At 43.4% G+C, this 267,715-nt stretch overlaps 3 protein-coding genes and 1 long non-coding RNA gene across 10 annotated transcripts; 1 reads left to right on the plus strand and 3 right to left on the minus strand.

The window, feature by feature from the left end:
- Nucleotides 1–2,217: 2,217 nt before the first annotated feature.
- Nucleotides 2,218–6,053, minus strand: LOC140595901 (uncharacterized). Its single transcript, XR_011997835.1, has 2 exons — nucleotides 5,968–6,053; nucleotides 2,218–2,287 (listed from the first exon to the last, which is right to left on the minus strand). It is a non-coding gene; the product is annotated as an uncharacterized lncRNA (long non-coding RNA).
- A 522-nt stretch (nucleotides 6,054–6,575) lies between these two features.
- Nucleotides 6,576–114,320, minus strand: POLR3B (RNA polymerase III subunit B). Of its 4 annotated transcripts, none has more exons than XM_026010930.2 (28): nucleotides 114,021–114,320; nucleotides 109,993–110,025; nucleotides 106,708–106,764; nucleotides 106,453–106,517; nucleotides 103,875–103,950; nucleotides 100,484–100,584; nucleotides 98,017–98,108; nucleotides 96,069–96,186; nucleotides 94,311–94,419; nucleotides 85,863–85,985; nucleotides 80,297–80,416; nucleotides 78,483–78,617; nucleotides 69,436–69,597; nucleotides 66,569–66,769; nucleotides 64,395–64,557; nucleotides 63,077–63,230; nucleotides 60,101–60,175; nucleotides 59,221–59,319; nucleotides 55,039–55,166; nucleotides 45,916–46,125; nucleotides 43,172–43,330; nucleotides 40,939–41,056; nucleotides 38,937–39,079; nucleotides 19,976–20,079; nucleotides 19,204–19,370; nucleotides 15,213–15,326; nucleotides 12,048–12,221; nucleotides 6,576–7,006 (listed from the first exon to the last, which is right to left on the minus strand). In XM_026010930.2, the coding sequence occupies exons 1-28, from the start codon at nucleotides 114,090–114,092 to the stop codon at nucleotides 6,877–6,879; spliced, it is 3,402 nt and encodes a 1,133-aa protein (XP_025866715.1). In that variant the 5' UTR covers nucleotides 114,093–114,320; the 3' UTR covers nucleotides 6,576–6,876. The 4 variants fall into 4 exon arrangements, with proteins under 4 accessions (XP_025866715.1, XP_072597715.1, XP_025866716.1 ...); XM_072741614.1 differs by lacking the exon at nucleotides 114,021–114,320 and adding an exon at nucleotides 113,881–114,005; XM_026010931.2 differs by lacking the exon at nucleotides 114,021–114,320 and adding an exon at nucleotides 113,372–113,840.
- Nucleotides 114,321–121,042: 6,722 nt separating this feature from the next.
- On the minus strand, nucleotides 121,043–159,483 carry TCP11L2 (t-complex 11 like 2). 4 transcript variants are annotated; one of them, XM_026010929.2, is made up of 11 exons: nucleotides 159,286–159,483; nucleotides 157,663–157,802; nucleotides 150,483–150,674; nucleotides 147,497–147,632; nucleotides 143,579–143,699; nucleotides 142,312–142,532; nucleotides 141,156–141,292; nucleotides 131,333–131,520; nucleotides 130,943–131,124; nucleotides 128,343–128,515; nucleotides 122,674–123,523 (listed from the first exon to the last, which is right to left on the minus strand). In XM_026010929.2, the coding sequence occupies exons 3-11, from the start codon at nucleotides 150,637–150,639 to the stop codon at nucleotides 123,282–123,284; spliced, it is 1,557 nt and encodes a 518-aa protein (XP_025866714.1). In that variant the 5' UTR covers nucleotides 150,640–150,674; nucleotides 157,663–157,802; nucleotides 159,286–159,483; the 3' UTR covers nucleotides 122,674–123,281. The 4 variants fall into 4 exon arrangements, 3 of the variants coding, with proteins under 3 accessions (XP_025866713.1, XP_025866714.1, XP_072597841.1); XM_026010928.2 differs by lacking the exons at nucleotides 157,663–157,802; nucleotides 159,286–159,483 and adding an exon at nucleotides 158,982–159,227 and having other exon boundaries at nucleotides 121,043–123,523; XM_072741740.1 differs by lacking the exon at nucleotides 157,663–157,802 and having other exon boundaries at nucleotides 159,286–159,381.
- Nucleotides 159,484–194,682: 35,199 nt separating this feature from the next.
- CKAP4 (cytoskeleton associated protein 4) lies at nucleotides 194,683–204,187 on the plus strand. The gene is made up of 2 exons (XM_026011025.2): nucleotides 194,683–195,374; nucleotides 201,711–204,187. The coding sequence occupies exons 1-2, from the start codon at nucleotides 194,907–194,909 to the stop codon at nucleotides 203,031–203,033; spliced, it is 1,791 nt and encodes a 596-aa protein (XP_025866810.2). The 5' UTR covers nucleotides 194,683–194,906; the 3' UTR covers nucleotides 203,034–204,187.
- Nucleotides 204,188–267,715: the final 63,528 nt, after the last annotated feature.

Genomic DNA, 267,715 nt, shown 5'->3' on the forward strand with positions numbered 1-267,715 from the left:
AGGAGAGCAGGGCCGAAAGGCCTAGGACTCCACATCAGCTGATCGGCAGGCGATATTACTTTGAAGCCTGTCCTGTGGCTGGACCCACTCATCGATGAGCTCTGGCCGTGTTCTGACTGCTGGTCTGCTGGCCTCTCTCTTCTCTAATCCAGGTTTAACGAGATGAGCGTCATTAAGAAAGGCAGGGCGGCTCTCCTTAAAGTGAACAAAGTGACTCTTCACAGAAGGACTGATTTTAATAACCCAGCGCAAGACCCCCTTTAAGGTACAGAATGATTCCGGCACATCAGTTAAGTGTTACACAAAACAGACGTGAGTATTCAAAATCAAAGGCGTTTTTCATTCATGTGAAAAAGGGATCAGTAAGCTGCATGAAAACTGGGGTGCGTAAAAGTCCCCGGGGCCTCCGTCCACAGCAGGAAAAGCTCAGAGCATATTGGGCCCAGGGGGAGGCAGCCTTGGCCGCCCATAACTCAGAGATAGAAGGCGGCGATCTTTGGGCCCTGCCTGTGTTTCATGTGCGGGCTCCTGCCTCTGATCTTTCAGCGGCTGCCTAATTGCCAGTGACTGTTTCTGTGGACACAAGGGTCTGCGAAATGTGTAAGGCCTGCGTTTTTCCAGGGGAGACTTTTTCCTTTGCACATAAGCCAAAGATTCCTTCATACACAAATTCTTTCTTAGGCAGGTCATCGGATTCTTATTCAGGGGACGTTGACGTGGAGTTCAGGGTGCACCGCTGAATGTAAATGTAGACACCATCCGGTAACTTGAGCGAGAGGACGCGCCGGTGGGAAGGCCGGCGATGCCACCAAGGGCCTGCCCCACGCTGCCTTCACACGTGGCCACTGCACCTGACCTAAGGGCTAGTAAATCAGCTGTTGGTTTTCCCAGAGTGGCCGCGGCTTCACCCTCCATCATCCTCAGCCTTCGACCCCGGGTCCACTGCGACCGAAGGTACACACAGTGTATTTACTGAGCACCTATTACGCGGGTCACAGGCACTAGTTCCAGTAGCCCTAGGAGCAGGCACTTTTGGTACCTCATTTTCACAGCGAGGAAGCTAAATTTCATACAACACCCGAGATCACAGCGCTGGTAGATGGTGGGGCCAGGATTTGAAGGCAGGGAGCCTGGCTGTAGTCCTTGCTCTGGCCCAGCACCCTCGTGACTCCTGGCAGATGGGTTAGGGCTGGCTGAGCTTGGTGTTCAAGGGTCTGAGGGCAAATTCAGGTTTCGCAGAGTAGCCCGCCGTGAATGATTAGGGAACTGCCTAAGGGGATCCAGACACAGAATAGAAGCACATGTCTGGGTATTTGCATCCTTGACTTTATTTCAAAGCTCCTACAACATCTGTACTCTCAGAAACTGTGCCTGTCTCAATCTCTACAAATATTTACTCCTAGATTTTTGTAACATCTGACACTAAGGTAATTAGAGTAACTCTCCCTGTAGGCAGAGCAGGTAATGAATCACTAACAGCCTTCTGTTTCATTTTCTGGACCGGCCTTAGTATATTTCAGGTCCTGACAGATTGTAGATCTACTAGGGGAGTGGGGGGAAGGACCCAGAGTGATGGGAAGGAAGCTGTCTAGTTAACTCAGAAGGGCGGTTGCTGCTGCTGAGATCCCTGCTCTGGGGACCCTACGGCCCATCTTCTAGTGTAGGAGGTACGTCAGCTGGCTAGGAGGGGGCTTAGGACCCCACTGACTTCTGGGGCCTTGGTGACCCACTCAAAGGGCAGAACAGTCCCTGCCACACGGCAGGCAGGCAGGCACAATGATGAGGTTTGATTAGGTAAATGATGAAAATCAGGGTGCATCTCTGACCAAAAATGGGTTAGATCTTTTTTGAAAAAAGATTTTATTTATTTGACAGAGAGAGAGAGAGAGAGAGGAGAGAGAGAAGAGAGAGAGAGAGAGAGGAGAGAGAAAGAGAGAGAGAGAGAAGAGAGAGAGACAAGCTGAGGGGAGGGAGAAGGAGAAGCAGACTCCCCACTGAGCATGGAGCCCGATACCGTGGCTTGAACCTAGGACCCCGGGATGATGACCTGAACCGAGGGCAGATACTTAACTGATTGAGCCCGCTAGGTGCCCCCCGAAAATAGGTTAGATCTAAAATACCAGGCTATGAGCAAATGTGGACAAAAATGGAGATTATAACAACCTTACTTTTTAATAATTATAACATTATCATCAGATATGAAACAGATTTTACAACTGGAATGAAACTTACTTTATTGATGACCAATACGACTGATGTCACTTTTATCTTCTGTCACTACTGGGACCTTGAAGGCAAAACAAGGCTGTGTCATGCTAACATAGTAGAGTCACTCGGTTCCCCAGCAGCACAGTGGCCGTGTCTACAAGAACCAATCCACAGCACTAAACCTGAAACTGAGCTGGAATTGTTCTTGTTGGCTTTGCAGTTCAAACCACTTTCATTAGCATCGTCTGGTTCCGTGGTTCTCAACTGCGGGAGACGGTTGGCAGCGTCTGGAGACACTCTTGTCACAGCTGGGGGATGCTGCTGGCATCTCATGGGTGGAGGCCAGGGGAGCCACTCCGCATCTGGAAAGAGTCGGAAAAGCCCAGCACCAGACTACCCCTGTGGGCCCCAGGAAGCCTTGCTCGCCCGAGGGCATCTGCTGACTCTGCTTGGCTTTGGAAGAGGGACTGTGTTCTCCCTGCGAGGACCCGCGAGGACTGAGGTGAGCAGCCGGCGTCGAGACAGACATCCTGGCTTTCCCAGCAGTGACTTCAGAAGGGCCCACTTTTGATGCAGGCTCCGTTTGTGGGGCTGGCGGCAGCTCTGGTGGGCGGCGGGGGGCGGGGGGAGCTGCCGGGGGGAGCAGACACCTGAAGGCCAGAGCCCGCACCCAGCCCGCACAGAGCCTGCACAGGTGAGCAGCAGCAGCAGCAGCGCATCCTCCAGCGACTCTCGCCGTCCCCGCCCGCGTCCTCCGTGCAGGCTCTCCTCCGGCAGGTGCAGGGGCCGGGGGATGCTGGATCGGGGGCGGTGTGGGGGTGTTGGGGATGCCGAGGGGGCCAGAGGATGCCAAGGTGGTCTGGGGAATGCCAGGAGGGGCCAGGGGATGCCAGGGGGGTCAGAGAATGCCAGGGGGACTGGGGGATGCCGGGGTGGGGGGCTGGAGCCAGCAGGAGGGGCAGGCCAATACAAGCTATGCCTGAGGAGGAGTATAACACCAGCAAAAAAGAGAGGAAAGTGGGCGGCTAGTTCCCAAGAGGTAGGGTGCTTTGGCATTCCCGAAAAATCCAAAGTCTGGCTCTAAGGACAGGATCCAAAACTCTTCAGGTAGCTCACAAGGGTGGACCTCAACTTTTAGCTTGCATTGGGGTTAAGACAGGGATTGCGGGGTCGCAGCAAATATCTACCAAACTCCCGGGTGAGGCTGATGCTGCTGGTCTAGGGACCACACTTTGAGGAACACTCCAGTGGCCAGGCCACCCGACCCTCCGGGATCTGTCATTATTTAAATCCACTTTCTTCAAATACAGCGTTCATAGGAGTCACCAAAGTACAGCAGATGCAACAAGGCTTCACTCACGTTTCTTTATATTAAGAACGTGAGTATAAACTTCACCCCAACATCCAACACAAAAGAATTTGGATCCCTCATCTGTTTAAATATATTCAGACCATTCCTTGCCTCCATCAACATGAATGATTGGGACTTAACCAGACTTAAAATTTATTGTGCATAGAATTAGAGCTATTACCTGGATTGAAAAATACTTTAACTCCTCTGACCGTGGTCTGAGATCTTAGCCTCGTGAGTGAACATGTGAGTTTCCGGTTGTTCTGAGACCTTCTGCCCTGATATCCTGGTCACAATAGATCTGATTTGCTGAAGCAAATCTCTTAATTGCTCCTGGAGCCTGTGTCTGAGGTCCCAGTGAATAGCTTGATTTTGGCAACAAACAGCATATACTTCCGGATTGCCACTTGTTGTTTTTCTTTCTTCAATTAAAAACTGCCTAAACTTAAAGCTTGACTTTAATTTCCCACCAACTTGGCCCTGTGGGGGCTAATGCAGAAAAACCCAACTTTTGTTCAGCAAATGAAATAAAGTGTTTTCAAGACACATATGGAGTAAATATGGATGGTAAAGAGGTGCTACTTTTACAGTCACTTTTCTGACCATCCGTTTCACAAATTATTTACAGGTCTCTCAGAAACGGGCTTCTCTGTTACTCAGGAGGCCGAGGTGTATGGGCCCAGCCACCAGCCCTAATGCTCATTCTCATGTGACTCATTACGGCAAATAGACGTGTTGGACCCAAATGCTCTGAAGCAGCTGAAAACTATCCCATTATGTAGCACCCAATCAAGGCCTTTTTCTTCTCTCTTTTGAAATCCGTTTCTTGACTCTCCCCACATGGAAGCGTTTTGAGAACGGGTTCTGAGGGCTCCACGGAGCTATTCCGGGACTCCCGTGCCGCCAACAGGCCTCACTTTGATGTCTGTGGTAAATGGCTGTTCCGGGGAAGTGCGTTCTCTAACCCTCCCACCCTCCTGCCTTCCTATCACCACCAACCCAGGCAGTTTGTGCAAAACCCTACAGTTTCTGCACTTGGTCCCAGTTTCCAAACCCCCTCTTCCAAAGCAAACTCAGCATCTGCCTGTCCTCTTTCCCCACGAAGTGGTACTGGCTATGGACTGTCCCAGCAGCACTGTGGGGGAGAATGGTATCAAAGAAAACATGACAAGCATCTGTGAACATCTGTTAGGTGCCACTGTGCTGAGTCCTTTGGATGTATTATCTCATTTAATCTTAAAAAGGGCCCTAGGCTTCAGTATCATTCCCATTTTGAAGATGAGAGAAACCAAAAAATGAGGCAATTAAAAGAATGAAGACAGTTGTGTTCTATTTGGGGTAACAAAGCTATGAAGTTAAGAGACAAACACAGATTTAGAACCTGTGTCCTTTTTTAAAACTTAAAGTATACCATACTCAGAAAAATGGAAAATCCTGTGTATATAGCTCAATGGATTTTCATAAAATAAACACATCCATGTAACCAACACTCAATCCATTCCCCCCCCCCCCCCCCCCGCTCCCCAGCCAATACTACCAGCAAACTAGAGGCCTTCCTGCTCCACGCATTAGCCACCCACTCTACAGACGGGAACTATTATCATGACTTCTTAGATTTTGGATTAGTTTTGCCTATTTTTGACCTTAAATGGAACCACTACAGTATGTATTGTTTTTTTTTTACCCAATATTACAGCTGTGAGATGTATCTATAATAGTGTTAAGTTTTTTCTTTGCTGTCTAGTGTTCCATGGTGTGAACATACCAACATTTATCCTATTGTTAGTGGGCAGGGATTATTTATAAACTGGGACCACCATAAATAATGCTGTGGGAAACATTTTGGTACATGCCCATTGGTGACATGTATGGATACGCGTCTGCTGGGCATATATACACCTATGAGGGAGATTGCTGGGTATGTTCAGCTTGAGCAGACACTGCTAGTATTTCCACCTGTGCGTTCCGAGTTGGCAAATGCCTTGAGAACTATTGTGTCCCTCCAAAACTCCTATGTTGAAGCCCCAGCTTCCGATGGGACTGTGTGTGGAGGTAGAGCCTTTAAGGAGGTGATTAATGTTAAGTGAGGTCACAGGAGCCCTAATGTAACAGGAAAGGGAATTCTTTCAAGGAGTGGAAGAGACACTAGAGCTTGCTTGCTCTCCTCATGCACATCAAGGAAAGGCTGTGTGAGGACACGGTGGGAAGGTGACCATCTGTGGCCAGAAAGGAACAGAGTCCTCATCAGAAACCAAACCTATTGGCAAGTACCCTGATCTTGGATGTCAAGCCTCCAGAATGGCAACAACATACATTTCTGTTGTGTAAGCCACCTGGTCTGTGGTATTCTGTTGTGGCAGCCTGAGCAGACTCATAAAAGGGAAAGGTGGTAGAGAAGTTGGGCTCACCTCAATGAGCTTTCTTTCTACTTGGGATGTTGGCCTTTCTTGTTTGGGTGTCTGGGCAACTCTGAGCTCACGGTTTTGTCTTCCAGCTCTTGTGCTCTGCCAAAGCTCAGGTCAGGGCTGTGGCCTCTCAGGCGCTTTGGTGTGGCTTTTCAGTCTCTTGTCCTTGTGCCACTTCCAACATGGCAAATCCTTGAGGGGAAAAGGGCTTCGAGGGTGGCCTGAAAAAGTTTACTCTATCATTACCTAAAATAGGAATCTAATTGGTAGTTGTTAAAACAAGGAACTTACAAATAACTTGAAAAAAGAAAACCGTAGCAGGATGAACTCAACAATTTTGGCCACTTCCTATTATGGTATTTCTCAAACACCTATTCAAATGTCATATCTGCTAGTTTATAGAAATATCGACCCGACACAATTTTTCCTCAAGGATGTCTCAGTTTGGAACCTGCACCTTCTAATCTTTGTTAGAGAACTGAAAACTTCCTAGAAGGATAGGGAACTCTCCTCAAAATTATCAGAGTTGCCTGGAATGGTTTCTGGAAAAAAAAAAGATATTCAAAAAATATAACCATTCACTTGATCTTTCTCATGAGTAGATGTCAAGATACCAGAACATAAATAAAAGTTTATTTATCTTTTAGGTCACATCCATTTGTGAATCGCATTCAGTACAGGAACAAGACATTGCATCACGGTCCGTGTTGGCAGCATATATCTCCCAGTGCCCATGGCTCACGGATCAAGGCTGCGTGGTCCATCCCCAGTGTAAGAAAACCTCCTCATCTTTCTTCTTTGAGGGGGGACATTCAAAGGAATTACAGAAGGAGACGTGGTCCTCAATCCCCTCTGCTATCCACTGTGTTGGAACTACCGGTTGTTCTCTTTAAATAATCACCTTTTCTGTCCTTACTCATTGTATTTGGACAGTTTTAACCGGGGGATGATGTTCATAGACTGCAGTTCTTGGAACAGCAACTTGCAGGCATATGGGATGCGGAGGGAAGACACATGGCATGATGACTTGCAGTAATGGCACCTGAAACCCAAATCAGTACATGTCAGAGGGATGGTGACTCGGCAACGAAGCCCTGCGTATAGAAGTAAGAATTTTCTCTACAAAGTTTTACTGCCATCCTATCAGTTCTATTCTATTCATTGGGGTTCAGTCCTGCCTGCTACCAGATATGTACATTGTGCCCCCCCAAGTCTCCCTCAGTCCCCAAAAAGCAGCATCCAAGAAGCAAAAGGAAAAACAAAACACCTATCACTCCTGCAGTTTTAAAAGCGTGCAATTTCATTCAGTTACTACCATGTTTCTAGATCTTTCTCTTTACAATGCAAAACATTTTCCAATTTACTTGTTTTGAGTGAGGCCCAGAAATCTGAGCCGTCTTGAAGTCACTCAGACTTAGACTTTTTCATCGTTGAAAACTTTGAAAATCAATTCAATCTCCAAGTATTTGATAGAAATTTATTATATTATACTCTTCAAGGCATGATTTTCAACAATTACAATTTCATCTGTCACTGAGACACTTTCAGTGTGATGAGGAACACAAAGCTTTCACATAGAACGTGGTGGCCATCAAATGTTATTTATTTTTCCAGCACTCTTCAAGCTTGGTTATTTCAACTAGTAGAAGCTACGGTACTTACAACATGCTCTCCCTGTGTGCATATATTTCCATCAAATCCCTACAAAATCTCCTGATCAAGACATGTCTATTCCAATTAGAATTTTCTTTTCTCTTCCTTCAGGAAGAGCCAGGGAACTGAACTTAGTTCTTAATTAATGGCTACAACTAATGAAGAGTCTCCCCAGGGAGAAAGCAAACTATCCTTTCAGGTTTCAGACCAAAAGAGGACCTCACCCTACACCTCGAGTCTGGGGCAGCTAAGGCTTAGGTAGAAAACTAGGTCCTCCCAGTCAATAGGGAGTGGTTAGTGAGTGTAAGAACAACACCAACCGAGGCTTAGAAGATTCAGTGTTAGCTGGAAACTGGAAATTCCATCGTGAACAGTAAAGGCCTCTGTGGAGGGCAGTAAGGCAACATGTGTAAAAATGGAAATGTGCGTTATTTGATTAATAATAATAATAATCACAAAAGTGGCAAAGGTGAGTTCATGAGAATGTTCATGGTCACACTGCTTATAACAGCACAAAGCAGGAGACTGCTCAGGTGTCTGGGAGGGAATTGGTTCTGTGATTACAGAACATTTTTACAGAAGAATACCGTGCAGCCATTAAATATGATGATGCAGACCCATATTTATTGAAATATAGAGGTGTCCAGGACACACTGTGGAGTGAAAAAGGAAGTTTCTTTAAGAGCCTGGTCCTCAGGAGATGGGGTTTCAGTATATATATGAAGCCCCCAAAGTCACATGTAACAAGGTTTTTTTTGGTGAGTATATAATAGCATTTTTCTGCTATTATCAGAATTTCAAAAGGTTCATGATTAAAAAATAAAACAAAACCCTGGAGAGTGAGGGTTACATAACTGTTACTCACAAACAGAGATGTCCCAAAAAGAGTCACTAAAATGTTCATAGTGGTCATCTTTGGGTGATGAGAATTAATGTGACTACTTACATTTTTTCTTTATTTTTTTTATAACACTGAATACCTTATAAAGTACAGGGATCATTTATGAAATCACCAAAATCAAGCTTTTAATATTTTAGAAAAGAAAAGTACTAAGATTTTGAGTGTGGTAGTGAGTGACGCTACAGATGTGAGCTTCTTGAGAAGGGACGGGGGAAAGATGAGCCGGCACAGGCCTGTGCCACCAGTGTGGTCCCCGTGGAGAATTGAGGACACACAGAGAGTGCTGGGTCCCATCAACAGTACTAACACAAACATGGTGAAAGACTTCTTCCTAAAAGACTGCACCTAAAGACCTCTCAATGCATTATCATTTAAGAACTATGTTTTTAATGTGTCTGGTTGACTTAATTTATTCAGGAATCATGTTCATGCTTTAATTAGATTGGAGAAATGGTTTTAACTGAAGCAACTTCTTGCTGGTTCTGTCTATAGTACTCTGCAACTTCAATCCAAGCTTTCTAAAAATTTCCATACGTGCTGGTTTCATAATCCAGGAAGCCCTCAAACCTTCTCTATTATTAAATATTTCTCCATCATTTAAAGTGTTCCAATGCATATACCTACATACACACATACATAGAAATATATATACATATACACACACATACAAATTACAAGCCCTTAGGTTACCTTACCCTGTGTCTGGAACAATTTCAAAAGGAAGAAGCTTGACCCAAAACAATAAAATAAACTGACTTTTTAGGGCAAAGGCAGCAAAAGAAGGCAGCTGTGGTTCCACATGAGAAATGACTGTCCAGGGAAACGTTCTCTATGAGCTAATTATCTTAATAGGGATTTTCTTTTCTCTGCAGTTTTCTTCCGGACCTCTCTTTTGTGACTTATGCCCCTCACGTCTACTGCCGAACAACAGTCTTGCTGTAAACATCCCCATAGCAATGCCTTACTAATGTGCAAATCACTGACAAAAGGCCAGTTTCAAGGTTCTGAACTGCTCTAATTACTCAGCCTCCATTGTGCTGTTCATTAAAGAGCGACTTCCTCCTACACACGCCCGTGCTCCCCCGACACTGCCCAGCACACACGCCCAGGTAATGATGGAAAGGCACAGCATCATTATGCTCCTCTGCCAGACAGCCGCACACAAGGAGGCTGTTAGACTACCAGACTGGATTAGGATTTTTTTCTGTTGGCAACAAGGGTACAAGCGGGCCACTCAAAATCAGACACACTACATCCAGGTCTGTTTAATTACAGTGAATACCCTTAAACTGTGTAACCTGATTTAGCCCTCTTTCAAAGGATTTCAAATATAATACACATGACACACATGAGCTTCAAAATCAGGCACTGCCATCACATGATCTCTAAATGAGACAGAAATGAAGCAGGAAAGAAGGTAAGAATTTAATAGAATAATATTGAGATCAATTACTGTCTTCATTAGTTTCCCTGAAGATTCAGTGAAAGAGAGGGCAAGGTTGTCAAAGTACGTGAGAGAATCTGGTCTATTGCTTTCTCTTTCTCTCTCTTCTTTGGGTGGGGGGCACAGGGGAAAATGCAGGGAGGATGGAGAAGGAAAGAAAATCCATTCTGAAGTTTCTTGATCCCTATTTTTAATAAAATGGTTCTTCTGTACCAGCTTTTCAAAGCAAATGACTTAAAAATCCTTGTGCCAAATCTGGAGATACAAGCACAGTGGCATTGGTCCCGGGGACCTTCCTATTACACTGTGTGGCTGTTGTTACACAGCCAGGACAATATAACACAAATTCAATATGCATTTCAAAAGGCGAATAGAATCTCCGAATTGAAATCTCTACCCCAGTCACTGATACAAGAGCCAGTCTCATGCTTAGAATCATATCACTTGTCTCTGCAACCTAAGGAAAGGAATGAGCTGCAAATGGCCACCTCTTGTGTTCGTTTTTAAATGAAATGATTTCTTCATGGACAAGTCTCATCAACTCTTCTACGCAAAAACCCACTGAATAATTGGCTAAAAGGTTTTGCCATTTACCAAGCGAGACATATACTATATTTGAAGATGCTTGCTCACTCTGGCTCTTGATTTGCTTTATTCAACCAAGAAACTGGAGGCCTAGGGTGGCAGGGCTGAGAAGGAGGCTTCACTGAGGGGAGACTCAGCAGGGGAAGGTGGCCCAGGTAACCTTCAAGTCCTCGAACTCTGGCAAGGATTGCATAACTGGGCCTAATTTTCTCCTCCAGGGGATGATGTCTCTCTGGGGAGAAGAGGCTCTGGGAGGTCAGGAGAAGGCTGACTAGGGAGTCAAGGCAGCTTCCTGTCCCTGCAGACCCACTTCAGACCTCGTTAGACCTCATCTCTGGTAGGAAAGTAAGTGGAGATGGTAAGCTACAGGTCCTCCTGCCAACAGGCTCAGTCAGGGTCACAAGAGGTGACTAACCCAAGGCATGGGAGCTGTTCCTCAGTGCAAGGAACACCTTTTCTCCACTTATGAGGTGTAAAGATACTCTGTCTACACAAACAAAACCAACAAACATGTAGCTTCATCTTTTTTTAAAAAATAAATTTAAAGATTTGAGAGAGAAAAAGAGCAAGAGATCACAAGGAGAGGGAGGGGGAGGGAGAGGGAGAGAGAAGCAGGCTCCCACTGAGCAGGGAGCCCCTGCAGGAGGGCTTCCAATGTAGTTGGAATGAACTAGAAGGTAAATTCCCTGTGAGCAGCCATTCATGTGTCTTATTCACCACTGCACTCTGGGCCTGGAAGAGTGCCTGGCACTCAGCAAACTCTGTGTGTTGAGTGAGTGCCTGAGGCAGACCTAGGCTCTGCTATCATGGAATTCACGGTGTAAAACAGCTTGCTGTTCAGCTGGAGCACAGACAAGGGGCCAGGGTGTCAGGTCCTGGTCCTGGTCACCAATGTGCTATGTAACCTGGCACAACATACCGGGATCTCTGGGTTTGAGGTTAAATAAGTGCATTCAACAAAATGTTCTCTAAAAAGTTCTAGTTACAACATGCTGTACTTCTCATATCTGACAATGGATCTGCTAGCAATTTTTTTACAGGTAAACAGTGATAAAAGGTGTTTGAAAAAATATTAAAAAGACAAAATCAGGTGCGTAATTGGCTTAGTTGGTTGAGCGTCTGCCTTTGGCTCAGGTCATGATCCATGGGTCCTAGGATCAGGTCCCAAGTCCTGCTCAGCAGGGAGTCTGCTTCTCCCTCTGCCCCTCCCCACTACTGCTTGTGCTAGTTCTCTCTCTCTCACTCACTTGCAAAATAAATAAAATCTTAAAAAAAAGAAGAAGAGCAAGTCCATACTCCTTGGGTATTTAAACTCTGGTTAGTGTGTAGAAAGCAGAGCATTAGGCAGACAAACTAAACAGGTACATATAAAATCCCCAGTTCTAGGAGTGCGTGGATGGGGCAGGATGGGTAATATGTGGGTGGGATCTGGGGTCGATTCCTGAGCTATGATTTAAGAGGCAAGGTGTGCGGTACAAGAGGCACATGGCACCCACTTACCAGCCAGAATACCCCAGAAGTCCACACTGCCCACAGACATCAACCTCAAAGGCATCACTTGAAATCATCAGTCTCTCTAGTAGGAGCATGCTGGCTCCGTAGCCGATTAAACAGTCACGTTCCATTTCTCCAAGACGCAAACCGCCATCACGAGACCGACCTTCAGTGGGCTGCCTTGGAGACAAATCAGACAGATGTGTCATTATTCTGCTGAACCAACAAAGGGCAGCATCCCATCCCGGCCAAGCGCATGAGGCTCCAGAGCAGGCTCATCTTGGTTCAAATCATTCACGGGACGGTAACCTGAGGAGCTGCTCAGCCTGCCCCTCAGCCGCATCTGTACAACATAGGATGTAAGGCTCCCAAAGAGCCATGGGAAGACAATACTAGTGGTTGCTACTGTTATTAAGTGGTAGTAAGAAGTCATATTATGTGATGGAATAATAAATCAACATATCATCATACTACCACCATCATGATACTGTTACTGTTATTGTCCTCACATCAGGGAAGAATGTCTTTGGAGTATTTTCAGAGATGTTTCAGTTCTATTGTCTGAAAGTGGAGAAACTAAACAGAACAGAGCGTGGAGGAAGCCTGGGTCCCCCAGTAGTTGTTGGGGCTCCAGTTACTGAGAAACAAACATGGAAAGAATCAAATGGATTTTTATAAAATTTGGAATAGATCAGTAATCACATGGAATCAGACAGCACCTGAACTGTCCTTCATGTATGAACATGTTCCATTCCTCCTCAGACGGGGGTGAGCTGGGAGCTATGAGTCCCCTGAACAGCTTCCCTGTGGCTTATGTATCTGCCGTGCTTGGGAATCCTTCAAAAGGATTCCAGGGTGCAGGGACAATCAGGGGATTCTGAAACAGCACAGGCAGCCCTAGCCAGGTAGTGCTGACACAAACTATTAAAAAGGAAAAGAGGAAAAAAAAAAGAAAAGAAAAGAAAAGAAAAAAAAGAAAAGAAAAGGAAAAGAAAAGAAAAGAAAGAAAAGAAAAGAAAAGAAAAGAAAGAAAAGAAAAGAAAAGAAAAGAAAAAAAAGTGAGCTCCCTGGCTAGCTGATTTTTTTTTTAACATTTTATTTATTTATTCATGAGAGACAGAGAGAGAGAGAAAGAGAGAGAGAGAGAGAGAGAGAGAGAGACAGAGACACAGGCAGAGGGAGAAGCAGGCTCCTAGCAGGGAGCCTGACGTGGGACTGGATCCTGGGTCTCCAGGATCAGGCCCTGGGCTGAAGTTGGCACTAAACCGCTGAGCCACCAGGGCTGCCCTGGCTAGCTGATTTTGGAGTGACACTCTCTGGGTCCCGGGGGGACCACCAACATCAGGCTTGTTTTAGATTTAAAAAGGTAAACAGGGCGTATGCCAACCCATGCTGAAATTTTACCTTTTGTTGTTGCCAAAGTTATATTGGGAGCTCAATTTAAGTTGTAGATTATTCTTTCAAAGACAATCTATGTGTGAAAAACTTACAAATGATCAAAATGAACACACCGTAGTGGAAACTTCATCACTGAGCACAACGGCTGTCTTTATCTGCTGACAGAATACCTGGGATAGGAGGAGTCCCTCGATCTGTGGCCATTGGACAAGTGAAGGTGGCTAAATCACATGTGGGCAGAAACCAAAACTTGGATTAAACCAATCAAAATAGTGGGCGGACAAATGCACCCCTGGTAGTCTTCCCACAGAATGCACAGAAGTAATAACTCTTTACACAACAAAGTACAAAATAGAAAATAACTGTTTTGACACTCATTCCTCTGGAATAGTTTTTGGATGTTCTAACTGAAACGGAAGCTCCAGAGGGACAGCGCTCAAGGGACAGGAACACCTAAACTAAGTTGGGTCTCACTGCTGGGTCACTAGGGTCTTGAGAATCTTGACTTCACTTCCCTCTTCTGCAATTTGGACCACACACAGCATTTCAACAGGTATGTGCATTTACTCAGTTTTAAATGGTCATGGAACTGAGTCATCCATACCTCTCCCTTGGTTTAAAAAAGTAAACTCAGACACTGACTGCTTCGCCCTGAACCCTAGCCCTATATGGAACATCCAGCCATGATGAGTGCAAGCAGGCAGGGACCTGGGCAGTTATGGAGCACCCCCCATGGATTGGCACCATATACATTCCGTATCTGAACATCTGACTGTTCCCCACACGCTGTGAAGTGGGCATTACTGTCACCTCTTGACGTATGAGAAAAACTGAAGCTGTGAGAAGCTAAGTGATCTGTCCAAGGCTTGTGGTAAAGCTACGAGGCAGAGGTGAGTTCACATCCATGTCTATCTGGCCTCAAGGCCTATGCTCCCTCTCCTGGGAGCAGTTCCTCAGCCTTGGCACGAACCTCATACTGAGCTGGGTCATTCCCTGTGGTGCAGGCTGCCCTGGGCACTGTAGGATCTTCAGCAGCTTTCCTGGCCTCCACCTACCAGGTGCCAGTAGCTCCCTCCCCACACCCCCAGCTGTGACATCCCAAGATGTCAAATGTCCCCTGGGAGCCCAAAGTGCTTGTGGTGGAGAACCACTGCCCTGAAATATGCTTTTCTAGCCAGAAAATGTAGTACCCAGAACACACGAAACTTAGCATTTGTGATTCCCTTCCCAACATTTATACCCAACCATTCATTAACATAAAACAGTGTGCTTAAGAGTGGAGAATACACTGGTGAATGGGGCACACTGGACCCCAGTGCAGGATCTTCTGCTCCAGTAACAGAAGTTTTAATAAATGACAGCTGTGGCTTGGGCTCCCAAACACTGTATGTTTGTGTTTTCTGTGTATACGAGGGAGCATGCTGGTGTATCCATGTGTGTAATGCGGTGGGTCTGTAAGTGTGTCCACATTCTCATATATGAACCTCTTTGAATAAGATGGTCTATGCAGACAGGTACAGTCAAGGACTATATTCGGCGACTACTGACAGGACCAGTGAGGGCTTTGCTCTCAAGCCTCTGGAATGAATGATTCTGAATCAGCCGCTATTGTTTCATGCTAAGCAGACACACAGCATTCCTGTTGATGTCTAACACTCCAAATTTTGACATCTCTAGGAAACCAAAACTTTGCTGAGTCTGCTTATTGCTGCATCTAGGAAATGCAAGATAGACTTGGCTGCATTATAAATTCTGTAACTGCCCTTCTCTTACCTGGTGAGAACAGCTCGTGGCCCCCGGGCCCGGGCATGCATCTTATCCAACACCATGTGCTTCAGTTTCTGATAGTACACCGGGCCAAAATAGATGTATGCTTCTAAGGGCTCGCTGAAAGAAATGCCAGAGTTTTGGGCTAAGAAATCAGGTTTGGGTTAAGAAGAGGTAGCCTTTTCCAGGACCCCTTACTGGCAGGGCCTGGTTTGTTCCAGAACAGGTTCATGAGTGACTGGAAAGATGATTTTCAGTCTGCATGGAATGAGAAAGCTATATCTGAAAATAGAAACACACCATAGATATATCAGAAGACCTACTGTTTCATTAATAAATGAAAACTCAAAAAGGTTGTGAATAAGTACGTACAGGATGGTCCTTCCTTCACCCCTACCCCCCACCCAGGTCCGGCCACCAGGCTTTCTTGCCTGGACCCCCACAGACACCCCTCTGGCTGCTCTCCCTGCCTCCGTTCCTGTCCCTCAACAATCTGTTTTTCACAAAACAAACCAGAGTGACTCCTAAAATGTAAATCACAGCAAGTTATTCTTCTGCTCTAAATTCCATATGGTTTCCTACCACTCAGAATCCGTATCATTCAAATTTTCTATCACAGCCATAAGGTCTAATATAATCTGCTTCTTGCCCCTCTCAAACTCACATCCTATTCCCTTTCCCCATTGTTCATTCTGCTCCAGTAATACCAGCCTCTTCATTGCTCTTCAAACATAGCAAGCCTGTCTGCCTCAGGGCCTTTGCACTTACTGTTTGTAAAACATTCTTCTACCAGGTATTCACATGGCTGTCAAACATTTCACCTCCTCAGAGACTTCCTGTTCCCTTATCACCTTACATAAAGGAGTGGTCCTCCCACCCCACCATCAGTGTGCCCCCACATTGTCTCAACTCTTACCTTGGTTTTATCTTCAGAGCACTTGTCACCACTTGATATTATAACATACATTTATTATTTCCCCGATTATTATAGGTCTTCCCCATCACAGATGAGGAACGCCTCAGGATCAGCACTTTGTCTCCTTGGTCACTATGGCTCTAGCAGCAGTGACCCTGCCTGGCACAGAATTGGTGCTCAGTAAATGTCTGTTAGAACGCAGCTGACTCAATGAATCCTTAGAAAAACTGTAATAAGGGTTATAACAGACAATGACTATTTCAGTGCTCTGACAGAAGAAACCTTTCTCCTTTAGTCTGGAGCAACAGCAGGGGTGGGGGGGGTTGGTGCCTCTAAGAAAGTTTAACTGCCCCACAACCTCCTCAAAAGAAGGGGAGAAGCTACCATGTGCCATCTGCTCCATATAGCATCAGGGGAGGGAGCCACTGTCCTTCCTATCTTGAGGACGAAGGCACAGGCACAGAGAATCTGAGGGGTTAATGAGAGCTGGTGAGCAGGGCAGCATGTCCAGGGCTCTCCCAGCTGCGCTGGCCCAGCTCAAACACTGTACGTGCACGTGTGGGCCATGGCACCAAGAAGGAGTGGAAACAGCAAAGGCCACGAGCACCATGCGGAGGCCTCTGCGCCCCTGCCTTACCTCCTAGCACCCTCAGCACCACCAGCACCGGTATCTTGGCCTCCAAGCCGCTGTGCCAGTAAGGGATGGCCAAATTCATGGGGACACAGAAGGGACTGCAGGGCACAAAAGATGGCGTGTCGGGAGACATGACCCCTGTCCCAGCTCTGTCATGCAGTCCTTATGTGACCTCCTTATTCCAAGTTTCCTAGTTGTACAAGGGGGTCAGAGCAAGGTTCTTTCCATCTCTGATCATCAATAATTCCAGTCCTCCTCGGTGTGGCTGCTCATGGTAGACTCACCTAATGCCATCCATCACCCACTGAAGAGAGGCGTGTGCAATTTTCCCTTCTAGTTATGCTCAAGAATTTGGCAAGGGGTGAAGCTGGTGGGTGAATGTGTTTGCAAGCCCTTTGGGAAAACTTTCAACTCACAAGCTACACTACTATTTCTCAAACTTTGCCCCTGAGACAACTGGCAGACATGAAATACTAGCTAGGGCACTGAGGAAGGTGGTGTAGACAGAGCCTAAAGTTATCTATGGGAAGCAGAGCAAAACCCATCCAAATCTTTCAGTAAAATTACGTTCAGCAGGCCAAAGAAATTCATTCATTGTTCTGTACACTTTTTGGTCAACTTCTGCATTATTTCTGGATGAGGAACAAAACCGAGACCATGTTTTGCCACGGCAAATGCAAATTTTGTTTTTTTTAAACCAAACGTTTTTTTTCAAACATTTTTTTTTTAAATTTTTATTTATTTATGATAGTCACAGAGAGATAGAGAGAGAGGCAGAGACACAGGCAGAGGGAGAAGCAGGCTCCATGCACCGGGAGCCCGACGTGGGATTCGATCCCGGGTCTCCAGGATCGCGCCCTGGGCCAAAGGCAGGCGCCAAACCGCTGCGCCACCCAGGGATCCCCAAATGCAAATTTTGAAGTGGACCTCAATTACTTCAATGAATCACTTTTGAAATGGACCATTACTCTCTTCCTGTAATGTGATTTTCTAGAACACCTAGGTATGACACACCTAAGGAAATCTATGTTACCACAGTTCGGACAGAACATTTTAGAGACCACTCAGTATTTTTAACAGATACCAATTCTGACCATTTTAATCCCACCTGGATAATCTATGTGCAGCACCAAATCAAGACCTGGGTTCTTACACTTTCAGTCCCAGTTTCACTTGTATACAAGCAGTTTGAAGCCTCAGAAGAATGGTATAAACACTATGTCCCAGAGTTTTATCTGGCACAAAACACAATACGTGTCTTAACTTAAGCAACTGAGTTGATCCTTTAAAACCATGTGTGAGTCAAGTTTCAAAAGTCTGTCATTTACGAGAATTTCAGGGATCTCTGGTTCTCCCAAGTTAATGGGAGGAGCAAGTGCTCTGCCTGTGAGAACATTCTTCCCCTTGTGCAGCCTCACCTCCCCTTGGAAGGTGTCAAACTCCCCTCTACAGGAAACAGTCTTCAAATGGGCTACTCTTTTCACCTTTTGTACCTCTGCTGGAACACCCTCCACTTCACAGAGGTGTCCTAACCCATTCTCTGCCTCCATTTTGGTGAGAGCTGTTTGTACTGATTTGTTTTCATTTCTTTATTGAATAAATATTTATGGAGAGTCTGCTGTGTGCAGACACAGGAAATAAAACAACCAACAAAACAAATGAGCCCTGCTTTCACGGAGGAGACAGGTAATGGTATTAGTATTGTTACACAGGGTATCTGATAATGATGCTAGAGAGAAAAATAAAGTAGGAAATGGGCAATACAGAGTTGTAGTTTCAGATGAAGGAGTCAGGGTAGGCTCTGCTAAGAAGGGACTTTTTTTTGTCTTAATTTTTAATAAGTCTAGTAACAAATATCATTGGTTAGCTCCACAGCTTAAGGACCCTATTCTGTTTGCCATTATATACTTAATACCTAGCACATGTTAGATCTTTCACACACCGGTGAATGAATATGCAAATATCAGGTCTCAGGCTATCTGAGCACAATTTACCTGATATTTGTCCTATTAATGCAGAGAAAGTTCAATAGTTATGGGATTTTACATTATATATGATTAAAAGTTGTATAGAAAATCTATGTTGGTAAATTCTTTGCTCCTTTTAAAATGATTGCCTCACCAGTAAAGCACCACTCCTTAATTTATCAGTTTGGTGAATTTGGACCCCCAATCCCTTCCCCCCCACCCCCCGCCACAGTTTTATTGAGATATAATTGACATATAACTGTGAACAAGTTTAAAGTGTGCTATGTGTTGATTTGATATGCTGACATAGTGCAACATGATCACTGCAGCATCAGCTAACACCTCCACAGCAAATTTAGATTTTCTTGTGTCTGATTTCTTACAAGAGTGAAGCTCATCTTAAGGTATACCTTAAGGACTCTGACTTCTTATTCTAATAAAATCAAACTTTTTCTTAAAAATGTCTACAAATGTACTTACCCTGTAATGCCAGATGTCACAAAGTCTTTCCCCAAGTAGTTATAACCATGGCGAACGAGGTCTTCACACACATCTTTCACTTTGCTGCCTCCAAACGCAGTGCCATAGTGGAACCTCCCGTCTAGTACGCCAGCCTTGCCCGCCAACAGCTCAATCAGCTTTCCCACCTGGGATGGAACAACCTAAGTGAGCCCCTTCCTGTGGTGTAGAAGATCTATTTATTTAGCTGTGGCTGACTCCCCCCAAAGACTGTGATATTACTACTATTAATAAGAGTGATAAATTAATAGTGGCAAGTATATATCGCTCTCTTAACGTGTGGCCTTGGAAAAGCTTGACATGTGGGACCCAGGTTTGTGCCCCCAGAAACTGAGACAGGCAGTTACTTCCCTCCCTGTACACGAGGGAGCTCAAGTATACACAGGTTAAGCAGCTTTCCCAAGTCATATAGCTGCTAAGTGGTGGAGCTAGACTGCCAAACAACAACCATGGAAAGGGAGATCCACTAGGGTCAATTCAAGAGGCTCTCTTTGCCGTGGGCTAAGTTCATCCCTCAGAAGACAGCTCTCAAAGGGAAGGGCAGACCTGCTCCGCACGCGAGCCCTCCATAGGGAAGAGTAACCCAGCACAGTCGGGGGCTGGGAACCTAGTGATGTGGCAAGAGGGTCAAAGGCCCTTTCTAAAATAAGTTTCAGGGTCCCATGGCTAATACTTCCTACGAACCCACTGCTGCTTTCTTCCTTAAAGCAGTACCTTTGAGAAATGTACTGACCGTCATTCGTGATGGGAAGCCGTGTGGGTTCATTATGATGTCCGGACAGATGCCAGAATCACAGAATGGCATGTCTTCCTGCGGGACGATCAAGCCGCAAACACCTGGGGAAGAGAAGATCTCATGCCATGTACAGCACGTGTGGAGAAGAGATGACTATGGTACTTAATTGGAATCTCCCCCTGCTATCTTTATCTCCGTCTCTGTGGTCTCTACCAAGAGTAACAAAAGCAATTTCCAAAAATAAAGCATTTGAAAATGGTTTTCATTGCAGGGAGGCATTGCAGCCTGTGGACCCGACTGCTAGCATGACACAACGATGGTGCTGCTAAGCTGCTCACACAACCTCCTGTGCCACGGAATCCAAGATGGTGACTTTGGGCCCTGGACCCATCACCATCTCTGAAGTTTCCAGTCCACAGCAATTCTGCTCCTCGTAAGCTAGTCTGTGATCTGCTGCCTAGTGCACCCACCTCAGAGGGATCCGACTCCTTTATCAAACACAGAAATACTTGAAAGGTGTGTTGACATTGTAGTTTTAAAAAAACGGTGACAAAAAGTATTCGTGTGTGGCTGATGTGCTAATGGGGCAACCAGAGCACTGGCTGGTTGGCTAGCTTTTGCCAGGGCTTCCCTGGCTGAGCCTAAACCACCCTAAGGAATTTTAATTCCTATAGCTGACAACACATTAGAAAGTGATCTCTGATTGAAGTTGTAAAGTTGAACAAGAAAATTAAATGCCAGGTTATTATTGGAAGAAAAGGCTAGAATTAGAAGAATTCTAAGAAAAGAAACAGAATAAAACAAAAACCTACCAGCTCTATGCACACTATTGTCTCTAAAATTGACTGTATTTTATTACTCTCTTCATATTAATCTAACCTGTAGGAGATTTTATTGCTTAAATTGTTTTTAATTTCTCTTTCTTGGTAGGACGGATAAGGGCATAATTTGGATTGTTAACCCCAATCTACATAATTTAAAATTGGGAATGTACAGTGGCTTTGAACAAAGAAATAAGATCCTTTTATACTAAGATAAAATTTCTTTTCCTTTGTATATAAAGTTATCAACCATCTATACCTACTGAAAAAAAATGCTCTCCAAGAAACTCTTAATTCCTCAGTTTGATTTCTACATAATCACTCAAACTATTTTAAAATAATTTTTTGTGATATGTTATAGTCACCAAGAGCTAAAGTCTAAAGAAAAAGAAAGCCAATTGCTTATTTCAGTATTGGTTATTAATATTCTGATTTCTAGTGGCTGCCAACAATATGGTAATCAGGTTTGTGGTGTTTAATTCTAGAGCCTGTAGGTACTTTAATTGGCTTTTTGGTTGAAATTGTACTGTTTTATTATAAAAGAACATATGCTTTCCTACATGAAGCACAGAAACGATCATTCAGTTCAGTTTATTTCAAATTCAACTACAATATATTAGAATTTAAATCAAGCTGAGTGTGTGACCCCTTCTTTCTTCCCTCCAAAAATCCATCTTGTCCACACTGAAATTATCTGACAAACACTTGTATTTCCCAGTAGCCACTGGGAAATCTTCTCTGAAAGAGATCAAATTGTAAATCTAGGTACACCGACAACAACATTGTGTGGCAGTGACCAAAATGTTAAAAAACGGCAATTCCTGCAGAGGCTGGTCCTGGGATGTGCTCTGGACAGAATGTCACTTTGGCTGGTGAGGAGGTGGAGGCTTGGCTAGATTCCTTAAAAACAAAACCAAAGGAAGACCTCAGCACCCTTCAGCAACAGTTCACGGGGGAAGCTGGCGTCCACCCCCTAACTGGAGAAGGTGGGAGTGAGGGGTAGGAGGTACAGAAGCTCGAGGAGAAGTAGGGAATACTTACAAGGGGGGAGGTTAGGAGAGGGGATTTGCATCTGGTATTTTTAGTTTTCGTTGACACATTTAATCAGGCCCATTTAACTCCGCTATTAAAATGAAAGCAATGCTCCTTCCCCTGAAATCTGAAACTAATAACTTTGCTTGAAATCTGAGTAAATGTAGTACACTTTCTTTTTTGGGGGGGGAAATAACTCCATTGGCCCCTTTTTGATGCTGCGTTTAAAAACATATAAGTAACTCTGGAAATTTTTCATTCCATTAGAGGAACTGCTTTGGTCACATCCGAATCAAGGGCACCTGTAAGCCAAAAATTAAATCTTAGCTAACTTAAAATTACTTTAGGCTCTGAAAACCCTTTTATATGCCAAGATGGTTCCCATAGCAGACAGCCCTGTGTTGTTTGTTTTGTGTGAAAGTGAATGATAAAAGATCCATGAAATCGACACAGAAAGCCAGAACAGCAGAAAGAACTGAGGGCTCTCCATCACTGGGGCTTCTACCCTCTGCTGACTCGCCGAACAATGGAAGCTACACATCCAACTGCAGATCTAACACAGCTGTGCATTTCATTAGATGAAGAGCACTAGTGACACAAGTAAATAATTAACTTATTCTGGTCCGCTGACTGTGCTTATGAGACCAGTCATAGCTGACAGATTTTAATACAAGTTAACACAAAGAAACCATAATGAGCTTAGAAGTTAAAACAAAATATTTAGACAGAATTTGATGATCTTGAATCTCAAATGAGACAGATGATTTTTAAAAGTTTGTATTCTACAGATTTCATTAGAGGGGAGAAAAGAGCTCTCAGTCTTCGAACCAGACTTTTCTTTTTTAAAAAGGTATTTCTTGGTTTCAGAATCATTCAAATCCTTCCTCAAAGCAAAGGGAGGTTTCTTTTCTTATTTTCAAATGAAAAAATAAAACTGTTTTCTCTAAGGATGGAGGCATAAAATCTCTCCCAATATTTAGAACTCTCGAAAGTTATGGTCATTTTCCTTTAATGCTGGTTTAAAAATGTAAATGATATGCAGTCTGCTCCAGTGTGTTAACACTCCCCTGGATCCTTGAAAAGAGGATGGACTACAAATAAACCATATCTAATGGAAGCTGTTACTGAAACAATTACCGATTCATACCTTAAATGCTTACACAGCATTTCAGATTTTAAAATAAAATTTCATCCCCTGGCTCATGCTGGTGTCTCAACCCCATTGTTTATAGCACAACCTCCTGGCAGCAAAATGCAAATACACCAGTTGAACAGGCCCGGAACATGTCATGGACTCATAGGGGCCAACAGAGAATTAAACCACAGACTACATGACAGGCCTTTTAAGAAATGAAAATAGGTAATAAGGAGAAACCAGAACACAGAATGAGCAGAATGGTTCCACAAATACCCAAAAGATAATAATGTTATTCCATCAACATCAATATTAATTTCAAATTGTAAAGGCGAATAATTTTAGGGAATCTAAAGCCACAAGTGTGACTGCCAAGCCATGCTGGAAAGGCACATCTGGGGACCCACAGTAACAGTTCTGGGTTATGTCCTAGACACTGGAGGATCTTACGCCAATTTGTTATTTCTATTTCCGTGGCCTTGCAGAACAACATATAAATCATTTTAAGAATAGGTTTGCCCAGTGAAAGTTCAGTTAATCTAATGAATCATTCTTAGAAAGTATTTCTAATTATAAATAGCAAATGACTTGTTCACAAGTCATTTTTGGCTTTTTTTTAAAAAAACTAGTTTTAGTGTAATGGATCTCTCTCAATTCAAAAAGAAAAAAATAAAAAGTAAAAAAAAAAAAAAAAAAAAAGAAGGAAAACTGAAAGCATTCTAGTACCGTGTCAAGACAGGAAAGGGAGTAGCAACTGGCAGAAGAAAACTGTAATGCAGTCTTTAATTCAAGAGCTGTTTTTGATGTGACTGAAGTGTGCTGAGCATTGACTAGTGAATGGTTTTTTTTGTTGTTGTTGATAGCCAGGTCTCATTTGAATACCACACTCTGCTTCACTTTTTAATTGTTTCACTTTTTATTTAGCAAGTCTACCCTCCTTGTATAACCACTTTTGGATTCAGTGTAGCACTGTGTTAGGCCTCTCGCTTTTCTGAGTGGGGAGAGAGTCCTTTACCTCAGTTGCCAAGCCCACGCTGTGGGATAAGGGCTGCTTGGGGGGAAAGAGGAAGAGGTTCAGGACTCCACTCCACTTGAAAGGTGTCCGATGCAGATTAAAACAACTGAATACTGAAAGCAGATACATTTATACCATCCAACGGGACACATTCGAATGCTCTAACTGCTGCAGAGAACACTGGCAGTGGGTTCTGCTGAAATACTACTAATTGGAGGCTAAATGATCTACTTTTACCTTCTGCAGGTACTTACCTCTGAGACAACGCTATTTATTCTGCACAGTTGAACATTGCACCAACGAAGGGTGAAATGCTGCTGTGATTTTTCTCTATCAGTCACAGTGTAAGAAAAGTGTTGGTGTTTAGTGAAAGAGTGACTGCTCGGCCATGCCCAGTGCTAGTGAGGTTCCTAGATGGAGTGTGGGGGGGGCGGTTTCTATCTGCAGAGGGCTCATCACCTCCTGGACTCTCGGATCTAAGTAAGGCAGGCTATTGAGGAATCAGGCGACCTTAATTTGACTCTGCTGTTCAAGAGATATTGTGCTACTCTGGGCAGGGAAAGCACCACTTTCTCGGGTGAGCCTTAGTTGTTTGGTCTTTGTAATGGGAACAATTAGCACCTATCTCATGAGGCAATTGTGTGAGAAGAACAGATGAGCTAATGTCTGAGAGGTACTTTAAGGTCCTTAGAAAAAGGCAGCATTCTAAATACAAGGAATTATTATTATATAAGAAACCTAATTACTCTCAGCAGGAAGCAAACTAGCAAAGCAGAGGAGACTGGCCTAATGAATAGAAGGAGTAGCAGCAGTTGCACCAACTGGATGAAGAGGCCGAAAAGCAGCTCACTAGGGCCGGGCTATTCAGATCATCTCCCATTAGCAGGACGGTGTCCCCTACTAACTTTACAACTCACAGGGCCTGGGCTGTGGACTTCTAGGGCAAAAGAGTTGACCAAGTGAGGGAAGCAGGGCTGAGTGGCAGGGGTAAGCCATGGAGATGCTTTCCAGTTTATCTGCATCAAGGAAGAAATGGTTTTGCTTTGAATGAACTTATCTCGATTAGCCTTCCTATATTCAGAAATGTAAATCTCTAAATCAAAACGGGAAGGCTAACACAGGTGGCTCCTCCTTTCTTCCCTCCATCCTTTCCAGTTATTGAATTAACCTCCTTTTATTTTCCACACCAGCACCTTAAATAATCCCCAGGGGGAGGAGAGAAGACAAAAACTGTTGAATCATATGAGCTTTGTTTTGTCGTTGAATCACTTCCAGATCTATCACATCTCTTGCCATATCCCAGTTGACATAATTTTAATTCGGCTCTTCCTTACATGTTAACAGATAAATAATGCATAAGAAAACTTGATTAGCTTTCTTATTAAAACATCACTCTAAATGAGAGGAGGCGCTAGAAGACAATACAGTTTTTACACGGCTTTCCCATGAGCAGTTGAATGGTTTGATGTGATAAATTTGCATAGTCTGAAGCACACAAAGGGCTGATTAATTGAAACCCTTACAATGCTTCTGGAAGCAGCTATTGTAAAACAATAACCATAGGAACTTTACAAAATACACACGGCTGAATGTGTCAAGAGCTTAATAAAATGTGTTGAGGCTACACTATTTGGAAACAGAATTGGAGATTTTTATTCTGGGCCATAAAACACTAAACACCCTAATTTCAAAGCTTTAGTTGGGTATTTACTGAAAGGTCAGAGGGTTACTGGCTAGCTACCTAAGACCAAAATTTGTTCTTAAAAAAGTAAATCAAATAAAAACTTCTTACAATTAAGGGGTTCATGTGGACTAAATAATCCTGATTTCCAACATTAAAGAGTTCCCAGATTTTGTTTTTGGACCAAAATTCTGAAGGGTCACTTGGCATCCTACACCTCGTCCTGTCCCGGGGCTCCCCCACTGTTAGCTCCATCGGCCCCCTTCTCCCCTCCCACTTAGAATCTTTCATTCAAGCAGGATCAAGCAAAGTAGGGAGCCAAAGACATCCAGACTTTGAAGCTTCAGGCGAGCAGAGAGGATTTTAGGCAGCCTCAAGTGCCACATGTGTACAAGGTGCTATTAGTATGATTATTATTTTCAATCAGAGTCTTTTCACCCTCTCAATATTAGGAAACAGAATCCAGAAAAAGGAAATACAGGAATACCTGGAAAAAGCAAGGTTTTTAACCAAAGCTGGTTTAATGAATGAACTTTCAGTTTTTCTGCCACACAGAATTGGCGTTTTCTTACTTCCCGAAGCCTCTTTATACCAACCATGTAAGGATTCTGTAATGTGCTGTAAAGTCAGTGTACTTTTTCTTTTCTCCTAATAAACACTCAACCCAAACCGTAATACATTAATTCAGCAAGGTGTGGAATAACTTTTATTCACACGCCACAGAAGTAAGTAGCCTTCGAACGAACTGCCATTGACAGGAGAGGGTCAAAGAAGAATCTTCTAAACCATTTTATCCCTAAATACATGATCTTTATTAACCAAAGATATTCGGAGCCGGTCCATGAAAACACTGTATTTTGACAAGACTATACTTCTATTTTAAAACAAAAGTCAGCGTCACTCTGTTTAAACTGGCTGTCTGAGGATTTACGGGGAGACTCTGAGGAGCATAGGCCTTTATCTCAGATTTGCAGTTATTAAAAAGCTTCTGTTTGCCAGGACAAACATTCTTGCTCAAATACAGTTTTTCCTCTCCTTAGGAGTACTATTTGGTATTGCTGCCCGATTCTGTGATCTACAGGACCTTTGTTGGAGGTGCTAATCCTTTTTCACATGAGAGACTGAGAAATGTGCTTTCAGGGAAGTGATATATTGCTTTTTTTCCCCCCACATCAAAGGAGTCCACTTTTTCCTCCCTCCTTGTGAATGGCAGCAAAAGTAGGAGGAAATCTGGAAATATAGTAATTTGGTTTGTCTGCACACTGAAAGGAAACTTGGGAACTCCTCTGGCCAACAGATAATTTCTGTCAAAAATTCCTTTTTTTAAAAAGGAGCAGGAAATCTGCTCACCCTTCTCATAAATGAAATAGCCATCAGAAAAAGGCTCAAGATAATAAATGTTTAGGGGCTCCTGTTAGGGTGGCTCAGTCAGTTAAGTGTCTGCCTTTGGCTCAGGTCATGATTCAAGGTCCTGGGATGGAGCCCCAGTCTCCCTGCTCAGTGGGGAGTCTGCTTCTCCCTCTCTTCCCTGGCTGTGTTCTCTCTTGCTATCTCTGTTTCTCAAACAAATAAATAAAATCTTAAAAACAAAAAAAAGAAATAACATTTGCTTTTGATGAGTTCCCTTCAGGAAGAACTTACACCAAAGCTTGAGACGCTTAAACACATAATTTTTTTTAAAAAGATTTTATTTATTTATTCGTGAGAGACAGAGAGAGAGACAGAGACAGAGACATAGGGAGACAGAGGGAGAAGCAGGCTCCATTCAGGGATGTGGGACTCAATCCCGGGTCTCCAGGGTCACACCCTGGGCTGAAGGCAGAGCTAAATCGCTGAGCCACCCGGGCTGCCCATAAACACATAATTTTGATTTTAATAAAGTCACATTTCAAACACAACTCTAATCACATTATATGCACATGTCTTTTTCTATCTTCAGCTCGGTGTACAAACTAAGGAAGATTATGAAGAGAAAACATGAACATTCTAGGCTCACATACTGCTCTACTTCCCCCCATTCGCAGCCTAACTATGCCCATATCACAGATCCTTCTAAGGTACTCAGAGGTCTGGAACATAGGAAAAGAGAATAAGATCTCAGGGTTTTAACACTTCTCCCCAGTGGAGATTAAAACACACTAAACAAAGCTTTTCTTGCTTTGTAAACAAACATAACAAATTCATAACTTTGATGTACGGGAAGTATTCTGGGTTTTACCAAAGGATGAACAGCTCTAGAGATTTTTGATTAAAGGCCCAGCTCTTCTGGGGGGAGCTGATGCAGTGGCAGTTAGTGATGAGATACCTAATAGGCCTTGCAAAGACCCAAAGTAGGGCTGTATTTCATTAAAATTCTTTGAATTTCTCATTAGAAGACTATTGGAATTCCTTATCCAAAAAGTGTGCTGTGAGTCCATCCTGCCTCCCGCTCAAGCTGGAGTAGTCTCTGTGTTGTGATACCCACTTCTTCATGAAGCACTTCCTTCCTCCTCCACACTGGACTCTCTGCTTAGTGCTCCTCCACATGAGGCCACAGAGGGCAGCGCTGCTTACCACACTGTCACATTTGTAACAGCTCCTGCTCAAACATTTCCATTGTTCAGTCGGCCTTCTCCGATCACTTACCTCCCTGACTGCCTACCCACAGCACTGGTGCTGGCTCCCACTACTTGGTGTTGAGTTCACCCCTGCTCTGTCCCCTTCCATCTGCCTCCTAGGCTGTTACGACACATAAATAGAATGGCCGTGTAGCCTCCGCTTCACATTTGTTTCACTGAGCTACTAAAGACCTCACCACCTTTGAACTGATCAGGCCTAGAGCAGGATAGACACTCATGTTCTGTGAAACTAGATTTTGAAGCCTTCTCTAATTGCTGAAGAGGATATTTTAAGAAGCCTTAGGGGCAGAAAATGCAATCTACACACTACAGATGTACCAAAAGAATCCTTGCTCACAATAGCTTCGTCAAAGTAAACTACTAACAAAGGACAACAATCGGGCAATCTGTAGGGCCACACTGCTTTCTGAACACCAAAGATAACAAATATAATGCTCTAAATGCAGGATGAGGGGCACCTGGGTGGCTCAGTTGTTAAGCATCTGCCTTCGGCTCAGGGCCTGATCCCAAGGTCCAGGGACTGAGTCCCAAATCGGGCTCCTGCAGGGAGCCTGTGTCTGTGTCTCTGCCTCTCTCTGTGTGTCTCTCATGGATAAAGAAATATCTTTTTTTAAAAAATTTATTTATTCATGATAGACATAGAGAGAGAGAGAGAGAGGCAGAGACACAGGAGGAAGGAGAAGCAGGCTCTACACTGGGAGCCCGACATGGGATTCGATCCTGGGACTCCAAGACCGTGCCCTGGGCCAAAGGCAGGCGCTAAACCGCTGAGCCACCCAGGGATCCGAAGAAATATCTTATATCCCTGGGTTCCCAGGGAATACGGCAATCTTAGGGAAGAGTGATAGTGGGCTACCAGGAGAGACAAGAACCACCTTTAACAATACTGAACAGAATGGGAAATGTACTGAGATCAAAACTCTGGATTTGAATCTTGCCTCTGCCAGCACTGAGGTAGTATAGGCAAGTTATTCATCACCTTTCTGAGCCTCAATGTTCTGGTTCTACACGAGTAGGAGTAGCAATACCAATTAGTCTGCAGAGGTTAAGGATGGAATGAAAATGCTTGTAAATTATTAATAATGCAGAAGGTAAAAGCTATAAATTTACACGCGCATGACTCCCACAATGTATCTGCAGATTTAACCTCTCCCTAGAGCTCCAGACTCTACATCCAAATGCCCATGAAATATCTTCACTTGGGAGTCTCCTGGGCGTCTCAGACCTGAGGTCCCAACTCTCAACCCCTGCCCCTGCCTAACTCTGAATGCCCCCTCCCCAGTCCTCCCTTGCTTGGTAAACAGCATCCAGCAGCTGCTCAGGCCTCATCCTGGCCTTCAGTTCCTGCCCTTCCTCCCCCAAAACCTTGGCCAGCAGCAAGTCTTGCCGGTCAGACTTCCCGAGCACACCCCGAGTCCATCACTTCCCTCCATTTCTCCAGCACTCCTCCCAAGCACCCACTGCCATCCTCTCTGCCTGGACCACCTGACAGTCACCTGCTTCTTTCCTTGTTCCCCTCCAACCTGCTCTCCACAGGAATCCAGGGTGATCTCTGAAACTGGAATTCAGATCTCCTTTGCCTTTCTTAGACTCATCACCCAACAGCCCTCGGGGCTCCCAGCGTATTTCGAACAAGTCTCTGTGGGATGCCCCTCTTGCTTCTCTTACATTGTGTGCTTCTCCACAAGCCACACAGGCCAGAACGGCCTTCATTCAGTCCCTTAAATATGCCAAGATCGCTCATGCTTCAGGGCTTTTCGACTTACTTGTTCCAGGCTTCTGCTTGTCTGGCTCCTTCTCTTCCTTCAATCTTGGCTCAAATGTCACTTCTTCCAAGATGCATGCCATTCTTGATCACCAATCTAAAGTGCACCCCACTCACCCTCAAATCAGTCACTCTCCCATGTCATCTTCCATTCACAGTATCTTAAATGATCGTGTTCATATTTTTATTTCTTTTCTGTTTCCTTCTCCAGGAAAACATCAGCTCCAGAAGAGCTGAGACCCTGTCAGTCCTGTTTAACCACTGTGAGTCCAGAATCTAGAACAGTGCCTGTCTGGTACACAGTGAAAGCTTGAAAAACAGATGAGTTAATGACATAAGCACTCAGCACAATCTTCTATGCCTCAAGTTCAATGAGACAAAGCTGCTTTGTGACTGGTGCCATCATTTACCAAGCTTAAAACCAGGCATGGGGCCTCCTTCCTCTCCTTGTTGCTGTTGGTCAACAAGCCCCACTGACTTGCCTGCATCCACATCACCCAGCCTCCGACATTCCTTTCCTGCCTGGCGTGCATGAGACCAGGGAGGGACCTATCAGTGGCAGCTCACCTTTGCTGACTGCACCAAACACTGGGTTCACTGCTTTACACACACTAATTTCTTCAATTCCAGTGACAACTCCTAGGACACAGTCTCCATTTTAGAGACAAGGAGATCAAGGCACAAAGAGATAAAACGGCTCAAGGCACAAAGAGATAAAACAGCTCACTTGGTAGGGTTCAAGACCTTTACCTCTTTGCTCTACCTTTTCCCAACCTGAAGGCCTTCCTTTGATGCTGTATAGAGAGTGGCCATGAAGAAAAGGGGAAGGTGTCTGCCTACCCACACAGGACAGGGCAGGATGGGTATAGCCTAGAGAGAAGTACATGCAGGCTCAGGGAACCATCAGAATGGCGCCACCATGGAGCACGCTGCCTTGGAGAACAGTAGGGCCTTCCCCACACAGCCCACGCACAAAGTGGAAAACCACCTGCAAAAGATGAGCTAGAAGAATTCTTACTCCAGGAAGATGGATCTAGACAAGGCTATTAAAAGGTCTTTTCAAACTTGGAAGATTTTATTCCCATCCACAAATAACTCCAAACCTGTCACTACTGGTCTTTCTCACGTTATTTAGCCTGTGACCACACAGGATTTTCTTGCTTCAAGTGCAGAGTCAACTCTTCCTAGATATTAGCAGAGGGGGGAATTTCCCTTCTAGCTCCTGGGAGCCCAACAGAGTTTTGAGTCCACAGTAGTGAATTAAATATGACCACACAGATTTCTCTAGGGCAGTCAAGGCACATTCCCAGTGGTGGCCAGGGTGAGCATTTGTATTCAGGCACCTGGCTTGAAATGCATTTCAGTCTTGAGTGGTGATGCTCCTGGTACCAGCCAGACAAAGATAACACATCCCATTTCACATATTTACTAGAAAGAATAAATTACACTCATTGGTAAGATGATGATTTTAGTTTATTATGTCCATACATTTCAGATACTCTACTTAATAAATTATCCACATATTGACAGGATACCATATTATATACAAAGTGTTGTACTGGGTGCTCTGGAGGTTTTTTTTTTTTTTAAAGATTTATTTATTTATTTGTGATAGACATAGGGAGAGAGAGAGAGAGGCAGAGTCACAGGCAGAGGGAGAGGCAGGCTCCATGCCAGGAGCCCGACGTGGGACTCGATCCCGGGACTCCAGGATCGTGCCCTGGGCCAAAGGCAGGCGCTAAACCGCTGAGCCACCCAGGGATCCCCTGCTCTGGAGGTTAAATAAATTTGCAGGGTGTGTTTCCTATCCTCAGTGAACTTAAAACATACTTCCTGAAGTTACCCAACATGGTATTCTGGATATTTAACCACATATATGATTATTTTAACAGAATCACTGCTATTTTGAATCTTCACAATTTTATTTGTAATTGAACTTCAAAAAACAGGCATCTGCTAGTGTCATGCCTCTTGTTTCAGATGAGTAACATTCACGGGAAGGAACGAAATGGCAGACCTGAGCTACAATTATGACCCAGGAGAAAGATGAGCTATTCTCAGATAATTAAGAATTGACCGAATGTGAGTAATACTCTTATAATGATGGTTACATTTAGGTCAAAATCCTGAGTGTGTGAGCTTTAAACGTTTTTAAGTTAGTTTTCAATCTTAGAAATGATTAAAATATCCAATAAAAACATGAAGCCTTAGAGGCAAGGCTCTGGTCATTAGACAAAAGTTTGGTGTGCTATATACCCTCTTACCTTTGGTTAATTTAGAAATAATAAATTTAACTTCAGTTCTACAAATTGTAGTAAAAAACCACTGAGCACACAAACACTCTTGTGCTGAGCGCAGAGGGGTTCCCAGTAAATATGGCTGTTGAAACACGTATGTTTAGTTCTTCCTTCTGCAAACCTAACATTAGAGTTGAAAAAAAATTAAGGTATAAACCTACAAGAAAAAGAACTGGCAGAGGTAATGGTAGAGTTGGGAAGGCTGCAGAGTAAAGGTAAGTGGCTTAACAGAAGGAGAAAGGTAAAGCCCAGTACCCTCAGGACACTGCATGAAGCAGTGACCTGGCCCAGCCCTCTCCCCAGCTCGGTGGAAGGTCAGGAAGCAGAGGCGCAAAGTATGATGATAAACAGGATAAAGTGTGGGGCTGTTATCCCAGCCCTCAGCAAGTCCAATGGGTGCTAATTCTAGAGTATGTCCAGACTGATCCTTTCTCATGGTTTCCCCACTGTCATTCTTTTCCCGCTCCTGATTCCCTCAGGTTCCTGTAAGAGCATCTGGCTGGTACTGTGCCTCTCCCTTGGCCCCCAGTCTGTTTTCATCACTGTAGCCAGAGTAAGTCAGATCATTTCTCTCGTCTGCTCAGACTCTTCCAGCAGCTCTCCATCTGACACAGAGGAAAAGCCCAAGTTCACGAGTGGCTTTGACAACTCAGCACTCACCCCTCTGCTCCCGTCACCCTGGCCTCCAGCCCTCCTGGATGGTTCTCCAGCTCCATCGCTTGTGGCATGCCCTCAGGCCTTCCTTTTGTCTCTAGTGCCAGGGAGGGTTGACTACTCCATTATTTCTCTCAACGCCACCTTTTCAAGAAGGTATAGCTCCTGAGCCATTTTACCCAAAATTTCAACTACTGACCATATGCCTTCCCCTCACATGCTTCCTATTCTCCCCTTTTGTTTTATTTCAAAATGTGTCATTATCTCTTTTGCCCACAAGTAAACCCCATGAGGACTGGAATTTTGTCTGGTTTGTTCACTGCTTATTACAAGGGCTTAGAATACTATCAGACACTTAGAAGACACTTAACAAACATCTGTAAAGATAAATGTTTGAATAAGAAATCATCGACCCATGCAAAGCAGCTGGGCTTCAGAGATAGCTGGGTCTTCTTAGGAGCCAAAAACCTCAAGGATAAAAGCCCGTTTGAGCAGTTCTTAAAGAACAACCCAGGCACCAACAAATATGATGGCTGGCCGGAGCTGCTGGAGCTGGAGGGCTGTGTTCCCCGGAAGGTATTTTAGGGCGCCGTGGCTCTTCTGGGCCAGGACCCAAGAAGCTCCTGGCTGGCCTAGGATTGGAGCCCGCCGTGGCGAGGAGGGAGCCAAGGGCCTAGGGAAAGTGCCGGGGGTCCCCACTGTGCACCTCGCCTCTTCGGATCCTACCCCCTCCCACGGGCTGAGATGGCCCACCCCAGGGCCAGCCATCCGGGTCCTGGAGGCGCCCACTGCAGGAAGAACGGGGGTGCTTTCCCTCAAGACGGCTGGCGGGCCTTCCCAAGGAAGGACGGACTGCCCACACCTGCGGCGCACAATTAAATTTTATTTTTGCTGGAAAAAAAAAAAAGACTTTCCATCGACTTTCCATTCCCTGCCCTGTATAGCCAGGAAACTACACTTTTCCCCCAGCCCTTGCTTGAGAAACTGAACCACAATGACCTGACACCCCAGGGTAGCAAGCACAACAGATGGTGGCATGAGGAACCAGCCTGACACAGCGGAATTAAATCAAAGTCTGTGCAGTAAACAGTGGGCCCCAGCTCCCTGCCCCTACCTGGCTCCCTGAAGGCCAGCTGGTAGTCTTAAATACTGTCCCTTAAACATTCCAATGTTTCAGCAAAAGTTAGAAAGATCCTAATATGTAGACTAGCACCAGCAATAACTGTAGCTCACGGCCTGATCCCCCTATAGTGATGTCCACCAGTCAACAAATTCTATTCCTAGGCCATAAAGCTTCCAAAGGCTTTTTAGGGTTCACAGGTATACCAGGAAAGTTCGCAGCAATGACAAATCAGACCCTAAAACACATAGGAGGGGAAGAAACTGCTGAAGGAATACAGACGATTAGGAACAAAAGAAAGCTAAAAAGAAAAAAACACCTAAGAAACTAAAACTAAAGATGAAAATAATACTAAAAATATATACTCATAGTTATAAAAAAGACTACAAATATAAATTTTTAATTATAAATTGAAACATAATAGGTTAAAAAAATCTGGAAAATAAAAGTCAAATCTCCTACAAAAAAAGAAGAGAAGGAAATGGGCAATGAGGGTACAAAGAATATGACAGAGATTATCAATAAAGTAATATAAGAAAGTGTCTGAAAATGGAAGGAACTTGAACTTCCAGAAAAGAAGGTACCTGATTTCCTGGGACAAGGAATGAAAATTCAAAAATTCTAAGAATAGAAGAAGGATAGTAAAAGCTTCAGAGGGAGGAGGAGGGAAGTGAGGAAGGAGGGAAAGAGTGAAACAAGGTGTACATGCTCACACACATACACAGATTAGGAAGAATGATGCAACATGGAATCCAGATGGTGATGTAGCAATGTCATCAGAACCCTTAGAGAAAAGAACTTTTCAATCTAGAATTCTATAATCAATCAGAGTATAAATCACGTATGAGGATACAACATGTTCAGATGTACATGATCTTACAAAGTTACTTCTTGTGCATCCTTTCTCAGCAACTTAATGAATAGACTATTCCATTGTTGCATGGTGTGGGATGGACAGCATTGGATGAGCCATGAAATGGGGGTTCAAATGGGAATTTCATAAATGACTACTGCTGAGCAGATCTCAAGTGTTTTATGAACTGTGTCCCTCACCCCCAGATTCCTATGTTGAAGTCCTAACTCCCAGAGGACCTCAGAATGTGACTCTATTTGGGGACAGCTTCTTTAAAGAGGTAATTAAGGCTAACTGAGGTCACAGCATGGGCCCTAACCCAATGTGGCTGGCATCCTTGTAAAAAGAGGGAGAGACGTCAGGGTGCAGGTGCACAGGGAAAAGACCCTGTGAGGACACTGGGACCAACTGGCTGCCTGCAAGCCACAGAAAGAGGTCTGAGGAGAAGCCAAAGCTGCTACTACCCTGATCTCAGACTTCAGCCTCCAGAACCTTATAGAACAAATTTCTGTTGTTGAAGCCCTCAGCCTGTGGTATCTGGTTACAGCAGACTCACGCAGAGCATGTTCTCACCTTTCTTGAAAACGTTCTGCAGCACACAGTGGAGGCCACTCTGGGCCCTGGCTGAGGCAGGCTCTGCTCAGCACTCCTGTGGCCAGTGGGGATCAATCCTTAACACACTGGCTGGGAAGCTAGGGCTCAGTGTGGATAGGAAGAATGGGGGCGCTATAGAGGAGGTCTTTTGTTGAGGGGGAAATGGTCCTAATAGACTACTGATCATGTGGGAAATTGTGTTGAGAGGCTGTTGATGGTACCGAAGAATGGTAACAGGAATAAGAAAATGAAGCAAATTTTTAAAATGAGGTAATCATTAACTTCTGAAAAAAATACACTCAAATAAATAAAGAAAATGCACTTAACTACTTGGTTTGGGAGTGAACAATATTTATGTGGTCATAATAATGCAATCTAAATAATTAAGTAACCCAAAATTATGATGAACCTGTGCAGGGAATGGAGGTGGGGAGTGAGAAAGAGAGGTAGAAGTGCTGCTCCTCCTGTCTATTATAACAGAAAATCAATAGGTAATCTCTAAAATGGATGACTGAATATATAGTTGCTTAAAAACAGTACTTTGAAATATGAAGGTAAAAATGAGAAGAAATTGCTTCTGGGAAGGAGAACTGGAAAAAAGGCAGGGACTGATGTTTTTCAGTTCAAATCCCCCTTTTTGTACTATCTGACTTTTTAAACCATCTGCATTTATTATTTGATTTAAAAACTATACTTAAAAGAAACAAAAATTATGTTCAATTAATGGTCCTACATCACTGTCTTATAGCTTACAGTACCTATTTTTTGTTTGCCCACTTCCTCCCAGTCTTTTCAATAAATTTGATGAAGCTGTAAGAGAAGGGAGTATCAAGGGAATCTAGGCTAATCAGAAGGTTTTCATCCTTGGATTAAAAGCCATCTGGAAAAAAAAAAACTTGTGAGAGAAACTCCTCACTATGAGTGAAAGGTCACCTAACCCCAGAGGGCTTCTTTCCGTTTCATAGAGATGTACAAGTCAAGCCCCACTAAGGTTGAACCGATCTCCAAAATGTGCTGTTTCAGATCACACAGACTGAAAACCACTTCTGTCAATGAACATGATCCCTATCATATTAATAGTCTGAAAAAATGTTATAGTGCAAAGACTCACAGATATCTTCCCTGTACCTGTAGAGGTCTGTATTTACTTACTAACGGTGTGTTTCTCATTTTCAAAGCTACTGTTTTGTCTACACTATATACACACACTTACATATTATGTATAGATGAAAACCTCAGTAAAATCAATCCATCAGGAGTACAGAATCTGTCCCCTTTCATATTTCCTTCCCCACCTTCAATTATTCATCTATTCAACCATTATCAACTACCTATCAGGTATCCTCCATGAGGAAGACTCTATCAGGCTTTATGAAAATTTAAGGACATGATCTCTGTCTTCAAGTTTAGTGGAGTTAGAATACAGTGGATTATCACTGAAATGTTTGCCATCCTTCTATTCTACTCTTTGCACAATATTCTGGTGGAATAAAACATGAGGATATGGGATATTTGAAGTTTATAAATGGATTCAGAATGGAGATCCTCTCATATAGTGAGCATTCTTGTAAAGCGTCCAGTGCCAACATTTTATCTATCAGAAGAGTATCAAACTTTGCCCTTATCCAGGGAATAAGTCAAGTAAAATAGAGGCTGTAAATAAAATTAATGGGGTTGCCCCAGAATGACTTAGGAATACATCTCAGAAATTGTCTAGACCAAGAGAGAGGAGAAATAGTTTCAATACAGAGAACTTGATTTTCACTGGTAAGTAGTAGAAAATACTAGAATCTCAAGAAATGTTTACAAATACTGAAAAGGTATTAGAAGTTAGCATCTTAGGGAATTGTTTGAAGTAGTAGAAGTGTCAAATTAACATGAATAAAATAGATTTATTTATTTATTTATTTATTTATTTAAAATCAATTTTTAAAATAAGCTATGACAGGCTAAAATAATTTGTGTCTATCAAGTGAACTAAAAATGCTTTTGATGAAACCGTATCTTAGTCTGGAATAGTTTCACTGATGCAAGGAATGACAACTAAGGCTGGATTCATTGACTAAACAAATTATAATATTTTATATACTTGCTTAGCAAATAAAAGTTGAAATCAGGAAGAACATAATATGCAATGATCTTCAATCAATTAAAAACAAGAAGACATCACACTAGGAATTTATGAGTAAAGAAGAGACACAACGTTGGAGAGCAGAATGCATGATAACCAACACCAGTGAGCACTGCTCTCCCTTATTGAGTACCTACTGTGTGCCAGGCACAACGTTAAATGTTCACCACTGAGGACAGCACAGTTGTTAGGCAAGACTCTGGGGCCAGACGGTTAGGTTTCAAAAACCAGTTCTACCACCAACTGGGGACACCAAATAAGCTACTCACGCCACTGTGCCTCTGTTTCTTCATCTATAAAATGCAGATGAGAATAACACTGACCTCCCAGGCATATGTGAGAAGCCAATGAGTTAGTAAAAAGAAAATGCTGAAAAGACTGCCAGGCACATGGTCAGTGCCACAGAAGTGTTAGCTGCTCTGGTTGTTCTTAAGCCAGTTAAGTGGCAGGCATAGCCACAATTCAACCCCCAGGGCCAACAATCCACTCTGAAACGTGATGGATATATACGAAAAAAGACCCTGCTGAAAATGAGTTAATCAGTAGTGACACAGTGCTATGTTTCTTGAAGATAAAAAAACAAGACAAAGGAAAGCTCAAATGCATGAGTACTCATTGGCAACCACCAGTGATGAGTGGGGCTTGCCAGTGGCACCAGGTGGAGAAACCCATCAAAGTAAGGGACTACTGGGCAGTGGACAGGGTCCTGTGTAGGCATCAGGAGACCTGGGCTGTAATATGGCTCAAGAGCCAACCTGCCTGTGCCTTTGCCTGGCCACCTGACACCACAGTCTGCAATTCCTCACTGCTACATACATACAGGGCCAGGTAATCCAGAAGTGCCTGCTGATATCCCATGATCCTACGACCCAACAGACAGTACTGTACATAAGCACCACTACAGATTATATTATTTATTTTTTTCAAACAGCTACCTGTACTTTCGTAGGTACATCATCTAGAATGTATTCATAATTATAATTTCAAGTGGAGCAGTTGCAAAAGAATGAAATAAATGGCAAAGAAAAGCAATCCTGCAGTGCATTTTTTTTTCAATGCTATTAAAGTATAAACAGGTTAACCTAAGAAATAAAACAAGCATAATTTTGGTAACAATGTAATAATTTCTCCAAAAGACTAAATTTTCTTTACCTGTATAAACTTATGCAACATTTTTCACGTATATGGTCAATAAATACTATTTTCAGTTTTATAAAGAAGTTGAGGAACGATACAATTTACCTTTTTGCCCATGACGGCTGCTGAATTTGTCTCCAATCTCTGGACGCCTGGTCTGTCTCAGCAGCATTTTGATCAGAAAAGCATCTTCAGCATTTGAAGAGATCATCACTTTTTCAATGTAGGAATCTGTTGCTCCTTTGTAGCTAACAGTAAGAGGAAGTCACCAAAACAGAGTTTGCAAACTGCCCTTTGTGAACCTATTACCCATGAGCCATATTTTACTTAATATCAACCACAGGATGTTTTGACATTGCCATTTTAGACTCTGAAACGTGCCTTTCATTTCTCAACGTTGAACTCAAAGGTTACCACCTCCCTTTTACAGTCCTAGTCTGAATTGGCTAACATTTACTAAATACTTATCATGAGGCCGGCGTAAGGTAATGTAGCCCGCACCACACATATTATTCACACATGGCTACTCTCTTACTGCAGACAAGGAAATGGGATGCTTGGAGAGCAAGGGTGGTAGCTTGGAAGGATCACAGAGCCCCGAGGAAGGTTTTGTTTTCTTTTAAAGATAAGAATACACAAGTACATTTGCTAGCCTGTAGGGAAGGAATCAATAGAAAACCAGTTGAAGATGTGGAAGGACAGAAGAGAAAAATGATAGGTCCCTAAAAAACTAAATTAAATGAAGAACCCAGGAGGAGGAGGAGCAAGCTTTGAAGAGGAAAAAAGATCTCCTCCAGGACAGGAAGAAAACCAGCTAGCATAACCATCTTTGTCATTCTGAAACTTGCTTTTTGTTTTGCAGGATTGGGTGCAAGGGTCCTGATCCTTCTCCTAGGTAGAGGACCCACTTTCTCCCCTGTGCTTCCTACTCTACAGGTAGATCCATGGCATCCACAGCACTACAGCATTTTGCATAGTGGGCAGGAGTTGGGCTCTGAAGCCAGACTGTATGAGTTCGAATCCTAACTGCCACTTGTCACTCTATGACCTTGATAAATTACTTAACCTCTCTGTGCCTCAGTTTCTGTGTCTTTCAAACAAAGCCATTAATAGAGCTCAGGGGGTGGTGGTAGGAGCAAATGAGCTAACACATGTAAATTGCCTGGAATGGTAACTAGTATAGTAAAAGATCTCCATTAAGCCACTATGATCATATTCACCACACTTATTTTTTTATGTAGGCCTTCACTAACTAGATGTGGCTCCTTGCAGGCTTGTGGTTTCTTCCAGCTCTCATCCCTGGTATGAGTGGCACAGTGGCTGGCCCAGAGCAAATCTCAGCTATTGTTGAATGGATCTGCTGGACTGACTTCTATGCCCAGGAATCCAACTCTCCTATGTCACTCTCTGCCCCCACCTGACTTAACCCAATTCTGGGCTAGATTAAGTATCTTGTTACTTCTTCTAGTTTGGTTTTTACGCTATCGTTGGCCCATGGCTCATCTCATGAAGTATCATATTTTACTATATTTGAAATATTTCATTGTACAGATGAAAAATCTGAGCCCAAGAGTTTGAGTACTTCATCCAAGTAAGGTAACACATGACACAACTAGTACAAAATCCAACTGTGTAGTCCAGTAGAGTGGTGATGCCACACTGTGGCCAGAGCATTTATTTTACTTATTTAACACAAATCTGATCATAGCGATAACCTGCCCTCTACCAACTGAATTCCCAAGTACTGCACAACCTCGTCCTGGCAGGCTACACTGGTCCTCCAAATCCAGGCATGTGCTCTTCTGCCCATGGGGCCTTCATGTCACTGCTCCCTCTACCTGGAACCTTTATTAGGTCCCCAGTTCAAACCCAGGTTGGAAGGCCTACACAATTCCACCTTCTTCCTCCTTCTTCCTCCTACCTTCTAGGCCTACCTTCTTCCTCCACGCCATGCTATCGTCAACTATTATTACCCAAAACTGTAATTTCCACTCTCTAATCCTCTAAGAGGTAACTTCTGATTTCTCCCGTCCCTTCTCTCTCTCTCTCTCTCTTTTTTTTTTTTTTGAATCTTTTTATGTATTTCCGAGGCACATGCAATACATACGTGATGGGCACATCTTTGTACTGTGGCTGCTGTGGCACATTACTTCCTTCCAAAGGAATCTGGGTTACTGTGGGCATGGACTTATTTACCAGCACTTGTTTGTTTTCTACCTTCTCACCTAAGAATAAGAGAAGGGAATTACAGGCCAATCATTATCATCTCTGTGGAATGCAAACATTATTGGGACATAGAACTATGTGATTAGATTGGTCCATGAAAGGCAGACAAGAAAGGAAAAAGTTGATACAGTGTAGGCTAGTGTCCAATGGGGGCTCGTCTCTAATTGTGACAGCCCATCTGAAAAATCACAGATTAGCTTACAGTGTGTAAAAAAATCAAGAAACTGATTTAGGGTCCATACAAACAAGAGAAACTCATGTTATAAGTGGCAATTTTATTTTCTTTAAAAAAGATTTTATTCATTTATTCATTTATTTTAGAGACAGAGTGTGTATGTGTGTGTGTGTGCACACTTGAGTGGGGGAAGGGGGAGAGGGGAGAGAGAATCTCAAACAGACTCCACACTGAGCGAAGAAGAGCCCAATGCAGGGCTTCATCTCACAACCCTGAGATCATGACCTGATCTCAACCAACTGAACCACCCAGGCGCCCCAATAAGTTGGAAATTTTATATATCTCTCAGAGTGTTAGAATAAGCCCAAGCCATTTACTTTTATTAATAGTTATTATTTCAACCAATAGTAAGTCACTGCCAACTTGAACAATGAGGAAATCAAAGTATTTCTTGGATTTTCTTGCTATTCTCACCTTTCTTTGCAACTATTCCTGGTAAGCTCAAAGGCCAACTACTATAGTACTGTCACAGAACTGTCTTCACAGCCACATAACCCAGGTTAAAAGTGAAAGAAATTCTCCAAGAAACACACACAGCAAGGACAGGAAGCCGTGCACCACATGGCTGTGGGCCCCACAGATGCAGCACTTACCATCTGTGCACCATCACAAGTCATGTGGATTTCCCCTCCCAGTGACCTCCCTGACACAGCCTATCTCTTCACCTCACTGTGGCTCTCATCACCTGCTCTGACGGAGCTCTCGGTTGGTCTCCTCTCTTTTGGCCCTTTTCTACTCTTTTCTCCACTGTGATCAGAATGATCATTTCAAAATGCAAATTACAGCATTGCTTTTAGGATCATAATGAAGTAGTAGCATGGCTGCAAGGTCTTGTGTCTGTGCCCTGGTACTCTCTCTCCTTCTCTCTCTAGATTCTAGTTTACCAACCTCCCCTGGCCTCTCCCCATGATCCACTCTCACACTGGCTTCCTTTCAGAAGTTTTAAATATCAGGTTCTGCAGCTTGATAGTTACACAAGCCCTTTCCACTGCTCAGAACACACTTCCTCCCATATTCACTAGTTAACTCTATTCATCCTCCAGATCTTGGATCACTTCCTTAGGGAAGTCTACACGAGCTTCCTGCCTAGGTCAGATCCTCTTGCTATCTAATGCCTTCATAGCTCTTTATAGGATCCCTTAACCTGGTTGTGACTGGACAAATGTTTACATGTGATCCTTTGGCCAACATTAGTCTCCTATACTAGCCTCTAAGACTCGTAAGGGCAGTTGTTACAGGTTGCATCAACAAAATTCATTACAAGTTTGTCATTATAATGGAGTCACACTTTTTAGTGGAAGAGGATTCTAAAAAAGTTAGTCTGAGCTAAATGCACAAATGATGACACACCAGTGTAGATGCAGGGATACATCCTTATTCTAAACATTTCCTTAAAGTGGTTCTTTTGTGATTAAAAATTTTAAGTAGAAAAGTATAACTAGAATGATTACTACCATGTAAAAATATATGCACAGAAAAACAGACTGGAGGGAAATTCATGAAAAATGACCACATTGAGGTGCCAGGGTGGCTCAGTCAGCCAAACGTCTGACTCTGGATTCTGGTTCAGGTCACAATTCAGGATCATGAGATTGAGCCTGTGTCAGGCTCCAAGCTTAGCAGGCAGAGAGTCTGCCTGAGGTGCTTTCCCTGTCCCTCTAGTCTTCCCCCTGCTTGCATGCTCTCTCTCTAAAATCAAAGACAAAGCAAAAGAAAACAAAACAAAACCCCTTAGAAAAATGACCACGCTGAGTCAGGAAAGTGGTTTTGTAAGTTGTTATTTTTTCTTTTCTGTTTACCAAATATTCAGAAATATTGTTGAATAGCTTTCATATTTCAAAAAGTATATATATAAATAGTTTTTTAAAAAGGCTCTTACCTGGAGAACAAATACCATCCGCATCTAAAATTTCATGTCGCCAGATGGGTTTCCTTGTAGCAGCATCCAACATCGGCCCCATCACTTTATCAAAGGTCTGATTGGTATAGCGTTTCAGTGTACATTTAGCATTTTTATATACAAGACAACGCCCAAAGCCTAAAATGGGGATCAGATTTGTGTTAGTGAACACCCTACCCCCCTGAAACATGTTCTATATTTGGATAATCTGGGATGGGCCAAACAATGATCTGATAATCTAAAGAACTGGCTCAGGGCTTCTCCCCTACCACTGTCCATATCGACATTGGTATAACTATAACCATGTTTCACTATGGCATAGACCGTGCCATGCTGGAGGGAGGTGAGAGAAATTCGAGTGTCATTATGATTCTTTCAGAACACGAAGCCACAGAATATGGGAACCAGAAAGGGCCCCAGAGGCCACCTGGCTTAACCCCTCTAGCTACAGGTGCTATAATTGCTACAAAATGAGGTCCAGGGAGGTGACATGGCCAAGGTCACCCAGCAAGTTGGTGGCAGAGCTGAAACACCCCAAGTCTGCTGATCAGCCATGATTCTTCCTACACATCCTTCTGGTGCATAACTTCTGCTAACCTTCCCTGGAAAGTTTTCCTTTTTCTAATTTTGGCATTCAGAGGAAGTCTCAAACAAGGAAACAAAAGATTAATTTTCCTCCAGAGAGGAGAGAAAATGAAAAGCAGCTGCAATCAAATAATTTTAATGGGAGAAAATGTCTGCCTGTGTCCTGAAGATCAGAATTTATGCTGATTATATTTTTAGATCACATTTATTTAGTGCCTGAGGAAAAGTCATGAGACCAACTAACAAGCTAAATGAACATTATGAAAGATCAGCAAAATGAACAGAAGGAAACCTTTCGATGGAGCAAAAACTTCCAGGACTGAATCCCACAAGATTCATCAGCTGTAGAGTTGCCCAGAAGAGCTGTCAAGCCTTCAGCACTAAATATCATTTCCCAAGATCCTGTGATTGCATTTCTTTCTTTTTGTCTTTTCTCCCTTTGGCCAAGCAATTATTCTAAGCTGGATTCTCTCTAATCTCCCCAGGATATACTGAGCCATGTTAGAGCTTCACTGAAATAGGAAAATGACTTGGGATTAAGTTCCAGCTATCACTGATAAGATAAATGCATAGCTGTAAAATCCTTCACTTAAGATTCTCCACCAAAGGAGAACTCTTAAAAGAAATCTAAGAATGGAAGTTTAGAAAATCAGGAAAAAAGTAGATTTCTAAATAAAACCTTAATGCTCTAATGTAATTTTTAAAATATGAAGGCAACCGTGTAATGAAATAACAAATTTCTATATCTGGATGGTAGATGAAGATATTAGTCTGTCTTCAGGAAAGGTCTCAATCATTATGGCTCCTAGTAAATTGTGTATGGCCATAATAAACTCCGCTCAGACAGGCAGCTGCTTTGGAAACATTACATGATCTTGAAATTCCGTACAATGGTCATTAACTGCAACGTGCTGGAGTGCAATGAGAATCTGAACTTCCTGAAATCAAGAAGTGTTTTCCTCCAAGTATAAATGGACATTTTATTTACAGGTGATAGCTGAAAAGTGAGAGGACAGTAAACTCAGATCATTAAATTGTGTTGTGCAGTTTCTGACAGATATCACAAAGTCTTCAGATTTCCACATAAACGTTACCAGTTAATCAGAAAGGAAAACATCTAGTTTTAAAGCATGGCTGTTGTCATTTGGAGGAAAAAAAGAGGCATAAATTAAGTGCAGCCAACATTAATGCCAAAGACACATGTCTAGGAGTACTATTATGGCTGCCTAGCAACTACAGAGCGAAGGGGAAAGCAGAGTGGGTGTGCCAGGGCGGAAAAAGAGAAACAGATTATGAAGAGAGAGGAGTCAGACTTCAGGTCAGGTGACGAGTAACAAACCATGAAGTGGTGACTTGCAAAAGTAAACTGTCAAAAAATTGACAAAGGGTTGCATAAAAACTCTAACAAATCAGTGTTTGTGTATGTGTATTTCTAACTTCTAGTATTTTGCTAACAAAAAGGTATGAACATCAGGAGGTTGAGACATACAATTAAAAAAAATAACCTTTAATACAGAAATACTGCGACTGTTTTAGCAGTTTGTTGTTGAATACATAACTGGATAGATTCCAAGACCAATTTTAATTATTATAATTCCTGCCAAGAAATAAACAAATTCTTACCCATGATTTTCTGTTGAGAAATTGTCTCATCAATAAAGTAAAATAACAAAGAAAAAATACATTTAGTAACACATTTAACAAATTACCTCTATGTAAGAATATTCACTAAAAAAGTCAACACTGGGGCAGCCCAGATGGCTCAGCGGTTTAGGTGTGGCCTTAGGCCCCAGGTGGCTCAGCGGTTTAGGCGTGGCCTTCGACCCAGAGCATGATCCTGGGGACCCAGGATCGAGTCCCACATTGGGCTCCCTGCCGGGGCCTGCTTCTCCCTCTGCCTGTGTCTCTATCTCTGTCTCTGTCTCTCTCTCTCTCTGTCTCTCATAGATAAATAAAATCATAAAAAAACAAAAGTCAACACTGAAACCTAATTGCCTCCTGTTTGTATGTTATAAAATTCAAATCACTTAAAATCAATGTTAACATTTTGACACGGGGTAATTTTTAACTGACTGTCCTCATACCTAATTCTTCTGGGCAGAGCACCTCTGGTGTCAGAACTCTAAAACCCCACTTACCCCTGTCCAGGGACGCCTTGTTTAAAACCAGGGCATCTTCAATATCATAGCCGCTGTAACTCATCACGGCAACTGTTGCATTTTGTCCAGCTGGCAGTTTCTCAAATTCTATCAACTCAATGGTCTTTGTTTTAACCATGGGTTTTTGTGGGTATGCTAGTAGATACATGAGAGTATCGATTCTGTTCCGCTGGTTGTATCCAATGGTACCTTCATTGATATTGGAGAAAGCAAAATGCAACATTGTATTATGTCAAATAACTAGGTAGCCATGAGTACAGATATGAAAAAAAAAATACAACCCATATTCATTTCACTGATTAACATGAAGAAAACCTTCAGGTTAAACATTTAAAAAAAAAATTTCAAAAACAATACTCTCACAGTGCCTAACAACACATAAAAGCAATTTTTCTTGGTAATGTTAATAGTTCTACAACAAAGAAAAATCACACCCAATGTATTCTAAACTAAATAACTTCAACCTACTGGATTTATACAATTGACCCCATTTTAGGAATTACCAGTCTCCACTGGTTAATCTCACAGGGAAGTCAACAGTTCTGCACTCAGTTCTGCTAAGTTGCGGACACATTTTCAGCTGCTGTAGGAAGATAATTAGAAACCACACCCAATGTTGACAGGAAAGGAGCTTATACAGTAGGACAAACAGATACATTCCATAAAAAGAAATCAATCATTACAAAAGTTCTAAATAAAAAAGAAAGCAGGACAAAAGGAAAGAAGAGGAAGAAAGTGAAAGCAGAAGATTGGATTTACTCATCTCCTTAACTCTTCATTTCACAAAGCAGTGAATAAACACCTACTCTGTGCCCCACACACTGGAGATAAAATGGGGAAAGGAACTGTCCTTCCCCCTTAGGAATCCAGGGTCCTGTCCAATCAGGTACAGGCTTTTAGGTCCTTAGCAATCAGGTTTCCCATTTGATTGGACCTTGTAAGGTTGTTACTATCAACTACAAGTGAAATCAGAATGTTGTCCTTTCTTCGTTTACCCTATAGGGGTTCACTAAGGTTCAAAGATCTGCACCCAAAAAAAGGGTTTCACTCTCTTGGTCTTGTGAATACAATATACTCTCCTATTCACAGACCTTAAAATGGGGACTAATGTTTGCTTGACTAGTAAACTTATTCGTAAGCTACTGAGCCTCGTTAACTTCTCCCAGATATCTCTTCTTTTCCCTCGAGTGGCTAAGAAGGTAGCCTTAGGTCTCTTGTTCTCTTGCACATGCTTCCATAGAGACACATCCTCAACACCCACATACCTCAAGATGCCTAAGTGTTATTTAATGGAGTTAAGCTCCAAGATAAGCAGATACCAAAACTCAGTACTCATGTCAAGAAATCAACAGTGATTTCCATTCAGGGATGAAAAGAACCTATGCAGGCAGCAAAAATAATATGGTACTCCTTGAGTACTGAAAAAAATAATGAAATCTGTAGGGTATAAACACCTAGATGCTCAATAAATGTCAGTAAATGAAATGTAATTATACTCTTTTTGTGATAGTATATATTTGTACTTAAATCTCTAGGAAATTTATCAAGGTTGAGTTGAAAAACAACAGCTAAACTGAATCTCAAACTTTTTCTGGAGTTTACACGAGCAATACATTGCTAATTAATTTATGCTATTTTAGTGCCAACTAATAAACTGGCCAGGATACCTGGTAATAGATCACTTACTGTTTTAGAAATAAAATCACTGTTCCCTGGATCATGGTAAAGTTCACTGACAATAAGTTTGTCCTCTTACATGAAATTATTTAAAATTTATGTTGAGATTTCAGCTTCAATTGTATACTTCACCCAGCTTGAGACAAGGGTTCAAGCAATGTCCCACCAGGCTGCCAAACACAGCTTCTGAAACCTGAGACAAGCATTATTATGCAGCAGGGAAGCATTAATGGCTGCACCTCTAAACAATGGTGAAAGAGATTGGATCCTGCTATAAATTGTGCTACCAGGCCCAGAACGTAATTCTCAGGCATCACAAATGACCTGACCACTGAGTGGATGAACAGCAAAATGGTTTAGCAAATGTCTGGCACTTATGATTGCATTAGAAATTTTCCTTAAAGATTTTTTAAAGAACTCGTAGGAGTCCACATGTATATATGTTTTTAGCAGTCCTGACGGGTGTGTTGGTTACAACATGATTTATAAGCTGGGAGGACTTCTGTATTATAAAACTTCAAAATGCCATCATACCCCAGAGTTTTTATAAAAATCCTAAATGACTATTTTGCCAGTAAGCAAGCTCTTTTTGAGAAAATGTCATGCAGAAATTAAAAGACTAGTCTGGTTAAAGCACATGCTTAAAGTAGGATGCCTTTTACTATTTTCAACTTCCTTAAAAAGTGCATTGCACATACATAATAACTAACACAATGAGAATATCTGTAAGCAGGGCTCTCCCTCTACTGCTCCATTTTGCTGTAATTGCAGTCTTCAGTGTTATAACTAAGAACTCATTTCCTTACTACCCAGGACATGATCTTTTTTACAAAAATCATATTTTCTTGATCATAACTTTCTTAAGTCATAGGTTGGCACAGCAAGGTACATTAAATGTAGGTTAAAATAGTGAGGAAGTTTTTTATTTTAAGGTGGTATGAGAAAAGGTTAGTAAGCACACATGCAGCTTAGGAATACCTTAGGAAATGTATACTGAAAAAAATAAGATGAAGTTTTATCCATTTAACTATTTTTCTTGTCTTCCTTTGCCCAGTTTTTTTAAAAAAATAGTAACATTATTAAATACATAAACTTTACTCATTTACAGTATACATATTAATGGGTTCTGACAGATTTATGCCTTTGTAAAACCACCACCAAGATCTAGAACATTTCTGACACTCCCAAAATATCCCTCCCTCTGTTCCTGACCCCAGCCAATCACAGCTGTTTATCATTACGGTTTACATTTTCTAGAATTTTTTTAAAGATTTTTTTAAATTTACTTATTCATGATAGACATAGAGAGAGAGAGAGAGGCAGAGACACAGGCAGAGGGAGAAGTAGGCTTCATGCCGGGAGCCCGAAGTGGGACTCAATCCCAGGACTCCAGGATCACGCTCTGGACCAAAGGCAGGCGCTAAACTGCTGAGCCACCCAGGGATTCCCATTTTCTAGAATTTTATATGAATGGGATCCTGCAGTATGGACACTCTTGTGCTGCTTTTCTCATTTAGCATAATGATTCTGAGATCCATCCATGTGGCTCTATCATACTTGATTCTTTGCTATCACTGAGAACTATTCCACTACATGCTTATACAGTTTATTTACCCATTCACCTGCTGATGGATATCTGAATTGTTTCCAGTTTGGGGCTCTTGTGAATAAAGCTGCTATGAACATTCACACATAAGACTGTGTGTGTTCACTTCTCTTGGATAAATACACCAGAGTGGAATTTCTGGGTGGTTTCCTAGGGTACAGTTAACCTAAAACACTGCGTAAGAGTTTTCCACAGTATTATACCTTTTTATGTTTGTACCAGCAGCGTATGTACTCCTCAGCTGCTGTACATCCTCATTGACACTGAGTATGTCCACCTTTTCAATTTTAGTCATTCTAATGAGTGGGTCTTGGTTTAAATTTACATTTATCTAAAGACTAATAACATTGAACATAATTTCATGAGTTTACTGGTCATTCCTATTACTCTTACTGAAGTGTCTAGTTTTCATTTTTGCCATTTTTTAAAAATTTTTATTTGTTTATGATAGTCACACAGAGAGAGAGAGAGAGAGAGGCAGAGACATAGGCAGAGGGAGAAGCAGGCTCTATGCACCAGGAGCCCGACGTGGGATTCAATCCCGGGTCTCCAGGATTGCGCCTCGGGCCAAAGGCAGGCGCTAAACCGCTGTGCCACCCAGGGATCCCTCATTTTTGCCATCTTTTAACCAAGTAGCCTTATCATTGAAGAGTTCTATATATGTACCCGACACAAATCCTTTTTCAGATGTATATATTGCAAGTACTTGTTCCCATTCTGTGGATTAATGTCTCTCACATTCTTAACAGTGTCTTTCAAAGGGCAAAAGTTTAACTTTGAGAAAGTCTAAATTATTTTTTTTCCTTTGTCATAACCTGTGATTTCTGAGTTCTAAGAAATGACCTAGGTCATTCAAGGAAGGTCATGAAGACTTTTGCCTCGGTTTCTTGCTACACATTTTATGAGTTTAGCTCTTACATTCTGAGCTATGATCCACTTTGTGTTAGTTCCTTGTATGGTATGAGGTAGGAGTTGATGCTCATTTATTTCTATATAGATACACATATATACATTTTGTTGAAAACAGTTTCCTTTCCCCTAGAATTGTCCTGACACACTCACTAAAAATCAAATGCCCACAGAAATGTGGGTCTGTTTCTGGATTCTTGATTCTGTTCCACTGATCTATACGTCCACCCTTACGTCAACATCATACTGTCTTTGTTACACTGGCTTTATAGCAGAGCTTAAAATCAGGTTATATAAGCTTTCCAACTTAGTTCTTTTCAAAGATTCTTCTCAAAAATATGTACCTGATTTCTTAACAACCTTAATGTGCTCAGATATTAATTTGCTGTTGAAACATTTATTAAGTACTTATTAAGCCTACTGAGCTGGCACTATGCTAGGCACCAAGGATATAGTAATAAATAACAAAGATGTGGCCCTGTCCTCAAAGTGCTTTTATTCTACAGTCTCGCAGGGAAAGCATGCACTTTTTAGCTGCTCTACATCCTCACTGACACTTAGTATGTCATGATCCACAGTGAAGGGGAAAAAGTGAGGAAAGAAGTTAGTTTCAACCGAGAAGAATCTTTTAAGTTTTATGGACAGCTACTTTAAGTTTTATAGTTACATTATGTTGTGCACAGAAGACATAATGTAATATTTTTAAGTTACTCAACCAAAGTGGGATTCCTTTTCCTTGTCAGAAACAAAGTTGTATCTGACAGGGTTACTAAGATCATTTGAGTAGTCAATATGTGGTAATATTCACTAATGATACTATTGACAACAGTAGTAGTAATTAACACACACCCCTTGACCCTGTACTATCACTCATTCTGCCTCTAATCCTTTTTTCTTTTTGAAAAGATTTTATTCATTTATTCATGAGAGACACAGAGAAGCAGAGACACAGGCAGAAGGAGAAGCAGGTTCCCTACAGGGAAACTGATGGGGACTCGATCCCAGGACCCCGGGATCACGACCTGAGCTGAAGGCAGATGCTCAACCACTGAGCCACCCAGGGGTCCCTCTGCCTCTAATTTTAACCTTAAATACTGAATTACATTTTACTTTTATCTTCACAAGTATTTATTATTAACTTCCCAATCGCAGGAAATGTCATATCATCTTACATCTGAAATAGCTACAATGATTTTTTCTTTTTGAACCAATAGTGAGATTCTAAAATATAATTGTCAGGAATAATTTGGCCAAGACATCTTTCCATTTTCTATCCACCAAATGGATAAAGAATAAATATTCTAAAAAAAAATCAAACAGAAATTTGGATGACATACAGAGGAAGGAGATGTACAGTGAAAGAAAATTTTATGAGGATCTTTATATATTATGTGTTTTTAAGACCTCAAATCCTTCTGGGCTATTCCTGACATCCCATCCTACTGTAAAGTGGGGAATACAAGAGAAGGAACTATCTGCTTTGGAACAGAATCTAATGGCAACAAAACAAAACAAAACAAAACAAAACAGAAGCTGCATTAGCTCCTGAGCTTTAAAAAAAAGGGGGAAAAAAAAGTCCCAGCAATTTGGAGGTGAAGGGGGGTTGGGAAGAGGCCATGGCTAGGGGAGGTATGTGATGCATATTCATTAACTGAGCTGATAGTGACTGAAAGATCCTTTTAACCAGGAAAAAGTGTTCCACTAGAGGATTGCCAACTAATAAAATGGACAGGATATGAAAGTGTGACTCATGTGGACATGGCATCTGGTGCCAAAAGGTACACACAATGCAGCTCCAACAAACAACTTTTACTTGTAGTGTTGACTGACCTGGAGACCTGGCCATTTCCAGACATGTCTACCTGGCTTCTTGTTCTGAACCTTGTCACAACAGAGCCATATCCAAGGATATGGTGTTCCTCAGTAGCACAGTAAGATGTAATGTGGAAACTTGTACTTTATCAACAAGTGAAAGAGCCCTAGACTTAAGAAACACCTCTGCTTGAATGCCTGGGTGGCTCAGTGGTTGAGCAGTTAAGTGTTGGCCTTCGACTCAGGGCACATCAGGCTCCCCGGAGGGAGTCTGCTTCTCCCTCTGCCTGTGTCTCTGCCTCTCATGAATAAATAAAATCTTAAAAAAAAAAAAAAAAAAAAAAGAAAAGAAAAAGAAAAAGAAACATCTCAGCTGGTGTTTCATGTTTACTAAAGTGAACTCATTCTCTCACATACAAGGTAAGGCTTTTAGTCTGCACTTTGTGCTTGTCTTGGTCTCCTTCATAGTGATAGAAAAATGACTTTCTCTCATTTCATCACTCTGTTCACTGGGGGCAGGAGGCGGTTAGTAGTGAAAATTAGGTAGCAAATCTTCCAGGTTGGTTAGAATATGCAATGATTTAATTCTGGGCTACTGTCTTCCATTTTCCACATGGACTCATGGATGAACAGCAGTTAAAATATTACTTCAGAACATTCACACAGAATCTCTGAGATGTATATAGTCTTTAGCAATGGCTCATACTTAAAATGGGATAACGTGCCTTTTAGTTATCAGCTGCCAAGACTGCATGGAATTAAAATAACTCAGAGAAGTCCAACTCAAAGTGCCAGGTCTGCTTTACAGACCTGGGTTTCTGCTGTGGGTTTTCTCCCTCTGCCGGCCTTGTTCCTTTTGTGATTTTTCATACAGACCTCGCTCAGTACTTCTGCAGCTATTTGAGTGTCCAAAGAGAAATGTGGTCATGTAATATGCCAACTTTGAATGTACTTTTATCTTGATGCTTTTCTTTCCAGTCAGGTGTTTTATAATAACAAACAGTAACAAAGCCTTTTTTTTATTACTTAAGATATTCAGTGGCTTTTGTCTTCCTAGCGTCAGCAGTAACGTCAGAGGATTGTATCCAAGGAGCTAAATGTGCAGGACCCAGGGTCAGAGCAGCTGAATACACCAACCTCAGAAAACACAGACAATGAATTGCAAATGACACTCAAAACAAAACGAGAAAAAAAACCTTCACACAGAAAACTACAAAAGAACTCTACAGACACTGAATTGGCTTTCTGTACACACTGATCCTGCTTAACTGTGTGTGGTAACTAACCAAACGTTTCAGATACTCATGGCCACAAAATAAAGGCTTTTTTTTGTAGGGTGAGGAGTTACAAAAATAAAAATATTATTTCTTTCCTTCAAGTCACTTCTTTATTTAAAAAAAAAAAAGATTCACCAAGTGGAGATAAATTCGTAGCCCTTTCTGTTTTAATCTTCAAACACAACCAAGGAGTGGCATTAGTGATGAAGTGATTAGTCTTCCGTTAATTCTGAAGGTTCTACACAAAAGGTGTATTGTTTCAGCCAGGATTCACATCATGAAACAAAATGGTTTGGTAAACCCAATAGAAGTGATAGCCCTTTCATGACACACAGGGTTCAGTACTGTATATTTCAACTTGTTAGCAAGTCACAAGCACACGCGGGAAATCACTACACTGCTGCTGAAGATGAATGGAAAAGACGAAATTGATGAGCCGCTGTTTAGATTTTCCCACTGGGAATTATTCCAAACTGTCGAAGCATTACATCATTCAGGTAAATGGTTGCAGGACAACATGTTTTGACAACCAAAAGGACAGTATAAAAACTCAGAAAAGAAATACACACTGTTTACTCCAGGATAAGATGGAGGATTCCTTAACCGTCAAGCCATAGTCAATTGCAGCTGATTGCTGGTAACTGAGAAGCTAAATGCATTCTGGTTGTTAGCCAAAGGCAATGCAAAAACCTTTTAGTTTCTTCATGAAGCCCCCTGTAGCATACTTAAACCAGAAATGACAAATCATATTGACATCATAGACATATATGAAAATAAGTGTATTAAGCTTATTTTTAAAAACACTTCCAAAGAAGTTTATAAGCAAAACTTTTGTTTTTTTTGGCCTTGTAGCCTCTCTGTATCACCTTCAAGATAAAACCCAAGCTCCTTATTCTGTGGTACCTCTCCAGTACAGACTATATTCCTATTATGTTTACTAAAGCCATACCAAAGCACCAAGATCCCCATGCAATGCTTGCTTCTATTTCCATGCCTATAAAAAATACTCAAGGTCTTTCAAGGCTGTTTAGTTCTATTCTTCAGAAACAATCTACTCTCTAACTTCAAGTGATCTTTCTGTTCTCATTCCTCAAGAGTTTAGCTGCTGGTCTACTACAGCATTTATCATATATATTCAACTACAGTAATACTTGTTGGGCTCTCCTACTAGATTGTGAACTCCTTAGGGACAGGGCTCTCTCTCCCTTCCATTTTCAGGTTCTAGCCTCACCATCTGGTCTATCCATGTTGCTCAGTAAGTGTTAGCAATGGATAATCAATTAAAAGGGAAGGAAGGAAGGAAAATGAATTCAGAATTTGGTGTAACATGAACTGGATGTTTCAGAAGCTACAGGAGAACTGCAAGGATGTAACGTGTTCAATGACTATCACCGAGACCATCATGAATGCCTTCTAATACACACTGTGCATCTTTGGCTCTATTCCCTTTCCCTTTCTTCCCTCAAAACTTGTGTTTTCCTGCTCTTGCTTCCATTTCTCCTGGTTCACAACTTATACTTCATAGAGGCTTTATAGAGCTTTTCTCTTTATATTTACCCCATCATCATTCTGTGACATTTATTATACATCCCCTTGTTTGGTCAAAGGAATAAGTTCGAGAGGTTTTTTTCCTTTTTTTTTTTCCTTTTTTTTTTTGATGCTTTAGATATGGCAGGGGCATCTGCAAGCCCTCTGAGGTTACTGACACTTGGGTATTAGCAATGCCTGACTTAGCCAAACATTTAATACTAGTAAAGTAAAAATAAAGACTTAAATCTTTTATTCAAGTACTTAGAACCAAGTTCAAGAAGGAAATCTTACCCATGGCTTGCTTCCCCATGGCACACTGATATGTGTTTCTTGGGGACTGGTTGTGATGAGGGTATGGGATGAGGCCAGCACAAACACCAAGGAGAGTAAAGGGCTCAATTTCCAAGTGGGTGGTATCCCTGTCAAGTTAATTAAGAATCAGACATTTTAGAAACCAAGGACCAAAATAAATCTCTCTTAAAGGTCATAAAAATATTATCAGCAAGGTCCCCAAAGGGCCCCAACAAAATGTGTAAGTTTATATAAATGTTTATGAAAATTTATATATAAAAAATATATAAGTAATTTATATAAAACCTCAAGAACAATAAAATCTGATGCTAGTAAAACTGATATCCACATGGATTAGTGGGCTGCTTTTCTTCACTTCTCCAACTTGTGTCAATGGCAAAGTTGTATTACCATCTTAGAGAAGAATATATCCCATTTCAGAAAGTTACCATAGACCTAAGGGGACCAAGACCACAGCCACCAGCTAAGTGTGGCTGTTCAGCACTTTTCACTGAATTTTTTATTTTACTTAACTTTAATCACTTTACATTTAAAAACTCGAATTTAAATAACTCAGTTCAGTTACTCAAAAGCCTTTGAGTTATGTTTGTAACAACTTACACTTGTGAATCTATTTTTCAACTGTAAATGTTATGATAAGGTATTTCCAATAAACATTTAGCCTTCAAATTGAGATGTGCTATAAGTGCACAGCAGATTTTAAAGCCTTATAGGAAAAAAAAAAAAACCTCAATGTTTTTATACTAATTGCATGCTGACATAACAATATTTTAGATAGAGTGAGTTAAATAAAATTATTAAGATTAACTTCATTTGGTTCTTTTTGCTTTTTTCAGTGTGGCTATTGGAAAACTTCAGTGTATGGGCTTGCATGGTATTTTTTTGGACAATTCAGCTGTAGGAACTGGATATAAAGTAAGACTTTATCTAGTAGGTGTTAAAATTGTGGCTGCTTTTGTAACATATTATTGTAAAAATCCCAGTTTTGGCTAACTGATATAGCAACTCAGGTATTTCAAAGGGGAAGGGCAGCCAGATTTTTCTGGATCTTGCTGGAAGTAACAGACATCACATGTAGTGTCTGTGCAGTCTGCTGACCCCCTATATTCCTTCTTCAAGTACTCGTGAGGCATAACTTCAGTAATTTCAATGGTTTATAGTACCTGTGAGGACAAGGGATTTCCAAGATAATCCAACCCTTTGTGGAAAATTAGTTGCAGCGCACGTGGCAAATGACCTCCCACTTATCCATTGAGTTTTTTTTTTCTTCAATACCTGTATGAATTATGTCCCTAGTTTAGTTACAGAGGATTTCCACGCAGCTCTTTGTTTGAAGAAGATAGTTTTGACCCTATGATCTAGCAGAACTCCAACTCTCTCAGACATGTTAGGCCTTTGTCAGCAGAGAGGGAAAGGGCTAGGATTTGTTTTCTTTGTGTGTGTGTGTGTGTGTGTGTGTGTGTGTGTGTTTAAAGAGAAACAGCTTATAGTGACATTTTATGGCCTAGAGTAAAACAGAGTTTGCTTTAAATGTATCATTTTGTTTAAATATTGGCCAATTTGACAATATGGGCCAATTGCCCCATATAAATAAAAACTATTTTTTCAGATGTACAGATTCAAGCAAGCTGAAAATGAACAAGATACAGACCTAAGTTTCTTCTCTTTTTGTAACACAATATTTATAAAATGAGATCATACATTACCTAATAATTATTCAAAGTCTAAATGCTCTGGATTTTGACCTTTGTCAAACAAAAGAGGATATACTATTAAAAAAGATAACCACCATAATCTTCTGTCCTGAACAGGAAATAGAAGACTTTCTAGACAATGTGTATAAGGGCCTTAAACTTGGCTCAAATGAAGACTCAGTAACCTGTTGTTTGCAACAGCAGAAAAACTGGAAAGCGTCTCAATATTCATTAATAGGTTAAATAAACTATGTGTAGTCAGACAATGTAATATAAAGAAATTAAAGTAATATATTTATATAAACATACAAGTAGACATTAATATAGAAAAATATCTAGAATGATAAAGTTGATAATGATGCTAACTTTGAAAATGAAGATAATTGAAATACATTGCCTTGAGGTCATGTATATATGTTTGTATTCACTTAGGAAAAAACTGAAGAGTATACATTAAACCACTGGCACTGGTGATGTCTGGAGGCTGGAGTTCAGTAGGATGGGGAAGAAGGGGGCTCAATCTTTTTACTTCATGCATGTCCACATTGAAAAAAAAGGTCACAAGGATGAATTACAGAATACCACAGTTTTTCTATTTTTGAAACAAAATGTATTTGGATGATTGGTGCTGATACTAATGGCTGCATTCCTTTATAACAGTGAATAAGAAAAATCTGCTTTTGTGAAGCTTCTAGTGGAGAGACAAATAACCACAGATAAGTCAATAAAATACACATTTTATAGATCTTATTGTAAGGTAATAAGCATTAGAAAAATACAGCAGAGGGCAGCCTGGGTGGCCCAACGGTTTAGCGCCGCCTTCAGCCCAGGGCCTGATCCTGGAGATCCAGGATCGAGTCCCACGTCGGGCTCCCTGCATGGAGCCTGCTTCTGCCTCAGCCTGTGTCTCTGCCTCTCTCTCTGTGTCTCTAATAAATAAATAAAAATATTAAAAAAAAAAGAAAAAGAAAAAGAAAAATATAGCAGAGAAAAGGGTGCACAGAGGAGGGGTATCTATCTAACTGGGGTCATCAGGAAATAGCACTGAGAAGGTGACCTCTGAGGAAGACCAGGAGGTGAAGGAGTGAGTCATGAAGGATATGAGCATCCCAGGGAGGGGACAGCCAGTGCAAAGATGCTAAGGCAGAAACACGCTTGAGGTGTGAGGAAGCAGTTAAAGAGGAGAGGTAGGAGATAGTGCTGCAGGTACCAGGAGGGATAGGCAGATCTGTAAGGATTTCCAAAGGAGAGGGAAACCCACTGGGGGTTTGAGAAGAGAAGGGGAAAAAGCACTTTCACCGATGAAGAATAGACTATATGAGAACAAGTGCAATAGAGTCAAGAGCCTCTTGCAAGTCCCCACGCAAGCAATGGCAGAGGCCTAGATGAGGGTGGTAGGTGGAGGGGTGGAAAGAGATGAGAGCGCTGAAGGTCGACATGATAAGCTAAGGGCCTGGATGTGGGCATAGAGGAGTCAAGGCTGAAACTGAGGTTTCTGGCTGAGAAACAAGAAGGACGGATTCCTATTCACTGGGTTACTACACACTACACTACACAAGGTTACTATATACTACCAACATACTCCTTTGTATTTTACTCAATCTTCAAATGAGGAGTATAGTACTTTGTTAGAGTCATACCTTTAAGGAATAAAGATTTTGACTGAAAATCAATGTTTACTAAATTATAATAAGAAACTAATGAAGTAGTACATTTTTCATTTGGTAGCAGGAAAACAGAAAAGTACTTTCTTGACTGAAGACCTAAAATAGTTATTAAATGGTGTATCAAACTCCCTAATTATTTAACAATAAAAGTACAAAAACTCCAGTTTCAGGTAAGTAGTACCACCAGTCACACACAGCAAACAGAAAGCTATATAAATGTTTTATAATGTATTCCAAGTAGAACAGATGCTTCTAAAAATATTACTATTCTTGAAATATCATGAACATATTACTATTTCTTGTTTATACTGCATATAAGTTTAGAGACATCCTTATAACACAAAACATATGGAATTCCTGTATAAACAAGAAATCAGAGGTCTTCTCTAGAAGAGAGAAATCTCCTATATAAACAAGAAATCAGATGTCTTCTCTAGAAGAGAGAAATCCATCTTTCCATAGCGTGATCCATTATTTCAATTTTGACAGTTATCAAATTTCAGAATCAGAGAAGCACTTCCTTTCAAAACATATACCTCTCTCTCTGTGTCTCTAATAAATAAATAAAAATAATTATTATTATACTAAGTGTAAAATGAATAGAAAAGATAATTAAGTCTGAAGATTGTTAGCAGTTTTGTGATAATCCTACATTGAGATAAATGATAGGTTATACTTTATAAAAGGATAGTACACTTTTAACAGATCCTACTAATAGGGAACACAACAGAAGAGATGAAATGAAACGGTGATTTCTATAATCAGAACAGGTGTTAATTATGGTTGTTATTATTACTTACTTATTAATTGTATGTTCATAGAGTGCGATGTTACAGTCATTTTCTTCATTCACATCTAAATATTCAACCAGACTCTCATGTAAGAAGTCTTCAAAATTCCTGGGAAAATATTGGTGAAATGTACATAATTAATAAATTTTACTGCAATGCTTTATGTATGATAATGGAGGATACCAGCTTTCATTTATATCCAAAGCACCTTTCTCTCCCAGAAAGTACCATACATTGGGATGCTTGAAACATGTTATTCATGGATCACAGAATGAAGGCAAATCATTGAAACAAAAACATCCATGGTATTTGTCAATCTGGTCCCTCATTCCTCTCCCTGTTTTTGTTTGAGAGAGAGAGACAGAGACAGAGAGAAAGTGAGGTGTATTGCACGAGGGGAGCGGCAGAGGGAGAGAGAGAATCTTAACCAGGCTCCCACACACAGCACAGAGCCTGACACGGGCTGGATCTCATGACCTTGAGATCAAGAAATGAGCCAAAATCAAGAGTTGGATGCTTAACTGACTGAGCCACCAATGTGCCCTAATCTGGTTCCCACTTCTGAAAATATCTTCTATGACTTTTAAGAGCCCCTATGATGAGAGATCCAGCACTGACATTGATATATCCCTGTTACTTCATAGTGTGCTAATTTACACCAACACTCTGTGATCCTCATGATACAAACTGGTAAATATTTTACAAAGTCTACACAAGTTCAAACAGAGAGGAATGGGTTAACTGGCTGATACATTCGGTAGGGAGGAATTAAGAGACTAAAAATGAAAATACACTTTTCTTAAAAGCTCAGATCAAATAATGTTGTTGCTGATTAAATTATATAAATAAATATTACAGAGTTTGAGAAGTTTTGCTTTTGGTCATTTACCTGTATCCCTGAGCCAGCTCTTCCATATGCTTATTTGTGACTGCAGGCTTCTGTTTCTTAACGATAATGTAGGGTCTGAAATGAAAAAAAAAAAACAAAAACACACACACACAAAAACAAAAAAAACCAAAAAAACAAATTCATAGTAGTTCAAAAGAATTAAGTCAGCAAGTAAGTTCACTATAGTGAAATGAGGGAAGCTGGGATATAATCAAACTGATTCCTAGACTGCCTTGAGGACACCAGGTATTCTCTGCATGTGCAAATACATTGGGGCCTCTTTACTCTCTCTCCCATATACAGGCACAGGCACACACGCCAGCAATGTTTGTATGTGTGCACATGTATGCACAAACAGGACCTCCTCCAACTATCTTAGGAGATATCTTGTTTTAAAGGAAAGGCAACACAAAAATAATAAGACCTAGAAAGGAAACAAAATCCTTCATGCTTTATTTTTTTAAAAGAGTATAAACGCATCATACCAAAGGCATTTCATAGGATTTCACAGAGGAAATATGGGGCCTGCTCCCCAAGACGCACGCAGAGAATTGTCATTGAGAATAACAATGTGTCCTGTAGTGAAAGTCTGGTGAACGTCAGCTTCTTTGTGGACAGACATCACAGGGCTACACTGGCAGGTTACCTAAGGCTACATGTTCACAGAGAATAAAGCTTTTTTACATTGTGATTTTTAGCGAGATAACGGGTGTTAAGGTAGAGAGAGCTTTCAGTCTCCCCATTCTGGTAGATTAACCTGTAACTGTCAGTGGTGATCTGCTGCTGAGGGCCTCGCCACCGCAAGGAAATACGGACACAAAGGATGGCATGCGGCCCCAAGACATCAAGGGCTGTTGCTATTTGGATAAGCGGCTCTTACAGAGAGGAGAGAGCAACCAGCAGACACTTGTGCGCTCTACCCTAAAGTCCAAATAACTATTTGAGGACTAATGAGCACTTTTGAACGGTTAAGAAGGGCTGCACAATTACAAAAAGGGAACACAAGTTGCTGAAAAATGAACTGAGTGAACTTTTCATGGAAATCAACATTTTACCTCGAAATCTTGGCTTTTTCTTGAGAGGGAGGCAGAGAGCACTGCTACCTCATTCAAGGGCTACAGGGAGCAGAGGCTACGAGATTCAAAAGTGAGGACAGGGACGGACGTGGGAGCAGGAGATGGCACAGGTCACAGCTACCTCACTCATGTTCTACTTACTCCATAAACTACCTGTACGTCCAGATCTATGCCAGGCCGGTATAAACTGACTTCTAAAAAAGAATTTGTTTTTTAGACTATCCCATCATATACTGGATGTAATTAAAGAGAAAAACCCCAAGAAAGAGTAGTAACCTAAAAACTAAGAACACATTACTTTTTTCCCCACCGAACCGAACTGATTATGTTAATAGCTATAGGTAAGCACCTGCTACATGCCTGGCATCTACAAGGCCCTGACCACACTGTCTACCACTTAGTTCTCAGGACAGTCCTAGGGGGTATTATTATCATTTACATTTTTTTCAGCCAAGGAAAGTAATACAGTCAGAGCCACGCAAGTCAGTAAGTGAGAAGTCAGGACTCAAACAGGTATGTCATCACCTAGGGTTCTTTGGTTGCAAAGAACAGAAACCAATTCTGGCTAATGTAAGCAAAAATGGAATTTACTAATAAAAATTAAAAAAAAATTTAAAGGAATTTACTGAAAGTATAAGAATTTACAAGGATAAGAATCCAAAAACAAAAAATCAATCAATCAAAACAAAACAAAACAAAACAAAACATCAAAAAGGTAAAATGCCCAGCCTCACAAAGGAAAGGATCCCAAAGCTCCAGAACGGGAGGAATAACATGCAGTCTCTCAACACATGCTGCTGTCAGGATAAATCAGTTCCAACCACTTATTCCTTGAGTTATTCTATTTGGGATTCGAATTCTCTGAGGAGAGTGTGACTGGCCTAGCTTGGATAACATGTCTGACCTCTGGTTGAGCAGGAGAGGGCACCTGACTGTCCCGAGAAGACTGCCAGCGGGGAGGAGCAGGTCCTAAAGGAAAGTGAGGAGGGTAACTAGAAGGAGAAGCTGGCTACTCGACAGACAAGGGCGGTCTATTCTCCGCTCTAACAGACGTCGAAGCCCAAGCTCTTCCCACCACCCCAGCCATTGTCAGCTCACTAACTTGGGCCCTAGCCCTACCTGAGGTCCACAAGGAATGACCACAGTAAAACACACAGAAGCTTACGAGACAAGGTAAGATCCTCACGGATGTCCCTGAATGTTCCCCAAAGACCAGACACCCTGTCTTATTCATCTCTGCCCCCACCTCTTGGCCAGGACCTGAGCATTACAAGCCCTTCAGATGTGCTGAGTGACTAGAAGGCACCTGCTTTCCACAGGGTTTAATGCAACGTGCTCATGCCTCCATGGTTTTGTTCCTGACATTCCCCAGCCTTTCTCCTTTCCTCCTTCGTCCAGGGTAACACCATCTCACTCATCCTTTAAAGTGCAGCTCACAGGAGGAGAATACAGTGGGTAAAATCATGACTGTTGGAGTCAAATGAACTATAAGGACTATCAAGTAAAGAACAGACCTGTCACAATCTACCTTTGGGTAAGTTACTTATATCTTGTTCCTCGTTTGTTAAATGAAAGTAGTAATCCACCCGTACACAGATGAATGTAGTAAAAGCCTTACATGTGGCACATCTACTGAAATCATCAGTAATGGCAGGTAAGCATTATTCCTAGCATGGTGGTTATTAGTAATTACTGCTGCTTTGACCGTGGACTGAGCTCTCTGAGGGCAGAGACTGACCCCCATTAATCTTTGCGTCCTTAGCACCCACATGCATATTCATGAGGGATCTGCTAACTGAAGTCCTCTCAACAATGAAAAAGGTGAAAGTGGATTCAAAAACAAAAATAAGCACATTTCTTTCAGAAGTACACATAAAAACTCTTTTTTAGCAACTTATACCTGCACAGCCTTCCTCCATCAGAGGAAATATAGACACATCGATCTGTGAGATTTGTTGAGATGGAAACAAATTCATTGATATATCCTGCTCTTCGCATCAGTCGAAATGTATTCACTAGCTTCTTGTGGTCTCGAATCACACCCAGGATGTTACCTAAGCAGAAAGAATATTTGCTAGAGGAACAAAATACCAGATCTATTCAATTGGAAATATCCACCCAATAAAGATGAAAAGCAGCAGTGAGCAGTTCATTTGAAAATTCTATTCTTCACACAGGGCAGCCAGTCCACAGGCTGCAGGAAGGCAACACAGCGGAGCAGCTGAGGGTGGCCAAGGACGTGAGTTGAGGAGCAGCCCTACCACATGCAAGTCCAAGTCGCAAAAGTGAGCCTCATTTTCCTCACTGGTCAGCACCACGCTGGGGCTGTGAATGAGGGGTCCAGACCGCCTGGGTTCAAACACTGGTTCTAACACTTCCAAAGGGTTGATGTGAGGACAAAATGAATTGATCTTCCATCAAACACTTACAGCTGCTCTGCCCAGCACTGAGTACCGCTATTCTTCTTCAACTGCTCTTCCTGCCATTGTCATCTGCGGAATGAGGAAGGTGGACTGCGAAATGAGGAAGGTGGACTTTGTGCCCCAGGGTCCATGTGAGGACTCAGAGGTGCCCTGGATGACAATGCAAACTAAGAGCTCTTTCCGTGCTAGCCACTGGGATTTCCGGAATGAGGTGGCCAGGGAGCAGGCCTGTTTTGCTTCTCACCAGCCCACGCGGGGAGGGACTAATGCCCCTGAAATGAGGGGAAAGGGGAGAAGAGCATGGGAGCCAGGCGTTCAGGATGAGCACACACTTGCTGCCAAGGCTCTGGAGGACTCTGAAGGGGATGAAAGGAGCAACTGAATCATGAACTGAAGAGAGGGATCTCTTGCCACAGGCTGCTGACAGTCCATCATCAAGTGGCTGAATATAAGTCAACTTGCTGTCAGGACTGGTCAGTTTTTGCAGTACGTCTCACATATTTAGCTTGAACTTAAAGATACTGCGTTGATACACTGTAGATCAGCTGACAGCTGTCAAAGGGCAGAAGGCAGCCAGCTTCTGCAATGCTACCTTGGGCTCTGACAGCAGGACCTCTAAGACCCTAAGGACCCAGCCAGTGGGATAACAGTTTCTATCACCATTTTTCTACCTTTAAATTAAGGCCCCCTGGACCCAGAATTGAGGTTTATTTGTCCTTAAACACCTTGATGATATGGCTTCCTTCCACCTCCCCAAGACTGATCAGGCTCAACAGGTCTCCTTGATACACTCACCATTGAGGAAGACGAGAAACACATTTGGATAAGAGAGTTCTTCCCCACATAATAAATTCACATCTTCTACCCCCAGGTTACTGGCTAATTTAACAATGGGTCCATCTTCCATGTCAGTTGTGATGTGCGTCATAAGGGCCAAGTTTTTAACCAAACCACATGCCTAAAAAACAAAAGTCATTTCTAAGAATGGCCATTAGTAATACAAGGTACGGTGTCTGAAAATAGCTCACTGCTTTGCTGGTGGCAATGCAAAGCAGTACAGTCTTGTGGGGGACAGTCTGGAGATTCAAACAAAAGACTTAAACGTATACACAGAAGAATTTATCCTAAGGTAATAAGCAAGGATACAAACATAGATTTAGCCACAGAAATGCTCAGTAAAGTACTACGTGAAATGGCAAATAAGGACGGCATTATGAATGCTGCCTTAAAAAAAGAAACAGAGGGACACCTGGGTGGCTCAGCGATGAAGCGTCTGCCTTTGGCTCAGGACGTGATCCTGGAGTTCTGGGATCAAGTCCCGCATTGGGCTCCTGCATGGAGCCTGCTTCTCCCTCCCTCTGCCTATGTCTCTGCCTCTCTTCTGTATCTCTCATGAATAAATAAATAAAATCTTAAAAAAAAAAAAAAAGAAACCGATTATGTAAACTGTTATGCCCAGATAATGAAACACCACAGTCATTAAGATGACACTGTATAGAAACAGTAAAACAAAATAGTAATAGATGTGGGCACCTAAAAATCTACAACTGGCCGGAAATAAGAGAGTCAACAAAGTCAATGCTCAGTACTCTATAAAGCTTGTTGGTCATAGAAGGCAAAGGAAAGACTGAAGAATCGCTCCGGATTACGAGACTAAGGAGACGTGGCAACTGGAAGCAATGTGTAATCCCGGGTCAGAAAAAAGATATTGGTGGGATAACTGGCAACATTTGAATAAGGTAAGATTCTATAATCTACAGATTATAATCCTGTTATCAATGTGAATTTCACAAGGTTGATAACTGAGCAACGGTCATGTAAGATGTTCATATTTGGGGAATCTAGGTTAGGCACTATGGAAATTCTTTGTACTATTTTTGCAACTTTTGTGTACAACTGAAATTACTTCAAAATGAAAAAGAAATAAAATATCTTTATATTTTTATACAACCAAAAAAAAATTTAAGGCAAAATATGAACAAGGGCATAACACAGGAAGTAGAAAACAAAACACTTGAGATGTGTAAAGACTGTATCTTTGATGTGTAAAGACTGTATCTTTGATTCTTTGAAATTATCTGCTAGTGATGCACAACATAGGTACTTTACTGAGGTTAGCTGAAACAAACTCTGGAAAATTCAGTGTTCCAAAGCCCAAGGGTTAAAAATTATGCAACTGTGACAAGCTGCATAAATTCTAGTGTGAGTTTCCATATGGTTTAAGATAAATTAAGATAGGAATGATAATTTTCTAAAAATATTAACTCATATGGACTTCTATTTTCACCTCCCCCAGTCATAACAAATTCCTACACTTTGGAACTTACATGTTTTATACATCATAACTAACGTATTGATTCATTTAGCAGATATCTATGGGGTATCTACTATGAATGAGGCTCTGCGCCAGGAGCTTGCGATAGAATGTGAACCTAACAAAGTTCCTTCTTCCAGAAGTTTACAATGAACAGAATCCGGTGAAACCAATGGTCAGCATGAGGGAGAAAGGGCCATGATGCAGAAATGGTGGTATGTCAGAAGCAAACCTACTTAAGCTGCTTGGTTCTGTGCTCCCTGTTGGCTGCAAGTCTAATGCCCTCTAAGTACACCTAAGGAAAATAAGGAGTTGCTTTAAAAAAGATCCTTGCAAACAAAGATGAGGGTCTCTTCATTTTCCCTCACATTCTTATCCTGTCTTCACTGCATGGTTTGATTCTTGTGATAAGCCAAAGTAAGTAAGAAAACTGGGACTGTATTTCTATCAGGTGAGATACTAAATTGAATGCCTGTCAGTACTGGTTTTCAAATGGACACTGATGTTGTCCTAACAGGCTGCATCAATTATTTCTCTGCCAGATAGATAAGTGGCTGACCCAAAAAAGGATACGCCCCAGAGAAATGGAGGTAGAAGCAGAACATCACCAACAGGTACTACCTATGACATAGCAGAGACTCCTCGGGTATCTTACCTCTCCTTCAGGAGTGTCCGAAGGACAGAGCATTCCCCACTGAGATGGTTGGAGGGAACGAGGACCACTCACTTTTCTTGTTTTTTCAAACTGAGAGGAGATTCTTGTCATCATGCCCAGGGCAGATATATATGACAAGCGAGACAAGACTTGAGTCACACCCTGGCGGTCCATTTTAAATCTCTTGAGAGACCAATTTCCCTGTAGAGGAGAAAAAAAAGACATAAGACCACTTCTGATCTGTTCGTATGTTGCCTGGTACTTTGCAGTTACTCTGAGAAGCTCATCACAGGAACTATGTATTTGTGAAATTAGAGCCATAATGTATATTCAGAAATCAAAATACCACAATTAAAATGAAAATTGAGTCAGGTCATTCGCTGGTGCTTTCTAGGGGTTTAATGAATATCACCTGTGTTTAGCGACCAGGTCAGAACGCTCTGATATATCAACCTTATCACACTGCAACATTTACTTTCTGAAGTACTGGTAATATCCTGAACAAACCAGTTCAACCAGAGATTTCCACTGGAAGCAATAAGCTCATTAATAGAACACAAGGTAAAAGTAAAAGTAGCTTGTAGCTCAAAGAGTAATTTCATGTTGGAATATGTCATTATTTGGATGTCTTCCAAAATCTGTCTTAATTAGAGGAAAATACACGAATAGAAAATACCAGAAAAATGACTCCAATAGCAGTTATTAGGGATAATGAATAAACTGTTGGCTTCCTAATCAAGGCTAAAAATTGCATATATATATTCACGTGAAGAAATAGTATATATTTCTGTGACTATCATGTTGATCTTAAAATAGATTCATAGGAAATAAATCTTGAACATTAAATTTAGTTTCTCTTGTACGTACTGAATATATCATGTTATATTAAATATATTACTTTATAGTTGTATCCAATATACACATTAACTATTCTGAAAGGTAATTTAAAGATGAAGGTTAGGAATGGTTAAATTTTCAATTCATGGCAATGGGACAGGAAAAAACAGTATGGCTAGAAAAGTGAAGTTAAAAATGTCAAAGAAATTACTGATTCAATAATCTTTCCGATTCAAAAGAAAAAAATTACATCTACTAAATGGTGGCTCTTCATTTTTCTTTTGAGAATCTGATGAAAGAGATGTCTGTTCTCTTGGGGAAAATGCAGGTAGGCCCATGAACCAAAATTTCACATTCCACTTCCAGGGAAGACCCATGGATCCTAGGTTAAAAACCCTAACAGGAGAAAAACTGCTAGAGTTTCAGGAGGAGATAGGTAATCTGCTTGAATTAAAATTTGTAACCCTGGGGGCATTCCCAGGGTCACTAAAGTTTAATCATTATTATGGAAGAGCTATCATTGCAGAAACTTGAGTTTTTCGATAATGTGGAAAAGAGTTAAATTCTAGGAAGAAACTATCCATTACAAAGCGAAGAAACGGAGCAAACATATTTATTCCACCGGTTAAACACATGTTGCTTTTTCAGTTAACTCCTTTTCTGCTCTGAACGGGGGTAAGCTCAGTAAACCAACTGATGTCCCGCAAGTAGGCATAAGGACGGTAAATAAATATTCCACACAGAGCTAAAGGAAGGCCACAGCTGCCGGCAAATAGGAAGTAGATGGGGAGTAAAGCCAAGATGTCCAACAAGAGGATTTGTTCTAGTATTCCGTGCAAGTCTAATGAAAGGGAGAGGAGAAACAGACAAGGAGTCTAAAAATGCTCTTCTGAGAAAACTTATGTGTTGAAAATATGCTCCTAATGGTAACAGAGAATTTTAGAATTTGATCCTCTTCCAGCTGCCTACACACTGCGGTATACCTGCAACAAGGTCTGCTACAAACTTTTTCAACAAGTAGTTTTCTCCAGGCGGTAAAGCAGAGTACTAAGGGGCAAAAGAACTACTTTAAAAAGCTATCATAACCTGAAACTCATGGGTCAGAAAGCAAGAAAAAGTAATTCTAACAAATGTGTGTTCAAGTGCTCTTTGGAGGCTTTTCTTCAAACATCTAGGGATCTTGTTTCTGACACGTCTGGGCCACAAGAATATAACAAGCCTACACGGGCACAAAGGCCCGGTTCACCAGTTTGAGGTAGCTGTCCCTTGCAGGAGCTGTTCACACGGACTCACGGGCTAGTTTCTAAAGATGAGCACTGCAGCAAGTCTGCCACTAATTCTTTTCATTGTTAAAGGAATAAACGTGTTATACCAAACTATTCTTCTGTTGGGGTGAAATCCCATCTATAAAACCAGTTTTATGTCTGGCATACAAAGCACAACTAGATTTCATCAGATAGACCTATAGTCATGATGCTTTAAGAAAGGGAGCAAAAACCTATCTGATAAGCCTTTATGAACAGCCAGGAGCCCTGCGTACATAGCAGCTGCCCAGGCCTGAATTCATCACTCATGTGAGACACAGCTGATAGCCCTTTTAGGAATATAAACTTACAATGAAATGAAACATTTTGTATTGTTGTGAACAAAAGCTATCATTAATAAACCTACTCCCACTATGTCAGTTTTATTACAGAAAAAAAAAATGGGAAGAAGTATCCATTAAAAGAATGCCTATTACCAGTTAAACTCAAAGATTTTCCCTCTATGTAAGAGTTACCGGTTTTTTTTTTACTGCCTGTTAGAACAGGGACTATAATTGGCAATAAAGCTACACAGTATCAAAATTCCTAATGATTAACATTTAAACTGTAGACTGTATTTCAAAGTAGAAAATCTGTGATTTGTTAACATCCTTTAAATATAAATGTATTTTTTAACCTAGATTCCCAAAGTGCTTTGAAGTTCCATTTCATGGAATAGATGTATAACTAAGTCAGGAAACCCTAAACAAATGACTGAAGACTTACTGTAGAAATGGCATTCACCATGCCGTTGGTAATCTGGTCCTGACGCATGTGCTTCACAACATCAAACTGAGCTGCTCTTTGCTTAGGAATCACCTGGTCTGCAATCTTCTTCATTTCAGAATTAAATTTTTTGAATAAATCTTCAAAAAGAAGTGATAAAAGCTAAAAAAAAAAAAAAAGAGTATATGGTGATGCATTACTCATCTATTTAGTAAACTTTAGGTCTCTATTAAACTGTTTTTTAAAAAAAGATGGAGAAACTGCTTAACAACGAAGAAATATTCAAAAATTCAATTTGATAAATACACACTTTTCTATGTGCTTATCACTATACTAGGCACTGGCAATAAAAGCAAAAACAGTGACATAATTTCTGAACTAATTTAGACCAGTCACGTCCAGACTTTTAGATGTCACTGTCCAGAGACCGATGTTTTAATTTTATAGATAAAGATAATTAAAATCCCAAAAAGGGGGTGGTGGAGAAGAATTACCATTAAAAAGTCTGACAACTTGGATGATGCAGTGCTGTTTGGACCTCTCCTATATCTCTGGTAAAAATGTAAATTGGTACCACTACTAGGAGGACAGTTTGCCATTAATCTCATCTTCCCTATGCCCCCTCAGTTCCTCCCCTAGGTACATCTCCACAGCAGTGCTTCTCAAACATCAGCATGCCTGGTAAAAATGCTCAAGGATTGTTAAAATGCAAATTGCTGGCCCCACCCCTACAGTTTCTAATTCAACAGGTCCAATAATTTGCATTTCTAACAAGTTCCCAGGAGATGTCAGAGCTGCTGGGGGGGGGGAAGGCACCTTGAGAATCACTGTCCCTACAGAAATGTGCATCCCTAGACAGATACAAGATGTTCACAGCAGCATTATTTGTACGAACTAAAAACTGAAAGCCATACAAATAATATTTAGTTAGACAAATTGTGGCATACTCGAAATAATGGAACACTATAAAGCAATGAAAATTAACAAAAAACCAACAAAATCATGGCTGGATCTTAAAAGCATAATATTGAGTGAAAGAAGCCACATACAAAAGAATATGTATGGTATGATTCCACTGACACAAGGTTCAAAATAGCAAAACTGAACTATAATTCGATGGCAAAACTCTACAGAAAAATCAAGGATATGAATATCATAAAAATCAGGCTAGAGGGAGGATTTTGATCAGGTAGGAGCATGTTGTGGGCAAGGGATGACTTCCATTTTTTTTTTTTAAGTCTTCCATCCTTTTTTTTTTTTTTTAAGATTTTATTTATTTATTCATGATAGTCACACAGAGAGAGAGAGAGAGAGAGAGAGAGGCAGAGACACGGGCGGAGGGAGAAGCAGGCTCCATGCAGGGAGCCCGACGTGGGATTCGATCCCAGGTCTCCAGGATCGTGCCCCGGGCCAAAGGCAGGCGCCAAACCGCTGTGCCACCCAGGGATCCCCAAGGGATGACTTCTAAACTGTTCAAATGATTTTTTTTCTCAATCTGAGTGCTATGTACAAAGGTATCTGTTTTATTACAATTTGTTAAGCTAAAATGTTTCATGAACTTTTTTGTATGTAATATTTCTTAATAAAAATATTGTATTATATAATATCCACCAATTACTCTAACATCATCTCATTTCAAAATGACATTTTAAGGCAGAGCAAATAATCTCAGAAGAAAAACAAGAAGTAAATACAATTTGCTCCATAAAACCCTTATCATCCATACTTATTCATTCCTCTCCAGACCAGTGAAAACTGGCCCATGGACAATACCAATCCTCAGACTAGTGGTCTGGGCACAAGTCTACATAAGCAGAGAATGATATAAAGGCAACAGAGACCAAAGTAAAGTCTGAAACAAGACAGCTCAGCCTATGCTAGGAAAAAAAAAATTAAAGTGTTTAAGTCCTCATCCTAAGATTATTGGAAAACAACATTAATGAATGATTTCATGAAACAGATGAATACCAGAGATGGAAGGAAGGCTAGGATTTGGAGGGAGTGGAGAGCTTATGAAAGATTTGCAAATTCCACATCCAGTAGGAAGTAGAAAGCCAGAATACAACATCCCCTCCACTCTAATAAAAAAAAGATAAATCGGCTACAAAATCATATATTTCTGGAGTCCAGCAGAGAGGTAAGGTTGCAAGGCACCCAGGTGAACAGAATACAAATGGTGACAGTCTGTTCAGAGAGAGATGGGACATATGACAAAGATGATGATGTCTACCCCAGAAGAATCAGACAAAATTTTAAGGACTTCTTAAATGCCAAATGTGAGCTACTACGGAAGCTTAGAATCATTTGGAGCCTCAGACACAAGAGGATTTGCACTCACAAGTTCTTTTCCATGGAGTGCTCACAAAAGACTGGAGTAAATAAAACAAAAGACCTGAGAAAGATGCCTTCGTTGGAACAAGCAACAAAACCCTATTTCCTTGGACTTTTGCTCATATGAAACAAAATCTTTAAGTTGCCAGAGAAGCATCAGGAAACCCTCCTGACAATATAGTTCCAGGGAAAGGTGACCTGCACTGAGAAGGGATAGAAGCCTTCTGTCCTTGAGGGTGGAAAGGAAAGCCCCCTGCTCCCACCATAAGCCCTGCATCCAGTAATAAGAACAGCAAGTCTACTGCTGGAGGAAGGCCAGTTAACCCTCTGGCCACCAATTCCAGGAAAAGATACCAGGCCAGATGGAAGAGGACCAGAAGCCAAACTGCAACTTTCCCTGAGAGGAGCAGGAAACAGGCCTGGGTCAAGGATCCTGCACTGGTACATAGCAAAAGCCGTATACCACAGGAAAGGGCAGGAAACTGAAAGCTTCACTTTATATAATTGAGGAATAGGACAGATTGCCCATTTTTACCACTTCTATTCAACATGGGATTGGGGGTACCATTCAGGGCACTATGGGCAAGAAAAAGAAAATATATAAATGTTGGAAGGGAAGAAGTAAAACTGCCATTACTTGCAAATAACATGTATGTCCACGTAAGAAATCTCAGAGTCTTTAAAAAAACAAAACAGAACCTACTAGAACCAACTAAGTTCAGCAAGCCTGCAAGATACAAGGTTAGTATACAAAAAGAAACTGTATTTAAATTTTATTAAAAGATTTATTTGAGAGAGACAGAGAGAGGAAGAGGGAGAGCATGAGCAGGGAGTGGGACAGAGGGAGAGGGAAAGAGAGAATCTCAAGCAGACTCCAGCTAAGCACTGAGCCCAATGCAGGCTTCAATCTCACGAGTCTGAGATGATCTGAGCAGAAACCAAGAGTCAGATGCTTAACTGACTGAGCTGCCCAGTTGCCCCTAAAAGAAACTGTATTTAAAACATTACTGAGAGACATTAAAGAGAATCTCAGTAGTAGAGATATACTATGTTCACAGATTTGAAGACTCAGTATTACTTAGATGTCAATTCTCCCCAAATTATTCTATAAATTCAATCAAAATATCAATCAGAAACTAGCATCCCTTTTTTAAAAAAATGGAAATGGTAATACTAACATTTAAGTAAAAATGTTAAAAAAATAAAAATAATAAGTAAAAATGTTAAACTCCCAAGTTCATGATGATAGAAAGGAAAAAAAAAAAACCCTTCATCTGTGGAAGAAATGAGATAGCTAAATCAATAGTCTATAACCTGGTTTAAAAAAATCTAGCAAGCATTTACCCTGCCTTTCCCATATAAATTATGTCTCAGTAACCAAAGAGATGATAATGAAAAATATTCTTTATTGAAAAAATGCCAGCTTAAAAAAAAAAAAAAGCAGAAAGAGTAGAGTATCACTATTTTGCATGCCCTAATCAAGGTAATGGAATGATCATCATCAGATGTTAAATAAAACCATCAGGAGAAAAGCTGATGGGGAACTTTAAAACAGATCTATCAGGGCCCAAACACCTAAACCCAGTGACCAATTCCAATGGCACAAAGTGTAGATATAACCAGTCATATTCTTCCTGATAGGATACAACAGCAAACTGTATAGTGCAACCCACGAAGCATACTAGCCAAAAAGGAAAAGAGAGAGAGAGAGAGAATTTGAATATGATCTAGCCTCTGAATTTAACTCCTGGTTTACAAGAAATTTAGAGAAGAGAAAAACAGAGAGGAAAAAATATATATATAGAAAGACATCATGAGTATATCATTAGCAAAACCCAAACTTACAGAAAAAAAAAAAAAACCCTTTAAATCAATAAGGAAAATGCAAATTAATACCATAAGGAGACGCTACTTTACACCCACTAGACAAAAGTTTTTAAAGTTTGATACTAAGACATAGAATGGAGATCATGAGGAACTCATAAACAGTCAACATACAAATACTTGGAAAACTAGTCTGATAGTCTCCAGTTAAACTGAAGATTTAACTTGACTCCAGGACTAAGCATTCCTATTTGTAGAAATTCTTGCACTAGAAAATATAAATAAGAATGTTAATAATTTTTAAAAAGGGAAATCATAAAGAGAAATGATTGGTAGAATGGATAAAGTGTTATTTATCATATATATCTTATATATCACATCATATTCCATATATACAATAGAATATAATACAAAAGTGGAAGTATGGTGACATGCAACAAAATAAATATTAAATATAATGCTGAGTGACAAAAAATGTTGCAAAAAATGAATAAATTATAAACCTTTTTTTTAAGGATTTTTATTTATTTGAGAGAGTGAGAGTGTGAGAGAGTAAGCATGAGCGGGGTCAGGGGCAGAGGGAAAAGCAGACCCCTCGCTGAGCAGGGACCCTGATATGGGGCTTGATCCTGGGACTCCAAGACCATGACCTGAGCCAAAGGCAGATGTTTATTAACCAACTGAGCCAGGCACCCCAGTATGAATCTATTTTTACAAAACCCAAAAATAAGCAAAAAAACTTATATTGTAATAAAATATTTAAAAATTTTTAAATTTTAAAGAAATTTCTGGTTGACCCTTGAACTACACATTGAGAGGTGTGGCCCAAGTCCTCCCACTGGCCCAAATGTGGGTAGAAGTTATAACTGCTTCTTCCAATATAGTAGAAATAAATGAAACTGAAGCCTAGCTCATTAAGGTGACATGGGTTCTGTCTCATTGATGGGAAACATTCGTCTGGAGCCCTGAGCCACAGCCCTGGTCAGGTCAGGTCCTAGCCAAGACCAGCCTTCCAGCCCTCCCCACAGCCATTTGTAGAATACTACCAACTGACCTCCAACACCATGTAAAACAGAAGAATCAAACAGCCAAATCCTGCCTGAACTCCTGACCCATAAAGCTGTAAGTTATAAAGTAATGGTTGTTGTTTTAAGCCACCGTTTTGGGATACCATGCCACATACCAAGAGATAACCAGCCATTTATATAAAGTTCTTGAAACTAGGGCAGCCCGGATGTCTCAGCAGTTTAGCGCTGCCTTCAGCCTGGGGTGTGATCCTGGAGTCCTGGGATTGAGTCCCGCGTCAGGTTCCCTGCATGGAGCCTGCTTCTCCCTCTGCCTGTGTCTCTGCCTCTCTCTGCGTCTCTCATGAATAAATAAATAAAATCTTAAAAAAAAAAAAAAAAAGTTCTTAGGTGTCTTGAGACACCTAAGTAGGTGTCTCACTACTAATAAACAGCAAGTACCCTTCTTCAATATTAAAATATAATGGATATTACATGTACTTAAGTTCCTCTGTAAAATTAATTGCATTAGTTTTTTGTCCCTTTGTAGGCCTTTTTTTTTCCTTTAAAAGAAAAAGCCTTGACATATTTGTAATGTAAGTTACCTAACAAAACATTAAAGTACTATCACTGAGGTGTTACATACCACATCATTTACTTACAAGGAAATTCTGAACCTCAGTAAGCTAAAGATTTTCCAAGTTCCAAACGGACTATATTCTTGAATGTTTATAAACCCATAGGTAGTTTTTGGATTCATAATGAAAATATTCAAAACAAATGAGTCTTCTCAAGCTACTTACTACCAAAGTGAGATTTCCAAAGAGGAATGTGATTTTAAGTTAGACACGTCTTTCTACTAAAATCCACTCTGCAGATAGGAAAACCCGGATCTTAAATTTGACTATACCATGTCAGAAGTGTTCTAAAAAAGAAAACTTCCTCCTCTGAGAGCTTAATCCTTTCTTCCACGCAGGCCCTGCAGTTTCACTCATGGAAAGAAAAGGATGTGGGAATGGGAGCAGGTGCAGAGGGGTGAGTGGGATGAAGAAGCCCATTGCAGCAACTTCCTGTGGAAACTGGCAAAAGGAACTTGAATAAAGCGTCCTGAACAGAAGTAAATGCCCTTAACCTAAATCACAGAAGCTCAGCTCTATTTTAATTAGCCCTTTACACTTAGACTTCTGTGTCTCAAGTTATGACAAAGATTTTTTGGATTCCAGCTGAACTTGTCTCCCCTTTCACCCCCCCCCCCCATTCACACGCAAGGAAATGCCTCTCACACTAAAGAAGTAAAATGCAGGAGTACGCTCGACGGAACTACTGCCTCATTAAATTTCCGCACCTCTAGATGATCGGTTTAAGAGAAACTGCATTCTCCTGTTCACAGGGCAGTGAGAAACTATAGGGCCACATCATATAATAAGTCACATTATTTAGGTCAAGAGTAAAATGATTAAAAGTGATGAAGCACTGGTGATAATATTCAACACCTTTCCTTGCTAGTATGAGGCCTTCCAGCCTGCTTACAACAGGAACACTAAAGAGCAAATTATATTTAAGGGAAAAAATGCTGACAGCTCATCAATTGATTTGCAATGAAAATGCTAAAAAAATTAATAAAGAAGTTAAGCTGCTGAAATACAGTTTCACCAATTAGCTTAATGTCAGAGAATTCTAATTAGGCGTCTTGAGATTGCTATTTAGTGTTAAGCCTTCATTGTGCCAAATTCTCCTTTTCACACAAACTGGTTGCAAAATTAAAGACATTAGGCAGCCTTAATTACATTATCAGAACAGCTGGGATTAGGCAATCTCTGAAGTCAAGACGGCATTCTTTTGTCACAGGGTGGAAATCCCTGGCTTTCCAGGGTGCCGGATTTTTGGTGCCGTTCCATATCTCACCCATACAAAGCAAGCTGCATTAGAAACAAAAAATTTGCAGACAAAGAATAGAGTAATGCTCAGCAAATAATGAACACATTACCGAAAAAGAAAAGGTAGGTGAAAAGATTAAGCCTGAAATCGGTAGGTTTTGCTAACACCTCTACTGGCGGCTGGCCTGCCAGCCCTCTGGTGGCAGGAAGACTGAGGAAAAGCTCTGTGAACCCACTTGGCCAGTGGATGCAGCTCTGTTATCTAAAGCTGAAGCACATTTATACTCCCTCGTCCCATGGGGTGTGAAATTAGCAGCTATTGTTTTTACACATTTTTGCCAACACAATGCCTTTTATGTCTTTACATTGTTTATAAAGCAATGTTTTCTTGCACATGGGAACCCTCTTTTTAATTCTAATTTTTTAAGCAACAGGATAGCCTCTCCTCTCCTGACTCCATTCCTTATTCCTCTAAACAATCAACATTTTTTAATGAACTCATTTAATACCATGATTTCTTCCCATTAAGAAACTAAAAATTAGGATTGATAGTGGTGGGTATACCTGTAATACCCTGAACAGAGGTCAATCTGAAAGTGGCAGAAAACCCGCCTGCTAACATTACCTAGTAACCACACAAAACTTCTCCAGTAGTCTAGACACTAGCCCTTTTCTAAAACCCAAAATTGCTATCACTTTTTAATCCTAGTTTTAAAATTTTAGTTGTAGTATCTGTTATGCTAGCCACCATCATGTGTCATCTAGAATATTGCCACAGCCTCCTAACTGCTCATTTCCTGGCCTGTTTGTCTCCAAATCTGATCAACTGAAAATCAGATAGCGTTACTTCCCTGGTTGAAACTCTCCAATGGTTGTCCACTATGTGGAAAACTAAATCCAAACCCCTTCTTTGGCCCACAGGCTATTCTCCAAGTCCTCCCCATCCCCATACCTCATTCAGGTCGGCCCAGTGATCCTCCTCCAGCTCCCCATTGCTGGAACTGTGGGGGGATGGATGCGCTCACAAGAGTCTCTTGCTGGAACATGGTTCCTGAGGTTGCAAGAGACTAGCTTCTCTTCACTCAAGTCTCAGCAGGAATGTCTGAGGGCTCAGCTTAAAATACATCGCTTTTTTCAAAGAGATCTTTCTTGATCTTACCTCACTAAGGTAAGATCCTTCCCTCCACCAACACGCCAGCTCTCTAACATTAACCTTTTAGGGGAGTTTTCTTTAAACACCTAGGACTATTTAATACTATCTCATTTCTTTCCTGTTCACTTGTTCACTGTCTCTCTCCCTTCCACCAACTTGTGAGAGCAGGTGCCTCACAGAGCGTCACTCACCCAGACATCCTCTGGTGCCTAGTAACTTTGCATGTGGATCCAAGAGAGAAATATAAGCGATTCCTGTCCTTGATGAGCTTACTGGCTAAGGGGGAAAGAAACTTGCAGGTAAAGAATTATATACACTTCAGCATGTAAAAAAACCTAAACAAAGTGCCACTGGCACATCTGGAAGACAGATCAACTAACATCTCCTAGGATTCATGGAAGGTTTCAAAGAGGATAACTCAAAGAATGAAGGATGGGTGGGAGCACCTCACTAGGGAGGGGGCAGAGGGAAACAAGGGAGCAACTTAGGCAGAAGGCATGAGTCAAAGGCATGGTAGGATGAACAAGCATCAGGGTATGCTTGGGAAGATGTAAGTGGCCTGCCCTGGCAAGAGGCAGGTCTAGAAAGGTATATTGGTGCCAACATCATCAGGGATCCCGCAAGCCCTGCTAAGAGTCTACACTTTGTTCTATAGAGCGAACTTTTATGAATTCCACAGAGGAGCTGGAGGAAAAGGGAAAGTGGGCAGAGAAATAAGCCCTAGGACTGCATGTCAGGCAGCGAGGCTCGTCTTTTACTTGTTTTAATATGAGGATTGCAAGTAAGCATTCATGCTTTGAAAAACCTTGAAGCCCACATCTGAAGTTCAGGCCTGCTGACATAAAGTAATTAAATCACCTGTCCTGCCAACTCCAATCGCTTGTTACCATAATAGTCTCGGTCATCCACTTTATTATCTCCTTGGGCCAGAATTACTCTTCGCACCATCACTGCAGTGTAGATACACTTCGCTCGGAAATTGAATTCTTTAACCTGTAATTAATTCAGGAGTTAGAGAAAATTTCTGAGGCAATGCACATTAGGCACTATCAACTCCTTCCTTCCCTATACATTTCATGTATATATTTCTCCACTCTTCCAAAGAGGTGGCACCCACTAACCCTGCTTGGGCTGGTCTGGGAACTCAGAGTTGTCACTTCCTTTCTCTGGGTCACTAGGTACCATGGCAAAAGGGCCAGGACACTCTACCGGGGACAGAGAGGCTGCTTAGAAAAGCACTGGGGAGCCAGAGACGCTCACTGTTGCTATTTGACTTTTAAATGGTCTTTCCAGTCATTCAGAGGAGTTTAAAATTCCTTGAGTCCCAGCTTTAATATTAAGAATTTTCTAATTCTTTGAATTAGCTCAAAACATATACAAATGGCAGCCAAAGGGCAGAATCAGAGATCTGTATATTTTTTAGCCAGCAAGGTGTTTTAAAATGAGAAATTCCTGTTTAGGTGGTCAGTCTCCACTTCTATAGATCCTTTGACTGTCCTTTATGATCAGCTCCTGACGGTAGAGTCTGCAACCCCTGAATTAGATCGTTCATGAACAACAGACATGTAACTCATTATAAACCAGACTATTTGGTTAGCAAGATTGTTTAACAAATAAGTCTATTGCTTAGAAGAATAATATCATATTAGAGAGGAATGATAGCTCTTGCCCACATCCCACATGGCCAATCTCTGTTTAACGAAAATGAATAAAAAGTAAATACAACTGACCTCTGAACAAACATGGGTTAGGGGCACCGACCCCTCACTATGTCAAAAATCTGTGTATACTTTTAATTCCTCCAAAACTTAACCACTAATAGCCTACTGCTGACCAAAAATCTTATGATAACATAAACAGCCAAGAACACATATTTTGATTGTTATATATTCTTCTAATAAAGTAAGCTACAAAAAAGAGTTCTCAAGAAAATCATAAGAGAAAATACATTTACAGTACTGTACTTACTGAAAGAAAAAACAAACTTAAGTGGATCCACACAGTTCAAACCTGTGTTATTCGAGGGTCAACTGTTCTAGGGTCTGAAGACAGATTCTAGTTCTCTCTCTGACCAGTAACCAGCTGGGTGACAAGATAAACCATCCAGCTTGTCTGGACCTGAGCATCTTCACTCTAAGTAAAGGAGGCTGGACAATGTGAACTTGAACATTCAAGGTCTAAGAGATGAACCATCCAATGTTTTAAAAAGTCTGTGGTGGCAATGGTAGCACAACAGTGAGAATGCACTCAGGGCTGTACACTTAAGAATGGTAAATTTTATGTTATGTATTTTACAATAAAAGAGAGTATATGAGCAAGGCACTGTAAGCCTGTTTCATTTAAAAACATCTAACACCATCTCTGTCCTTCAAAACCATGAAATCTAGTAGCAGCACTAATATATGTGTGAATATAAGAAACTGTAATTTTAGATTGAAACCAGGACCCATGAGAGAATAAACATGATGCCAATGATAGTAGACAGCTAACATTCCTGAAGTACAAACAAACTACTGATAATAGAAGATTATTTCCATGGGGCAGTCCAGTCTGTTCAGAGTTCTTCTTTTCTTATGGAACTAGATGTTAAATAATGTAAACCTGTATTCAAAATTCTTTAACAGACGGGCCCCCCCTTGACCACAGTTCACAGCTGTGCAGCTGCCACTCACTGGCACGTGTGTGAGGATGGTAGAAGCCAGGAGCTCTCTTGCTTCTTCTATCTTCGTCTTCTTTGGTCCACCGCCCCACATCCTTTGCCTCCTTACTTTGTTCCCTATATATTTTAATGCCTATAAAAACAGAATATAATAATGCTTGAATGACACCCATTGCAGGGAATTTTTTTTTTTAAGATTTTATTTATTTATTCATGAAAGATACAGAGACAGAGAGAGGCAGAGGGAGAGACAGGCTCCATGCAGGGAGCCTGATGCGGGACTCGATCCCAGGACCCCAGGATCACGCCCTGGGCCAAAGGCAGGTGCTAAACCACTGAGCCACCCAGGGATCCCCCGTTGCAGGGAATTTTTTAAAGATTTTATTCATTTATTTATGAGAGACACAGAAAGAGAGGCAGAGACACAGGCAGAGGGAGAAGCAGGCTCCCTACGGGGAGCCTGATGTGGGACTTGATCCCAGGACCCCAGGATCACGACCTGAGCTGAAGGCAGATGTTCAACCACTGAGCCACCCAGGAGTCCCCATTGTAGGGAATTTATTAAACACCTACCCATACAAAACACTATAAACAAAAAGATGAGGATCTTGGCTATGGAGATTGCTGCATGAGGCTTAGTCAAAAATCAACACTTATCATAAATCAATAACAAAGTAGCATTATATGCTGTCCAATAAACTTGTTTCCTTTCTATAATTTGCTTTCTTACTACAAAATTGATACCTGATCACTTTACATATATGAAGCAGCCAGCAATCCTCTACCCAAAGAGAACCACAGTCCCCAGTTAACATTCTGGAGCTGTACTTTTCTTCCCTTAAAAAGGAATCATACCATGTAAAGATCCTGAGAGCTGCAAAGCACTGCTAAAAGAATATAAAACCTAAGTAAATCAAGGACTATGCTGGTTTCATGGACTGGAAGGTTTAATAGTGTTAAGATGGCTTACTGTTAAAATTCTCTCTGAAGTGACCATAGATACATCATAATTATTCCTGGCAGTTTTTAAAAAACAAAAATCAGTTGATTCTAAAATTGACATGCAAATGCAAAGGACCTGGAATAGCTGAAATACTTTTGAAAAGGAAAAGTTGGAATATTTTACATTACCTGCTTTCAATTAGAAAGCTATGGTAATCAAGACAGTGTGAGACTGGCATAAGGACAGACAAATAAAAAAAAAAAAAAAAAAAAGGACAGACAAATAATAGATGGAACAAAGTATGTCCAGAAATAAACTCATGCTTTTAAGATCAGATGATTTTTGGCAAAAGCCGCCAAAACAGTTCAACAGGCAAGGGAAAAATCTTTTCAACAAATGTTGAAATACCAACATATCTACACAGTAAAAAATTAACTTTGACCCCTACCTCACACCAAATAAAAAATCCGTCTAAATGGATTTGAGACATAAACATAAAAACTAAAACCTTTATAAAACTTCTAGGAAAGAACACAGAAGAATATATTCTTGCCCTTGTGGTAGGCAAAATTTCTTTATACAGGACACAGAAATCAAGAACCATAAGACAAACAAAAAAAAAAACCCTCCTGACAATCAGATTTTATCAAAATTAACACTGCTCATCAAAAGATACTGTTACGATAATGAATAAGGAAGCAATGGACAGAGAAAAAATAGTTACAATACATAAATCTGACAAGGGATTTATACCCAGCATACTTTTTTAAAAAAAGAACTCTGAAATTCAATACTAAAAAGACAACTCAGTGAGGAAAACGGCAAAAGATTTGGACACTTTACAAAGAAGGTCAGTAAGTCCAAGAAAAGTGTCCAACATCGTTAATTATCAGGGAAATGTATGTTAAAACCTTAATGGTATAGACACCATCCAACACCTAGTAGAATGTCTAAAATTAAAAAGACTGATAAGACCAAATGTTGGTGAGGACATGAAGCAATGAGAACTCTCATGCACTGGGATGGAACTGCAAAATGGTACAATTACTCTGGGGAAAGGTTTGGCAGTTCCAACTTTATAAAAGTTACATACACAACTGCTCTTTGACCCAACAATCCTAATTGGACGTATTTATCCAAGAGAAATGCTGACCTGTTCAGGCAAAGACTTATACAAGAATGTTTACAGAAACTTTATTCTTAATACCCAGAGTAAAAAAACCAAATGTTCATCAACAGGAAAAGATAAAGTGTGGAACACTTGTATAATGGGTACTACTCAGCAATAAGAAGGCACTGCATGGACAAATGACATAAAATTATCAGACAGTACATTCAGCAAAAGAAACTGGACAAAAAAGAGTATATTCTGTACAATTCCATATACATAAAGTTCTAGAACGGCAAAATTAATCTGTGGTGAAAAATCAGAACAGTGGGGAAAAAAAATCAGAGGATGGAGATAAAAAGTGACTAAGAAGAGGCACGTGGGAACTTCCCAGGGAAATGGAAAAACACTCTATATCTTATGCAAAATGATGCAATTAGGATTTGTACATTTCAGCATACATAAATTCTACCTAAAAAATGAAGTATAAAAAACTAATCAAATAGTGGGTATGAGGGGTAGGTGGAGATTCAGGTGAAACAAGAACATCAGAGTGTTGGTAATTATTGAAGCTGGGTGATGGGCAGAGGACGGCTCATAACACTCTTCTGTATATTTTATGTATGTTGATGTTTATTCATAACATCTTTTAAAGGAGAGGATAATTTTGTAACAACAATGAATGTACTTTTTAAAACTGGCTTTCAGTTAGTCAGAAGAAAGAGCGGAGATTCCTGATTCTTTATCTTAGAACCCCTGTCCCAATTATGTGTCCTGGAAGTATCTTTCCTGTGCTTCAAAACCTAGCTCCGGTGTCACTTCCTCACATCACTCCTTTTTCTCTTCTGTGTGAATTTCTTATGTATAAAGAATTAAGTGCTTTCATTCCACTTCAGTCCATGCCATATTTTACCTATTTACAGGTATGTTGCTCCTACTAGGTGTTGTGTCATTCTTTGATTCCTGAGGACTAGTTCAGGGCCAGGAACAGAATGGAACTCCTTCGTGGTTAGATCGGGATATCAGACCTAGGATCCTCTCCATTTAGTGTCCATTAGAGTGTAAGATAAACTAAGATGGTGCCAACCCTTGCTGTGGTGACCTAGCAAGAAGTAGGACCCAGAAGCAGATAAAAGCAAGCCCGTCAGTCAGCAGAAACCACCAGGAGATAGGCAGTTCGGTCTTCTCTCAACTGAGCTGTCTCATTAAATTTTGGTCTTCCCGTTCCTTTGGGAAAGGGGTCAAAGATTCTTCACTTTGAGGGGAAAAAATGGAGGAACACAGGGGAGCCTAGAACCCCTTCTGAGTTAGCAGGAAGCCAGCTTTTCCCTGGAGGTACTAATAATGTTGCCAGGGTTTCAACAGTGTGAGGGTTGGGGTGAGAGCCCAATCTGCTCACAAATAGGCCAAGATGACACCCCTTGTGTCATCTTGGAGGACATCCTATTCTCCAAAAAGTTAATAAATAATTCTTTCTATGCCACAGCCCTTACAAGGAGGACAGGAAATGTCCGTTAGCAAGAGCCAGCAAAAGGAATGGAGGAGAGATAACAAGGGAAGCATTAAACACAAACACGACACAGGCATTTAGCAATCCACTAAGTGCAGAAGCTCTATTACATAAGACACCGTGCACCTGCCACACGCTCAGAGTAACATGCAATATTCACGTGCCCTAACTCATAGGTTCCAGTTACCAATGATTTTGGATTATGCATGCCTCTATAGCCTCTTATTAGTTGCAAATTATTAATCCGTGCTCTAATCCAGCACACAGAGTATGAGTCACATCACTCAGCTCCTATTTGCATATTCCTCTCATCTTTGAACTGAACCTTGCTCATTGGGTTAGCTAACATTTTCTGTCAGCACCTATTTAGGAGAAATAAATGATTTTCCAACCCCTGGGCTCACACAGCTTTACGATGCTGGGGTTATCGGGTTATCTGAGCAACAATGGTGCTGTTTGTTATGAAATGAATAACAGATCTCTCTGAAGTATCATTGAGGTAAACTGCTCTTCCTGAGCATTACACAGCTTTAAAGGAAATCGTGTGTCTCCCCAAATTGAGCCAACCCCTGGGTATTTCTCTGTTTCCTCTTCATGTTCTTGGAACCCTTGAACAATATAATTCCAGTTTGTAACAAAGATTCATGCTTACTAAATATTTCATTTTCAATAAAGACCAAAAATAGAAACTCCTAAATCCAAATAGCTTCTCCTGATGCTGCCTGCCCAAGAACCTGAATTGGCTATTACTTAACTGCATAAAAAGAGGAAGGTAGTGGTAAGAATAATCCCTACTGATTTGTGTTTTGGAATTATATAAACTTACATATGATGATTAACCTTAAATGTCTGTCTGGCTCAGTCTATGAAAATATCAAGAGTGGTGTGATGTTCAGAACACACACTAACAGATGATATAAGTAGGAAAATGTTATCTCTGTAAGCATCCTGGGTAACAAGAAAAAAGCAGCCTGGAATTTATACCTTGTTGTAAGTAACCCACAGAATTGACAATGTACATATGGGTAAGTAAGAACTATTGTACTTGTACTGCAGGGAATCCCTACCTCCCAGGATGTCTATGAGGAGTGTTGCCACTGATTTATATTTAGTGAAGTACTTTATAAATGTAGGACTAAGCACCCTAAGCATGGCTCTTAGGGCTCCCTGTCACAAACAAAGGTTAAGTAAAATTATTCTTAATATGTTGAGCATATATATAGATGAAGGCAGGGAGCTATGGATATATATAGCTTGAGTCTTATCCTAAAATCCCCAAGTTCCAACTAGGAGTTCTTCAGCAGGCTGATGAAGGCTCTGTACTGGTAAAGGGTTTCTGATCCTGGCTTTTTTGCTGCTGACATGGGGAATTCAGAAAAAGAGTTTGAGACCACATTCAACTAGACACTGAGAATTGGAAATAGGGAATAAAAAGAGAAATTGAAGAGAAATGCAGGAAATAAACAATCTTCTACACTAGAGTTGCTATAGTTCAAAAACATCTATTAGAGCAGCTGGGTGGGCAGTAGGCTAAGTGTCCCACTTCTGGTTTCAGCTCAGGTCGTGATCTCAGGGTCGTGAGATAGAACCCCACATCAGGCTCCACACTCAGCAGAGTCTGCTCAGGATTCTCTCTGTCCCTCCCGCTTGTACGTTCCCTCATGCCCACTCTCTCTAATAAACAAACAAATCTTTAAAAAAATTAAAAATAAACAAAAACATATCACTCAGGCAAATAAGTGAAAAAACAGAATACTTGTTATTATATCAGAACAAAAGCCTCTTGGCCACATATCCCCCTTCTAAGTTAGACACCATAGGCTGATAATTGTTAAGGCAAATTCCTTCCTCTAATTCCTAAAACATGAGTCAAAGAAGCTTCCCTACTGTTCCTCCCAACTCCCCAACACCCTCCCACACCTACACCCCAAGAAGTCACCGCATCCGATGCTTTATCCATGAGCAGCATTAAATCTCCAATTCCCTTTCATGGCAAAGGACAACATGAAAAGACACACCTGCATCTGTGTGAAAATCTGAGCTTTCTGGCACTCTTCCAAACTGGGCCCAAATGCAGCCATCACGTGCTCCTCTGTTCCAATCATCTGTACAATTTCCTGGTCACTCTCAACACCCATGGCCTAGGAAGGAAAGAAAAGATAGAAAGAGTGTTGGCTTTGTGTTAACTCACTGACATTTGCTTATGCTAATTTGGCATTGTTTGTGGGTATTACTTCTAAGCAAAAGCTAGCTCTTTTCTCAGAAACGGTGCCATCTGGCATTGGCAGCTCTAGCCCAAGCTGCAGAAGAACCTGAAACAGAAATTTCGAGTGGGAAGAGGAAAACAAACATTCTCAAGCACTTTTTGCATATATGCAATCTTCTAAAATATTTAAATATCCTATGACTGTCATCACTGAAAAAAGGAGGTAGAAAGGTATAGTGGAGACATTGGTCACAATTACGAAAGCAAACTGAAAAAATTAAAACAGCCAAAGAGCAGTAAATCAGAAAATATGCATTGCTGAAGATAAACAGAACCCCAATTAGTTTTGTCACAAGACTAATTTTTCTGAGAACTGTCAAATCATTCACATTCGGGCTTGAAGAATTTTCCCTAAAGGATGTTGTACCTCACTATTCTAGAAATACCAAGTTATGTTTTACACAGGTTTTAAGAAGAGATTTTTTTTTTAAACTAAAAACGCACTTAAGAGGTTTAAGAAACCCACTTCTCTTAAGTGTTTCAAGGTGGCAGCCAGGAAGGCAGGTCTTTGTGGATTCCATATGGCACGATGGCTCCCTCCTTCACACGTTTGCCTGGCATTCTGCCATTTCAAGAAATAGAACATAATCTCACTAAACCTCTCTTGGCAGAGAAAGAATCTGCTTCTTAGAAGTTACAAAAAAGTTATGTTTGCATTAAAATTCTTCCTTTAGCTATGCAGAGAAGACAGAACCAGAGATACCTATCTAGCTGGGCTTTGAAGCTCTGGTGGCCAGTTCAGACAAAAGGGAGAGGGAGGGAAAACCGAATCCCAAGTTCCAGGGAGGAACATCAAGAACCTAAGCCAGAATACAATGGAAAGGGCACCTAAGTCAAGAGATCTGAGGTGTCTGTCCTAAAACAAGGCCAATGACAGACCTCACAACCACCACTGCCAAGTCAACTTTGTCCACCTATATTTCTTCAGGTCTGTAACAAGAGGACTCAAAATTCTACAAGTCTACATTTGAATTTGAGTCATCTGTGATCCAGAAATTCAATACGGATACTTTAGGATCAGATGTAAACTTACTGAAAGTTTTGAAACTTTTGTTGGGGAAGCTAAATATGTGCTATGTCCCTTTTAGGCCAACTGTGGTGGTTTGAAAAATGTTCACCAATTCTCTGACACTCTCTTCAAAAGGTAAAGACAAACTCCCTTCCTCTTGAGTGTAGGCTAAACTTAATGACTCACTTCTATAGAAAAAATGTGCAAGCCACAGTACAACTTTGGAGGCCTGGTTATGAAATGCACTGCAGCTTCCTGCTTCCTCTTTCTCTTAAAGTGTTCCTTGGGGGAGCGAGGGGCTATGTCTGGAAGACACTCAGTCTATGGAAAGGTCCAGTGGGGAGGAGCCAACTCCCATTATAGTGGAGCTGCAAGGGGAGCAGACCCTGACATGCTCCAGTCCAGCCTTCGGGTGACTTCAGCCCTGGCTGACATCTGAAAGAGCCCTGGTTGACTCCTGAAAGACCCTGAGTCAGAACCACCCAACTGAGCAACTTCCAAATCTCTGACCAACAGAAACTCTGCTGTAATTTGTTACACAGCACATATAACTAACAAACCAACTTTTGGAATTAAATTTGCCATTTAAACTTTAAAAAGCTTCATAAAGGGAGGCCTGGGTGGCTCAGCGGTTGAGCTCTGCCTTTGGCTTATGGTTGAGCTCTGCCTTTGGCTTATGGTTGAACTCTGCCTTTGGCTTACGGCGTGATCCTGGGGTTCCAGGATTGAGTCCCACATCAGGCTCCCTGCGGGGAGCCTGCTTCTCCCTCTGCCTGTGTCTCTGCCCCTCTCTGTGTGTCTCTCATGAATAAATAAAATCTTTAAAAAAACAAAAGCTTCATAAAGATATAACTTGTTTTGTTCAAATTTGTTTTTGTTTAGTGAATAAATAAAGATGCTTTCACAACACAAATCTCTTTTCTATACTTTAATTTTCATTTTTTTATCTCTAGTTTGATAGGATGCATTTATTTAAAAGGACACTAGAAAAAAAAATAAATAAAAGGACACTAGACATAAAACTCCACTATTTAAAAATTATATAAATTCATAAAATACTGAGCATTTCATGGATTTAACAAATTCTAAAAAATTATCAGTTCTCATTTTTAAACAAATGAAAAAAATTATATTTCCTTTCTAATTTTTCTAGATTATCCTTTGATCAAGCACACTGAGTGCATCTACTCTAACACTGATGGCATGTATGTAGGACCATCTACATTTTCTCCTTGGTCCGCAAGAAGCCAGCCAGAAATATAAGAATATTTCTGTGAAAAGCTAATTAGAATATAAACTTTTACCTGTCAATCTCTCAAAAGAGTATTATCTGGGTTTCAATGGAATTAAAATATAAGAAAAACAACACTAAGGCAATTAATTAGCAGTAGAATCTAGTCACTCTTCTCTAAAATCATTGATAATAAAACTTTGTAACAAATGCACTTCCCTCCTCAGGGGAAAGTGCAAACATTAAAAGATATCTACATGGGCAGATGCCAAAGTGAGCATGCAAAATAATATACCAGGAGAAGGTCTCACTGGGACAGAAATAGAATCTTAGAGCTGAAGTGGCAGTAGCTTTCTGGATCATCCCCCTTTCTTGAGGCATATCAACCTCTAGATCTTCTGAACTGAAGCCACCTGGAGTATTTTAATAATTAATTTTTAGTTCAGCAATCTCCAAGTGAAAAAGACTATATATGCTTCATTACCTATTTTGGCATTTAATAATAGTGGGAAAAGTCCTTCCTCATTTGACATATGGATTGCTGCTTCAAGTTGTCTCGAGGCTGAATCTGAGCAGTAATTTTATAACTGCATAAAATTTTCGAGTGTTCTAATGTGGATCTAAACAGACTGCTTAGGCCTTCCAAATATTTCTAAGCCATGAAGCAAAGATATGCCAAGTACATGGTAAATGACACCATATGTGCAGAAAGAATGATCAGTGGCAAAGCTCTGCTCTACAAGGACTAAACTCCTCCTGTATCAGGTCACTGAACTACAGGGTGATAACTCAGTCAGGTTATCATCAAAAGCACTCTAGCTCCAAAGACCAAACTGATTTTATGACTATTTAGCCTTGTGAAGTCACAGCTACAAATAAATGACATATTGCTATGGAAACGACAGCAAAATGCTCAACCATTCTGCTTTACAGACATAATTTAGACATCTGAAAACTAGCTTTATATGGAACTCTTTGTACTCCAGATATCTGAAATCATTTCACCTAACTAATAAGTCAGAAATGAATGCTATATAATAACCTTATGAAGAAACAGCAGAGAAAATACGTTTCAGCAGAAGGTCACCCAGTCTGACCATTGGCAAGAAGACAGAACACAAATAAGGGCATATGCTCTTTAAGAAGTGGCATAAGTCTTCTCTTTGGATACCCGCTAAGTGTGACTACAAGTGTGACTTTTAAAGACAGAATACTAATGAGAGAAGAGAAGAACATGCCCAATGATGGTGATATGCTAAAATATATTACCTGAAGGAGGGAATGGGAATAAGTTCTTAAAATACCTACTATTCAGAAATCTCGAATCTTTCTTTAGACAGGAATCAATCTATTATTACTAAAAGCAGTCTTAGCAGATAATAAAAGAACTATGATGGCCCTCTTTGATTCTGCAATTTTTTTCTTAAAAGATCAAAAATTTCAGGGTAAGTTAGTTTCTAAAAAACAATGCCCAGCTCCCTTGAAATTTGATCTTCTTTTCTGTAAAAACTTTCAGACTACAGATGCCATCACAGAACAACTGCTGAATACTTGAGAATACAAAATGTAAAATGGGAAAGATTCATGGGCAGGGGAACCTTTGTAGTGATTCAAGTCCATAAATAAGGCTGATCTAGGTCTTAAAAAGCTTTAGTCGTCATATTCAGACCCAGCATGGAACCTGGAAACCCTGCTGCTTCTGTCACTTTTAGCCAATTGTTGGTTACAATCAACAACCATCAAGTCCTAATGACTGTCAAGGTCTGTGTTAGGGCCACACAACACAAAAAGAGAAATGATGTGACTTTCCTGGTCTCCCAGTTTATTTTCCCCAGCTCCTGACATTAAATGTGTAAGCAGGGTAAAGGCAAGAGTAACAGTATCTTCCTTCTAGGCTGTCCACTTTTCAAAAAATGTATTATCTCCTTTGCTCTTCAGAATAAATCTCTCAAGTCACTTTATAGGGGAGTTGTCCAAGACTGGGAAATCTGCCTGGGGTCACACAGCTTACAAATGGAGAAGCTGGAATTAGGCCTAGATCTGTTGCTAAGATCTTCCATTCTGTGCTGCTCTCCAGATGAAAAAGTCTTCATAGAAGTTATCAGACAAGGTTCCATCAGGCTATTAAAACATCCCTCTAGCAGGAGACCACAAAATGGGACTATCTGTGACCAATGTACTTATTTATTTAAACTGAAAACATTTAAATAGTTGTTTTAGTTCTTATACACTGCTGATTACCATGCAACAGTTATGTTTCAGGAAAAAATTTTGGCAACATGCAACAAGATTTGTTTTTTTTTTTTTAAGATTTTATTTATTTATTCATGAGAAACACAGAGACATACGTAGAAGGAGAAGCAGGCTTCCCGCAGGGAGCCTGATGTGGGACTTGGTCCTAGGACCCTGGGATCATGACCTGAGACAAAGGCAGACACTCAACCACAGCCACCCAGGTGCCCCTGCATCAAGTTTTTTACAAAATGTATAATCCCACTCTCAGGAATTAAGTCTCATATAAAATATTTAGCAATATGCACAAACATGTATATAGAACACCCAGGGTTATGTATCAGAGTGAAAACTTGGGGAGAAAAGGACACCTAAATGTCCCCCTATAGGGAACTGGTTAAACAGATTACACTACCCATGTGTAATTCCTGTTTGATACCTACTAAAAATAATGATGTAGATCTATAAATAGATCTAGATGTAGATCTAGGTGTAGAAAAAATGATGTAGATTTATAAATATGAAAAACTATTCACAATTCCCTGTTAAGTGGGAAAAAAAATAGTAAAATCGATGTATATACTACTACCAAAGCAAAGAAAAAAGGGCTTGGAAAAAAAAAATTCCAAAAATGTAGTTCTACTTCTTAGTGGCTTCCTAAATTTGTACAATTCAAGGACTGTTTCATAATCAGAAAAGGAAAAATCTGAAATCTCAACTGCAGGTTACATAAAAGTGCACATTGTTAATTTACAGACACATTTTAGAAAGGATTTAAGTTGGCTATAAATAGTGTACACGTTTGTAACATAATATTAAATTTGACAGAAGAAACTGTCTTACCAAAATTTTGTTACCTAGCCAAAAAAAGTATTTGATAAAGGTTTTCTGATTTTAATGTGTCCATGTGTCTAGCAATGTATTTTCCAAGTGAGTAATAGAAGACTACATGCATCATACTTAACTTATAAATCCCGGTCGAAGGAAAGCAGTCCTATACATTTTTTAAATTTAAATCCAATCAGCTAACATACAGTACATACTTAGTTTCAGATGTAGTATGCAATAATTTCAGTTGCATCAGTCCTATGCATCTTTAAGCCTCTTAAGACATCAGCGAAGTCTTTTTGATGCATGGGAACACACTGCCCTCTACTGGAGATGTAATTCCACATAGATGAAATTCTCTTCATCTGCCAATCAACACTATGTACACAAGACACTGCCATTGGGGGCTGTGGGATCCCTCCAAAAAAAGCCAAAATTACTTCAGTGCTTTACAAATATAAGCTTTAAGGAGACATAATAAGTTAAGAATTCTCTCTGGCTTCTCCCAACCCCATATAAAAAGTATTGCTGTTATGATTATCATCCTAAAAAGAAAACAACACCATCTCATTTAGAGAATATAAAAGTATATTAAGTTGCACTAAACATAAAAAAAAAATCTCCTATAGGAATGCCTGTGTGGCTCAGTCCATTAGGTATCTGACTTCGGCTCAGGTCATAATCCTGAGGTCCCGGGGTCAAGCCCAAGTAAGGCTCCCTTCAAAGCAGGGGGGGGGGTCTACTTCTCCCTCTCCCTCTGTCCATCCCCCTGCTCAAACTCGGTTGCTCTTGCTCTCTCTCAAATAACAAAATAATCTTAAAAAAACCCAGCAACCTCCTACAATCTTCTTCATGTAATTGCATTCAGAATACAATTATTTCCTGAGTCAAAGAACCTGACTGTTCAACATCCACTCAATACCTATGAGCACCCCAGGACCCCCAAACCGGTCGCTGCACTAACCTGACATGAAGAGGCCTGTCTCCTCCACTCCTTTGCTGTCACTGGGTCACAACTCCGACAAGACAAGTTTAAGTCTTTCTCTCTTACTCCTCTGAGGCGAGTACCCAAATGTCTTTCCTTTCTAAGCAACTCAGTTACTGCCACCTGAGATGTTTCTACTACTGTAACAACTGCTGAACAGGAATATTTGACTCTGAAGTGAAACTAAATGAGAAAAGAGTGTTAACCTCTACCTTTATCCCAAGTACCCACGCTCCTCAGGACTGACTCAAACCGAGCCCTTCACTTTGATCAGCCTCGTCAGCAAGATTCACTTCTGGCCCATACATGGTCAGGTCTGAGCCTCCTGGGCTGTGTTCCACAGAGCTGCCACAAACCCTGCAGGGAGAACAGGGAAGCACTGCTCGTGGGAAACACAGGTGGGTCCTGTTGGCCTCTGGTTACATTTCCTTCAGCCCATCAATATGGAGCTTTGTTTTATGTGTGTTTCTGCTCAAAGATGCCTTGGGTAACGTATGTTGTTGACTCCTAGTTCTGAACTCAAGGACAGCAGCAGTGTAACTCATACCTGAATACAGCATACCTGACACTCGTGGTTTTTAGAAACACCAGACAGCACTTCAGCCTCGGCACTAGTGGCCATTTTACCCAGCAAAACCCCACCAGAAAGCACAAAAATGTGAAAGAACATGGCACCGCAGAGGTGGCAGAGAGGGTACCTATTTACAGCATGAAAGCAGAGACGGGAGGTGGAGTGCGGCTCTCTTGGGCCTCAGCTGGGAACGGAGAGTTTGGGGACCCAAAGTTTTCAAGACTGAGCCAGTGGGTGTGCATAAATAATTGTAAAACCACCACGGGTGATGATTTCAAGGTCACAAATAAATTTTAGCAAGTAGAATTGGCAAATAACTGAATTCGCAAATTCCATGGATCAACTGTATCAGATAATGCTATTTTAAAATCTTGTTTAATGACTAATACAACGATTCAAGTGTTCCTAAAACATGTGTAACATTTAAGCCTCAGAGCACGTTAAGTGAGCCATCTTGCAATTATGTGCGAAGAATGCACCATTTAAACATAATTTCTATGGAAAAAATGTCTTTTGGCTTCTAAGTTACTAGTTTACAAACAAGCTGGAAAACATCAGTTTTAAAGATTCACATTAATGTAGAAACACACCAGACTCCCAAAGTCCATAAAAAATAACAAACTTGGTTCACATTCTTTGACCTGGAAAATTCCACTGCTAGGAAGTTAATTTGCCAATAGATATCCTTGTCTCTGTGTAACGTGGTATTATAGCAGTTCTGTAACAGCAAGAGATGTGTATATCCACCAATGGAGGAACAATTAAGTAAACTACCATACAGCCATAACGGAACAGTTTGTCAGAAACAATGTGGCAGCAATGTATGAACTAATAATATAACACGATTGATCTCCAAGATGTAAGTTACAAAAAAAGAAAACAAGCCAAGTGCAAAATGGTGTGCAATGTATGTAAGTAAAAAATAAAACAGAATAAAAACCTGCTATATACTCACGTGCTTGTACAGGCACAGACTATCTTTAGAAAGATGCACAAGAAACCAGGAGCAGTAGTGTCCTTGGGTAGGAAAACTAGGTGGTTATGTACAGGTGAGTGGAAGGCTTACTTCTCACTATATATCCCTTTGTACTTTAGGATTTTTTATTGTGTAGCTATTAAAAAATAGTATTTCTGAAAACATCTGAACCCTGATCTTAGTAGCTTTCAGATTAAAATTAATTACATTCCTGACACTTATCTATGTTAGTTATCTATGTTAGTTACTTATCTATGACACAAATCCTTCTATTCCTAGAACTCCTTATCCTCGAAATTTCTAATGACATATAAGAATTAACCAGAGAAAGACTCCTTATAATTTTCAGTAGGTACTTGCAGCCTTACCTTAAATATGATGACAATGGGAATATCTTCTGACAAAGTATTATGTCTCAAATAAAATCGCCCCTGTTTCACAGCCATATTGGTTCTGCTTTTTTTCTCATGGGTAGAGCTACAAGGAAATACAGGTTGGTTAAAGCACATCCCCACTTGGTTTCAAGCTAGTAGCATGATCATCAGTCAATAAGGTTCACCAATCAGTAGGTCCTTCCTAACAGATACACAATTCCTTTTAAAGATACACAACTCCTTTCCTAGCTTCCCTGTCACTTCCATGACTATTTAAAAACACTATAGATGTTTCTTTAGCTTTGAGATTATGGTAGAAGTTTTAAGGGTGAATGAGTGACACTCACCAATTCATTTTGACCTACTTCACTTTGACTCCACCTGAATCGCTTTAAATTCAGTATGGGGTATATTCATGATGAATTTTACACATTTCAAAAGAAAAACCTCAAAATGAGTCTACATCATAATGACAAAACTATGAAGAAAGGAATTCATACACTGTATTTAAATTAATAATCCATTAAAACACATCTATGTTCTTACTCTATAGTGAAGCCAAAAGAAACTAAGTAATTGCCTTTTACTGGTATCTCTATTAGCTACAAAGTTGCTAACAGATTTAAAAGTATTTCCAAGCTTAATCAGCCACAATAGGGCACATACTGATCACCTTCTACATACCATGTACACTGCTCTGCATACTCCACTAATACTAGCTCTGATCTCCTCCATACTAATAACACTTACATTCAAATAGTGTCTCCAAATCACATAAGGAAACCAATGCTTAGAGAAGATGTGTAACTGTCACCCTCCCCAAAATGCCTCAGAGCTACCGAAAACCAACTCTGGGATTCAACTCCCAATTCCCTGGCTCTGAAAGTTGCATATGGTAGGAAGACATTGGTCGAAGAATTATTAGATCTGGGTCCAAATGCTGGCCACCTCTTCTGATCAGTATGACCTTGAGCCCAAAGCCTGTTTCTCAGCAGTAAAATAGAGATGCACCACTTATCTTGGAGGGTTGAGAGGACAAATAATGCAGAGCCCCTGATACATTGCCTGGCTCCTAGTACTGCTCAATAAATGGCCATTATTGTTGGCTGACCCCACATTAGAAAGAAAAATTTTAAAAGTCTGAGTGAAACATCTTATTATAGGTTGTTAGAAAACAAATTATTGCATACTGACATCTTTATTATTCTATGATTTTTTTCTCAGAATTCATTGATTTATAAATCTCAAATTACATATGATAATAAATCAGAGAAAAGAAGTTACAAGAGACATGAGATGCTGTTGGAGAAAAATGAGTACACTGTAAAAGAGACCAGTCAAGAAAAGTAACAATAAGATGTTAAGTCCATGACAATTCATTAAATATTAGGTAAAAAATAATCTCTAATTATATCAATGTTGGAATACATTATGTAGAATGATCAAAGACTAAAAACAAACGTGACAGAGTGGTTTCATTTTTTTTTTCAACATTCCTTAAATGCAACAAAATTCAACTTGAATAAAACAACTAGTGGCCTTTCAACAACCAATGTCTCACACACTTCCATCACTTAAAAAATTTTAAAACAATATTCTATATGCTTCCCATCTTACACAATAAATTGAATAAACAGGTAAATATTTTGCTGCCTGCTATCAGAAATAAGTGGCTACCACTGTACTGAAAGACACCCATATGATATTAGTGGAATTATCAGTATTTCTTAACACTACTCCTGCTGTGCATACCTGGTAACTGAAGCACCAACCGTCCCTTTCCTGTCAGCCTCCACAATGATCCTGTTCTTAGACAGCTGCTCTTGGATAAGAATTACTTTTTCTACTCCTTTGACAATGAAGTAGCCACCTGTCCAAAGGAAGCAAGGTAAGTTTCACTGCCTCTTTTTCTGACAGTGTGATTTAGTAACAACTAGCGATCTTCTGATTTAGAGATCCTTCTTCCATTGCTCTGTGGCGCTAACCAATACTCAGTTAGAAGGAGTTTGCTGATATTGTTTTATGAATTGATGACAATGTCAGCACATGAGTTTATACACATGAGCCACAAGAAAATAAATTTCCTGAGGATAGGGTACAGATCTCACTGGTGTATGTATCACCAGCACCTGACATGTATAGAGATGAATGAAAAAAGTATGTTAAATAAATTAGTCTTTAAGTTTCTTAAGCATAGAAATAACCAACAATCTTCAATATAAACTCAAAATTGCCCTAAGTTTTCTAACAAATCAGTGACAATGGTAGATTAGGATCAAGTTTCCTGGATGGCTCAGCAGTTGAGCGTCTGTCTTTGGCTCAGGGCGTGATCCCGAGATTACAGGATTGAGTCTCACATCGGGCTCTCTGTGAGGAGCCTGCTTCTCCCTCTGCCTGTGTCTCTCGCTCTCTCTCTGATGAATAAACAAATAAAATCTTAAAAAAAAAAAAAAGGATCAGATTTCCTAACTATTCCATACTGAACAAAACCCATAAAACATTTTCATATAGCCTTTTTTTGCACACAATTCAGAATAAAATAAAACGAAATTTTATTTTACTTTTAGAATATAAATAAAAACAAGCAGTATATTTGACTTACACAACATTTTGTTATAGTCTACTAAAGTCATGTTCTTTGTTAACCTCTTTCCAAAACCCTCTGTGATTCTGTATCAATGCAACTTTAAAGCAATAGGTGAAAATAACTACAAATTAAATGTGCAACCTGAACTGAGGAATTAAGAAAAATTTTCTGTTAAGCGCTAAGCCTGAAACTTTGCAAAATGAACTGCCTAGGACTATGTATAAATATGTAAGTTTTTAAAATTTAAACAAAAGACTTTTGGTTTTTGCCCCTTTATTGCATTTAAAGCAGCCTGAAGTAATAAGCTATTTGAGTTTTTCCTAACCAGCTAAAGAAGCCACTTTTTAAGATTATTCTTGAATTTTTAGGCATACCAAAAGAAATCACTGAGCAAAGACAAAGAAAAGTCTGACAAGCCGTAACAATAAATCACATCTTGGAGTGTTTCAGTTTTAAACCTGAAATAAAAGAGGAAACTATACCTTTCACAAATATAGACTAAAAGAATAAAGTTGGAGCTAAATTTCTGATTGTTATGTGAACTTTTTTTTTTTAAGAGCAAGCATACATGAGTCAGTGAGAGGGTGGGAGGAGAGGCAGAGGGAGAAAGAGACAGAATCTTAAGCAGACTGTGCTGAGAGCAGAGCCTGATGCTCTTCCCTATAAGAACACAGTTCGAACTACGCAGCATTATGGGCATTCTGCTGAAAATAAAAGAAAATATCACATAAAGATATTCACTGGCAAAAGAGGTGAAAAGAGGAGAATCCTGCCCTGTACATATCCCCAAGGGGTCCGTATTCCTCTTGGACATTTTCGAAAAGGCAGAGGAGTGGCAGTCACATTAAGAACCAAGTGAAATGAAGGATTATTGAGTTGATGCAGGACTTAATCTCATGACCCAGAGATCATGACATGAGCTGAAATTAAGAGTTGGAGGACTAATCAACTAAACTACCCAGATGCCCCATGTTCTGTAAACAGTTTTATTCAAGTTCATTATAAAGCAAAAAAGCTGGCATTGTTTTTGAGAATTAAAGAAACAGCAACAGTAAAAGAAAAGCCAAAGAAGGGCAAGAGTTGGGGGGCAAAAATCCAAGGAATCAGACATACCTGGATCTAAAGGGCATTCGTTCAGTTTGGCAAATTCTGCTGGTGTCTTCCCTGTAAGAACACAGTTCGAACTACGCAGCATTATGGGCATTCTGTTGAAAATAAAAGAAAATATCACATAAAGATGTTGACTGGCAAAAGAGATGAAAAGAGGAGAATCCTGCCCTGTACATATCCCGAAGGGGTCTGTTTTCCTCTTGGACATTTTAGAAAAGGCAGAGGAGTGGCAGTCACATTAAGAACCAAGTGAAATGAAGAATTATTGAGTTGTAAAAGAGGCAGAGTTATTGACTTGTAAAAGAGAACCAAAGAAATTACTGAGATTACATTTCAGGAAAATAAAGAAGGTATGACAAAGTTTAAGAAAAATGGAAGGACAAAGTGAAAACGTCTCATAGACATCTAATCAGGTTCTAGATGGAAAAAAGACACACATTGGGCAAGAAGTCCTATTCAGAGATAGTGGCTGTGGACTTTCAGAAATGTACGAAAGCCATAAACCTGCACAATCACATATCTACATGGGTAAATAACAGGAAAGCCACATCAAAACACACCATAGTCAAGATACAATCATCAAAAACAAAGAGAAGAATTAAAACCCTGAGAGAAGAAAAGGCCGCTGCTTACCAAACAGGGAAAGATGACTGGACAGGCACACACCTGCAATCAACGAGGGACAGTGGCGAGGGGACATGCAAAGTTCGTACAGAAAGTCACTGGCAACCTAACTGGTGTGTTGTTAGGTCATCTTTCAGAATGAGGTCCAGATGAGGAGATTTTCAGACAAAACGAGAATTCTGGAGTTTTTAAGAAATAGCATCTACAGTTGATGTACCAAGAAACAGAGGTATATATGTAACATTTAAAGTTATGGATGCAATAACCACCAGAATGAGAGACATAGTCATGAGATTGGGAACGGGACTAGGGTAAGGAAAGGGGGAGGCTATTGCTTTGTATAAACTGCTCTCATATACTATTTGATTTGTTACTGAGAAGGAACATTACCTGAATTAAACTGAAACCTTTTTCACTCAGGAAAAAAAAAGTCCCAAAACCATAATACTTGCACAAGGTGATGCATGTAATGTAGACAGTGCATGGTACGTACAAGCACTCTGATTCACAAAGGTCACTTTTATGAGTGAGTAAATGCAATCATCTCTCCCAGATCCTGGTACATATACTGGTGAATACCCAACACTAAACACCCTTCCCCGCCTCTTAAATCCTTAGCCAGGATTTAACCCCTAAATCATACTAGTTATGCTTTGCTCCTGTCTCTCCAATCTTCCCTTCATAATATTCAATCTGGGAAAGAATTTATTTATTTATTTATTTTTAAATTTTTATTTATTCATGGTAGTCACACACACAGAGAAAGAGAGAGAGAGAGAGGCAGAGGGAGAAGCAGGCTCCATGCACCGGGAGCCCGACATGGGACTCGATCCCGGGTCTCCAGGATCGCGCCCTGGGCCAAAGGCAGGCGCCAAACTGCTGCGCCACCCAGGGATCCCTGGGAAAGAATTTATTAACGATCCAGTATTTAACTGGACACAACCAGGTCCATATGTGAGAAAGAGAGAAGGTCTTAACACAAATAAATAGTCCTGATAAAATGAAGATTATTATTCTGCTATCCCAACTTATTTTCCTGACTGAAGAGTGAGGACAGGAATGATACAAACAGCCCCCTCTGGCTTCCCTGGCAACTGGAAATGAACATAACTAACAGGACTTACATCTAAATATCATCTGTTTACCCGAGTACCCAGCATAGTGCAGAACAAGTGACAGGCAACTGGTGCGTATTTGCTGAACCAATGGATGTTTATTAAGCTCTTAGCATTTTTAAAGGTGGGGTTTTGAAAAACACTGGACAGGAACTGTTTGCACTAAGTTTAAAATTCAACACCATTATCAGATTCACAGTACTGTTGAGTTTTGTCCATTTCTACAGGCAAGTATCTTTCCCTATTAGGAAAAGCAGACTGCAACAATGCTAGCTGAAGCAATCTGTCATTTCCAAACCTGTTCCAGGCAAATAAGTAACTTTTCCCTTAAATACTGCTATGTTGGAAACAGTTCAATTTCCAAGAAATTCAAAATACACATGAATCCACTAAGAAGGTGAGGCCAGGAGACTTCACTGAAACGTTATCTTACCTGATGTTTCCCTAGCAGCTTGGATTTCAGGAGGAAAAGGAAGCATTTTCCTTAGCTTTACAGAAGAGAGTTCAATGAAAAAGCATTCAGCACCACAGCTATGCATTTGATATTGCTCTGAGTGCTGTGCTGGGCTGACTCACTGGGTCCCCAGAAAAGACTCCTATGAAGTACGCACCATTTCACACATTTTTCAGATAAGGAAATGAGGGCAGAGGGAACTGTGGTCCTTGCTCAAGGTCACCCCAGAGGGCTAGAATGCAGGCAGTGCGGCTCCAACCCAGATATCATTTCTCACCTGCCAATTGGTAAGGCATTACGGATGATCCTCTGGCTGCCTCGGGTATATTCAATATCCACGGTGATGGGGGCAGAGTACGTCATGTCCCGCAAACGGCACTGAAAGATAATCAGACAGTCACTGCTTCTCCTCCCTCGAAAAGAAAGGGTCCTGAAACCTCCAAGAGCCACATTTCCAGTAGAAGTATAGCCCACACTGAACTGAGTTGTTAAATGTGCTGCCGTAAGGATGCTGGGAGTGATGACCCTACCTTCTCCATGTGGGGAATGATGCTAGCCACTGATATAGACAGCCCCATGGCCTCTCTGCCCCTGCCAGCCCAGACATGAAATAAATATGGTGCTGACTTTCTTCTCGCTATCTGATCCCATCACTGGTCTGTTCCCACCTTTGAAGCAATTAGATTGTTCCCTGAAAATCTGGTCCATGGAAAGTAATCAATGTGGTTACCTTGTTCAAAAAGTTAACCACTAGTATAATGCCTAAGGTATACACATACACGAACTAAAAAAAAATTAAACTATACTTCCTTTTATTTTCCAAATAAATTCTGTCACAGAATTCCTTAACAAGTGGAATCCTATAGCACAAACCATTCATCACATCATATTAACAATTTCTGCATCATATTAACTTTAGAAATTACTGGTGTATGCGTCAGTTTGACAAAGTGATAATTAGCTCAATGATGCCCTTACCTGAGCCATGATCAGACACAGCAAACCCCACAAAAATCTTTTATGATGTCCCCTTTATTTAATTTTTTTAAAAAGATTTTATTTATTCATGAGAGGCACAGAGACAGAGGGAGAAGCAGGCTCCCCACAGGGAGCCTGATGCAGGACTCAATCCCAGGACCCTGGGATTACCACCTGAACCAAAGGCAGACGCTTAACCACTGAGCCACACAGGTACCCCAACGTCCCTGTTTTACTGATGGTCATCAGTGGCTTGTTTTCTCAAAAAGAGAGTAACTCAATCATACAATTCATGTTACTGCATCCTCTCTCTGCCTTCAACTGAACCAAAGACAGATTTAAACTTTTTATTTCTTTTCCAGGGCCTGGGATCTTAAAATATTAGATATCTCTATTAATGTTGAATAAAAGTTGCTTATTTTATATTTAATTAGATTGAGCCTCCATCTTCAGTCCACACCAAAGGCGATATGTGTAGAGGTTCCGTGTGCACCCTGTTGCCTGTGCTCAAATCCTGGTTCTACCACCTAAGTTTTGAATAACCCTTCTGTGTCTTGGTCTCCTTGTATGTAAAGTGGGGATGAGAATAGTTTTAATTCCCAAGAGGTTTTATATATATGTATGTGGTATATATATATTTAGAATAGTGTCTGGCAACAGAGTATTACATAAATAATATCTCATTTTTATTTAAAAAATTAAAAATTAACATAACACCCATGATGGGCAAATATTTGTGTTTCTTTTTTTTCTTTTTTTTTTAAGATTTTATTTATTTGAGAGAGAGTGTGAACTAGAGAGAGAAAGCAAAAGTGGGAAGAGGGAAAGGGAGAAGCAGAATCCTCGCAGAGCAGGGAGCCTAATGCAGGGGCTCAATCCCAGGATCCCAGGATCATGACCTGAGCAGAAGGCAAATGCTTAACCAACTGAGCTACCCAGCACCCCCAAACATTTGTGTTTTAACAAACTCCTCTCCATCAAATGGAAATAAACTTTGATAAATGTGGTGAAAATGGGGACCCTTTCCAGAGGTCCCAAACAACCCCTCTGAGCTCCCTCTCTCCCCCTCTGCCTCTCTGTCACCACAGGAGTAGAACTGTGCAGGGGAATCTGCAGAATCAGCATCCCACCACTCCTACTGTAGGTACCCTGACTGCCCACCCGCCTGCTCTCCCACTCTCCCTGCCTCTCCAAGGATCAAAATCCCTCCAAGAAATCTCTGTGCCCTCTCTCCCTAACTGCAATAACATCCACATGTTTCTTCTAACATCAGGAAGAATAATTATGACAACTGTGGCCTCAGGCTTCTCGAACTACTTCAAACCACTTTGTCTTCTCTCTTCTCTACACTCAGTAATGTAGTTCAGAAGATGACTTAGAAATTGCTAATCGGCTGCATAGTTCTTATAAAATTGGAAAACTCCAGCAAGATGAAATGGGGAAGTGGGGAAAGCCAAAGTGGGGCACGTGTTCCCAACATTCCACACCTCGCCACTTCCTACTCTATACAACTTCACCTACCATGCATACCTCACCCTCCTGGGCATTCCAGTGTGCAACCCCTGCTGTCTGTTTCATGTATTTTGTTATTTTAGTCTCTCCACAGAGTATGAACTCCTTGAGGAAGGACAGGGTCTCATTTCTTTGGTATCTCTCAATGCGGAGGCACAAAATAAACGTTCAACTGACACTCAATACTTGGCGATTAAATAACACCAACATTTAGCTTGCGTGAAATGTCTAGTTCCATGATCATACTTCCTGTCTAACCTTGCTCAGACAACAACCCTAACATTTTAACAACTTACTTGTTGTTTAATAGAGTCCTCTGCTACTTTCCCTAATTGCTTTACAGTTTAGCTTTACATTAACACAAACTAGATAAATCTACAAAAATCATTTTCTTTCCTAAATCAATTCCAAATTATGGACATTAAGTGGAAGATTGTCCAGAGGAATCTAGAACATGTTAAAAGCCAATAAACAGGCCTGTTCTATAACCCTTTAGGTCTGTTAAAATCCTGGTAGTTAAATTTTCTTCCTATCCATCTCTTCTACCAGGCTGTGAACTCCTGTCCTTGGTCTCCCCTGCCTAATACAATGCCTGACCCTCAAAAAATGTGCTCAGTAATATCTACAAATGCACCGCACACCGCACTAGGCAAAAGTGGCTGGCCAGGGCAGGGGATGATGGAGAGGCTGCTCAAAAGTCAGAAGCACGGATGTACGTAGGACAAAGTTATATAACAGTGCAGGTTAACTAATAGTGCAGGATTAAATAATAAACTAGATAGTACAAAATTGTTTCCTAATACAGTGTTATATAAGTGCTAATTTATTTTGGTCATCTTTATAAGAGATATTTTTTCCTTGTTTTAAAATCATTTTAAGAGCATATGCTGGGCGCCTGGGTGGCTCATTCAGTAAAGCATCTGCCTTCAGCTCAGGTCATGATCATAGGGTCCTGGGATCCAGGCCCACATTGTGCTCCCTGCTCAGCGGGCAGTCTGCTTCTCCCTCTGCCCAGCCCCCTCCACTCTGCTCATGATCACACCCGTGTGTGCTTGTGCTCCTCCCCACCCCCTTGCAAAAATATAGACCTAAAAATCTTTTTTAAAAAGCTCACGTTAAGAGCACAGACTCCTTGAGTCAAGGCAAACAAATACAATTATAGTAAGGTAGATAATTACCTCATGAGGGGATACTGGTCTAGTTACATTGAAGCTTTCTTCAACATCAGGAAGCCCCACATAGATATTAAGATACCTGAAAAGCAAATTATTCCATTACCAATTATACTTTTTCAAAGAACATACAAACAAACAAGCTATTTTCTTCCCAAATACAAGGATTATACTTTGAGTATAATCAGTATATTATACTTGAGTATATTATAAATACTTACCTTGCTAAAAATGACAAAAAATTGTAATTGGAGATCTTCTTGACATGATAATACATATAGCTCTATGAAGGAGGGTAAAAACTATCGAAGTCTTTAAGAAATTACTGTAAATTTATTTTTTTAAATACTGCAAATATCGCTCTCTAGAGATGATATTTAATGAAAAGAACTATTATTCATGTAAGAAATAAGAGGTTATAAGGGGAAAAAATACAGCTCTTCCTCGACTTACAGCAGGGTCACAGCCCAATAAACCCACTGTAAGTTGAAAAGACTATTAAGCCAAAAATTCATTTAATATACCTAACCTGCCAACCATCATAACTTAGCCTGGCCTACCTTAAATGCGCTAAGAATAATTACATTAGCTTATAGTAGGGGAAAATCATTTAACACAGAGCCTATTTTAAAATAATGTGTTAACTATCTCATGTAATTTACTAAATACTATACAGAAAGTGAAAAACAAAACAATTTTAAGAGCGTCGGTCCTTGATCCCTGTGACTGTGGGGCTGGCCGGGAGCTGTGGCCACGCTGCCCAGCAACATAAGAGGATTGTACTGCATATTGCTAGCCTGGGAAAAAAAAGATCAAAATTCAAAATTGAAAGTACAGTTTCTACTGAATGTGTCTAGTTTTTACACCATCATAAAGTTGAACCACTGTAAATCAGGGACCATCTGTATATACTCATTACAGCAAAAGAAATAGGAAGAAAGCAGAAACTAATGAGACTGGATACCTACTGGGAGTGTCTGACAACAGGGTGGAAAGAACTGGAAAGGGTGGCAATTTCCTGAAAGTATTTTTTTCTAAAGGACTAACTCTTACAACCATGTTTCACACACTCAAAAAGTAAACGCATAATTAAAATCTACCAGGATGCAGAATGGGACCCAGAATGGAATACAAATGGCACTGCCTTACAAATGAATAACATAACTGCACTGAGAAGGTGAGAATGGAAACAAGTCTAAGTAGCTCTGGAAACAATATTTTGCTTGGATACTGTAGAGATAAAGACAAAAAATCAATGTACAGATACTGTACTCTAGCAAATTTTATTCTCACAGAGTTATCAATTAGCAATTCTGAAATATGCATATTCTAGGATTGAATAAATAGGTACAAATAGTGTGGATAATGAGAGCCAGGTTTTTCATTTTAGGGACAGAAGTTACAAATAAGGAAAGAGGTCAGTTAGAATGAGTCCCGTGGAGTTGAACGGAAATAGGAGGTATCAGTATGCTGGGTTTTTATATAAAAATGGATAGGATATGGAAATATGGATGTGTGCATGCATGTTAGCAAACACACACATATTTCCTTGCTCCATCTACCAAGGTTTTAATATCTCTATCTTGGTTTTTAAACACTTGTCCAGAAAAGGAGATTAGGGCTTCCTGGGGAAATGGATGATTCCAGGCTGGTGCAGGGTAGAAAAAGCTCTTCCTTCCAATAAAATTCTAGTATGAATGTGTAAGGAACGATGACAAGAAAGCCTCATCAATAGGTAAACATACAGCAGTAACTGTTAGAAGTACCATCCTTGATGCTAAAATTAGTGTGTAAGCTATTTGTATAGTATCAAAGGATCTCCCCCTAAGACCCTTGTTACAAAAGGAAAAATACATATGTGGACAAACACGCATATACCATCTTAATCAAGTGAACTAAGTTAAAACCACCAACAGTAAAATATACTGACATCTGTAGCCCTAATATGATGCAGTGAAGATGGCACAAAACATTACTTCTGTGCCAAAAAAGCATAAGCCAACTGAATCATGAGCAAACATCTTACAAACCCAAATTGAAGGACCTCCTACAAAACAATGGATCAGAATTCTTCAAAAGTGTCAAAGTGATAAAAGACCAAGAAAGTATGAGGAACTGTTACAGGCTGGAGGCGGCTAAAGAGACGTGAGAACTAATCATCATGTCGGGCTCTGGATTGAAGCCTGGGCCAGAAAAAAAGACATGAGAGGGAAAGCTTGAAATAGGACGTGCAGAGTAGTTGACAGTATTATATTGGTGCTAATTGCCTGGGTCTTCTAATGTGGTTTGGTTATGTAAGCTGCTAATATTAGCACAGACTGGGCAAAGGATAATAAGGAACTCTTTGTACTATGTTGGTAATTTTCTCTAAGTTTAAAACTGTTCTAAAAAGTGTTTAAACCTCAGTTTCAGTACTTCTCAAACATAACTCTACTTGTTATAATTAGTTTACCAATTAAAAATTGAGTGCTTTTCTTATTAACCAGATAAAGACAGTTATTTTGATAGGCTTTTGGTTAACAACCATATTCACTTTTAAACATGTTAGATGAAATCAAAGCAGCAAGAGTAGATGACTCCTTACTTCAGGTACCACATGGGGTCGGCATCACTCGTGACCTTTTCGTTGGCCTTCATGATCTTCTTTATCTACAGTGGAAAGAGCACCATTAGGGCATTTCTGGCTTCCATCAATTCTCATCTCTACTTTTCTTTTTAAATAGGCTCCATGCCCAACAAGGGACTCGAACTCAACAACTCTGAGATCAAGTTGCCTGCTACCCTGACTGAGCCCGCCAGGCACCCCTCTCTCTCTCTGCTTCTAGGCCCTGCTGCTTACCTCCACATTAATGAAATAGTTGAATGAATCTATATGCTGTTTCACAAGGCCTTTCACCTAGACAGACAAAAAATAGAAAGCAGGTTAGCAACAATACAGCATACTATGTCAGACTCTAACCACAGGCGATCTTCAGATTTTTCTCAAAACCAAAGTGAGAAAAAAAAATCCACAAATGTCACCTGGTGGAACTTCACATTTATGTTTCCTCATTCCATTTCTCCTCCATCCTGCTAATACACACTCCAATTTTCCTCCCTGAAAATCAATCTGACCCTGAAAATTCAAGGTAGGAGTATTTGAACATATCTAAGGACTCTCCATAAGCTAACAAATGAGGCAAGATGTTTTCTGCATACTTTGAATTTACAAAAAAAGCCAAGAAACAAAATACAGCAATTGAGCATCATTTCCTCAACCCTCAAAATGTCTGTTTTCCCCTATCTGGATAATTTCAAAACTCAGATAACTTAGAGAAGACTGAGGGGGAAAAAATGAGGATCTTTATCAAGAAAATTGAAAATCACGGCATTTGAAATGGAAAGGCAGGTGAAATTCATGGAAGAACACATACTAGCCAGCAGAGACTCTCCTTTCAACTCAGAAGTAGGAAACAACCGGGCAGAGGTAGTGTAGTGTGCTATGGAGAACACTGCAACAGCAACACAGACTCTAAAGTGCTAGAATTTAAAAGCCTGCATGTGTTCTTTTTTTTTTTTTTTTCACTTTATTCTTCAAGCACAATGGGTTCAGCACTGCAAGAACAATCCTAACACATAATCAGAGCCTTTGCTTTAATTACACTTCCTTCTTGGGATCTCACAGAGCAACCATCCCATTTAGAAGTGGTCCTAATTACTGAGGGAAAAATTTAACCTCATATACTGATCTGAGGTCTCCCTTCCCCCAGGTCCCACCCCTTGAACTTAACTGTCCCTCTGGAGAGAAAGGCCTGCTCCCCAACAGTCCATTTATTTACTATTTACCACAACTCTCCATGTTGTCATATTCAGGATAACTAGGAACTATTCAACTATTTCTCACATGCATGCCTTCCAGACCTTTCTATCAGCCTGGTCCAGGTGGCCAATGTTCCTCCTAACATGGGGACCCTGAACTCAGTGTTCTCGACAATCTGATGCATACAGTGGGGATATGGCCTCCCTCATTCTGGATATTACAGCACTGGATATTGATTTATTTAAAAAAAAAATCAAGGACAGGGTATGATCCTGGAGACCCAGGATTGAGTCCCATGTCAGGCTCCCTGCATGGAGCCTGCTTCTCCCTCTGCCTGTGTCTCTGTCTCTCTCTCTCTCTCTGTGTCTGTCATGAATAAATAAAATCTTTAAAAATCAAGGCCACACTACTGACTCATCAACTAAATCTCAAAAGGTAATGTTTATTTTCACCAAGCAATGCTATCAAGTCAAATACACCCAATTTGGTGCTTGTGCGAAACCAAGTACAAGGATTTACATTTGTCCCTCTTCACTGTTGTCATCCTAGCCTAAGAACTAAGTCTTGATTCAGTTGGCCAGCAGCATCGGCAGCCTTATAAGCTTTGTGTTTCTATCTTTAGTTGTGCATTAAAATCTTTATACCTATATTTTTGGACAAATATATTGTGGTGTGAGTAAAGGAGATTCTCAACTTTGAGTGACTGAATGAATGAACGAATGAATGAATGAAATGACCACAGACTTAGGTTTCTACTGAATTCTCACTCTCTTCTTGGACTGTCATCAGTTGTCTCCTCTTTTTTGAATCATAAATACCACCTTTTCTCCTCTGCTTATATATAGTTCCTTTAAAAAAAAAGGGAATAATTAAAAAAAAAAAAAAAAACCTTTCCTTCCCTTGACCTTCTTACCATTTTATATCATCCTGGGTCACTCTTCTTCCTAAAACCTCCTTAACAGCTTCCTATTGCTGTTAAAAGAAAAACCAACTCCTTAATGTGGCTTCAAATCTGGTTAACAATCTGGCCCTGACAGCCTCCCCAGAACCACCCCCCAACACTCTCTTTTTGCCTACAACACACAACCAAGTCAGGTAAGACTCTATTCATTTTTCAAGCCTCCATCTTTTCATTTAGCATACTTTCAACATCCATCCATATTGTAGTATGTACCAGCACTTGATTTCTTCATATTGCTAAATAATAGCCCACTGCAGAGCCACAGTATGGATATACCGTATTTTATTTACCCATCCATCAGTTGATTCCATTTGGGTTGTTCCTACTTTTTGGCTATGATGAACATATATGTACAAGTTTTATGTGGACATGTGTTTTCATTTCTCTTGAGTAAATAAGTAGGAGTAGAATTGCTGGATCATATGTGGTAACTCTGTTTAACCATCTGAGGAACAGCCAGGCTGTTATCCAAAGCAGTTGCAATATTTTATATTTCCACCAGTAGGGTTCCAATTTCCCCACATCCTCATCGACATTTATTATTACCTTTCTTTTCAACTACTGCCATCCTAGTGGGTGTCAAGTGATCTGTCATTGTGGAACCCGCCCCCGGCCTAGCATAAGCTCTTTTAAAGTGAATTGAAGCCCTCCACTAACCTTATATTCAGCAGTTCCTATGACTATCCACTTATCCATTCCAGCCACACAGACTGGTCACTGTTCCTATAAACACTGTGGAGGCTCCCCTGAGTGCTTTTATCATGGCATGCTCTCTGCATTATACCTTTCAGCTTACAAACCCTGTCCTCCTAAGATGCCGTTTTACATCTTACCTCTTTGGGAGACCTTCTCTGGCATCACTCTTTTGCTAACCACCACTTTACTACTGCTTATACTACAACCTACCTCTAAAATTAGATTACCACTCTCCCAACCAGCACCTTAGATATAGGCAGGGAAGCTGCCTTATAATTTTTTGTATTTCTAAAATATAGCAAATTACATAGTTGTGCAAAGTCAAAAATTATTAGTTGATGATAAACACTAAATCATTTTTAAAAAGATGAACTTGGCTTTTTCATTTAAAAAATAACAAATTGGGATCCCTGGGTGGCGCAGCGGTTTGGCGCCTGCCTTTGGCCCAGGGCGTGATCCTGGAGACCCGGGATCGAATCCCACGTCGGGCTCCTGGTGCATGGAGCCTGCTTCTCCCTCTGCCTGTCTCTGCCTCTCCCTCTCCCTCTCCCTCTCTCTCTCTCTCTCTGTGACTATCATAAATAAATAAAAAATTTTAAAAAAAAGAAAATACAAAAAAAATAAAAAAATAAAAAATAACCAATTATTATTAAATGTTAAAAGATTACCTTTAAAAATGCTGGAAGTAGCCTCCATTTTTCCTGTGAACCAAAACAAGAGGAGTATCAGCATTCTGTGCCAGCAACCACAATATTTTTATAAGAAGTTATTTTAGTCTACTAAAAAGAACTTACTTGATCACAGAAAACAGAAGAAAATAAACCAAAATGAAAAGAACAATTTAAAAATTATAACCACCTGGACACCTGGGTGGTTCAGTGGTTAAGTGTCTGCCTTCAGCGGAGGGTGAGATCCTGGAGACCTGAGATCAGGTCCTGCATCGGGCTGCCTACATGGAGCCTGCTTTTTCTTTTTTTTTTTTTTAAGATTTTATTTATTTATTCATGAGACACACACACACACACAGAGAAAGAGAGAGAGGGAAAGAGAAAGAGAGGCAGAGACACAGGCAGAGGGAGAAGCAAGCTCCATGCAGGGAGCCTGACATGGGACTCGATCCCAGGTCTCCAGGATCATGCCCTGGGCTGAAGGCGGCGCTAAACCACTGAGCCACCGGGGCTGCCCATGGAGTCTGTTTCTCCCTCTGCCTGTGTCTCTGCCTCTGTGCCTCTCATAAATAAATAAACAAAATCTTAAAAAAAAAATTGTAACCACCTTTACGGAAATCATATATGTATATACGTGCATACAAATACATATGTATATATACACATATATATACGTACACGTATATAAAAAATTTCTTTAGCAGAATAGACTTTAATCTCTTGATGACTCAAGGTTCCAAGCACTGTTCATACTTTATGTCATGACACCTCCTGAGCAAGTGGGACTTGCCAGTCTGAGATAGGGAAAGTAAGTTTGGGGAAGCTGGATCTCTTGGCCCAAAAAGAGTTATTTCTCCCTCCCATTCTTCTCCAACTAGTGCCTGATCAAAGCTCATATCATGGCTGCAGGAGGACCACACACGATATTTATCTCCTTCATTAAATAACTGCAAACTCACACACTGCTCAAGCTCTTAGGTCTGCTTTTTATACCTTCCTGAGATTGTAAGTGGCTTGAGATAAGAAGTCTATGTACAGTACCTACTCTGCTAATGGGAAATCCGATAAATGGTTAGAAATGAGTCTAAAGCAAGAATAGTTTCTGAGTAAAGGCCTGAGGACCACACAGGACTGGCAATAGCTGTAAAAACTGACTTTCACTAGAAGCATCAGTAGGTTCTGAGCAAAAGAGTGATGTGATGATGACTCATTTTAACTGGATGACTCTAGCTGCTGGGTTGAGAACAGACAATACAATAAATACTCCAGGCCAATGGTCACAGTATAGAGTGAGAAATTGTAGTTAGGAGGCACAATCGAAGTCAATAGGATTTGATCCTAGATTAGACAGAGACTCTGAGAAAGAGAAGTCAGGACTGACACCCCAGAGTTTCCATTTATGGAGAGGAGGAGACTGGGGTACTGTCGAGCAGCAGGTTCTGTCTGGTGTGGAGTCGGGAGTCAGGCTGGGAACATATTAAATTTGATGTACCCACTAGAGATTCAGGGGGAGATGGCAAATAGACAACAAATGGGGATCTGGAACTTGGGAAGAGAGTGGCCTAGAGATATAAGTTAGGGAGAGTCAGCAGATGGAGGACAATTAAAGACATGTAATGATGAGATCACCTAAGGAGTGTGGATGGAGAAGAGTCCATGAAGTGAGATTACAAACACTCCAACATGCAGAAAGGAGCAGTAGAAGGCAGATTAAGCAAAGAAGATTGACCAGGAGTGGTCAGGGAGGGAAGCAAACAACCTAGAGAAAGTAAAAAACATTCTTCAAGAAGAGGAGGCGGGTGGCATATGGAGCACATATGTACCTGTAACTTCCTCTCAATGTGCTGTGGCCCTAAAACTACTCTAAAAAAAGTCAGTCTACTAAAAAAGAAGGGAGCCAGGCAAAACTAATCTATGGTGATAGAAATTGAAAGGTACTTGGGGTTCAAAAAGGTTCATAAGGGAACTTTCTGGGGTGATGGAAAAGTTCTAGACCTTGTATTTGAGGGGTAGTTATTTGGGAATACATAACTGTCAAAACAAATGTGATTGAACACTCGACATCTGTGCATTTTATTATACGTAAATCTACAAAAAGGATTAAGTGAAAAATCTAGAAGGAACTGTGAGTAGAAAATGAAGATTTCAGGGCAAAATGGGGAAGGAGGTGGGAATGGTGGGAAAGGAGTCTGTAGAAGTAAATAGTGGCCAGGTTAAGATGTTAGATTGTGCCCTAAGAGCACAGGGCAGAGATTGAAGAATTTTAACCAAGGGAGCAACACGATCTTATTTGTGTATTTAAACTGACGGTAAAATAAGGGCTCTGGCTACAGAGCAGAGAATAGGTTGGAGTGAGACAAGTAAGTCAGCAGTGTAAGAAGAGAGGACAGTAGTAGCTCGAAAGTAGTGAGAATGAAGCAACAGACTTGAGTGTATTTAGTAGGTAGCTCCCTTAAGATGTGACGGTGGACTGGACACAGAGGGCCAGGAAGAGGATTGTTATTCCTGATTCAGAAGCCTGGGACTGTGCTTCTGGTTCCTTCACAATTTGTGCAAATTCAGGAAAGATATAGAAATCCTTTACGATTAGGGAGAAGTGCCTGAGGATGAAGACTAAAATCCGACTGTCAAAGAGTCCAAAATCCAAATCAGCCACTTAACGGCTTTTAGACACTGGATTAATTACAGTAACCTCTCTGGGCCTCAGAAATCTTCACTGGCAACATGGAGTGAAAATTGTACGTATTTCAGAGAATCAAATAATGCAATGCACGTTAGGCTTAACCAGAGCCTGTCACATAGCACGTGGTCAGGAAATGCTGGCTCTTAACTTCAACCAAGATTTAAAAAAAGAAAAGAAAAGAAAAAAAAAAAAAAATCCAGGACTGCCTGATGATCATCCATGTACTTCAGGCACTCATGGGCTAATAAATCTGATGGACCGGGGACGCCTGGGAGGCTCAGCGGCTGAGCGTCTGCCTTCGGCTCAGGGCGTGATCCCCGGGTCCTGGGATCGAGTCCCGCTTCAGGAAATAAATAAATAAATAAATAAATAAATAAATAAATAAATAAATAAATAAATAAATAAATAAATAAACAAACAAACAAACCTGACGGACTCATCGTAATGGACCTCACTAATCTGCCAAATAGTCATAAAGGAATTCTTATAATGCAATGGATTCACAGATCACGTCACCGTCGTGTTTAGACCCTTCAACAGCATCTCGCACGGCTCCTCCCGAGGTCTACGCAAGGTCAAAAGCGTTCCCGGTGGGCCCCTCACTACTCACTCCCCGTCTCTCTGCCTGCGCTTTCCGCACCCTGGTTCCACCGGACGGCCCCGGAGAACGCCGCACGGTCTGACGGCCTGACCCACCCTGCTCCTCCGCCTTAAAGCCCTCCTGGACTCGTCCACGTCCCCGTTCCCCGCCGGTCGATTCTGAGCCGCAGAGAGGTGACGTGAGCCCTTCCAGCGAGCACAATCCTGTCCCCAGCGGAACCTCACGAGGCGGCTCACGGTAGGGCTCGCCTCTGGTTATCCGGTGAAAGAGATGGGGCTACTCCCCAAAATAAAGATTTTTTTTTTAAACTCAAAAGATATTGGGTAAATTTTCAGGGCGTTGAAAACACTCGTGCAGCCCGAAAGTGACTTCCAGGTTAAAATGATGCCTAGCCCGGGACGCGGAGGTGGGACCTGCCCAAGGCGTCCTCCGAACCCTGCGAGGATGCGCTCCGTGCCCCCAGCTGGGCGCGAGGACCCAGGCCGCCGCCACACACGCAAAACCTCCAAGGCCCCCAGCCCCCGGGCAAGCACGCGGGGCCCTGCCCCCCCAGGCCCCCCCCCCGCCCCCCCCGCCCCCTCCCCGCGCACGCGGCGACCCGCACCGGAAGAGACCCGGCCCCGCGCCCCGGGCATGCGCAGAGCTGCCGCGCCCGTCCCGCTCGCCGCGCCGCGAGAGCTCTCGGGGCAACGCCTCCTGCGGCTGCTCCCGGCCCCTTCCGCTCCCCGCCTGCCCGGCCCTCACCTCTACGGTGGGGATGGGCGCCGCCAGCTGCTCTGGGGTCAGGTTCCCGAACTCCTCCGCGAGCACATCCATGCTGCGCTGCTCCCGACCAAGCAGAAACAAGCGGAGCCCCCGCGCCCGCTTTCGCGGCAACACGCGTGAAGAGCGACGCGCCCCTGCCTAAACGGTCCCCGCGCGCAGGTTAATCGGCGGCGTGACAGAAACGTTCCGCCTGCTCCTGGCCCGAACCTGCGGCGGAACCCGGATGTGGCTGCGGCGAAGCCGGGAACCTGCGCCCCCTGCCGTCGCTCGGAGGTCTCTGCCAGCCCCTCTGAACCACAGGACAGGTTTCGTGCCAGCTCTCCCACGATGGACACCAGTTTTGTGATCTTTTACACTGCACTATTGTTTGTAATGTTTAGATACACTATTGTTTGTGTACACTATTGTTTGTAATGTTTTAAATAATCCAGAGAAAAGGACAAACGGATACTCTGTGGGACGTGAGCTGCCGAGGCAGAGAATTCGTTTAATCCAATCCAAAAACGACACGTTGTATAGAATGGAAAACTAGGGAAACTTATATGCTTAGTAGTAGGGGATTGGTTTAAAAAAATTATAGTACGTGTGTGATGGAATATTGTGCAACCATCAAGATGACCTAAAGTGAGCGGTTCACTCACTAGAGAGTAGAGCAGAACAGGATAGTAATTAGGACAATGTTCTATTCTCACAGGACTGGAGAGGAGATCCGGGAATGAATACCAGGATGTGGAGAAATTTAGTATGAAATTGTCATTTTAAATCAGGCAAAGACAGGTTATCCAATAAACGATACTGGAACAGCTGATGAGCCATTTAGGAAAAAAAAAAAAACTTTAAGTAAATCCTATATGGCTTAAGTATTTAAATGTAAGACGTTAAAAGAAAATGTAAGTAAATGTGTTCATTAGATTGAGATTGTGAAAGCCTTCAAGGACAACAACATAGAAATCCTAAAGGGAAATATTCATAGATTTGGTCATGTAATTGTAACCACAGTTATAATGATTCCATAAAAGTGCAGATTTTTTTTTAAAGATTTATTTATTTATTTATTTATCAGAGAGAGACAGGCAGAGGGAGAAGCAGGCTCCATGCCGGAAGCCCGACGTGGGACTCGATCCCAGGACTCCAGGATCGCGCCCTGGGCAAAAGGCAGGCGCCAAACCGCCGAGCCACCCAGGGATCCCCAAAAGTGCAGATTTTTCTGCACAGATTTTTAAATTCACCGTGCATAGAGTTCTTTCAAAACACAAGTTGGAAGAAGACAAAGGATTGGACTGGTAGCCCTAATTTAAAATGAACTCCTACAGATCAATAGGAAAAGCTCCCATTGGAAGAAAACAGGGTGAAAGACCACCAGTTGTTTAATTGGTACACAGTTTACGTTTGGGAAAATACAAAAAATCATGGAATTGGGCAATGGTAAGGGTTGCGGAACAGTGTGAACATCCTTAAAGCATACTGAACTGCACACTTCAAAACAATTGTAATGGTAAATTTTGTGTATTTTGCCACAGTAAATTTTGAAAATTTGTAGATATACCATTTTCTCATCGTGAACGTATAACACTTGCACACAGTTTGTGAATTAGCTACTTCAAGTAAATTTCAGTGCTTATCTCCTAAGTATTGCACTGAGATCTGAAAGTAGAAGGGAAAGAAAAGTTAAAAGAAGCTTAACCCTGTTCTCAGAGATCTTACGGTTTAACTTAAAGAGGCATATATACTTTTGTATCATCCTTGTGAATTACCAGAGAGCAGCCTATTTCTAATGGAGCCTGTAGGGGACTGCGAGGTGATGTTTAGATGTTCTTAAGTTTGGCTCAGATGTGTTGGCTTACTGCTCCAAAGTCCTTTTGGCTTTCCACTTTCTCAAAGTGGTTCTCCAATTTTAGTGTTTGAATCACCTGGAGAGCTTGTTAAAACAACCTCAATTTTCATATTAGGCAGGTTTGGGCTGGGGCCTGCCAATTTGCATTTCCAGTAAGTTCCCAGGTGATGCGGATGCTGCTGGCCCAGTGATCACACTTCGGGGATCACTCTCCAATGTAAGACATATCGCAGCATACCATATTCTCTGTTCATGCATCTAGCTCTTCAGACGGGGAGCTCCTGGAATGGGGACCATCTTGTTTGTCTTTGCATTCCCGGGTTCTCACCCACTGTGCCTTCCTGAATAAATTTTTGTTGAATAATTTGAAAGAAAATAATGCAATGAGTGTTAATAAATTTGATATTAAATTTGATCATCTTTTTAAAAAGTTGATTTTAGTTTCTCTTGATAAGAGATGGATCAGGTGGCAGTGGTCCCAGACTCCCGCATGGCAGCAGTCAGCTGATGCTGAGTGATGTGGGGACCCCTTACACCACAGCTGCCACAATCCTTGCAATCCTTCCCTTCGTGCACCTGCCTCCCCCCTCCAATTCCCCCTTCTCCTAGTATTGGTATTTGCCCCCAGGTCAATCCATGACTTATGATTACCTAAGGAACTGAATTTTAAAAACCAAAAAGCCAGAAGCAGTTCTCCTATTTCTCTGTTTTCTGTTGTCACTTGAGATATTAGTGCAAAAAAGACTCATGGTTTGAATAGAAGCCTGGACGTTTGGGGAAGGAATCTCAGAGGGAAACCTGGCTGACATCTTGGAATACGGGACCATCACTTAAGTATAAAGTGCCAAGGGGCCAGGTGAGAAGGTGACCAGTGCCGTGGAGAAGTGGGGAGGGGAATGGGGGCATTGGTTAAAGCAGAGCAAAAGAAAGGGAACAGCGGAATTGTCCAAGCTGGATGCCCATTTACTCTTTGCCAGGCATTGGAATACACTCTGTGCATTCTCTAATGGAATGATCAACCTCAGGGAGCTAAGTATGCTTATATCCAGGTGAAGACACTAAGGTTCATAGGGATTAAGAAATCTGCCAAGCAGATGTGCAATTTAAATCCCTAAGTATCTGACACCAGAGCTCATGCTTCCAGTCGCTCTATCACGATACCACACTGAGTGGATACGGTGGCAGAAGACACTCCAGAGAAAAACAGCGTGAGCAGTGGAATGTGAGCTTTACACAGCACTACACCGAGTGTGGTTCTCCATCAGCCTGTCTATAGGGAAGTGTCTATAAAGGACACTAGAAAGATCCAGTGGGGCTGGGCTGTTGTTAGCTTTTATGCCATGTTAAAGAAATTAGACCTTATTCTGAGAGGCTTCAACATGAAGACGCTAGAAACAAAAGAAAAAGATGGTCCTCTCTTCTTCAAAATCCCCAGACTGGGAGAAAACATGTGATCCTGATTTCTATACCTGAGTAAACAATAGAACTAGAAAAGACTACAAGTGTTGGAGAAAGAATATGGGCTCTTCAGTCTGAAAAGGCAAGGGCAAAGATGGGAGTCTGTGAAGCCTATCATTTCACAAATAGCAAGGTAAGAAAGAACATGGACAGAAGCCCCTAACCACTGTAATCAGAGAACAGCCTGCATTTTGAGCAAGGATGGATGGTCCAAAAACCTCTTGCTGCTTGACATGCCCACAAGCCCCTTCTCTGAAAAGCCTTGCATTATGTCAAGGGATCCACCCGTACTGTGAGAATTGATAGGGCCAGGAACCTGCCAAAGATGGTGATGTAGGGGAGCCAAGGTGTCTTGTCATAAAGGAGACCCCTATCAGTGCAGGAGAGTGGGGAAGAGTGTCCATACTGAGTAATGGCAATTAGACCAAATCATTTCTCTCTGGGATGTTCTTAATGAGATATCAGAAGGAGGGCAGCCAGAGAAAGAAGCAGAGAAGTAAAATGCCAAGGATGCATTTGGTAGCATCATGACAGTCAGTGAGAAATACTTTTGATTGGAGGCCCTGAGGACACCAATATAACAAGTAGTTTAGGAGCACACATTCCAGGGCTAGACTCCTCGGGTTCAAAAACACTAGCTCTGTGACCTTGAACAACTTCCTCAATCTGAGTTTCATTTTGCCTACATGGAAAATAGTGATAAAGTCAGTCTCTCAGGGTGTTGTGCATTTATAAATCAGGTGTATGAAGTGCTTAGAGTATTTCTTGCCATATGGCAAGTGCTCAGTGGCTATTGCTATTCTATATTATTATTATATTCCTGAAAGATTAAAGAACTATATTCAGGTTCTCTATCAAGCCTGCCAGTGAAGCTGCTGAGACAGATTCCTGGGTTTTCTTTCTTCTCTATAAAACCTTGCAATAGATGTCTCGGTCTCTTTCCGTTGAAATCTGAAAGAGGCTCACGTAAGTTTAGAAAGAAAAAGAGAAAGCTTCACCCCAAAAATAGAGAATAAGAGGACATAAGTTGATAATACCAACATACTTTCTAAAAGATTAGATCATAAGTGATTACTAAATACAACTAGAACATGTTGGGTTTGTCACTTTGCTTTGCAGTTGACACCAAGGACAATTACCGCCGCCTTCTGCATATCCTTGAGTTTCTCTGCCAATGACAGTACTGAGCTTAATGAACCGTGGTTCTGATGGGATATGACAATTTCTTTTCTGATGTAGTTAAGTGCTTGACCATCACAGCTCACAATACTAAAACCTCCTGAAGCTTGAAAGAGATTTAGGACTAATAAATTATAGTTATTTTAATGTATTCTGACTACATTATGCTTTAGAGTCTGCAATTTTGAATTTTGAATTTGAGAATTTGATTCTCACAACATCTCTGTGAGGTAGGATAGGAAACAGGCTCAAGGGGATTAAAACTGGCTTGAGTTCATAGAGCTATTAAATAGAGGAAGTGAATTCAAACTCAGGTCTTGTGACTCCTCAGTCCCATGTTACTTTTACTAAACAATGAGTGGAAAATTTTGTAACTTAACATCCCCAGAAGTAGAACAAGCTGAACTTGAGTTGGAAGAATGATTCGAGTTAGAAATAAAAATATGTTGCACAACAGGTGGCGCACTTCACAGCCGTGGCAGGCTTTGCCAACCAGCACTCTTTACTGCTTATCCTGGATCTGGCTTCAAAATCCTCTCTGCATGGTGCTCTGGAGAACTACAACTAAAAAAATCAGAGCAAGCACATGGTTTTAAATCTTTTTCATGGGAAGAAGTTCCATGGGGCTTGTGGAAGGAAGCTGGAAGGACCCGAGGTAGAGACTGCTAATGCTTACCAACATACCCAAATCGGCCTCTTCTTCCTCAACACATTGTTCTGCCTCTGTTGCAGTTAGATGAGGCCACATGATTGAGTTCTGGCCAATGATCCATGAGTGGAAGTGGGCAAGCCTTTTCTTTCCCTATTTTCTGAGTGAATGGAGACTTTGAAGAGCTAGGGAGCAGCAGCAACAGAATGGACGAAGTTGGGCTACTGAAAGGCTGAATGGAGCAGCACCTCCCCCCTGAGCCCACCAACCTACCCCCTGCTTTCAGCCATAATTTGAGAAATGTGGGTATGTGAGGCCACTGAGATCTGGGAACTATTTGTTTAACAGTTCATCTGCACACACCAATAAAAGTTGACTTCACATGCCTATACCTTTCCTTGAATCATTTTTTAGTGTATTCTCAGAAGCAATGCTAGATTAGGTGGCCTCACACATTTCTCACATTCAAATTTTTAAAACTTCACAAATGTATGTGATCATGGATTTTTTTGTTTGTTTCTGCTATTCAACAAGCCTTTTCCATTTGGAAGAAATCTCTAGTTGGGTAACCTTGATGGGATCATGGGAATCTAAGGGTCAGCTACTCACTCATTCCATACCCTACAAATCAGAGCCTGGGCACTTGGCCTGGATTCTTCTAACTGCTTGTTGATATCTGGGTTAAAACCCTTGAGCAGGGATCCCTGGGTGGCGCAGCGGTTTGGCGCCTGCCTTTGGCTCAGGGCGCGATCCTGGAGACCCGGGATCGAATCCCACGTCGGGCTCCCGGTGCATGGAGCCTGCTTCTCCCTCTGCCTGTGTCTCTGCCTCTCTCTCTCTCTGTGTGACTATCATAAATAAATAAAAAAAATTTAAAAAAAAAAACAAAAACCCTTGAGCAAATGAGGCAAAGAAGCAAGGACAGTTGAGAAATGAATCTCTGGAGCTGTAAGACTGAATCCAGCTTGCATTGCATTCTGAATCCAGAGTCCTGCAGCTTGCATTGCCCTGGTTCCTACTCATTTTCAGAGCCCAATTTCCCAGATTAAGAAGATTCTGTGAGGTACTTGATACCTGTGCAATAAGCTCCCTTTCTGCTTCAGTTGGCCTGGGTCCATTTCTGTTGCTTATACCACGTGTTCATGTATGAGAGCATGTAGTACACAATCTACACAGAGGAATATTCCAGCACCAACAGCAACTGTTCTTGGCCAAGGTAATCTTCCCAAAATATAATATCCAAATATATAATTTTTAAAACACGACCCTCCCATTTCAAAAGATTCAGATTCTTTATCTGTTTTAGGACAAACCCCCAAAATTTTAGCATTAGCATCTCAGAACCTTTTTACCACTCTCATTTCTCCTCCCCTCACTTTCACTTTTCTACCGTATGCTGGTCCTTGGCTTGCCATCTCTCCACCCCACTGGATTCACCATGCACTTGGCCTATTGTGACTTTTACTTTCTTAGGCTTTTGACAATTCCAGCCCATCCTTCCTATTGTAGTTCAAGAACGATCTCCATGAAATAGAATTTGATGGTATTCCCCATAGCACTATGTGTACTTGTTTTATGGCCTTTATTACACTTTGTTGTGATTGTTCACAAGTTTGTCCTTCTTCCTAGGTTATAAGCTTGAGGACAGTGTCTGTCGGGTCACTATGTATCACAATACTTAGGATACTCCTGGGCGTATAGTATATGCTCAGTAGATACTTGTTGACTGATTGTCTGACTGTGCGAGTGAACATGACCTGATCTCTATAAGGCTCTGACAATCACCAGAAGAACCATTCTAGAACAACTACAATAAAGGCTGTAACAATATCCCAGCCCTGAGCTACCCAAAGGTGGTTTAGAAAACAAAGAGACACTGGCTATCTTGATAATAACTTTTAATGTTTTAAAATTTAACTAGTGCACACAATACATGTTTTAGCAGAAGAATGAAAACGTGTGTTTGGTGCCTAATAAAATTGACATTACAAAATAAGACCATGTTAAGAAAACCTCAAAAGTAGAAGTAAACATTTAAGTAGAACAAAACGAAAAATCCAAAAACAAATGAAAAAAATGCTAAGGGATATGCTTTTAAAATCGTAATAAATGCAGTTGCCTAAATGCAGACTTGAGACGTTGAGATTTACTTTGGGACTCAAAAAAAAAAAAAAAAAAAAAAGAAAAAGCAGCAGAATGCCCTTCATTTTAAATGTATTTTTTAAAATGTCTGCACATTGTTTTCCTGTTTGCAAATGCAGTATAATCAAGTATATATATATATATATATATATATATATATATATATATATATAAGAATACCAGCTGGATTCCAAACTACTGATAAAAAAAGTACACCACATCGTCTTCCCATTAAGCATACAGTTTACATCAGAAAGCAACAAGAAGTCACACTACATATTACTTTTCCATGTCAGACCCTCCCTGCTACCTATGCTCCAAAGTGAACACAGTTGAAAACTACTTCAACTGAAGAGAAAAAAATGAAAACAAAAATCTTCAGCACCTTATAGTTTCTAAGCACAGGACAACACGGGCAGACAGGAAATACAGGAAGAGAGAGAGAAAATGGGTAAGACCAGTGATGTGCTCTTCAGGAAAATTCTATGTATACACAGCTGCTCAGATAGATAGAATGGCTGATTTATATATTGGTCATTCTGAGAAAAAAAAAAGACTTTCAAAAGTTCCGCAAATTTTGGCAGATCCCTTCAAAATATAAAGATTGGAGACACTTTATTCGCACAATCATTTCCTAGAACTTTATCAAATAATTAAGTAGCACCATAATGGTGGAAGTCATAGTGAGGAAAAGTTGCTAAGGAAGAAAGGAGTATTCCTTTTTACTTCCTGCGCACTCTTCCCTACCAGAGTACTAAAGATTCGATGCTTAGGGAACAAAATAATCAAAATGTGTTTTATGGGAATGAAGTACTTTCTAGACTGTAGTGCTTCCCTTAACATTTCAAGAGAAGTATGTAATTCCAGGACAAGCAGATTTCTCTAAAATCCTAATGACAACCACTGCCAGCTTGGCAAAGTTTTGCTTTAATGCTCAAGAATGTCAGATGATAGTGATACTTAGAAGAGCATCTTGTCAACAGCGGGGTAAGAATTTAGTCAGCACAGGAGGCATCTGCTAGCAAGTTATATGGTTAAAAAAAATCAAAGTTCAACTAATTCTTTTTCAGATGTGAACTCCATTGAGAATGGGGATCTCCTGGGGGATCTGGTTTTGTTGTTAGCTTCCCTTCTTATAAATAAATCAATTCAAACCACTCCTGCCTTATGTAAAAATATCAAAATCTTACATAAACCTTACCAAGCAAGGCCTGAGAAATGCAAGGACATTCACTAAGATATTTGTGCAAAAGTTGTTTCTCTCAGAGAGCGGGGTAAGTTTCAGGCAGAAACCAACCTCTGGGATAAAATTTTAGATGGGATTTTTTCCCCTATTTTCACTAAATAAACACTAGAAGTTTTATCTAAAATTTGTATAAAGCTTTAAAATATTTTTAATAAATTTACGTTCTAGACAAATACTGACAATTGGTAATATAAAATGTGATTTGGTACATTTGTGGAATTTGAAGACTTACTATGTAAGTTTCTATTACACATTAATATTTAATTGTACATTTCAAATACAATTATGCTTACTTCACATCATTTATTGAGAACATAAATCCCGTTGGTTACTCTCATGACTTCCAACCCTTTAAGAAGTTGTACCAAAATTAAAAATCATTAGATTTGATAGTGACAAATGAGGAAATACAACTCCTTAAGGTTGAATGAATAAGCCATATATGAATGCTTATGAAAACATTTACAAATATTATATAGGTAATATAATTAATTACAAATTACTTTCTGTCCATTAAAAACATCTCTTTTGAATTTGAAAATGATGCATGAATAGGGTGTATACAATGTGCATGTTTTCTGCAACGTTAATATTACTGGATTATACAAATTCAGGCTAACACTGCACCACGAACAGGACTGAGAATGTGCCATATCTGTAATGCCACTGGTGGAAACAGACTGGGTACCAAAGTGCTGGATTTTCAACCTTGCATCCAATGTCAGTTCCTCTTTAGTCAGAAGATGAAGCATCTGCCTTTCCCATGGCTTCCTCGCTGAAGAGCAGCTTTCGAAGTATATTTGCATAAAATGGTCCATACACTTGTTTGTTGAGATTCACAATGTTTGCAAATTGAGAGCCTAGCTCTTCCAACTCCTGTTGAATGACAGCAAGGCCTCCCGGCATGGGAGGCATGCATTTTTGAGGACTTGGAAGACAAAGTAGGCTTTTCATGTATAGTTGGATTCGTTTATCTGAGGAAAAAAATAAGATATCTTTTAATCTGTCCCATTATTAAAGAACATGATTTTTAAAAAGCAAATGAGAATAATAATTACAGCGGGTGAATTGCCATAATATTCCCAATTTTCTGCCCTCCCTGTATCCATGTCCTTTATGGGGTTGCCTTGCAGCTCCTCCCATCAAAGGCTATAGACTATCTCCCCATATCTTGAATTGGGGCTGGCCTCATGGTTGGTTTTGGCTGATACAGAAGGTGGAAGAAGTGCCGGTATGCTAGTGGCATACGGAGACTCCAAGTGCCGTGGGTCACATCTGCTTTCTCTACCCACCACTGCACATGAACAAGCCTGGGCAGGGTGACAGACCACACTGAGGGAAGCCTGGCTGTTCCACATGAGGAACCTACTAGACCAACTTGTAGCCAAAAAGCTTACAAACGCTCGAGAGAGACCAGGAAAGGTCAGCAGAGCTACCTAGCCAACGCAGAGCTGACTGCGTATGCATGTGTGAGTCCAGCAAGACCAGATGAACTACCTAGGTGCCCCCACGGACTTATGAGCAACACTAAAGATTTGTGTTTTTTAAGCGATGGAGTGTGAAGTACCTTGTTATGCAGCGATGGCTGAGAGACAAAAAGCATAGAGCACCTTTGGAGTAGGACAGGGACTCTTTTACAAAAACTTAACACTTAGTGTCCATAATTTTTTTTATTTATGTACATGAAAGTTGAGTTTGTAAACTGGCACTACCAGTTTGGTCCCACAAAATGTTTTGTGTTTTTTTTTATAGAAACGATTTAAAATCAGGGGATTTTGCATCGAAATCCAAATTTCCTGATCCTCTTGAAAAATCTAGAGATCAGACAAACTTGGAGGCACAAATTACCTCATGACCAGAGTAACCACACATCCAGGTTTTCCCAGTACAGTCAGGGTTTACACCTATTGTCCTGGCATAATTAACAAAAATGCTCTAAAAAGTGTCATGGTTTGGACAATAAATTATACAGTTACCCTACCTACAGCCAACAATGGAGGCACTGAGGAGGGCTGCCCCAACTGGCACTCCAGTTTGCCATTTTCTTCATCCTACTTCCCTGCTTCAGTCTATTTGCATGTAAGGCAACTTTACAAAAGGATGCAAATGTATAAGTAAATTAGGCTGCGACAGTATTGGTCAAATAGTTACTGGACAGGCCAGACCCGCTATAGGCCATGCTGCCCCAAGGACTTTCTTTGGCTTTGGAAATGGAAACTTCACAAAGAAAAGTTTACTAAGGAGAACACAGTCCATAGGATATGGACAATGAACACATTAATGAAACACTGGTCTTCAAACACTTCTCCCAAAAGTCACACATTGTAGCCAGATCTGACCTAGAACTCTAAGTTCCCAATGTCACATGTCCTTGTCTTAGCCACAACTGTTTTCTCTTGCGAGACAACCCTTCCCTCTCACCTCACCTCTGCCCAAAGTCTAAAAGATCCTTCAGTGCCAAACCTAAAGTTACCTCCTTTCTGTGGCTTTCCCTAACATCCATCAGACAATCACGCCATATTACTGTTACTTAAGAACATGTGTCTTTCTCCCTTCTAAGACAAGGAGTTCCCTGAGGATGAGGGCTGTGTCTTTTTTTTATCTTTATATCCCTGGCCTCACATGTGGAAGACACATCACTGAACTGAACTGAAATGAAGTAAGAATGAAATGAAAAAGTTCAGTAAAGGTGACTACGTTCAATTGAAAACAAGAGAGTCAGGGAGGAATGGGGTGGGCAAAGAGAACTTGGCCTCACCTGTAATTTGGAAACAAGAAGAAATCATTTGTGTATGTATCACTTATACAATTGAAAATTACTTTTAAAAAACTGAGATAGCTACAAGCACACAAATAATCTACAAAGCAGGTAATCTAAAAAATAATTTTCCCCTGGTTTTCATATGCATTTGAAAAAAAGCTGGTTTGAAAGAAAACTTTTCTAGTTATCTTAAAAGGCTAAGAACGCAGTGGGAGTTATATTCCCATTGTAAATAAACAGCACATCCATCAAGAACAAAAGGTGGCAGACTGTGGGTACCAGAAAGAGGGAAAGAAAACCAAGGCTAACTGGTCCTTCTTATGCCTCCGGGTTCCTCTAAGAGCTTAATTTACTCCAACTCTTCTGCAAGTAGAAAATTAAGAGTCAATTGTGTACTAAATTTCCCGTTAGACTGGTTGCCTACTCTGGAGCCCAGGTCTGTTTTTATCACAGATATGGTCCGAACACCTTCCTGCAAGATTGTTTAAAGAAAGAAACTCTTTCAAAACTGTTATTATGCTGACAAGTGGTTCTGTCTCCTCTGTGGACGAGTTGGTTTTTAGGCCAAGACTAAAATGACAGAAGTATTTGTCCAGTTAGAAGCAGCCAAACTCAGTCCCTGCCAAAGGCGTGCCCTTGGCTTCCAGAGTCGTTCGGGAGGGCCACTCAAGTGAGTCATTTGAGTTTCTAGGCAACGATACTTTGAATGAGGTTAAAAATGCTTTCAGTTTGCAAAAGAGCAGGAAAGTTGGACTGGGAATAGCTGGGTGAAAAAAAAAAGTGCTTTATGGGATTTTAAGAGGCCACCATGGGGTGGTGCATCCAGCTGGGGCATCCCAACTTCCCTCCTGAATTACAAATATTTCCCTTAACCACAGCAAGGGCACAGAAGACACCCGAATGCTCCTGCCACCGTGCCAACCCACAGCAGGGCTCCAGTTCTGACTACAGTGCCCACTGGGAGTAGTTAAGAATATGAGCTCTGAAGTCTGACTCATTGAGAGTCCCTAGTCTGCAACCAGCTGGTTATATGAGTTACTTACTCAGCTAAGTCTCTGATGCGCTCACCCCTTCTACAAATACAGTTGATCCTTGAACAACATGGAGGTGAGGGGCACTGACTGCTCTCATACAGTCAAAAACTTACATAGAACTTTTTGGCTCCCCAAAAGCCTGACTACTAATAGCCTACTGTTGACCAGAAGCCCTACTGATAACATAAGCAGTTAATTAACACATATTTTATGTATTTCATTCTTATAATAGGCTAGAGAAGACAAAGTGTTATTAAGAAAATCATAAGGAAGAGAAAACACATTTACAGTACTGTATCAAAGAAAATCTGCATGTAAGGGACCTGAGCAGTTCAAACACATATTGCTTAAGGGTCGGCTGTATTTACTAAATGTCATCTGTGGGTCCAGCCTGGTACAGGGATATAGCAGAGAAACATGCGTTCTATCCTCATGAGGCTTGCACACTAGTGGGGCTAGTGGTGTGTGGTAGAGACTGCAGTCATGCCCCTCCTCCTCCCAGGTATGGGCTGCCTTGCTGGAGACCACAGGCTGTGAGGACACAAAGGAGTAGGCAGTGAAGGCATGCAGGGAAGGGCTTAGTTCCAGGGGGCTGCAGCTATGCTGTGTTTGTCACTGTCGTCCAGGGTCACCTCTAAGAAGCCCACAGTGCTGCACACTGGCACTACTCCTTTCTGGGAAGCAGTTAAAGCCTTGAGCTTTTAGTGGCCTAAATCTCCAGCATTCCATGTCCCCAGGGGTAAGGATGAGAGAAACTATGTGAGAGCCTCAAATAATGACAAGCCTTTGTACTCTTAGGGAAGTCAGTGTTGTACATTGAAAACTTGCAGATTAGCCATAGGTCCCATTCCTCTTCTCCTCCTTCTGGTCTTTATTCCTCACTCTCTGCAGCAGACACTTGCTTTGTGCCCCATATCACCCTCTCCCCCTCCTTCTGGCCACAGCACCCCAATTTGGTCTGGGGGAAATCATCTCCTCTCTCCTCTCAGACCAGGTGCTGCAGGGAAAGCAGACTCACTCTGGCTCCAGGAACTGAACATACATCTCAAGCTCCAGTTCCTTCCCCTCTGGCCACCATGACTGATTCAAGAATGTGATTTGACCTACAGCCATGCCAACTGGAGCCAATGAGGCTCAATTCTGGGGTCATTATTTGGGTTAACAGTAAAGCCAATACCTTGTTTTTCACTTGACTGCGATGTGGAAAGATACAGGCTGGAGCTGAAGCTGTCTTGCCATGATAGAAAAGAGCCTATCTGTGATGACAGCCAGCCCAAAGGAAGGCAGTGTTGAAGAGTAGAGGTGGGGAAACTAGTGCCAGTGACAGTCTGAACTCTAACTAAGCCATATAGAGCCAGTCCTGCTCTGCTCTTATTGGTTATGTGAGAAAATGCACTTCCTTCTTGCTTAAGCTGGTTCAGTTCTGTCACAGGTAATAGATATGAGTCCTAACTGATGCATTCTCCATTTTCCCAACTCACCAACATAACTTGATACCGAGATAGTCACTTGCCTAGAAACCAAATACAAAAAAAGCCCACCATCATGTGCCCCAGTTCCACAGGCTCTTCACTCATTGTCTCTTTAAGTCTGACCGAGAAAGAGACCTTAGCTCCCTGAGCCTTGCTCACAGCAGAATTGGTATCTATTTTCTGTGAACTTACTGCCAGCGGGTTTGGATTGTTGCACTGATCTAGGATTTTAACATTACTGATAGCATTACGATATTTTCTTCATAAAAATCTATTGGCTGGATAGTAAGACAGAGGGCCCTCAAACATTCCCCTACTCTATTATTACATATACACACAGAATAAGCAATGAGTCTCAAACCTTTGAAATTTACAATTTCTTTCTTTATATTTTTAATATTTATTCTCCAAAAGGAACAGGTAATCTGTTTAAGACTAAAATATAACTGACACTTGACACTAGTCAAAACCAGCAAGTTAAAGCAAATTGGAATTGAAGCAGAAACCAATAAAAACAATGACTCACCAATCAAGGACCAGATAGGATTGTCCTCCTCTTCGATGCTTGAAAATTGACCTATAAGATTAGCTTGGACCTCAGCATTTAAAGTGGATAAACCTCTCTCCACCAGGGCTTTGTTAACCTCAACACAAGTCTGAACACCAATGGAATTCAGGACTTCCTTCAAGTTAAAGGTCCTAAAAAAACATGAAACAAAACTGCATCAGGAATAGGTTTTTTTTGTTCAGCAGTTTGTATCTATCTTTTAATATACCAACTTGTTTCAAATGTCTGTCACTTTTCACTTACAAAGACAGTAAGTACCTCTATTAGCATGAACTTAGAATATAGTAACTCCTCCCAAGCACCAACCCTTATGTGTAGCAGATTTTTAAATACTTAAAACCATTCAATTCCATAGGTACTGTTTACTTAGGAAAGCAAAATCAGATAAGTATGGTCCCCGAAAATACGTCTGCAACTCCATTTTCATGCAGGAACATCAGAAAGCAAAATACCTACTTACTTCTTAAAATAAACGCTTTGGTCTGAAAAAATTAATTCAAGTTTGTTTGTTTGTTTGTTTTTTGTCAAATCTATGCTTATAAAATGAAGTAAGAATCAATTCCTTTATGCCTCAACAGTGAATCTATAAAACCAACCAAAAACAAGAAATGAAGGGGCACCTGGGTGGCTCAGGGTCAGTTAAGCAACCAACTCTTGGTTTCAGCTCATGTCATGATCCTAAGGTCCTGGGATCAAGCCCTGCACTAGGTGCTGTACTCAGAGCAGGGAGTCTGCTTGAAGTTCTCTCTCTTACTCTTCTTCTGCCCCTCCCCCACTTGTGATATCTCTCTCTCTCTCTCTCTCTCTCAAATAAAAAACCCACAAGAAATGTGTGTTAAAAAACCAACAAGAAATGAAGATATTCAGATGTTAATACCATAATGACAAATTACCTAAAATTCTTGACCTGTCATGATCAAAAAAGCTCCTTCCTACTGTTACTTTCAAGTAACTTTAAAAAAATCCCAGAAAACTATGAAAAGCAATTGGCAGAGGGTTATTTAAGAGGTAAGGAAAAAGACATGATCAGAAAGGGCATGTGGTGGGTCCACGCCTTTAGGGAATGATGATTAAAAATGTCTCTTACCATCCAGAAATAGTCTTTAAAGATAACTCTGCAAAAATGGGAATTAAAGGATGACAGAACAGGAGTGGGTATGGGAAATTAAAACAATAAAGCAATCAGAGGGGCAGAGCATCTATAAAGAAGAGATTTTACAACTAACCAGTTATTAGCAAGCAGCATGTGCCAGACACCTGCACTATGTGCTTCATAGTGAATCATCTTAAGTTCCCACATCTGTAAGTAAGCACAATCATCCCTTCTTACAAGTGAGAGAATGAGGCCCAGAGTGATTTGGGAATTTGTTCAAGGGTACCTAACAAGCTAATAGCAGAGCTGGAACTTAAACCCTGATCTGTTTGACCTGAAGCTTGACTTCTTAGTAACCACTTTGTTATATGCTTTATATTAATACTTAGCAGCATTGTGGGTTCTCCAAAGGTTTAATAAATAAAAATTTCTGGAAAGAAATAGTTACCATGTGGGGAAATGCTAAGGCAAGACCAGCTGCAAACCTAGAGAAAGTTCCTTTTAATTCTAGGTCTTGGGTCCTGGAATGTGAAGGAAATGAGCCTGGCTGATGAGCAGAGAAGCAATAGAAGAGGAAGGGCCTTGACACAGCCCAGGGCTCAGGCCTTGGACTGCCCTTTAACTCGCTGTGCACCCCAAGGCAAATCCCATTCTCTGACAACTTTGGATGCTATAATCACTCAGGCTCCTCTTGGCTCTTAATATTCTAGGATTTTATCAAATAATTTATGTGTTTTCTGAATAATGGGAAAGAGATGGAAGAATAGATGCAACTCACTCCAAAGATAGGAATGAGCAATGTAAGGTCTTGAAAATACCTGAAAGGGGACACAGCAAGAGGAGGTGACCCATAGAAGACCCATGAAAACATCTGATCATTGACTAAGATTAGGAATTTTCTGACTTGCACAGGATTTGCAACAGGATGATCTAAATGCAAAATCTAAATGAGATCTAAGGTTACTGGAAATGAATATAGCAAAAACAAGACCTTCACTGGACTTGTGTCACATCCCTGAAGGACAGGATGACACTACTTCTAAAGACTTGATAGCAGGCTGGATCAGTAAAGTTGGTATATACTTCATTGCAGAAAAATGATGGAATCAGAACTGAATAGGAAAGCCTCCATGATAAGGCTTTCTAAACACATAGCTTGGAATTCTGGTTTTGTTTGTTTCACAGCACTGCCAAATAAGAGCTCTTGCACATGCCCATCCTAAGTGGAAATATGACACTCACTCTGGGACTTGTCATGGAAAAGACCTCTCCCTTCTTATGAAAGGAAATATAAACCTTTAGAGAGAGATATTAAAAGAAATTCTAGAAAAAGAAGGTATAAAATAGGCTTCTCTAAAGTATAGCCCTGAATATCACATCCAGACATCCAGGATTATTCACAATCTCTGAAACACACGCAGAGCCTTAATATGAGGATGAGCAGATATAAACACTTGGAACTTACTCTTTGTTCATGCCTTCAAGTAGAACAGCTGAAATCCTTTTTAACCTGTTTGCAAGCTCAGGGAGGCCTTCTGTAAGAGCACCCACCATGTTGTTGGTAATTAGGGACAGGCAGGCAATAATTTTCAATTGATTCAGCTTTTCTGTCAGTTCCTGAAGACGTGCTCCATCTGTCATGAGTGTCTAGCATATTTATTTTAAATGTAAAAATAGAAAGGGAAGCTCAATACCATGAAAATATAAAACAAGCAATGTTACATCCAAACTCCCATTTCTATTGGATTTCAGGAAAGTCATTAAACCACATGCAACACTAGACCAACTGATGCACAGATAGAACTTGAGAATTAAAATGATGGAAAACTTGAGGGAAGGAAAAAAACCCACTCACCTCTGGTAATTCCTTTTTCTGATAATCCCACTGTAACAGTTTTAAATAACTGTTATTTAGCACCAGCGTAGGGCTCAGGCTTGGTTTAGAGCTGTTTTCAGCCCCAGGAGTTAAAGCAGTCTCAGAGAGAGAAAGCAGTTCTTCATTGACAGATTCTTTTATCCATTCTGTAGTTTGGTCAAGAGCACCTATAAGTGAAAAGGCCACATATTTGTCCTATTGCTGTTGATCCCTTGTGTGCATTCAACATGGAAGAATGTTAAGTTAGGAGCTAGGCATGAATGAAAAGACAGGCACACCTCTGAAGGAGCTTATAGTGCAGATGGGGAGACAGAGCTGTAAACCAACAATTAGAGCAGAATATAACAAATGCTAGAAGGCACAGGAGTGGAGGGAGCAGACACTGTCCAGGACAGTCTAAGATGAAGAGCTCTGTAAATGACACTTGAAGATATAAGGCAGACTATCACTCCAGGCCCAGCAAACGGCACATACAGAAACCCAGAATAGTGAGGGAATATGGCACATTCTGGATGCTACAAGCATATCTGTATTGCTGGTCCATAGAAAATGAGGGAGAGTAGTAGCAGATGACACTGGGGAGGTAGGCAGAATCTAGCTCACACACAACCTTGAATTCTGTGCGGAGAAGGTATTTAGACAAAGGCATTGTTTATTAAACATTTTTGGGTCCTGGGCCCCCTGAGTGTCTGATTAGAGCCATGCCTTTCCCAAAATGCACATGCATGCTAGTGTGCACACTTATACTTTTGACCCAGTTCTAGGGTTTCCCACTAGAAACAATCTGCTTTTTATACCACATTGCTTATAAAACTGTATTTGGTAGAATTTATAAGGTGGAAATTGCTAAAAAAAAAAAAAAAAATTGCAGACTGAACACAGGAGTAGATTTTTTTAAAAGCACCAGAGAATGAAATAAAGAATAGTGATCCTGAAATGCTTCCTCAGACCCAGCGTTTGAGCAGGGGTAATTTGTCAGCAGCTCTGGTTGCCACACCAGAGCAATATTACCTCAGAATTTCATAACTTTGCTTCTCCTCAGTTGGCAAATGTTCTAATTCTGTTCATAAAGATGTAAAATTTGTAGTCTTTTATTTAAAGGATATCCAACAGAAAGAGAGAAAAGGGGGGATCTTTGTGGATACAATTACAATGTGGTGTTAATAAGCATTTATACTGCGTGCTCAATCATTTACAGCTGACACATTTAAAAGCTCATTTAGTTATCTCAAAAGCAACAGTGTACCATAGTGATTCTCAATCGTGGGTGATTTTAGAATCACCTGGAGAGCTTGAAAAAGAAAAGAATGATCTTGGGCACAGCTCCTGGAGATTCTGATTTAATCAGTCTGAGATGGGGCTCAGGCATCTGTGTTTAAACACCCCAGGTGATCCTATTATGAAGCCATAATTAAGTATGACTGGTAAAGCAGAAAGAGCATGAGTTCAGAGTGAAACATCAGCTTTCCTCTAAGGGATCTACTGAGATGTTATTCCCACAAGCTAGTACACTGACCATTCTATGTGGCTCCAAAACCAAGGTCAACCCCGTGGGACACTGGTACCCTTTATTTTTCATATGGGCAGTAATTCTCTTCATTCTTTCATTCATTCATTCATTCATTTATTCAATGATAACTGAACACTGAATATGCAGTAGGTACTGTATCAAGTGCTGTGGAGTCTTAGATGAGTAAACATGTTCAGTGCACTCAAGAAGCTCTTAGTCTACTAGGAGGGGGAAACACGAGAACAGGCAATAGCCTCCCAGGTGCATTTACCTAAGAATTTCCTAGGAGCTGTGGAGGCCCAGGAGCATTGCACCTGACTTCAACTGTGCATCCAATACATGCTTCTATTTTCTTGCCAGGGAGATTGGCCTAACCGCCCTGAAACTACCTGGTTCTCTAAATCTAAATCCAACCAGTCCTTACTGGTCTCACCTAAATCCCTCTGCCTGTTGGAAGCCGTTCTTGATCATATGGACTCATTCTTAGCTCTCCCTTCTCAGAGCACCTGTCCTTGAATTTTTGATCTGGCTGTCATTTTTCTTAAACAGCTGAACTAAAAAAACAGCTTTTCTATTTTTAAAAAAATTGTTATTAAATATTTCAAGTGCATCCATCTTAATTTCATCTCACTAGTGAGATCACTGAGAGTCTAATCTATGATCTTTATTTTTTCTTTCTTTCCCTCGACTTACTTCATATCACAACTGATAGGTATGTGACATGTGGCTTTGTTTTGGCAGACACATTTGCTTTGGAAAATACTCAGATAGCTTTCCAGTGGTACTTGTCATATAGGGGTTGGTCTAAAAGCCTCTGCTCTCTGTGTCTGGCATTAGAGACCTGGTAGGTTTCCAATTCACCATCTCTGGAAGTAACCATGGGCTTAAGGAATGGCTCAAATAGTCTCCTTCAGACTGACAAACTGATTGGTCCTACAGGTCTGCAGCTATCTTTCCCTCCCTACTGTCATCCAATAAAATGTTTGTACTAATGTACACAGTACATGCAAATCAAAACAAAGTGGTTTTTGCAAACTCTTTCACAAAGCAGAGAAGGGAATATTTCTCAATTCATTTTATGAGTTCAGCTTTGCCCTGGTGCCAAACCCAGACAAAGGCATTACAAGAAAATTACAGAGTGATCTTTTCCAAAAAATACAGATGCAAAACTCCTTAAGAAAGCATTAGCAAGGTAAAGTATTAGCAAGATAAAATAATTAACTATGACCAAGGGGTACAATAAACATTGCAGTATTACAAGGTTGGTTTAACATTAGAAACACAGCAATCACTGTAATTCAGCATATTAACACTATAAAAGAGAGAGAGAAAAAAAGATCACTCCAATAGATACAGAGAAAGCACTGTGACCAAATTTAACATGTGGCCTATTTAGATAAAAACTCTCAGCAAACTTCCTCAACACAGAAAAGAACATCTATGAGAAGCTGCAGCTAACATCACACTTAATGGTCAAACAATGGAAAAACTCTTCCCTAGAGTGGCAAGGATCCTCTCTCTCATGACTACTAATAACCATTTGATTGGATGTCTTAGTGCAATAAGGCAAGAAAAAGAAACAAAAGTCACACAGATTTAAATAAAAAAGAAGAAGTAAAACTGTCTTTATTTGCAGGCAAAATACATAGAAAAACCTAAGGAATATTCCAAAAATCTACTAGCATTAATAAGTTAATTTAGCAAGTTCTCAGGATGCAAAGCCAATATTTGAAAATCAGTTATATTTCTATATACTAGAAAATAAAACTTTTATAAAATATCATTTATAATAGCATCAAAGAACACAGAACAAATGAGATCAACCTGAACAAAATAAGTACGGAACTGATGGGGGTGCCTGGGTAGCACAGTTGGTTGAGCGTCCAACTCTTGGTTTCAGCTGGTCATGATCTCAGGGTTTTAAGACAGAGCTTTGTGTCAGGCTCTGCACTTAGCACAGAGTCTGCTTAAGTTTCTCTCTCTCCCTTAGCCCCTCCCCACCTTAAATCAATCAATCAATCAATCAATCAATCTTTAAAAAAATTAAGTACAAGACTGGAACACCAAACTAAAACATATTGCTGAAATAAATTAGATTTTAGTAGTGATATCTAGTTCACAAATTAATAGATTCAGTACTGTGAAGATGTCAATTCAACATAATTCTAATCACCATCCCACCTGGCTTCTTCTGCAGAAACTAATAAACTAATTAAAAATGCATATGGAAATTCAAAGGACCTAAAAGAGGCAAAACAATTTTGAGTAAGAAGAACAAAGACAGAAGACTAACAATACCTGAATTCAAGACTTAGCCTCAATAACCAAGACTGTGTCATACTGGTGAAGACATATAGATGAGAGGATAGAATCGAATCCAATAAAAAAAAAAAAATGAAGTACTGATATGTGCTACAACACAGGTAAATCTTGAAAATATAATAAGTGAAAGAAGCCAGACACAAAAAGCCACACATTGTATGATTTGATTTATATGAAATGTCCCTAACTGGCAAATCCATAGAGACAGAAAGTAGACCAGTGGGCAAGAGGGTTCTTTCTGGCACAACAGAAATGCTTTATATCTTGTTTGTAGTGGTAGTTACAGGGGCATATTCTTTTGTCAAAACCCACAGAACCATACACTTAAAGTGGGCACATTTTACTGTATGTAGAACATACTTTGATGAAGTTTAAAAGAAAAAAAGGGATATGGGTTACGAGTTGGTCAGTTAAGTCCCTGAATCTAAACCTAGTAAACACAGATTAAAATCACATAAAGTTTCATCAACACTAAACATACATGTAAATATTTATGTTATGTAAAAGCCACTGGTTGTGCTATTTAGTGCTACAAATAGCATTCAGGGGAATGTCCTGTAAAATCTGTCAGTTTAGTATGAATGAGTTTAGTATTTGAGCCTCCTCAGATGAATGCATCAAGGGTATCCCCATATGGATTATTCAAGGAATACAATTCCCATCTTTGCTGACTTCTAATATGGTAACTAAGCATGAAACCTAGTACTTAAAGATGAACTCTGAGTGACCTCTAAAAAGGCAACAACTCCATATCCTGGATCTGGGGGATGGCCTGTACAATTCTGAGCAGAGTATTCACATAAACTACGAGAATGCTGCAGAATATGTGAATAGGAGATGTGGATGTTGTGCAAAGCTTTAATTGGCTCCTATTTTCAATATTCTTGCAAGTACATTCAGACTAAGTACTCCAATTTCCATTTAGAAGAATATAGTTCCCTTATCCATGACACCTGCTCTATTATGCCTAACAATACCTCACCTCCCTTCTTTTGACACTGATTTTCTTTCCTTTTTTTTTCTTTTTCTTTTTTTTATAAGTAGGCTCCATGCCCAACATGGGGCTTGAGCTCATGACCCAAGATCAAGAGTCACATGCTCTACCGACTGAGCCAGCCAGGCACCCCTTGATACGGCTTTCTTCGAGAAATCATTTTCCCTCCTTCCATGTGAATATCAGTTAAGAGGTCCCTGACCATGGGTTGGCCTACCTGAATCATATGCTCATCAAACTTTCCTGGGATCTGAATGGTGACTATAGCATTCAAGGATGGCCCATTTTAAAGTATGCATTAAGTCTTCTGATGATGGAGCTAGGAACTTTCCCTTATTTTTTCCTGCCCAGATTCCCGATGTTCTCCTGGTTTCTGGCCTTGCTCAGGCTCAGCTATTTTAGCTTTTGTGTGAACTAACCCCGTCCTTCCATTCACTTCCCTTTTTGCTAAATCAGCCAGAGTTGGTTTCTGTTGCTTTCAATCCAACCCAGTTGATGAAACACAAAAATCCAAAGAAAGTAGCCAAAACAGCAGCTTGGTTGAATCTTGGTTTGGATGTAGGAGACCTGGCTTCCAGTCCTAGCTCTACTACTTAGTAGCTGTGTGACTCTGTGTTTGGGCAGGCCATTGCTGAACATCAGTTTGCTCATCTTCAGCATATTCCATTAAGTTCTTAAATGCCTTGTGTATCAAAGAAAATAAAATTGCAGTTTGATGTGTTTCTGAAAAATATTTATGTCCTATAGGATTTTTAAAAGAATCAATGAGTGAAAATATCAGTGAGGGTGACAAAACATGAGACACCTAACTCTGGGAAACAAACAAGGGGTAGTGGAAAGGGAGGTGGGTGAGGGGTTGGGGTGACTGGGTGATGGGCACTGAGGGGGGCACTTGGCGGGATGAGCACTGGGTGTTATGCTATATGTTGGCAAATTGAACTCCAATAAAAAAAAATTTCAAAAAAGGATCACATGAAGTTCTATGAGAATATTTTATCAGACATAAGATATTACCTAAATAAATAAAAACCTTCTGAGTATCTTAGAAATTACTTATGCTCTGCACCCCCAAGGGGTAATCTGTTACTCTTTTCACAAGTAATTTAGTTGTTGAACCTGATGTGGTTATCCTATTGATGCTTAGTGTATATGTCCAATCATTGCCTAAGGCTTTCTTAGGTATACTGTAAATCAGACAATTATATAAAAACTCTGTGTTGGCAAAATAAAATATTTTCTGGAGTCAATTTAGAAATCTAGAGTACTTTTATGTATTAATTTTCCAATAATTATTTTATAAAATACCATGTACACACAAAAATCCAACCCTTTTGTCCTTCTGCATGTTACTGTGAGGCTCTTATTTTGATATTAGGGCACAGTGACCGACTTTTGGCAGAGGGACTTGAGGATATAATTAACAACTGACACACACTCTGATTCCTGGACTCTTGATTTCTCTGGGAACATATTTAGAGCTAGGCAATAATGACCTATATGCACAACTGGATTTATTCTATTCTTAAATCTCTGAAAATATCCAAGTCAATGTGAAAAGTACAAATGAATTACAGGTCACTAAGCCTGGATTTTAAGACAGAAACAAATCATTTAACATGAACAAAACTGTAATTCAAACCAATATTAAGGAATTTGCTCCATGAGACAAGCCATCTTGATTCAAGACACGGACACATTTGCACACATGTGCATACATGTACACAGGCACACAAATGAAACCAACCAATAAAATGCTGGAAAGGAAAACACTGCTACAAACATGGTTACTATAGTGCAGGTTTGAGATTCAGGTTCTACGTAGGGTTCTATTTCCATTAATCCCTCTTTCCCTGAGGAGCTAAAACAATACAGCCCTGAAATCACAGAATTTTTATTGTGGAAGGATCCTCAGATGTCATCTAATCTTATCTTCCACTCAGTGCCACACTCCCTCTGCAGATACCCCAAAGAAAGTCAGTATCTCATCTGAAGACCAGCAGTGTTGTGTAGCAGTTCAAAGTACATGCTTTGGGGCTATCCAGGCTTTAGCAGTCACCTCAGCTAAGTACCTTAACCTCAATTTCTTCACTTATAAACAGTGAATGATAACAGTGCCAGATTCATAGGGCTTTGTGAGGCTTGAATGGGCTAATAAAGGTAAAATGTTTGGCCATAGTAAGGACTTGGCATATAATAGGTGTTCAATAAAATGACAGCTGGCACTGACTACTAGTAATAAAAATACCCATTCCAAGCTTTAAACAGCTCTTGCTGCTAAAAAGGGTCAAAACTAGCTGCCTGTTATTTTTCTCCATTGGTCCTAGTCTACACTACAGAGCTTAACCCAAAGTCCCTAAACCAAATCAACAGGAGGGCAGTGCTCCTGGCCTATGTGCACCTCCTTATTACCAAGCAGAATGTACATAGCTTCATGGACTGTTCTTCCTATGACCCTCCATGATCCAGACCCTCCTCCCTGGACATACTCCAGACTCTTGGAGCCCCTTTAAAAGTGACACCAGTTTGGCTTTGGCTTTGTTTACATAAGGCCACCATACTGACTATCTTGACCAAAAAGCTCAGTCCATGAAGAATGGGGGTGAAGTGGATGAATCACCCAAACAGTCTTAGAGTGTGCTTAGTTAAAGCCCATAAGCTAGTATTAAAAATTTGCCAGTGAGGGAATCAGTAAGCCAGCCTTTTGCCAGCTGTGCAAACATCTGGGATCTCAATTCCCTCGCCTGTGAAATAAAGCATATAACAGTACTTAATTAACTAAGTAACTGTGACATTTACTTAACTAAGTAACTGTGATATTTCACTGAAGTACCACGTTCTCTGCTCCCCGTCTTTCTTGACCCCTCTCCCAGTCCAGTTTTAATGCCCACTAGTCCATGAACCTGCTCCCGTCAGGGTTACCAAGGATCCTCATGTAGTCATATCCCATGATCAAACCTTGACTTTCATTTTTCTTGACCACTCAGCACTTGTCATAGCTGATTACGTCTTCATTCTCCAGTTTGTTCACTTGTCTTGCAGAACATCACCAGCTCCTGGCTTCCTTCACTTCTCTAGCTACTTTCACAGTCACCTTTGCTAGATCTTTCTCCTCTTCTCAAGCTCTAGATGCTCTAGAGTCTCAGGTCATTGTATCTATACTCACTCCCCAGATAATTTAATCTAGTGTTAAATTGTGGCTAAGAAAATGAACTTTGTAGCCAGAACACCTGGGGGAGTCCCAGCTCCGTAGCTTACAAGTTGTGTCATGGAGACAAGTGATCTAACTAATCTATGCCTCAGTTTCCTCACTCATAAAATGGGGAGTAATTTCCTAAGGTGTTACGAAGATCAAATTAGTTAATACAGGTAAAGTACTTACATGTGGTAAGCATTTTATACATGTTAGCTATTATTCTAACATATCTTGGCTTATCTATCATAAATATACTGATGAATCCTGAATATGTATCCTCAGTATCCACCATCCAACTGTACTCTAGTCTCTTACACCCACAGGCCTATCTGATGTGTCCATGTTGATGCCAAACAAGATCTCAAAGTTCATGTATCTAAAACTGAACCCTGATTCCATACCACCTCCCTACTTGCCTTCCCTTGTTGCCCTACCTCACAGACAGCCATCACTATTCACCTTGCTGCTCAGGTGAAAATCTTAGCATCATCCTCTACTCCTCCCTGTTCTCCTTTGTTCAGCTTTTGGTCAATCATTTGATTCAACTTTAAAATACATCCAGAATCTGGATTCTTCGTACTACTTCCACCCTTGCTACTTGCACTACTTGCTCCCTGGACCATTACTTCTTACTGAAACAACTGCAATACCGCCTACTTGGTGCCCCTGTCTCCCTCTCCAATTTGCTGTTGTTATAATCTGTTCTCTACCCAGAAGCCAGGGTAGTCTTTAAAAATGAAAATCACACGTTGCCCTCCTGCTTAAAACTCTCCAGTGACTTCCCATCACTCTTGGAATCAACTCTAAAACTCCTCTCATTTCCTAGCAAAGCTCAATAGGATCTGTCTTTTTCTACCTCTCAGCCTCGTCTCCTCCCACTCTCTCCTCCCTGCCTACTCCACTCCAGCCACACCGTTTGCCCCGTATCTGTCCAAGTTCCCATGCAAGCTTAGCTTCCAAGCTTTTGTCCCTCTGTCTGGAAAGTTCTTCTCTTACATCTTCACATGCCCCTTCCTTTTTCCTTTGCAAACTCAGCTCAAATGTTACTTCTTAGAGAGGGCTTCCCAGTCTACATTATCTTAAAAAACACTACCTCCCCCACTCCTGCCCCATTGCTCTCTGCCCTTTTTCCTACTTTTCTTCTTAGCACTTAACCCATCTGACAGTATATGTTATTTGTTTGTTTGCCATGCCTACTAGAATGTCAGCACTCCTCAGGGGTCACAATATTGTTTGTTCACTACAGTATCCACAGCAACTAAGTAGTCTAGGACATAGCAGGTGCGCACTCTCCTTCTCTCTCTCTCTCTCTCTATATATATATACATGTATGTGTATATATATATATATGTATGTGTGTGTATATATATATATATATATATATATATATATATATATATATTTTAAAGATTTTATTTATTCATGAGAGACACAGAGAGGCAGAGACCCAGGCAGAGGGAGAAGCAGGCTCCTCACAGGGAGCCCGATTCAGGACTCGATCCCAGGACCCCGGGATCACACCCTGAGCCAAAGGCAGACGCTCAGACGTTCCACAAATATATATTTTTTAATACATGAAGAAATGAATAGTGCTTTGCACAATTCTTGGAACACAACAGATAGCTTAAATCTGTGATGTTGATTTTAGAAGTTAAAAAATGTTAATGTTAAAAAATGTTAAACAGAAAAGCCAAAATCCTCTAGTGATACTCCTTAAGATGTCAAAAACAGAAACATCATATTTCCATTTAATTTCAATATATACACATTATATTGCACTTACTTGGAGTTTCTTCTAAAATTTCTTGGAACTTGGTTCTCTCGTAATCCACCAGCTGGCGTTGAAGATGTGGTCTAAGACTCCTAATTGTAAAATTGACCATGTCCATTTTCATGAGGTCCAGGACATGAAATATTTGTCTAAAAATTTTAGAATTAAAATAGTTAGAGTGATGTTTAATGACTGAAATTCATTAATTGTGATCTATTTGACAGGCTGGAAAAGATAAACATCCCCAAATAGTTTTGAAATTCCAATTGCCATTGGCAAGGTCACTTTTTTCTATCTTTCTTTTTTTTTTTTTTATTTAAGATTTTATTTATTGGTTCATGAAAGACATAGAGAAAGAGGCAGAGACATAAGCAGAGGAAGAAGCAGGCTCCCTGCAGGGAGCCCAATGTGGAACTCAATTCCAGGACCCGGGACTATGCCCTGAGCCAAAGGCAGATGCTCAACCACTGAACCACCCAGGCGTCCCAGCAAGGTCACTTTTAATAGAAGGCATTACATGTGCATTCCAAAGGTATTCTTCACAGATCTCAAGAGTATTTGCTTGAGCAAATACAATACCTCCAGCTGATCCATTACACCCAGCCGTAAACTGATAGACACTAAGAAGGATAAACAATGAGTCTTAATGAGACAAAGAAGATTCAAAAAGGAATCTTCATTTGAAAGCCCTGAAATCTTAAGGAGTCTGAACAAAGTATATATGGTTTCTATTCCTACTGGAATGGGAACAGGTGGAGAGAAAAGAAAAAAACGTACAGGGCACTGAGGCACAGAGGAAAAATACTTCAGTTTTGCTTATCTGGTTTTCTTCTAAGATCAAGGATTCCTTTGAAAGACTAGTTATTATTCTGTGTTGCTCAATTCCCACACTTCCCTATTGTGTGTGTGTTTTAAAGATTTATTTATTTATTTGAGATAGAAACATGAGCAGGAGGGGCAGGAGAAAAGATAATCTCAAGCAGACTCTGCACTGAGCACAGGGCCGAATTTGGGGCTTGATCTCAGGATCCTGAGATCACAACCTGAGCCAAAACCAAGAGTCAGCACTTAACCAACTGCACGACCCAGGCACCACCTACCCACCCACCTTCCTTTTTGAATGAACTCAAAGATACTCTGAGAAAATGCAAGCAGTGTAAGTGCTAACCTCAGCACCTCCACAATGTTGCTGGTCGCCTTTAGCTCTTTGATATCGTCATCTCGAACGGGAGCACACAGCTTTCCCATCGTACTGATGACATAGTTGGCCAGGCCCTGGATGTCGACAGCACTGTGCTCAGCCTGCTGCCTAATGAGGTCTGTGTCCAAAACTTCACAGATCTGGTTGCGAAGTCGGTTGCCACCAGGAGTCAGAAAAGAGAGGAGAATCTACACAGGGAAAGGAAAGAGAAGTTAACAGCATCATTATGTGGATAAGGGTTGTCATTTTTTACTTCCAGATGACTAAGCTCCTTGTCCATATTTTAATGCCTTGGATGCCACAGAAGCTTTCATTGTCTGGTGGTGGGTCAGAGTGGGCACTCTAGTGTCTCAACTCTAAAAAGAAAGTTCTATCTTCTGAATTAAAGCCTCCACCCCAACCCATGGGAAGTTACTGAAACTACCAAAATGAGAACAACTGGCAAGGAAGCAGTATTACTGAAATAACTTCAAATAGTTTACAGATAAACCATGCAAAGAGAGAACAAGTTGCAGATCATGGCTGCATAAGGACCCTTTAAAGAAGAGCAAATGGAAATACCCTATGGGCTCCATTAGTGTATTTTCTATGTAAAAATATTATATATTATATAAGCAACCTCTCCTGAGTATTCACCACACAGCACACACTGTGCTTACACACACCACACATGGTTGGGAATACAGGCTCTGAGCCAGAGCATCTCAGCTCAAATTCCTCTCCACTCCTCAAAGCTGTGTGACCCTGCATAAGGGAACTCCATTTCTTTTTTATTCAGTAAAAATAACAGAAGTAACTACCTCACAGCATTATGGTAACAATAATGAATAATCTAGTGTTTGGCATAGAGCAAGTACTTTGTGAATGTCAGTTAAAACTGTAACTGTCATATCATTTAATTCTTATGATTACCCTGCAAGTACTCAGGACACAAAAAGTCATGGAGGGAAAGCTTTTGTTAGACAACCTGTCACTAAACCAGGCTGTCTGGCTCGTGAGTCTGTGCTTTTAACTACTGTGACCACTACTCTGTGTGCTAAACATTGCCCTGTGCTCCTTCCATTGCCCTATTTCCCCTAGCTCCCACCCCACCCAAGGAAGTGCATTTCAGAAAACACTCTTCCAGTGATTGAATTTACTCAGTTTTCCAAAAAGAATCTCCAATACTCTTTAGAGGACATAAAAACAGCCTCTGGGGGAAAAAAACTTACTAATCAATACAATATTAACTTGCCTCTCTGATTTCTTCAAACAGTTTGATGGCATGTTCATACTCGGGAGGCTCAGCATTCAGTTCTGACTCCAGGACGTCCCAGAAAGCCCGGTGGACAATGTGTTTTACTCGACTGGCTAAGCTACAGGAAGGAAATGAGTTGTTTTTAAAAATAAGCATTATCTTTCCTGATTATAAAAGAAACATGCTCATTGCAGAAATCTTAGAAAATGCAGAAAAAACCCCCCAGAAAAATGGCTCATAATCTCATTTTTAATCTTTTGACACATTTTCCTTGTTCAAAGTATTGTTTTAATATAGTTGAGAATAATCAAATAATTTTGGTTAATATTCTGTCCTAAGAGATTCCCCCCACACTTTAAAAATGCTTCCTTGCTATAGCTTCAATAAATTCATAAAATTCTGTCTTAAGGAGATTCCATAATTTACTCAGCTACTCTTTAAATCTTTAGACTTGTTCTAGATTTGTGGGGATGAGACAGCAAAGTTGCTCTTTCCTCAACAGCTAAAGTTTCATTGCACAGAAAAGAACAGACTGACCCGAAGGAGACATGCATGTGAATTGCTGCCAACCGCAGTTTAGATGTCCCATTTAAAGTTAGCCAGACCAAAATGCTGAAATAGGAACTTTACTAGGAAGAGCTCACAATAGAATAGGTGGCCACTTTGCTTCACCCCTTATGTCAATGCCCTAAAATAGATGCACATTTAAATACGCATCCCTACTGAACTTCTATATTTGGCAACAGTTTTTTAAAAAAGCACATATTTCCCTGCACGGCACTCACTTATGAGTCTCCAACCCCTGCAGCGCATACATCTCTCCCAGGCAGAGGCCATAACTTCTCTTTTAAGTACCTGCCACTATACCCAGCACACTACCTGACATACATGAGTGTTTGATGAATGCACAGTGAATGAATTAATAATTTGATAGTTAAGCACATCCTTTTAGAGTATAAATAGCTAAACATACAACAATGCTATGAGAAATTAAAATTAGCTTTCTAAGGAGTGTGAGTTAAAATTGTTTCTGTATCTGCAAATGCTATATTCTACCCAGCAACTTTATTTATTTTTTTTTTAATATATATATATTTTTTTAATTTTTATTTATTTATGATAGTCACAGAGAGATAGAGAGAGAGGCAGAGACACAGGCAGAGGGAGAAGCAGGCTCCATGCACCGGGAGCCCGACGTGGGATTCGATCCCGGGTCTCCAGGATCGCGCCCTGGGCCAAAGGCAGGCGCCAAACTGCTGCGCCACCCAGGGATCCCTACCCAGCAACTTTAAATGTTAAAACTTATTCTAGTTGCCTGACTAGATTTATTTAACGTAAATGCTATTTCTAATGTTGACCCTCTTGAGCAGCTATAGAACAATTAGAAAGGCAAACACTGCTAGGATGGACTTTCACCCTTGACTTTACAAGCCTCATGTAGTTGGCTTTAATGGATCAATGGCTCATAATATGCTATTGCATTTTTAAATAAAGGTAATGGTCAGTCCTAAGCTTGCACTCTGCTTTCCTTGCTCACATTTTCCAGCTATGGCAGAAAATGAAGGAAGGAGGCATTCCTATTTCCCATAGTATCAAAATACTTATGTTCAAGGTACTCAGATACCTATGAGCATGCATTTCAAGTGAGTATTTTAGTCCCTATCATATCCTTGGGGAATGTGAGGTTCAGAAATGGACTCAGCAGAGCCAGGATTCAAACCCAGAGCCTGTCTGATCCTAAAGCACAGTGCTTCACTAATGCCTATATCTGCAACTTTTGAATTTAAAGTATAAATACTCCCAAATTGTCTTTTGCTATACTTCATAAAACACACTAATTTTAACTTCGAACATTCATTTTCATTAGTCAGTCAAAAATGTTTCTAAGGCATCCAATATGTGCCAGGCCCTGTTTTAGGTGCTGTGGTTACTATAGTAAAAAGAAAAGTATCTGCTCTCAAAAAGCTTATTTGTTAGCAGGGACAGAAAGACAAAACCAAAACACATTAAAAATGAATAAGGCAATTTCAGAACCATGAGGAAGACAGAACAAGACAGTGTGGTAGATAGTGATGGGGAAGCTGCTAACTTCAATGATGGTTGAAGAAAACTTCTCTAACACAGTGACCTTTGAGTTGAGACTTGAAGGAGGAACAAACAAGCAGCCAGTGAAAATCTAAGGGAACAACACTGAAAAAGCAGAAAGGAGGACAAAGTCCTTACACAGGATCAAGCTGGTGTACTCCAAGGTCAGCATAGAAGCCAGAGCATCTGAGGCATAGCAAGCAGGAGGGAAAGAAGAGACACAGTTGGGAGTAGGGCCTTGCTGCCTAGGGGTTTGAGTTCTTATTCTAAGTGTAATAGAAAACCATTAAAGGATTTTAAGCAAAGAAATGACTGACCTACTCTGATTAACCCTTTTGAAAGATCACTCTGGCTACCATATGGATATGGAGGATGGACCATGGGAACCAAAGATGGAGCCAGGACAACCTGCTAGGACTTCAGAGTCGAGGTCAGAAATGATGGTGGCTGGGCCTAAGAGTGTAGTAGTAGAGCCGGTATAAAGAATTGTGGTAAAATGCAGTTACCATAGAAAACCAAACAGATACACCTATTTTGGCCAGTAATCTTAAAAAATATTAATGATTATTATGAATAATAACCTCAAGAGGGGACTATGATCCATATTTCAAAGAAGGAAAATTATGATGTTGCTATTTTCCTGCTTTAAAACAAATAAACATAAAAGCTCTAAATAGGATCAAATATTATATGCTGTCTTAATTGATAGAGGAAATACCTCTATATTTATTTTTTTATTTTACTTTATTTTCTTTTTAGGATTTATTTATTTATTTATTCAGAGAGAGAGAGAGAGAGAGAGAGAGAGACAGGCAGAGACACAGGCAGAGGGAGAAGCAGGCCCCATGCAGGAAGCCCAACGTGGGACTCGATCCTGGGTTTCCAGGATCATACCCTGGGCTGCAGGCGGCGCTAAACCACTGTGCCACCGGGGCTGCCCCTGCCTCTAAATTTATAAATGACACTGTGAGGTTGAAGATTCAGTGTCATTATTCATGAGCTAACTATGCCTGTAAAGGTGATTTATGTGTAGTTATGACCTCAAACCTTTTCTCCTCTTTGTCCGAGGGGATTTATAAGCCACTGAAGTCAGAGAGGCTGAAGCAGGATGTAAGAGCATGGCTCTAACTAGAGGTCTCAGGGTTGGGAGGGTTGGAGCCGGGGGCAGTGAGGTTAACCAGGGGTGCCCATGTAGTTGTAATTCCTATCTTCAGATGTTTCTGAGTCACCTATTCTTAGGACTTTGGCAGCTCAGCTACATTTATTTATCTTTCATAACTTGAATATCAGTTTTTAAGAAGTCGACCTGCAAACTCTCTTGAGCATGTACTATATGTCAGGCATTGTGCTAGGCAATGGAGATAGAGCAGCAAACAATATAGACATAGTTCCTCCATTAATGGTGCTTTGGTCACATAATAAAGACAGATACTGAACATAAAATTATAAGCCTTCTTAGCAAAAAGGGGCAATAGGAGTATTTAGGAAGGGGATTTAATATAAACTAGTATGCTCCCGATATGTCAGGAAAAGCTTCCTCAGGAAGTGACATTTAAGCTAAGTTCTAAAGATTATGGGTAACATGTACCCTAGAAGAATGGTTTTAAAAACAAGTATAAGATCCTGTTAGAGAACTAACCAATTTTTATTCCCAGTGGCTATTATACGAGACTTCTAGGAATCCATGTGAACGTGTTTGTGTTTGTGTGTGTGTGTGTGTGTGTGTGTGTGTGTGTCTGTGTGTGTGAGAGAGAGAGAGAGAGAGAGAGAGAGAGAGAGAGAGAGAGACTCCACAGCTTGGTTTACATATAACAAAGGCCTCTGGATTACCTGTTCTCAGGGAGGGCATCTTGTTTCAATTGAAAATTCTCATTTACAGCAATTTCATGAGCAAGTGTCATGTTTGATAAGTTCCTTGCTGCAGCCATCACTTCGTCAAATGTTACGACCCTGGGAGGGCTTGTTGCTGAAAGAAAAACAAACCTCAGTTCATGTCATGGAGGAAAAGCTACCATCGAATGAAGCCTCCCGAAGCAAACAGAGTTTAAGTTATTCTAATATATACATTCAGAGTTTTACAAGTTAAGACGACCATATACTAAATTAGGTAGATTTCCCTGCTAATTACTTAAGACTTCAAAAATTCAAGAACTCCTTTGATAGTTTCAGTTACTGTATTAATAAATTCTCAAATGTTTTATTTATTTTTAAAAGATTTTATTTATTTATTCATGAATGACAGAGAGAGAGAGACAGACAGACAGAGGGAGAAGCAGGCTCCATGCAGGAAGCCTGATGTGGGACTCGATCCCGGGTCTCCAGGATCACACTCTGGACTGCAGGCGGCACTAAACTGCTGCGCCACCGGGACTGCCCAAATTCTCAAATGTTTTAGAAATTATCTTATTAACATAAGCTATCATAAGTTACTTTTCTTTTATTAAATCATGTCACATTTTAGTACCTCTTGGTATCTGCACTTATTACACAGTAATATGCAGGAACTTGGTAAGACTACTTTTATTCTGTCATTTGTAACTTTCATTAATTTAAGCAGACTCAAGATGAAATAACTGATTTTTTTAAAACTATAACTTCTAAAAGTATAGGCAGTATAGCATAATGTTTAGGTTTAATTCCAATTTCTGCTGCTGGTAGATATTATTTGACTTCACTACGGCATAACTTACCTCCTCAGGGCTGTCTTGAGGTGATTAAGTAATTTAAGTAAAAAAGAACAAAGTAAGAACTTCATAAATGTAGATAATTAAAATAAAATTAATCTGGTAAACTGGATACTCAGTAGGAAGTAGTAAATAAAGAATTATTCTAATTACTTTTTAAAAAAGATTGTATTTATTTATTCATGAGAGACACAGAGAGAGAGGCAGAGACACAGGCAGAGGGAGAAGCAGGCTCCCTGAAGGGAGTCCGATGTGAGTCTCAATCCCAGGACCCCGGGACCATGACCTGAACCAAAGGCAGATGCTTAACCACTGAGCCACTCAGGTGTCCCTATTCTAATTACCCCTAAAGATTATTCTAAAAAATTATTCTAATTCTAACAAGTTAAAATCTTTTAAAAATCACTATTGGAATTCTTAGCTTCAATTAATTAAAATCACTGCCTAAAACAACAGTACTGGCTGGCAATATTTTGCTACCTAAAATAATTTTTTAAAGAAGCAGAGGAGAAAGAGAAGGAAGAGGAAGACCATCTAGAAGAGGACGGGGAGAAAGAGGGAAAAACGGTGATACATGGAATTAGTGAAACTTCCCCTCTTTAGGATGCCTGCGTCCCCTGTTAGAGACACCAACCTCATATGTAGTATAAAGAGTGAGAAAAAGCACAGAAAGGTAGGTGGCTGCTAGTCAGTTCTTTTCTCAATTCTCTGTGCCATTAAGATTCTTTCAAGAGGGACTCCTGGGTGGCTCAGTGGTCCCCTTTTCATGTTTTAAATGTATATCATGGGTAAATGTTTTAGTTATAATCCTTTTTTTTTTTAAGAGTTGTTTATTTATTGGAGCGAGGGGTGTAGGAGTGGGCAGAGGGAGAGAAAATCCTGAAACAGACTCCTCGCGGAGTATGGAGCTCAACAGGGCACAAGCCCCAGGATCCTGAGATCATGACCTGAGCCCAAATCAAGAGTTGGCTGCTTAGGGGATCCCTGGGTGGCGCAGCGGTTTGGCGCCTGCATTTGGCCCGGGGCGCAAACCTGGAGACCGGGGATCGAATCCCACATTGGGCTCCCGGTGCATGGAGCCTGCTTCTCCCTCTGCCTGTGTCTCTGCCTCTCTCTCTCTCTCTGTGACTATCATAAATAAATAAATAAAAATTAAAAAAAAAAAAAAAGAGTTGGCTGCTTAACTGACAGAGCCACCCAGGCCCACCATGTTTTAGTCATAATTCTAAGTGAGAAGAGTCTATACATATATACATACATATGTCAACATGAAGAATGAATATGGCAAAGTACCACCAGCTTTCATCTTTGGGTGATATTATAGGCAAAATTTTCTTTTCTCTATACTTACGTAAATTTCCAAATTTTAAAAAATGAGATTATATAGATTTAAAATAAACATAAATGAACAAACTTTTTGAAGTGTACATTTGATTATATTAAACATTAGTTGCTTCTTTCTGCATTTGCTTTGTCTAAGGTGTTATATTTCCTATACAAAATGTCAATTAAAAAGCTTAAAATAAAAAGAACAAACATACTTGCTTTACATATCTCTAGCTTCCACACACAAAAAAGGGAAAAGACATCTCCCTCATTATGGCCACCTTTTAAAATCTCACACCCCTGGTGTAGTAATTCTCTTCGTGGGCAATTTTCTAGGGTGATTTGCACAACAGGTTTTGAAATCAGCAGGAAACCCTTTAGATTATTTCACTTCCTGCCTGACCCTTGAATTGGGGCAAGCTTCCTTCCGTGTAAATCAGCAATTATCAGAAAAGACCAATTTGAATTTATCCTAGAATATGGCCCAAGAAGTGATCTCAAGAGGGAATGACTTTCCACTACTTGAGAGAAAAGACAGATGGGGTTTAAGGCCCTGATTTATAGTAAAACCAAAGCAGATCAGAGACAGTAATGCAAATTAAAATGGGCAGATAGAAAAAAATAATAACAAAAAAATAAAATGGGCAGATTGTAAACTTTAGTGGCTACTTATTCCTGTCTTTGCAGTGCTATTATGGTACATCTAGAAAGGAGGGATAGTTTGTACTTTGCTCTCATTTAAAATCTAACACACATGCCTAGAATCACCCTCTCCCCCCGCACACCCTGCTCCCCCATCAGCTTACAAGCAGGAGAGCTGGATTTGCTGGAAGAGTCGCTTGTAAAGCTCTGCCTGGAGCACTCATAGTCACTGAGTGAAGCCATGCTTTCGGAAAACCGGGAAGAGTCTGAATCGCTTGGCTGGTCCTCACCCACACACTGCTTCTCACCATTGAAGGGCATTCTGTGTCACTGGAGTGTGGGCAAAGAGATAGCACCTGCAGACAAACAGACCCTGCGTCAGCGCTCTGAGGTACTTCACTGGCATCACAGATGCTTCTTTTAGTGTAGACAGCTTTGCCCACATATGTCACAGTGTTGGAAAGGCCCTAGAAGATAACCTCATCTTTCCCATAGCAGTCAGGCTATTACCAGGCCTTCAAGACTACCTCCCAGAAAAGAGACTCCATCGCCCTAAGTGTGAACTTACTCAGGACATACACAGTGTGAACATGGAACAGCTCTCACAATAACAGATCCTTTAAAACTGTGCAAAAGACACAGTCTCTCTGTTCCTAGGTTTCTAAAACATGGAAAGGGATGTTGACAATGGGTCCTAAGGCCAGACTGCCTAGGTTAGAAGCTCATGTTGTCTTTTGCCATGTGACCTTGAGACAAAAGTCACTAAACCACCTACTTCATGAGTCAAACTGGGCTGAAAGACTAAGCTTGCAGGGTTGCTTGAAGATTAAATAGGCTTAATTTTATTAAAGTGCTTAGCACCAAAATGTTAGCTATTTTTTTTAAAGATTTTTACCTATTTATTCATGAGAGATGGGGGGGCGGGCAGAGGGAGAAGCAGGCTCCATGCAGGCTGCCCAACGTGGGACTCGATCCCAGGTCTCCAGGATCCCGCCCTGGGCTGAATGTGGCACTAAACCACTGAGTCACCAGGGCTGTCCAAATGTTAGCTATTATTACTGTTCCTATGGCTTTGTTTTAAGTAAAATAGTTTTGAAATCAGCCTCTTTAATTCCTCGTGAGCCTCTTGGGAAAGAAGAAGACTAACTAAAATCTCTGGCTGGCAAGTCTTCAGGTTCTTCTCCATTTTCCTGTGAACTATCATGATATAAAGAGTAAAGCCTGACACTGGGTTTGCACTTGACAGCTGACTTGGTACCACTATCACCCAATGAACAAACAGGCACCAAAGATCCTAATTCATGGGTCAGAGATGGGCTCTGGGGACAATGGGACTTACTATGCCATAAAACCAGTCCCTTGACTTTATTGACATCCAGTGCTGTATCTGAGACATTAGACTGCCTCCCAGGTATAGGCCCAGTCACCTTCTAGAAAGGAGATCCTGAGCACATTAGGATGTCCCAGCCTGAGCCCATGAGCCTCAGCCAAGGCCCAAGACAGAGCTGGTGTGGTGTTAGCTGACACTGAGGGGAACCTGGGCCTGAGGAGGAAGGCACCTCAAATCCTAAACAAACAATAATGACAGAAGGATTCATGGAGTCTCTTTAAACCTGAGCCAGTCCATGCAATGAGATATACAGATCTTTCAAAGCTACAAAAACTTGAAAACACAGCTATGCATAGTATGTCTAGAACTCCTGCGCAGTCTCTTCAATGATTCCTTTCATATTTATTGAGCACCTACTATGCAGCAGCACCAGGAAAGATAACAGTGAACAAGAGAGACAGGGCGCTACACTGATGGCTCACAACTCCAGTTACCTACAACTATGTGTGCCTGAGTCTAGAACACAAGAAAAGGGGAAACAAGACATTGCTGAGGAAGCACAAGGAAGGAGAGGCAGGGTGGGACTATGGGGGAATCTTGCCTTTGTAGAGAAATGGTGCCATAATTTATCCCTTGGGTGGTCACAGAGACAAAGATGAACCTCAGAGGGACTTATTAAAGGTCAAATGCCCAAGGGCATTTGCCCCTGGCCTCCCCTAAACAACCTTCTTCAGTCCTGCCAATCGCACTAGGGCACCCCTCCTGGGGCCAGCACTTCCACAAACAGAAGAAAACCACTAACTAGGAGGCTGAGCAGAGAGCTTCCAGGAAGCTACCACTGAGAGGTCTACCTTGCCCTAGAGTCCTAAGGCCAACCACCACGGACAGAGGCTATAAAATAGCCCTGAACCCTTGCAACCCCAGTGGGGGAAATAACCCCCTTTACCACATGCAAAGCTCTACTTGAGCTTTAACTGTCATCTGCTGGGGAGGAAAGGAATACAGGACAGAAAAAACTGTCAGCTCTAACTCTTTCACTTCCACCAAACCCCAATCCTAAATGGAATACTTGCCCTTCCCTCTAGATTTCTCTCTCCCACTCTGACAACATTTTATGTACCACTGAAGGCATTTCTTGAAAATGCTACCTTCCTCGGGAAGCCTTTACTCCCTGGCCAGAGTGAATGACACCCCTCTTTGCACATCTGCAGCACATGTCCTCTATCTCTGGCATAGAGCTGAGTGCCTTGGACAGTTATTTTCCTCCATGGCTACTTCTGACTTTTCTTAATAAGGCAGGGACTGTGTCTTGTCCATTGCCAGTGTCAAGTACGTGACAAGTATTCATTTAGTGTCAGCTGAATCGGAATCATTGAATCCCATTTGGTACAGCTTCAACCAGAACATTTGCAAAATGATATCACTACACACTTACAGGGCTGGGACTGCCAAAGTTAAAGCATTGGATCAGAGAATCTACCACTTAAACCTACTTTATTAGGTTTAAGACTCAATATTCCCTGGTCCTGGTCACAGTGTTATTTTAATATCTTAAACCTTGTTTCCATTTTGTTATCTTCCTCTGTCATTCCACCATAACACTATGCTCTGTATGCTCTGCTCTTCGTTTCTCTTCACTTTAGCTGTTTTTCCAAGTAAAGGTGAATAAAAGCTTTCATCCACTGGAACTTATGAAGTAGGTTAATAGTTATAACTGTCCATTTCATTTTTCTACTCTAGCTGAACAGCACACTTTGTAGGTTCCTTAATTGTGTCTAACAAGGCAGCAAAGTACAAAGATTTAAAAATAAAAGATATAGGGTAGGAGTTAGAAAGCTAGGGTCTAAGGCCTGGATCTGTCATTAATTTGCTGTGTGACTTTATGCACATCACATTGGCTCTCTTCTCATTTTTCTGAGCAGGTTGGACCAGCTATAAAGGGTCCCTTTTAGCTAGGAATTGCTAAAGTTCTATAAACTCAGGGTTCCATGAGGCTTCACTAGATGTTCTGAGAAATTAAATGTACTCATCGCAGACATGCTTAATAACGTGAAACTATGCTTCTTTCCAATAATTCACTGGAAATAGAATTTCTGGCACAGGGGATGCAACACAAAATTTGAAAGCCACAACGTGTTTAGACACTCTTGTTTGATTGGTAGAAGCCTCCATAGCACAACTGGGCTTTAGTGCATCCAAAAAGAAACTTTCCTTTGAAGCCCAAATGCCCCTTATTACTCTATAAGAAACTGCCTGTTTCCTCCTCCAGACATACTAATAATACCTAATACATGAGGTTGGTGTGAAACTTCATTTGGTCAATACATGTAGAGTGCTTGGAACAGTGTCTGACAGAGAAAACAGGATATAGATCATTGTTATTATTAATATTATTTTCATTTTTCTCTTGTTATCATTTTAGGCATTAAAAACTAGGGGGGGAGAACCGTTTTACCCCGATGATAAAAATATATTCTCCTACAGATAAACAAGATTGCTAGTTAACCTAGGAAAGTACTCTTGCACTTGTCTGAAATACAAAAGCTGAAAGCAAACAGCCCATCCCAGTGTAAATGGTCATCTGCAAGTTCCTTCACATCTGTTCTTACTTTTCTTGGTCTCGGGTTTCCATATAAGTCATCTGGGGACAAAGCTATTTGACTCAAAAGGTACTGAGGGTAATTAGATGGCTTTAAAAACTACTTTGGATTCTCTCCTAGAACAGTGATAATAAAACCACTCCCTTTCCTTAAGAAAGGTAATGCTTCTCGTACTGACAAACTTAGACCTACTTTAACTTTCGGCCATGGCCGATCACAAGCAAACCAAACAACTTTTCAAGAAACATCACATCTCATCCTACCTAGAGGATTTACTTGCTGGCCAAAGGTAAAGGCAAAGGTAAAAACAGTGGATAACTCCAAGCAAAGCCTCCAACACTACAATGGGTTCCCATCAAGGAGAATAATCACATTTTTCATTGCATTCTTTCTCATTTATAAATTCAATATTATATAATTCTTTCCAAGACCAATGACTGGGATGCAGCTGACATTTATTGTTGAATGAATGGCAATATGAGCACTCACATTTTAGAGAGGAGGAAATGGATACAGAGATCCGAAGAGGACACTGTCTCCTTCCCATGTCCCACGACAGATGGTGGGGAGATGGGTTTTTAATTTGCTGGTCAATTCCTTAGCCTACGTCCACACTACCAACTTTACTTCTTTATTTCCTTTCCATAGCAAATTCATTTGCAAATGGTCCAGCATGGGTTCAGAATTACAAAGGTCCACCAGTAACAATGTATATGTCCATGAAACAGTAAGAACGCTGGCTCTGGAGTCAGGTCAACTGGGTTCTTGATCCTGACTCTTGATATTTACTGAGTGGAGAAAGGGAACGTAGTCATTTGTAAAATGGGGCTAATAATAGTATCTATGTCATAGAATTGTGAAGATTAACTGAAATAGTCTATGTCAAGTATTTAAGCTCCTTGTCAAAGCTTATTTTGAAAATGACAGATTTTCAACTATTATTTTATTCTTACTAAAAGAAATCATGATTTCCAAACATGTCAATGTCATAAAAACAAAGGAAGGCTGAGGACATGTTCCAGATGAAAAGAGACCTAACAGCTGAGTGCAACAGATGATCCCTGACTGGATCCTGTACCAGAGGGGGAAAAATGCTATTATTGAATCAACTGACAACATTGTTATAATACTTGAATCTACGGTCTGTATTACAATGTTAAATTTACTAAAGTTGATAAATGTACTGTGATTACATATTTAGGAATAAAGGGCCATAATGTATGCAGATTTCTCTAAAATAATTTAATGAGAAAAAGAGAAAACAATAAAGCATATAGAGCAAAATGTTAACAGGTGAATATGAGTAAAAGGTAGACAATAAGGACTTCTTTGCAGTGTTCTTACAACTTTTTCTGTAAGTTTGAAATTATTTCCAAGCAAAAGATTAAAAGAAAAGTACTAAACCAAAATTTCAAGTCTAATTCAGAATGGTCTGGGCTCCTGCAATTTTTAGATTTTGACCGTTCCCACTGCAGAGATAGCTTAGATATTGCTCTATGACAAAAGCTCTTCTAGACAGTCAAGACTTGTCCCAATGTCCTTCTTGAACAGTGTCTAGAAAATAAAACAGGAAATAGGCCAGAGCCCTTCAGAAGAGGCAAATAAATCATCCCTCTTAAGAGTTCATCTCCAGGTGGTTTCCCTTTTCTTAAGAGGCTTCTTGGCAATAGTTTATATTCCTCTGTGATTTGGCCTCTGCTCACACCATCCTGTGCCACTCTCCCCCTAACCCTTCCGCTACAGACATAATGGCTTTCTTCAGGTTACTCAGAGATGCCAAACTTCCTACTTTGGAGCACATGCACCTGCTCTCCTCTCCCCTAGCAAGTTCTTCTTTCTGATCTCCCTGGGATGGGCTCCTTGTTGTCATTTGGGTTCGAAATTAAATGTTACAACTTCCAAGTGACCTTCCCTGATAACCTCACTCCATCTAAACTAGCCATCTAGAGCTGAGAACACTTCCTGGGATAGAGGGAAGCCCAAAGAGTATCACTGAAGAACAAATCAAGCCACATTCCTATTCATATTGTAACCCGGGGTTTCCTTCTTCCTTTCCCACTCATACTGCCCATATTCCCATAATGCAGTCACTTAAAGTACTATGGTTGCTGTTTCTGTATCTGACTCCCCACTAAATATTAAGCTGTTTGTGGGAAGGGCCATGTCTCTGCTAATTCCCAGTGCCTACCTCAACACATTTCCCAGGCACAGATAATTCAAACCAGCAAAGAATCACAGTTTGTAGAGCTCAAAGAACTGTTTACATTGTGTCTTTCCACTTTCTTAATGTTCACTGATAGTAAATAAAAACAATTAGAGCTAATAGTTACTGTATATTTATTATGTCCCACCCCCATAAGTGCTTTAAGTATTTTATCTCCTTGAATCTTCATTATAATCTTGTTAGCTGAGGTATTGCTATTATCCTCACTTTGTAGATAAGAACCTGAGGTTCAGAGAGGTTAAATTACTTGCCCTACGGTTCACAGCAGTGGCTGAAGAAAATCTGAAATCCAGGGCATGGATCCCTAAGGCCCACACTTTCTACTATTTTAGGATGGCTGGAGAAAATTTGGTGTGCTGCTCATCCTTTCCACTCTCAGTCTGCCAAATCCATCTACCCAAAACCACGTGGATACTTGCATATGTGGTAACAAGCTGACCTTACCCCGAGGTGGCTGCTCAAAGTACTATACCATGAAGGGCATCACTGAAAGAGTCTATTGTCCAAAATAATTCTCAACCACCCAACTAGAGTAAATGAAAATCCTCTATCAGGGAGCCATTCCTTAAGCACTGCACAATCCCTAGTTAAAACCCACATATTATCAAAAGTCTTAACTGCTTACAATCAGTATCAAAAACATCTTGAGGTGAATTATTCAGATTTTCCAGCAATGTCCTGTTTAAGGAAAGGAACTCTTCCAGTTAAGGTTGGGTCATGGAAATGAGAAAATTCAAGGAATATCCGGTGGGTGTCATCCTTGAAGACCAGGTCAAGGTCACACGCAAAGACAAGCATTCACATACATGTAGTAAAGGACAAGGAGTCGGAGGTATAAGACTGGGCTCTGAAGAAAAAAAATTGTAGATGGTGTGGAAAATCTCCGTCTTCTGCAAAATGCTGCTTTAGAACCCGTCCCAAACAGCAGTGCTAAAAATTTATTCATATGCAGCAAGGCATAAACCACAGAGCACAGAGATAGGCTCCAGCTCCATTCAGCTAAAGAATACTGGTCTTCATCAAATTAGAGCCAACAAAGAGCTAGATAAAGGCCAACAAGCCAGTCATTGTCTGAGAAAGCAGATGTTCATGCAACACATAACATTACAGCATCAGGGAGAAGGATTTCTAGGCACTTTTCACACTTGGAAACACTTCTCCTCCCACCCCTGGCTGGCCTATTTTAGTACCTGTGCTTCCTCCTCTGGGGGCCTCAACTCCTCACAAAATGGCACTGAAGCTGCTTCCACACATGACTGGGTTATCTTCAGCCCTGGGCCACCTCAAGCGGGGCCACCTCCACGGGCTGCCAGAGTGATGTATGAAATCCCTGGAGGCAAGAGGACACAGCAAACAGGGAGCCGCCTCAAGTGGGAACCACTGCGATAACCTCGTTATGGTCGCGGCAGGTGGCAAAGAGCAGGGTCTCTGGCTGGGCTGGAGATCATGGGACCACAGGGATCTTGGGGGCTGAGGGCAGTGGGGACAAGGACAGCTTGTCTGGTTTCTCAAGGTTAACGTAACAGGACAACCGCCAAAGACCATTATTTGCCAAACTTCTAGTCATTTGGGTACCAGTGTTCACGCCTGTTTCCACATCTCCACCCTCATCTATAACCTAATTTATCAATCACTTCTATCTCGACTAGATTTTTGCATTTAAATGCATTTATTTTAAAAGTTTTATGTCACCGTGAAATCGCTTGTCTAATGCAAGTGTCCCCCAATACTAACCAAAACGCAGAACCCTGTTCGTCCACGTGCCACCTCAAAGTGCCACCTCAAAGCAGCGCTGTTACCCCGAGTGGTGCCCCCCAGAGGAGCGGTTCTGGGCAGCACAAGCCACCCCGAGAGGTCAGGCGTTCGAGCTCGGGGCCTGACCGGCCTCGGCTCCGGGGACGCGCCAGCAGTCGGTCCCCGCGTCCCTCCAGCCGCCCCTCCCTCCAGCAGCACGTTTCCTGTCAAAACAAACCCTTGGGGGAGGGGACGGCGGAGGCCGAGCCGAGTGCCCGGGAAACCCCGGCAACAAACCCAAACACACGCTTCGGGCCGCGCCCGGCGCCCCCCGCGGCCCGGCCCGGCCCGCCCACCCCCGCCGGGCCGGGGGTCGCCGGCGGGAGGGGCGCCCTCTCGGGGCCCGGAGGGTGCGGAGCCGCTCGCGGCGCGGTCGCTGGCCCGAGTCCAGCAGGATGTAAACAGCGGCCAAGAGGCGCGACCCCGCCGCCTCCGGGGCCCGAAGCCCGCGGCCACCCGGACACCCGCCGCGGCCACTCGGTGCCCGCGCCCCGTTCCCACGCGGGACGGCGGTTCGGGGTCAAACAAGGAGACGGGGGAGCACGAAGCGGGGCTTTAACGCCCCCGGCACCGGAGTCCCACGGCAAAGTTCCGAGGTGGGTGGAGGGAGGCCTCGGAGGGAGGCCCTCGGGCCGCGCTGGGGCGAGGCGTCGGGCTCCACTGGCCCGGGCCGGTCACCTCGGAGCCCGCGACCCCCTCCCCGATGGATACGCACCGCGTCCGGCGCGGAGGCAGGCGGAGGACACGGGCGACTAGACTGAGGCTGGGTCGGGGGTCCTCGGGGGTCCCCTCACGAGCACCGCGCAGGCACCTCGAACACTCACCAGTCCAACAACCCCCGACCTCCCAGCAACCCCCCCGCCGCGCCCCACGCGGTATTTAAAGGGCCGGGAGGGACTCTGAGGAGGCAGCCACGGCGTGGCCGCGGGACCGGCGGGCGGGGGAAGACGGCCCGCGGGACAGGAGAAATCCAGGTCACCCTCGGCTCCGACAGCAGCGCTCTGACAGATTTGACCTACTACAGAACTGCTGTCCTCATGTGCGGGTGGAAGACGCCGGGGAGAGCTCGGGTTGACGGTGTCCTGCATGCGAGAGGAAACCGTCCCCCCCGCAGGCTTCGAGTGGTGCGGTCCGGGGCCTGCTAGGGGCGGGGAGGAAAGTGTTTACGGAACTGGAGCGGCCGTGCGGCTGGAGCGCCCGGCGATGGGGGCGGGGCTGTCGGGGCTGGGGGGCGGAGCCGAGCCTGGGCGGCCAGGGGGCGGGGCGGGGCCGCCAGGGGGCGGGGCGGGCGCCGGGGGCGGGGCGGGGCCGCCAGGGGGCGGGGCGGGCGCCGGGGGCGGGGCGGGGCCGCCAGGGGGCGGGGCGGGGCTGCGCTCGCGGAGCGCGGGGCTGGCGTGAGCGTGCGGGGCGCCCCGGCGTGGATGGTGTACACGCCCCGGGGCTGCGGGTGGAACTTCTGCTCCCCGAGCACCCCTCATCTAGGCGGGGCGATCCAAATTGGGTGCCCAACATCACTCCGTCCGCACAGACGCTCACAGCCCAACAGACAGGAGGGCAGGTACGTTCCCACGCGCGTCAGCAACCAACCTTGTCACCCACGTTTGTGTCTGCGCCTCCACGTAAACACCGGCCCAGATTTGCATATGCCTGGACTGAAAGATTAGCTCCTGGGAGTCGCACCCACACAGGCTCTCTGAAGGCGTCGACTTCAAACATGGTGTGCATGCAAAAGATAACACATCTCACTTCCTCTAGAGCTCTTGGCAGCACCTCTCTCCTGGAGAAGTGTCGACAGTGGTTAATGTAAATAAGCAGTCCCAGGGCGGGTTCTGTTCAGCTCTTGTGGGCGTGCTTCAGGATGTACAGAAACACCATTCCCCTCAACCGCACACATAAAAACCACTGTATTTTCTGTACACTGGCATTATTTGGGGGAAAGTTTCATGCAGGAATGTAAGTGGATTTTGTATAGGCTGAAGTATTTCTATTTCGCCCTGAAATCATGTATGAATTGTGGAGGCAAAATTGGTTCTAGAAAAAAAAAAAAAAAAAACCAGGCAGGCAACATTTTAAAGGAGAATAGAAAGCCAGTTATCCTGGGTGAAATAATTCGGTATTGCAACATGGACTTGTTTTGGGTTCAGCCCTGGCTCTGACATTAATGACCCATCGGATCTTGGTCGATGGATAACAGTGATAACTATCTCATTGGGTAAGGTGAGGATGGAATGAGATAAATCATCTGAAGTGCTTAGAGCTATACACAGTAAACACTAGTCAGGGTTAGTTTTTGAAACTATTAGGCAAATCACTCTGAACAAACATGCCCGGTGATCTCTATAAATTTGTATTTATGTCTCCTTATGCCCTCTATCCTCCTTTCTAAAAAGTACAACTTGATACAAACCAAGAGATTAAGGATAAACTGCTGTTGCCACCCATAGGTTCTTTCCTGTGAACATGCCCTTGTTTATATTATTTGTTGGAATCAGCAGTCAGGGTAACAGAAGCCTCCAATTTCAATTCTTGCCAAATAACAACCACCACTCAACAACTGCTGTCACCACCCTAAAAGCTCCACAACAGAAAGATTAACCAAAAATATCCCCCCCCCCCCCACTTTTGGACATTGTGACAATGACACATTGCAGCTTTGCTTCTTTTTTGTTAGCTTTATAGGCACTTGTTAAGTATTGTTTTTGTGTTATTACATAACTTGGAACAGGTGAGCATGAGTCAGGAAAGTTATCCAGTCTACCTGAATGACCAGTGGCCTGACCCTAGGCATGGCACTTATTTCAAAGCTCAAATATGTATCTCTCAAAGCCACAATGCAGCAATTTTTTTTTTCAAATCAGATGATTCAAGTTTCAGCATGTGCTGGGGTGAGAACCTTAAGGTGGAAGAGGTGGGATAACATCAGAGACCCAAGCTGGGGAGAGAAAATAACCCTGGAAACACAATCTACTCTTACTTTGACATTAAATTAACTTGCTATCTGGAAACCTTTTGGTCAATTACCTGACCAACCACCCTCAGTCTGGCTTGTATATATAAAAGCCACTTTGAAAAAATATAGTACTATAAAATATTAGGCAATTCCCTTTAAAAACGAACCTTGAATCACGTTCTTGCTCAGAGAGCTCAAGCAGTCATAGAATAAAATCCTCCTTGCTCAAATATGTTGACAACCTTCTGGAAAAAAATGTCTAAAAGGCGATCTCTTTAGTAAGTAAGCTTCTAAAAATTATTTTCACACCGAATTTTTCTAACTTGGCTCTTTGAACCACTTAGAAAATTCAGAGTAATGCAGTTTGTTTGGCACCTATAAATTACATAATAGTCTAAATTTATTCTACTGCCTTTGGCACATACATGACTTAAGGGCTGATCAAAATTATTGCTAGCTGAAGAAATAGAAATACTTATTTTCTCTTTACACATCATAAATCTGAGTTTTAAATTGTAATGAGTCCTTGAAAAAAATCAGAAGATCCGCAAATGTAATTTTAATATGAATTTGCAACTTCTTAACCATTTAACTTCAATAGTGGAGTTGCAACTTGTACTGATTTAGCATAATGTAAATTCAATTGTATATACTCAGATGGGACAGGGTGCAGGGAGCACACAGAATAATTTAAAGACTGGCAGTGATTTTGCCCCCAGCTCTCTCTATGGGAGTTGTGAGGTTTCTCTTCCTGAGTTGATCTCAGTTCTCAGACTTCTCATTTTGCCTCAAGCTTCTTACCCAGGGCTGGCTCCATGGGTGTGCAAACTGTGCAGGTGCATGAAGCCCTACACTTGGAAGAGCCATACCCTCAGTTTAAGGCTCTGCTGCTACCATCTTGAAATTTGTCATAATTTTTTTTTTATTTTTTTTTATTTTTATTTATTTATGATAGTCACAGAGAGAGAGAGAGAGAGAGGCAGAGACATAGGCAGAGGGAGAAGCAGGCTCCATGCACCGGGAGCCTGATGTGGGATTCGATCCCGGGTCTCCAGGATCGCGCCCTGGGCCAAAGACAAGCGCCAAACCGCTGCGCCACCCAGGGATCCCTCGTCATAATTTTTCAATAAAGAGCCCAATTTTTATTTTGCACTGGATCTTGAAAATTATGTAGCTGGTCCTGATCTCTCCACACAGCACATCAGTCTAGAGTTTAAAGGTACTTATTTTCCCTTCACCTGTTCAAATCACTTATTTTATCTAGTGCTCTGTTGAAGAAACATATCTCTGTTGGGGCACCTGGGTGGCTCAGTTGGTTAAGCGGCTGCCCTTGGCTCAGGTCGTAATCCTGGAGTACCAGGATCAGGCCTCACATTGGGCTCCCTGCTCAGTGGGGAGTCTGCTTCTCCCTCTTCCCCTCCCTTGCCCCTCTCTTGTTCTCTCTCTCTCTCTTTCCGCCCTCCCTCCCTCTCAAATAAATAAATAAAATCTTAAAAAGAAAAAAAAACATGTGTGTTTCTATGTCATAGGCAAAAACAAAACAAACCAAAACAAAACTGGGTCTATCTCACATCTTATGACCCATCAAAGGACCTTCCAAAGATAATTTTAACTGCATGTGATTTGGCCTTATGTTCTCCCTTTGGAAACTAATCCCTCACATAAGATAATGACTTCACTGTAGTAGAAACATTGATACATGGAATATCACCTTTTTTTAATATATATATCTCTAGGGGCTAGGAAGGCCAAAAAAGCAGTAAGGGTTGGGGGGAAAGACAATAGAAAGTAGAAGGTAGGGGAGCACCTGGGTGGCTCAGTGGTTGAGCATCTGCCTTTGGCTCAGGGCTTGATCTCAGGGTCCTGGGATCTAGTCCTGCATTGGGCTCCCTGCAGGGAGCCTGCTTCTCCTTCTGCCTGTGTCTCTCTGCCTCTCTCTGTGTGTCTCTCATGAATAAATAAATAAAATATTAAAAAAAGAAAGAAGGAGAAGGTAGAAAAAAAATTAAGCTAAAACAAGCTAGGTAATTGGTAACTAAATGTTCAAAATTTGACCGTACCTTCTAATCAGCTCTTGTCATTCTTTTCTTTTGGTCTTGAAGACAAAGGAGACTTAGATCATTGACCAGTTTTGACCACTTATCAAAATGCTGAGGCTTGATCAAGTTTCCAAAGCACTAGACGCAGTTTTCCCCCTGCCTTCTCTGAACTGAATTAGCATAAAATTGGAGGTGACTTCTCATTGCAGTTGCCTGTGCCTTCACATCTAGATACAGACTCAGACCCTCTTTCCTCACATGCTAAAAGGAAAAATGTTTTTAGAATCCACCCATCCCTTTCACCGTCCATGGGCCCTCTCCACTTACCTGGAAAACACTGTTGTTCCCTGGAAAGCAAAGAGAGTGCGGACCAGGAGTGCAGGCAAGGCTGGGCAGGAAGTGGGAGGGGCCGAGGAGATGTGATGCTTTTCTAAAGTGCACTATGAGAAACCAAAGAGGTGTTGGCACAGAGCCCTGGCCAGACAGTCACTCTCTCTACCCCACCTCTGGGGCCAGCAAGTGGTCATTTTCTAAATACCTGCCTAGTCCATCCAACCACGGATGAACATTTATGCCCTCACTTTAAAAATCCATTGCAATATCCAGTGGAGTACAGGAAGAAATAAAGGAAAGGTTTAAGAAATGTGACTTTTCAGATAGGCTGTTTAACACAAAAATATGAATTACAGAACAATGATTGTTGGGTGATACCGTGTCTGCTTAAGGGAGAGCTTGCATGAGAGAGCATATGTGTGTGTGTGCTCTGTGTTTATAAAATGTATAGAAATGGACTAAAAAGTTACCCTCCAAACTCTTTAGGAGGTAGAGTGGGAGATGTTCCTGATTTATTCTATATATATATACTAATGGCCTATTCCTTTTACAGGGAGAATGTATTTATTCGTATATTACTCTGTAACTCACACTGCCATACAATGGAGCACTCTCATGATTGTCCTCTTAAATATACCTTAGTGGCAGTGGGCTATTAACACTGCATGGTAAATAGCTTTCCCATCTTCTTTTTATTCATATTTTTAAAAGTCATGGTAATCAATGGAACTTTTCATATAAACCATAGAAAGGAATAGATTTGCAAAAGGTCCATCACTACAGTATGTCAAAATTATTTCTGCTGAAAAAGTAAAAATTATTACTTTTTTAGGTTGTTTCCTTCAAGTCCAACTCTTAGACAACATAGGTGCCTGGAGTTTACTTTCATTTAAAATACATGTTGTGCCCCAACATACCACCCCTAAGGATTTCCTTCTTTTGATAATAAATGGGACAGGAATTCTTGCTCAAAATGGTATGAGTCTTGAATAATTTTATTACCTGTGGAGGATGAAAAGTTGAGAGCCCCGAACAGTCAGAACAAAGCTACAGTCTGTACAGTAGCTTTGACCCGAGTTGCTGTGTGTTCCAGTGGAAGGTATTATATGAGGGCACTGAGGTTTATGACTGACCAAAGTGATATTCAGTGACTCATTGAACTGGCAGGTCAAGAATAGAAACCAGAACTCATTTGATGGCTACTCTACAAACACACGCGCACATGCACACACTCATACATGCTCGCGGTGTCACATGCAACGTATCACCCATTGGTAGCATAATTATCTAATTTCCATAACAATCTGTCAACAAGCATACCAGCACTACTACATCAACTAAGCACTCATAGTATTCATAAGCACATTCCATTACATTACTCTGGAAGGGTGCTTGTGTCTTCCAGGAAGTGAGAATGGATTGCTGCCAGCTCTCCTAAAATAGGAAGCCGTTTATGTTTTTCTCTCATATATATATGAAGCAGTCAGAGAAAGGGGAAAAAAAGCAAATTCTGCTGCAAGAAAATCTGGAGTAAAGAACAGTTACAAAGCATTTCTGGCCAATTCCCTGAGACGCATGCTTGGCCGTGACATTGTTTATGTTACAAGTGCACCTGCATGTACATACTCAGCAAATCCTGAACAGCTGAGTACAACAGAATTGAGCACACGTGAATATTAATGCTCAAACTGAAGTCTTCGTTTAAACGGTGGCTACTGTGGTTATATTTCTAAGTTAAAACTTTTTAAAAATTTACAAGTTTATGTAGATCAAAACTCTCTTTTATAAAAAAAAATTATTTATTTATTCATGAGAGACACACAGAGAGAGGCAGAGACACAGGGAGAAGCAGGCTCCCTGCAGGGAGCCCAATGTGGGACTCGATCCCAGGACCCCAGGATCACACCCTGAGCCAAAGGTAGACGCACCCAACCGCTGAGCCACCCAGGTGTCCCAAGATCAAAACTTTCAAAGAGCAAATCAATTAACATACATATATAAAAAGCAAATGTAGAATGGTAGAAGGTGTGCTTTGGATTCAGGCAGGCCGGAGGGCTTATAGCCATGTCCTAGCACTCATTATACAAATGCCTTTATCTTCACAGGTGTAAAATGGGGATGATGACATTGTGGGGGCCATTTGTCATTTTGGTGGCCCAGCTTCTCAAATGGTAGTCCAAATGGCAGATCATCCCTGTGGAATGGTCTTAGGTATAGGTGACTTCCTTCAGTTCTTTCCCAAGCCTAGTTTTTCAGCTGTCATCTAAATTCCATGAACTACCCCAGAGCACTTAGTATGTCTATTCAAAGTAGGTGTCTATTATTTGCCACTAGGCTTCTTTACTAGAACAAATACCCCTCCCCAACTAGTTTATTGGAGAATTAAAAGAGATACTATGTATAAGGAGTTGAGTGGAGTACCAGGTACATTGTATGGACCAATAAATCACAGTTACTCTTATTGTACTCTTGTTATTTACTGACATAATCTTTACAGTGTCAATTGGTCCTGAGCAACTTAAATGTCTGTGACATATGATAATTTAATATGATGCCAAGGCACAAACAAATCTGATCCATCAAGTTGGTGGTACAGGAGCCATTTACTTAGCAAATGAGTGAGCCTAACAGATCGCCCAATATTTATATGTTAATGTGAATATTGATTGATTGCTATTCTCTACTCATCAGACCAGTCAGTCAAAATCCATTCAGAAAAATAATAGGCTGTTCCACTAATTCAATTGAGGGAATCCAATAGGCAAAGACATTATACCCAGGAAGAGCTCTTACAGGATGGCCAAACAACCCAGATTATAGAATCAGTGGGAAGCTACTTCTTTCCCTAGAGCTGAAGGAACAAAGGGACAAAAGCAGAGCCTGAGAGTCAGGACTGTCCAGTAGGAGGTGAAGAGATGAAAGTAGAACCCTTGGGGAGATAAGCCACCACTGGAGAAGTTTGCTCAGTGTGTGGTGTGGCAGTTGTGGGTTGAGGGGAGGAACAGAAGGGACGGGAGTGGGAGCTTCTCCCTTCTTCCCATCCTCCTGTCTCCCTCCAGGGCCACCCATTAACCAAACTCATCCTGAAGCCAGTTCAAAAGGGAAGCTGGGAAATGTAATATCCAGAGTTCAATCCTCCCTGAAGACAGAGCAGGGCAGGGGAAGGGAAGAGAAAGGGTATCTGACAACAAACACAAGCGGAGAAGGAGCTAGACAACAAATATGGTAAATTTCATTAAGGGTAAGAAGGGATTGTTTATATTTTTAAAAGTTATGTCTGATGGCATTTTATCAGGAGAACTACATTCTAGATTGGTATTTGCTGATTGGGGCACTCAAGAAATAGCCCAGGATTCAATTTCATAAAGCTACATTTTAGTGGGAGAGCTGTTATCATACCTAGTGCAGAGTCTTGCATGTGTGAGTCACTCAACAAATGCTTATTTTATAAACAATTCTATAAATGAGGGATGCCTAGGTGGCTCAGTGGCTGAGCGTCTGCCTTTGGCTCAGGGCATGATCCCGGGGTCCTGGGATCAAGTCTTGCATCAGGGGAGCCTGCTTCTCCCTCTGCCTGTGTCTCTGCCTCTCTCTGTGTGTCTCTCATAAATAAATAAAAAATAAATAAATAAATAAATAAAATCTTAAAAAAAATTTTTTTAATTCTATAAATGAATGAAGACTATATTGGTTAAAACACCTCACCCCATCACCATTGTGAATATTGCTACTGATAAGAATGAAAGGTGAAAATAAGGACCATAACTGATATTTTAATTTAAGAGAAGGATGAAAGAGCCAATAAAAAGTGTGCTAGAATTGGAATCTGGTTCTCTGCTTTTACATGTTCAATTTAATTTTTTAAAATGTATTTGAGGGAGCATGTGCAGTGGGGGCAGGAGCAGCAGAGGGAAAGGGGGAGACAGTCTTAAGTAGACTCAGTGCTGAGTGCAGTGCCTGACTCAAGGCTCAACTTCACAATCCTGAGATCATGACCTGAGTCTGAAATCAAGAGCCAGACACTTAACCAACTGAGCCACCTAGGCGCCCATTTTTAATTTAATTTTAAGAAATACTTATTGTGGGCTTATTATGTGGTGGATACCAACAGATGCAAGGAAAATATCAATGATCAAGAAACCATGATTTTTACCCTTGTGGAACTCACAGTCTAGTGAGAAGATAGGCAAATAAGTGGGCTATTTTACTACTATATGACAAATGCTATGGTGGCCAGCAGCACAGACACAGAGTCAAACAGGCAGATCAAGTTTCTAATGCCCGCTTTGTCATGAGCTGAGTGGGGGTTAAGCTAAACTTCAGTTTCATCTGGAAAATGGGTGAGTAGTAGTACCTTCTTCTTAATATCAACGCATGAGAAAATGTATGTGCCTGACACAGCTGGTGCTCAGTAAAGCTTAACAATTGTTTTATCATTATTATTAGCTAATAATAATAATGTATACTGTATTATATTAAGAAAAATTTCCCCAAAACTTGGGTATTCATCCAAACATGGTCCAAAAACTTGGAAATAGGCAAAAAACATTACCGGATGTCTTTTCAGTGTAGTGCTGTGTAGTGTGCCATACGGCAGCGGACCCATTCAAGGATTAAATGATTCACTAGGACTCTGTACCTTTGTTGGACTTCCTATTTACTATTGGTTCAGATATTTTACAATTTTGTTTTTGTTTTTTTTTTTTATTTTACAATTTTGGAAAGGTAGATGTTAATTTATTGAAAACTTATAATACCACAGATGCTTCTTGTCTATTCCAATACAAATGAAATGAAATTCTGTTCTGCAGGGAAGATAACCCCACAGGTTACTGTTTATTGACCTATAAGATATTAGCCACTTTTGTAACTAACCCAGTCATCTTATTCTAAGATTTTAAAAAAATGCTTTTGTGTTGGGCTATATAAACCTCCATTGCTCAAATGCTCCTTAAACTGGTTTTATCATTTTCCTGGCTACCCTTTTAATTGATAAAATGAGTACTTTTTAAAACCTGTGTTGGTGTTCTTTTATAGAGTCATGTTTTTCAATTATTGAAAATTATCCCTTCACTAATAGAGGTCAATCCAAGCTGTAGCAGAGGAACACACAATGCAGACCTTGAGGACCAGGTAGTGTTTCCCAGAGAGAGTGGCATCTAAGGAGAGACAGGGATAAAAAGTTAACTCAATTGGTTAGATGCAAGCTTATAGATACAGTATTTGAGTTAAATTTATTGTAGAAGTTAGCCTAACCGACATGAGAGAAACTTGGCACTGTTTAGCCAAAAATCTGGGTTGACTTAAACTGTTTCAGTGCTGTTTTACAGTTTTCAAAAATGGCAGTAAATGGCTCACTTGGGTGCCCCATGCAGACTGGGAGGTTCATGATTTCTGCTATATGAGGTGAGAAGTTCACTACATTTTCTAGATCTAGGCAGACAGTGCTAAGAGATTTCCTCGGGGGCCCAGAACTAAAAAAGTAAGCTTGGGGTAGAGGGCATTGCAAAGAGCGGGCTTCAGCCCACAGATGTATTGTCAGAATTTGCATGCCACAGACCCTGGGTGTTATCTGTGGCCTACTTCATTCATTTGAATAGTTCACGGGCCCTAGGCATTTATGCTACCTCCATGAAGAAAACAAGGGCCTTTAACAACATTTTCACTGGAGAATTCTGCTAAGCACCACTAGATAGAAAATCAGACTTCAGGCAAGCTTTGAAAGCATGTATCAATCACATGTGCCCTGCAACAATTTTATTACATGAAAGTCATTCATTTCAGGCTATGAGTTCCTTGGGTTTAAGGACCATGTCCAATTCATCTTCACAACAAGCAGTTTGATTGTGCAGGTGCTCAACTAGGATGCTCATCCCACCTTGCCTGACTGCACTGCCTGGGGTTTGAGGTATTCTTTTCCCTTAGCAGGAAAGGTCGTGCCCAAATTCAAGCACCTTGGGTCAAGCTGGGCTGCTAGTGTTCTTTGGTGTTCCTCTCAACAGCCACGTCTAATTCACAGGCTGCCTGGTAGCCATGGCCGGAAGCACCGTGTTTCTTCTGGGCATGGTCATTGTCAGGTTGTGCCCTCATCCAACTGTACCTCTCTGCAGATGCCAAGAGAACCGGAGGTACTTCTGCTACGCACTGAAGCCTGCAGTGAGCGATGCTGATATATGCTCCAAACCCACTGTCAGACAACAATTGTGTCTTTACATCACTCTATACTCTTTTACACAGCGCCCATCACTGTGTAATGTGCATGCAGCACTTGCATGCACTCAGTGCTGTGCAGACCAATCAATAAGATGACCTTACAGGCAGAACTAAATATTGGTTGGGAGGGCATAAAGCTAGTTGACAAGACCTCAGTGATTAGGAGAAAAAATTAACTCTGATGAACTTTAAATAGAACAGTTCTTTTCCTCTTTTTGCTTTGCTTGAAAGCCAGGAAATATTCAAGTTAATCAGAGGGATCAGAGAGCTAATTGTGAAATTGAAGAAGGAAGCATATTCCATTATGTCTGTTTAAATTGGAAACAGATCTGGTTGTCCTGTTCAGAAGAGCAGATGCTATGTGAGAGCTGAATGTAGAGGTTCTTGAGGAAAATCTAGATAGGTTTTCTGGAGCAAGGATAAGCTGAAACAAATCCTAGGCAAACCAAGAAAGATTAAGGATCAGTTAGGACTCCCCAGGGCTTTGTGAAAACCCGTGTTTGATAAAGCAGTGTTTCAAAGAATTATAACTATTTATAAAGATACATAACAATCTAAATATTTCCTTTGGGGGATAGTAGCAGGGGTGGCAGAAATTGGCATAAAAGAAATTAGCATAAAACAGGGTAGATTTATTAAAATAAACCTATATTTGAAATGTAGTCTTATCATCTATCAGTTATATGATTTTAGGCCGGCTGCATAATCTTTTAGAGTTTGAGCTATCCCATCTATAAAATGGAAGTAATAATGCCTAATCACTTGAAATCCTGCAAAAAATAATGAAATGTAGGTAATATGAATATCTGTCAGAAGGGTGTCTAGGTGGCTCAGTCAGTTAAGCATCCAACTCTTGATCTCAGCCCAGGTCTTGATCTCAGGGTTGTGAGTTTAAGCCCCATATTGGGCTCCATGTGGGGCATGAAGCCTACTTTAAAAACATTAGCAGGTAAAACAATACTTTCATCATTTCGGGTGCCTAAGTGTCTCAGTTGGTTAAGTGTCCAGCTCTCAATTTCAGCTCAGGTCTTGATCTCACAGCCCTGAGAGACCTGATCTCAGAGCTGTGAGATCAAGACCCTCACTGGGCTCTACACTGGGCGTGGAGCCTACTGAAGGAAAAAAAAAGAACGTATGTCAGAGACTAATGAGCCATGCATATCCATTTTATTTTCTTTTTCTCTCAGTGTACAGCCTCCCTCGTGGTTAGGTATTGACATATGACTGAGTTCTGGCCAAAAGAATAGAGGAGAGTAATGAGTACACTTTCCAGACTGGCTCTTAAACACCACTCTCCCCATCCATGACTTGTGTGCAGACAATGTGGAAGGCCTTGGAAGAGAGAATCACAAGATAGAAGGAACCCAGGTCCCTGGCTGCCTTCTGATTAGAAATACTCACTTGGACTTTGTGAGAGTGAAATGCAAGCTGTTATTTGGATTTGGAACAGTTGGCTTTAACTTCATTTATTTTGTAGAAATATAAAATAATTTGTAAACATATTTCAAAACTACCACAAATCCCATTTATGCTCTAGGGACACTAAACCACCCATTGGTCCCTGAATTTGTGGCCATGCTTCTATACACTACCCTTTTCTTGCAGTGCATTGAGACCACAAATTTACCTCCCAAATTTCTACTCACCATTTAAGATTCAGCTTAGATGCCATATGCATTATGACCTTTTACAGCCCCATGTTTAGAAGTAATAACAGGACCTTCTCTGTCCTGCCCATGGGCCTCTGTTTCAATTTCTCCTAGGTGACCTGAATACATATTTGTTGGTGGATAAATAGAACAGAATAATAAAATCTCAGGTGTGAAAGTGACCTTAAGTGTTACTTAGAGCATCCTTTTTGAGTTTGTTTCTAATCATGTTCTTTTGTCCTCTGAATTTTTACTGTCTTGAAAATGGGGACCAGGTTTGATTTACCTCTATAACGATTCCCCACTCCACCCTTCCACTACCAACTCTTCTAGCAGTGCTCTGGCTACAGCAGGCTTTCAAGGGAGGTTAGCAAAATGAACCAGCCTGCCTTCCTCAACACAGACACACACACAGACACACACACACACACACGCACCCTCTGCATATGTTGGTAATATGCTGCTTTTCTATTAACCAGGTAATATATGGTTTGAGGCAGGTTGGAGTAGTTGGAACAGATATCTCTAAATGCTGAAAGAGCATTAGATGCTCTTAATTCACCAGATACCATCAATCAGAATTAATGGTCTTTATCATGGCTACTGTCCAGCTAACAGCCACTTTCCTGGAGAAGATCAATGCTGTTGTTCCAAACAGACAGGGTCACCCTTCTGCCCATCCTTTCAAACTCCTACTTCCCTGACTTTCTCTTCTTCAAAAGCAAACTTTCTGGGCCACAGCAAATGGATTAATCGAGATCATTCTACTTATAGTAAGCATCAGAGCTCAAACAACTCACAAACAAATGATGTTCCAAAAATTTTCAGTGGATATTTTGCAAGAGTGCCTAGTTGCACATATGGAACTCAAAGTTCCTTAGGTGACTCACAAAACACTGTTCAAGCAATGTCTTCAACATGCCAAATCTTTATAATGAAAGTTACAATGCCAGCAATTGAATATAATTGGGAAAAAAAAGTGAATATAGTTTTTGAAACAACTTCTCCAGTATGCTGATGCTTGAAGGAAAAGCTAATTTAAGGAAGGAAAAAATGAAGAAGTAGTAGCAGAATTTCGGGGTGCATTTACTAAAGACTTCTTGACCCTTCCCATGACTTTGAAGATTGATTTACCTGGTTCATTTTTATACCTAACTCTGATTGCCAACTCTGCACTTTTTTTTTTTTTTTTAAGGTATAGCCCTAGAATTCCAGCCCTCAAGACTTGGGAGTGGAAAATAATGTCACATTTCCTTTTTGTATTTAAATTGTGACCCCATGGACACCTACCAACCATGTTGCTACAAATGAATCTCCTTTAAAGCATCTCCCCAGTTTTTCCTGAGCAGTGACAGGTGCCTCTGAGCTTACAAACACTGCACAGCATTAGCCCTGCTTGCCTCTCCTACTGAGATTCCCAAGTGTCCACGTCCACTGCTTGCAGAGATGGTTGGACCCCTCTGCCTGTAAGCCATAGGATAGCCGAGGTCCATACCAAACAGACAACCTCTGCATGTTTCCAAAACTTCCAAACCTTGCACTGGGCTCCATGATGAGGTAGAAGCCAACCCCCTTCCCTGACCTTGTACACACTCTTGGTTGCTCGTGCTTGGGGCCTCACGAGGCTTTTTTTTTTTTTTTATCAGTTCCAGCATAGCTTGGTCTCCAGGAGACAGCTTTGTTAGTGTGCAGCCCAAGAACTGTAGCATTCATCAGATTACTAATCAGACATGACTCTTCAAAAGATTACAAAATTTTTTTTCTTCAAGGGAATGAAAAGAGAAGATGAAAGGCAAGCTTTCCTAAGGATATTATAAGAGTCAGAAGGGGAGTGGAGAGGAAGAAGAGGATTTAAAGGGATGTGTGTCTTTGTGTGAGTGTCCTACTTGGCCATAGAGTGAGGTAGAGTCAAGCAAGTTACCATTAATTCATTCAGCAAATTTTAATTGAGCATCTAGTATGTGCCAGGCACTGCTTGTATCTCGAGAGCCAAACAGTGAACAAAGTAGGCCAAGACCTCGTCCTCAAGTAACCCACATGTTAGTAAGGGGAGGCAGGGCGCACAGAAATAAATAAATGGAGGGGTACCTGATTGGCTCAGTCAATTAAGCATCTGACTCTTGGTTTCATCTCAGGTCATGATCTTGGAGTCCTGAGGTCAAGCCCCGTGTCAGGCTCCCCACTTAGCATGGGGTCTGCTTGAGATTCTCTCTCTCCCTCTCCCTCTGCCCCTCCCTACCATGCACTTGTGTTTGCTCTCTCTCAAGTGAGTAAGTAAATCCTAAACAAAAATAAATAAATAAATAAATAAATAAATAAATAAATAAATAAATAAATAAATAAATCTACATGATAATTTCAGGTATGACAAGTGCCGTGGTGAAAAATGAAGCAGGATAAGGAGAATGACAGACTCATGTGGCATGCTAGTTTAGGTAGCTTGGTCAAGCAAGTCCTTAATGCTAAAGTTATGTTTGAGCAGAGGTCTGAAGGAAATAAAGGTATAAGCCTGCAGGTGTCTAGAGAAAGAATGTTCTAGGTAGTGGGAATATAAGTGTAAAGTGCCTTAGATGGAAACACACTGGTGGACTTAAGGAACAGCTAGGGAGCCAGTGTGGCTCGTGGGGAAGGGGTAAAGGGTGGGACGTGAAGTTGGAACAAACCCCGGCCAGATGGCACAGGGTCTGTACGTGATGAGAAGCAAATGGAGAGAAGTAATAGGATGTGACATATGTTTTAATAGAACCACTCTGGGGGCAACTGGGTGGCTCAGTCAGTTAAACATCTGCCTTCAGCTCAGGTCATGATCCTGAGGTCCTGGGATCAAGCCCCATGTTTGGCTCCCCACTCAATGGGGAGTCTATTTCTCCCTCTTTCTTTGCCCCTTCCCCTGCAAGCTCTTTCTCTTGCAAATAAACAAAATCTTTTAAAAATAAAAAAAATAAATATAAATATAAAAGAACCACTCGGGATGCTTGGAAGACAACCAAATACAGTAGGGCAAGAGGGAGGCCTAGAGACCAGTTGGGGGGCTGTGGCAATCATTCAGGCTGGAGACGGTATTGGCTGTCCTCAGGTCACACTGGTGGCCTGGTCCCTGGGGATGGAGCATGCCTCTAAATAGCAATTGGGTGTGAATCTTGAATCTTGTCTTGGGGGTGTACTTTGAGGTGCATCTCTCTAATTCCCATGTCTGACAGCAAGGAGGAGCTTACCTGGGATAGATATAATTGATTAAGAACATGGGACCGTCAAAGACCCTCAGGAAAATCCCCAAATGGAATCTAAGACTCAGGCATCTCCTTGTAATTCTTTCTCCTTGTCTAAGGAACAGACGAGTTGTGGAAGACCATTAATCTTAAGGAAGGCATGCCAGAGTGCCTGCCTCAGTTTAGTTAGGATGCTTTCCACTTTGAGGAAGAGAAATCCCATTCAAACAAGCTTACACAGTGAAAAAAAACATCTCCCACAACGGGACATCCAGAGGTATTCTGTTTGCTTGCGTATTGTGGTATCAGTAGCTTCATAGGCAGTACCCACTCAGTATGAGGTCTGCTTGAGATTCTCTTCCTTTTCCCCCAACATGTAACTTGTAGTGCATTATGCAATACACTTACTTATCATGTTTGTCAATATTGTCTTTCTTCTTCCATTAAAATTAACCTCCAAGAGGGCAGGGATTGTTGTTTTGTTCACTACGTATCCTAAAAGCCTAGAATGGTGCCTGAAACCATGGAGGCACTTGATAAATATTTGTCAAATGAATGAGTAAAAGAATGAAATATCTTCCTTTGGGTTCCAAACGAGGCAAAAGGAGAGTCATGACGGGCCCAGAGTTTCTTTCCTGGGGCGGTAAGAAAAGAGTCAGGAAACTGCATTTCCTGGAACAGTTTCTCTGTGGCTGCCAAAGGTGCAAGGCTGCAAACTGCAAACCATACCCCATAGTTCCCCAAACACTGAAGGAGGAATGCCGGGTTCAAGATAGTTCCAATGATCTTCAGGCTTAACCAAGTGGCAGATGTCACTTGACAACATATTTGGGAAAGATTAAAGACTGTGTAGTCCCTCTGACTGGTCTCAGACTCTGAACTTTGTGCCTTGACCAGTAGCACCCTGACTTTGGCAGGCTCTACATGCATGGGAAAAAGAAGCACTTAGTGCCATTCCCTTTGGGACATAGAAGTAGTCAGTTCATTTTATTACAGCATCTGCTTATTAAGCCTCCCTTTCCTTGTTCTGCGCACCGTGAAAAGTGCTGGGCGAGGTGAGGGACACAATGACCAGGTTTAGTGAGGGGGCCAGTTTAGTGTAGGAGACAAACATATAAATGGGAAATTACATCAAATGTTATAGGTGTGGTATTGGATACATATACCAGGCACAGTTGGAAGAAATGATTGATTGACTCCATGTGGGAGGGAACAGACAAGACTACAGAGAGGCAGGGGATGCTTAAGTTTTGAAAGTGAATAGGAGTTTGCCAGGCAACCACGGAATAGGAGAGGTACAGTGATGCTCCAGGGAGAGCAAAGAGCAAGAATAAAGATGTGGATGGTAGAAAGTAGAACTAAGATTGGTCATGTATTTCTGGAGTACAAAGTGCTGGGAGGGGACTGCTGGAAAGCTGGATGGAGGCCAGAGTAGCAACGCTTTGCTTAGATAAGGGGCTTGGGGCTAATTTTAGTTGATGAGTTTTCATGAGAAGAGTGAGAGGATTCGATTTAGCTCCAACTGGAGTCAAAGGGAACCACTCACACAGAAGGAATAATAAAGCTTGGCCAGTTCCTACACTGCCCACCAGGTGGAGGAAGTAGGCCAGAACAGCTTGGTTGCTGGAGCGGGTGGGGGTGGGGAGGAGTTGGAGAAAGGGCGGGACAGGAGAAACCACCAGTAAGGGACTGTTTTTTTAAGGAGCAGGAAGCTTCTCAATCAGGTGCTCCTAACTCTGGAAATAACTGTATTGATTTTTTAAAATTCTCTAGAGAAAACCGGAAGTAACCTAAACATCCACATACAGAGGACCTGGGAAATATCACAAAGCATTTATATACTGGATTACTGAGAAGCCATTTAATGGAATGGGGTGGCTTCATGTGCACCTACGTGAAAAAAGTGAAAAAAGCAAATGGGAGAATAGCGCATAATATGATCCCTGCTGTGCAAATGTCTAGAAAGAGGATGACAAAATTGGTATTAGTGGTAATTTCAAGAGAGTTTGGGGGCTATTGTGTGTGTGTGTGTGTGTGTGTGTGTGTGTGTTTAGCCATTTTATTGAGGTATAATTGACATACAATAGCTGTGCATATTTAAAATATACAATTTAACACGTTTTGGCTTACATATACCCTATGAAGCCGTCACCACTGTCCCAACGAATATATTCATTGTCTTCAAAAGTTTCCTCCCATCCCCTCCTTATCACCCTTCCCTGTCCCCTATCTCAGGCAACCATTGATCTACTTTCTGTCATGAAAAGTTTGCATTTTCCAGAATTTTACGTAAATGGAATCGTGCAATATGTCTTATTTTTGGTCTTGCTTCTTTCATTGAAGCACAATTAGAGATTCATCCACGTTGCTAAGAATATCAATAATTGATTCCTTTTAATTGCAGAATAGCATCACAATTGTATGGATGTATCACAATTTGCTTATCATTCATCTGGTGATGGACATTTGGATTGTGAATAGTTTTGGGCTATTCCCCCAAAAACAAAACAAAATAAAACTGCTAGGAACATTTGTGCACCAGTCTTTGTGTTTGCATATGCTTTCATTTCTCTTGTGTAAATACTTGAGAGTGGAATGTTTAGATCATATGAAAGGTGTAACTTTTTAAGAACCTGCAAAGTTGGTTTTCAGACTGGTTGTACCATCTTATATCCCACTAGCACTGTATGAACGTTTCCATTTGTCTATATCCTTGCCAGTATCTGGCATGATCAGACTTCTAAATTTTAGCTCTTCTAATGGATGACTTAAATTTTCATTTCTTTAATGATTAACAATGTACATTTTTCATGTACTTATTTGCCATTTATAGATCTCTTTTGGTGAAGTGTTTATTCAAATTTTTGTGGACTATTGACATTTATATTTCACTTTATACTTCATAAAGTTTTAAATTTTACAGGGAGCCTATATCTCTTTTATTATGAAAAAAAACTAATTTAAAACATCTCAACCCAGAGTACAGCAATAATTACGATTTGAACTTTAAACTTAATAGTAGTGTATTATACTAGGGTAAAGGCAAATCCTTATTATGTCTTTAAAAGATGATACATTTGGTTTCCAGTTTCAAATTATTAGGAAAAGACCTCAAAACCATTATGATTCTTATTTCCACTTACTAATGCATTTGAGAGATACCATGAGTTTAGCCTCCAATGAACCTGGCTTCAAACTCCAAGCCTTCTGCTTATCAGCTGGGTGATCTTGGGCAAATTCTCAGAGCTTCAATTAAAAAAAAATAACATGTCACTTATCTCATAAGTTCATTTTGAGGATTAAATCTGGTATATTTAGTACAATAACTAGCATGTAAAATGTGTTCCACAAATTAGAACTTCTATGGCAAGCAGCTTGAGTATCTTGACAACCAGTTGTTCTATGCTCAGAATTCAAGCTGAGGCTAAAATAAAGCACAGTCACAGTATTTTGTAAAGGAACTGTTGAAACCAGTGTCAAGAGAGGCAACATCCTTTGTGATAACAGAGATCACCAGCCCTCTCCGAGATCCCTGTTTATTTTTAAAAGAATCTGAAAGAGCTCTGGTTTGTATTTGGTTGTGAAAGGGGGGAGGGAGAACAGGAAACAGGAAACTTAGGTTGAAAATGGACTTGATTGAACATTCAGCACATGTTGACTTGCTTTGGAGAGGCTTCAATATCCTCTGTTGTTCAACCCCCCAGATGGTCTTAGAGATGCTCATGGTACCCTGCATGTGGTGCAGAGTTAAAGGGCTGCATGTTCCACATTGGAGTTATGGTCAAGTTAGGGTTATTGAGTTAGTGTCAGTCATAAATTACTGTATATTGTGTAATGCAATGGAAAGAAACTTGGCAGCCACAGCCGAAGAGAAGCTTTTGGAAGGGAAATGAGAGGAATACCAGCTGAACTAATGGTGGCTAGAGAAAGGAACTCAGAACTTGAGACTCCTGCATGTCTGGCCCTTGCATCTCGAAGAGGCCCAAATTTATAGGCTGCTCTATCCCCTTGAACCCCATGGCTCTTTGCCTCCTCCTCTGTTAATAGCACCAATGGTCTGCTCTGGCAGTTATCTGTTCTGTAAGCTACGTGTTCTTAAGTTACTTATTAATCAAGTTCTTCAAGATTATTGCTTGTGTATTTTTCCAAATTTGCATATCTTCAGCATCTGGCACAAAGCAGGTTCTCAATTAATTGTATATATTTAAGTGTAATAGAGGAAGATAAAATGTTTGCTGTCCACCAACACAACAGTCCAAGAAGAATGGATTAGGTTTCCTTGAAAGGTCCTATCGACCAGCTGGGCACCTGGAAAGGTCAGGAGCTGAGTCTGGAGGTTGGGGCCTCAATGAACAGGATAGCTGTGCATTACAGAGAGAAGAGTTGGGAGTAGGTTGCAGGCTGAGGGTGGGGTAGGAAAGCACTAGGGAGGGAGGGAGGGAGGGAGGGAGGGAGGGAAAGGATTAAATGAGATAGTCATAGAGCAAAGCACCCAATAAATAATGCTTCTCAGGGTCTGGTAGCCAAAATGTTTGTTTTGTTTTGTTTTCTCAGGGATATTTAATATTCATGTTGAAGTTGTTTGAGTTTCAATGGTGTAAACCTCTCTTTGCCCTCCAACATCCTTGATAAAGTGTACCTGGTCGGATGGCCTTGTTGTGTGGGTTCACTGTAAAAACCAAGGGAGGGGCTGATTTTCTATCTGGGTCAAGGGCAGAAAAGGGAGACTGTTTCCTGAATGAACTGGGTCAGTGGAACCAAGAGTTGGAGGTAGCCGAAGCCATGACAAAGTAAGCTTAAGAAAGTAAGAGGAAATCTTGGGGAAGGCTTTCCAGCTTCCCTTAGGACATGAATTTGGGAGTCCAGGCTTGGTTTCTCTTATGATGCAGAGAGATCATGGCTGTAGTGTACTGTGCAAGACGAGGAAGAAAAGAACCAGAGTGAGGAGAAGGTGCCCTTCCTTCACTTAGGCTTTCTGGTCTATCTGAGGGTGTAACTGCTATCCATGAAAAGATCGCCAACAGTGCAGGACAGCCTATGACCTTGTGGGAGTCAACGTCAGGGTTAAGAGTTTAGGCACAGGCACAGAAGTTTCTCACAAAACAGGCCTTGAACTGGCCTTGAGGGATGAATCTCCAGCTTAGAAAAGTTTAATATCTGTATTTATATATAGCTATATGTAAAATATTTACCTATTTTCTTCTCTTATTGAGGAGAGTGGAGTGGACATCAAACAGACCAGGCTCTAAACCCTGGCTATCTGCTGTGTGACTTGGGATGAGATACTTAAGTTATCTAAGCCTTGATTTCTCCATTTGTAAATTGGAGTAAATGAAAGTACCCACCTTGGGGGGTCGCAGGGAGATTTAAGTAAAATAATCTGTGCAAAGTTCTCTGGATAGGGCCTGGCACAAGACAAACACTGAGCAACACTCACTAAGTCATACCCATTTTTATGTAAGATGGTTGAACACAGCTTGGAAAATACAGAGAAAAGCAGAACTAAAAACCTTCAGTAGTTTCACCACCCAAACCAGAAAACCACAGTTAAAACCTGGGACCATACTTTTGTAGTTTTTAATTGGTGCAGAGCATGGCTTGACCTTTTTTCTTTCTGGGATTGCCAGTCATTCTGAATATAAAAGTTAAATCCTAATTTTTACTTAGTTAACATATGATTTTTTTCTGTCTTATTATAACCCCTTCAAAACATTTTTTGATGACTGTGATACATTATAATGTTGTATTATAATTAACTTAGTCATTCTCTTATGGTTAGACATTTGTGTGGATCCCAGGCTTTTCTCCCCCTCCTCCCTATTCTGAATACAAGTCAGTATATAAACCCTTTCTTTTGTTTTATATTATTTTATTTTTTAAAAAAGATTCTATTTATTTATTCATGAGAGACACAGAGGGAGAGAGAGGCAGAGACACAGGCAGAGGGAGAAGCAGGCTCCCTGCGGGGAGCCTAATAGGGAACTCGATCCCAGGACCCCAGGATCCCACCCTGAGCCTAAGGCAGATGCTCAACCACTGAACCACCCAGGTGCTCCTGTTTTGTATTATTTCTTTAGAAATGATTCTTAGACATAAGATCACTTATGTAGCCTTAAGGTATCAACAGTTGTGATCCTACCACTTACTGTCAAAAGAATCCTGCAGACACCTGAAGGAGGGGCTTTCCTCTGTGGCCTCTTCCCTTGGATCCCTCTTTTTTGCCTCTTTTCTACGTTGGGGCATGGGATAACCAGAGGCATGGGCACGTTGTTGGGTCATCTTTGCCAGTGGGCAGAGGCACCAGGCAGAAAGAAGTCTGGAGGTGGGTGTAGTGTCTCTTGTTTCGGCCAATCTGTTGAATGTAGTCTGAGAGAAAAGCTGACCCAGAGCGTGGACGCCTGGAAGAGGTCTGGGCATATTGTATATATTTTTTTACTCTCTTTTTTCCCCAGTGGCAAGCAGGCTTGGGACGACACACTGCACCCCCTCCTGCCGGGGCTTCTGGCTAGGTTCAGAGGCAAACATATTTTCTCTTGGGATCTCTTTCTCTGTGGCTGCATCTTATCCAGCATGGATGGATATGCACCATGTCACCTTTCCTTGCAAAATATCTTACCCAATATCCAGGTCAGTGGAAAAGGCTGCTCTCCTAAGTGTCCAGCTATGATCCTTGCAGAACAGCTTCATGCATAGCCTAAAGCCCAGTTAAAAATAAAACTCCCTGTGGCTTTGGTCTCTCTTGGGGACCACCTGGGGAGGGTTTTTCATTTATAAACTGGAGATAAAAGTCTCAGGTAGGATTTGGGTCTCAGCAACCCTGGCTGCATTGTCCAACATTCTCTGAATTGCTAGTGACAGAAATCCAGTCCAGGTACCTTAAGGAAAGTGGTGTGCTGGTAAGTGTTTAACAACTGGCTCTTTGGGGGGGAGGTGGGGTTGGGGGCAGGGGGAGGTAAAAGCCCTGATATGCAATGTTTTCAGATTTCCTTGGGCTAGAAACTGAGGCTATAGAGTAAGTATCTCTATCAGGGCTGATTTCAAGCTCCAACTGGTTAACACCCAGTTCCTGAGAAGGTCACAACAGGTTTTCACAAACCAGAAGGAGCCTACTCTGGTACACTCGGGGTGGAAGAGACGATCAGCTCAGGTCATCAGCTACACACAGAAAATGACCTCAGGGGGATCCCTGGGTGGCTCAGCGGTTTGGCGACTGCCTTTGGCCCAGGGCGTGATCCTGGTGTCCTGGGATCGAGTCCCGTGTCAGGTTCCGTGTCAGGTTCCTTCCATGGAGCCTGCTTCTCCCTCTGCCTATCTTTCTCTACCTCTCTTTCTCTGTGTCTCTCATGAATAAATAAATAAAATCTTGGAAAAAAGAAAAGAAAATGACCGCAGGAATGATGGGGATCAGGGAGTCTAATGCCAACAGGATTCTCTGCAAAACAACTTATTCTTTTTTCTATTACAGATATACTCTCTCCATGTTTTCAAGAGACACAACTACTGGCAGTTTCTAGAATCCTGTCCTTCACTGATTCACAACCAGAGAAAAAAGGGGGCTTCTCTTCCAGACAGGGCTGGTTTGAAGAAGCCCAGTGAAAGTTGACCAGGGTAGGCATGTTGTTTGAGAATTGTGGGTTCTGTTAGAAGGGGGGTTCAGTTGCTGGGCACACAAAACCAATAATTCCCATTACACTAACCATCTGGATACCATTGGAACCTGGCTCCCATTTCTACTAGTCTTCCAAGTGGCTGAATCAATGATAGCATGAAGAAGCTGTTTCACCCTACCTGTCTTACATTATATTTTATAATTTTTAAAATTTATTTTTATTTATTTATTTTAAAGATTTTATTTATTTATTCATGAGACACATGCACACACACAGATAGAGAGAGAGGCAGAGACACAGGCAGAGGGAGAAGGCTCCATGCAGGGAGCCTGATGTTGGACTTGATCCTGGGGCTCCAGGATCATGCCCTGGGCTGAAGGCAGCACTAAACCTCTGAGCCACCAGGGCTGCCCTATATAGTTTGTTTGTTTGTTTGTTTGTTTGTTTGTTTTTTAAATCTCAGCTCATTTCTTAGATACAAATAAGAACCCATCAGGTCTTTAAATATTTCTGTTTCTCATATCACAAGTGAGATTTGCAATATGCTCCCATGTGTTGAGTAATCATATTTCCTCTTTTGTCAGTTATTTTCATTTCTTTTTTGCTAGGTTCAGAGGCAAACATATTTTCTCTTGGGATCTCTTTCTCTGTGGCTGCATCTCATCCAGCATGGATGGATATGCGCCATGTCACCTTTCCTTGCAAAATAACTTACCCAATAACTTATCTCTTGGGGTTTCAGGTTAAAAAAAATCTGTTCATTCAACAAATATTACTATAGATGCCAAGCATCTATGGACACAGGAATACAATACCAAACAAGGCATACAAGGTTCCCATCTTCAGAGAACTTATCCTATTTGTCTGGTCTTTTTAGATAATAATATTACTAGTTTTTGCATGTCATATTTACAACAAATATTTTTTCTGTATGCTTCCCTTATTCTTTCATAGGTAGTTTTACATTTTCATGTGGTTAAATTGGATCTACTTTCCCCCTCATTTTTTGGGGGGTACTTTCCCCTTTTAATAGCAACTTTTTCTTCCATGTTTACAGTTCCATTTCTCCACTGAAATTGTGAGATCATGTTCCTTTTATTTCTTTCCTATTTTCCTAAGCTTGAAACTTTTGTATTAAATGATTTATTTGTAGTTTATCATAGTGTATGGGTAAGCTGAGTATATAAATGGATCATTTTCTGCCAACATTTAAACAGAATGCATTTTGATCACTGGAGGGGTGAGGTACAAAGGAGGGTTATTGAAGGGAAACTGAATTTGCTCAGTTTAGGGAGTGTGTGGAAGGGGGAATTGTGAGCATAAATGGTGGTGGACAGAGCTCTTCTGGAATAAAGGGTCTATATATTGTAGTGATTTTTTTAGTTTTTATTTATTCATGAGACACAGAGAGGCAGAGACATAGGCAGAGGGAGAAGCAGGCTCCCTGCGGGGAGCCCAACGAGGGACTTGATCCCAGGACTCCAGGATCACGACCTGAACCAAACGCAGATTCTCAACCACTGAGCCCCCCAGGTGCCCCTATTGTAGTGATTCTTAACCAGGGATGGACATACCATCCTGTTGACTAGGCAGTTTAATGAGATACCCATGCCTGCCCTCTTCCATTGGTAGGTTGATAGAGACCAGGGTTCATCTATTTTTTAGAAAGCTCCCTGGGCAGACTACTGATGTGGAAAATTGTGACAGATAAATCTAGTTGGAGCAGATCGAGAGAGGTGTAAATGCCAAGCTGAACCTAACTGTGGGTCCAGGAAGCCCCTGGAGAATATAAGGAGTGTGGACTTTGGCTCAGGCAGGTGTAAGTTTCAGAATCATTTTTGCCACCTGCAGGCTGGGGCAGACCACTGGTCTTCTTTGGGTTTTATTCTTTGGTCTTATGTGAACTTAATATTTACCTCACAGGGTTATGATTATTCAGTGGGAAATCAAGTATAAAATGCCTAGCTCAGTACCTGACATTTTAATTAATTCTCCCTTCTTCTTCTTGAATGAGCCTTTGGCCCTGCTTCATAGCCTTTGGGATGAACGGATGCAAGACATTTCCAGAGAAAACATGCAAATATATGTCAGGATGAGAAATGAAAAGAAGTTCAAGTGTCTGTTAGTTTCAGAGGTTTCAGATGCCTTCAGAGAGGCTGTACCTTTTTGGATAGGAACCTCCTTTCTTAGAGAAATGGAAAGAAGCTTTGAACAACACAAAGGCCTTGCCTTCATAAGCTTGGCAGAGGCAAAATCTGGCTTTACTCTAGGCCATCTCGGCTCAGTAGCAAAGAGAATCCCAGCTCCTGGGCTGCTTAGCTTGTAAACCAAGCACAGCTATTGTGAAAATCATGCAGGCAGAGTCACTTTTATGAAAGAAAATTCTCACGCAAATCTGTTTACAGAGCAAAGAATCTCCTTTCTCCAGATGGAAAATGCCATTACTTCTCAGAAGATCCACCTGCCTTAATTTCATGTCATTGGTATTAATTCAGCAGTTTGACAAATATTTATTGATATCACTTCTGTTTGACAAGTACTTTGGAACTGGCCTCTACACCGTATTGAAAACTGGTTTTCTGTGCCGATCTGCATACAAGTTGACACCAAATATTTATTTTTTGGGTGCTAATCTTCAGTCCTTGGAGGAATGCTAATGAGAATGCTAATCTGTATTCTTTGGAGGTCACTCATCCAAGGCACAGGATGAGTGGACAGAGAGAGGAGTTTGGAATCAGAAGCATGTGTCTCACACCTGGACTCTCGAAGGGGACGAGCTGTGTGATTTTAAGACAATGGCTAAAACACCCTGGGCCCATGCCTTATTTTTCTCTAAAATGAGAATGTCTTCCTTACTCTTAAGGTAGTGTTCTCTTTCTGGGAGAGCAGATGGGGTGGGTGGAAAGAAGACACACCTTATTTATTTTAGAAGAGAGAAACTTGCATGGTATCAGAGAAGAAAGAGAAAGAGGCCAGCCTGCCCATGGGGAGGGTGTGTTTGGGAACAAGAGGTGACCCTGGGTCAGTGGAGGAAGGGCCTTGCTGCTTGGTACACGGGTCACACACCAAAAGCCCAGGCTTTGAGATGTGGTCTTGGAAGTCTCTGCATGGTGGAGGGGCTTGAGCAGCGGGGTGGGAGATGAGTACGCCAACAGTCACGGAGCAACGGAGTTGAAAGCTTTCTCTGAGTGCTTGTCCTTGCCTTCGCTTCTGACAAATAGGTCAAAAGAAGGGTGCTATTTCTTACACTTGAAGAACAACAGGACCTAGGCTTATTGGAGCAACAGGGCCTTAAGTCATTAAAGATCTGCCTTTCTAAGAGACTTAATATCTCCTGGCAGACAGAGGTTCAGAGAGGAGTTCATTAGTTTCTTACTGACTCAATTTCTTCCACAGGCTGGACAGATCTCCTGAATTACTGTGATAATCACTGTGTTTGAAAGCTTCCTGATGAGCACCTAGTGGCCTCACTCTCATCCACCCCTTTCTAGGGGAAATCTTGTCCCAGGCTGAGCTGGGTTGTAAACAGCAGGACCCTAGTTCTCCCTGCTGGGTCCCAGGTAACAGCCCAAAGCTGATAAGCCCAGCACATGCTGCTCCCCTCTGGGGGTCCCTATGAAATGAAGGTGCCTAGGACAGATCAGAATTCACAGGATCTGAACTGCTGGACTCCCCTCTTTACATTTTTGAAGGTTGAGGGGAATTCAATCAGAGCAATATAGTACTGCATTTACATACAATTCTGGTATCATTTTGGAACCTAAGATTTTCAGAGCGAAAGGCCAATGCAAGGAAACAGTAAGTGTCCAGTGCAGTTAAACATCGAGAGATAACCAGATGTTAATGGTTAGGGACCCAGCCTACACAGGACAGCGAGATTCAGTTCACCAGGCAGTTACTGAGCTCTTACTAGGCACGGGATCTTGGGCTGGATACTGGTGGAGGTGGTGGTGGTGGGAGAATGCAGAGATAAAAGTGCTAATGACAATGAGGAAAAGAGTAGCATGTGCTGAGCGCTGACTGTGTGCCAGGCATTGTGCTCATTTGTTTATTCCCTATGTAGTAGGAGCTCCATAAACGCTTGTTGAACTACTCACTCATCTCAGCTACACTGGCCTTCCCTCTGCTCCTCAGATGCACCTCAGGGCCTTTGCATTCATTCTTTTTCCTACCTGGAAGGCTCTTTTTCCAGATATTTGCATGGCAGGCTCCCATACCTCCTTGAGGTCTTTACTCCAGTGTCACCCTCTCAGTGAGGTCTCCTTGACTATCTAAGCTAAAATAGCAATCCCAATCCCACAGCCTTCCTTTCCCTTAGCACAGTCTAACATACTGACATGCTATTGCCTGGTGTCCCTTGCTGGCATGAGAGCTCCACAAGACAGGGATTTTGTTTTTGTTTTTTTGTTTTTTTCCATTTTATTTATTTTTTTATTTTTTTATTTTATTTTATTTTTTAAATTAATTTTTATTGGTGTTCAATTTACCAACATACAGAAAAACACCCAGTGCTCATCCCATCAAGTGTCCACCTCAGTGCCCGTCACCCATTCCCCTCCAACACCCGCCCTCCTCCCCTTCCACCACCCCTAGTTCGTTTCCCCGAGTTAGGAGTCTTTATGTTCAAGACAGGGATTTTGAACTGCTTGTTCATTGCTGTAGCCCCCTTGCCTAGGTCAGACACTCAGATTTGTTCAATGTGTGAATCAAATGAAAGTCATACTTTCTGGGTCAGTTGCCCATGCAACAATAAGCTCTAAGGATAGCACGGTGAGCACGGTGAAATGAAGCCCACGAGGTTTTGCCCTCTAGAGATCCGTGGCCTGGCGGGGATAGGATATTACCCTAATTACATAATGATCTCCCTTCTGCTGAAACAGAGCATGCTGGGTGCTCTACTGATACTTCTTTCACTGAAATCTTACCACAGTTCTAGGCCATTGGTGGTACTGTAAGACAAAGTTTATGGATGCTATTTTAGTTTTTTCTAGTGCTGAAAATATCCAGCAAGGCTCTGAACTATAGAGGGGCTGGCTTTATTTAGTTGGCACACATTAATGGTAATTATGTATATGAAGCTTACAGTTATCCTGGTCTCTTTTGTATTTGTTATCTCCCATGAATCCTGCAAAGTATCTATCCATATTCCTCTATAAATGAAGAAACTGAGGACCAGAGAAGTTAGATATATATTTTAAAAGATTTTATTTATTTATTCATGAGAGACACAGAAAGAGAGAGAGGCAGAGACACAGGCGAGGGAGAAGCAGGCTCCATGCAGGGAGCCCAACGTGGGACTCGATCCCGGGACTCCAGGATCACGCCCTGGGCCAAAGGTGGTGCTAAACCACTAAGCCACCCAAGGATCCCCAAGAAGTTAGATATCTTTCCAGAACCACACAGCCTAGTAAGTCTTCCAGATAGGACCAAATCCAGTCCGTATCCTTACCACTCTCGTTCTGAAGAGGCACTCAAATGATGGAGGGACTGAAGAGGTGAGGGCACAGGTGGTCAGGGACTAGATTTTTCTGGAAGGAGGCTGCTGGGGCTGGGGAGTTTGAATGAACAAAGAGCAAAGGCTTGCAGGTGGCTGTGGGGCGGAGGGGTGTATTCCCACACCCTCATCTCACACACACACACACACACACACACACACACACACCTGGTCATTGTGCTCTGACTGTGATAAAGAGGTGTGGGCGATTTCTTGAGCAGGGCTGGGGCAGGAGTGAAAATGCTCTCGGTGGAGCAGGATTTTTACAGCACCTTCTCTATCCCATTCACTAAACCATGCACCTCTTGTGTTTATTTGGTTAAATTAGCAACACACGTTTGTTACATGCTATCTGAACCTATCATAAAACATTGCATTTCCACATATTACCCACTTCTACTAAACGTTCAAAACTTTGAGACTTTCCTAATAATCCATCCCCTAAAGAGTGGGTACTCTGACAGTGAGGGATGCTGAGAATCAAAGAGTATTGTATGTCACATACTGTTGTATCCATGTAATTATCCATCCATCCATCATGTTTTGAGTGCCTCCCACAATCTGGGCAAACTGCCTAGCACTAGGGATAAGAAAAGGAGTCGATCAGTCTTTAGCCAAAAAGGTCTAGTGTAGATGACAGTACATGAACAGGCAATCACAATACACCCTGGTAGATGCTATGATCGTGGGGGTTGTGACAGCACCAGGGAGGGACATCTTATCCAGGTTGGGGTGGGGGCATGAAAAGGGTCAAGGAAGCTGAATTACTTAGAGAATATGGCAAATTAGGGCAACTGAAGGAAGGCTACACTGAGTAAGAAGGGATTTGAGGGAGAAATGAAGCTAGGGAGAGAAGCAGGGGTCAGATTGTGAAAAAATTTTAAATATATACATTTATTCTATTTTTAAATTTTCTTTTTTTTTTTTAATTTTATTTATTTATGATAGTCATACAGAGAGAAAGAGAGAGGCAGAGACACAGGCAGAGGGAGAAGCAGGCTCCATGCAGGCTCCATGCGCCGGGAGCCTGATGTGGGATTTGATCCCGGGTCTCCAGGATCGCGCCCTGGGCCAAAGGCAGGCGCCAAACCGCTGCGCCACCCAGGGATCCCTATTTTTAAATTTTCCTACAGCACACCCAAGGAGTGAAACGTGTCCACCAGAAGCATGATGAGAGGGAGCAGTTGTAGAGGTGAATTGCCAGTGTCAGGGTGAGAGACAGCCCTGTCCTCTCCTTCCCAGTTTGAGACTCATGATGCTCATTAAACCTCTGGATTTTATCAGAAGGCGTTGGATAAATTATCCCATCAGACTAGGTTTGTTTTCTTATCTGTCTATACACTCATGTGTTAATTGGGAGTGTGAGCTCTCAGATCCTAACTCCCTAGATTCTAGTCTTGACTCCTACCATTCTCAAGTTGTATCATCTTGTACAAGTTGTCTACTCTTGCCCAGTACTACTGTGGTGCCTCCATTAAAAGCTCATTGAGGATGGAAGTAAGTAATATGTGTTAAGCTCCTGGCATAATGTCTGACACACAGTTAATGATGGGTAAATGTTAACTTGCTGTGGCCCTGCAAGTTCCCCGCCTCCTAACCGTGTTAGCAATCATCCTCTTGGTCATCCCCATCCCCATCATCATTGCCATCATTCCCAGTATCATGATGATGATACTGAAATTCTAGGTCATTCCTCACTGGGGTCCTACCCTCCACTGCCCTCCTGCCCCCCACCTTGTGGTCTTCTTATGAGAGGGAAGGCCCTATGTAGAGGGATTTCATTCACGTGAAATTCGTAACATTTACTGAGCTCCTACTATGTGCCAGACATGATGTTCTAGGTACTAGGGAATACAAGAGTGAGCTAAATAAAGTTTCCAGGCATGCAACTTACTAATGAGAAGAGACAGATAATAATAATTAAATAAGCAAATACATAGTTAGAGAAAAATTAAGCAGAAGAGACAGTGTCTCGGCTTGTGCAGTTGTTATCTTCTATGAGATGGTCAAGGATGAGCTCACCTAAAGGTGACAATTGAAATGAGGATGGGGAGGCCCCAGGGGGCGAAATTCATCGAACACAGAAATTACAAAGGGCCAGAGGTGGGACATAGGAGCAATATGTTTTGAGGAGCAATAAGGAGGTTGGTGTGGCTGCATGTCAGTGATCTAGAGGGTAAGAGGGGCTAGCATCAGAGAGGCAGCAGCAGGCCATATCATGGGGCCTGTGGAGATCATTGTAAAAACTTTGCCTTTGACTCCATCTGACTTGAAAAGTCACTGGAGAGTTTTAGAGAGAAGTGTGACATGACGTGGCTTAACTTTTTAGGGACTGCTCTGGCTTTTGGATTGAAGACAGACCACAGGGAGCAAGTCACTTAGCAGGGAGGCCAGTGTGAGCTGGCAGTGACTTGGAGCGGTGGCAGTGGTGCAGATGGCTAGAAGTGGGAAGTACTGGATAGATTTTGCAGGTAAAGCCCACAGGGTTCGCTAATACGTGCATTGGTCATGGGGGTGGGTTGGGGATGGGTAAGAGAAAACACAGAGTCTAGGAGGCTTCCTGAACAACTGGATGGATGTTACTGCTGGAATGGGCAGACCAAGAGGAGCAGCGGTGGAGGAGAAAATCACTTGAATGTTCACACTGCTTCTGTAAGGGAAGTACTTTGGCTATGTTCCATAAAAACTGGGGCTGAGTGAGGGGAAGCTCGTGGTTTATAAGCCACATATGGTGCTGTGAGCTCTGAGAAAGGAATCCCCTACTGCACAGAGAGGCAGTATTTGGAGTTGGGGAGGTCCCGGGGGAGGGAACCACTGAGACTGTGCCCCAGCACTCCAGAGCCAAATACAAAGCAGGCCCCCACTTCTAACATACACCCTGTTTGCTGGGCATTTGGGACCATGCCTTGGCCTCTGAGGGGGTCAACCTGGCACCGAGAAGCAACCAATATTAAGTAATAGGGGCTTTCTTAGGCATTCCAACAGAAATACAGAAACCCAGAAGGGCTGCAGGCCTACAAATCTCTTTCTTATAATTTATGTTCTGCACAGACTGAGCATGTTCAGAAGTGTCTTCACACAAGCTGAGGGAGAGGAAGAGATGTCTCCAGCTCTTCCTCTTTTCCACCCACATTTCCTGACCATCTAATACACTTGAGGGGGGAAGAGGAGGGCAAGGGATAGAGGTGAAAAAAATCAGGGGGAAAAGCAGGGAAACCTCCTGCCCATGCATGCAGTACTGATTGAGATGATGGGCTAAAGGAATGGAAATCCCCCAGCACCACTGCTGCCTTCCTGGCCTAGAGGATGTACCTCCTAGACCAGACACCCAAGCCCTCTGGGGGTAGCCAAACTCCACAGTGGAACCACGCTTCAGAGGAAACACTGCCCGCTTTCTCAGGTAAAACACATCAGAGCCTGTGGTCTCTAAGCCACATATGGTGCCGGGAGTGCCAAGAAACAATGATGAAAGAAAATGGTTGAAATCTAGACATAGAAGCTCTGTGCCGCTCTGCTTTTGCTCGGAGACTTGGCAAGTTATATTAGCTGCCCGCTATTCATTGAGCCCTGCTCTGTGCCCTGTATCCTGCACTGTCTCTAGGTGAGGTAGTTCTTATCACCCACCTCTCACAAATGAAGACACAGAGGTTCAGAGAGGTCACACTCTCCAGTCCATCACTGGAAGCTAAATTTGAACCCACAGCGGTCTATTTTGGAGCCTGGGTCTTAACCATTAGACTTCACAACCTCCCAGAAAAAGGGTCAAGAGGGAAACGCTGAATATGGCAACACTCCCCTCCCCCACCTGTTGTTCTCCCTGTGCTCAGCAGAGGCAGAAAACTGAGAAACCTTCCATGCTTTCTGGCCTAAGGTCTGTATCAACTTTAAAAAAACGTTAAGATTTAATTATTTCAGATACCAGAGGTATCTGAAACCAATTTTTCTCTAGGAAATAGATTAATAGAAAAAGAAAGGCCTTTAGAGATGCAGAAGAGCTGACCTTGAACTCCAGAGAAAGGGCACTCCTCAAAGGTCACAGGTTGGTGGCAAATCCTTAGTTAAAAGGGCAGTGCTCTTGCCTCCCAGGTCAGAGTGTCAGGGGGCTCGGTTGGGGGCAAAGCTGCATTGCAGGTTATCACTGCCTTGACAGGAGGCCTGCAGGAGGATGACACAAGCTGAACTCAGCCAGACTGTTTTTAAACAAGGCTCTTCTAGCACCTTCTGACGAGTTAGTCTCTGCCATCTCCTTCCCCCCCCCCACCCCAGGTCTGTGTTCTTTTGAACTAGAAGATTCCTAATATTTCTCCTTGTATTTAGCTGGAGTGGATCCTCCTCTCTGTCTGGGGCAGATGGTTGTATTTCTAGTTCAGAACCTGCTGTAATTGACTCTGGCCTCCCACACTAAAGTGACTCTTCTGCCTGCCTGGTGGCTTCTACCGACTTCTGTGACCTGGACCCATTCCACCCAGTTCATCTTTTTCTTCCCTAGGTCGTGACACGTACTACTTCTTGTCAGACTGGAGTCCTGGGCTCACCCTAATTCTGCCACAGAAACATCCTCCCTGTTCTCCTCCTGTGCAAACCCATTCTTCAAGACTTTGCTCAGACCTTCCTGCCCCAGATTTCCCCATGCACTACAGCCCTGTGATGTGCTTGCCAAGCTCCCTTTGCATTTATTTTCTCAAGTACATAATTTGGCCCTCAACATGGTTTCTGCACATTCCTCTAAATGTAACACAGACCTTTGAAGGCAGACCCCACGTGTTTATTGGTTCACTAGAGATTTTTAAAAGCACCTTATATGGTGACATACAAAGAGAAATTTAAGTGATGGTTGCTTCTTGTCCTTAGAGGAGGAGGCTAGTACTTCACAGACACCTGCCTGGCCCTCAGTGGACCCTTCACAAAGGTTTGTCATATTGAACTAACATATAGGATGCCCCTTACTGCAACCATCTGCTGTCTCTAAGTGTCATGACAGGTGGTAATATAGGGAAGGCATCATGACAGAAGAGGTGTTTGAACTGGGCCTTAAGGACAAGGAGTTATTTTAAAAACAGAATTGGCAGAAGAAGGAGCGTTCCTGCAGCCCACTGTCAGGCACACACTGCCAGGCACCGCACATTAGGTTCAGGGGGAAGCACTGGAATCCCTGTGCGGCACCAACTAGCCTTAGTGGGAGTGTGCAGCTGCTCAGCTTCCCTGCCATCTCTCCTTTCCTGCCCACTCCAATCACGCATGGTTCAAGTCATAGCTGTGTGACCTGGAGCCAATTAGTTGGGGTGGGGGCTCATGTTCCTTCCAGTAAAATGGGTAAAATAATCCTGCCTTCCAAGGTTTTTGTGAGGTTTGAAGAACATAGAACATATTTAAGTTGCTAAATGCAGAGCATGGCGATCTATTTCCTTCTACCCTAGTAGGGGTGACACCCCACTGCGCGTCCCTCTCCCTGCGACCCCGCAGGTCTCCCAGCACACAGCACCAACCTTCCGGAGGGGCTGGGGCCAGACTGCAAGGCCTCTAAAGAGAAAGTGGAGCTGAAAGAGCTTCAGAAAAAAAAGTAAACAGCATTGACAGTAGACTGACCGGGCTAAGTGGGATGCTCAATAAATGTGTTTCCTTGAATAGACTTTCCGCAGCCGGAGAATCTTTGCTGACTCTCCCTCAACAGGCCTCCCGGAGCCAACGGAGTTCTCGACAGCTCGGTCTGCCTCCGCCTTCAAACCCCAGGAAAGAGTCGGGGCCCAACTCGGGCCAGCTGGGGGTGGGGTGGGGTGGGGTGGGATTTCCCCAAGTCCCAGGAGGAAAGATGGGGGCGTGGTCCGGCTCCCACCTCCTTACCCCACTCCCAGGGGCAGGGCTCTTGGGCGCCCCTCCACCTCCTCTCTCTCAATAGATCAAAAGGAGGGGGACTCAATTTGGCCGACAGCAAAAGCTCAACCCCAGCTCTCCTCCCTCAGAGGCGCCCGGCCACCCCGACCCGGCTCTGCGCCCCTCCCCGTGGCCACCTCGACTCCGGGCCAGCTGCCTTCCCTACTTCGGGCGCCTCCTGCCCCCTCCCACTTGGCCACTTCAGAGGCCTGCCCCTGCCTCGTAGATCCCCCAGAGACACCCTCCTCGCCACCTCGGAGCCGTGGACCCGCTGGGACGCCCTCCCCCAACCTCCCCCCACCTTCCCCCCACCCCAGCTGCCTCAGGCCATACTCGGCCACCACCTTCCACTCGGCTCCCCCCCCCCAGGCCCCGCGGCCCCCGCTGGGACACCCGCCTCCACCCCCAAGCCCCGTGGACCCCGCTGGGACACCCCCGCCCCCCTCCCGGGCCCCGCTGGGACGCCCTCCCCCCCCCCCCGCCCCAGGCCCCCCGGCCCCCGCTGGGACAACCCCCGCCCCCCCCCCCCCGGGCCGCGCTGGGACGCCCTCCCCCCCCCCCGCCCCAGGCCCCCCCGGCCCCCGCTGGGACACCCTCCCCCCCCCCCCCCGCCTCTAGGCCCCGCGGCCCCCCCTGGGACACTCCCCCCGCAGACGCCCCCGCTCCCGCTGGGACCCCCCCCCCGGCCCCCGCCCCCGGGCCCCCGCGGCCCCCGCTGGGACACCCCCCTCCCCGCCCCAGGCCCCGTGGACCCCGCTGGGACACCCCCCGCCCCCCGCTGGGACCCCCCCTCCCCGCCCCAGGCCCCCCGGGCCCCGCTGGGACGCCCTCCCCCCCCGCCGCCTCAGCCCGCCCCCGGCCGCCGCCCTCCCCCCGGCGCCCCCTCCCCCGGCCTCGTCGACCAGCCTGGGACGCCCCCAGCCCGTCCGCGTGGACCCCGCGGCGCCCGCCCCCCTCCTCCGGGTCGCGGCGGCAGGGGAGGGGCCCGGCGGCCCCGCGTGCGTGGCAGGCCCTCCCGGCTCGGTCTCCGGCCGCCCTTCCCGGGAGGCGGGGTCGGCGCGGCGGCGGCGGCGGCGGCAGGCCCCCTCCTCCTTCCTCCCTGGCCCGGCCTCCTTGCTCGCCGCCCGCCGCTCGCCCGCTCTCTCGGCCGCTCCGACGCCGGCAGCGCCCGCGTGCCGCTCGCCCAGCCCCGGGGGAGCCCGAGGAAGTTTCCGGGCCGCGCGCCCCGCTCGCTCGCCTCGCAGCCCGCGCCCACCCGCCGCCGCGCCCGCCATGCCCTCGGCCAAACAAAGGGGCTCCAAGGGCGGCCACGGCGCCGCGAGCCCCGCGGAGAAGGGCGCCCACCCGTCGGGCGGCGCGGATGACGTGGCGAAGAAGCCGCCGCCCGCGCCGCAGCAGCAGCCGCCGCCGCCCGCGCCGCACCCGCCGCAGCAGCCGCCGCAGCATCCGCAGAACCAGGCGCACGGCAAGGGCGGCCACCGCGGCGGCAAGTCCTCCGCCTCCTCCGCCTCCTCCTCCTCCGCCGCCGCCGCCGCCGCCGCCGCCTCGGCGTCCTGCCCGCGCAGGCTCGGCCGCGCGCTCAACTTTCTCTTCTACCTCGCCCTGGCGGCGGCGGCCGGCTTCTCGGGCTGGTGCGTCCACCACGTCCTGGAGGAGGTCCAGCAGGTCCGGCACGGCCACCAGCTCTTCTCCCGGCAGAGGGACGAGCTGGGCCAGGGCTTGCAGGGCGTCGAGCAGAAGGTGGGTCCCCCGGCTCCCCCGGCTCCCCCGGCTCCCCCGGCTCCCCCGCCCGCGCGCGGCCCCGCGACCCCGCGACCCACGCCCGCCCGCGCGTCCCGGAGCCCCCGGGGCCCGGCGCCTCCCGGACCCCCTTTGTTAATGGCCGCGGAGGACCGGCCCCGGGGCTGGGCCGCCGCGACGATGGTCGGGCCGGCCGGCCGGGGTGGGCCGAGGGCCTGTCGCAGGGCGTCAGCATGGCCTGTAGGGAAGCCGCCCGGCCCCGGGAGCCCGTTCTTTTTGGATTCGGAACCGCCGAATGGGCAGCGTCGTGTGACAAGGAGGTCGGAAGGAACCTCCCGCATCCCTGGAGGCCTGGGCGAGGCGAGGCTGCACCTGGGCTGCCCGTGGGAGACCCCCGTGGGAGACCCCTGAGCTACGCTTTAGTAGATCCCCATGCCCATGCCGGAGAAGGAAAAGCAAGTAATCCTACTCATTCCGAAGTGCAAATGAAATATTACCTAGCTCCGGCCGCTTGTCTGCTAGTGGACCAGTGTCCCCATGTGGGCCTTTGAAGTAATGTGCCCGCCCTAGAGGAAAGGCCCCAAATACTGGAGGGTCCTGGTGAGTAATACCACAAGGCACATTTGCAAGATGCGAAGAGGGCTTACCCGCTATCTAATCATCACCGCAACCCTGGTGGGGAGGGAGCGGTAGTAGCAGTTTTGACTCCATTTTCCAGGCCAGAAGATTGAGGTTTACAGAGATTAAGTGAATTGATAAAGACCCTGGCTGGTGAGACTGTCTAGGCCGCTGCCACGTTTGGGGTCCCCAGAGGCCTCTCTCAGGTATGGATGGACCCAGCTTTCCCCAGAGCCTCTTCAATTCCACCCTGTCTGTTTTTTTCCACACCAAGTGCAGCCCCCTTCACTCTCAGCACTCCTCCTCCGGCCTCCACTAATATTATTGCTCAATGAAACTTGGTTGTATGATAGAAACAAAAAATCCCGCCACCACTTCTGAGCCCGGAACTGCTGCCTCCTTTTCCCAGCATGCTGCCTGCCCTGCCAAGTTTCTATCGACTTTTGTGGAGTGTGCAGGACTAGGAATTTCCTCTTAAGACTGGCAGAGCAACTGGAATGAGTCAGCCTGCTCCGTGCTGCAGGCCAAGGGAGGTGGCTTTTCGAAGGGAATTGAGTAGGCACTGCTGCGTTGCCTGTCCTGATGTTAAATCATTCTTAAGAAGTAGACAGACTGCTGGGGTATATAACCACTAGCCTCTCGTTTCCCATCTTTCATCCACCCAGTTACCAATCAACCACAGTACTTACTGAATTCTGATAGTGATATGGCTCCATGTTGGCCCCGTGGTGGTGGTGGTGGGGAGGTTCAGAGGTGTAAAAGGTGCAAATCCTGTTTGCAGAGCAGCACATAAGTAGGTTTCAGGTGAGGGTCACTGCTGTGTGAGTTCAGAAGAGAGATGTGGCTTAGGCCTGTATCCTAGACTGGCCCAGTGCCAGTCTAGACCTAGCTGATGGTCAGTAGCTGTTGAGAGAGGGAGTGGACACAAAGCAAGGGAGGCTCTTGAGTATGTTGAAGGGACAGCAGGTGCCTGACTGCCCTGCCAGTAGCCAAATAACGTTTAGAAAGTAGCAAGCGAGGAGATTGAAGTTGAGGCCCTGATGGGGGAGGTCTTGAATATCAAGTTGAAGAAATTAGGGCTTTATTAAACTCTCTGCTTCTCCCTTGCTTCTCCCTTCTTCCTGGCTCCTGCCTCTTCTCTATCAAAGCCAAGTGCATGTTATATTCTGCTTTGGGCTCACTTTTCCTATCAGCACAGCGAGGGGAGGGCTCCTTCCAGATTTTTAAGGAGCCGCCTGGCTGTCAACTGTTGAAATAGTGATCTCTCTTTTTATTTATTTTTTATTTAAAGACTTTATTTTATTATTTATTCATTCATGAGAGACACGGAGAGAGAGGCAGAGACACAGGCGGAGGGAGAAGCAGGCTCCATGCAGGGAGCCTGACCTGGGACTCGATCCCGGGTCTCCAGGATCACACCCTGGGCTGAAGGCGGCACTAAACTCCTGAGCCACCCGGCTGCCCTGACCTCTCTTTTTAATTTAGCAGTGTAATCAAGCTGTTACATAAGACCTCATATTTACTCTGTACTCATCTTTTTTGACTCTCACAACAGCCCTGAGATGTGAGCACTAGTAGATCCTCCTCTTTCAGACAAGGGGAGTGAGACAGGCGGAGGCAGAGTCACTGCAAGGTTCCACAGCTAGTAAGGGGCAGGGCGAGGGTTCACCTGCAGTTAGCTCCTAGAACACTCCTAACCATTTGTCTGTTCATTTTGTTATCTTGCCCATGCCCCGCCAGATTCATGGTAGGTGTTTCATTAAAGCTTAGTTCAGTGACGTGGAACTCAGAATGTGCCCAAAACAGTATTAAGGTTTGTCATTGTGTGTGGCCACTTTTGGCCTCACCTCTGAGGTGGCCGGTAAGTTATTTTGCTTTGAAGAGTGATGGCTCCTCTAACAGCCTCAGTTGGAGCCCCTTTTTAACTCTGTATGATGTTTGGTGAGGGGTGGGGTTTGGTTCTTAGCAGGAACGTATACTTAAAATATTATTCATAATTAGTACTCCTTATGGTCTAGGCATCCTAGTAAGTGCTTCCAGCCACCTGCAGGCATGTCCCATTTAGTAGCACGGTTTCACAGGTGGGCCAGCTGGGCCTGGAGCGGGTGTGCTACTCGTTGAGGGTCACACACAGACCCTAAGTTGGGAAACTGGGATCGGAGTCAAAGCAGTGTGACTTGAAGCACTCTACTCCCCTGGGTGTTCACCTGGTCTCATTCTGCAGATGCTCTCTGTGTTGGGAAAGGCCCAGGTCTGTTGAATGACCGCAGCCTGGGCATATTCCTCACATGGAATATTCAGCGGGCACAATGGGTGCGGGCTTCAGAAAATGTTGGCAGTTCACTTGAGGCTGTGAAGGGCCCATGTTGGCCAGGCGGATCCAGGGTAGCGTAATGTGATAGGAGTAGGCTTAGGCCCAGGAGGGACAGTTGAATGAGATGAGCAGCTTTTTGTGGAAGAGGGAGTTCTCTGGTTGCATTTCTTTGTTTTTTCATCTCGGCTCTGGAGGAGTCAGGACTCCTGGTGTAGCAGCATCACGTCCAGGCACTCAGTGCACTTTGAACATGCCTCTGCTCCAGCTCCCCCACTAGAGGTTAAGAGCACAGGGTGTGACGTAATATGTTCTGGGATTTTGATGCTCAACATGACCACTTACCAGTCTTCAGATTTGTAAATTGGAAATCACTGGGAGCCACCAACTCATGAGGTTATTACGAGGCTGTAATGAGATGATGTCTCTGAAGTACTTTGCATATTTTTTACTCTACAGGAAGTGGCCTGTTGAACGTCAGCCACCACTATCTCCCCCGTGCTATGAGCTCCTCAAGTGTGGGGATCTGTTCTAGCCATTATTTTTCTCTGATGTCTTGCCCACCATTTAGTGGGCATCCCACATATGTTGGGGGAACAGATGCATCCATTGCATATTGATTATAATGAGGTCTTTGCATGTAAAGATGAGCAGCTCACAGCACCATCAGTAGGGGGGTGATTTCTATGTTCTTTTCACAGTGTTGGGGGTTGGTGTGTTTGGTTTCATCCATAATTTTGGATCAAGTCCTCTTCCTGGCCATTTGCAAAGAGCCAGCCCAGGTTGGGTGACAGAGATCAGAGGGGAAATGGACCAGTTCAGTCTTCATCAGGTTTTGTGCTATTAATTAATTCCTGATTCATTCAGAAAACACTGAATGAATGCCATGTTGCAGGTACTGTGCTTACCCATTTGTGCCTCTCTTCTGAGTGATTGCAGAACAGATAGGTGCTGTGATTGAATAACTTAGTTTTGGAGGTGAGCTCACCTTGGTCCCTTATCAAATTATCCGTTATGACTCCGGTTATATTTCGTTGAACAGGGAACTTGTCTAGTATTTTCGCATTAGAAAACCTAATTCTAATGTGTCTTAAAATCACAAGACTATTGGAAACCAAAAGGGACTTTAGAAACCTATTTGTTAATAGACGAGGAGTTGGGACCTGGAAAGTGAGTGACTTATTGTGCTCACAGAGCTGGTTATAAGTGGGGCTGGAACTAGAGTCCAGGCATCCTCTTGTGGTTTCTGTAGCTTTTCCCTTTGGCACTGGGCTAAGGATGGTCTCAGAATCTCCTGACTTCTGAGGTACTCCCAGAAGAAAGATTAAACAATAATGAAGACTGTAGCTGCCGTTGGTGGATCATTCACTATCTGTCAGGCACAATTAAAGCTTTAGATATATTTGCTCCCTTAATGCTTGCAAGATATGCCTAGGAGTCAGATGCTGTTTTTGTTCCCATCCTGCAGCAGAGGCAACCAGGGCACAGATGTGCTGGGTAACTTGCCGAAGATCACATAGCTAGGAAGTGTCCAAGCCAAGATTCAAACGTAGACAGTCTGGTTCCAGAGCTCATGCTATTTTGTTTTTTTTTTTTACTTCTTGCCATGGAAGTATTCATGTGTAAACAGAAGAGATCAATATAATGAACCCCAGTTTCAATAATGCTTTTTTTTTTTTCTATCCTTGTTTCATTCCATTACCACCTCTTCCCTCCCATTTTGTTTTGTTCTTTTGGGGCTGGAGTCAGAGCGGTGTGACTCCGAAGCCTTCTCTTCCACCCCTTTTGGGTGTCCACCTGGTCTCTCTTGTTCTCAGAGCTCTGGGTGTTGGGAAATAGTCCAGGTGTGCCGAATGGCTGCAGCCTGGGCAGAGAGGATGGCCTGTTCTCAGTCGGGCACCAGTGGGCGCAGGCCTACAGAAACGCTGGTGGTGCAGGTCCAGGCCCTTTGGAGGGCTGGTGTTGCCCTTGCAGACCCAGTGGATATCGAACCATGATCAAATTTTGACTGATGCATTAGTTCACCCAAAGTATTCAGGATTTATTTCTAACAAATAGGAGCTCCTTCTTTTCCCTTTCCTTTTGGCAAAACACAGTATAGTTAATCCAACAAAGTTAATGGTAATGCTTGATTCTCATCTAATACCTAGTTCAAAATCAGATTTCTCTGACCCCTTAAAAAAATATCTCTTTTATAGTTGCTTTGTTTGAGTCAGGATCCGTGTAAGTCCACACATTATGTTTGGTTGATAAATCTCTTTTAATGTGTAATAGTTTCCTGTCTTTCCCTCTTTAAAAATGCCATTTAACTATTGAAGATCCTGGTTATTTGTCATGTAGAACTTCCCACATTGTGAGTGTGGCTGATTGCACCCTCATGGTGTGTTTTTCTCTTGCATGTTCCTGTGAATTGGTGGTTAGAACTGGAGACTTGAGAGATTCAGAATCTTTTTTTTTTGTTTTTTCCTTTTTTTTTTCAAGAAAGCATTTTAGGTAGCTCTGCATGCCAATAGTCATCGGCCTGTCAGGCTTGGCACATCAAACCAGCACCTGGAGAGGTTCCCAGGTCAGACCTTGGTTAGGGGAGAGTTTATTTAGAATGAGTGTGTCGTGGCAAACAGGATCATAATGTGCTCACAAAGCCAGAGAATGCTAAGGGAACATCTGGTCCACAGTCATATTTTCGGGTGACAACAGTGACTTGGTTGGGGCCACACAGCTAGGAGGGGCAAGCCAGACACGTGACCCTTGCTCTTGCCTCTTAGGCCAATGTCTCCCATGTGCCTCAGCTTTCTTCCTGTAAAAAGTTGTAAGACTTTCAGTTGCAAGAGCTAGAAACGCAGCCTAACTGGCTTAGAGGGAAGGAGGGGGAGAGAGGGAGGGAGGGAGAATAAGAGCATACTGGCTGAAACAAAAAAGTTCAGGAGCAAATTCCTTCAGGTACAGCTGTGTCCAGAGATGCAGGTCGTGTCTTCAGGACCTGGTCTTGCCTCTCTCAGATCTGCCCTCTGGGCTGGCTTGATTCGTAGTCTGGTGTTCATGTGCCAGTCTGAGCCTCTCTGGGCTTCCCTCATCCTATAGCTGGCAATCCCAGTAGAAAAAAGTTTTCTTTACCAGTCGTTTTAACAGGAATCTTGGAATTGACTGGCCGGCCTTAGGCCATATGCCTATCCCTGGGCTGATCACTGTGGCTTCGGGAGAGAGGACTCCTGAAGCGCTTGGAAAGAGCCTTTAGGTTGGTCCCCCCCAAAGTGCATGGACTGTATGTGGAGGGAAGGTTCTCCAAAGACAATTATTGTTCTGTTCCAGAAGAGGGACCTGGAAGCTGGGCAGGCAAAAAAATATAGCCATATTGCATAAAACTCATCAGCTTGTCTCAGCAGTTAACGTGTGGATTTTGGTTACAGGTGCAATCTCTTCAAGCCACATTTGGGACTTTTGAGTCCATCTTGAGAAGCTCCCAGCATAAACAAGACCTCACGGAGAAAGCTGTGAAGCAAGGGGAGAGTGAGATTAACCGGATCAGTGAAGTTCTGCAGAAGCTCCAGAACGAGATTCTCAAGGACCTCTCTGATGGCATCCATGTGGTGAAGGATGCCCGGGAGCGGGACTTCACATCTCTGGAGAACACCGTGGAGGAAAGGCTGACGGAACTTACCAAGTCCATCAATGACAACATTGCCATCTTCACCGAGGTCCAGAAGAGGAGCCAGAAGGACATCAACGATGTGAAGGCGAAGGTTGCCTCTCTGGAAGACTCCGAGGGGTACAAGCAGGATTTGAAAGCTTTGAAGGAAGTTGTGAAGGAAACACAGTTGTCTGTGAAGTCCAGAGAAAAGGACATCGAGGCCCTAAGAAGCAGCCTCCAGACCTTGGAGTCTGACGTCTACACTGAAGTCAAGGAGCTGGTGAGCCTCAAGCAGGAGCAGCAGAAGTTCAAGGAGGCGGCCAATTCGGAGCACCTTACCTTGCAGGCCCTCACAGAGAAGCTTCTCCAGTCGGAGGAGGTGACCTCCCGCCTTCCTGAGGAGATCAGGAAACTCAAGGAGGAGCTGCACCACCTGGAAACTGAGGCCCTGAGGCCGGAAGAAGATGGGGCTTATAAAAACTTAGAGTCTTTAGAGGCACTCCAGGAGAAGAGTCAGGGATTGGACTCCAGGCTCCAGACTGTGGAAGATGGGGTAGACGTTGTGCAGACAGCCTGTGCGCGCCACAGCGAGAACCTGGAGACTCTGCTGGCGAAGAGCGAGGAGCACGAGCGGCGCCTGGCTGCCCTGCAGGAGCACGTGGCCGGCCTGGGCCCCTTGGAGGCTGACACAGGTGGCCTGGCCAGCACGGTGAGGAGCCTGGGGGAGGCCCAGCTCTCGCTCTACAGTGACGTGGAGGAGCTGAAGAGAAGCGTGGGTGAGCTCCCCAGCACTGTGGAGGCTCTCCAGAAGGTGCAAGAGCAGGTGCAGACACTGCTGGGTCAGGACCCGGCCCGGGCGGCCCCCTTGCCTCAGGACTTCCTGGACAGACTCTCTTCTCTAGACAACCTCAAAGCCTCAGTCAGCCAAGTGGAGTCGGACTTGAGGATGCTCAGGACTGCTGTGGACAGTTTGGTTGCCTACTCAGTGAAAATAGAAACCAACGAGAACAACCTGGAATCAGCTAAGGGCTTGCTAGATGACCTGAGAAATGACCTGGATAGGTTGTTTTTGAAAGTGGAAAAGATTCATGAAAAAGTCTGAATGAATCGCGTGTGCAGGGTGCAGATTTAAAGTCCAGTGTCTCATGACCAAAAAATGTGTTGTTTTCTCCCATGCACCCTACCCTCCACGTTCTTGGCCCCTCTTAAAAAACGGTGACACCTGCTCCCCGAGCACCAAGGCATTTTAGTTTTGTGCCAGTTTATTTATGATGATTACCACACACCATTGGTTTCTCAAGTTTTCTGCTTCTGTGTTGGGTGGTTTTCCTCGAGGCCTGGCCCCTGCAAATCAGAGGTATCTTTTAGGAAGGATGTCTCTAGTGTCAAGAGAAGAATGGCTTCAACTGAGGATTAACAAAAGCAGATTAACTATAACCTCAGAAAACCTTGCCTGGCTGGCTGATTTCAAGTTAAAAAAAAAAAAGTGGGGTGGGGGGGATAGGCACTTTTCTTTTTAATTCTCTTTAAAGAAAATTAATTTTACTTTTTAAAAATACTTCCAGCCAAAGTTTTCATGAGCTGTCACTCACTTCTTGTCTTCCACTTTAAACTGGTTAAAACTCCAAAGTGTCAGCTCTGATTTAGGAGGGGAACAAGCCCCTTGGATTTTAATCAGAAAGAACCAGCTGCTTGACTTGATGGTCACTTCCCGAGGTGTGGGGTGGTGTCTTTTCCATTCCTGGATCATCCTGTGATCTCAAAGGTAACTATGCAAAGAATCCAGATGGTTCTGAATATGAAGGCACAACACCACACAGAGACCCCTGTGGCCAACCTGTGTAGGGCCCCCAGATGATACATAGGTTTAGAATCTCAGCAAGGCGGGGGGGGGGGACCTCCTTGGCTTCTTTCCAGAAATGTGTTATGAGAGCTGTCCACAGAGGCATGGGCTGTCTCCCCCAGAGAATGGAGGCCAAGTATTTTTATTTTACCATGATGTCCTTGAAGAGGGTCTGCTGTCAGAGCAGACCCCCATCTGTCAGTGAGGAGGAATGTGTGCATTTTCTGTAGTTTTTTGCTGTTTCCCTTCCAGCTGTACTGTTCTTTAATGGCTGTCTTGCCCTTCAAAAAAGAAGAAAAAAAGAAAAAAAAAGAAAAGAGAAAAAAAAGATTTGTTTAGTTTACTGTGAAATGAACTGTATGGCTTATTTACAGTATTTTTAATTCTTAATAAACACTTGAGCTTTGTTACGACTTTTCTAGAGTGGTTGCTTTCTGAGAATTTAGCAATTGTGATGTATTTTGTTGATTAGAAAGATCGGGAAGTTATCAATTTTAAGTTTCAATTCTACAACCAAGATGGCCTAACTCTTAGGCCTGGGGACAGAGTTTTGATTGACTGTTACAGGTCCTCGCCTGACTCCAACTCTTAGTCTGTAGAGGGTCTCCACCTCTACTAACTCTAGAATCCTTGGGCACTTGAAGCAATCCCTGGGCCTGCCCCCAGGGGTCTCAATTCCGTGAATGGAGAGGGCTGGCTCCCTGCGGGTTGCAAAGTGCAGCCCCACTTGAGAACTTTGGTCTTAGACCATCTTTGTGACCTTCAGCCTCCATTTTCCTTGGGAAAAGTGATTTCAGATACTGTTTGTTAAGTCCCTGTGTGCTTTGCCTTGTGCTAAGCATTGAATAGGCCCCCGTATCTTCCTAACATTCCCCAGAGCTAGGCGGGCGGCATCATTCCCTGTGTTAGAGGGCCAGCAGGCTGGCAGGCATCACGGGAGATCATTATTAGCTAGGAAGAGGCAGGGCTGAGGTTTGAACCCATCTTGCTCTTTGCTGTGACAGCAAACTCCACCTTCCATCACCACGAGGGCAGGGCCCCTGCTGCCCTGTTCCAGAGCCTGAGGCTGCAGGAGCTCTTCTCTCCCATCCAGGGTGTAGAGGGAGAGGAGGACCTGCATGAACGTCGTCTCCTGCCCTCCAGGAGGGGCCCCTCATCCCTGAACTCTGTATATGTCATTCTGGGTCCCTGAGGCAGCATCCGTAAGGTGTCACAACTCCTAGCTGATGTTTTTCCAAAGCAGTTTGCAAATCAGGATGGGCCCTTTATTGGTGTTAGAAATAATTTGTAATTTTATTTTAAAGTAGAAGAGTTGATAGAAAAAACTAGTTTAGGAACCAGTTTGGCCCTCCATTGTGGAGGGTGCTGGACGGCCTAAACTTCCAAGCATGAAGAAAATGAGATTTTGGTTTCTTTTCAGGTTGGTTGGTTGTATCAGGCATTTGTCTTGAGACCTTCCTCTTGACACCATTTGTGTAGTCTTTAATCTCAGACTATAGAGTGATTTAATAGATTGTCATGTATTTATTTATTTTTAAAGATTTTATTTATTTGAGCGAGAGCACAAGCAGGGGGAGGAACAGGGAGGGACAAGCCGACTGTGCAGAGCGTAAAGCCTGATGTAGGGCTCGATCCCGTGACCCTGAAATCCTGACCTGAGCTGAAATAAAAAGTTGGACGCCCAATGACTGAGCGTTCCAGGTGCCCCAAATAGATTGTCATTTAATATTATAACACAAAATCTCTACTAAGGGTTAGAGAAATAACTCAAGTTAAATTCAGATGGTGAGAAGAAAAAATGCATTATGAATTCACATACTCCTGCCGTGGTGGGGCCGTTAGGGGTCGATCTTACCCCAGGTAACAGTCACAGATCAATCAGCCTTGTTCATGTGTCTGCTCGTTCCTTCACCCAGTGAACACAGCTGAGCCCATGGCCAGACAGAGCACCGTCCTGGGGCTGGCGAGCTCGCAGCTGTCCCTGGGAGCTACAGGTGCTATAATCAGGTCTAAGGAGGTATGGGGGGATTGGCCAGTTCTGCCTCGGTTCTGCAGGGTGGTTAGAACAGTTTTGCTGAGGCCGTGGGAAGGCCTCGATGCGTGATGGAGACCTTGGGGTCACCGGGTTCCCTGCCCCTTGAGGTACCGACAGACCTGCAGATGGCCCAGTGCAAGGATCAGAGCCCGCAGCTGATTCCCCAGGAAGGGCTGTCAGCACATAGGGCAAGGCGCTTGGTGCCGGCGACCAGGGTGCAGACCCCTCACAGGGTGGCTGTGATGGTGGCTTGAAGTCACGGGGGAGAGGGTGCAGCTCAGCCCGTCGCCTGGTGCCGAGAGCTCCGGGCTTGCTCAGGGCCAATCCTCCCGGAGGTTAAAAGATTGAAATGTTTCTGTGCTGCTCTGTAAAGAGCTGCAGCCCCGAGCCCTCCCTGCCTCCCTAACGACCCCTAGACTTTCAGTCCAGCAATGCATGGCGTAGCACCCTGCCCCAACCCAGGGCCACGATAGTTCTCATTGAGTGGGCATCGCGCTTCTCCAGTGTGCAAATAGTTTGAAATCACCCTGCCCTCCTCAAAGCACGCGTCTGAGTTACTGATCTGTTTTTCCAGGAACATTTGGACACAACCCTCCCAGACATCTCACAGGTCCCCAACCAAAGCCTTCATTGCCCCTAGGAGTAGATGGGGTCACACCCCTCCCTTGTTGCTTGAGCCAGAAGCTTGGGGACCCTGTGTCTCTGAGTGTCCCCATCTGCTCCTGCTGAAGCCCTGACACAGCCCCCCCCCCCCTCCGGGCTCCTCATCTCCGTCTGAGTCCCAGGAGTAGCCCCTCGCCATGCCCCGCATGTTAACTGGGGGCAGAAGCATGGGCCTGCACTCAGTGTTCGTTCAACAACATCAGGGAGTGCGGCTGTGCCAGATACAAGGATGGGACTAAGACACAGGCTCCCTGCTTTCAGGATTCTCATGGTCCAGGGCAGGAGACCAGCAGTCCAGATGGAAGGAAACAGAAGTGTGCAAATTGCAGCACATGTCTTGAGACACAGAAACGGCTCAAGTGGCCTCCGTCTCTGACTCCCATTCAGGGGATTCCCTATGGGTGACCAGCATGATCCTTCTCAAAAGCATATCTGCCGTGACTCTTCCCACTCAGTCCTTCAGCGTCTCCCCTTGGGCTTCAGGAGGAAATCCCAACTCTGTGGTGTGGCTGAGAGCTTTCTGACTACTCTCTTCCTGCCCTCTGGCCTCGTCTGCTGTGTATGCTGCTGGGGGGTGTGCCAACCTACTGAACCACTCCTCACCCCAGTGCCTTTGCATACACATCTCCCTTCTACTCAGAGTTCCCCAACTCCCTGAAGGCTGAATTTGGGAGATCTTCCTATAAACTACTACGTTCCAGGCTTACAACTGCTTTCTTGTCTGCTTGGTGCACACCATGGATGATAGGGGTGTGTCTTTTATCTCTGTGCACAGCAATAACACCATGCTTAGCCCACATCAGTAACACTAAACTAACGTTTATTGAGTTACTTACTATGTGCCAACCACTGTTCTGAGGGTGAGGATTAACTCAATTCAACTGTTGTAGCAGTCATCATGAGGGTACTAGTGTTAGCCTCATTTTTCAGGCGTAGAAACTGAGGCACAGAGAGGTTAAGTAATTTGTTCTACATACTTACTAGTCACAGCTGGTAAGTAGTAGAGTCAGACTTAGAACCCAATGGTCTTAAGTTTAAAACTGTGCTCTGAGCTACTATAGATTGGTTTCTTTTCTCCACTTAAAAACACCTAGCATTTTGGGGGAGTTACTCTTCACTGAAGTATAACTTGCATGCTTTAAGGCATGCGTGTCTGAAGTCCACAGCTGAATGGAGTTTTACACATTATATCACATACTAACCACCGGATCAAGACATACCAGAGACTTCCTATGCCCTGCCATCTAGAACCCCCAAAGATAACTACTATCCTGGCTGCTATCACCATAGGCTACTTTTGCCCATTTTAGAATTTCATGTAAGTGGAATCATGCCGTAGAAGACCTGGTGTTCCTTTAAAAAATAGTAACTTTATTAAAATATACTTCACATACCACAAAATCCACCCTGTTAAAATACACGCTGAAGGCTGGACCCATTCCTTCCTGGTAATTCTTGCCTCTTACATATAAACTCACACACGGCTCATGGGTGTTCCATGGACAGCAGGTGTTCGAGCACACGGAGACTTGTGAACCAGGTGGTGCATTTTGGGCTCTCCATGGGGGCGGGGGGGGGGGGTTGTTCTCCCGTTTGCCTCCAGGCTGGCTCCGTGGAAGAGGTGATGAAAGCCACAAAGGCCGCCCTTGCCAGCCCTCACCGCTGCCCAGGCTGTTTGCTCGAGGGATTGTTTCCACAAGTGGCTATTATGAACAGGGTGCAAAACTGCATCTGTGCTGGGAGACAGGATGAGAGGTGAACCACCCAGCCCAGCAGAGGACATGGTGTATAATCACACGTGGCATGACACGGACACGGCGGGAGGGGCCGATGAGGTCCTGGGCCTTGGCGGTGGCCTGCCCAGCAGGCAGTCCTCCTTCAGTTGGCAACAATTCCCCTAGTTTTCTTTAGAGGGTCACCCCTTCCCCACCTCAGTCCATCTGGCTCTGAGGAGACTGACCACGGCCACAAACACATGACCCAGTTTTGGCCAATGAGAAATCCCATTCTGGTCTGATTTTATTCCAGATGAACACATGTCACCATCTGGTCTTACTGACTACTGCTGGAACTTTCTAGAAAGGGGTGTGTTCTGTCCATCAGGGCTGCCAAGGTGGCAGGACCTAAGCTCAGGGCCACTAGGGCCCGCTCTGTGTGAAGAGACACTGAGAATGAAGCCAGCATGGAAGAAAGCAGAGCTTAGATGTGGTAATGGACAGGTCCCTGGTGACAAACTTGGAATGCCTGGATCCATCTGTGCCAGAAGCTTCAGAGGCCATGCTCTTTACCACACAGAATCTCACACACCTTTCATATGTATACAAGGTGATATGGAGCCCTGGAAAGAATGGGTAAAACAGTATTATTTGTAACTAAAAAAATTGGAAACACCTAAAAAGTCGGGCATCCTGTTCAGTCAGTAACTACATTGTCACTTGTTCATACAATGGACCTCAAAACAGTAATAAAAACAAATAAATCAGAATCCTATATGGCAGTGCAGATAAATCTTTCCACTAAAATTCCAGGTGAAAAAAAAGCTGCAGAAGAAAATGCACAGTATGAAAATTTGCATATAAACTTAAGAAATCATGCAAAATAACAATATATATTGTAGTAAAAGTATGAAGAAATGACCAGGAGACAGAATATCCAAGTTTGGGTTTCTTAGGCTAAGTAGGGGCTACTTGGGCATTCATGATAACTATTCTTTTTTTTTTTTTTAAAGATTTTATTTATTTATTCATGAGAGACAGAGAGATAGAGGTAGAGAGAGAGAGAGGCAGAGACACAGGCAGAGGGAGAAGCAGGCTCCATGCAGAGAGCCTGATGTGGGACTCTATCCGGGATCTCCAGGATCACGCCCTGGGCTGAAGGCAGGCGCTAAACCGCTGAGCCACCAGGGCTGCCCCATGATAACTATTCTTACTGCCTTTCCTCTCTCACCATTTTATTATGAAAATTCAGAGACGTTGAAAGAATTGTTCAGTGAGCACTCGTATCTACTACTTAACACAATGAACATTTTGCTATATTTGTTTCTTGTATATCTCTATCTCCCCATTTTCCTGATACCTTTTTAAGATTTTATTTATTTATTCATGAGACACACACACACACACACACACACACACACACACAGGCAGAGACACAGGCAGAGGGAGAAGCAGGCTCCATGCAGGGAGCCTGATGTGGGACTCAATTTCAGGTCTCCAGGATCACGCCCTGGGCGGAAGGCAGGCGCTGAACCGCTGAGCCACCCAGGGGTCCCCCTGATACCTTCTTGTATGCCAGAAACATTTTGTAATTAGAACTTTGTAAAAGAGGGTGGCTCAGCGCCGGGTCGCTTGTCCCTCTCCCTGCTTGTTCTCTCTCTCTCTCTTAAATAAATAAATAAGATGTTTAAAAAAAAAACTTTTTTAAAAAGGTGGAAGAAATTTGGAGGAAAATGCACTTTTAAAAAAAGGTTTTATTTATTTTAGAGTGAAATAGAGAATGTGTATGCGCACGTGAGTCGGGGGAAGGGCAGAGGCAAAAGGAGAGAATCTCAAGCTGACGACGTGCTGAGCGCAGACTCCAACACGGGGCTGGGTCTCACGACCCTGAGATCACGACCTGGGCTGAAATCAAGCGTCGGAAGCCGAACCGTCTGAGCCACCCGAAAAACTCGTATTTTTATTGTTTAAAATAACGTAGGTCAGAACACGGGATGATGACCTCGGGGAACTGCATGCGGGGCTTTGTTTCAGCAGGAGTAACTTCTTTGCGTAACAGGGATACCTAAAGGGCCAGGTGGTGGCTCTCAGACACCCAAGGCTGCAAAGGGGCTCCAATCTAACACCCTTGTTTCACCAACGGGGAGACTGAATCTCAGGAAGAGGCCACCCCTCCCACCCCCCAGCTCACACACTGGGAGATGGAGCCCACGATTTCCTTCTCTTCTCCCCGCAGATTTGCTTAGGCTCCACCCCCGGCCCAAGCAAATTTGCGAAATGCTGGGAGCAAGCACAGGGTCACCGCAGAGCGCCCGGGGCCGGGGGCGGGGGCCGGGAGCTGGCTGAGCGCAGGGGAGCGGCCCTCAGCCTGCTGAGCCTGTGCGCCCAGCACCCGGGGCAACACCTGTTGGGCAACGTGGTGGGGAAACCAGACCGATCTGTGTTTAAATACCTGGTAATGTTCTGTTGAAACGCCTGTTAGCAATCCGGCCTGTGCCCTGGTGCTCACCGGCCCTCGGAGTCACTCCTAGAAACGCAGAAGTGGGACTCCCGGGTGTCCCCGCGGTGGGGCATCTGCCTTCAGCTCAGGGCGTGATCCCGGGGTCCTGGGATCGAGTCCCGCCTCGGGCTTCCCGCAGGGAGCCTGCTTCTCCCTCTGCCTGTATCTCTGCCTCTCTGTGTGTGTCTCTCGTGAATAAATCAATAAAATCTTTAAAAACCCCACGCAGGAGCCTCGGTCTTTCTCACTTGCTGGCATGGTCCTGGTTGGCTGGTGTTGGGAGAGTCCCCGTTGTTGGAAGACGGCAGGCAGGGAGGAAAAGCACCGGGCATCAGGAAGCTGGTCCTAGTTCTGGTTGCCTTCTGTCCCTGGGCCCCTGTCCGTCCTCCAGTCTGTGAAGGGAGACGTGCAGTGATGCCATCATCTCCAACTTCTCTCCCAGCTGCAACTCTCTTTGACTTTATCATTGTGCGGGATTCTTTGGGAGCTTTCGGCGAGCAGGAACTCTCCCCGAGGGAAGAAGGACTAAATCGTGGCAGACCCGGGGTGGGTGGGAGGATGAGGATGACTTCTGTCTTAACCAAGGCTGTATTCCTAGATCCCATTAGAGTCTGGCACCTACAGGGTTTTCTTTCTTATTGGGATGCGGAACGGGATTTGTTAGATGCGTGGCAGGGGAGAGTCAGGCTGGACTGACATCTCGCATAACCTCTTATGAAGTCTGCCTGCCCTCGCAAGAGGCCTGGCCGCACCAGCAAGCGATCGCAGGTGGTTCTCAAACTCTACCTGTGAGCTGGGGAGTAGCCCCGCCCGCGGGTCAGGCCGCGTGGGTCGCAGATGCCGCTCGAAGCGAGGACTTAGCGCCATCTGGTGTCTCAGTTGGGAACACTGATTTCTTTTTTTCCTTTTTAGCCTTTGTATTTCACAAAGGAGGGATGGGATCTAGTCGTACCATTGAAACATACCAAGGAAATCCACTTTTTTTTTTTTTTTTTAAGTAGGCTCCATGCCCCATGTTGGCCTTGGACCCACGACCCTGAGATCCAGAGTCACATCCTCCACCGACTGAGCCAGCCAGGAGCCCTGAAAATCCACGATGTAAAGACCAACGAGGGCAGCCCGGGTGGCTCAGCAGTTTAGCGCCGCCTTCAGCCCGGGGCGTGATCCTGGACTCCCAGATCGGGGTTGAGTCCCACATCGGGCTCCCTGCATGCAGCCTGCTTCTCCCTCTGTCTGTGTCTCTGTCTCTGTCTCTCTCTCTCTCATGAATAAATAAATAAAATCTTAAAAAAATAAAAAAATAAAAGACCAATGAGTGTATTAATATGTGATATAAACACCTTTGTTATATGAATACTCTCCCTCTAATTAGCTCCCTCTGAAAACTTAGACAATGATAAAGGGTTTTGTTGATCTGAATCTTTTGTTAGTAGAAGCTTAGAGGGTCTTAAGACCCTTTATCCTTTCCGTGTCCAGCTAGTTCAGAAAGGCAGGAACTGACCCTTAGAGCAGCTCAGTCCAGTGTCACGTGCTTAGTTATTAACATCATCAGTAGCCACCCATAATTGTGTATCTGTGTTTTATATCATGAGTCAAATCAAATACATATTATCTCACTTAACCCTGGCAATTATTTTAGGGAGTAAGAATGGCCATCTCTGATTTGCTAGTCAGTCACTGTAGCTAAGAAAGTTTCATTAACTTGCCCTGAGTTCACACAGCTAGTAGGATCAGGTTTCAGACTCACACCTGTTTATCTCTATTGACTGTTCTCTGTCCACTAGAAATCACACTTCCTTTCCCATAGAGATAAAAATCTGCACCCCATAATGTCCAAGGACACAACTTTATATACTTGTACTGTGTATATAATATTGGAGGCTAAGAAATTAGGTTCTGGAGCCAGAGTGAGTCCACATCCCAGCCATATCACTTTCCATCTGATGTAGGGAAAGTTATGGAAGCTCCTATGCCTCAGTTTCCCTTTATACATGGGGATGATGCTAATGATACCACCTACCTCATAGAGTTGGCTAAGGCTCAAATAGTTATTACATCCAAGGTGCTTAGAACAGTGCCCAATAAGAAGGTGCTCAGTAAATATGACTTAAAAATGGACCATTAAGCAGGCAGTTGAAAATATGAGGCTTGTGAAGTGAGCCTGCCTATAGTTGGTCAGCAAAATGCATACTTAGGATTTAAGTCTGAGCAACTTCAAGTGGGCCTCTGTCCTCTAGATTCACATAGTTCCCGCCATGCATGCTTCTCCATCTGTTCAGGACAACTGTCCGGCTCTCAAAGACATTTGGAGTTTTGATCCTTGAAGCGAATGAGATGAATTAATAGGAATCGTGACCCTGAGAAATGGAAATTTGGGGCTCTTTGTGAATCTCTTTTAAGACTTCACAGCTTTCTATCAGAGGAGATCTTTGGGTTCTGTCTGGTAGGGTTTCTTCTGCCAAGAATTGGGCCTCTTCTAGCCAAGAACCAAGGCCCAGGGCCGCCTCAGCCCAGGTCCAGACCCACGGTGCTTTCTTACCTCCTTGCACGGATGTCTACCTTCCTCCCAGCCTTCCAGGGAGGAGCTGGGCTCTCCGAGGGGAGGACAGCTGCGAGAGGGAGTGAGCAAGATTTGCAAAGAGAGGTACAACCCAGAGCCCTGGAGTCCCTGTGCCCTGAGGAGGTGGGTCAGAGCCTCTGGAAAATGCGACCCAGACAGGAAGGCAATTTCCCCCATTGCCAGCAGAGGGCAGCGTAGTGCAGCGGACGGAGGAGGGCCTGGCCGGGAGCTGCGGGTTCTAGTCCCTACGCCGCCTGGAAGTAGCTTCGGTCTGTAGAGTAGGCTTGGCCGGGTGTCTCCCGATGCCTCTTCTAGCGCCAAGCTCCTGGGATCCCATCAGGAGAGAACCCGAGTGAATTGCCAAGAGCTCCAAAGAGCTTCCTGTAAGGGAGAAATCTGTCGTGGGGGAGGTGGCTTCATGGGAGAAGGGGATGAGGGCATGATGCGGTGTGCGCAGTGGGGAGGACCTGTTTCGTAGGGGCTCAAATCTGTCTCAGTGAATCCCGCAGGGTTGGTGGGGGAGCCTCAGGACATCTCTCTTAGGGTCACGTGCTCTGCATGGGCAGAATGTCAAACCATCCCAAGTAGTTTGGAATTCGGCGTTACAGTCTGCCCTGCCCTTGTTGGGGTGAATGCGTAATCCCAAAGAAGCAATGGAAGTTACAAACACCACACGCTGGTGGTTTGTCCATCTCTGCATTTTGTAATAGCAGAGTCTATTTGTTTCTTGGTGGAAATTCCTTCCAGAAATGGCTTGCTGCAGAGCCTGTGGTGGCTTTGGGGTGCCCCTTGGCAGGGATGCAGCATGGAGTCTACAGGCAAAACATTTTCTGGCTTAGCTCAGCTCCACTGAACCTGCCTTATTATGCTTTGGAAGGCCCATCAGAGTCCTAGGGTTCCCCACTGGTTGGAGCAGGGGCTTTTTCTATTGGAGCCACTTGAGCGGGTGTCCTGGAAGCCCAAGGCAGTGAGATTAAGAGAACACCAGGGTCTAGCTTGTCACTGAGAGGTGGATGGGTAGTTTTGGTAGTCCGGCTTGTGTGTATCTCCATGGCCTGAATGCTGCCTGCCTCACCCAAAGCCAGCCAGAAAAGTTCAAATTGGGATAGGTGAGACTTCTCCCTTGTACCGTGCCTAGTTCTTCATCTGTTGGCTGTGGACATCTTGCCTCCCTCTCTGGTACCCCCCTTGAACTTCCTGGAGCTGCTGGGGGTGGGAGCCATGCAAAGGCTAGGCACGTGGGCTCTATAGCTCGACTGTCTGGGTGTGTAACTCGGGCCAAGTTACCTAACCTCCTGTGGCCTCTGTTCCTCACCTATAACATGGGGGTGATTATGATAGGACCTACCTCACAGAGCATTTGGGGAGAGTAAAGTGCTTAGCACATTAAGATTTGTTAAAATATGCATTTGTGTCCAGAGAGGAAAGAAATCCTGGAAGGAAAGTCCTCCCTCCCTTGGCATTCACGTCACTTCACACTTCTGGCCATGGCCTCCTGGACTCCACACTGTGTCCTCTTCCTTGACCAGACCCAAGGTCTTGGACATGGGTAGTGCTCTCCCCTTTTCTATCCTCTGCGCCAGGGTGATGCTGTCTGTTCCTGGGCTCGACATTCCTCTTCCCTAAGCTGAGGACACCAAGGGTTTGTCTCCAGCCCGGACTTCTCTCCTGAGTTCTGGTCCAGCTCTAGTGAACTGGTTGCTCGACGTTTCTGCCTGTTGTGTAAAGACCTCACAGCTGACCCCCGGCATTGGAATACCCTTTCTATTTGGGGGACGAGGCACAGATATTCTCTTCTATTCTCAGCCAGTCATAAACTCTGTGCTTAGAGCTGTAAGTCTTTGAAGTGCAGAGATAATCAGAGGTTATTTACATTGATATTGAAGAAAGTGAGTGTCCAGGGTTGAGGTGACGGGTGTCCTGGGTGCTGATGCCAGGGCAGCATACATCACAGGAGGTTTTCACAGGAATTTTGCTTCTCTCTCATCTGAATATTTTCAGGGACTGGGTGTCTGGTCTTTCTGATGAACTGGTGAGCCACCAGCTATCCTCCAAGCTGGGGCCACGTTGTGTTGATTGCAGCCAAGACTGATGAAAGGTGTAAGCTTATTAAATTCACTGGCCCTCAAAGGCACTCATTATTTACTCCTCTGAGACCATCCCTCCCCCAGTGCACTCTATCAGAGTGCATGGCTTCTTCGTCCATGTAGTTTCTCATGTCAGAAACATGAGTTCTCACCCCATTTCCTGCCTTGGGGTCCACATCCAGTCACCAAGTCTGACTGATGCATCTTATTTAATATTTCTCAAGAACTGTTCCTCTGCTCCACTGCCATGTTGATGGTCCAAACCATCACCTTCTCTCAGCCCAGACCCTCGTCATTGCCTCCTGATGGGGGTCTTTGCTTCTCCAGTCCGTCCTTCATATGGAAGGCAGAGTGAGGTTTTAACAAGACACATCCAATCAGTTCTTCACTTAAAACCTATAGTGTCCTGTGCTCTGAGGGTCAAGTCCAAAATCACCACAGAGTCCCGAGACTCATTCCAGAAGCCCATCGACCTTCACTTCCCTGCCAGTGATTCTCTTGCTGAGTGCTGTGTGAAATAATGGTGCAACTTATGAGCAGTGCCATCTTAGGTCTGATGACCCATGGTAATTACATGATTATTTGTTTGCCTGGTGTGTCTCCTAGAACATAAGCCATGTCTGTCTTGGTGAGCACTCCATCCTCAACACTCAGTATCTGGCACCTGCTCTGCGCCGACTAAGATGTGTTGAGTCTATACATTCATGCATATATTACAGAGGCGAAGGTATGTAAAGAAAAAAGCCCCACCTGGAAGACTGTGATAAGTTACTGATGTATGTTAGAGACCCTAAGAGCATCCACTAAAGTTCGACATAGAGTTACAGCTAATAAGCCAAAGGATGGGATGGAAGGGAGGGGTTGTAACAGGGAGGAGGAAATTTGTGGGACGGTGAATATGATCATTGCATGATTGTGGTGGTGGTTTCATGGGTGTAGATGTCCGGAATCTACTAAACAGTACATTTTATTTTTTTAAGACTATTTTGAGAGAGAGAGAGAGAGAGAGAGAGAGCACATGCAAGCAGGGTGATGGGGGCAGAGGGAGAGGGAAGGAATGTCAAGCAGACTCTGTGCTCAGTGCGGAGCTCAGCTTGGGGTTGGATCTCATGACCATGAGATCCATGGCCTGAGCTGAAACCAAGAGTCAGACGCTTAACTCATGAGTGACCCAGGCGTCCCGTAAATGTTACATTTTAAACATGCCCTTAATGTGTGTCGATTATATTCAGTAAATTTGTTTTGAAAGATGTCTCTTGATGGCAGGATTATGAATCACGTTTGTCCTTTTAAATGTCTGGTCTATGTTTTCCAGAATGAAAATGGGATGAATAAAGTTGGGAAATCTGTTTTGGTTAAAGGCTCTGTATCTAGCGCTTCTTTGTTCATCCTTTTCTTTTCCTTGTGGAACATCACAAGATTCTCCTGTTTTCTACTTTTTACCTTTCCTGTCACTCACCCAGTCAAGGATTGTCAACTTTATTTCCTTCCAATGCTCCTTTCAAGCCTCTCTCCCCAGCTACTCCCTGGCTGCCAGCCAGCTGAGTCCCAAATCCTCCACCAGGCATTTAGTCCCCTCAGCTGACCAGGAGCTTACTCTGGGGGGTGTGGAAACCTGCTCCCGAGGGTGGGCACCTATCAGTGGTGAGGCAGGGGGCTGGGGGCAGCTTCCAGGGGTCTCCCAGCTGAGCCTGGCATCTGCAATGGAGGTGAGCTAGGAAGGGGGCAGCTGCTCCCGCCCCATATCCCAGAGAATAGAAGACTGAGCTACACGAACCTCTGAATCTCTCACAGTATGTCAGAGTTTGGGGAGGGGTGCTGAATCTTTTTCCCAGCCATGAATTCTGTAAAATATGTATCATCCCTCCACTAATGGTTTCTCTCTCTCCCCTCCCTTCCTCCCTCCTGTTGTCTCTCTCTCCCATTCCTCTGTTCCCCTTTTCACCTGCTTCCACCAACCCACCCTCCTTTGCCCTCACACTAGACTCTTCTTTGTTTTCACTCTTTCTTGGTCTGAGTTTATTTTTTCTAAGATTTTATTCATTTATTCATGAGAGACAAGAGAGAGAGAGAGGCAGAGACATAGGCAGAGGGAGAAGCGGGCTCCCTGCAGGGAGTCGGATCCGGGACTGGATCCCCACCCTGGGATCACGACCTGAGCTGAAGGCAGACGCTCAGCCACTGAGCTCCCCAGGCGCCTCTTGGTCTGAGTTTTTAAAGCACGTTTTCTCTCAGAAGTGCCCAGCTGACTGGAGGGTCCCTTGTGAGGCCATTCCCAACAGGTGTGTCCCATTGGGGCTTCGGGTCCCCCGGCCCGAGCCCCCAGCTCTCATTTCTGCTCTGCCCACCCGCCAGCGCCCACCCGGGTTCCCTGTCCTTGCAGCTCAGCTTTTGCCGAACACAAGACAGGGCTGTCTCCAACAGGTGTGCCCCCTGACCTGCCCGGCTGCCAAACACCAGGCTCCAGGTGCCGGGCGAGAGCCCTCCGCGTGCCAGAATGTCGATGGAACTTTCCCGCAGAAAAACCTGGAGCCCAGCAATTTTAAACCGTGGGGACAGATCCCGAAAAACAAACTTTTTTTTTTTTTTTTTTTTTGCACTTTCTCCAAGGAACTCTCTGAAAAGCAAAGACAAATTACATTGTTTATGGAGAAAAAAAGAAAGACACAGGAGCCCAACAATAACATAGGATAATTGCAGAGGATGAGTATAACCCTGTCAGGGATGGTTTGAAAGGAAGCTGTTGTGTGTTTTTTTTTCCTTAGCACTTTCTCACATTGGATGCAAAATAGCCCGGGGCTATGCTAAATTCCTGTGGATGGTCCCGTTTTCCGCCAGTCAGTCTCGATCTGGTTGGGACGAAATCTTTTGGTTCTGAGTAAGGGTGGAAAGCATAATGCAGACTTGTTGGAAATATCTTTAGTTCCTTGACGTTCTTCAGGCTCTGGGCATCCTGAGTGGCATCTGAAGCTCCTGGTGGTTTAGTTTCAGTGTATCAGGCTCTGGTCTACTGAGGGTTCAGTGACTTCTGTCCCCAGGTAGTGAAGCCCTGTGTTTACACCTCTCCCCTCTGCTAGAGCTTGAACTACCTGCTGACCTGCCAGGTCACTCCCTTCAATGTCAGAGGTAGGAGCGTGACAGCCAGCAGGCAGAGAAGGGCTGTTATTTTTTATTTTATTGTATTTTATTCATGACAGACACACAGAGAGAGGCAGAGACACAGGCGGAGGGAGAAGCAGACTTCCTGCAGGGAACCTGATGCGGGACTTGATCCCAGGACCCCAGGGTTATGCCTTGAGCCCCCCAGGCACCCCTTGCAGTGCCAATCTTAGCCTCCTTCAAGGGGAATCGGTGAGATGGCTGAACCCCACACAGTATCAGGAGGATCGGTTAAAAAAACTAGAGAAACTGTTGGTTGAGCTTTACACTATGCAAAAGCTATGGTAAGTGATTAAAGACTTTACTTCACAAAATTGTTCCCTAAACCCTCAGCAGTAGGGCCGAACAGGAGCTGCATTCTAGAACTAAGAAGACCAAGACTCAGAGAGATTAAATACATTGCACGAGAATGCAGTGAATCTAGATGTGACATCAGAGCTGTCTGACTTCAAAACTTAGATTTTTGGGGACCCTGGGGGGCTCAGTCAGTTAGGCTTCTGCCTTCCACTCAGGGCATGATTCCGGGGTCCTGGGAACCTGCCCCACATCGGACTCCTTGCTCAGTGGGAAGTCTGCTTCTCCCTCTGCCCCTCCCCCTGCTCATGCTCCCTCAAATAAATAAAATCTTGGAAAAAAAACCCCCTCAGATTCTCAATTATTGTGGTAAAAAGAAAGGACTCAAGAAACACTTTTCTGGGGGATGAGGTGTGTGTGAAAAATGTATTGTTCCTCTTAACTTACCTGCAAGGTTGAGTTAATCCAATACCACTCAGAAAAGAGCAGAAATTTGTGGTGACATTCTAGGCACAGAGAGGTTGAATAACTTGTGAAAAGTCACACAGCCTCTAGGAAGAGGTAAGGCCTCAACTGAGACCTGAAGCATTCCAACTGTCAGACCTCTGTATCAAGGTTTATTTGCAGTAAGAAGGGGGTGCTAGCAGAAGTGGCCCCAGGAGAGGGTGGGGTGCACAGAGAGGTGTCACCTGAACTGAAGATGGTAGGATAAAGACCAGCATCGTCCCTGTGGCCAGAAAAGCCCCCTGATGACCTTGCCCCTGCTTTCTAAGCATATCTCCTACCTCTCTCCCTTGGCTTGTATGCTTCAGCACCCTGACCTTCGCTCCAGATTCCTGCCTACTTCAGGCCCTTTGCACTTGTTACCTCTCTGCGTAGAACCCACTGCCCTGGTTCTTACAAGGCTGACACTTGGAATCATCACTCTGTGTCACCTAACACGGTTCTTTTTTTGTTTCACTGCATTTACTATTATTCGATCTTCTTATTCATATGCTTTTTAAAATAATTGGTCTTTACCCCTTCCCCCTCCAGTGAGCTTCACTGTGTATGGGAGGATGCTGTCTGATGATCTACGGCTTGCTTGCTGCATTGCATGCCTTAAATAAGTGTTCATTGACTTGGAGGGGAGCTGCCAGAGCTGCAGGGCGGGGTGCTTGGAGGGAGCTGGTGGTGGGGCAAGGCCAGTACAGTGTCCGAGGGGCAGGCCCAGGGCGAATCCTGACGGAGGTGGGCCGCAGAAGGATGGGGGGTGTCATTGCGCCTCCCCCTGTGCAGGCCGTGAGGTGCTGCAGCCCAGGGAGGGCTCCTGCGATTGGAGGCCCTTCCGTTGTCCTAGAACCCGGAGAGGCCTGGAGAGACGCAGTCTGGGGATTTGCCAGTGGTTCCTGCGATTTACACCTGTGGCCTTGCATGTACTAGTTCCTTGCTTTTTGTCACTGGCGCTGTGTATGTCCTGCCTGCTGCCCTTGTTGCTTTTCTTTTCTTAAGATTTTATTTGTTTATTTTTTTTGACAGAGAGAGGGAGAAAGAGAGAGCTAGAACGTAAAGTGGGAGGAGCAGCAGAGGCAGCGGGAGAAGCAGGCTCCCCACAGAGCAGGAAGCTCTATGCAGGGCTCCATCCCAGGACCCCAGGACCAGGACCTGAGCCCAAGGCAGGCGCTCAACCACTGAGCCCCTGCCCCTCTCGCTTCTCATCCCACCTCAGACCTGAGGCCCCCTGCCTGCTGGCTCGCTGGAGGGTGAACACGGGGACCAGCCTCTGCCACTGGCCAATGTTGAGGAATTAGCACCTCAGCCTCCTCCTCCCCAGGGAGCAGCTCTGGGGCGTCTTCTGCACCACCTCACAGAGGTTCCCGGTGGAGCAGAGCCCCCAGGGGCAACCTGCTCACCAAGGACCCCTCCCTATAATGTCTTCCTCTCCTTCCCTGTCTCACTCGCTCTCTCTTTTCTCCGTTTCTGGGATCAACTAGCAAATAAATCCCTTACATCCAGTCTTATCTCAAAGTTTTGCTTCTGGGGGATTCCATCCTGAGACACTGTTCCTGGCTCCTCACTCATAGCCTGGTTCTTGGTTCTTTGAATTTGCTGTCCGCAGCTCGCTCTCGCCCCTGTTTCCCTGAAGCCTCGTTCCTGTGTCTCCCGAATGGCCTCCAGAGACGTCACCTCCATTATCAGTTAGGTTGGGTTAGGTATGCTGAGGTAACAAACCAGCCCCTGATTGCAGTCTGGTTTACCCGTTTGCCCAACAACAGTTTGTTTGTTGTCCTGCTGCAGGCCCACCAAAGGTCAGCAAGGTTAGCTCAGGAGTCCTTGGGGACCCAGGCTGACAGAGGCTCCTTGGCAACACAGATTCCTCCAACCCCAATGGGTGGCAGGGGCTTCAGAGAAGCAACACTCATCACTTCCACTCCCGTAGCAGAGGCCGGAGCAAAGCCATGCTTGCATCTGACAGGGAGCAGAGAGGCACAGCTTTACTTCATATCCAGGAGGTGGAGAGCTGGAAATACTCAGGCCACGTCCCCCTCGACTGCCAGTCTCAGGGAAGTTGGCTCTGATGACCGGGACCTCATAGGTGCTGGTCATTTTCTGTGTCTCCATGTGGGTGCAGGCTACATGGGTATGTTCCCTTGAAGAAAATATGTTGAGCTAAACTCTTATGACTTGCTCACCTTTCCTTATGTGTGTATATGTAAATAAAAATTTCAGAAATTGCGGTCCTGTACTTGCTATGCTTCTCCTACTTTTTCTTCATAGCATTTATCACTGTCTAACGAACTGCCTATTATACTACTTTTTAATTTGTCTCTCCCACTGGAATGTAAGTGCCATAAGGAGAGAGGACATTTTCAATTTTTTTCCCACTCAGTCTTTCTCTGCTGTTTGATCGAGTTCTGGCATATAGTAGGGACTCAAAGTTTATGTATTAAATAAATGAATATTTGAAGCCAGTTGTAATGTTCCAAATATTTCATAACCAGAGGGCATAGGCATGATCCAGTTGGGAGGGATACTTCCTATAAAAACTGGTATAGTGTTACCGGGCATACCGGCTGAATGTTAGCTCTGATTGGGATGAAAACGCAGCATTTGAAAATCCTATACTCTGTATTCGGCACAGTCTGGGAACGGGCATTGCCAGGGCTAACGTCTCTGTAATTAGCAGAAGGAAGGGGAACTCGAGCCTTCTTAGCATTTAATCCTGTGCCAGGTCCCGGGCTGGGCCTTTTATAGTTATTATTTAATTGAACGTCATGGCTTATCTTGTTTCATTTCAAAATACACTCAAGTTGCATACTCTGACATTCTCTTTCCTCTGGGCCTCTCCTTGCTTCTCCCTGTGCCCACTTTAACAGTGCACCTGATGGGTAGGAAGTGCTCCTAGAATCTCAGTGGGTGATTAAAAACAGGTTAGGGAAAGTGGGCTGCCATGTGGCTCTGGTTGGGACCAGCACGTCCAGCAGAGTCAGGAAAGGCCAACACCGAGACAGCCCAATGGGCTTCCTTTTCTGGCTCTATTCACATCTCATCTTTTCCTGTCACATGTGACGCCTAGAAGGTTTTACACCAAAGTTGCCTGGCTGGCCCCAGGGCTCATAAATAATGGCTTATAAGCAGTCATTCTTTCAACTCATTATTATTATTATTGTTTTATTAAAGTAGTGGCTCGAGAATGCTAAGTCTGCTTTTTTATGAGTGTTGGCTTGCTTTAAGATGGGGCCTCTGAGTCTGGCTTGGAAAAATAGTTGTAGCATGAAGGCCACAGATGACATGTTCAGTTCCTCCTCGCTTTGCTCACTGGACCCCCCAGTATTTCAGGGGTCAGTCCAGGAACGTGGCAGGGCTTGGGTTTGGTGAGGCTTTTCAAAATGATTTTTGGTGGTGATGGCCGCAAGAAAGAACAGAGACTTCAGAATTAAGAGTTGTGACAACTTTTATCCAGGAGGATGATTTCATTTGTGTATTCCTGCCCAACCACCCCTGACCCCCATCACTGAGCACAGAGCTGAAAAAGAATTTATTCAGTTGGTCAATCAATCAACAAATATTTGTGGGCATGTTCAGCTCTAGGCACCAGACCTGGAGCTGGGTACAGCAGTACACAAACAGAGATGATGCGTTTATGCCATCATTTATCCAGTGATTATTTACTGAGTCTACACCAAGAATCAGATCCTGTGTTGGGTGCAGAGAAACTAGAAAATAATATGGTGGAGTGAGATGGGTAAATTGAGCTACAGCAAAGAGCTACTCATTTGCTCTCTGGAAAGGCTCTAGAAAAGCAGGGACTTGGTACTTCACCTGGGGACTGGGTAAAGTGGGCTGGCCCCAAATGCCCTTGCTTTTATGTTCCTTGAATTTGTAATTGCTTGTGTAACAGGATATTAAGTTTGACTTTTGGTGTTTTGGCAAAGTACCTAAAGGTTGAGACCATCTGTGTAGTTCATGCTAAGAGATCATGAAATTAGTTTTTCTTGAAAAAAATTCTTAGCTCATCACCCATGTGGAGGACATACAATGGGGTTGGGTGGGGAGGATCAATTGAAAGATGTTGGAGAGAACATAGAGTGAGGGAAAGGAGGAACATGCTTCTCTCCCCTTCCTCCAAGCTAGATGAGGAGGATTTCCGAGAATCATTTGGAAAAACCCCTGGCATTAAAGAGACATAGTGACTGGTGAACAACTCATGCAGGAGAGTTTAGAGAAAGGGACCAACTCGAGCTGCCTTGAGGACAAAGATAGGAAGATGGACCACATCTTGGCATGAATGATCCTCCCTATGGCCACGGAGGCCAGGATATGGTCCCAAGAAGGAGACCCAGACTTGAATCGTTTTGAAAAGGGTTCCCATTTGAAAGATCCCTTGTGAAGCACAAGGCGACCCCCAAGAAATGATGTGTGAATAGGATAGAGAGCTGGCAGCCAGGACTTGAGAGGTCAGCTGGGGGAGGTACGGCCTACACTAGGGGATTGCAAGAGGCCCCTGGCAGAAGGGGGTAGGGTGGAAGTCCTCGGCAGAGAAAGAAACAGTGTTTGGACCTTGACATTAATGAGGACATTCAGCCAGTAGAGACGACCCTGGCTCCAAAGACTTCACCTCTTAACCTCTTCCATCCTTGCGTACTGATTCCTAAGCCCCTTGCCCCTGGCCCAGAGGAGCCTAGAAGAGCACAGTGAACTAGGGAGAAAGGCAAGAACCAGCAAAGGAGCCCCACAATCCCCTTCTCCACTGCAGCTTCCTGGCCCGAGCCAGTCCCAGATACACAGTGGCAAGAAATTTTTAACTGGCTGAAAGGTTAGGGCTTTGTCATTAGACCAGATGGGACTTTATAGATTATCTAAAACATGATGCTGTCCTTTGACACTGAAGAGTGACCAGAAATAGCTGTAGAATCCAACTAAGGTGACTAAGATTTTCAGGGAATAGGAAGATGGAGCAGGTTGGGAGGGACAATGATGAGAAAGTAGAATTGCTTTCAACTGATTCCAGTTTATTCAGTCAGCTGTGACATTTTTTAAAGATGTTTTTTCTGTAAGCTCTGTGAGGGCTTGTTATGGGTCTTGTTCATCAGGGAATCCTAGCACCAAGTTTCACTGAGCAGCTGCTATGAGTATGTGGCTCATAGCAGCTGCTCAGTGAAACTATTTAATTGCACTGAGTTCAGTTGAAGGGTGTAGGCAAGAGTTGGGTGCGATGTTGACTGTAGGGATTTGGTGGGAGATAAAGAAACTACCTTCTCCCCACTTAGGACTCCAGGGAGAAATGTATAATATGTTGGCAAGGGTGCCATATTACGGACTCTGGGTCTAGTCCTGGCTCTGCTGCCAGAGGACTGGTTATGTCGGGCACATCTCTAGAACACTCTGGACTTCAATTTTCTAGTCTGAAAAAACAAAGAAGTTGGTTGGATTGATGAGTGGATTCCAGAGCAGACTGTTCATGAGAATCATTTGGGGTGCTCTGTGGCTGCAGATTTCTGGACCTGTTCCTATCCCCGTTCTGATTGGGGGTGGTGATGTCTAGAACAGGACCCCACATGCTGTAGGGTTTCCTAGGTCATTCTGATGCCCAAGCTAGCTTAGTAACCACTGGTTAAGATGATTGCTAAGATCTTTTCAAGATTTAAAGGGTGCAAATTGATTTCCTCATCTAAAAAATGGGGGGCACCTGGGTGGCTCAGCGGTTGAGCATCTGCCTTTGGCTCAGTCCGTGATCCCTGGTTCCTTGTATTGAATTGCATCAGGCTCCCCGCAGGGAGCCTGCTTCTCCCTCTGCCCGTGTCTCTGCCTCTCTCTGTGTTTCTCATGAATAAATAAATAAAATCTTAAAAAAATATGGGAATAATATGAGTGTCTGCCCCACAGAGCTGCTGTGAGGGTGAGATTGAATGATACATGTGCAATGCTGAAAGCAGCTTCCAGCACAAGCTGGGTCCTCAGTAAATACTATCTCATAAAGTATAGAAATAGGTATTTGCCAGTAGAGTAGAATCGTCAACTTCAAAATTGGTTTGAAACCCACAACTATCATGCCAAATCTTTTCTTGTTTTCATTTTCTTTTCCTGCACATTTCTAGCCTGGGCCATGCCCTTTCTCCTTCTCATGTGTTTGTAATTATTTTCTCTTTAAAATGTTTTCTTATCCCATCCCACCCACATCCCATGCTTGCAGTTGTGTTTCCCCTTACACAGAAATCATGGACCTTTCTTACTCATTTTCTAATTCTCAGGGCAAACTTCCACAAGTATCTCTCCCCCCATGTCCCCGAGATGAAGTGTTTTAGAAAGTCCCTGGCGTTCGAGGCGAGTTTTCTGTAAGTTGCACAGCAAGTTGAACAGGGACTTAGGGTGCTGGATAATGTAGCCTCATGGTCCAGGCCGGATGGACAGAGGGATTGCTGTCGTCCTGGTGAATGTTCATCTTGGTCATGCTTAGCGTCCCGGCTGGTTTTCATTGCATCCTGACTTGGCCAAAGCCAAACATTTTGTGCTGGGCCAGCAGTTGTGAAATATCTAGCAGATCCAGTGGTATTGTGTGTCTATTTTTAGATGCTGTGTCCTGGGGACCACGGAGAACGGGGGTTCTGTGGTATTTCGCTGCTTCTCCTGGGCCCCGCTGTCGGGAGCTGACCTCATTTTTCACTCACCATCAGTAATTGACTGCAGAGTGAGCTCCGGACTGCTCCAGCACCATCTCAGGCTCTTTCCCAGCGTCCTTCATTACGGAGCTGCGAGTACACAGCCTGGCTTCTTAGACAGAAATTGATTCTGGCTTAAGGCTCTGCTCAGGTGCATTGCTCTGTAGCTGCACAGAATAGGCCAAAGGCCAGTAGAGCCGAACTCCCTGCAGGTCCCTGCTTTTGATGAGCTATTAAGTAAGGAGATAATTAGATTTACAGAGAGTGGGGCTGGGTAGGCTTATTCCAAGGTTTGTTAAAACCTGCAGAAGACAAGTGATAGAAACTGTGTCTTGGGCAGCCTGGGTGGCTCAGCAGTTTAGTGCTGCCTTCAGCCCAGGGTGTGATCCTGGAGACTTGGGATCGAGTCCCACGTCAGGCTCCCTGCATGGAGCTTGCTTTGCCCTCTGCCTGTGTCTCTGCCTCTCTCTCTCCCTCTCTCTCTCTGGGTCTCTCATGAATAAATAAATAAAATCTTAAAAAAAAAAAAAAAAGAAACTGTGTCTCATTCGTTCTCTCTGTTCCCACCTATCTATTCACTAGCACTGTAGCACTTAGCAAATCACATTGCTTCGTTGCATGTGAATTTTTCTGCATTTACTAGTAATTATAAACTACTCTGACTCAGGCACACAGCAGGAGCTCAGACAATATCTGTTGAGTGAATTTTGAATAAGTTACACAGAGACGTGGTCTTATCCACCATTTATTTCCAGTCTCACGTGGGACCTGGACATGGTAGGTGCCCTATCATATTTGAGAATGAGTGAATTTCAGCATCTGTGGCTTCGGAGTTTGGCAGATGTGGTTTCAAATGCTGGGTCTGCAACCATACGGCCGAAATTCATCATTTTCCTCTCCGAGACTCACTTTCCTCATCTGCATAATGAAGATGATAGCATCTACCACACAGAGTTTATCTTGAGGGTGGGATAAGCTAATGTACTAGTTAGTGAGATAATTGGTAAAGAGAGCCCCTTGGAGAATCAATGGCATATCTGGGAGAAAAGAATATAGAGACAGTAAGGCCACAGGGGTGAGAGTAGGAAGAGGGAGTTAGGGGAGAGGGCACGTGAGGGCCAGTGAGGGGTATTCATCTATTTCCTCAGTTGTAATAACCATATCTGGCAGCCTAGTCCACTATCTTTCTGGATGAGAGACTTACAGACCTAGTTAGAGAGGCTAGAGAAGGTTCCTGCCTGGCTCCAACAATTAGCCTGGGGCACCTAGGGCCCCTGACTCCACAGAGGAAATTTCTGCTAGAAGTGGTTCTGGGACAGGATGCAAGTCACTGAGTTCAGTGGCATCTCAGGACATTGGGAGGCTGAGCACAAACCCAAATGCCCTGCCCAGGTCCGGTTGCACTGAGGTGAATGGGTTTTCCGGACTGTGACTTCTCCAAAATTCTTAGCATCTGTAATCAGTTTATACACTTAGTGTTTGAAAAATATTTTAGCATATTTGGCTGATCAAATATTGGTGTGATAACAGGGCTTCTTTCATATTTTGTGTATTCTCAGGAGTGCTAGAAAAAGGGGATAGAGAGGGAAGAGAAGCATGTCACTTGAGAAATATTTTAAAGAATTCCCAATTACCAGACTATAATATAATAAAGGTTACATGTGTATCAGATCTACCAGCCTCTGCTACCCTCTAGATACTGTTAACCTTCTCTGTGGGATTAAGAGCTGATTAAAAAAAATCAGAATACCTTAAAAAAAAATCAGAATACAAGGAAGGAGCCCCAAATCCCCAGTTCCAAATCTAAATCCACAGGTCCCCAAATGTTACAGAATCATAATTTCTTGCGCTTGCTTCCAGAGCTCTGTTTGATCATCTTGAACCAGCTTTATGTTCTTACTGGATGCCAGGGAGAAACAAGCTCAAATATAAAGATTCTAGAGACTTTCCTCTGTCACCCTGCCTGCCACCCAGCTCTCTATGCTGGGAAACATACCGTGTGAGTGAATGGGGGCAAACAGCGGACTGTGGACAATCTGTCCTCACTTGCCAAAATGGAACTTCAGGGAGCAGTAGGGGCCCTGGTGCGAGGAGCTCTAGTCTGGGAGCCAGGAGACCCAGGTCCTCATCCCTGCTCGCCCACTGGCAAACCTTGTGACTGTGAGCCAGTCACTGAACTAATCCAGGCCTTGGTGTCCTCTTTGCAAATGAGGTGCTTGAATCAAATCACCCCAAAGTCTTGGCAGTGCATCCTATTATTGTTCCAATTAGTCACTGCCTTTCTCGTAAGAGGATAATCCATCCCCGCCCACTGCCACACAGATTCCAGTTCATCTTCCACTGATGTTGGAATTGGCCATAAACTTGCTTTGGCCAATGGAGTTTGGGCAGATATGATAGACAGGACACCCTTGGGCAGAGGCTTTAAGAGCCACTGTGTGGTTCAGTTACTGCTCTGTCACTTTCTGCCATGAAACTGAATTAGGAGCTGCTCCCCAGCCTGGACCCTGGAATGAGGAAGACATTTGGCATGCAGCCGCAGGGCCAGAGTCAGCCTGCAGCCAACAAACAATGTGGGTGACAAGTAAAGTGTTAATTGTAGGCCATTGGAAGCTGGGGCTGTCTAGTGTGGTAGGGCCTCCTCCCCCCAACCCCGGCCCAGGGAAAGTGGATTAGTAGCCTCCAACTTGGAAGTCTGGGTCCTCTTCCCTTCAAGGCAGCATCATCTTGATCCTTCCTCTCTCGGCACATGGCATGCCCACTCTAAAATCAGATCTGCTTGTATTTGTTAGGGCTCTTTTGGTTGCAGTTTTCAGAAAACCCACCTCAGCAGGCATGGGACCCAAACAAACAAAGAAACAAACAAAAAAGGAATTTGGTAGTCTATTTAATGGGAAAGCCCAGAAGAGATTTGGCCCAGCTTTATCCAGAGGTGCTGTGCTATCATCGGGATCCTACCTCTCTCCATCTCCTGACTCCACTCACCTATCTTTGGCTTTATTCTCAGGCTTTATATGGAGGCAAGATAACTACATTAGTTACCTGCTCGAGGCTTAACCCTTCCTGGGTCTAATCCAGCCTAGTAAAGACATTCCTTTACCAGTGGTGCTGGTACTCATCCAAAGATTTACTCCGATTGGACCATCATAGGTGAGTATCCATCCCTGAAACAATCTCTGTACATCAGAGGAATGAAATTATCGGGATGGGCTTACATCTAAATCAATCCCTGTGTGTGATCCTGTGATCTGATTGGCCAGTTCTGGGTCACATGCATTTCTCCCTACCTCTAAGAGTTGTAGAGGTCTGAGCTGCTCTTGCAAGGAGTAAAAGGGGATGGGTGTTGGCAGAGAAGTCAGCAAATGAGTGGTATACTGGTTATGCCACTTACATGACATTAACAAAACAAAAACCTAAAAAAAAAAAAATCCCCAGATATTGCAGGCTCAAATCCCAACTTTTTGATCTTGCCCTTGCTCACTTTGCTGACCTCATGTCCTTACCCACCTCCAGTGGGAAGGACAATCCTTCCCTCTTGGCCAACTTTGTTCCCTCAGTGGTTAAGAGAGGTGCCTCGAAGAAAAATGAAGACATGTCAGGATACGATTGGGAGAATTGTGGTGTATTTTTGATGTTTTGGTTAATTAACACTTTCAACACATGGGTGAAAAGTTCCATGGTCACACACTCTCATTCAATGATTAGGATCAGGAGCCTGAATTGGGGGGCCTTCTGTGATGGTGAGGCCCAAGCTGAGGGGCTTCCAGTCACACTTTCAACCTCCAAGCCCCCTGACTTTTCCCACCAAGCAGTTACAGTGTCTGAAAAGTGTGCCTGTTCCCAAATGCTATTTCCTAGCCTTCCCCCTACCCCTGTTCTTTGTCTGCCTTTAAAATTAATTCTCGGGATCCCTGGGTGGTGCAGCGGTTTAGCGCCTGCCTTTGGCCCAGGGCGCGATCCTGGAGACCCGGGATCGAATCCCACGTCGGGCTCCCGGTGCATGGAGCCTGCTTTTCCCTCTGCCTATGTCTCTGCCTCTCTGCCTCTCCCTCTCTCTCTCTGAGACTATCATAAATAAATTTAAAAAAAAAATTAATTCTCTTTCTTTCTTTCTTTCTTTCTTTCTTTCTTTCTTTCTTCTTTCTTTCTTTCTTTTTAAAGATTTTATTTATTTATTTGACACAGAGAGAATGCACAAGCAGGGGAAGAGGGAGAGGGAGAAGCAGGCTCCCACTGAGCATGCAGTCCGATGCAGGGCTCTATCCCAGGACCCCAGGATCATGACCCCAGGATCATGACCTTCATATCCCAGGAGATGAAGGCAGATGCTTAACTGACCGAGCCACCCAGTGCCCCAAATTCATGCCCTTTAAATTTAAGTAACCAGGTCTTCAAAAGATGAACCTGTATCCTCTAGTCCAGGGGGCTATTAATCTTTTTTTCCCCTTGGAATTGATTGAAAAAAATGAATTAGTGATCTAGTTATGTATATGTGCTTCTCTATGAATGAATTACATAATAAGATCCGGCAGTAAATTTTGATGTAATGATGCACATGGACATTCTTTCAAGGTTTCTGCCACAAATGAAATGTGATATGAGAATATCTGTGATTCCAGTTCGTGACAAGGGCACAGGTACTGCTAATCCCCCTGTGGTTTGTTGCCTATACTCATAACAGAAAGGCTTGCTTCATTTCAGTTACAGGTTAGTGAAAATCAAGATAGATTTTTTTATCTCATCCAAATTCACGGAGCCCCTTAGTTCAATCTACAGACCACAGGTTAGTAAATCTGCCCTAATCTTTTTTTTTTTTTTTTAAGGATTGTATTTATTTATTCATGAAAGACACAGAGAGAGGCAGAGACACAGGCAGAGGGAGAAGCAGGCTCCCTGTGGGGAGCCCAATGTGGGACTCAATCCCAGGACCCCAGGATCACGACCTGAGCCAAAGGCAAATGCTCAACCACTGAGCCACCCGGGAGCCCCAAGTCTGCCCTAATCTGATTTGGATGGCCCTCTCCTCAGATCTGGAAACATGCTGTGTGTGTCTCATATCACAACCCTTTGTCCTCTTCTCTCAGAGCTGGACCCGGAGGAGCAGGCCCATAGGGCTGGCTGCCCATCACACGCCCATCCGTCATCTACAGGGCGGTGAGGGTGAGGGGGACAGGATGGCAAGGAGGCTGGCAGCCCTTAGCCTCAGCTCCATCTCCAGCCTGATGCAGTGCAGCCCACACTGGCACACTTCACCCTACAAAACTCCCACACCTCGTACAGAGCAATCTATCATTTTTACATTGATGCTCCCCTGGTTTGACCCTTGCAGGAAGTGCTAGAAGCTTCTTTCTTCGGAGACAGTTTCCACTTTCCCTGTGTTCGTAAGGTATTCCCTGAGGAGCCCAATGCCTGTCTTTCTTTCCTGACGGAGGGATTGCACGGGGAGGGAGGGACTTAATTAGAAGTGAAAGACAGTCAGATTTTTCTTTATTCTCTTTGTTACAAAGGTTTTACCATTCCGAACACGTGCTTAGCTGTGTCTCTCTCTTCCTCTGAAGGAATGGAGTCACCAACTCCTTGACCGTAAATTATTTCAGGACAAGGCCAGGGTCTGTATCCCACTCGCTAGTATACATTAGATATTCAATATTTTTGGAAGAAAAACTTGAACTGAAAAGCAATGGTTAATGAAGGTTAAGATCTCCAGAATGAGAACCTAAAATACCTGATTCTTGCTCAGGCCTAAAGCTTTCATTCGAATTTTTATTCATCACACCAGTCTTTTCTTTTTTATTCCTTCTCTTTCTCCCACCCAACGCTATGTCCTGAGTAAGTGGTTTTGTTTTATAGCCAGGCACCAGGAAATGGCATGGACCACAGACCTCCCGAATGAACACCTGCTCCCTATATTTTTTGAATAGAAGGGCAAATGCCCTCAATGGAGAGGCTGATCATACATTAATTGAACAACCTCTGAGGGAAGAGAATATTGGCTTTCATATATTTTCTTTTTTTTTTTTCACCAAAAGGTTAAAAAATAAAAAGCCTATGCAGCTTGAACACATTTTTACTGCTGGGTCCTTTTATTCAGGCCCCGAGGGCCTCCAGCCCCATCGTGTAGCAATTTGGTTCAGATTTCATTTGGCAACTCTTTTGATGTACCACTTTTGTTCTAGGCAATCTATTGACTTCTTCCTGGAGCCAGCTGGCTCGCCAGGTGATGTGGCTTTAGTTAGAGACTTTGGCTTATTGAGGTTTGGGGATCTGCAGATTGTGGGTGGACTGGATGTCCTAGCAGGTGGTTGGTTTGTCCCTCAAGACATTTAAAAATTTGGGAGCCAGAGGCCTACTTTTAAAAAGTGAGGAAAATTTTAACATACAAAAATCTGGATTTCTGGTCTCTTTTGGAAAATTGTAAGGCCTGGCAATATTGTCTGACATTCCCATGCCAGGCAGGTGTTAAGTGGTGGCTACCGCCCCCTTCACATGGACTATGATTCTTCACTGCCCACAGTTACCTTCTGCCCTCACGTCTCAGGCTTCCCTTTGCCGTTAGGACATGGACCAACACTCTTCCCATGACCCACAGGCCTGCATGGCTTGACTCCCGCCTACCTCTGCGACCGCATCTTGTGCTGGGAATAATAATGTCAAATACATACACACAGTGCTAAATGTGTGCCAGGCTCTTTCAATCCTCGGGACAACCCTGGGAAGGAGGTACTATTATTTCCCTTGCTTTGCAGGTGAGGAAAGTAAGGCCCAGAGAAGTCAAGGAACTTGTCTGACAGCACACAGCGGGAAGACTTGGGCTGGGATTCAAACCCAGGGAACCAGCCCCTGGAGACCCTGACTCCATGTCTTTGCCTTCTGGTCTCACGGTTCCCTCCCAGCATGGGTTTTTTACAGGTGCTCTTCCCTCCACCCCGGCGCACTTTCTGCCCTTCCCCCGGCCTTCCTCACCCCCAGCTTTCCCCTCTTCCTCTGTCCCAGCTGCAAAGCTGCGTGTACGGGAAGCCTCTCAGTGTCTGAAGGCCCGGAGCTCCCGGCGTTGGTCCCCGTCCCCTCAAGCAGGAGATCCTGCGAGATGAGGATGCCGTGTGTCTGTGCCACCCGGGAGGGTAGCCGCCCGCTGCGCTGGTCGTTGGGCCCCAGGCCTGTGTGACCGAACTCAATCACTCATTTGGTGCACACTTCATTAGGCCACAGGGGAATTTCACTGCCTCCTGTGGCCTGACTGCCCCTGGGGCACCACTCGGGGGTCGTCTCACCTTGGACTTCTAGCCCCTCGCTCCTGTGGGTTTGGTCTGTCCCTGCCTGGGGCACAGGCCCTGCTCTGCCCGGGACACACATGACGTGGGTCCCTTCCTACTGTGTCCCTGACCCTGCGGCCGGGGCCCTGTGCCCCAGAGTCTGGCCGAGCTGCCAGCTCCGCAGCCCTTGTGCACCCCCAGAAGGGCGAGTAGAGGACCTGGTCGCCGCCCGGCCTGGAGGGGACCATGCAGCAGCCTGGGCTTCGGGGCGCAGCTGCCTCTCCCCAGCCTCGGCCTGTGAGCTCCCGGCCCTGGGGCTCTCACTGGCAGGATGCAAGCCGGATTCTACCTCAGAGGGTTGTTGTGCCCAACCAAGGAGCTACTGTGAGAATAATAGTTAAGATGAGGTACCTGGGGGCTCAGTCGGTGAAGCGTCTGCCTTCAGCTCTGGGCATGACCTGGCGTCCTGGGATCGAGTCGCGCGTTGGGCTCCCTGCTAAGCGGGGCATCTGCTGCTCCCTCTGCCTCTGCCCTTCTGCCCTCCCGGGCTCTCTCTCTCTCTCTCCTCCGCTTGCTGTCTCTCATGCTTGCTCTGTCTCTCTCATGCTCGCGCTCGCTCTCTCACGCTCACTGTCTTTCTCATGCTCGCGCTCTCTCTTGCTCTCTCTCATGCTCTTTCTCTCATGCTCGTGCTCTCTCCCATGCTCGCTCTCTCTCTCATGCTCACTCTCTCCCATGCTCGCTCTCTCTCTCATGCTCACTCTCTCTCATGCTCGCTTGCTCTCTCATGCTCGCGCTCTCATGCTCGCGCTGTCTCTCTCTCATGCTCGCTCGCTCTCATGCTCACTCTCTCCCATGCTCGCTCTCTCTCTCATGCTCGCTCGCTCTCATGCTCGCTTGCTCTCTCATGCTCGCGCTCTCATGCTCGCGCTGTCTCTCTCTCATGCTAACGTTGTGTCTCTCATACTCTCTCATGCTCTCTCTCCCATGCTCGCTCTCTCTCTCATGCTCTCTCTCATGCTCTCTGTTTCTCCAATAAATAAAAAGATGAATACGAGTCTCTGAGAAGCAGTGCGGCCTTAGCACCAGCTTACGGTTCTCCTCACCGTTTTCCACGTATTTCGTCTCCAGGTTGCAATGAGCGCTGGGAGGGCCGGGCCCTGGGAGGGCCGCGCTGGGGTGCCCCGGAGGGTTGGGGGGACCGGGAGGGCGGGGCCGGAGGGCTGGGTGACCCAGGCCGCACAGACGGCACAGGGTGGCCGTGTCTGAGTCCACCTGTCTCCCTCCCCAGCACTTGGCTTTGGCATCCTGGGAAGGGCCTGGCAGGAGCCCTAGCCTCACCCCTGCCTTCACCACCACCAGCGCCCCCCCTTCACCCCTCCTCCCCTTGCCTTCAGCCCCCCCTTTACCCCTTCTGCCCCTGCCTTCACACACACACACACACACACCGTCACTGCCATGACCCCTGGGCTGTGAGGCCGGCCTGGGGCAGTTGTGGGCAGCCAGGCCCAGGGCAACAGGAGGACCCTGCCTTCCCTAGGGGGTGTGCATGGCGGAGGCTGCAGTCCAGTGGGGGAAGGGGCCCATGAACGGGCCGGCCACTGTTCAACCTGCAGTGACCCTGCTGCCGCCGCCCTCTACTTGGTGTCGACCAACCGGTCCCTGTGAGGCCAACCCAGGTGTGGGAAGCTGGCCTCTCCACCCTCAGGCAGGGGAGCTCCCATCTAGGCTCCTCTGAGACCCCTCCTGAGGGGATTTAGACTGGGGGCATGGGAGGGACCTGGGTGGGGGGCCCCTGGAGGTGGGGAGGAATGGAGTGGAAGAGGGAGGAGAGAAGGGGAGGGGGGAAAGAAACTTGTGGGCCAGAGGTCAGCTCCCTCCAGAACCAAGGTATTTGGGGCTTTGCACCTTCTTGGGCATCACTCTGTGACCAGGCTAAAGCCAATAGTGATAACATTTATCAAGCACTTAAATGTGTCTGGCATTGCTCTAATTATTTCATCCTTTAAATTAGGTCCTATGGTTTTAACCCCATTTGACATATGAGGAAACTGAGGAACAGAGAGGTTAAGTAGCCTGTCCAAGGACACACAATACGTGCTTGAGCCTGAATTCCAATCCAGACAGACTTTAGAACTGAAGTTTCTATGAAATAACCTTGGATTACATCATTGCTTAAGCTCTAGTTGGGAATGCCAAAGATCAGCTTCTAGAACACCTTGTTTATTTCACAGCTGGCACATCAAAGGTCTCAAGAGGAGGAGTTTTGAGGATTTGCTCAGGACTCACAGGACCAGAGGGTCCATGAGAGACCAGAGCGAGCATGAGAAGAGAGCGTCCAACCAGAGTTGAGGCTGCTTAGGAACCTGGTCCCTGACTTTGACCTCATTCACAGGAAACCCACTGGGCTAAAAACCATCCAGATTCCATCTGCACCATCACTTCTGAGGGAGAAACTCCAAGGAAGCATTTCTAGAAGCACAGCCCATGTGATGCTCTGTGAGACCAGGGTCTAGAGGCAGTTGCAGTCTGGACAGCGTCTTGCAGAGCTCACAGTGTGCATTCGCTCAGTAAAGGCAAACTTTCTACATCAGCCTGAGTGTGAGGTTTTGCTAAAATGTTTGAGTCAGTGGAACATAAGGAGAGAGAACTAGCTGTGACTCAGTTTGGGGAGAAGAGGGTAGAAATTAGATGACATTGGGAGGGTGTGTGGCTATGGGGAAAGGCCATGGGCTGCAGACTTGGGCCAACTTGTGGATGGACTGCCTTCTCCTGCAGATGATGGCCAGCTCCTAGAATGTGTTGCCATACAGACAACGGCTCTTGCACGTGTGTGGACATCTCCCTTAGTCAACTTGACCAGTGATAACTACTAGTACTCTTAAAATAATGAACACCAGTTCCAAACATATGTTAAGAAAATGCAAGTTCTTTGGAAATTAATAGATATTACTTGTCAAAAGTAAGTTTAGAAAATGCTTAGTTAAGCAAGGGATATTAATTTCTTTCTGCAGGACTTCGCAGTGCCTTTATTTGGGCTCTTACCCAACTCCATTTCTGTTCACATCTCTTATTACTAATTCTGCTTTCTTTTTAAGGGGAAACTTTACTTTTCCATTTATTTTTTTGACAACTATTTCCCCTTTGTGTCCTCTAAGTCTTAAAGAACCTGGCATCTTTTGCAGTATTTTGAATATTAACCAGTAAGGTTTCCTGAGCTAAAGGGCTGATTGATATGTGTGTCATGCAAGGTGTCATGTGGGATAAACTGGCATTTATTGAATGAGCACTTACTATGTGCTAGTTACTTTACACACGTAATCTTAATTCTTTCTCACCAAAGTCATGTATAATTTTATTATCCCCATTTTATGGACTGGACAGCAGGGGCTCAGAGAGCTCAAATATTCAGTGCTATCCAGGTAGGTTTATGCCCTGCTGGGTTTCAAACTCCAGAGTTTATGCCCTTGGAATGGTGGGTGGAAGCTGGGCTTAGGGATGTCAGAAAATGAAAAGTAAGCAAATAGAGCAATGAGGCTCCTTGGCAGCTATGTGAACTGAGGAACCCTGGGGTAGGGGGGTGGCTGGGCCACCTGCTTTTCTAGGGCTGGGGTGCTGGGGAGAGGGAGGCAACCAAATAGATGAGCAGGGTCAAGTTTCCTAAAGGCTGATGAGCCAATAAAATGACATTCTTCATTTAAATTAGGAATGGAAAATGGGGGTAATTCAAAGAAATTGGCTGTTTCGGCCTCCCTTTGGCTGAGCCCTAGACCTTACATGTGTTTAGTTTGGATCAACTGTGATATTCCTTCCCTGTTCTCATCTTCGTTTTGTTTAGTTTAGTTTTGTTTTTTTCTAATTTCTAAAGAATGGCTTTGGAGCCAGTTTCTGAGAAGTGATTTTTTCATTTTGCTTGGGATTGCTTTAATAACTTAATATTCTTAATATTACTGTTTTTTTTTTTTTACGATAATCCCTTCAATTTTGGAAATGAAATCTTTAGGGAGCAATGAAAGCTTGCTTTCTCTCGCACATGCGACTACTGATTCCCTCAGAAGACTGAAGTGGCACTTGGGAGAGTTTGGTCCAGGGAGGGAAAAACAGGCGGCGGCTTGAGGCCAGGGCATTCACCCTCTAGCCCTAGCAGAGCTAGGCCGGCGGAGGGCTCAGCTGCGTGACCTTGGGCAAGTCCCTTTACCTGGGGGTCAGTGTCTTTGTTCATCAGAGAGATGACTGAACTTAAGTTGTCTCCACGATGCCTTCCCATTCGAACATTCTACAGCCCCGAGTGTGTCGTGCGTGCACAGGATACGTGAATAGGTGATAAAAACTCAGGAGTGTGGGCAGGGTCAGGCTTGGGTGCTGAATCTGGGGATTACAGGGGGTCTCCTTCACGACGGCAGCCTTGGAGGATCAGTGCCCCTTGCAAGCGCTGGACCCTGTGCGACACCCTGCAAAGACTGCGGCACAGAGGCTACAAGAAGGTTTGCGTCTTGGCCTGGCTGAATCAAAGGGACAATGACATCAACATACTTTGAAAGAGCATCGTCCTGGAGTTTGTGATGCGTGGTTGGGTCTGGGGTCCCCGGCGCTGCCTCCCGGCTGCTCTCCACCTCCACGTGGTCTCCTATCAGCTGTCTTCCTAACCTGTGAGCTCAAACACTCAGATGTGCAGACTCGTAGCGAGGGGCAGGTGAGCTCGTGTGACCAGTGCTGTGTCTGCAGGAAACGCTCGAGCAAAGACGTTGAGCATGGGGTGGCTGGTCTGTGAGTGCCTGTCTACCTGCTGTGTGTGTGTGCGTACGTGTGTGTGCATGCCTGTGTTACTGAAGCTGCTCACACTTCCCCAACCCTGCGTGCCCTTTCTCACCGCCGACATCCATCACCCGAAAACACATCCTTGTCCTTTGCTCATGTCCCTGTGGTCTGCTTTGCTTTCCCCCTTAGAGCCCTGGTCCCTGAGGGGCTGCCCTCCTCCTGGGGCCGGCCTGTTGGGCTGGCCAGGGTTCCAATTTTCCCAGCAGGCTCCATTTCCACGTCCTCATTGTCTGACATGGGAATTCTTGAAGTCAGGATTTCTTTGAAATAGAACAGACTGTTTCCTCTTTATTATAAAAGTGATCCACATTTACAACTGAAGCTCTGGATAATAGGGAGAGAAGAAAAAACCTGAAATCTTCATTAGTCTAAAACTAAGAAGCCAAGCACAGAGACTGAAGCCTTTACGTCATATTTTCTTGCATCTTTTCTGTCTATACAAGATGTGTTTGAATATAACTGGAATATACAAATAGTTGTGTATCCTGGTTTTTCCTATAACATGCACTTAAGATCTTGTCACAAGCTTTTTAAGATTTTTATCTATTTATTTAGAGAAAGAGAGTGTGAGCAGGAGGAGGGCAGAGGGAGACAGAGAATCTCAAGCAGACTGCGCTGAGCATGGAGCCCAATGTGGGGCTCACTGTGGGACTGGGGATGGGGTTTGATGACCTTGAGATCATCACTTGAGCTGAAACGAAGCGTCAGACGCTTAATCGACTGACCCACCAGGTTCCTCTATCACAAACTCTTCTTAAGTGCACCTGGTAAAGGGCATTGAATCAACACTGGTGACTCAGAATTTAACTATTTTCTCTTGGTTGTCGAGGGCCTGGGCTGGGCGAGGCTCTACATGAACTGTTAGACATTTAGGTTGTGTCCATTTTTGTAATAATTTATATAGTCCTGGAGTGAATACTATATACATAAGTTTGAGATTATCTTCTTAGGCTAGGTTCCTGGAAGTTGGAGGTAGCTGCCTATGGTTAGTGTAAAAATCACCGGCCTCTGAGTCAGACCACTAGGCCTGCATCCCAGCTCCATCTGTCAGTAGCTGGATGGATGACCCTGGACAAATCACATACCCTCTCAGAGCTTTGTTTTCTCATCTCTAACATATGGGTAGAGCTCCTTCCTGCCACGAGAATGTATGTATCCGATGGTTAAGTGCTGAAATGAGGTGTGGTACATACCACTGAACCCCTGCCACCACCACCACAGCAGATATCCTACTATTCAGTTTGAGTCTATGAATACTTCAGGCATTCTCTAGCTTTTTATCAATAATAGATCAGGGCCTCTTCATGATGACCCTTCTCAGCCGTCACCTCTTTTCAGCTCACTCCGGCCTGGGCCTCCTCATCTAAACCTCTTCTCTCTCCTCATTTACCCAGCACACGTCTCCTGAGGCCATAGAGGAGGAAGTGGGCCGTGGGGTATAGTCTGAGGAAAGCCGGCTTCTCTGTCTCTGGAGGTACTCTCTCCTCCATGGGCCTGTCCTGGTGCCCAGTGTCTTCTCTGACAGGGAGGTGCCCCTGGCCTAGGGAAGGCCTGTGGCTGCAGGCCCAGAAGCAAGGGCCCTGGACTTCTCACCAGGAAGTGCATTTTGAATTCTTTCTGCCCTGAAAGCTCCTGGAGCAGAGCCTCCCTCAATCAAGTCTCCTCGTCCAGAGGAGCCAATGTGCCCTTTTCTCTCAAACTTGTGACGGGCCAGAGGGGAGTGTGAAGGCCCCTGCATGACGTGTCCGAGGAGCCTGGTGAGGTCCGGCTGTGGGGGTCCAGAACCCAAGCTCTCCCTGCTCAGGCCCCGTTGATGCTTGCTCTGTGGGGCTCATCCCCAGACCTGTCAGAGCTTTGGAGTTTTGAAGGAGAAGCCAAAACATCTGGACTTAAAAGTATAAAGTAACCTCCAGGGTTTGAAATGTTAGCCAACCCTTTTCCTTCAAGATTTCTTCCAGTCATCACTTCCCTTGGGGAGGCATCCCTTGCCACCCTGCTCCTCTCTGTCTTGCAGCCCATCATCCTGTGGGACTGCCTTACGAGCTGCTTACCTGTCTGATTCTCACATCTGTCCCTGAGTTATTGGAGGGGGAGCCCCTGGCTGGACTCCTTCCCTTTCCTGGAGCCTAGTTCAGGGCCAGGGACAGAGAGGTTGGTTCACTACAGACATCTGGCCTGAACAGACAGATCAGCAAGTGATGATGAGCTAGAGCAGGGAAATGGTAGGTTGGGGTGCAGAACTTGCAAATTTGAGGACCAGGCTAGTAAAAACACCAAAATTCCTTGAGGCTGCCTGCACTTGTGACTACAGGTGCCCGACTGCTTGTAACGTGGACAATCAGCTCTCTGCCCCTGCCCAATGAAACATCTCCCCTGGGGCCGCTGCTCTGCTTTCCTTGCAGATCCATAAGCGGAGATGGATTATACACTGTGCTCCATAAAGTATCTATGCCCATGTGTAAAGACAAGAAAAAAAAAAAAAAACCCTGCAGCACCAGGATATAAATGACCTCAGCTGTTAGGGCAGCCAGGACACAGGTGAAATTCTTTACATTAAAACCTATTAGGGTTATAGTGGATAATTTTTTTAGGTGGAAATTATTTTGATACTGAAAAGTACAGAAGGGGACAAATAATATTAAAACAAACATCTGTACCTACCACCTTGAATTAGTGCTAACATTTTATCTTATTTGCTTTAAGTATCTTTATATGCATGAGATTGTAAAGATTACAGGTAGAGCTGAGAATCTCTTTTTCCTTCTTTCTCAGTCCCTTCTTCTTCCTCCTTCTCCCCACCTTCCCTGTCTCATGCATGGTAGGTGCCAGTGTCAAGTGGGTTGGTGGGTTTCCTCCCCATCTTTCTTTCACATGTGGCAATGTTGATTTTTCTTTTTTTTTAAGATTTTTTTTATTTATCTTTTTTTAAGATTTTATTTATTTATCTGAGAAAGATAGAGTGAGAGGGACAGGGACAGAGGATCTGAAGCAGACTCAGCACTGAGCACAAAGCCCAATGTGGGACTTGATCCCACAACTACAAGATCATGACCTGAGCTGAAACCAAGAGTCGAACACTAGGCTGACTGAGCCACCCAGGCACCTGATGTTATTCTGAACCATAAAAATGAGAAAAAGAATTTACCTTTCTATGCTCAACCCCTATTCTGTTAGATACTAGGATGAGAGACCTAAAATCTCAGTTTTGAGGACTAGAATATTCTAGTAAGAGCATAGTCTTTAGACGTAGGAGGTGCCTTACAGGGTAGTGTTATTTGTTCATTGGGATTATACATCTATAGAAATAACAAAATATTCAGTTTTCAACATGGTGGGTACTTTAAAGATGTGACCTCATTTAATCCTTCCAGAATCCTAAAGTACTTTATCCCTACTTTACAGACGAGGACACTACTGCTTCGAGAGGTAATGAGATATTCCAGGTTGCTCAGCTAACAGCAGCACCACTGGATTTGAACCCAGGTCTGTCTGACTTCAATGCTCCTGCTGGTGAGAGCCAGCTGATTGACACAGGCTGGAAATGGACTCGGACCTGCTAAGCCTCTTGTTCTCATTCAACAGGGTTTCTATTTGGTGCTGTTTTCTTTTACTCAGAATTTTTCTGAAAAATTCTCTCCTTAGGGCAACATTTTCCATCACAAAAGGTGATTTGCTTTGGAAAAGTTTGAGTAAAAACAGCTCTATATTTCTTGCTTTCCAGAGAATGGAAAAACACATGCTATTCACTTGTGTTTTTAATAGCTACTTTAAGAAACAACCCACAGACACTCACATAAATTATTTCTTTGTTAATCACTCCAAATGCCATCCACAGTGTTTCCAAAGAACAGCTGGGAACGTGCGTTAAGACATTGAGTAATTTCTTAACATATTTATTTTCCCGATGAAATCTGTATCCTCTGTGTTAGAAAAATAAATGTGTTTGCTATTTCTCAACTTGGGGTTATTTAACATCATCAAGGGCCAACAGACTTCCAAGTGCTCTGGGAGGCATTCAAGTAGACGAGGTTCCCATCTAAAATCTGATCTAATGAGGCAGGTAAAGATATAGGAAGATCGATGAACAAATAATGGCTAGGATGCGTACAGTGACTTGCAGTTTAAAAGTGATTTCAGTATGGTGTTTCATCCATATTTATACCCTTGGAGGGTATAGTGGAGGATACACCGTGATTCCCAGTTTTGCAAAACAGGCAGGTGGGATGCTCAGTGATGGAGCAACTGGATTGGGTCAGGTGGCGGGTGGGTGGCAGCTCTACCCCTTCCCCCCAGGGCTTCTGACTCCTGGATCCTTGCTCATTCCACTTATCAAGGTTTGAGTCATGACTAGGATGCTCACCACACGTGTGCCCTTGATAAGACACCAGAGCTTTCTATGTCTCACCTTGTCATTTGCAGAAGGAAGAACCAGGATTCCCATAACCAGAGGGATGGGGAAGGAAAGGGAGAGCCAAGCAGAGCCCCAAAGTAACAGATGGAGGCCTTAGGTTGGGCTCAGCATCATTAAGCACAAAGGGGAATTAGTGGGAGGCATCCTAGTATGTCTCCTGAAAAGCAGATGCATGTTCCCTCTCATCTCCGTCTTCAGGTCTCCCCAGCCCCCACTCCCCCCCAATGGCCTCCCATCCCTGCTTCCACCTGTTTTCCTCTTTCCCTCCTCCTACAGGCTTTCTGTGCTTCTCAGGACGCAGGGCACAGAATGACCGCATCAGCTCTTACCTGTTATCTTGGTTCAGGCACCGACAGGAAAGGACCAGAGTTTCTTCTACCACTTACAAATTTTAGATGGACAAGACCCATTAGTTGGCCCAGCGTGGGTTGGGGGTCTTGGAGAGGGGCCACAGGGACGCGGACCAAGGGGCCAATGAGCATTTAATGGACCTTTAAGTACCAGGCAGTGTGCATATTGCCAAGACCTGATTGAATTTTTAAAATTACTGTTAGTCCCGTGCTTCTATAAGTGAGATACTGCGCCTTGATCCATGATTTCATATCATCCTTATAGCAGCCCTTTGGAGGGAGGCATTATTACCCCCATTTTTTTTTAACATATGAAGAAGCCAAGGCTCCAAAGATTATGCCATTTCTCCAAGACACATAGGTAATAAGGGCCAGAGCCAGGAGGCAAACTCAGGTCCATCTTACTCCAGAGAGGGCACAATGTTTCCACCAGGCAGCATTGCCTGGGAGGCATTTATTGCTCCTCAGGGTGTTCAGGAATGAGAGACTCAATCACCATTATTTGAAAGATGTATGAGAACAGGAGAAGATCATGTTTCCTTCTCAAGCTTCCTTGGGCCAGTAGGTGCTGATTTATACACAGACCCTCTCCGAGTCCTAGTTTAAAGTATGTTTTGAGCCCGTCATGGGACTTTGTCTGTTGGCTCTCCAACCCTCTCCTCTTCAATTCCAACCCAACTCAAGTGACAACCAGGCCCCTGATCAAAGGTACCCTGACCTCCAGCCTGTACTGAATTTCCAACTTCTCTGCAAGATAACTGACAAAATAGAACTTTATCCAAACAGAGCTGTGCCTCTATGATCAAAGTCTTGGAGGTGAGTAGGGATGTGTGTTTACTGACCACAGGGCAATCCAAATTGATTACGATGTTCATGGTTTCAGCCACTGAGCCATTTACAGATCCCTTTAGAGAGCTTTGCTTGAGGCAGTGGAGCCTACCTGGGTAAAGCAATAGTGAGACCCTGAGGAAAATTGATAGATGATAAGAGAATTCCATTTGGGGAGAGAACTTCTTTATTTGTGAAATCATTGAAGAGACTGATTGAGGTGAACCCCTTGAGGCACATGCCAAGGGCTTTAGGAACTCATCAAAATCTAGGGTGCTTTCCTTATCTAAGCTGGGCCCAGCTTTTGAATCATTTAGAGTAAGTGACAAAGGAGAAGCTTCTGGACAAGAGGCGATGTAGCAACCACTCAAAGATTGTTCTCCTGCCCTTTTGTATCAACTTGGACAAACATTTGGCTATGGCCAGACCACTGTCAGTCCTCACCTTGGAGCATGAATTCCTTTTTGATCTGACTGAAGAGAACTCGCAGCTCGGGTGGGGACAGATTACAAATGGATACCTACTTTGAAGGGGGAGGTGATATTTTTATAAAGTGCCCTGGGCAAACTATTATTAGAGGGCTGATATTAGATCATAACTCCAAAATTTCAATTAAAGTGACATTAATGGGCCATTCTTAGCAATTTAAAATTAAAATTAAACCACAAGAATGGCCCAGTTATTGAATGATTATTATTTGTGGTCATATTCCAAGTCCTATATGTTCCATTTGTACCAATAACACGAAATATATATTTCTGAGAAATGTGCACACAGATCTTAGTGTGACTCACTGGAGAAATAGGGAAATAGCCGAATATGTTTTCTCCCTTTTCCTGAAAAATAGAGGTGAAAAAAATCTTAAAATGTATGTTGAGTTTGAAGACACTTGGTCAGGAAAAAAAAAAAAAAAAAAAAGAACACACTAGGTATTTCTAACAGAGGGAGTTTAATTCCGGGTATGGTTATAGAGATGTTAGAAGGGCTGCAAATACAAAAATGGGAAGGAGGAAGAGGGCAGGAAGAACAAAAGGGAGGACACTCAAGTACCAGGGCTTCTAGTGCACCTGGGACAGGAGCCGCTCCCTGTTGGGGGTATTGTTGCAGTGAGGTCTGGGCCAGTTGACAGAATAGGGTTGGGGGCCTCCTCAGCCCTGGCTGCCGAAACAAAGCTGCTTCCATCAGGGTGGCTGGCATCCAGAATCACCCACCTGCTGCTGTCACTATGCTAAGTCTCAGCAGCTCCCCATCAGAGGCCCAGAGGAGACTTCACGGGCTTCCTCCCACCTGCCTGCCCATCTCCCACAAGCACCACCCATTGGTGGAACCAACCTGGAAGCCCCTGGCAAGGGAGCCTGGGAAATGTGGTCTGCAGACACCTAGCTCTGGGTGTACAGAACCACCAGGGCAAGAAAGGCAGCGGCAAGGCCGAGCATCAGCAAGTAAATTATGGGCCCAGGTCTCAGGGGGTGTTTGAACCAAGGGTTCCTGGATCACCAATGCTTCCAAGAAAGTGGTGGAACTTGAAAGAGAGCTCGGTGAGGAGGGTATTAGAGAGAGCCCAGGGAGCCATGGGTCAGTCAGGAAGTGGCCATGCAGGAGAGCCCTGACCCTTCCGCACGATCTCTGCTAGCTAAACACTTCACTTACTGATGTAGGAAGCAGGTGAAGGGTTTAAATCCAGTTTGACGCCAGAATGGACCAGACAGTATATAGAAGGCCCAGGACCCTGGAAACAGAGGCAGGAGACCATGGATGGATGAGTCCTGGTAACGTGTCCACAGATTGGATGGGATTTGTGTCCTTAACTGTGTCTGAGCCTCCTAACAGCAGTTCTATGTAGATCTCAAGGGTTGGGGCTCCCAACTCATATCTGGATTACAAATAGAACCTTTGCTTGCAATGAGAAAACCCAGTTTTTGTCTTTGCTCTGCCCCTTACTAGTCATGTGATCCTTGGCAAGACACCTGTCACAGTTGCTGAATCTCTACTTCACTCCATTCCTCCTCTGTGGGACAGAGAGAAGAATGGCTACTTTGCAGGGTTGTTCTGAAGGCAAAAGGAGATCATGGCTGAACAGCTCCTTGTCCACTGCCCACTGAACATGCGTTGGGAATGTCTTCTCTGTCCCCTAGGGTCTGTGCCTCTGTCACCTCCTCCTGGAAGCCTCCCCAGCTCTCAGGCAAAATGAAACTGAATGTCTTTCCTGCTCTCACTATCCTGTAGGCTTTCCTGCTTGGAGACCTCCTTGGCAAGGTACTAAGTGAAGTGCTTTTCTTATGTCTGCCTCCCCCCGGCTCCCACCTGCCATCCCCAAGTTGACTTGAGCTCCTCAAAGGGATTCCATTCATTTTAGTCATGGTCTCGTTCCTCTTTGGTGATAGAATTTTCACCTGGTCACATGGCTGTCCACAATAAAGACTCTACCTCCCAGCCTTCCTTGCAGCAAAAGTGGCCATGTGATCAAGTTGTGTGGCCAGTGGGACATGATGGGAGGTGAGGGAGGAGGTGTATGTGACTTCCCCTCTTCCTGTCCCTTTTCCACTGGCTGGGGGGGGCAGACATGGGGTGAACCATTGTGAACCATGTGGATGAAAGGCCACATCTCTGCATTCCTTTCCCATAACAAAGTACCACAGAGGCCGCGGCGGAACCACAGAGTGCATCGTCTCACAGCCTGGAGGCTGGGACCCGAGATGAAGGTGTGGGCAGCATGGTTCCTTCGGAGCTGTGAGGCAGGAGCCATTCCGTGCCTCTTCTCTGTTGCTGGTGCATTGCTGGCCATTGCTGTCAGCCCTGGGCTTGTGGAAGCATCACCCAGCCATCGTTCTCACGGAGTCCCCTGTATGCCTTCCCACGTCTCAGTCTCCCCTCTTGTGATATGACACCTGCTATGTGGGATTAGGACCCCACCCTATCTAGTATTACCTCATTGAAACTGAACCAGAACATCTGCAATGGCTCTATTTCCAAAGAAGTTTGGAGGTGCTGGGGGTTAGGAGGTGCTGGGGGTTAGGTGCTGGGGGTTAGGACTTCAACATATGGATTTTTGGTGTGGAGGAAGGGGCACAATTCAACACACACCCACCTCACAGGGGCTGCTGTGCTACTCAGATTACCTGTCAGGACCTAAGGGTTCACTCCCACTGCTGCCCACCCTCTACTATCAGCCCCTGCTGACACTTGCTCTTAGCCCTAGAATCTTCTGGTCCAAGGTCACAGCCCTTCCCAGGGGCAGCCAGTACCCAATGACGAGTCTCTGCATTTGTATAAAGGCCTGGCTCCCTCACCTTTGTTTGGACAGACCCTGAAAGGACATCACAGCTTCAGGGGCCCCCAAGGGGTTGGCTAGGGCTTGGCTGTGACTGTCATAGCCCAGCTCCTCCCTTCCCTCAGGCCACGTGTGTCCTTTTCCATGGGTGCAGCCCCTGTGTGCTAACTCCAGCGTGGAGTCTGCTTCCTGGGGGTGCCCGAACTGCCACATACCCTAAAAATTCAAGCAGAGGGGTCCTGTGTCCCTAAACCCTACAGAGTGGCCATACTAGTCCTGGAGTGCCTGTGAGAAGGACGCGGCTCCTTCATGTGGCCTGTGCCACTGCTGCTCTCTCACTGCATCAGCAGCTGCAGCCGCTGCAGGGGAATGGCCAACCCAAGCAGGTGTCCGTGAGCTCTGGTGCTCCTCCCAGCCTGGGGTCTCCCATCGTGGTGGGGCCCAGACGGCTGTGAGGCGGCCTCCAGCCGGACAGCCACTTGCAGGTGGCATTGGGGATACACTGGTGCGGGGAAACTCATTGAACTTTGCTCGGGGGACTTAGTTCCTGCTCTGAATGTCTCTCTTTTCACCTCTGTTACTTTTTTTTGGGCTCCAATTTCCTCATCTCTGACACAGGACTAGGTTGTTTGAAAATCTCTTGCTTTGCCTACTCCGGAGAGTTGTATGAGGCCAAATGGAGCCCAGAAGAAGGGCTTCGAAGGGTCAGTACCACTGTCTAAATACACAAGATTTGATGATTCTGATTGGTATTGACACTGCAAGGCTGTTCCAGCCACAGGTTGTGCGGATGATGCTTGACAGATGGCTTTCCCAGAACACTCCCAGGGGCCTTGTTACTGCAGGATTTTCCATTGAACACAGCTCTCTTTCAAAGTTTTGTTTTGAAACCGGAGACTCAGTGAGGAGCCTGGGTTAATCCTGGATGCAGGCTCGGCAACTCAACTAGCTGAGTGTGGGGCAGGCCTTGTATCAAGGCCTGGACCTTTGGTTGACCCGGGAGGAGAAGCTCTTTCAGTCCCTAAGATAGTCGACCATAGCTGGCCGATGTGAGCTGCGGGCTTACTACAGGTCCCAGAATCCTCTGGACTGACTTGACCCAAACTCTGCCTTTGTCTGGGTATGTGTTGTTTGAGACTGGGGTGTGTGTGTCTGGGTGAGGGAGCAGGAGGGGGAAGAAGAGGGAATCGGAGCCTATTGGATTAGAGCCCCCCAATCCAACCTCTTCATGTTGCTAACCACGACACAAGGTTCAGAGAGGCTTAGTATTTTGCCTAAGAACACATAGCAGATGGGGAGACAGCTAGGCGCAGACCACAGGATTCTTAAACATCTGGGCTGGGGTCTGTTTATGCCCACAGAAGCTATTGACTATGGCTACCTCAGAGGTTCTGCAGGGCTGGGGGTGCAGCCAGAGGACTGGGCTCACTGACTTCAACCCAATTTCACATCTCAGGGACTGGTTCCCCCCTCCAGTGCTGCTGGATCCCTGTGGCTAATATTAGCTTCTTCCTTGAGGCAGCCATGGCCAGTGACCTGGCTGACCGAGGTGGGCCCCACTTTGAAAGCAGCGGAGAGTTGGTTAGGATCTGGTGCAAGGGCAGCGTGACACCCTCTGTTTCTGAGCAGACTGCCCCAACCATTGCCTGAGACGCCTCCATGAAAGGCTTGCCTTTCTAGAATTCTCTATTTAAAATGTTAGTAAGCCCGGGAGCGGCAATACTTGTCCATCTGACTTGCTATTGTTCCCTGAGAGTGTCTTGGGTTTCAGGGCAGGTTCTGAGAGAGGACTGGAGGAAGCCCACGTGGGGGTAGGGTGGGGTGGGTGACAGGGAGAATAGGGAAATGAAAATCCTGTTCGTGGAACATACATTCCTCACTGCACAACTCCGATGAGGGCTTGTGGGTGTTGCAGGCCTGCCTCCTCCCAGGTAAGGGGCATTTGCCTTTCTTGTCCTGTCTTGTCATTTCATCTGCCTGGGGAGTCCAGGGCCTCTCCCCACAGTTGGAAAGCAGGGGGCTGGGGAGGCTCCTAGGGACAAGTGCCCAGGCAGAGGGCTGGTGACACTTCTGGTCATTTCAGAGGCACAGGAGGGTTCCCACAGGCCTTTCCTAAGCTCAAGGTGTCAAGGTAGCCTGGTGATAAAGCAGAGCTGGCTCAGAGCTCCATGATGGCCACAGGAGGTCTCAGGGAGGGGTCTTCACAAAGGCAGCGGAGGCCCCCTTCCTGGTGTGGTTTCAGGGGAAACAAGGAGAGCCCTGACCTCCAAATATATTCACAACTGCCTCCCCCACCTTTGGCTCTGCCTTTTCACCTGTGGCTTGGCATTTCTTTGACAACAGGAAGAATACTAAAGATATTTTAAAGTTGTGAATATCATAGAAAATCTAGAAATGCATTAACAAAAGACAAAAACAATCACCTATAATCCTCCTGCCCAGAGAAAGCCAGTGTGAGCATTTTGACTGTGTTCTCCCAGTATTTGAGGGTGTGTGTGTGTATACTCATGCGCGTATGTATGTGTGTGTGCACCTGCATATGTGTGTACTGATGTTTATGCACACACGTACATACACATATGTGTACGTGTGTATTGTGTGTGCATGTGTATTGTGTATGCACACACGTGTACATGTGCATATATGCATGTGCATTGCGTATGTACACGTGTGTGCATGTGCACAAGTGTGTATATGTATAGGTGTGTGTGTGTATGTGTGTGTGTGCACATGTTTGTAGGGGCCAACGATACAGCACCCTTCCCCATCTGCTCTCTGAACCTCTTGAGAGAGTCTGTAGAGCTGGCAGGGATGATCTAAATGAAGAGAAGAGAACTTCACAGAGGGAAAGGCAGAGGTGAGGACCAAGTATGCGTGTGTGGCCCTCGAGGTGAGCAACAGCTGGAGGATGAGGGCCCCTAAGGATGCTGGGAAAACAGAAGGATTCGATCTGGAGAAGCTATAGCCATGGAGGGGACCACAGAGCAGGATCCATGGCCATAGAAGGTTGGAGAAACTGCCAGCAATAGGGCACCCCCTTGCCCCCTGTGGTCCTTCCATTGCCTGGGGCCTCTGAAAGCTGGAGGTCAAGGGCACCCTGTGATACAGCCTACAGGGGTCAGCCCAGGGGTTTTCTTTCCCAGAGAAAGAGCACAATGGATCAGATGGTGGGTTGTGCAAACAAACACAACAAGAGCTTCCTTTCCGGGGGAGGGGCTGGTGAGGAGCTGGAGGAGGCTGATTTCGATGGTGAAGCTACTCTTTTAAGTAGAAGTCAGGGATGGAGAAGAAGCCTCTTCCCTGCCTTCCCCAGCTCCTTGTCTGTCTATCTACCCATCTACCCACCCATGTATATCTGTCTCTAAATTCTCTTAGGAGAGAACTGCAGGCAGTATGAAGTAGAGGCTAAGTGCGGGTTTTGGACCAGAGCTCGTGAGCTGGAGAGCTGCCTGCAGCACTTCACCATTCTGGGAGTCGGAGCTGGTTGGTCCACCTCTCTGAGGCTCAGTTTCCCCATCTCTCAATGGGCCCAGTGGTGGTTGGGAGACTTAGATGAGCAAATCTGTGTTAGGTGCTTAGAACAGTGCCAGGTACACTGTAGTTGCTCAGTTCACAGCTATGCCAACAATTCGTTGTATTACGACCTAGGGAGTAGTTGGGTCATATCTTCTTGTGGGAAAAGAAGGGTCAGGTGCTAGTTTATGGGGTCATAAACTAGCAGGAGTCAGCTTATCCCCCCTTCTCTGGTTGGGTCATCCCAGGTTAGATTCCACTTTCCTACAGGTGTCCTCAAGGGTGACTCTCCAGAAGATCTTTCGGGGGCACTTTTCTTCTAATTTATGCCTTTGAAAATGAAAATCCTCCTGGGAGGGGAGCTATTCTCACTGAGGTGCTAAGCATTTCTCAGCTCTTGGCTGGCAGGCAGGAGACATTCAGTGGCTCCGAATCAGAGAGGAGAGGCTAAAGAAAGAAAGGAAGTAAGGGGAGGAGGGAAGTGTGACAAAGGAGTACAGGGAGTGTGCGAAACACAAAGACCAGCTCTCCCAGGGCCAGGTGGGCACTAGCCCCCTGCCCCTGCCTTCCCATAGGTCTCTGCTGCTGCACTGCCAGAAACACAGTATGGCTCAGTGAGGTCAGCCAGGCTTCCTCACATTGCTTTCTGCCACTTTGTAGGTTGTAGGTCTTAAGAGAGCCTGCTTCTTCACCTGGAAAATGGGAATAATATTCCCAAATTTGCTTATAGTGAGGCTAAATGCAATATAATACTATACCTGTGGAGCTTGCTAGAATGCCTGACTCAAAACATATGGTCACAAAAGTTGTAGCATATAGTCACAAAAAATAAAGCCAAGGGCCCTGAATAGACATTTCTCCAAAGAAATACAAATAAAAGGCCAATAAGCATGTGAGAGGATGCTCAACATCACTCATCATTGGAAAGATGCCTGCACATCAAAACCACAATGAGACATCACCTCACACCCAGTAGTAGGACGACTGTCATTTAAAAAAAAAACCCAAAGCCCCCAAATCAGTATTGGTGAGGATGTGGAGACAAGGGAACCCTTGTGCAATGCTAATGGGCATGGACAGTGATGCACTCACTGTGGCTCCTCAAAAAATTCAACACAGAATTACCATGTGATCCAGCCATTCCATTTCTGAGTGCGTGTCCCAAAGAAATGAAAGTAGAAACACGAGACACAGGGTAGCCTTATTAACAGTAGCCCAAAGTAGAAGCAACCAAGTGTCCACTGATGGATGAATGGTTGAACAAAATGTGTTAGATGTGCATGATGGACTATTACTCAGCCTTAGAAAGGAGTGGAATTCTGACAGGAGCTAGAACACGGATGACCCTTGAAGACATCATGCTAAGTGAAAGAAGCCAGTAGCAAAAGGACATATTGTTTGGTTCCCTGTTTATGAGGTCCCTAGAGGATTCAAATCCATGGAGGCAGAGAGCAGAATGGTGGATGCCAAGGGCCAGTGGAGGGGTGGAGAGTAGGGGCGGGGATGGGAATGGGGAATTCATATTTGATGGGAACAGAATTTCAGGTGAGGAAAATGAAAAAGTTCTGGCGATGATGATTGCACAGCAACATGAATGTACTTCATGCTACTGAACAGTACACTTAGAAGTGACTAAAAAGGGGGGGTACCTGGGTGGTTAGTTAGTTAAGTGTCCATTTCTTGGTTTCATCTCAAGTCATGATTTCAGGATTCCTGGCATCAAGCCCCAAGTCAGCTTTGTGCTCAGTGGGGAGTCTGCTTGGGATTCTCTCCTTCTGCCCTTCCCCTTCTTGTGTGTGCATGCGCTCTCTCTCTCAAATAAATAAATAAATAAATAAATCTTTAAAAAATGATTAAAATGGTAAATTTTATCTTATGTATATTTTGTTATAAAAAATTAACAAAACCAAACCAAGGAAGTTATAATAATTATGGACCACACTCATTATTCATTTTATTTTATATCCTCAATACTCTCGTCCTCCTTAACCAGCACAATAATGTTGGGCTCTTAATACATGAAGGCCTCAAACAAACAAACCAAAAACACTGACTGAAGAAACAAAGAACATGGTAGTTATAGGAGCTTCACTCCCTTTCTGCCTTCCTTCTCCATCTCCTTTTTCTGGAAGGCAGGTCCTGTGTCTTTTTACCAGTTGTCTCCCAGGGCCTCCCATGGTGCCAGCATACTAGGATTTTTTTCAATGAATGAGAAACAAAGTCTATTTGTAGGAAAGGTTTGTCTCTGTTCTACTGCTTACACTCCTAGAAATGCATCTTCAAGCGACTGGTGGTTTCCATAAATGCAGCAGAGCAATTGAGGAGCTAATAAACAAGACAGCTCCACTCTCTCAGAGGGGTCTAAGTTTCTTGAGATAGAGCCCAGTAGGTGAAAAATCAAAAGCTTTGGAGCAGAGGAGCCAGGACTTTATGAGAGAACAGCAAAGTTCTTATTCCTTTCTACAAAGTGCTGAGTCCTTCATCACTAACCAGAAAAACAGATAAGTGTCCTCTCCAAGATCCGAGTCACTTCCAGGGGGACTGGCTTCGTTCCCTTTGAATTACATAAGAGGCTTTCCTGGCACTTTGGTTTTATTCATTGAACATTCCTTTGAGATGTTCTAATTCTGGGATACACAATAATCACTTCTTGGTAGAGCAGGGTTCCTCATAGAGTTTGAGAGCTGGTGCATTAAAATCCTGGGAGGCTGGAACGAAAGACCTGTTTGCCTGTGGGGCTTCTTTCTCACAGACCATTGGGAACCCCGGTGGTCCTTTCTCATCTTGCAGACAGACCCTGTGACTGTCTTTGGAGTGAGAGGAAAGTGGGAGAGGCAGAGCTGGGGTCTCTGACCTAACTGACAAGGGCAGCAAGTGGTCTGGTCATTGCCCCACTTTATCCTCAACAGGGTCTGTGTGCAGTGACCACACCTTTCACTATTCATCCTGTGCACACCAGTGGCCAGTTTATTTGTGTAACAATGATTCTGAAACTTAGTGGCTAAAATAATGGCCATTTATTTAGCTAATGAGACTATGCATGACTGACTGGTGGTTTCCACTTCCTTGGCAGGTGGGACTTCAGGCTGTTGGCTTACCTGTCTGTGGTCAGTTCCAAGATGGCCTGAGGGCTGACTGGTCCAAAATGGCATCAGTTGGGTTGGCTCATGTCTGCTTCACATGACCTCCAATCCTCCAAGAGGCTGGCTTAGCCCAGGCTTGTTCTTGTGGCAATTGCCCAAGGCCTCAAGAGAATAAAAGTAGACAGGACCCCTTGCAGTCCAACCTTGGGACAAGTGGCCATTCCCAAGGTCAATTGCATTTTATTGGCCAAAGCAAATTTTAAGGTCAGCCCAGATTTAAGGAGGGGATGATTGTAGGCATTTTTTTTTTTTTTTTTGTGAACAATCTACCATTCTAACTATTTGCTACTTAGAGTTTGCTATCATCTGGGCTACCATATGAATGGGAGAAATAGCACTCAGCACAGTGCTTGCCATTAGTCATGCTCAGGAAATGTTGAATAAATACATAGAAGCATCTTATTAGGTGAAGAATATAGAAGTGAGAGTAAGATATCATTCTTGCCCTTGAGAACCTCAGAGCCAAGAGAGAAGACAGACTCATAACAGGTCATTCTAATACAACATGGTCAGTGTGATGATAGAAGTTCGTGTGGGGTGTTGCAAACACCAATAAGAAAGGCTCCCCTCATCCAGCCTGGGAGTGAGTGGGGGTGTAGTGGGGCTGGAGGCAGTAAAGTGGAGTGGTGAAGGTCATGGTTTCCAGCCATTTGCCCAAGTTGAAATCCAGTGCTGATCTAGCTGTGTGACTTTGGGTAAGTCACTTAACCTCTCTATGCCTCAGTTCCCTCATGTTTAATATGTGGATGTTAAAAGTAGTGCCTATCTCATAGCGTTTGCATGAGTTCTAAATGACTAATGTTTGAAAAGCACTTGTAACAGTGACAAGCACATAATAAGCATTATATGAATATGAGCTATGAATATTAACTATTTTTCATAATTAGTAGGTGTTAGTCACATGGGGGCCTGGGAGAAGTAGGAGCATTCCCGGTGTTGGGGACTTGCTGAGTGCCTGCTCAATTCTCCCCCTTGCATCATGCACCAAACGAGAGTGAACCCAGCAATCAGATGGAGAGGAGATGAATTTCACAGCAGGGAAGCTGTTCAGACTCCCTGCTAAGCAAGGAGTCCAACGCATGGTTCAATCCCAGGACCCTGAGATCATGACCTGAACTGAAACCAGAAGTCAGAACTGGAAACCTCAGCTTGGACTCGAGGCTGGTGTGGTGGTTCTGCTCCTTTGCTCCACTAGTAGACGGGCTTACTCACCTTTTGTAGGTGTTAAGTTCCACCCTGGGGAGTGTATCACAGTGGTATCTTTATCAATCAGATATTCACTGTCCCTCTACTTCTCCATGGGAGGAGCCTACACTCCTGCCTCATGGATGTTTGCTCCCGGTGTGACTTGCCCTGGCCAACAGAATGGAGCAGGGTGGTGTCTATCACAGCTGATCTGAGGCTTGAAACGTGCTCCTGTTTGGCTTAGCCTCCTGAGCATCTGCTTCTGTCCTGAGACCAATGTCCCCCTTGTACGTTTCAGCCTGGGTCCTCTGATGAGAAGCCACGTGGGACAGACTTGCACCTGGCCTGTGGCCTGGGGTTGAGCTCAGTGGGTCCCAGGAGAGTCACAGAAGACAGGTAAGCCCAGACATGAGAAATAAACGTCTTGTTGTAAGAACCTGAAATTTTGGGGGTTCTTTGTTACTGCGGGAAAAGCTGATTACTAAAAGTACATAATTGGCCAATGTCCCTCCATCACTAAATAGGAAGAAAAGCATGAGCAGGGATAAGAAGTCGAGGAGTCCAGGAATGCTGGAGCAACACAATAGGATTCAAGGCTGGAAGAGCAGGCAAGGGGCAGCCCAAGGAGGATAGGCCTCAGCAGTCAAGGTCTTTGGGGTTAGACTGCAGGAAATGGGAGTTATTGAAGGATTATTTAGGACAGCGATATGAGTAGAATTTGAGCTTTAATTCATCTGTCTGAATAATTACAAAAGGTCCTAAAATGCATTTGAGCCTCTGAAAACAAGGGAGAGGGCTGAGACCTAGCTCCTACTTTAAGTAGTGGGGGAACTTGGGTGGGGGGCATGTCCAGATCAGAACTTACCCTGTCTTACCTGGATGTGTCCATTGGAAAAGAAAAGGGAGAGGTGAAAGCAGGTTTCCAAGTCATGCTATGAGATAGATTTGCTGTGGGAAGACCACTGGACACAGAGTTAGAGAAGGTAAGTGTGACTCTCTGGTCTACCATTTGCTTAATGTTACTGGTCTCATGGAATTCTTTCTTTTTTTAGGATTTATTTATTTATTTATTTATTTATTTATTTATTTGAGAGAGAGAGAGAGAGAGAGAGAGAGAGAGAGAGAGAGAAGGAAAGCACAAACTACCAGAGGGGCAGAGGAAGAGGGAGAGAGAGAAAATCCTCAAGCAGACTCCCTGCTGAGTGCAGTGCCTGATGTGGGACTTGATCCCAGGGCCCTGAGATCATGACTTGAGCCACAATCAATAGTCAGATGCTTAACTGACAGAGCCACCCAGGTGCCCCAGTTCTCATGGCATTTTTTAGAATTCTGTTGGCGAGTGGGATGCCTGAGTGGCTCAGTGGTTGAAGTGTCTGCCTTTAGCTCAGGGCATGATCCTGGAGCCCTGGGATTGAGTCCCATATTGGGCTCCCTGCATGGAACCTGTTTTTCTGCCTATGTCTCTGACTCTCTCACTCTGTCTCTCATGAATAAATAAAATCTTAAAAAAAAAAGAATTCTGTTGGCAAGTAACAAAAACCCATTTGAACTATGGAAGCAAAAGAAGGGATTATTGTAAGAATCTGGAGATGCTTTATAGAACTTGAGAAAGAAATAGAGCTGGGCCTTAGGAGGAGATTAGGACTAGGAGTGTGGAATTCATCTGGGACCATACAGCTTATTTCTGTCCATCTGCTTCATTTGTTTTCTACAGACTGACTTTTTGTGTTTTGGTCCATTTAACATGTGGAAGAGGGATACCCTATAGCTCTTGAGTTTACCTCTTCTGTATTCAAGTAATCAGTCCAGGCTGATCTAGAATAACTTAGCACTCATTTCAGCTAACTAGAAGAGAGACTTTGATTGGCCTGTCTTGGGTTTATTGTCCACTCCTATGGCCATGAAATCAGGGTCATTGAGCATAAACACAATTAGGGAGATCATACTTTTGGGTGAAGTGGGAGGTCAAGCACATTGCTCTAAGCAAGATAGTTATATCAAAATTCATCTAGGGAATATTTCAGAACACACATTCACTTGTTTCAGAGACCTCAATAGCAGTGCTTAAAAGAAATAGAAAGAAGATAGATATTTCTCATGCAACAGTTCAATGCTAAGCAGTACAGGGCAGAGAGATCACAGCTGCAGTATTAGTTGGCTGGGCTGCTGTGCTTTGGTGTCTACCTCCTATAGAGTTTCACCCTCCATGTGGTCATTATGGCTTATCATCAGATTCACCTTCAAGATGGTGGAAGGAGTAAGATTCCATTCTCTCTAAAAGCATGACCTCAAAGCTACCCATTGCTCTTTTGCTCACAACACATTCTCTGGAAACTACATGGCCTACTGGGCTGCAGAGAAGACTAGAAAATACTGTCTTTATTCTGGAGTGCCATGTACCCAGTTCCACCACTACAAAGAAAGAGGAGTAGAATGGTGTGGAGCAACTAAACATCTTCCCACACTGTAATATTTCTTACTTTGACAAGTTGTTCCGAGGATCAAATGACCTGGTCTGTAGGAAAGGTCTGTAAACTGTAAAGTATAATATAACAATACGAACCATGACAGGAAAACCTTCTTATGAGTTATTTGTAGTCCACTGTTGAGATGAGGAGGCTTAACTTCTGAGTCAGGAATTCATCATTAATTTTTTGTGTGACTTATACAATCACACAAATTGTGATTAATTTGTGAGTAATTTAAACTTTCTGGGCCTCAGTTTTGTCAAAGATAAAAATGCGGTTAATACTAGTGGCCTCAAGGTCACTCAAGGGTGTTAAGAAGATCAGATAATGTACACCAAGTCCTTAATACTAAGCTGCTCTGTACTACTACACTACTATAGTGTTCAAGTGGTTATTAGAATTTATAGTCCCTCCTTAAAGTTAACCATCTGATTCCTTGGGTTGAACTCCAACTGAATTTTGATGTCTAAAGGAAATCAAGTCTCTGAGAACCTTTGTTGGTTGCCTCCCTCCAACCATCTCCAACCTCCATTCTCCTTCTCTCCTTCCCAATGAGAGCCTGAATATGGCAGGTATTTGCTTCCCTTGCCCGCTTTGCAGCTAAGTATAAATATGGGGCCAAATGTTGATTGATGGGTTGTGCTGGGAAATATTTTCATCTCATAAAGGGACAGAAGACATGAAGGGAGCTTCCCCTTTGCCCCAGCTGACTCCTCACCCTACCCCTTCTTACTTCTTTTAAAAGCAGTAGTATGAGAATGTGATGTCTGGACCCATGGCAGACATTGTGGTAAGTAATAATTAAGAAAAGCCAATAGGTAAGAATGGTAAAGAAAAAGAATAGAAACAACCTGTGTTCTTTTTTTTATTTTTAAGTTTTTATTTTGATTCCAGTTAGATAACATAAAGTGTTATGTTAGTTTCAGGTGTACAATATAGTGATTCAACACTTCCACACATCACCCTATAAGGGCCTGTTGGAGGAAGGATGGGCTAGATAGGTGATGTACTTGTTGTGATGAGCACTGGGTGTTGTTATGTAAGTGATAAATCACTGAATTCTACTCCTGAAACCAATATTACACTGCATGTTAACTAACTAGAATTTAAATTAAAAATTTGCAAAACGAAAAAAGACAGAAAGAAAGGTCCTGCCTTTGAAGAGCTCACAGCTAGGGAGAAGAACAAATATAGATAAACAGATAATTCCACAACATGAAAAGGGCAGTGGTGGTATGGGAGTACAAAGGAGGGGAACAAGCCACATGGTCGGGGCAGGGAGAGGGGAGCAAATCAAACCAGGGAAGAGAATACTTATTTAACACCTCCGGGGTGGGAGTGTAGAGTGTACGGGTATATATGCTTTTAATTGGAAGTCCCAGTTCTAGATCCAACGTCATAATGTGAGGGCTGCTTCCTCCCAGCAAGAACCAGTATCTTCCCAGCAGCAGCATCTTAGTGTATCCTCAGGGATATATATATATACAGGACAGAGAGGTGGGGGGGTGGGGGAGAAAGCAGGGCCGGGGAGCACAGCTAATCAACATATTCGAGTTTGCTAATTTGCATATAGCTAATCAGAGCATGAGTGTGGACAGCAAGGCCTCAGGGCAACCAATCACAGGAGAGGAGCTCCACACTCACTCCCAGGAACCCAGCATTTCCAGTTAGACTGCACTTGTTGGCCCTGCAGGGACTATGCGGCGCCTCCACACCCCTTCCCCACTGTCTTAGGTAACCCTGAAGGTCTGTGGCCAGGGGTCCGGATCATGCTCTCAAGAGAACTCTTACACTGGGTCCAGCCCCCCAGTGATGGCTGAGGCAGCTGCTGAGGTGTGAGAGGACATCCATTCCTACAGGTGAGCCGCTCTGACAGGTACCATGCTGGACATCAAGGTACTAATTAGGCCCTTTATCGCAAAGGAGTGTATGTATGTAACTTAACAGGAATCCAGGAAGACACCCTCAGAGGACCAGGTCTCCCATGTGCTGGCCATCACTGCCATTTTTCAAGGGGCCGTATTTCTATGGATGATGTGGGCTCCTGGGCCCCACATTGCTCATCTGTAAATTGGACACACTAATGCAATAGCACATCTCTCCTGGATGTTGCCGGAAAGACAGAATGAGGCGTACTACTTTCTCCTTTTTAGTTCATTCATTCACATTTACCAAGTGATTCATTGCAGTCCTGACCTGAGGGACACAGGGCTACCAGGATGCCTCAGGAGAAACTGGGCCACAGCAGTCAAACATGACAATACTCTCCTTGATTGGAGCCCTTATTATGTGCCAGAACATAAGGCACACTTTAATATATTCCTCTTTAAATTACATTTGTTAGTAATTTAACTTTGTAGATACAGAGGAGACTGAGGCTCAGAGAAGCTAAGCAGTTTGCCCAAGGTCACACAGCTAGCAGTGGAGGGGCCTGGGATGTGACCCATATCTGACCCTGGGGCTTTCATTCTCAATATACATGACCTCTCCTGTATTGGACTTTCTCTCTGCTTTATTCCCTTCTGCCTTGGCTGGGCCTGTTTGAGACAGATGCAGCCGATGGTAAGGAGCCACAGTCAGATGGAAATCAGAGTCAGCAGGTGGGCCTGTGACCCAAGTAATTTGGTGAGAGCTGCTGGGATATTTTAGGTGAAGGTCTTGGGGGCCCAAACTCTGGACGGTTGCTGTATTCTTGCTGGGGCCAGGTGTGGATGGAGTGCACTGGGCGCCATCTCCTGCCTCAGCAGATCCTGCTTCCCTTCCCCAACTACCCAGGTGGCTGCCATGGTCTAGTCTGTCCGTGTCGGGAACTGGTCTTTTGGGGCAGAGTCCCCTCAGCACCTGCTCTGAGCAGCTGGTACAGCAGCTGATGAGAAAGCCTGCTGGTAGCCCAAGAAGGCCAGAAGCGAGGAGCAGAATGTACAGCTGGAGAGGACTGCGGGGTGGAAACACCACAAGGACACATTAATTTTTCTGAATGCCCTCCCACCATAACAAAGGTGCTGAGAATCTAATCAGCTGCCCTTTCAAAAGAACACTGAGGTGGCTGCTCTTTTGAAAAGGGCAGGAGGCCAAGCTGAGGCCAGGCTGGATTTCCTCACCCTGTCCTTTTCCTGGCTCTTCATTTTGGCTCACAGTACTCTAATCTGGATGCTGAAAAGTCATGGCATTCTGTTTCATTATAAACAGGAGATAGAAGAGACCCTGTGAGAAATAAAATACAAAGTATTTTATGAGTGGCTTTCACAAACATGCTTTTTTTTTTTTTTTTTCCATTTTGACCATGTCCATACGATGAAAGGTATCATTATGCCCATTTAATAGATGGGGGAAACCAAGGCTCAGAGAGACTATGTGATATAACAGAGAGTGTACAGGACAAGGAGTTGGAAGATTGGAACCATAAACTGGCTCTAATTTCATAAACAACAATGGACACAAATGTGGAGCATTTTGCTGTGCAGAGAGTTTTTGCATCTAGCTTTTTAGCTCATGCACACAACAAACCCTACAGGGACTTTTATTATTAACTTCCATTCTGCAGATCACAACACAGTTAGTGACAGACCTGATCCTCTAAATTAATCTTCTATTTTCTTCCCCCCATCATATCAATTCTCCCTGGGTTCCTCAAGTTCTTTGAATCTCTATTCCAGGAGCTGGTAATTTTTTTAAAGTACCGGGCAGTAAATATTTTTAGGCTTTGACAGTCATATGGTCTCTGTCAAAACACTCACTTCTGTTCTTATAGCTCGGAGCAGCCATAGATATCCATGGGTAAATGGGCGGGGCTGTGTTCCAATAACTATTTATAGCACTGAAATCTGAATTCCATATAATTTTCAGATATCATAAAATATTGTTCTTATTTGATTTTCCAACTGCTAAAAAATATAAAAACCATTCTTAGCTTGTGTAAGGCACAAAATCAGGCAGTGGACCATAAGTGTGCTGGCCCAGTTCTATGTTTATCTGTGAACCTGGGTGCAGTAATATCTCTCTCTTAGACTCATATGGATGAAATAAGACCATTCAGGTAATTAACTTTGCACAGAGGACATCATCGCCCTTATGTCACCCTGTAAGAGCATGAACTTCTTTGGGCCTTAGTTTTCCCATCTATAAAAAGGGAATGGTTGGCCACTTGCAGCCATACTGGTCTATGCATTTCTGCCAGATTGCTTCTTGATGAAGAGCTTTGACTGCTTGCCTTCTTCCTGTCGTGAGGGCATCCATGCCTCTTGGATCCCCGCTGAATTTCTCAACGCTGCACTGGTTTTGCCAAGTTCTTTTTCTCCATCCTAGTTGTTAGATATGTTGTGTCTTGGCTCATTGAAGTTTAAGACTCTGATGGAGTTTTTCATGGACAGAGAGACTCAGCCACTTGGTGGTGCTGTGGGAAGATTTTTCCCCCCTCATAAAGCTACCTGGATGTTTCTGAGGAAACCTCAGGAATAAAGATACAGACACCAGAAATGGTTCTCTTGGGGGGAAAGAGGTGTGGTTCATACTTGTGCAGCATTTGTCCACACCATGTTAATTTGGGCAGTTGGGGTTCTGAGGTCAGAAGTTTCAGGAATCCAGAGCGGGGCACTCGCATCAGAGGAACAAGGGTCAGACAGAGCTGGTGAGGCTCCCCATCCTCCAAATTCCTGGTGTTCCCTTCTGTCATGCTGGGGAAGGGAGCTGGTCTCTCTCCTCCCCGTGTGTAACAATTTCTTTTGGGGGCCATTAAATATATAATTAAATGACCTTTATATTTTAGTAGCTTTTTGTGACTTTTATAGAACTGCTATTTGTGAGATGTGATGTTGCTTGGATGCTACCTGTGGTGAAAGCAAAAGACCTGAGTTTGAGTCCTGGCTCCTCGTTTATGAACTGTGAGACCTTGAGCAAGGTACTCCATCTCTTAGTACATCCAGTAAAATGTGTGTGTGTGTATGTGCGTGTGTGTGTGGGAGGGGATAAAAATATCTAATCCCAAGTAAAATATCATTATGAGATTTAAAAGAGACCACCCGTGTGCTAATGTTTGTAAACTGTAAAGCACCACATCAGTGGGGAGTATTAGACACTCCCCGAGGACAGAGGACCATCTTATGTTACCCTTTATCCTCAGCCCAGTCACAAGGACTACATTGTCCTGGATGCTCAAATACCGTGAATGGACAGGTGGATGCAGAGCGTCATGAAGGGAAGGGCAGATTGGAAATGTGCCTGTTAAATTAAGGATTTCAAAGGGTGAGGCCAGAGAGGGAGCAGGAGAAGCAGGCACTTGAAAGGAATTTAGGGCTTGTGGCTCCTCTGCCAGGAAGGCAGCTAATGCATCTCTCACCAGCTGGCTGCCTGGGCAGCCTGGCTTCACTGGGGCCCAGCTGCCAGGTCCTGGGCCATCTAAGGCCTGGGTGTCTGTTCCAGAGCAGGTGGGGCAAGAGCTTCTGCCGTCAGAGGCAGTCTAGTGACTCGCGTGGAATGCCCTGCCTCTCGTGCCTGCTTTTAGAGCCTAAGTCCCTGGTGACAGTAAACTGTGGCTGCGGGCCTGACACGGAGCAGCCCTGGGTCTTGGCAGGGCAGGGCTGAGGGACCTGTATCCCATGGTTAGCAATATAAATACAAACAGGACAGGTAAATATAGGCAATAGAGTAGGCAATCTAGATCCCAGGACTATTTTTTCCTAACCTAGTTTCTTTTCTTTTCTTTTTTTTTTTTGACAGAATTACTTGGAAAATTGTAATTGCTTTACACAGTTTGTTATAGATCTGATAGAATGAATCTAATATTATTATTTAAACAGAATAATAACAGCTACATTTTGTAAGTGCCAATGTAGCTACTATGCTAAATGCTTCAGAAACATAATCTTAGTCCTGGAAGATGAGCATTAACTCTGTAGGATCAAATCAGACTAACTCTGTAAGGTAAATATTACTACACAGCTGTTTTACAGATGAAGGAACTATGGTTTAATCTTTAATTACTTACAGAGCTAGCAGATGAAATAACTGGAGCTCAAATCATTCATCTAGCCATTTATTCATTCCATGCATGATTATTGAACACCTATTATTTGCCAGGTACTGGGGATTTATGGGAGAATCACATAGATAAAAATCCCTGCTTTATCCAGAAAAACACAACAAAGAAGCAGATCATGTAATATATTACATTCTGGTAAATGCAATGGTGAAGAATAAAACAGGTAAAGGGGGGTAAGGAGCATCAGTGTTGGGATGGAGGAGGAGAGGATGGGCTGCAATTTTAAACAGGATGGCCAGAAAAGACCTCCCTTTGCTCTGACATCTAAGCAAAGAGTTGAATATGCTGAGTCTGAGCTGCATGGATCAGAGAGTAGAACTTCATGCCTTTAAACTTTGTTCCATGAGGTAAATTGGAAAAACTGGAGTCCAAGGAAGATTTTTATGGATTCACTTTTCCCTTAGGTTCATTCTCTTTTTCCTGGGTTCTGCATTTCCAGAGTAAGAAATAAGAAGGTGAACTAGGGATGGTATTAAGTTAGTACGATTCAGCCGTCCATCCATCCATCTATCCATCCATCCATCCATCCATCCATCCATCATCCATTCTTTTAGGGTTTATATATCATAATCCACATCTATACTTCTATTAGAATAAAGAATAAGATCTATATCTATACTGTTGGGAACAGCATCCCCTAGTCACATGTGGCTATGGGCCCTTGAAATGGAGCTGTGTAATGGGGAACTAAAAATTTAATTTTATGCAATTAACTAAAATTTAAGTTAAAAAACAGGAGCTGTAAAAAAAAAAACAAGATCTGTGTAAACTATTTATCTGTGAAATACAACTTTACTGTTTTGCTAGGCTATATTTCAGCTAAACCATTGAAAATTTAGCTCTGAATTGAGGTTTACTGTAAGTGTAAGATATGAGAATGGATTTCAAAGATTTCATCCAGAAGGGAGAAAGTAAAATATTTCATCAGTGGGCTTTTATATTGATTACATATTGAAATGATCATATTTTGGGCATATTGGGCTAAATAAAATACATTAATAAGATTAATTTCCCTCTCCCTTTTTTAAAACTTCTTTTTAATGTGGCTGCAAGAAAAGTTAAAATGCTATCTGTGGCTCACATTCTATTTCTATTGGACAGTGCTGTCCTAGCCCTGACCATCCTGGAGTTCCCAGGCAACTGGGCAGAGATGAACACATAACGGAATAATTATAATACTATGAGGTAGATGCTCTGAGAGACTCAGGGACTGAGTGCCCTGGGGACAGAGAACTGAGCCTTTAGTTCTGTCTAGCATGGGATCAGAAGGGAGGTGATGTCTTCAGCTAGGTCTCCAAAATGAGTAGGAGTTTGTTATCTGGAGGACAGGAAAGGAGGCACCTCAGGCATTGGGCACAGCATGTGCAAAGGTGGAGCAGCATGAGACAGAGGTGCCCCTGGACCAAACATGGTGCTTGGTGGGAGGAGGTGGTGCGGATCCAAATAAGGAGAGTACCATTCGGGTCAGACCACATGGGGAAAGGGCAATGAGCATTTGTCAGCAAGATAAAGGGACATTTTATGGGCACCTGTGCACCAGCCACTGTGTCAGATACTCTTTCCTACATTAGCTCATTGGCTGACTCCACCCATATTTGTTGAGTGCCTCCCATGTGCTCGGCATTGCTCTGGGGGTTGAGTATACAGCAAGAAATAAGACAGAGTCCCTGTCCTTGTGGGGCTGACACGCAGGTGACACCATCCAGGACAAGGTGGAAAGAGAACACACTGAGGTCAGAGAGCTCCAGCAACTTAGACACATCACACAGCTGGTGAGCGCTAGGCCAGGATCCTAATCCGGGTCTTTTTGATGCCAAGGCCAATGCTCTCATTACCCTGTGATGCTTCTCTGAGCACCAGGCTAAGGAGTTTGGTCTTTGTCCTGAAGGCTGCAGATCAATAGAATCCTAGGAATCAGTAGAATTTCCTTAGCCTTTTTCAGAGCCCCCTGCCCCCATCACTTCCCTCCCTCTCCAAGTCTATTTTTAATACAATGGCTGGAGGGAGACTTTTCAAATCCAAGTCTGATTATGTCATTGTTCTAATCAGAATCGACCAATGGCTTCCTGCCTGACTCAGTATAAAACCCAGAGTTCTTTCAGCATTCCATAGAGCCTCCAGGATCTGGTCCTGGGGACTCTGGCCTCAATGCCTACTACTCTCCCCTATTTCACTCGGCTCACAATGACCTCCTCACTGTTTCATGAACTGGCCAAGGATATTCCTGCCTCAGAGCCTTTGCCCTCATGAGGCTCTATGCCAGGGAGGCTCTTCCCCCAGATATCCGTATTATCCCTCAGATCCACATCGTACACACGCTCGCTTCCTTAGGGCTTCTGCTCAAATGTCACCTTGTCAGAAATCTTCTCTTTACCACCCTCATCATTTTCTGCCTCTTTTTCTTGACTTATTCTAGTAGACCTTACCACCACCCAATAGGCAATACATTGATTTGTCCATGGCTCATTGTTTATCTGTAAACGTAATGAAGGCGGAGACTTTGTTTTTGTTCTACTGTGTCCCCAGGACCTAGAATTGTCCTGGGCCCATGGTGGGCACTTAGCTATCATGGGTGAGTGCATTTGCCCATCCAGGGAGAGAAATGTAGAAATGAGCTCTTTATATCCCTCCACTCCTTGCCTGGAACCCCTCATTTAACCTCAACGAAACCCAATGTCTCTTCCATTGTGGCCAATTATTCTCCCCCCACACCACCCCAGCATGTGACATATTTACTCTCAACATTCCGACATTCCGGCAGCCACCCTTTCCAGGGTGGCAAGGTGTTGCTTCTCCCTTCTGGAGTCCTGCCAGTGCTTCTCCTGCGGATGGGGAATTTATCACATTACAGTTTCTTTTCTCCAGAAGGGAACCTTCCAATGAATCCCCACTGTTTTATCCCCTCAGGGAGAAGGGGTTTTATTTTTCAATGCAATGTTCAGGAGAGAGAAAACGAAGCAAATGGAACTCCCAGCAGTTGTCTGCTTGCTCCATCGTCTGCACACATATGCAAAGGAGGGAGAAGAGGGAATATGCAAGGAGTGTGAAACTGCAATCTTCATTTTTTTTAAAGATTTTATTTATTTATTCATAGAGACACAGAGAGAGAGGCAGAGATACAGGCAGAGGGAGAAGCAGGCTCCATGCAGAGAGCCCGACGTGGGACTTGATCCTAGGTCTCTAGGATCACACCCTGGGCTGCAAGGCGGTGCTAAACCGCTTCGCCATCGGGGCTGCCCAGTTGAGAGTTGTCAGCACCGAGGGTCCTCAGAGGTCATCTCGCCTGGTAATCTCATTCCACAAAGAGATGAAGGCACCTGCCTGAGGTGGCACCCCCGGGGGCAACAGCAGAGGCCAGACAGCCTGTCTTGCCCTGTTGGTTGTCTCCTTATTAAGGTGGATGCCCGCACTGATGTTCTTCCTTTCCAGTGGGGTCCTCTGTCCTCTCAATCACCGAACGGATGAGAAATGTTGCCAGTGAACACTCGGTCTGGATTATTTCAGTGGAACCCTTGTAAGAGTAACTGCTTCTATTTATGATTCTGTGCCTGGCCTTCTCTTGTCCTCTTTTGTGCACGAAATAGAATATAATGTATAATAGGGAAGGTGGCAAATCATATGAACAGCTGACACTTATTGGGTGCTACCACCATCTCATGCTGTCCTTAGTGCTTTTTATTGCATTAACTCAATCAATTCTTAACAAAAACCTTTTGAGCTGGGCATTATTAGTGTCCTCCTCTGAAAGGTTGAGACAACGGAGACCCCAAGACCAAGTTGCCCCAGATCACACATGTTGGAAAATGGTAGAGCCAGGATTTGAACCGAGCTTTTTTTTTTTTTTTTAAGATTTATTTATTTATTTTTGATAAATGTAGAGAGAGAGAGAGAGAGAGAGAGAGGCAGAGACACAGGAGGAGGGAGAAGCAGGCTCCATGCAGGGAGCCTGACGTGGGACTCAATCCTGGGACTCCAGAATCGCGCCCTGGGCCAAAGGCAGGTGCTAAACCGCTGAGCCACCCAGGGATTCCCCCGAGTTGGTTTTGATTCTGGAGATGAAGCTCTTAACCACCCTTCTTACAGTTTCTCTAGCTGCTCAGCAGGGGAAGAAATAGAGCTTTCTGTTTTGACTTGTGAGTCACATTCACATTTCACATTCAAATAGCCTGAGTTCTCCCCACAAGTGTGGTGGCCAGTAGTTGGATGAGTACAGCTGAACCTGTAAATTGTTTTTGTTACCCACAGGTTGGGAGCTCAGAAAGATGAGATCGTGCCTGTCACATCCCGGTGTACCCTCAACCACAGATGCCTGGTGTATAGTAGGAAAATAGGAGATACTGTGGAGTGAGGCAATTTGTCTTACTGTTTTATGGCTGTTGGATATTGCCCTTATTTGATCTCTGGTATATGTAATCCAGGAAAAACTAAAAGAAAAATTCAGGCCCAAAATAATCTGCTTTCTCCTGGAGTAGGCAAGTAGACAGAAAACATAAAAGTGGCATTTTGGGTTTC

Source organism: Vulpes vulpes, chromosome 16 (assembly GCF_048418805.1).
Source record: "Vulpes vulpes isolate BD-2025 chromosome 16, VulVul3, whole genome shotgun sequence".
Taxonomy (NCBI): domain Eukaryota; kingdom Metazoa; phylum Chordata; class Mammalia; order Carnivora; family Canidae; genus Vulpes; species Vulpes vulpes.

What these genes read in the sequence shown, in the direction of transcription:
- CKAP4 (XM_026011025.2), top strand. Translation starts at nt 194,907, where the DNA reads ATGCCCTCGGCCAAACAAAGGGGCTCCAAGGGCGGCCACGGCGCCGCG. An exon ending in TGCAGGGCGTCGAGCAGAAG is followed by an intron (nt 195,375 to 201,710) that starts GTGGGTCCCCCG and finishes TTTTGGTTACAG; the next exon opens with GTGCAATCTCTTCAAGCCAC.
- TCP11L2 (XM_026010928.2), bottom strand. Translation starts at nt 150,639, where the DNA reads ATGCCCTTCAATGGTGAGAAGCAGTGTGTGGGTGAGGACCAGCCAAGC. An exon ending in TGTTTGAAGAAATCAGAGAG is followed by an intron (nt 142,533 to 143,578) that starts GCAAGTTAATAT and finishes TTCCCTGTGTAG; the next exon opens with ATTCTCCTCTCTTTTCTGAC. An exon ending in TCCTATCTGGTCCTTGATTG is followed by an intron (nt 123,524 to 128,342) that starts GTGAGTCATTGT and finishes TTTTTTCCTCAG; the next exon opens with ATAAACGAATCCAACTATAC.
- POLR3B (XM_026010930.2), bottom strand. Translation starts at nt 114,092, where the DNA reads ATGGATGTGCTCGCGGAGGAGTTCGGGAACCTGACCCCAGAGCAGCTG. An exon ending in GTTGGTGCTTCAGTTACCAG is followed by an intron (nt 94,420 to 96,068) that starts GTATGCACAGCA and finishes ATTTCCTTGTAG; the next exon opens with CTCTACCCATGAGAAAAAAA. An exon ending in TACAAAGATGTGCCCATCAC is followed by an intron (nt 39,080 to 40,938) that starts GTATGTATTGCA and finishes TCTTACTGTTAG; the next exon opens with CTACAAAGGAGCAACAGATT.